The sequence below is a fragment of the Zosterops lateralis genome (assembly GCF_965231275.1).
Source record: "Zosterops lateralis genome assembly, chromosome: 12".
NCBI classification, from domain to species: Eukaryota; Metazoa; Chordata; class Aves; order Passeriformes; family Zosteropidae; genus Zosterops; species Zosterops lateralis.
The window spans coordinates 18,561,054-18,849,411 of NC_139772.1; the positions used below are offsets into that span (position 1 = coordinate 18,561,054).

Here is a 288,358-nt window from a genome sequence, read left to right on the forward strand (position 1 = left end):
CAGAGAGGGGAGGAAAAAAAAAAAAAAAAAAAAAAAAAAAAAAAAAAAAAAAAAAAAAAAAAAAAGCTAGGCGAGGTAGCTGGGACTGCCAGGAGCAATGTGAAATCAGTTTACATTAGAGCAGGTTGCTCTTGATTTCACTACAGCAGTCGTCATACTTGGTAAGAATAACAAGCTATTCACATGGCAGCCATCATTGTGCAGCTCAGCACATGCAGCCCTGTGTAAAAAATCTGAGCAAATGCAGTGGCTAGGATGGGACTTTTTTTTAAAAGCACATAAGATGGCTATGTAAATGAGTTTCCACTTCAGGAATCTGTGACAACAATCGTTTCCCTGTAAGAGGAATTTGTTACTGGAGCACCTGATATTTTACCTGAAATCTGCACTTTGGATTAAAACACGGTCATATACATCCCCCTGCAGCTCCTAGGTCCTTCCCACTATCTGGCCCCTTCAGTCTTCAACCTACTTTAATACTTTTAAGCTCAGAAGATCTAGATTTGCACATTCAGGCATGCCCAGAACTGCCCTAGTCCTGACAAGGCCGAGCAGCTCAGCCCAATTCACACCTATGTCTGATCAGGATCAAGAAACTGGGCGTTGCTTTGCCTAAATCCCCTGAGGGCTCCGATCAGGGATTAAATGTTACTTGGTGACTGTTTCATGTAAAATGCATAAACAGTCCTGGGAGCAGAGTCCAGAATCTCAAACTCCCTTACAAGGGCTGGCAGCAGTAGGTAGGACAGCCATGCTCACCTGAGCCCCTGTGCCATGAGGGGTCTGTGGAGCAGCAGCTCCTCAGCACAGCCCTGGCCCCCAGGGTTCAGCCCCCAGCCTCGGGGCTTTGGTGCTCTGCAAGAGGTGCCAGCTGAGGACGAACAGCCCCTGGAGAACAGTGACCCTGTTTGTCACTTCTGGCTGCTGGGAATCCACATTTCAGATTAGATATTTTTGCTGTGACAGAAGGCTGCTTCCAGAAGTCTGGATCACTGCAGCAGTAGCATTTAAGTCTTAAAATTTCCCTATTAATCTCTCTGGTCACCACCCTGAATGTTTTGACCCTTGTGTGGAAGTGCCAGGCTTGCCTCAGGCGTGCTGCAGAGATTGCTGTCTCTGAAATCAGGAGCTGGGCACTGGAAATAAGAAACACAGAGTTTAATACTGAGACATCAAAGTATAATATAGCTTAAAAAAAATATATATATATATATATATACAATTGCATCTGCAAATGTATATACCACATCCTCAACCTAGGCACTCAGGTCTTGGTGTTTGACATGAATTAACTTGTGCTAAGGGGGAAAGCCATTGGGAAAATCTGTACTGCTGCTGTTGCTACAGGGAAACAAAATCCTCCCCTACCCAAATAGAACATCAGCTTCCTCCCTGATAATGCTCTGTCCCTAACAACTAGTGGTGCATTTGTCTCATTCAGGACCATTTGGGGGGGAGAGCAAACAGCTTCATTTCTTCTAAAATGGGGGGAAATTGCATTTATATCTTTAAATAGCAAAATTATTTCTGTGTCTGCTTGCATTGCTTATAGAAGAATTATTTTACCATAAAAATGCATCAATTATTGCATTTCTCTGAGGAAACATCCAACTGAACATTCTTCCATCTGGACCAAATTCATGACAGGATGCAGCTTGGTCTGGTCTATTTCCATTTTTACTACAAAAATTATATTTGTGATGGTAGAATTTGATTATTCTGCCCTGGACCAAATACATAAAAATGCTTTGGAAAATGCCGTATCTTGCTTATAAATGCAAAGCAGAGGTTGTTTCTAAGTTTCACTTATTCAAGAACACTTCCAAGAGTGAATTTCCCTGTTTGCTGCAGTGGAAACCACTCAGCACACCCAGTACACACACCAAAAATACCAGGAGAGAGCCACAGGCCAAGTTGTTTCTCATAAATGCTCTCAGGCTTCCAGCTAAGATGACACGATAAAGAGCAAAGTTATTCACATTGCTTTCATGCCATGATCTGGAGGCAAAACCTCTTTCTGATACCTCAGAAAAATGAGAAAAGGAAAGAGAAAGCTGGGAATGTGCTTCTGAATGGTGCACTTCAGTCAAAGCAAGCTCCACCATGACTTTATGACTAATGCCATAACTCATCTCTGGACTTCCACTGCCTTTGCCATTACAGGCAATATTAGCAACTCCCCAGCTAAGAGGTGGAGCAGCTACTGACTGAGCTCTACATCACCAGCAGCACTAAGAGCTGCTGCTCTAAGAAATTTGGCTCCTCCAGCACAAGACAGAAGCAGAACACAGTCACTGGTGGGTCCAACCCCAAGACTACCACGAGCTACAGAGGGCTATGGATACTGCAGGGGTAGAAAAGAACTTTCTCTGAGGCTAGTGAGTGCCAGGGTGCATGAAGCTCCAACATAACCACTCAGAAAGGATGTCAATGTGCTGTCCCCAGCAGTGCAGCTCACCTGGTCCAGCACTGGCAGTGCAGGGCTCTGATTCACAGCACTGTTTGCAGGGCCACCGTGTGCAAATCAGTAATGGCTGCAGCGGAAAATTAACAGATGGTCATGGGGAAAATTCCCAGGGTTTCTTCCTCCTCTCCTCTGTGATAATGGGCCACTTATGATTGTCTGAAACCACCTGCATTTTTTCCCAGGCATCCTGGCTACCAGTTAGAACAAAGTGTGTGTCTCTACAGTGGTGCTGACAGCACTGGGCTTGCTTTTTATTAAAAGCCTCACATTTGTGTGCAAGAGACTTTACAGTCCAGAAGGTCACTGCCATTGATGCCCCTGAGGGGGGACATAGTAGTGATGACTAATACTCAGGCTTAGGTTCAGGGAATGCTTCACATTTTCTATTTAATCCCACTGCTTCAGGTAGAACATCCTGGTGCCCCAGTTCTTCCACAGCTGTAAGGGGAAGAATAAAATCATCACCAGGTTTTTAGAGAAAGAGTGCAGTGATTCAGTCTTGTTAAAGACTTCTGCAACTTGCTTAAAGTTCTGACCTTGTTAAAGACAACTGCAACTTAGAAACAACAGATGTTACCCAGAACAAAGCACAACATGAGGAAACAGCACACAGTCCAGGGAAAGAAGCAGAAAACACTACCTCCCTAGCTGTATGCTGCTGCAGCAAATGTGTATCTCATGTGTAAGGTGAATTTCCATGTGCCACCCCAATTCTGCATCTGCCATCTAGTAACACTTACTGCTCTCCCTACCACACCATGAGATGTACAGCATGGCCATATGCCCTCCAGAGCAGCATGGAGGCACAAGACCTGGACTTTTTGTTACCACCCTTCCAGCCTTGCTTAAACTACAAGATATTTGCCAAAATCCCCAGCTCAGCCAGATTTCATAAAAGTGAGCATCAATTTCACTAAACTCCCTGTTTCTGACACCAGGTTTTCTGGGATGAGCACCCTGCACAGAGGATCTGTGAGCTGTACTGCCTGCCAGACACCCACGTGAAACCCACCATGCAGGCACAGACACACAGAGCAGCACTAATGATGCCTGCTTACCCCAGGACACTGTGTGTCCCTCACTCCCCTCCTTCCCATCCTAGTGTCAAGAACACAGAACACAGTAAGGCAAACATGAGGGCTCTGGGGCACCCAAATTATCCCTCTCCTGGCAGCAAGGAGCCAGGGGTGTTGCCTCCTGATATGTGTGAGCACTCAGTTGCATGAATCCTCTTTTCCTCCTGATACAAAGACCCCACAATACATCCCACATATGTTCTTCCTAGTATACTCTACTGTTCCCCCAAATCAGAATCTGCTGCTCAGCCTCACTGTCCTCTGCTTGGTGCAGAGGGGCAGCTTGGTACAAAGCCATTCCTTCCCTCTCCTACTTGTGTGGCCAAGCCTTGGATGGAGGCAGGGCCTGCTCCCTCTGTGTCTACAGAGCTCAAGAAGATTCTGTTAAAGGTCTGGCTCTTGAAAGATGCTCTGACTTCACACGACCTGCTCTGCAGAGACAACCTTTCCTCACCAACCTCTCTCCCTCCCCCAGGGTTAACAGGCAGCTGGGATTGCTGGAGCAGGGCTTGTTGATTTGTTAAAGGATCATTACCTTTCCAAACTGCATTTCAGGAAGCTAGGAATTGTAACCTGCAGTTTGTATGATTTCTGTTTCCAAAGGTGGTCTTGTGTGTGCCTATGTATGTGCCAGGGTCCCTGGGAAATACCCATGCCTGGGGCAGCCCACTCCCAGACCCTCAGGGAGCAGCACTGTGGGGCCACGCTGTGCTGGCTGTGCTTTGGCCATGGCTGCTCCAGTCCTGTGTCCAGCACATTCCCTATTTTGAGGATGAGACATGTGCCTCAGGCCAGGCCAGCTGAAGGACAGGAGCACTAGGCATTACAGATGAGAAGCTGTGGTTAGCTGGCAGGTGTCATGAGTGTTACTTTCATGATCAGTGGCTCTAATGGCAAAACCTTTTCTAGGGAATCCTACCTGCAGCCAGTGGATGAACCACAAAGGCCAGACTCCATCTCTTTTCCAGGATACTGTTTGGTATCTAAAGACAAGTGTTTCTTAGAAAATGACTGTTTGGGGGATTTTTGCAAAAGACAATGACAGAACAATGCATGAAGTGCCCTCATGCTCGGTCACTTGGAAGAAGGATGTGCTGTAGCACCCACGTTTGAATTTTAACTGTTGACTGTGAGCCAGCTACGGAGATGACGTAGGTGTTTTCTTAAATTACATTACTAACTTAGTGGGGTGTCTGTAAGCAGGCCAGCTGCACCACAGCTCTTGACTGGCACAATTCCATAGTGAAGATGCACAGGTCTGAGCGTAAAGGACAATTTCCCAGGAGAGAAATAATTCCCTGTCTGATATTTCAACCTTGATTGCTTACAGTGTCCTGAGATAGACACAAGGAGACATACGGAAAAGATTTCATTGCTGTTATTCTTGCTGTTGTCCCCAGTTAAAAACTCTCTCAATAGATTTGGAGATGTTGAAAATAACCTGTGTGAATGTGGATTATTTTTAACTGGCATTTTAGTCCAGAACTGGAAATAATGGTGATGGAAGAAAAGCTAAGCCAGGCTGATTTGTTACAGTAAAGCTGTGCTGTACTTTAGATTACTTATTAACAAACAGCAAATGGGCCTCTGCCTTGACCTTTTTCATTTGAGCAAATATACTCTTCCTGCCCCTTGTAAACAGAAGTTACTGGTAACTGAGTCACGTACCCCCTCACATCCCTGGAGTTAGTTTTTTTCATCTGTGGCAAGGATTTTAGTCAAATTGAATTTTGCCAGGCTCACCAAGGTTATTAGAAGTATTATTAGTCCTAATAATACAACAGTAATAATACTTCTTGGGATCACCATAAACCTGAAAACATCTAAGTATCTCACAAATATTAATTAAAAAAACTCCACAGGAGGTCTGAAATTGTCAGCTTTGCTTCAGAGCTGAAGAGCTGAAAGCAGCCACAGCGAGCACAAGTGGCAGTTTGCTTGATGAATTTCAATTAATGGCTGTTCCCTTGGTGTCATGAAATGTCAGGTGCACAGTGCCTCTGGCTACACTGCCAGGTTAAAAGCAGCAGCCCACAGCTGAAATCTGGAGCAGGAGAAGTCAATAGTAGGTTTGGGAACTGGAATCAAAAGGGTAGGTTCTTCCACCGAGACCACTGGGTTTTCAATACCTGCTGTGCTGTTAATGGGACTGTTGGACATGCCCCAGGTACCTTGTGCCTTAGGATCCATGGGGAATGGCCTTTGGAATATCCCACTTCTGCAGATCTTCAGTGAAGCTGAGATCAAGAACATTGTTGTCCCATCAAGCTATGGCTATCCACTCTTTTGTCAGCTTTTATGTTAAACCTTTTTGAATGAAGGAGTCAAACTGACAACCACAAGGAACTCCTCTGCAAAGCTGATGACTACTTTTCCTACCTAATTATTTCCCTGACTTGTCTCCACTGGTATGAAACCTCCAATGGTGACCGAAACATGACAATAGCACCAAGGAGTTTGTAGAATTCATCTTGATTTTAAGTTAATTTATCCTGCAGATATCCCCCAAATCCATTTTGCAAAGGAAAACATCAGGTACTTGGTAAACAAGGTGAAAGTTTCATCTAGATTCTTAACCAGTGATGTCTAACAGTTTTGGCAGCATGGGGTAATTACTTGTACTGATTGCAGACTCCTCTAAGGAACATTATGCCACAGCGTTTGGATGATTGGATGTACAATTTGGAGAAGTGACTTTTTTGTTTTGTTGATTTGTTCAAAAAATGAACCATTCGTAGGCATAGAAAGGACACAGACAAAGTCAATCTGGACACAGACAAGGTCAATCTTCACTTGAAGTCAGAAGGACAAAGTCCTAAGAACAACAGGCTCACAAGTGAGAGATCCAACAGGCTCACAAGTGAGAGATCCAGGTGCAGTTTCTCTCTCTGACACAAACTGCTCCTGTGATCTTGAGCATGTCACACAAGCTGTCTGGCCCTACACATAAAATCAGGATAACAGTAGTTCATGTCAAAACGTAAAACCTGTATGAAAACCTAGTGTCTACACCAAGTCTTCATCCATCCATGTCTTCTAAGACAACAAGCACTGTGACCAGACTGATTCAATTTTCTTCTCTGTGATACAATCACTCATCTTAGACAGGTGGGCAATTTCTTACTCTGTGACTGTGCTCACTCCCTGTGCTCCATGCCTTGTGAAGACATGTTCTCACATTGTTCTCACAACCTCTGAGAACCTCTTCTCTTCTCTGGAAAGGTGATGCTCTGACTTCACCATCATATTCATCCAATTACTCCATTTAATTCCCCAAGTTCTTTAGGAAGCTCTCCACCTTTGCAATGCATTTGAAGCATCTCATTTGTTGACAATAAATCCTCATGTTTCACATGTTCCTTTACATCTCCTGTGACACCTACATCAATTGCTCCTTACAAAAAAGACACTGGTCCTCTGGCTGAAATTCTGCGAGGTCTTGCTTTGGCAGGCACGGCAGAGCTCATCTTCCTCCACTTCTCTGTGTCTCAGCTACCCCGTCCCCAGCAATTCCTCTGCACAAACACACTGGTGCCACAGGAGTTTTGCCATGTGATGCCTAGTAACTTTAATGAGAACTCCAGAGCTACCATCCTACACAATGCTTTGAAGATCTGGGCTCTGTGTTTCATCCCAGATACACAGTCTATATTTCAGGCACAGTCTCTGGCTTGGCCAGCTTTCTCCACTAACATGTTATTCTAGAGCAGAAGCAGCTTCTGGGCTTACATTTAGGCAGGAATGGAAGTGATGCTGCATCTCTCTGGGAGCCCTGCTAGCCAGCAGTTCCTAGAATACACAACCCAAGCAAAGGTGGGGGGACTCTGCACACCCTGCTGGTCTTGCGCTCTCCAGGCATAACATTTGGCAAACATCAAAGAAGGGCAGGAAGAATCCCACTCCCCACCCCCTCCCCCCACGCTTGGCAGGAGTTTTGGGAGTTTGTGCAGGGTAAGGCACACTGCCCTTGGCTGCAGTCATTTACAGAACCATGGAATTACACAGAACTTTCTGAAGAGCTTTTGTGACTGTGATAGAAAAAAATAAAATAAGCAAAGGCAGGATGAAGGGAAGGATGCTGGAGTCTGGAGCCAGCCTGAGAGGATGCCTTTGCATGGGAGAATTTCTGGTTCACAGCTTGGGGACAGCTATGTATAACCTCCAATTGCTAAGGGCAGAGGCTCTGGATTTGTGTAGACCACTTTCTCCCAGCTCTGTCTCACCCAGCCGTGGGCTCTGTGCTCTACAGACACAGTGGCCCTATTTCTCTCCCACTGCAGAGAAGAACAACCTTACAAGCAGACAACAGGACCATAGTGTGGGACTACTGCAAGGAAATGGGTTGCTGAGGTCCCAGACTCACAGGCACATGAGTCCAATGCAGGTATCAAAGAGCAGGATCATGTTGCCACAGCTTTCTGCATCATTCTTCCTCATTGCCATGAATCCATCAGCTGCCAAGAGCAGCTGCCTCATGGGGCAGGCCTGCTCCACACCACCCAAATATCCAGGAGCTGTTGTGCACCTGCAGCAGGGCAATGGTGCAACAGATCAAGCCTTTTCTTTTTCCCTTTCCTTTTCCCTTTCCTTTCTCTCTCCTCTCTCCTCATCTCTCTCCTCTCCTCTCCTCTCCTCCTCTTCTCCTCTCTCTTCTCCTCTCTCTTTCCCCAAACCCTGGGTCTGTTGGTAGCTGTCTCCTTCACTGAAGTGCACACCTGGGTGTGATGTCAGTTGAACAGGGTCTCACCATCACCCTGTTCCTTGGCTCTCCCACAACTGCAGCAGAGGGTGTGGGATGACCATCCCTAGGCCTTGCTCCATGGCCAGAACCTTAGCCCTCTCCTTCTCTGTGGAAGTGCCTCTCAGCAGTAAAAAAGAAACAGAAAGGTTCTGGAAAGCTCTGTGACCCAGTGCTGTTTTTGCACCTCTTTACACACATTACACTCTGAATGGGCAGAGATCTGTGGAATTGCTGATTGATTAACATCTCAGCCATCTTGGCTGCTTCAAATGAGAGTTCACTCTGACGTAAGAATGATTTACTTCTCTTGGCTGTTCATCACAAAATGATGAATGTCTCCAGTCTCTCAGACTGTGAGGGATTTGTGTAAAAATAAATTTTATTGAATTTCTCGTGAAGTTGTTACTTTTGAGCAGTGAAACACTCAGATCTCTGACAGAGAAAGGAATGATATCTAGAGTTAGTGTTGGGAGAAGACTACTCACCAATATCATACCCAGCCAACTTTCCCAAACCTACCAGTATCAGCATATTTGCCAAGTCACAGTTTGGGGACCATGGAAAAATGGATGAGAATCTCTGACATTCAAGGGCCCCAAACTGGGTCTGTGCTTGGATTGGAAACAGGTTTCCAAGCTGCCAAATACTGCACCTGTCCATCCCATACAGGCTACAGCCACCTTCTGTCACATCACCAGAAAAGCTTCATTTCCTTCTTTCTCACCTCAGCTGTCATCAGCAGCTGTTTTTGCAGATGATTTCAGCTTTAGTCCTATTGCCTTTGCCTCCTTTCTTTTCTCGTTGTGCTCTAAGAATCTGCTACTGCCAATGTACTTTCCCATGAATAATCACAGCCTCACTAAGCAGGGCAAAGCTGTGGTCAGTAAGATATCCTGCCAGTGCATGTTATATGACACTACTGTGGCCAAGAAACTGCCCCCTTCCTCCCCCCTAGCTACGTCTTCCTACGTATGAAACCATCCCCTCAGAACCAGAAGAACTCACTCCAGGGTAAGATGCCTGAATAGGGCTAGCAGGATTTGGCCCTGAAACTTTGTTATTAGAGCTGACACCAGAATCCAAAGAGGTGCTGCTCAGCTGCACCTCCCGTGAAGATCACCAGCATGGAAGGTGGTTTGCATACCTCGGTGTTAGCCCCAGTGTTATCACAGGACAAATCAAAACCATCATCATAAAATTTTGCAATAACCTCAGTTTAATTAATAGTAAGGAGAAAAAAAGTCTTGCCAGGCCAGATGGCAAACTCTTGGTTTCTCACATGATCACTGTCAAATTAGCATCTCCACAAAAGAATGTCGCAGAATATATTTAATAAACCCTGAAATGTTTATCAAAATGGCAGTAAAGATCCTGACTGATCCACCTGGATCTGTGCACATGAAACAGCCAAATGTACACTAGGTTTAAGGAGCTACCACCAATAAAGGACTCAAGTGCATAAAGCTACACTTTAACAGTACTCTGGCACTGAAGTCCAGAGTCACAGAGGTCCTAGTCTCATGTGCCTGTACTCTGTGGTCTCTCCTTGGCTCACATTCGAGTTTTATGCTTCCGCACCTGGCCAGAACAGCATCTCCAAGGAGATGCACTTTACACTATCCTCCATGGGCACACAGAGATGAGGTGCCTCTTCTCTGATTGCCCTAAGGGATGGGGTCTTGTAAACCAGCTCTGAGAACACCAAACACAGCCTGAGGCTCCTCAAACTCTAATAGAACTCTAATCCCTCCACTCTCAAACAGAAGCTGCCCACCAGCTGTGGGACAGGGAGAGCAACCACCCCATTAGTGGAGGTTTCACTCTGAAGACCTTCACCCAGAATAGCTGATCAGCTGGCAGTTAGACAGGCTTATGGGAAGTGAGAGAAAACACTCTCAGATTGAGGAAGGCATTGAACTCAGGTCTCCCACTTCCTCAGTGAAAAGACAGTGACTTAGACATCAGCCAGAAGGAAGGAACATTACTCACTTATCTCCAAGAGCACTGTCCTTGTGGAGATGCACACCATCAGAGTGTTTACAGGATTCAAGCACATAGTCCTGAGTGAGGTTTCTGTGCTCTGACAAAACGGCAGGGATGGGAGAGTAGAAGATTTCAGAAACACTTGTATTTTCAGTCTGCCCTCAGACACCAAACATGGTCTCTGTTTGGGAGCAAGGTGTCTCAAAGGTGTAGGTTAGTTCTGAAAGTAGCCCTTACTTCAACAGGGACAAGGAGAGGGAGAAAGCACTATGTCATTTTACAGCATTGCTGCTCCATTTCTGGGGAGCATACACTCATCTGGACTATGATCCCCACAGCCCGTCCCAGCAGCCTGGGCCTGCTGTCCCCTCCCTGTCCATGGGCTAGGAAGCCTTGGCACAACAGTGCAGCTGTTGGCACCAGGGTCTGGCTCTTGAGACTAGAGACAGGGGCACCTCCTCTTTGGGCACTGAGCCTTCCACACCCTGACTTGCAGTCAGTCAGCACCACTCCCACAACTCAGGGGACTGGGCTGCCCAGGTGGCACTGCTACCACCAGGGGCTGGTCTTTCATCTGTGTTCTTGGGGTGAAAGGATGTGGCTCACTGAAGCTTTATAGGTTTTTGGCTAGTGAATGGACGTGTTCTATGGGGATTTGTTTTGGTTCTTCTATATTTTTGTCTTTTGGTGGGACAGTGCACTTTGAAAATTTCTTTCCTTCCCCCTTACAGAAAATAGGAGAAAAAATGACTTGACACTTTCATACCGCAGCAGAACAATCTTTACACTGCACTAAGTTCTGCCTCATCTGTGTGAAAGCAGTGTACTTTCATGGCCTTATCTGTTACCTTGCAATAATAATAACAACAATAAGAAAACAAATTTTCCATATAAAACAAAGCAATGAAAACGCATCAGCTGCAAGTGCTGGTTGGTAATCCTAGGAAAAAAGGCAACATGACACAATTTTTGCAAGCTGTTTCTCTTGGCAGATGTTATTTCCATTTCCAGTGTAAGGGCTGAAGTGACTGACACCACTCTTAACTTTAGTTAAACCCTGCTATAACTGCTGAAGCCACTGCAGAGTTCTGCTTTCATGTTGCTGCTAGCACAGGGAGTTTCAGAATAATTTTGGATTGGCTTGGATACAAGTCTAGCAGGGTGCTACAAATAGAAATAGCAGAAGAAGGTAGTAGAGTAAAAATATGCAGTGTTAGATCACGGGTGGAGAAGTAGCACAGAAAGGAAGTCAATGAAAGCAAGAGGCATGCTGCTGCTCTCTGCCACTCACTAGATTTTAAATGCACTCTATTTCCAAATTTCTGAAAAAACTACAACCTGCATTAACCTTGCCTCCTGCCTACATGTCAGCATTGGTAGTCATTCTGGACAAAAGAGCAGCCACGACAGGAAGGGGAACATCTGCTTTAAAAGCTGCCCTTTCAAAGCCACCCTGTGCATTGCATCACAGTTCACACAGTCACCGTGCTTTGAAGTTTCATCTCACAAACAGGTACACTGGGGCACAACCCTGCACTTGAACCTCTCTGACCTCTGGGGATGCCTGTCTGCAGTCTGGGCTCAATCCATTCCTATGATGGTCCACATCTGACAATCTGTGCCTGCAGCCAGACTTGGTGGATGCACCTAATGGCCTGGCTTGTTGTCCAAGACCAAGGCTAATTCCTACTGTCCCATATGGGATTTGTCAGTCACATGAAGGAATCTGAATCTGGATTTAGGAACCTAACTTAGGGCACCTGGAGTGGAAAACTTTAGCCAATAAGACTGCACAATGCTATTACCATGACAGCTCAGGAATGTCAGAACTCAGCAGTCTGCAATAAGGTGCCACTTTAAATGTAGATTAAACTGAAAACAGTCCTTATGGCCTAGAGCACCTAGGACAAGTGTCTGCCAGCTAAAATGCCTTGAAGTAACTATTGCTAGTGAATCAGGTGCTGGCTTAAGGTGCCTACAGTTGCCTCAAGACACAGACAGATTTTTTTTTCCAGAGACACTGGTTTTTTTGGTTTTCCTTAGTACCATATGAAACTTGGCAGCTCCAACTCTATGGAGATCCACGAAAACCTCCTGCAAACCTCCTGCTTGCTTTGGTTCCCATGGCACGTCCACCAAGTTTCACTTTGAATTTCAGCCTCAGAAATCTCCAAACTCAGACTAGAGAGATAAACTATGCTAAGCCCAGGCTCCAGTTCTGGAGCAGGACTGTTCCCCTTTTTCTGAATGCTATTGTATGAAACCAAGTTGCCCTAATGTGACACAGGAAAAATATCATCAGCATCCACTGCAAGGTATTGGGTATTTTCTTGTCTGTTTGCAACCTCAGAGCAAAACAAAGGGTGAGGTTTTTTCCCTGGCTGGTGTCTTCCTGCTAGCCAGGGACAAAGTCACTTGTCCTTTTGGTTCTCTTAGATCAATCCAGCAATGATCTCAGAGATTTGTTGACATGCCAGTGGGCACTTCTGACAGTGGATGGGGTGCCAGTGGTTCTGCGTTTTCTTTTCCGACAACTCCCACAGGACTGTGATGCTTTTATGCTTAATATATGCTGTCATTTTGTATTATAGCTTTTTTTGGAAGTAACTTCATAAAGGACCAAAAGAAAATACAATCCCAAACCCCAAAATCCAAACACCATAGAAAACTGAGGAGTTCTGCAGACATTCACACATGAATTACTGCTCCTTCAACTGACACAGAGCCAAAAGAAGCCATGGCCCTGCCTGCTTTACAACATGATCTGCCACTGACTGGTGGTTACTGGTCACCAGCATGACTTCCCTGGATTTCTGCTCCTTTTCTTCTCCAGTCCCATGATGTGGTCAGACCCTTGATAGAGGCTTTTGCTGCTGTATCAGCATTTCTGGCACACACACACAAAAAAAAAAAGTTACAATAGAGCAAAACTTTGGATTCCACAGCAATGTTGTTTGAAGACCTAAACGACCAAGCACAACCCCAGTGCCTAACTGTCCTCCTCCTCAGTCTGTCCTCCCATGCCTGATTCATGCAGCAGTCACTTAGTGACAACAAGGGTTACAGTCTTGCATAAAGAACTGACAAATGACTTGCTCAAAGCAGACTGGATGGATTTGCATGTAATGGTTCAGTGTGCTGGAATAATATTACAAGCACACTCCATCCAATTTCACCTTCAGCTGAGTACAGTAATTCATTCAATATTGCAATACACTTGACAGATTAAGAAACCTTTTTTTATTTTATTAGGCTTAATTCCCTTTGTATGCCTCTTATTTTCCCTGCAGGACTGTTTGGGAATGCCATACAGTTGCAGGACAAAAAACAGACTAGCATATACCAAGTATGTGAATGACTATGCCCCATGATAAAAAACAATGCCGTAACTTTGGGGTGATTTTTCAGTAATTCTATTTCTGTTGATACAGGTTGTCTGAAATCATAATTGACTAGGTTCTGGTGAATAAATAAAACCAGATAAATGACAGATGGGAATATACCTCCCGCATGTCCTGGGTTTTTCAAAGGCATGCCCACTCCCTACACTCCACATACAATCTATACATTTTAAGATCCAGAAGGCACCTTTTTTTCACACCTGGCTTTATAATTTTACACTAGGCTTCCTAATCCTAAAATACCTCTGTGGCACAAAGCCACATATACAATACGTGGGTGGAAAAGCTGTTAGCATAGTGGGAAAATATTCTGCTGAAACTCAAAACTTTGAAGAAACAGCTGAGTCACTCTCACAGTTAAGGTAGTCTGGCCTGGTTACTGTCTCCTATGCCCCTGATGGCGTCTGGCACACTCTCCCTCTGATACTCCCAGTGACTCCTGTGCACTGCTAAGCAAGAACTGCCTTAGAAATACTGGCCTTTCCTCACACAGGTGAATATTTACACCCAGGCACAAGGACTGAGTGAACACTGATTCTCCTGGGGACTCCTTGGGCACGTGCAGCAATGCAGGTACATCTGCACTGACTGACTCACCGACATCAGCTCTACCTTGCTATGCAAGGTGATATTCAGCAACATCACCAGCTTACAATGTGATCAGTTCTCAAGGCAAACCATGTTTTCCAGGCCTGAGAAAAAAAATCCTTTTTTATTAAAAATCGCGAACATAGGCAAAATTTCAAAACCTAGCTCAAGTGCACTAACCTAAAGGAATGAGATAAAAACTTCGGAAAAATAACAACTCATTTGTCATTCTCTCCTCCCCTCTCCCTCTCCCTCTCCCTCTCCTCTCCTCTCCTCTCCTCTCCTCTTCCCTTCCTGATTCTACAGTCAGCATTATTATTTTGGCAAAGAAGAGGGAGCTGCCTATGAGCCATTTATTACTACATAAAATTACTGAAATTACAAAGGTCTATAAATAATAACTGCCAACAGATTATAGGCTCTACTAATGCAGTCACCCATGAAATATATAAGGCTTATTTTAGACAGAACTCTAGTACAGCCTATACATTTTGATCCCCAGAAAAGAAAACTTGACTTGAAAATATTTTGATCTTTTGACCCGCATTTTAATCATAATATAAGATTTTCCTGAAAACTTGTTTTTGTGTGTACAAATCAGAAAAGCTTACACAGATGTAAACAACAGCCGAACTTGTATGTGTAACAATGTGCCAAGTTTTCAGCCTGTAAGAATAATTTTCATATGAACTGCAACAACAATATATACTAATTAGCTGCACTATAAGCGCACAGCCATGCAAATGTTATCACTGGGCTTCACAGTGGCTTGTGGGACAGGTTTGCCAAAATGGCAATATCACAGCTAACTTTTGCCTTTGAGCCCTGTAACAACAAGCCCACTTTTACTGATAAATCTTCCATAAAAGCCTATTTCCCAGTTTTGAGTTATGTGCTAATGTGATAGCTTCTAGCCAGTCTGATGTGTTTAATACGTGGAGGAAAAAACACCCATGTGTTTCCTCCTCTACCGGGATGATACAATCCATATTTTACATCACGAAACAGTACTCAGGATGTGAAAACACTCCAAACTTGAATTATCTTACCCTGCTCTACCATCATATTGGAATTATGGGTGGGACTCTTGTTGATGAAAGAAATGGAGGGAAGGATTCCCATATGTTTTCAAAAATTTTCTGCAAGTTTTCTTGTTGTTCTCACATTTCATAACACCCAGCAGTCCTCCAGCAAAAGCACTTTGCTTTTCATGGGAAATGACTCTATCTGGGGAAAAATATGCTTTTCTAAATAAACAGATTATGTTATATAGCATGAAAACTTAAAAAATAAAGTAAGCTCAGCACGCCTACATCCTGCCTGCCATCACCAAGCACACAAACATGCCCAGGCTTTGGCTGGGTAACATTTCAAGTGCGAGGCCCTCCAAGAGTAGATGTCAGTTTTCTCTCTCTCAGGCCCTTTTTCTCCTCTTCCTGGATTTTTGTCCTTAAGCATTTGCTCCCAGTCCAGTTAAACTCAATTCTGATTTTGCCACTGGCAGAATTAAACTCTAAACAGCCTCACATCCTAACTGCAGCCTTTTTTCTCCTCTCTTCTCCAACCTTCCCTCAGGATCACATTTTCTTCCACATGCCTCCTTGTCTCCAATGGCATTTCTGCTTCTGCTGGTGGGTGCCCATGACTGGCCTGTAATGACCTGTGCTGCAGCACCACTCTGGTGAAGGGAAACCTCCTCCCTCATTCACATCTGTTTTACATGTACAGCAGCACTGCAGACAGCACTGCCAGACGCATGTGAAGGTCCTTCTGTGCTCATTTGCTCAGCCCTGTTTCCTCAGTCAGTCCCTGCTGCAGTGTGAGCAAGCAGAGGGAAGGAACCAGCAGAGCTTCTATCATTGTCAGCTGCAGCATTTGCAAAGGAACAACAACCACAACAATATATAAATTTTCTCTCAATTAACAGCATACCCCCAAAGAAAAGGCAGACACACTCCATGTGCTTCCAGGAAGCTCCTCCAAGCCAACCAGGAATGCCTGGCAAAATCAAAGACACCTGTATTCCATAATGGGAATATACCTTGTATATAAGCATGTAACCTCTAAAAACCATTGCTCAGTTATGGGAAAAAATACAAATACCAAAATACATACTATCCAGCTGAGCCCCAAAATGTTTTCATTACTTAAAATATTCTATTGGCTACTGAAAGAGGCAAAAGAGCAAACTTCACTCTGCTAAATGAACACATGAAAACTCTCTCAGCTGGCTGCTCATGAGCTCTTGCAGGGATAATTCAGGTCACTGATGTAACCCTGAGGAATACATCACATCAGTCATGTCAAGAAATATCTGCTGCTGTTTAAAATTCTAAGCAAATCATCCACATATAAATTAGCTAATAAAAGTTAGTTATATTATTGATAGCTAAAAAAATCAGATTTCCTAAAGCACTTGATAATCCCATTACATAATATATTACATGAGTTAAAAACATGAATACATTCTTCACATATTATATAATGACCTATATGTTACTATGGGTCTCATGAAATATCCACTTGGAATTTGCCTTAGCAAAGGCCGCCTTTAGACTGTTTTCATCAACTCAGAATTCTTGATGTGATATCTGTAAATGTTATTACTCACAATGCAAACAGAAAGCAGTATACTTAGAGCTTTATTTATTTACATTGCCTACATGTTCTTTCAATCTGAAGCTGATGCTGTCCTGTGGAATCATAGACTGACTTTTTCAAATAAATGTTGCCAATAGAGTTGTAATATACATTCCTCACTTAGCAAACCAAATAGAGAGTGTTTCTCTTAAAACTGCACTCTAGGGAATCAAATCCTAGTTTTATTTCAGTCAACAGGAACGCCTCTCACCTCCAGATACAATTTGAATAAGCCAATTCTGTAACAAATAATAAGATAGGTCAAGAAATTTTTGGTATGAAAACTCTGGCAATCCCGTTCTTTTGGAATTTAACATGAGTTCCAGTAAACACAGGAGGTTTGCTGACTGGAATAAAGCAAACATCAGTGGCACATAGCCTTTCAAATTTTGTATTAGATTATGAGAAGTCAAAATGCTAATTTGCACAATTATGAACCAACAACATTCATTTCAGCCTGACTGTCATCAGCATTTTAACTGAACTGACCTACCAATAAAAATGTGAACATAACTTTTTAAAAGTTAGGGAAGATACATTCCCAGTCCACCAAACTGAACATCATTCCACCACGGCAAATTAAACCCTAATGTATGAACAACAATACAAGAAAGGAAAATTTATATGACAGAAATGATTATAAGCTTTTATATAAGAGCTAGAATATGTGTCACTCAGTGACCACAGCAGATCTGGCATTCAGCCCTGATCTCAAAGTTGCTGGTTTGTGTGCACTTACTGTTATTCACATAGTCTCCCCTCCCTGAGGACTTGAATACAAATCATATGGTGGATCCAATATGTAATAGCAGATCAAGATACATTTGGTTCTTGAGGCAAGTCTATAGCCAGATGCATTAGGGAGCTGCAGAGAAAATACCCAGAGCAAGAAAACCGTGACACAAAATTTCCACAGTATTGAAGAAAGTCTGAAACATTTTGAGGCATCTATTCAGCCAAGATTTTCCCTGACTTCAAAATGATTTTGCCAGAGAAAGTGGTTTGATTGTCTGAAATGGGGTCAACTCCTAAATGTGGTTATTTTAAATGTAAGTAACTAAAAATCACAAAACCCCTCTCAGAGAGGGTTCTGTGCTAATTCCTCTCTACTTGTCAGTGAAGCTGCACTCAGAAAAAAATTCATTGCTGCCTTCTACTGAGCATTCTCACATTTCATAGAAGTCATCAAACTAATAAAGAGTCATGCCTAAAACTAGGGGAGGTCTTGAATCTCTCTGTTGACTAAGAACTGTTGTTAAAATATAAGTTACCCTGCCACACAGAAAATACAGTCAGTGCAGGTAACCAGAGCCAGCTTCCACCACATGGGCCCAATCCTGTTCCCACTGAAGTCAATGGCAGAACTCCAACCTGTCTAATGGGAACGGCAACAAGCTTTCTATCTACTTAATACAAATGAAGATACTCATCTCCTCTTTGACATATTTTGGGCTCAAAGCCATTGGCTGACACTTGTTTGGTTCTCTGCATGTGTGTGACTCATGGGATAATATAATGCCTAACTTCCATTCTGCCAGACCTGTCTTTCTCTGTGGTTGACTATTAATTTCAGAGGCAAGATGCAATACTGCAGTAAAATGGGATGGTGTTAAACTAAGAAAATTGCACTTACTGAGTAAATGAATCAGATTCCCTTTGTGAGGATTCCCTTCCAATTAAAGAGGTATACCCACACAGTCCTGGAGGCATCAGCCCATTCCTCCTGCACAGGGAGGGAGTTTGTGGAAGTCTCTAGCAAAGTACTTGGCAGTAAAGACACTGCCTTTGCCCCACCAGAGGTAACCTGAGGAGAAACCTAATAATGGAATGGACATTAAAAAAATCTGTATTCCAAACAGCTGATTTTTATTTCAGGCTACGTACACAGACTGGGTTAATCTGGATATACAGGTGCTCAATCAGCTCAATCAGCATATGCTGATTTTCTACCAAAGGTGTAAACTCTTTGAGATGTGGGCTGATTTTCTCTCTTTGGATCCATAGACTAAGTCTGATTAGTAGTACCATAAAATAATAAAAATATAATACAACACAGACTGGAAGGAATATCTGAACAGACTTTCTGGTTCTTCTGAAGTTTCTTGTGATATGCTTATTATTACTAAGTCTTGGCTTTAAAATGCAGTATGCATTTTATGTATGATACAGCAAACCACACTGTAACACTGATATTTGTGTGGTGTTTGTATGCAATTTCATGTGTAAAAATATGGATTTCATTACAGGGGAAGAAAGAAACACCCAAAACCAGAGGTGTCAATGTATAAAACATTTTTTTTTAAACTTAATTATACCAAGAGAGGACAGTGGGTCTGTTTCTCCACCCTTTACTCAGACATGTGCCATTCTTTTCACCACTGAATTGGGTCAAAGCCAATTCAATCAATAAATCCAAATCAGCAAGCACAAAACACCTGCTTTCACCTGCCAGCAAAGCATCTCTTACTGCCCCACTTCAGTGTAGAAATTTGTTCCTTTCCTCCACACTCCTGAAGCAGGTAGATGAGGAAAGCTCCTCAGGGGCAATTCTCTTGTCACAGCAATAAAAAATGAAAGACTGAGAAATCATGACATTCCTCCACCACCCCCAACCTGCTGCAGGACTTTGCCATGGTCATGAGCAATCCCTCAACTCTGTACACAGTGCTAGCAGACATCTACTCCCTTCACCCTCAACATGTGATTACTTGCTCAGCCTCTCCGTCAGTGCCCACCCCGCCTCACTCCCTCCGTGTCCCCAGCCCCACGTCTGGGACTGGAGAGGGGCAGGGCAGACAAGGAAGGACTGCACAGCCCCACCAGTGTGGCAAGATGGGCAGAGGCTGGGCAGCACTGCAGCAGGGCTGTGGATAAAAGGAACAAGCTCAATGGGAAAACCAAAAAACCACGCAGCAGTCATGAGGACAAATGAGCACATACACCCACAGCACCCTCCCAGGGCTGGAGCTGATGGAGCCTTTGCCCACGGCAGGGCAATCTCGGTGCAGGGTGTCTGTGTGCAGGGGGATGAGTGGAAGTGCCACATGTGAGAACAGGCCCTGCCCACGGCCATGTCACACTAACCCGTGTGTGCCCAGAGCAGAGCAGTGCAGCTGCTGCCTGCCATCCCCTGCAGCAGCACAGGCTGGCAGCTGTGCTCACGGGAGGGTGCAGCTCCAGACAATCCCCAGAGGTCCCCTCCAGCTTCAACTGTCCTGTGAGATTTGGAGTGGACAATGCATGAAATGCTTTCCACCATCCAGCTTGTGCAGTACACGCCTAAACACCGCTGAAAGAGGCAATGCATGGGCTCACGTGTGAGCCTGAGCCCGGCAGGACTGCAGCTTTGACCCTGCTGCTAAGGCACATGCTCCTGGACATGCTGCTCTCAGAACTTCTTTCATCAGGGCAATAACTTAGGGACTTTTTGAAGGCTCAGCTGTGTGCCAGGGTAAAAGGGTTTGGTTTGAAAGGCAGAGAAAATGCAGCTGGGAAGGGCTGGGCTGGGTTTGCCAAAGCAAAAGGCAGAGAGCACGCAGAGACTGCAGAGAGCTCCGTGCTGGGAGAACTGTTTTGTCTAAGCCATGACTGAGGGCCTTGTCGAGGGCTCAGCCTACAGTTAGGGTTAGGATTAGGGAACGCTGCTCACTTTGGCACTGTGTTTAAGGAAAGTGTCTCTAAACACTTTTCTGCTATCAATAATTTACCCTTCGTACTATTCCAGGGCATTCTGTGTTTATATAACTATTGAAACACCTTTGTGGTAGACAGGTGATCGTACTTTTGAATCACAGAATGGCTGATTCTTCTGCCACTGAAGACTAGTTTAATCTACAGTTAATTTAAATTAATGGAAAAATCTGCTTTGTGAGGCCATAAATGATTTGCTGAAACCACACACACACATGGTGAGTCACAGTTCAGAACATAACTCAAACACCCAGGACTGTATTCCCATGCTCTAACCACTTAGATTACAGTCCCTCCCACATATACCCTGCAATAATCTTTGCTCAAATGATAACAGCATTTCCCCACTTTACACGTTGGACAGCATTACTCAGTAAGGCACATCCTACCTGACGGGTGTATAGCTCTGCAGGCCTGGGGAAGGAAGGAAGCACAAGTAAAAGTCATTATTTTTGCCCAACACCACTAGAACTTAACTCTCTCCTTGGAAAATTACTAGCTCTGGACCCCACAACTTACATTTAACTGAAAAGTGAAATCCTTGATCCCGATTTGAACTCATCTTTCGCTACCCCAAGCAGGGAGCGCTTGCAGTGTCACCATCACAGTGGATTTCGGGAGAGCAGCCTCCCCTTCCCTCCCGCCTGGCCCGGCGTGAGCCCCGCCGGGAGGAGGGAAAGCCCCGCGGGGCTCGGGGGCTGCTGCTGCCCCACCGGCCCGCGGTCACACCGCCGGTCACACCCGTGTGGACCCGGTTCCCTCTCCGGGGTGTTTAATTTCGGCTCTGATGTACCGCGCTGACACACACACCGCGAGGGCAGGGGGCACGCCGCGGAGCATTGGGCGGTGCGGAGCGCGGCTCTCCCGGTGCACCCCCATGACAGGCGGACACGGGCGCTGCCGAAGGGCCTGGGGCACCTTCCCTCACACGCCCGAGGCGCAGCCCCTGCCAAGTCCCCCCAAGCCCCGCCGGAGAGGGGGCCGGGCGGCCCCGAGACCCCGCTGACCCCTCACAGGGGGCTCTGTCCCCTCAGGCCCCCGGTCCGCCGGCACCGAGGGCCTGGGGGCGGTGCCTCTGGCCCGACCCCGCGGGAGCGAAACTCCCCGGGGCAGGGGAGGGGACGGAGGGCCGCGTCCGGCCGGGCAGGGCGGGCAGCGGCGGTGCCGCCGGGCCAGCGGGGCCGGGCCCTGCCCGCCGCCTCTTTGGCCAGGCCCGCCGTGCCCCGGGCTTGCCCCGCGTGTCCCGGGTGGAGCTGCCCGGCCGGCCGGGCCCGGGGAGCGGGCACCCGGCTGCGTGTCCCGGCACCCGGCGTTCCCCCCGGCCCTCCGTCTCCGCAGCCCCGGCCCGGCCGCGGCGGGGTGAAGGGTGAAGCTAGGCGTGACTCACGGGCACACATCTGCCACCGCAAGTGTTTAGGAAATTGCCCTTCTCTTAAAGGCAACCGTGTATTTATTTCTCTGGGGCGAACAGCGGGGAGCTGCACTCCATTAACGTGTTTCAGTCACCAGCCCTGGCAGGGGATGCAGAAGTCGGTGGAGAGCTGGATGCTGCTCTGGAGGAGGAGGAGAGCTTTTGCACTCCTGCAAGGAGAAGAACTGGAAACAAGCAGAGAGGCGGATGGTTATGGTAGAATATATGCTGTTTATTTATGAAGGTAACCAGGACTTCTGACAAATTTTATATGCAATTTCCCCCAAATTAAAAAAAAAAAAAAAAAAACAAAAAAACACCGATGTGTGTGCATATACATACACGTATACATACCATACACACACACTGCACACACACACACACGCTGCCAGCATTGTGCTCCCACTGTCATGCTTTCAAACAGCTCCATCCACCTTGTTCTCCTCTCTCGTCAAGAAGTACTTCAGTTGGACAAATTGTTACGCAGCTACGACACAAGGAAGAAGTGTTCTGCATAGCTACCAGAATGCCCAGGGGGCCTGTTTGTTTGTTTATTTTTCTCTCACTCTGGGAGAAGCTCCAGAGTCCAAAGGTGCAGCAGCACCAGGGACAAGCCTCCTTGCCCCACCACAGACATCCTGCACCCCACAACGCATGTTCCAGGTACTCCTGCCTTGGGGTCGGGAGGCAGCAGCCAGTGCAGGACAGTGAGAAGAAGGCACACACTCATACTCACCCACCCATACAAATAATAAAATAACGTTGCAGCACAAGGGCATAGTCTCTGTCACCAGATGAGAAACTCGTGTGATGGCAAAGATCTAAGTAAGGCAATAAAGTATAGCTAGTGTACACAGAACGGCTTTCACATTACATGAGGCACATTTTGGTCAGACAGAGACTTGGAGAAGAGCTAAATGTCCTGGAATAAAGCAAAATACACTGAAAGTTCATAGTAAATACCCGCATCAATAGGTATTTATTCATTTGTGCTTCGCCACGTCGTGACATACAGTACAAGACACTGCTGCTCTTTCTGTCGATGGAGAGAGCCCACCGTGCTCTTGCAAGCTGCTGCTCCATCAGTCCCAGGCTGTCCATCAGTCCTGCAGAGATTCTGGCCCCTTGCCCCCCTCCCAGCCAAGGCAGGGGGCAGGGCTCGGCGGGGCAGCCCAGCCAGGCTGTGACAGTCCTGGCAGCGGTCTGGTGGCTGCCCCACACCTCAGTGCTACCAGCGTCCAGTGCTCTCAGCCTCAGCCTCAAGTCCTCTTCTCATCGCTGACTTCCCCAAAGCTGCTCCTGCCTGCTGCACTGCAGGCCAGCTGGAAGGGTCCAGCAGGACACCCCAGACACTCCAACCCTCAAGCCTGCACGTCCCTCATTCCTTCTCGCACCCTGCAAGGCTGGAGGGCATAGTGAGCCCCAGAGCTTACAGCCAGCTTTTAAGGCACATCTGGGTTGCTATATGTGCTTTATTACTGTTGTTGTTATTATTATTATTATTACTGTTATTTACCCTGTGTAGACACGTGGTCTTTTAATTCTTTCTTCCCCTTGCCTTTCTCCTTAGAAAACCCACCATGTTTTCAGCTTACTCGTGTGTCATCCCTAAGGCACAAACCTTTTAATACTAGAGCTGCCTGGCTTCTTGTATAGGTCGTGAATTGATAAAAAACATACGAAACAAAACAAAACAAAACCAAAACAACCCCCCACTCCCCTCCCCGCGTCGCCGGCCGTGCCGGTGCATAGAGTATCTGTGCGGGCAGGGCAGCCCGGCCGGCCCCGGCGCGGCGTTAGGCGCAGCTGCCCATGGCCTTCACCAGCGAGCTCTCGGGCAGCTGCCTGAAGATGCCCCGCAGAGTCTCCAGCTCCCGGGTGAGCTGCTCCACCCGCTTGCGCAGCCGCTCGTTGTCGGTGGTGAGCTCCAGCACCTTCTGCTGCGTCTCCACGTTGCGCTGCTTGGCCTTGTCCCGGCTCTTGCGCACCGCGATGTTGTTGCGCTCCCGGCGCACCCGGTACTCGTTGCTGTTCTTGTCCACTGTCTTTTTCGATTTGCTCCGGTGGTCCGAGGGCATCATCTTGAGGGTGCCCGCGGCGGGCAGGCCGCCGGGAGGGTGCGGGTGGTGCGGGTGGTGCGGGCTGGGCACGGGCGTGGGGGGCGGCGTGGGCTGCCCGGGCTGGAGGTGCATGGTGGTCTGGGCGCAGTGGGCGATCTGGTACTGGAGGTGGGACGGGTGCTGCTGCGGGGCGTGATGGGGATAGAGGGCCGACAGGGCCGCCGACTTCACCTCCTCCTCCTCGCGGGGCTCCTGCTTGATCACCAGCGGCCGCAAGCCCGGCGCGGCGATGCGCTCGTAGAGAGGGTCCAGCTTGCCGTCCATGTAGCCGGCCACGCAGCCGAAGAGCGGCTGCTGGTGGTGCTGCGGCTGGTGCCCCGGCGCCGAGGCGGCAGCGCCCGCCCCATGCATCGCGTGGAAGTCGAAATCCCCGGCCAGGATGGCCTTGGCTTTCTCCTGCTGCTTGTTGTGCTGGAAGAGGTCGGCCAGGAACTCGTCGTTGAAGGCGGCGGGGTCGATGTAGGCGCTGATGTCGATGGAGTTCTCGTTCTCGCAGATGTCGCCGAGCTCCGCGCCGCCCGCAGCAGGTGCCGCCGCCGAGGAAGCCTCTCTGTAGCTGTAGGTGCTGCCGGGCAGGGGAGTCTGGAGCTGGTGGTGCTGGCCGCTGCTCATCGGGGGCCGGGAATCGACCTCGTAGAAATTGGCTTGCTCCATGAAGCAACTACAGTCTGCCGGGCATGGTGAAGGGCTCCTGCAATCCAGGTTTCGAACGGGACGGCTGTGGCAGTGTGGCTGCAGCGCCGCACGGCTCGGTGCGCCCGGAGCCCGTTCCCCGGCCCGGCCCCGCTCCGCTCCGCTCGCCGCCTGCCCTGTTGCTAATGGGCTGCCGCGGTCCTGCCTGCCGTATATATACACCGGCAGCGGGGCCGGGGATCGCCCTCTAGTGTCCGGCCTCCCGCTGGGAACCTTTGACCGCCGCGCAGCCGGCTCCCCGCGCCCCGCCGGGCACGGCCGCCCTCCTGCCCGCCCCCGGGAGCCGCCGCGCCGCGGGGAGAGCGCCCCGCGCCGCTCGGGCCCCTTCCCCTCCTCCCGCCGCCGCCCCGGGCTCGGCGGGCGCTCAGCGCGGGGTGATCCCGCCAAGGAGAGTCCGCGCTGGAAAGAGCCCCGGGGGCGCGGGGACTTTGCGCCCGCCCTGCCGGGGCCGCTCGGGGGGGCAGAGCCGCCAAACGCGGCCGGAGCGTTCCCGGCGCCCGCTCTGCGCCGAGAGCTTCGGCACGGCGCTCCCCGGCCGCGCTGCGCAGGCAGTCTCAAAGTTCGCCATCCGCGCGTTCTTGCACGTATTTGCCCAGTCGGGAATATCCGCCCCGTCGGGCTCGGGAGCCAAGGAGCTCCCCCCCGGCGGGGGTTACCTGCCGGCACAGCCCTGCGGCCGGCGGGCTCCCAGCAGCCGCATCGCACCGCGGCCCGGCTGCACCGCGGGACCCGCGGGGCTCGCCCGGTCACCGCCAGAGCCTGTCCGGGATGGCGGACGGGGGCGGGCAGCGGAGGGTGCCCGGTCCCCTGCGATCGGCCGGGCCGCGCTGCCGTGTCCGGCGCTCACCGCGGTGCCGAGCGCGGAGGGGCCGCCCCGCCCGCACCGAACAGCCGGGTCGGTCACCTGCGGGCCGCTTCATTCCCCGCACGAATTCCCCGAGCAGGTAGATTTACTGACGGATTTCCTCAAACGCGCACTAAGCCATCTCGATCGGTGCCGGGCACGGGCCGCCTCCCGGCCTTGACCCGGGATAACGCGGGGCAGCCGGGCCGGACCCTCCAGCGCAGCGCTGCGGTGCCGGGTGTCCATCCCCGTGTCCTGCCCGGCCCCGCCGCACAGCCTGCCCAGCCTCCCTGTCCTTCTGTAAAGGCGATCGATGTTCCGCAGGTGCGGGACTGGAGAGGAGCCTGCGTGTCCCAGGCACCGCTCCCCGTCGCCGGGCTGTGCACCTACCTGTTCCTCCTGTGTAGGGACCACTGCCTCCCCGGAGCCTCGCCTCAGGCTTCAGTTCGGGAGGGGTGAGGATGCACAGAGTTCCATCACCCGCAGTACTCACAACGGACGTGTCTGTCCCTACCTGCACGGTACCAGGTGCAGTCCCACGGCATTTAGCTCTCCTGGTCCCGAAGGTCCCTTTGACAGGACAAGCCAAGCCCACTGGAGTAGGTGCGGGCTTAAAATTGCTACAGAAAGATCTGCAGGGAAAATGAATCAAACGTAGTGATGGCTGGAGGGAAAAAATGCAATTCTTAGTTCTTAGTTCTGAGTGTTTTAGTAAAACAGAAAATTGTGACAGTAAATTCCTCAGAAAGGGTTAGACAGTTCTTGCAATTAAAAATAATTGACAAAGGATTCAACAGGAAACAAAAATGACAATGGACCAAACCCCCATGTTTTTGTTTCACACAATGCAGGTATGAACTTCTGTTTCATGAGCAGATGCAAGGCCATCAGAGCCAGTGTCCTCTCAGGAGAATGAATTCTGTAATTACAGCAGGGAAACATTAATTTACAGATTACAGAGTATACTTTTCACTATCAATTGAAAAGAAATTAATCCTATATTGTTTTTATATGCAGTCAGTATTTTCTAAAATGATACACCTTGGTTTCACTGCAGTAGCAGTGCCCCCCAAGTCTGCTTCCACAGGGAGCTGCAGCACTGTCTGAGCAATGAAAACACTCATAAGAGCTCTGTTCAGAGTCCTGCTACAGAGGAAAAGCCTCAGGTGTGTGACAGGACTCAGTTTTAGGTGTTTCAGAGTGGAGAGTAAAATCTCCCTGACTTCACCCAACTGTCCATATTCAGCTTGTTCTACTCAGGTGAACTAATTTCCAGAAATGGGACAAACACAGACCTGAACTTTTTGCCTGCTGGGAGAAATATCATCTGGAATAAAAGCTGGCAAGGAGTTTATGCTCGGAGTTTTCAAGAGGCCTTGTCTGACTCTGAAGTCAACAGAAACAGGAATAGACCATGAGCATATAAAATAAGAAGTCAGTGCTGCATGAAACAGCAGAAGGATAACTAAGAAAGTGTAAGCAGAAGTGTATCACTAAGTTTGTGATTTAATAATACCTATGCCTCTCTAGTCTTTAAAATGCTCTCGTATTTTATAATCATTCTGAAATTAAGGCATAACTACATATTAAAAAAATAAAGTAAATCAGAACGTTTAGGATCAGATTCCATTCCTAATTACTATAATTAACGAACAAGTCCCCACAATTTAAGGACTGGTTTGCTCAGTTTTGGGTGGTTTTTTTTTTTTTTTTTACATAGACCCCTTTTATCTAAATTAAGGACTTTTAAGTCTTGTATTTTTACACAGAAACCTAAATTCCTGTTAATTTTTTTTTAGTATGGTATAAAATGAAGTTCCCAGCCTTATCAAAAAGACATATCTTTGTCTTTTTATTTTCCCTCCCTGTTTGAGGACAAATAAAATGCTTAGAACCAGATCATCCCTAAACAAGCACAAATGCTTATTTCCACATTCATATCAACAGTGATTGATACCAAATATTTCAAATATTAAAGAGAAAACTTGTTGCTTAAGTTACATGAATGAGGGAGCTGATTTAACTAAGAGAGGAAGGATGTGTGTTGCACTGTGGCTCCCTGAAGCAGCACTGTCAACTCTTGAGGGTGCTGTTCTTCCATCCCAAAGCAGATCTTGCTGTCCAGAAGCTCAGGGAGGGCCAGTAAAGTGCTTCACAATTAAAACAGCAGCAAAGGGTCATCTCTAGTGAGTCAGCTGCACTCCCTTCTGCTTAGGGAAGGAAGCTGAACAGAAAAACATATCTGTGAAGAATGTGACCAAGTGCATTTGTGACTATTAAGAGTTTTTAATTGCACTGGATCACTGAAGTCTCTTCATTTCACCTGAGCTCTGCTCCTGTGTTGTTCTCAGGCTCTGGAATGGGTTCCTGGCTGCAGGATGTAGGCTGGCTCTGCAGGCTGTGGGCAGGATGGTGCTCTGCTTGCTGATCCAACAGCCTGGCAGCTTGTGCACAACACAGCATGTGGTAGCCCTGTTAAGAACCAGAGCACAACTGCACATTTATTTTACTACCTTGTTAAACCAGAATATTTCATTGCTACTGACACAGCTCCAGGCAGGAGTCTGCACGCAAAACTTTTTTGGGTGAGTGGCAGCAGCAGCCCAGCCTCTCCTCTCTCCCACCTGCAGAAGTGGTGAGGGCAAAGAGGACTGGGGTGGGCACTGTGGGACAGCTGCCCTGGGAGCGACAAGAGGATATTTTCCTCAGCTGTGTCCTGAGTACACCTGGGGAGGCAGGGACGGAGCAGCCATGGTTTCCTATGCAAATAAAGAGCTGGCAATCTACCATCTTACTTGTTGTGGTACACTGAAACACAAACTTCTCCCCTCTCCTGTTGTGTTTTCTGCCTCAGGGAGGAGACACATGATGCCACACATAAAAGCTGCCACACATGACAGTTTTCAAAGGAAAAGACTTTATATGCCAAAGCCTTGGAGGCCTGTAGATCAGTATGCAACAGTGTGTGACAGGCCAACCAGAACCTTCCCTTCAGCTGGGAAAGGCAGCTGGGGACTGCTTATCATTTTTTAATGTGCATTTTGGTCCAACAACAGATGATTTAATGACTTATCATTACAGCTTTTCTCCTTTGGAAAAACACAATTCCAAGGTGAACCAACTCAAATCCATGCTGTCTTCCTCTTCCTTTTTTGTACCGTTCACCTTGTTTTCAGGGTGTCTGTGACCATGTCCTCAATTCTTGCTATCCTTGTGCTCTACTGACTTCTCGATCTTCTACTGAGACCTCAGTCCTTTGCAGTTTCCAAGCCAGGTGATCAAGGGCATCTTTTCACTTCCATTTACCTGATAACTGCTCACTTCCTCTCAAATGAACCTCATGGCCCAATCTGTTTCCAGCTTGTCACCTGTAATCTTGCACCAATCCGTCTGTGAGGTTGTTTCTTACCCATTGACAATCTTTGCATGCTTAATGAGCCATTGCATACACAGTTCCTGTCTTATAATTAGGACCATATTTCACTGACCACATCCACGGTGCCCAAAACACAGCAGATGTTTTTCAGATACAGGATTAAGTCCTGTTCCAAAGGACTTAGTTGAACAAAGGACAAAGTTGGACCTAGAACAAAGTTGAAATACCACCAAAAAGACCCCCAAACAAGTGACACTGTTGCTCCTCACCTTTCAGTGTACTGTTTCTTCTGCAGTACTAGGCCATCACCTTTGCTTCAAGTCTTCCACAAATGATGTTATGATGTTTAACAGTAGTTATCCTAATGGTATGCATCAGTTATCCCTTTGTTCAGTATTTGGCCTATCCACAATCACCCATTCTCTCTCTCTTTAATCTTTCACCTCTGATTAAATTATAACCTCCTTTCTTTCACACCTGAATTTCCAATCTTTTGTCTTTACCTTACAAACTTCAATGGTGTGTCTCATCATGAATGGCTCATCATCTTTAATTTGTTCATGCTACATCTCCCTGGATGATGGAGCAGTTTATTATCTCTGTTTCATAGGTAGAGAGCTGTGAGATGGAATTACTTGTCAAGGCCATACTGGAAAAACGTAAAAAAAAGCTCAGCATTTAGTCTCTCCTATGCCCTAATATTAGCCTGCTAATATCACCATCAATGAGCATGCAAAAGTTTGACTACTGCATTCCTACAAAGGAAATCCTCTCACACAGTGCCTTTGTGTTCGTTGTTTTTTTTAAATGGAAATAGTTAGATCAATTTTTATCTGAAATAAATTTATCTCTCAGGTGAACTGCCAAGAAAATGTAATTATTTTTGATTTTTGCCATTGTATGCCTAAAGAATCATATAGAAAATACAGTTTATTTTCTTCTAGACCCTAGCCCTAGTCTGGTGGATTGAAGACTCTCATTGATCTCAGTAGGAACCTGTGCAGACCCTTACCTGGCATACAAATTGTGCAGCAGAACAGCAAAAGGGCATCTTACTCCAAACTCAATTCCCAACTTTGCTTTTAGAGAGGTGTTCTCAAAATATTCTCTGAACATTATGGCTCTCAGACTTTGGCTAGCTACTTTTCATGGCATTATACAAAAGGTAGTCCAAATCCAGATATTTTAAATCCTTGCAAATCCAGAAAAACAATACCTTTTTTTTTCTTTTTTTTTTTTTCTTTTTTTTTCTCACTCATGTGACTCCAACCTCTGGCATTTAATGACGATGCTCTCAAAGTGCCTACACGAGCCGTGCAGAGAACTGAGATTTACAAACCTCACTGTCCTGAACTGCACCTAAAAGTAGATGCTGAAATAAATAGTCTTGTCAGCAGGACTGAATACCTAGGTTAGCATCAGTATTTACCAAAATCCTGCTAGTTAGAGCAGTAGCATCTCCTCACTTGTATGAGTAATTCGCTCTGATACCCAAAGTACATTATGATTATGAGCTTCTCCTTAAAACAGCAATTTGCAATACGACCTAAAGTGGCATCTAAGGCCAAACAGCTGCAGTGGTTTCAAAGCACACCTCTGTGAACACTGGGAGGTAACACTGAATCACAAAGAAGAAAATACCCTTGTTTGTCTCTTATACGTGTGTCTCTTGTATATGACTGTGCATTAATCCTTTGAAAATATTCATGTAGTCATCCTGCAACATTATTCATACCTGTCCTTTTAATGTAAAAGGTCATTTTTAAGCATAACTTTGGCAGTCCATAGTCAATCCAAAATCATCTGGTTTTGAGAAGGTGAGCTAGTACTTGAGAAGACTGCTAAGTAATGAGGAAGCTTGCCACTGACTTAGATGTTACATTTTGCTTTCAAAATGCAACATCTAAGTCATCAAAAGACTTTCAAAAAGAAGATGAGAGCATGTCTCAGTCTTCATCACTCTTTATAAGAGGTTTGAATGTAAATTTTATTTTTTGAGTGGTTTTTTGGGGTTTTTTTAATATGACAAAAATACCAAAAAATGTTCCAGAAGCATTTAGCAAAAAAACCAAAAAAGTATTTTCCAGAAGTATAGGAAGAGATGCTTTGCTACACAAAGAATGTACAATTAGAAGAAGATATGAAATGTGAGAGCAATGGTACTGGAAATGAAGAGAAAGATCAACTTATAAAAATAGTCATGGCATTTTTTAATTATGTATTTTGGTACATGACACGTCCTGTCATACAACTTAGTCCTTGACATGGAGCAAATTCTGTGTTCTCATCCAACTCTTCCTTTAGGAGAGATCGTTACAAGGATCAAGATTAAGCTAAAGCATGAAAATGTGGTAACAGTTTACATTCTTTAGTACAAAATGGATCTGAAAGCCTCATGCTGTTGTTTCACAGATGAAGACATTGCTAAATCCATGTCAGACTTCAGCTCTCAGAGAACTCAAGGATCTAGTGGGCTTTTTTCCACTACTCTTGCAGTGAGGCTGTTGTGTGATTCACTGGTCAGACCCTGGGATAACCCATGACCTCACAGTTTTTGATTGCCAGCCTGCAAGTATTTGATGGTCAAAGTACCTATGGAATTAAGGAGTAAGATTTTAAAATATGAAGATAGTACAGTTTTGGTGCAAAGCTTCTTTTATTAATGTCATACAGCATTCAACTTCAGTGGCAGAAAGTTTCGGGAACACACTCAACTCATATTTTAGAATGTCAGGCTCTGTAAGTATTGATTCTGAACTAAGAGGAAGCAATTTTACTGCTCAGAGCACATGCCATCTTGTATCTTAAAATCTGACTCCCCTATTGAGATAAATTCAGTTTTCTTTAATTAATCACTATTAGCCCAGGGATTACTGGCATGAGTAATCCAAGCAAGAGCTTGCTTACTAAATAAAAAATGTCAATGGTAGCAAGAGGAAAGGGAGCTCAGCAAAGTTCTTAGAGTCACTTGGTGACATCACCAGTGAATCCAAGCTGTGATCAAACCACCAGAATGGGGAAACAACAGGTGCACAGAGGAAGGAAGGAAGTCAGAGGAAATCTTACCTTGAAAAGGATCACAGTTTTGTTATCAGTTTCAAGCTAGTCATAGTGGCACTTCTGGCACCAGAATTTCCTTGACTCTCCTAGGAGTAACCTCTGCACAGAGAGGAGGCCCAGGAGGCAGCTCATCCCTTGGGGCAGGCACAGAACTGAAGTTCCATTTGTGCCACACTGACCCTGCCAGGGTCACTGACCTGCAGCAGGCTCAGGGCAGCACCAGCTCTCCTGTAGCCATGGGCAGGTGGTGGCATGAGATGTGGCCCTTCCTTTCCTGCAGGGATTTCCAAGCTCACTTGAAGACATGCAGAGAAAGAACCTGGCACTCCTGCCTGCTGGGATAACTCCTGTTCTGACTTTTCTGCCTTCACAGGAAGAGAAGCTGCCTACAGTAACATTCAGCACACCAGTCCTGTCAGTAGAAACAAGGAGTCTTTACTCACCACTGCATGAGTTCCTCAAGACCTTCATATTTACATTTTTTTTGTTCAAACTGGAATCTTATGCTTTAGGTAAAACAAGTCTTAAACTTAATTGGAAAAAAAGTTAATCACAAAGCAAATGAGTCTAATGATCAGTAGGGTTTTCCTGAAAGGATCACAGACAGATAAAAATCTAGAATCCAAAGTTTCAAAAGTTTGGAGGAAAACAGGGCTGGCTACTTCAAATGATGATAGAATAAACCATTCCTTCTGCTTAGTGTTTAAAGGCAGCTGACATCTGAGCTACACAATACTTGAAATAAATATTAACAGAATTCATATGAATACAATCAGAAGATTTCTTTTGATGGAAGCCATTATATTTTTTACTAATTTTATGGAATCATAAAAGTATTCAGTTTGCAATAATATTTCAGAAAGTAAAAAGCCAGTGGCAGTGCTAGGTTTTTTGTAAGGTTTGGGTATCTAAATGCTCATAAACAATGCTGAAAAGACACTGCCCTTCAGATAGCAAGGAGCAACAATGTCATGTAACTTACCTGGCCATAGTTAATAGTGGAGCTAAGTATAATCAAGGCTAATCATTCAGCAAGAGCCCAGGGCCGAGAAGTTTCTAATTCCAAACCAAAGGTCCTTGCAAAATACTAGTGTTTCCAAGTAAAAAATGAACAAAGTATGAAATGGGCTCCCATATAGCCAAAATGTCTATTTTTTTCCTTCTGCTGTAATTAAATATAGGAAATGGGAATAAGGTTTTGGACTCTAAATTATTCAGTTTGAATAATTCTTTCAAGCCTAAACAATTATGCTAGATGTTAATTTTAATCAAATTACATGTAATATGTTAATATGAGTATAAATTCTACATTCCTTGACAAACACCAAGATTATATTAATGTTACATAATTATATTAATGGGGAATATGAGCAGTACAAGCTGCTCACATTTATGACATGAATGTGGTAAATATAAAGTGAAATTCAACTTGGCAAAGTAAAATTTAATTTCAGAAAAATAACTCCTGTCCTCTTTAAAGCAGGCAAAATTTCCAGAAATTTAATTACAGGAGTTGCACGATTCTAAAAAGAATTCATGCAACATGTTTTAGTTTGGGGTGCTACTGTTCTTGCTTTTATTTTACTAAAATATATGACTTTAAAAGGAATATGATGATTTAAAGACCTGTGTGGCACAGAAGCCATAGCATGGGAAGGCTGAATCCATGCTGGTGGTCTGCAAAAGACAAGGACAGGGAAGTGTAACTTGGCACAGAACCCTGTTGCTCCCTGTCAGAGAAACAGCTGCTGGCAGTTACCACAGCCAACACAGCTGGCATTTATGTTAGGTGAGACAGTACAGCTGATAGTGGGTCAGGATTTTCCATTTAGAAAAGGGCTATTCCCCACAAGCATGAATGTTCTGGACCTTTAGAAAGGCTGAGTAGCTGGAAGTATTTATGTGACTGAGTCCTAAGCAGGGCTTATGGACCGTTTACATTTAATTAAAGTCATCAAGAGATCATTTGCATCTATGCTAGGGTCTAGACCACATGGGAATCACTTTTCTCCTTTATTAATAAACTGAAATAAACAGCACTTACCCATCTCAGGATGTCACTGATAAAGTCTGAGGCTCCCATTTCCTTCTCTTTTATGGAAGTTGAAGACTGTGGGACTCCTGACTACAGCTGTCCCTTGTACATAGCTGTGCAAATTGAGATGCTGTTTCCACTGGATATGCAAAAAGTGGGCCAGTGTTTAATGGGAGACAATCCGTATAAATGTATGTGTCCCTATTAAGAGAAAATTCTGTATGCTCAAACTGTGAGAAACGCTGCAGGAAGAGCTGAGATCTTGTCATGTATCAACTGCAAACTCAGTCCTAAGGAAGGTGCTTTGCCCCAGTGCCCCTTGCCTGTTTGCTTCAGTGGGCTCAGAGCTATACAGTCAAATCTCCCTTGCAGCACTGAAATGCCTCTGAGTCATTGGATCTACATATTCTGATCATATCCATCTGGTGGGGGAGTATCCAAAGATTTAAGTGGACTGAAAACCTTTCCAGAAATCTCTTAAAAAACGCTCAAAAAGAAAGTAAAAACATGCAGCTCTTCAGTTTCCATAGCTCAGCTACTGGTGCTGCTATAGCATCGGGTGTCTGAGAGCTGACTGTGAACTGGCACAGCCTTCATGTGAGGGGAGCCAAAGATACATGGGCTGCTTCAGACTGCTGCAGTACTTTCTACTGATGCCATACACTGGTGTTGAAAAAATGCCCCTACATTAAATCAGTGTTCACACAAATGAAATATTTTGTTATAATTTTTTTGTGTTTAAGGCATTGGTATTTGTTTTGGAAAACTGAGTTTTTTCAGTTGTCTATGGCACCACTAAAGCACAACATCCCATGTTCTCTTGCTAGCAGTGCAGAAAGTTTTGGGAACACACTCAACTCATATTTAAAGTGTCTCAAAGCTGGAGTTCTCTGGAAGTGGCTGCCTGTGTGCATATTCCTGCTAGGAGTACACATACACCTGTGTGCACCCATCCTGTCTTCATTTTGTTCAGAGGAAGGAAAAAGGCCACCACGTGCATTAGACCCTTTGTCCCACTTGCTGAGCCCCTTAATGTCAAAGGGCTTTACACGAGAAGAAAAAGAGGACATATTATGAAAGCACACATAAACAAACATACCTTGAAGAACCTCTTTTCCTGGTAAGCAAAGACTGCCAAATCGCATTTACAATAGGACTGCAGGTGATTTGAAAGCAGAGCCTGTACTCCCTGGAGGAGGGCCTCAAAAACCTGCACAAATTATTGTGACTTTTAACATATTCATTATGCACTTTCTACAATTCTGTGCACTTTGGTGAAATCCTCTTTAGAATGTGTATGCTCAGCAAATATTGAGTCTGCAGCAAAAGACTTCAGGGACAGCAGTGCTTTTGTAGAGTCTCAGTGTCTGCCAGCTGGCTGCAGGTGGTTGGTTGCCAGTGCACATGCAGCACTGGGAGTCTGAGAGCAGGTTCAATGTTTTGAAGTGTTCTGTGCTGTCATCAACTTTTCCTTTGCATGTTACTCTCTTTTGCCCCTTATTTTTGCAAACAGGTTGTTCCACTATAAGTCAGTGACATCAACTCTGTTGTAATATTGCTGAACCTGATTTCTCTTCTTGGGAAGGATTCCTGGTAACTTCAGTTGGTGTCTTAATTGTGGAAGAACTTCTGATCACATAAATCACGCCTGATGCATGAAACCCCCATGTGATGGCTGAACAACTCCAAATGAGGAGACTCCTCTGTACAGAGATTTGCCAAGTTGAATTTTACAGCCATTGAGGTGCACAAAAACGAATGCAAAGGACACGTAGTGATGGAGGGAGCACAAAGCTTCTCCTATCAGAGGGAAGTCTGACCTAGTTACGGCTGAGAGGAGAGAAAACCAGACATTGTTGTTCCTGGAAAATGCTACAAAGTGTTTTTTTCTACAAATTTGTCTGCAATGTTTATATTCAATAAAAAGCCAGCTCACAATGACAGAGATAATCAGATGTCTGCAAGTGTAAGTGCAATTGCTTTGTTCTCCTGGGAGCCTGTATTACATTTGAAGGTTGGCAGAGCCAAAGCAGAAAGCTGTGCCCCACTGTTACTTTGGAAACTACTTCTGTTTCAGAAGGCAAGAGAACTGATGCCTTGGAGTGGCTACCTAAAACAGAGGCTAGACAAAATTCAGGGGATAAAAGTGGGTATTTATTGAAGGCCTTCAATAGGTGCACCTTGGGCAGTCAAAAGCCCCCAAGAGGAGCTACACCCAAGATGGACAATGGTCACCAGTTTTTCAGACAGTTGTGTTTGGTCCATTTACACATCAGGGGTTAATCCTCCAATTACAGTTTCAGGTAATGAAGTAATTTACTCCAAGTTTGTCCCCCCCAATTCACTGTTGTGTACATCTCTTGGGGCCTAAGACAATAGGGTGTCCTTGAGTTTCAGGCCTAGAGAAGAATTGTTTTGTCTGAATAAAATGAGAGAACAGTAGCTGACAAGCTATGGAATTTTAGAGTTATACACTAAAGCAGTACAGGATCTGAAAAATAGAAAATCTACATCCTAAGGCATGAGAACTAGAAACACAAATATTGGATGTTCTGGAAGGAAGATGGCCCTGCTGAGGTAAGTACTTAACTTCTTTCCTGTTGGGGACAAAAGATAGAGTCTGCTTGCCTGACCAAAGTATCAGTCACTGATTATCTCATCCAAAACTCTCCTCAGTGTTAGCAGCAGGAGGTCAGTGATAGACATGTTGCAATTGCCAATACATTTTCTCAAACTGTCCTCCCACATATTTTGTATAATGATAAATAATTTATTTTCTATTCATGTTCATGAACAGAAGTGAGGTGGAATTAAAAATCAGGCGGACTGTCCTCTGCCAGGTGCCAGACTCTCAGTTTTGTGTTTCTAATGGCCATTCCTTGAGCTTTTCGTGGTATTTCGGAGGTCTTATTGGTTGCAGGGAATAATAAAGCCATTGGTAAGAATGCGGTTTGTGTCCTCATCTTTCCAAAATCATGAGACCATAAACAAAGGTATGCCTCTCCAATTTCATTGCTTTTCTGGAAGGGTATTTATTTTAGGCTTCTGTTCTGAACCATTTTGAAGTCTGGATAAAAATTAATGACTAAAACTCTTCTTGATATCATAGGAGTAAGGTAAAGCTCTTCACTGGAGTATACCCTGTGATAAATAATGCCCTGGTAATTATGGGTGGGGATTTTCACGCGGTGACTGATGATGCCTTGGAAAAGAGCCATGGCACTGTGCATTCACAAGCTAAGCTATCTAAATCCTTGCAGGCCTCATTTATGCTTTTGGGAATATAGGACAGGTGTGGCAATTACTAAACCTGGATACTTGAGAATTCACCTCTTATTCCCAGGTGTGGGCCATTAATTCTCGCTCAGACTTGTTCAGTTCTAACAAGTCTCTTTTGAACCAGATTTTATTTGTGCACATACACTCACACAATAAATAGCATTTTCATTTCAATCCATTTATCTATTTTGTTTTTACTCATCTTTAGTTATGCAGCCCTCATCTTACCTAACATTTTACATTCATGGGGCAGCAAACCCCCAAAACCATCAGTGGAGGTCTACAGATCCCTGTCACGTTCTGTTGATACCAGAAGACTTGCAGTTTGCATTTTTAGTACAATTACTAAAGAAGCTCGGCTAAAACTCAAGCCAAGCCCCAGTGAAATTCACAAAAAGGTTATACTAGTTTTTATTGGAGCACTAAACATCAGAGCAGAGCCAGAGAACGCTCAAACACAAACACATGTTTGTAAAATCCTTTAAAAAAAATAAAAATGTAAAGGAGTATAGTGTTGATTCTTTTTGTTAGATGATCTTCCAGAAATCTGAACACTTTATGTTGACACACCTAGAAGCCTCCTCACAGACCAGGCATTCTTCAGGGACATATTTGATATTTTTCAACTCAAATACTTACAAGAAAGCTTCTAATTCCATATTCTGATACTTCCAAAGAAGGTCACAGTAATCTCAGCAGCTTCATTCACTTCAAAGGGATTTATGGCTTCTGAACACTATTGTACATCTGGTCATCTTTATATACCTAAAATGCGTTGGTCATCTCCTAAGCAGTCCTCTGGAATACAGTGAAGAGATGGGGTGAGATATGCTACATTTTGAAATAGCACACATTTTTGTGACAGTATTTTTATGTGCAAAGGATTGTCACAAAGGTAACAAGATGTCCCTCTACCTTCAGATGCCTCAAGAAGCCATGGCTGCTGTGATGGCACACTTCTCAGGTCAAAGTACCACCTGGTGAAATGGAACATTGGTATTGGAGAACCTGAGCTGGTTTGGATTGAAGAACAAATTCCTGAGAGCAGGGCAGCACAGGCTGAGGAAGGGATCCATTAAAATATAAATTTACAATCAACAGTATTTTGTAGCCATGAAAGAGAAGACTCTGATATGTGGCTGCTGAAGAACCCAACCTGCTAACCAGAATACCACACAAAAAACTGAAACTTGCAAAAATGGGCACCTCTTTATCTGTGCAGTTGGCTGATTCTGAAGGTGCTTGCTAACAGTTTCTGATTTAAAAAATTACCTTCCTGATAACAGCATGAAACAAAACTATGGCAATTGGGAAATCAAATCTCAGGGCACCACAATTGCAGACTCTACCTAAATTAAACCAGTTCATCAAGCTTGAAGCACCAAACCTCTCATTCCCCTCAGAGCTGGAGAGGGAATGTGAACAGCAGTAGCTGGAGAGGCACGGCATAGAACACCTATAGAAGTGACAGCTTGGGTTTGTTGTAAAAGCTTACAAATCATCACTGCATTACTTTTCTACTATATCATGTATACATCTTATTGATCTATTTGTTTTTTCAGACACTGTAAGACTTCTGTGTTAGCCTGATTCTTTTTGCTGTCAGCCACTAGCCTGCTGAAGTTGTGGGGAACAGCTGTCTATTACAGGGGCTTTTTGTCCTCCATTTGAGAACCATTGCATTTAGTTTGCACATGTAACTGAGTTAATTGATTTTCAGAAACCAGCACAAGTAACTCTAGGTAGCTACTAGATAACCTGGATATTTTGATAACTGCAAATGAAGGGGAGTAGTTCTGGAAGATGCAGAACTAGAAATTAGTTACAAGATTTATTAACTGCATAGAGAGAAACAACAAAGGCACTCGATTTTTCCTGCAAATGAACTCCAGGCAATGTGACAATAAAATGGATGTTTGCTATTAGAACAGATTGGTTCCTTTCTTTACTTAGTATTTGCTAGAGCAAAAGCGCTGTTATTTTCCAAGGCTGTAGTGAGTCAGTGCCAGAATTAGCAGGATGATACTGAAATAGCAATTACCACTGCGCAGTTTCCCTCTCCTTTCTCCTCACCTAGTCAAAAAGGCTCCCTCTGACAAATCAGCTATTAACAGATGAGTTTGTGTCATTTAAATTATTAAATCATAGTGAAAAACTGAACTCTGTGCTTAGGAAGTATTAGTTTTTTCAAGCAAATAGGCAGAGCCATTCATATTGCTTTTTCTCTGTGTTTTTTAAATATAGCCAGAGTCCTGAGAAAAGAAACTCAGCGATCCTTCTTCTTTCTGAAGTTGTAATAGCCTCAGCTCTGCAAAATTCAGATTTCTAACAATAGGATTTTGGTCTTGGTGCAGGTCAGTCCTGAACACAAAAAGTAATCATTGTAATAACAAAATGCAAGGTTGTTAAGAGAAGGGAGATTTGCAATAATAAGATTATGGACTCTATTACAGACTTTGTATTTCTGGGATATTTCTGAATGAATGCCATCTGCTTGGTGATCATAATGAATGTAATCATATTGAGAGAATCTTTTCAGTTTTGACTAAATCTAGGTGGAGATTACCAGGAAAAGGTTGTATTTTGGTATAATTCAGTGTATTTGCCCTTAAATACATCTGAGTGTACCTCACAGCCTGGGATTATGTGTTTTTACCTAAGGGGCCTATTTATTTCCACCTGTAAATTACATATACAAATGTATTTATTCTTCTCTCTTCTAAATCACTGGAGAGAAATTAGTGATCTCTTCTCTAGAATTCAAAGGCTTGGCTGTTAAAACAGACTGAAAAAGTACACAGCAGCATCATGTGTGACAAGTAAACTTTTAACTGAAATGTGCAAGTCTGAAGTAAAAAAAAAAAAAATCTAGAGAAGGCTTACCCATGAGGGAAACAGAGGCAAATGCTCATGGAAAGAAGCATTTTTTGAATATGTAGGTCGTAGTCCAGGAGTTTGTAGGGTTTTTACTTTAAGACAAAGAATTAATTGCCCATGAAGACAGAGGAAATGCATGAACAATGGAGTCAGACACAACACAAACTATTCCAAGGGCAACAAAGTAGTTTTTGCTCTAAGTGAAAGGCACCAGGGAACTTCTTAATGTTTTTGTGTTAAGGGAATACACTGCGTGGGCAGCAAACAGGGACATTTGTCCCAACAGGCTCCTCTTCCCTTTATACCTTCTGACTCCAGTTCCCACAGTTTCTGTTTCCTCAATGGCCTTTCTGCCTCTAAATGTGAATTTGCTGTCAATTACTTGAAGACACTGAATGTCACTGTAATTTTTTTGCAGAACTAAAGTTTTCAAACAATCATGAAAGTGGATAATGCATGTGAAAATAAGAGACTGTTACAGCATTACCTGTAGTCCTGTGGGTAACCGGTTGCTACAGAAACACACCCAGAATCAGAGTGAGAAGGGCTCTGTCCCAGCAGGGATCAGCTGCTCGTGACACCCGACTCCAGAGCCACTTGTACACCAGCAGGTAAAATGTGTATTTCAGTACCACATCCCAGTTGTCCATGGATTTCCGTGCTTACTTTGTAGATTGCTTCCATGATATTCTATTTTTATTGTAACATTACAGGGGAAAAAATCCTGCAAAAATTGGAGTGCACTGTGTGATGGTTTCCTTTAAAAGGATGTAATGCTAACCCAGCACTGGAGTGTCTTACAGGCAGGGAATTATGTGTGAGCTTTAGGGTTTAAAATAGTTACACACTGTGAGAATAAGTTTGTCTACATTTTATTTTCTTCAGCTATCTTTGATGAGGATTAATGACTGAATGGCCATAAAGTGCTTTAAAATCCTACAAAAGCATATTAAGAGCACACATTTACTTAGCTATTGTGAGCAAAGGATAATGTTTAAAGCTTACCTGGAATTTCACTTTAGCTATAGATGGATGAGTCATTGTCACAGAAAATGTAACAGTTTTAATTAAGAATCAGAAAAACATTAGAGAAGTTAAAGCAAACACTTGATGACTGACAAGGAAAAGTATCTTTGTGGTAAATGAGCTGAGTAAAACTGTTTGCCCAGACTAACCCTCAGAATTTTTCTGCAAATATGGTTTATTTTCCACAGGGCTTTACAAAAACAAAACCCCTCCACAACATCAGACATCCGTAAAAATGGTAAATATAAATAATTGTATCTAAATTACTGAGCTCTGCAACTGTATTCACAAATCTAATCCTTCCAAGGTCTTTTGCAGACATAAAACATTTTCAAGCAGGCTGATGTGCTAACCAGAATACCATAGATCCTTAACTTTTTTTTCCTCTGCATTAAAAAAAACCCACTTTTCCAACAGAATTGTTTTCACTGCCTGCACACTTGAACTTGTTCCAAACTTGCCTACCTTATAAACAGATGATTTTCAGACGTGCCCACTGCAAACACACACAGCTGTGTATTGAAGTGTACATTTCCCACTCAGGGAGCTGCAAACACACCTTGCTCAGGCACAGCTTGAGACGAGAGCACATGTGTGTGTATACAGTAAGTATATGCTTGTTTGGGCAGAACTAAAGTGATATAAACCAAAGTGTCTGGAAGCTATTAAGGGCAAAAAAGAACTTTTCTCCACAAAAAGTGATGTATTTTATAAGAACAAACATACCAGTGAAATGGTGCATAATCTTCCTGTGACATTTAACTCTATGATGCAGATGTTTCCTAGTCTGCCAGCATTTAAGATTTCTTTTATAATAGTAAGTTAGAAAAATTGACGAGAAATCTATGAAATTTAGAAATTTGCCGTAATTTCTGCTGTCAAGAGAACTGCTGATATTTTTTTGGGAGGGATGTCTTTGGCATTCCTTCCCCTCGATCTCACAACATTCTACGGAGGCAAACCACACGGCAGCGAGGATCGAGATGGGAATACACTGCTAGGTGTTAATTAGCAGCCTGGGAACAATTAGAAGATGCCAATCAGTACACAAACACACCACCATCAGCTCTGATGCCCGTGGGGCACCGGCCAACTTCACCAGGCTCACAGAGCACTCTGAGCTGGAAGAGACCCACAGGGCTCATGGAGTCCAGCCCATGCGAGGCTCGAACCCACCACCTCTGCCAGGTACGCGCAGGGAACGGCCCGGCCCGGCCCGGCCACACCGAACTGCGCCGTCCGTCCCGCCGGGCCCGGAGCGAGCCCCGCGCTCTGCCCGTGCGGGGGACTCCGCCGGGAATGCGGGCTCGGCTTCTCCGCCTCGGGCTGGGCGAGGTGCCGGACCCTCCTGAAGAGCGGTCCGGCTCCCGGTTCTCACCCGCCTCGGTCCCCGCAGCCCCCGGGCCGGGCGGCCTCTCAACCGGGCCCCGTCGGAGAGGGGAAGGCGGCTCCGGGGGCCCGGGCCCGGCCGGCCGGGACACGCGCGGCCGCGGGAGCGATTTCCTTCAGCGCGGGGACACAAGCCCTGCGAGCGGCCGCGACAAGGCCCCGGCCGTGCCCGAGCTCCGGCCCTGACGGGCCCCGGCCGCGGTCACACTCCCGTGACGGCCGTGCCCCGACACTCCGGCCATGTCCCCACACTCCGGCCGTGTCCCCACGCTCCGGCCGTGTCCCCACACTCCGGCCGTGTCCCCACGCTCCGGCCGTGTCCCCACACTCCGGCCGCGCCGGGCTCCGGCGGTGGCGGGGCTGGAGCAAAACCCGCCGGCACGCGCGGCCCCCCCTCACAGCCGCCCCGGGTCTCGGGCCCGCCCCCCGCGGGCGCCGATTGGCCGCGCGCGGTGCCAATCCCGCGGCGGTTGCATCACCCGGGGGCGGGGCGCGCGCGCGGTGTCGCAATCGGCGCCGGCCGCACGCGCACGGTACCGAGCGCGGCCCGCCCGGCCCCTCCCGCCGCTCGCGCCGCTCAGGTAAGCGCGGGGGGCGCGCGCCGGGCCGGGGGGCTGTGTCCGCCCCCGCCCCCGGGCCCCGCACGGCCGTGCCTGATGCAATCGGCGGGCGGCCCCGGCTCCCTCCCCTCCCCTCCCCCGGTGAAGTCACGGCTTGGCAGCGGCCGGGCACCCCGCGCCCCGCTCGGACGGGGGAGGAGCGGCGCGGCCTCGGCGGGCGGGCGGCCCGGGGAGGGCGGCGGCGGCGCCACGGGCCCGTCGGGGAGGGCCGGGCCGGGCCAGTGCCCGCGGTCGGTGCCGGCCCCGGGCGAGGGGAGCGAGGCCGCGCCGGGGCGGCTCCGGGGGCGTTCGTTCGGCGGCGGGGCCGGGCGGGCCCAGGGGCGGCGGGAGCGCGGCCCGGGAGCCCCGGTACCGCCCGGGGCGGGCCCACACACGGTCCGGTCCCGTCCGCTCCCGGCTCCAGCCGCGGGGCTCGGGGCACAGCTCTGGCGGGCAGGAGCCCTGCGATGGCCTTAGGCTGACATCCGGCCGGAAGAGCAGCCGCGGCCCCCCAGCAGCGCCCTGCGAGCGGAAAGTACAGGCGTCTGTAACTGGGAAAAGTTTCCGATTTAAGGAACGGGTTTATCCTTAGAGATCACAGCTGTCCTTTTAATTCGAAAGACAGAGTCTTTAGATTCCTCCTTGTCTCCCAGTGTTTGGGATTCTGTCATGTTAAAATACATGCTCTGTGTGTTCTGATACAGTCTGCTAAGGGTGTCAGAGGGCGTTTTTCTGAAAGATGTGTATTAAAAATGGAGATCCTGAAATAAATGTGTAAAAGTGATGTTGTCAGCTATGGCAAAAAACGATGGTATTGAGGTGCGATGGTATGGAGGTTTTGTTGCCCAGTAGTTGAGGGTTGGCATCAGCTCCTGCAGACCTGTGAGTGGGAACCGTGCAGGGTCCCAGCAAATGTGTGCCTTAGCACAGGGTCATTGCAGTCTGGAATCAGATCCTGCTAGGGTATTCCTAGTGAAGTCTAAGAGAGGCTACCTATTGCTGTTCAGATTAGGACTGAATTTGCATTTGACAAGACAGCTTTGTGAATTTGTACAATAAAGTCATTCTGACTAATGATCACAATCAGCACACTCACATCTCAAGAAAGGAGCAGAGAAGCACTTTGTACTCTTTGCTACCAAGTTAAAAAAATACCGATTTAATTGTCAAAACACTTTTTTTTTTTCTTTTCCAAAGCAAACATTTGGAAGTTTAATGCCTTTATTTTTTTGCATGTGTGAAAGCAAATGAAGGCCTTCATTGCTTCACTGGTCCCTGAGGAGTACTGTGAGACAGTAAGAAACATCTTTCTGCCTGAGAAGACACCTCTTGAGTTACCAGCTGTTATGCTGCAGTGGGTGGCCAGTGGGTTTCCTGGGTGGCCAGCTGGTGGCCCAAGGAGAGAACCAGGCAGTTCTAACTGGCCACTGGAAACAGTACCATGTGTTGGGTGGAACCAGCCTAGGGCTGTTGCTGAGCTGAAGCTCATGAGCAGCTTTATGGGAACAAGATGCTGGGAAGCTGGGCTGGCTCTCTGAGGAGTTGTCTCCTGCTGTGCTGGGGCTCTCACCCACTCACAGGGAAGCAAACTGTGTGTGCAGCAGCTTTGTGCTGCTCTGCTGCTCTGAGGAACCTGAGCCCAACCTGCCTCCCCACCTTCACGGCCTCTCCCAGTTACCATGTCCTTTACCTCACCCTTCTTGAGAGTCCCCCCTGTATTTCTCACAGTGCTGCCCTTAAATGTCCCTGCAGTAACTGCTGAAGGATGTCCCACAGCACCTGTCGCTGTCTGGGAAACCTTTCTGACAACTGGTAACAGGCATCCAGCTCTAATCACCAGGTGGAAAAATGAGTTTCAAGCCTCAGTTGTTGGCACTGGCGGGACTCTGTGATGCAGTACAGTCAGTGCTAGTCAGTGCTACCTGCTCTGCAAATTCTTTGGAGCAGGACAGGAATCCAGGTGTCACCTGTCCCAGTTAAGGGTTCTGATCACCAGGCCAGATAAGAGCACATCTCACTCAAGAAACAGTAATTTAATAAAAAACCAATCAGTTCCAGTGGGAAGGAGCTGAGGGAGGTCTGTTCTAGCAGGCAGGGCTAGAATTCTTGCTTGAGAGGTGTGACATTGGTATCTTCTCTGCTTATATCCATATACTGCCCAGCTAAAATACTCCATTAATATTAGGTTTAATGGAACAAATAAAATTTTTGTTGAATCATGGGGAAATCTGATAGAGATAGGAAAGAAGTGTGAAAGCAGTATTAAATAGTTCTGATAGCATAGAGAGAAGTAGCACATGGAACGTGGTGATGTGAAGAAACTTGTTACATGTGGGGTGGGGTTCCTTTGGGGGCAGGGGCCACCCCTTCCTCTGTAGTAGTCCATGGAGCACAAAAATCAGATGGTGGAAATGGTGTGGGTTACATAACTGGCCTGTCCAGGTGAACTTTGTAAGCACTGAAATGTCTTGAAGCAGAAGGGACAGCAGAGCATTGTCTGATTTGGAAAAGAGGTCAAAAGTCTACTTGTCAGAGACAACGTAAGAAAATTGTATATGCTTTGAGGGCTGCAGAAATCCTGTATTTTAAAATAAAGTGCAGACGAGGCCAGTGAGAGGAGCATACACTTACACCTTGACTAAAAATATCTGTGCAATTACGCCTGCACAGCTACTACAACTGGCCCTGCCAGTCTGGTGTTGGTGCACAGGAACACCTTGTTAGCTGGGTATTCCCAAACTGCTTATTAGATCAGAGTCTGAGACTGAAACGCAGTTTGCAAAAGTTGCTTTAGGAGTTGAAATTGGGAAAATACTAAGACAAAGATGTTAGACACTATGTATCTAGATTCAGCTCCATGGATGTCAAAAAGTGTCATTCTGCCCTGAAATAGGAGTATAAAAAGATTTCTTGGTAGGAAGGGTGTGGCTATACTCATACATCTTCACAAGTGGGAAGACCTCTTGGTGACAGAGAATGTTAATTTTGAGTGACATTCAAGCCAAATTTAGTGGGCTTTTCCATGAATGTTGTTGAACCACACTCTGCAGCTGCATCTCATTCTGGTTCCTTCAGCATGGAAGAAAATATGCAGTGGATCTACACTGTTGAATTTGAACATTTTAATGATAGCCTATCCAAAAGTAAAACAGCAGCTCAGGCTGCTGAGAAAAACAAACAGGAACAGTGCACAGCTGATGAACCTGTGAGTTTAGAACGACCAGTGACACACAGAGCTGGCTTACAAACCTCTCACACATCCCTCTGTTCATCAGTGGAGCCATCCATGTGCTGTGATGTTCCTCGGCTGGACACTGCCCACCCCGGGCCGTGAGCACTGCCCAGTGCTGCTGCAGCTGCTGGGGGGCTTCTCCCAGTCCTGTGCAGAATGGGCAGGGAGGGTGTACCACACTGACCTGTGAAACTGCATGTCTGTGTGTGGCAGGGGCTGCACTGCTGCCACACAGGCTGACCTTGGAGTCGGATTGTTTAGTGCCAGTTAAATGCTTTTCCTCAACATGACGAATCCACACTGATTTGACTGACCACTGAGTATTTCTCATTGGAGCCATAGGTAGGTGTTTCAGGAGCTTAGGACCATCCTGTTGCCCTTCCCCTCTTCTCTCCCAGCCATTTAGGAAGTCATCCTGTGAGATGAGAAGAGAAGGGGACCAGCTGTTAGCCTTGCCAGGGCCATGGCCCTGCAGCTGTGGTGGAATCCTCCTTGTGCCACCAGTAGGGGCAGGAGCAGGCTGACCTCAGCAGCGGGAGGACGTGAGTCAGGTGAGAGGATGTCTTGTCCATCAGGACGGTTTGTCTGCTGGAGAGTGGACAATGACCAGTGCCCCAACTATGGCAGGAACTTTATTTGTCGATGAGTCAGCTGTGGTTGCTGTCTCTGGATGGGTGACAGTCTCTGTGTAGTGATCTGCACTGCCCTCACCCCGTGCTGCTGTCCCACCTGCTCGAGTCATACTGGTACAGGCCCAGCTCGTGCCAGAATGTCACCCAGACACAGCCTTTGCAGTGCTCAACCTTCCTCCATAGATTTATTTCTCACTACTAGTAGACCTTACGACAGCCATCAATTTGAACATCATCTTTAAAACAAGTGCTGTAAGATGGTTGAGAAAAGGTGGACAGGCTGAGCACCCTTGCTCCAGAGAAAAGAGATCAGGGAGGAATTTGTCTGCGGATACACCCAGAGATGTGGTCCGAAGAGGACAAGGATCAAATACCCCTGTTGGTCAAGAGTCAGGCTGTTAATAGGTTTAAGCCACAGAAGGAAAACTCCAGTCTGAAAACTAAGAAAATTGTATAACTGGAGGAAAAGTTAGACAGTGGAACATATTGCCAAGACAGAGGTTGTGAAACTGGAGATATTTGAGGCTAGGCTAGACACCCATCCATCAGGGATGGCTTTGGAATAATTGAGTGAAGCCAGTGAACAATTCAAACAGCTTGACTAGATGACCCAGTAATAGTTCCATCCAATCCAAATATGTTTGAAGCTTCAGAAATGTAGTTGGCAGCTTGTCCACTTCCAGCACAGTTACAATGTGTTATTGCCACATGTGCCATCAGTACTTTATGCTAAAGCCAGTGATGTATAAGATTGTAGCTGAAGCCAGCATCTTTAATAGCTTTTTTTTCCCCTCCTAGGTTCACCTTGCTCTTAATCCATGTGAAGATCTGGTGGAAACACCTTCTAGAAGCCCAAGAGTTTCCAGTCTCCTGATAAGTCCTGTTGTGTCCAAGAACAGCCTGTCCAAATGAGCAAGACATCCCAACAGAACACCACCACAGATGCGAGCGGGGCAAGTGTGATTCACACCCAGGCACACTCCAGTGGTTTGCAGCAGGTTCCCCAGCTGGTGCCCGTCAGTCCTGGTGGTGGAGGCAAAGCTGTGCCTCCGAGCAAACAGGGAAAGAAGAATTCCTTTGTGGATAGAAACAGTGATGAGTATCGTCAGCGCAGAGAGCGGAACAACATGGCAGTGAAGAAGAGCCGGTTAAAAAGCAAGCAGAAAGCACAAGACACACTGCAGAGGGTCAACCAGCTCAAAGAAGAAAATGAACGTTTAGAGGCAAAAATTAAACTCCTGACCAAGGAGCTGAGCGTACTGAAAGACTTGTTCCTTGAGCATGCCCACAATTTTGCAGATAATGTGCAGCCTGTTAGCACTGAGACCACCACAACAAATCCAGAGAACAGTGGACAGTAGACACCTGCAACCTTATGAAACAAACTCTTGAGGTGCAGCCTGTCTGCGGTGCCCCTGCAGTAACCAAGCAAAAACTGTACCTTTAGTCATTGTTTTGTGGAGATTTTCTTCTTTTAGATTTAACACTGAAGATTTGTAACAATTAAACCAGAAACTGCTTAGGGTATTTGTTTTAAATACTTTTCTTGTCAAAGATTTATGCAGATCTGAACTCCTAGCCAATAAGGAATGTAATATTTAGGAGATAACGTTTTCACAGGAACATTCAGTTACTTCAGTTATTTTGGACTTCACATAATGGGAGGAATCCAGCAGAATGGCTCACTAAAGTATCAGAAACTTGTAATTGGATAGGACGTCCTTTAAATACCTGTTAGCGTATTTACCCTTTGTTTTCTCCATTACATATTACAAACTGCAAAGGCTGTGGAGAATTTTTGCTTTTTACTTTAAATCTGTAGAACAAGTCCTATGAAGCACCACGTGCTGTAGTTATTGGGGAGGTTGTAGTAATAGCTGGGATGCTTACCAATGCTCACCAGAAAAATAACAATGTGCTCTGATGATATATACAGGCAGTTGGCCTCCTAAAGGCACACGAAGCTTCATGTGCAAGAGGTAAAGCAGCACACTGACAAAGCCTTTTATTAAAGCTTGCATTCATATTGCTCACATGGTGACTGGGGCCTTATGAGAACAAGAGTTGGTTTTCAGAAAATTTCAAAATGCTACCAAAACCAACTGTGCCCTGCAAAATTGCATTCTTGCTGGGGAGAGCAAGAAGTGCAGCTTGGCTTAGCAGTGAAAGGGGCAGGACAGCAGGTGTTAGCTGGGCTGTATGGATCACTGCTGGCTGACATTAATCTTACAGAATTGACAGTGATTTAAAAAACAAATGGCCCTAGTATGAATAACTGATTTGGTGGAATTTCTACAGCCATCATGCAGCTGTGTGAAGGAGTACCTTTGGTCTTTATTTCCATAGAAGTTTTTCTGTAGCAGCTTTTTTATTGCTACTGCTTGGTCTTTGCCACGATCCATAATGCAGTGCTATGTGCTATACTGAGGATTTAAACAAAGTAAAGCAGAAACTTTGATGTAACTTTAATTTATTTTCATTTTTAAATATTCCATTGATGGTATGGTTATTTTACATTTAACCTGTGTGTCTGTCTTGTAGATTACTACACTGTCTTAATTTCCCTCTTACACTACCTTTGTCCATAGATTATTTTGGAGGATGCTTGTTTGCTTTGTATCTGCACTTAGGAAAAAACTTGGATGTTATCTCTATGAAGATACTGTTAGAGAATGAAACCTTGAGAAGTTCTTTTTTGAATTTAAACTTTTAATACATGTGGAAAACTTTAATGGATTGTTTTGGATTATAGTAGACTTTTTACAGATACGTTTTTTCATTCTAACTGCATCTTAAGTTGGTAGGGTTGAAATACCAGAAGCTAATAAAAATGTTTTGCTTGTAGTGGCCTCGTTTTTCCCATCCCTTTTCTATGTCCCTCAAGTGCAGTTTCCCAAGTCACACAGTTCTCTTGGAGAAATCAGTGCAATAGTCTCTGTTCCCCTCCTTCACTCGGGTTTCTGCTCCATGGAAGCAATCAGAAACTCATTACAGTTTTGTCTCAATGTCTGATTTAACAAAAAAGGGAAAAAAAAAAAAAAAAGACTGAAAATCTACTGCAGTTAGCAGGTAGCAGGGAGGGGAGAGGAACAGAACACCAAGAATGACAAGGAGAAGGATGACCTGAAGGCGTCTCCTTTGTTAACTGCACCTCCTCTGGGGAAGGGCCAGCGCTGATCCTGCCCCGAGTCTGAGCTCTGGGCTCGGGGTGGCCCCGGTGTCCTGAGGTTGGTTTGCCCGGCCCGTTTGCCCGTTGCCCGTTGGTTTGAGGGGCCCAGCCCTCCTCGACCAGTCTGAACACGCTGCAAATCTTGGCTGTTTGTTTGTGATTTGGGTGAAAAATGATGTCTTGGATCTCTTGAGAGTGCGGGTGATCCCCTTCCTGTAGCTCTGAAGGGTGACTTCCACCTGCTGCTCCTGACAGCTCTGATCCCATTTCCTTCATGTTTAAAACCACTGAGTTATGAAAAGTTGTATGGAAAATGAATTTTCTGGTTTATCAGAAACCTCTGCACTGGTTTTCTTTACTGATGTTGTGGTTTAAACCCAACTGGAAAATGAGCCCCACGCAGCCACTCCCATCCCCAACCCCTCAGGTGAGAGAGACAAAATGCAGATTAGGGCTGAGATAACGATTCACTGTTACTGTAACAATTTACAATTTAACAAGGACCAGCTAAGGAAAGGAGCAGTGACACAAGAACACGAATGGCAGCGGCGGGTGACAGAGGGCGATGGAGGCGCCCCGAGCCCGGCACGGCCCCGGGACAGGAGCACAAGGGACACAAAGGGCGGCGCGGCCCCCGCTCCGCACCCCGGGCTTGTCCCGCCGCCGGCAGCACACGGGGAGGGGACAGCTCCGGGCTGGGGACAGCGGGACAGCGGGCCCTGGCCTTGGGGACAGCGAGTCCCAGCCCTGGGGACACCGAGCCTTCCCCTTGGGGACAGCGGGCCCGGCCCTGGGGACAGCAAGCGCTGGCCTTGGCGACACCAGGACAGCGATCCCTGGCCTTGGGGACAGCAGAACAGTGATCCCTGGCCTTGGCTGGCACTGGGACAATGATCCCTGGCCTTGGCTGGCAGCAGGACAAGGCCCGGGAGGAGCAGAGGGCTCTGCAGCTCCTCACTGCCATGGCTGTGACCCATCGATGTTCTAACACACCCCCAGGGCTGGTGGCAGGAAAGGCTCGGCTTGTCCTCAGCCCCCGCGGCCAAAGCAGCTCCCAGGAGCAAAGGCCGTTCCCCCCCAGGTGAGGCAGCCCAGGCTGTGACAGCGGGGCACCTCCACCTCACCCCTATGCTGCAAGGCACAGAACATTTCACTGTAGACCGATAAAAGTTAAGATTTTCCTTTTGACACGTTATTCTTGAACTCCAGTCTGTGACAGAGTGCAGTGCCTGCCAGCACACAAGGAGTCACAGCACCGCACATTCCAGCAGGAAGCTGATTCCCATTTCCTCCCTGCACCAAGGGAAGGGTCTGTCCCACCCCCCGGCACTGGAGGCTGCAGGCCGTGACTGCTGCAGCTGCAGGGAAACGGGCAGGTGAATCCAGAGTGCACCGACCCCGGGGAGCTGAAGCAATTTGCTGCAGCGATTTACATGTATCATTTCAGAAGTGCTCAGACGTTTCTGAAGACACAGTTTTGCTCAGCATAAGACACATTCTGGTACTTTGGTGCCAACTCTATTCAAGTCTGTTTGTGCCAAGGGGAAAAGGCATTTGGGAAAATATGACAGTGAGAGTATAAAATATCTTGATGTAGTAAAAAAGAAAATTTGCCATAACCTGTACTTACCCCATTATTACACTTTAAATCATTAAACATCACTTTTAAAAGTATTAAATATCACTTTGCCTTTTTAAAAAAGGTTTATTCCCCCTCCCCAAGAGAGGAAAAAGGTCTAATTCACTTTTTGCTCAAGTGGATAAAAATGATCATAATTACAGAATAAACTTCTGGAATGAAGGATGAAATTTATATGCACCAAGTTCGTGGGCCTGCTGATGAAGGAAAATGGGAGAGGGTGCCGCATCCCATCCCATCCCATCCCATCCCATCCCATCCCATCCCATCCCCGGGCCGGGCAGGCGCAGCCGGGGCTGAGCTGCGCTCCCGGGCCCGCGGCGGGGCCACACCCGGAGCAGAACCGGTTCTGTCTCTGCACCGCTCGACCGGCTCTGCAGCCCAGCCCGGCTCCTGCCACAGCCATCCCGGTAACTACCGCCTGACGGCTGACTTGAAACAGCTCCAAAGCTCTCCTTTCCAAATCTGTGAAGTGTTACTGTAAAACAGTAACTGCTGCAGAAGCCAAGCAGCAGCAGCAGGTTTCGGAGTGCCCAAAGCACTGAGCCATCCCCTGGGTGTGTTCAGAGCCTGCCACAGGAAAACTCTTGGCTGTGGAGGGAATGGGGCTGAGGCCACCAGCACTGTTCTGCACTGAAAAAACCTGAGGTTTGGGGGCAGATGAGTTCAGAGCAATGCCAGTGTAGTCTCTGTGCTCTCATATCTGCAAGGCTATCAAAGCAAAGCCTGATGTCCTTGGGCAGGTGCTACATTTCAGAGGTGGAAGATTCCAGCCACCACAGCAGGAACTTCAATGCAGCAGCACAAACAAGCTGATCTCACACCTCCCTTCCTGAAAAAAACTGTTTCCCTTCAAAGTCAAGAATTCATGCACTTGCTTCTTACAAACCAATGTCAAGAAACCTCAAAAAAAAAATGTAAATAGACTTATTTATTAATTGAGTGACATTAACGAAGTCCTCTGGATTGTTTCACAATGATTCTTTGGTCTCCCACATGAAGTTTCCTACACAGCAATGGATCACCAAGCTGTTGGAAATAAGGAGCAGGTTCTTGTCACACAGACCAACAGCTCTCCTAGAGCAATGTATCTGATGATTTTAAGGAAATGATTTCAGGCCAGTCCTGGGGGCACAAAGGCAGCAGCAGTGGTTTCTGACACCATCCAAGCCCACGTGGGACAGGGCACTTGCAGGAGCTCACAGCTGATCCCATGTGTCAGTGGCCTGGTGTGAGCAGCAGAACTGAGGTGCTCACACCAAGGGGTGAGATGTCAATTCTCACCGGGCAGGCAGTGAGACCCTGATGCTCTGCTGTGGCTCCAGCTGCCCCCAACACAGCACAGGGATGTTCTGAACTGGCTCTGCAGTCAAACTGCAACAGAATCTGAATACTGAACAGGAGTTTTGATGTGTATGCAGAGTAAGAAAGATTATTTTTATGTAGTTAGGAGCAGCTAGAAGAAATGTATTTATTATCCTGCAAGCTGATGAATACCTACAGTAAAAAAACGCTTTTCTTGGTAATTTAAATCTTGCATAAGTGGAAAGAATGGTCATGTGGTGACCAATATCAATATGTTTGTAAGGCATCCAAATAAAATTTACATTATTCCATTCTGAACTGTCTAACACTGAACAGTTAAAAATAACTCTATCGTGGTGCACAGCACATGCTGCTGAATGACCACGAGCCCTGCAGCAAAGATATTCCCTTCTTTCAACTTTTAAGGATCATGAACACCATAGCAATCTATGTTTTTAAGGAGCAAACAGATGAACAAATCTAATGAGCATGGTGCTGTGCATGTAGGATCCACTATCCAGAGCAGAAAACTCTGGCTAGTGAAGGGTCAACATTTACAGAGCACCTATTGGTAGTAGGGTCAGAAAAAGAAGCAGAAACTGGAGCAGAAAAGCATAATGACCACAAAATTGTGAACACAAATGATGCCAAGGTGAATTTTAATAAAAATTTGATTCTGCATGGATATAGATCCATAAGAAAAAATATGTGTCATTATGTCCACTGAGAACAACTGATTTTTATTTCTGTTTTTCACAGCACTTGTGATGAAGTTTAAAAAAGGACTTAAGAGTGTTACAATTGCTCACAGCTTTCAGACAATCCATTTAGTATTTTAGAGTTAAATCATCAAACTTCAGATTTAATTGCAAGAGGCATCTGAACTGAGCTCTGACAGAAGTCTAAGCCCCACTGATAAGGCTTGGTCACCTAAACTGCTGATTGCAAGCAGCAGTTGAGTTACCTGGGCCTTCTACCTCCATTTTTAACACAGGAATTTTCCCAGCTAATAGCCTGCTTGACTCTCTTGCTATTAGGAATTGGATGTATTTCATCATATATGCCACAGCATTAAATCAGAATGCTGACTGATTAGTTGAGGCCATAGGTATCATCCTGAAGTTCAGTGCTTTTGGCTGGAGAGGCTGTCAAATGACTTGGCACTGCTCTGGCCCTCTGCCATGAAAGCCTCTATTTCTTCCACAGTCCGTGGGACACAGGTGAGCAGCTCCATGCCGGTGGCTGTCACCACGATGTCGTCCTCGATCCGCACCTGCACAGGAACACACGATTACCAGGGCACTCAGCTGGCCATGAGAAGCAGAACTTCCTGAGAAGCACCTCAGGCAGCCACAGCAGCCAGGGCACAAGGTGCTGGTGCAGCCCAGGCAGAGATCACACTGTGGTGTGATGCAGTCAGAACTGCTGTCCACACCTTGGCTCTGTAGGCTCCAGTTCCCCTTGGACCACTGGCCCTCCACCCTCCTGGGATGCCACAAGCTTCGTGGTGACCCCGGTGTGTGGTGGCCCCTCAGGTGCCTCTGCTGCATTGGGTGCATCAAGGACAGTCTGAACAAGGTGCTGCAACAGTGAGGTCATGCTACATCATTCTGTGGGGCCAGTGAATCCCAGGCCCCTGTGTCGCCCTGATTTTTCAACCTTCTGATGTTTTTACATTTCTCTGCTGGAGTTCTCACACTTGTAACATGAACAAACACTGATGTTTCGTAAATATGCATTCCTTTCAGGGGGAGGGACAAATTGATGGACTTTGGAGTTGACCAGTGCAGTCAGAGAGGTGTCAACCTCGTCCCCCAGTTCTTGATCAAATTTCAAAGACTATGTAAGTCAGAATCTCAAAATAAACCTTCTTCTTTTTTGCCCTGACACTGACTCAGTGAGTGTCTTTCTTTTCATGTCTGTCTAGTGACACCCCTGAGAGCAGGAGCAGTAGAAAGAACATTCTTCCCTGGATTTGCCTCCAGCCTTCTCAGCACATGGCTTGCTAGGGACAGTGACTGCTGACCTCACAGTGTCTGCTCTCCAAGCTGTCCTGCTGCTGAGCTGCAACTCAGGTAGCTTCTCTTTGCACCTAAAATTTCTCTCTAAACACAACAACCCTTGTTGTTGTGAACCTTTGAACATGAAATAGCTTGTAGATGATATGTCAAACATTGAATTTTGAGCTGATGAGAAAGTCCTAAGCAGGTCAGACATTTCTTTTAAAATGCAACCACTAAATTTCAAATCACAGAAGGAAAAAGCAGATCCTCTCAGTTTTGCAACTCTTGCTACTAAAATGAAAAGTGTGCTCCATTTCTGTTTGTCTCTAATCTCTTCTTACCAGTTAATGTGCCTACACAGTCATTCCCGTTATCTTATCAGAAAAATGTTGCTAAACTGCTAAGCTGCAATAAAAGCAATTTTAGTAAGGTGCAAATCCAAAAGAACACAAACCCTGGGTACTCCCACCTTACAATTGCTTTAATTGTTTCTGACCTCTTGACATTTTCAACTAAAAATAAAGCTGGTTAACATTTGTACTTCTGATTGCAAAATAATCCATTTGTTCAAACAAAATGAGTCATCCAGTCCTTATTAAACTGTTTAATGATGTCTTTGCCAGATTATTTCTTTTACTTGGTACCAAGTTAAGTGTATTATAAAGCAGAATTAAATAAACAAACTCCATTGAGTTTACACATTTGTTTTGGGCAGCTGTAAATTTGAAAGCTGTGAGGTTCTGTATGCTCAGTGTGCCTGAAAGGCTGGTGCCTTGCTGCACAAGAGATCAGCCACACATGCAATGACTCTGCACCTGAACATATCTTACCAGGATGGGCTTTTTGATTCCCTGCTTCAAATTCGACTGCTGAGCAAAATATAACCCAAGGATTCAGCAGGAGGGTCCCACTGCATCCAAAGGCAAATCCTGCCATGTGCCTGTCCTGCTGGGTCTTGGGCCTGGGCACAGCCTGGACCAGTCCTTGCCAAAACCCTGATGGTAGCAGGCCAACCCTGCAGGAGTGCCAGAACTCAAGGACAGACCTGGTAAGATGGTAAAAGCCAAAGCATCACATTGGCAAGCCCAGCCAGGGTGAATGGAGCTGGACTCAGCCATGATGTGGAAAGTAAAAATGTCACTGCAAAAGTAAGTCTGAGAGCAGAGGGAAGGCCAGCCAAAGCTAGAACTGACTCTGCATACAGACAGAGCCTTTTTCCCAGCACTGCCAGCTTTACAAACCTCCCCTGCTTGAGCTGAAATTCCCCAGCTACAGTGACATATCAACCAAAATTCATCTGCTTAACCAGTAACATTAGCAAAAAAGCAAGAAAAATGGTTTGTGTTTTCTAGTTCAGTGTTTCATACCTTCACCAATACCTCTGCACACAGACTCTGCATACAGACAGAGCCTTTTTCCCAGCACTGCCAGCTTTACAAACCTCCCCTGCTTGAGCTGAAATTCCCCAGCTACAGTGACATATCAACCAAAATTCATCTGCTTAACCAGTAACATTAGCAAAAAAGCAAGAAAAATGGTTTGTGTTTTCTAGTTCAGTGTTTCATACCTTCACCAATACCTCTGCACTCTTTGGGAGGATGGACTGACTTAAAAGCAGAGCAGATGAAAGCTAGACTATAGTGGGGAAGAACAAGTGGGGCAAGGTGTCCATGCTGTCCATGCTGCTCTCTGTCTAGGCCAGAAGAGAAAATCAGGGTGGGGAAGGAGCTGGGAAATAGTTAAGAGTGATGACAGGACCAGGGAAAGAAAGGTGTACTGAGGTGAGACACATAATGGACAAAGAAAGCTGGGACTGGCTAAGGAGTCCAGGTAGGGAGATCCTGGTGGAGATGAGAAGTGAGACATCCTGAATGAAGAGAGCACACAGGGGCTGGAGCTGCCAAAGGCAAGGAACTGAGAGTGACCAAGTGGAGGAGGATGAGTGCCAGGTTCAGAGACTCCTTGTATAGAAGGAGCAGTATTAGGAGACCACACAATCCACCGATAGCTGTGATCTGCTGTGAGAAGTGAGTGATGCTGTCACATCAGCCTGCTCAGCATCAGCACCCCCAAATGGTCTTTGGGATGTGGATGGAGGCACACAGAACCACAGGTGCCCTGACCACCCACCACTCCCTAGGAGCATACCACTTCTTTCCCCAGAACCTGACCCTTTACTGGATGAATCTCACCTGAAATGGATGCTTGCCACAAGAGAGAATTTCCCATTTTCAGTGCATAATTTTTCCTTTGCCTAAAAGTAACATGAGTGCAGAGGAACAGGCTCTCAAAGGGGAAGGAAATGGTTTCATTTGCTCTTTTCCTTCACACTCTCCACGCTTCACCCTGAGTGTAAAGTCAGCAGCAGCAAGAAGCAGCTTCAGAGGACCTGCAAAACTTTCCCCACAGGAGATCCTGTCATTTGGTCTTGTCTTCTGTCCAAATGGACAAAAGATGCTGGATCTCCCTGGCAAGGCTCACTGGCTTGGGATTGCCTTTCCCAGAGGGGGACAGTGGTTATGAAACTTGCTCTCAGAGCTGTCCCTGTTTGCAGGCTCTTTGTTCATTAGTATTGCTTGTTTTAGGGCTACAGAGTGGTTTGGAGTTGAGCACTGAAGTGTGAGGCTCACTGCACCCTCCAGCTTTCAGGGTGCTCTGCAAAAACCTAGAAGAGGCTTTACTTTTGGTGTGAAATGACAGAGTTCAAAAAACAACTGTAAAGATGCAGTGGTCAGGAATGCCAGGACTGCTCCAAAAATGCCTTTTCCTTATCAAGGGTAGTGGCATGATCTGTCCAGATAGACCTGATTGCACAAGTGCCTGACACCAGCACCAGCCCATCATGTGGCTCTACTCAATGGTCTCAACCCTGCCCCAAGCAGGGCTGTGGGGGCACAGCCAAGGGCAGCACAGGAGTTAAACACCAGGGCTGCTGTCAGCTCTGGGCAGCCTCGCACTTTGTCCTCACTGACTAATACAGTCATGCTCCCCAGAGCCTCCTGTGCTACCTTCCAAGGGAAATGGGGCTGAAGAATTTACTAATTTCTTCTGGATGATTATATATATACAAGATTTGACAATCAACAAACTATTCTGGCCAATTAAATAATCCAGTTTTGCATGATGACAGATCCCAGATGTCAAAAAAGGCAACTGGTGAAATGTCCCTTTTTTTTTTAATTTTATTTTTTAAAATCTATTGATCATTTATTTGATTATGGCTGCAGAAAGCAACAACACTATCTCTGCAAGACCTCAGAGTGGGACACTTGCCTGGCAGTGATGACAGGACGTGGCCACACGTGGCACCATCCAAAGCAGAGGAGCACACGTGGGGCTGTGAGGCTGGAGAACTCTGGGTCTGTTCCTGCAGCTGGTGTCCTTCAGAGGCAGTTGTGTGTAGCCAAGGGAACTTAGTTCAACTCAGCCATTGACTTACCAGGAATTTTTAACAGAGCAAACTTATCAGGAGCAGAGTTTGACTTCTGTATCTCAGAGGGACTGGTTAGGAAGCAGAGCTGCTACACCAAACCCAGGGTTTGGGGAAGGCATTTTGCTGTTGTTACACACAGTGGCTGTGCCAAGGTGTTTTCTGCAGAGGCCTGCAGGCTCTGTGCTCACTGAATCTCATCCTGTGCTGTAGCCTTCCTGGCACAAGCAGGTTTCATTCACAACCAAGTCCTCATGTCAAAGAGAACCTTTATTTTAAATGTCCACATTTTTTATAGAAGAGGATCAATATTAGTTGGTGAGGTCATTAGTACTCATTAGTTGGGTGAGTACTTTATTACTTTAACTGATACAGATGGGAAAAAAAGCCTCAGGTGCCCAGTCCCTTCATCCAGGCTCAAAAAGAAGCATTAAACTACAAGCTAAATACAGGTTAGAAACAGCTGGTCTTACTTTAACCTAATTATGTTAATTAGACAAGGGTTAAAGAAGATTTATAAGCAACTAGCAGTAGGTTTTGGGTTGCCTTCACCTATCGCTTCCCTTAGGAGAACTTGTAACGGAACTTAACTATGTACATTGTGACAACTGCTTTCCTATGAAAATGTTTGAAGGAATGCTGTGTAGCACTATTAGTGTGATACAATAACCAATGCTAAAAAGTAGATGAGCATAATGTTTATTGCCTGGTAAACAATTTCATTTCACAATACAAATTCACCATAAACTCAGAAACAAAGCCTAATCTTCTGAAAAATAAACATGAAGACAGAGACAATTATTATGGCTCTCTGAACCAAAGGTAGAAGCAGTTAAATATCTTGCTCTTTATTTGGTTTAGCATTTATTCTGAGTAAGGGAAGTACTATTGTTTTGAAAAATATTGTAATATTAGCAGATCTTCAAGTTCCTGGGCTTTGTAAATCTGTTTAATTTTTAAATGAGAAAAATCTGTAAACAAAAGAAAGTAATGCATCTAACACCCATCTGTCTTTCAGCATTTTCTCTAAGTTGCATAGTTTTCAGATATTAAGTCTAGTGCTAGTTCTACAAATCCTAGGGAAAAATAAAGCCTGAACAGAGACTGAATGTTTAAGGTACAAAAAAAAAAAAAAAAAAAAAAAAACAAACAAAAAAACCAAAAAACAACCCAAACCCTGAATGGCTTTACTGTGTCTTTGAGAAAACATCATATGAACTGCATGAATCAGTAATCAGCTTATGAAGAATGGAAATGTCAAACCCTAAAGGGCAGCATTTGGAGTCAGCATTTCCCCTTCCCTGAGGATTCAGCTGCTTTTCCTGAGCAATACATACAACTGCATGCACATCCCTCTGTTTGCACATCTGTGTTTATTCAGGAGCCTGTGGGGCAGAGTCCAGGCAGAGCAAAGGTGCCCCGGGGCAGGCACGGTGCCAGCGGCAGCCCTTGTCCCACAGGGTTTATGACCTCGGCACACTGGACCTTGGGTTTGCAGATGGAGCACTGCAGTCCATGTGACTGGAACGGCCCAAAACCGGCCTGGGAAGTCTGCGAATGACTGAACTCAACAGCTGACAGGTAAAAAGGGTGTAGGGCTTCAGACAGGGCAACATCCCCTGAGCACTGCTTGTTCCCTCCACAGGGACTGCACTTGACCCAGCAGAGGTAAAAGCCCTGGTGAGGAGGTCCCTGAGCAGCAGTGACAGCCACAAAGGCTGTGCCTGTGCCTGAGGTGTGCAGGGAGCTGGGCTGCCCATGGGGCTGTCCTGGCACTGCAGCCACGGGAACCTGGTGCTGCCTCTTCCTCCCTGCCCCTGCAGCTTCTGCAGCTCCTGCAGCCTCTTCATGGCCACTCCAGGCAGCACAAATTACAATAAACGCCTCAGTCTTGCCCTTTCTGGCACACTACAAGAGCTTTGCTTCTCAATGCAGAGACTTGTCATAGTCACGAAAATTATCCAAAGCCAAAAAGACATGAATTCAAGGTGAATTTATTAAAAACCCACAAATTCCCTGTGTGGACAGGCTCATTTAGAATTACAGTGCTGTTACTTCAGTGAATGTTCATTTTGAAGTGAAGTACACTAAACCAAATTAAGAACATTTTAATTAGTGCTGAGCTCTGCAGAGGGAAATGGAAAACTTATTTCCTTTTGTAGAATGTATTTTACTTTTACTTAAAGGCAGATTGGACTGGCTGTAGTGAACTCTTCAGCTAGAACTGACACCAATACTAGCCCCTGTACTATTAACATTTGTCAGTAAAAACACTGGGCTTTACAAGATCCCATAGAAAGGAAGTTCTCTGGCATGCTTTTGTGAGAAATACTCAGTCACTCTGGATAAACTAGAATGAAACATCTTGTTCATAACTAAGCACTCTACACAGCACAAATTGCATCTTCTATTTATGCAGAATCAAGTCAGAATGGTAAAGATGGAAAAACTTATTTTGATTGCATTATAATTCAGCTTTTGTAAAGAATTCAGAAATATTCGTATGTATTCCAGTCTCAGATTTTATTTTCATTCTTCTCCTGGACAAAATCAAGTGACAACATCTGGCTCAGTGTATGTGTGTATTATTATTTTTTCTCTCTAAGTAAAATGTATTGTTCACAGGGGGATCAGAGATTAGATTTTTGCTCAATCCCTTTTGGGCTGCCCCTTCTTTTAGCAAAGTTTGTTGGCTAGCTCTCCTTACAAGTCATCATTACAGGAAGCTAAGCAAAAATGAGGGAATAGAGTTTGCTTGAAATCTCTGGAACAAAAGTGCCTGATCCAGCAACTTATTACCAAGCTGGAGATGCCATGCTGTCACTCCTGTTCTGTGCACCCACAGGCAGCAGGTGAGCCACAGGCACACCTCAGGCTGCAGAAATGGAGTGGGCATTCACAGCCATTTGAGAAAAATGTGGGCTTTGCTGAGCAAGTTCAGGGAAAGCTCACCAGCGATCAATTCCATTGCTGAAAAACTCCCACAGAGGGTTTACAAGGAAAACAAAGACAGATAAACCTGTTTCCACTGCAGTGTCAAGCTGCACAAGCACAGCACAGTGCTCTTTTAAAATACATTTCAGTGTGTGGTGTCACACAGAATGTGCTCACAGTTAGGAAATGCAGAATTAGCTGCCTTTTGTTCACCAGTACCTCGGTTTGTCTGGCTGGCAAATCTTGATAAGGAAACAACACAGAGACAGATAATGTCCCAGACCTCAGCAGTGAATTAAATACCAGCTAGGGTAAAGTCCTGTGTCTCTTAACAAGGCTGCACCCACATCATGGGTGGCTGCCCTCGAGCCTGCTTGGCTCACATGACTGGGAATAACACACACAACTTTTCTGTCAGGGCTGCTGGTTCTAAGGCAGCTCAGACCAAAGTGCTACAGTAATCACCCTCTCAAGGCTGGGGTACAGTGATAAATCAGTCAATGGCAGCAGCAGACAATTCCTAATGAGTGACTTTTCATACCAGAAACACACAGCCACTGCCAGTCACTGCTGGCTGTACTGAGACCCAGCAGCAGAGCCAGGGGAGGATGGGGCATGGCAGCTGCCTGCTCTATCTCCTCTGTGCAGGAATACTAAAACTTGCAGAACAATGAGGCACCCTTCAAATGTTTGCCCTGCTGGAATAAAAACCCGCTGGAAGCACTGCAATTGCTGAATGCTCTGTGAGGGTGGTGGCTGTGAATGGGAAACGTGCCCTGGACTGTGTGTACAAACAGGGCCCCTCTACTTGCCCAGTGGCTGCTGCATGGCAAAGATTGCCCAGATCACCTCCACCTCCCCTGGCCAATCCTCCTGTGCACACTGCGGCTGCCTGAGCCTGTCACACTGAGCATGGCTGCTCTGGAACCCCATCAGCCATTCTTCTGGTAAACAGGGAAGGCTCCCCCAAGGCACAAATTTCATGCCATTCCATCAATAATCCTGTAAGAGCAAGTATTGCTGTTTTCATCCACTGCCTCCCCAACTTAAACAGCATCAGGCTCTTCTGCCCTGGCAGGAAGCACTGGGCTGTGCTGTTGTCAAGGAAGCCAACTCTGGACTACAGAACTCAAGTCTCATATTTCATAACATACATGTTTCACACATCAGACAGAACACCTACCTGGCAAGCCACTGTATGGTGCTGGCAGAGGATATTTCAGTCAATGGGAAAATACAGGTCTATCATTAATCACTAGTACAAAACCACATTAAAAAAATTAGAATAACCGCCCCCCCCAGTTTGTCTGCAGAGTCAAACAGTCCAAATGACTCAAGGTGCTGCTCCAGGAACAGTGATACATCACGACTGCCAAAAGACTCCCCCTCAGGTAAGGGCAAACACAGAGAAAAACCATCAACAGAAACAGCTCAGAAGGACTCACCCCGCCGAAGCCTCGGAAGCGCTGCAGGACGCTGGTGTTGAAGAAGCAGGCCTGGGCAGGGTCCTGCAGGGCCTGCTGCAGCAGGGGCTCGATGAAGTAGATGCCCGGCTCGACAGTGAGCACCATGCCCGGCTGCAGGCGGCGCGCCGTGCGCAGGCTGCGCAGCCCCGGCTCCTCCGCGCGCTCCACGCCCTGCACGACACACAGACAGCCTGCTCACAGCAGCACCTCACAGCCAGCCCTCCTGTGCTGGCTGCTCCATTAGACACACAAAATATTAAAAATAATCATAAAGGACTGAAACTTAGCTATGCAATCACCTCCCTCCCATCAGTCCTCATTTAGCTTTCACATAAAGTGGTGACCAGTTTTCAACTCAACACCCCAACTTGTTTTTTTGCACCACAGAAATCATGGCTTTGGATATGCTTGGTACTGTTACTCTCTGCCTTGGGAGAAATGCTGCACTACAAGCAAAAATAATTATTTGCACTATTCCTTGCTCTACCCTCCCTTGCAAAGTATGGTATTATAAGTGACATGCAAATCTTGAAATGCCCCTGTCACGTCATGGCTGAAACAGCTCAACTATGCAGCACAGAACAATTTCTCCAAGGATATGCAAATACTTATTCTCACCAAATGTTATTAAAATTACACATTTATGATCTTGATTCAGGAGCAATGAGTCTACACATGACCTCATAAAAGCAGCCCATTTAAACTAAACTTTTGTCAGATTCAGACTCTCAGGCAACATGGTGCTGATGGGTATTATTAAAAGTTAAGTCAAAACAAGTCTGAACTAGCAAAACATTCTCTTCTTCCCAAAAGCTGGTAAAAAAAATGATATATGAGGACGTGCTTAGTCAAGGAAATAGAAACACTGCAAAGACTAGTTCCAAATATTAACTTTCTTCCTCCCCAAATGTGCCAGGTATTGCAATATCAGAACAAATATATCTCAATCCCATTAGCCTTTTGAAAATTCTTTGGAACTGTAGCAAAACTTCCCCAACAAATTATCATAATGACCAGTGAACAGCTCAGAGGTCCACCAGCTTGCAGTCATGCACACATACTCTGCTCATGAAACCTCTTCTGCTTCAGCCAGCGAGTCTGAGGTTAACATGTCTGTGAGACCACGGCTTATTTATCTGATGTCCACTTGGCTTTCCTGAATCTTGCTTCTGGCCAAAGCCATGGTACTTTCTCTCGCCAGCAGAAGGGGAAACGGGTGTCAGCATCACTATCAGCCTGACTGGCACTACAAGGATGGAAGTTCCCCTTTCTCCCAGACAAACCCTGGCCAGCACCACCCTGGGTGCTGGAGCACCACGTCCAGGCACAGCCGACCCCCCGTGTTCTGCCAGGCCAGGGGGATGGAGGGAGGCTGGAGCACTCCCTGCACATTTCCCATGCTTTTATCTTACTGAATCATTCCCTCTTCAGAGTGGACACAGCCCTGCAGTATTGTCTGCTCTTGAGCTCCACTTTCAGTTCAGGGAAAGCCTGTTTTACAGAAATAGTGCTTTGCAGCAGCTCCTCTGCAGTGTTTGCTTTGTTCTCACCTAAGCAATGCTGGGGCTGCTTTTGTTCCCTTTGCAGAGTTTATTCTGTTTCAATGTACAGCATCTTACAGTAGCCAAGATTTCTAGAGCTAAGCAGCCTGAACATTTGGATGCAAGTTTGCCCATTTTGACTGTGTGTTCAATATGTTTTATGTTGTATGTTTGATTTGGAGTTTGCAGAGCACTATATATTACACCAAAATAAGAAAACATGGTTTTGTTTTACTGAGACTAGGAAACAAGAATACTGTGATATTAAGCAAGGCATTTTGAATTTGTATTCTTATCAAAACTCAAAGAAAATCAATATATTTCTAAACTTGAAACAATAACTGCACTGAAATGGAGCCATTTTTTCTCTCATACTGCCCCTTGGGGTTTGGCATCTCACACATTCATTGTAATGTGTAAAGGAAATGAGGGCATCCAATCTTGTGGATTAATCTCTCCATGAGCTGTAAACAATTAGATTAGTGTCTGGACCTTTTGGTGCCTCGCCAAGTATCTATCGGCTACTTCACAACAACCAACCCATATTTGGCTTTTAAGTACACTTCTCAATTCCACTTGTAAATGCCTTTTCCAAGGCAGTCAATCCAAGACAGATGCTAGAAAGACAAATGCAGAGCAAGGAAAACAATCACAAACATCCTCTGAAGGCAGCCCTGGCACAGCATCCATATTTTTTTGCCTTTACTTAAAATAAATGGTGTTTAACATCAGGTGTGACAATAAAGCCTCAGTAGCCCCCTTTATTTAGCTCTGTACAGCTGCTAAAGCAATGGTAGGCATTTTGTCTAGACTGCTTGCAGTCTGATGCTGCTTTTAGTTCTTCCTTCAAGAAGCTAACAGTAACTCAGGAACGAGACCCAAGATACACACTTGGACATGTCTCTCAGCAATGCAGGGAGACTCCCTGAGGCACCTGAATATTGCTGCTCACCCAAAAGTAAAATTTTATCTTCTCTGGAAAGAATTTGCAGTCTTTTTGCTGTTCTCCCCATCCTATCTGTCCTGGGTTGTACTGGCTCTAAGTTTCATCTCCAGGTCTTTGGATTGTGCAGGTACTGATGCAGCTCTATCCCTGCCATGAAAGCATCTCCAGTGGGTTTCAAAGAAAGGGTAACACTGCTCAGCTTTTCACATCTGGACAGCAGTGGGTGGGCTTGTCCCTTTTAACAGACTAGCAGGGTGTTCACCAGGAGATAGATGTGTGAAATGGCTGAAGAGAGACAGGTTCTGGCTATGGCTTGTATGTGGCCACTCACACTCTTAGCAGAGGACAGCCCCAGTCCAATTTGCTGCGAGGCTGAAGGACAAAATGAGCTGGTACAGGAAATCAGCAGAGAGGGGCCAGTGACCAAGCTGGATAGATCACAAAATCCCTTCTTTTGAGAACAGTGCTGGATTAAAACACACATCAGACCACGGCTTCAGCATCCCAAGTGACATCTGACCTCTGGGCACTCATGACCACCTTGGTAGCCACCACACCCATCAGGTCAAGGGGCTGGCAGCTCTCAGTTTGCTGTGGTTGTTTATGAAAAGTAGGACAAACAGGACTTTTTTTAACGACTGAAACACCACAATCCCCAAACAGAAGATGACAGATCTGAAACAAGACTTGCCATTTTTCATCAAGTCAAACTCTCTTGGGAGCAAAGCCCGACAGGGCAGCCTCACACTGTCATCCATCAGTAGGAATCTTCTGCCATTAGTGGATTTCCTTCTTTGTGAGGAGGAACCTTCCCTGCATCTTGCAGCTAAACAACTCAAGCTTTGTTTTCAAGAATGATCATGATGTTGTTTTGCAGTCAGATGAAATGAAGAGTGAAAATGTGAGTGCAGGTACAGCAGCTGTACCTGTGAGTACCTGTTTCTATCACCATTATATCCTAGACCCTTGTCACAGTGCTGCACAAAAGTATAAGCTGATAATTTGCCCCCCAAAAATGTACAGAATAGTCTAGAAAATATGAATGCCTAGGCATCTAGAAAGAGACTTGCAGTTATATTCTGTGAAAACTACATTTTGAATAACTGTTTATTCTCCTGTATATTGCAACAACAGACTATATCTGAAATTGTTTTCTAAGACTGAGTTTATTTGGAGGTTCTGCTCACATTTTAAGATTGAGACACTCCTCCTCCAGTAAGCACAGATGTATGACACTGTCATTTGTGACTGTACTCCTGCCAAGAACATTGGATTCCAATTAACGGTTCATCTAAGGTAACAAAAACCAGCATGGCTAGGCAATAAGGACTGTCAAGGGAACAAGAGAATTATTTTGTAAACTGATTTTATTACTATGTAAGCAAAATAAAAGTTCAAATTAAGTGTACAGTAATACAAAATATTACTATTTTTGGAATAAGCAGGGAATTAGGAAGTATGTGAATCTGCCTATTTCCCAGAAAAGGGATTAGAATTTGCAATATCCCCAGAATATCTCAGTGTAAAGATGAACTACTGCCTGCTCCTAAGCAACTCAGTGGTTAATATGCTGCTTTTTCCAGGGAAGAACTCCATTGTGAATCATGCTGGATCTTGTTCCACAGGCACTGTCTACCAGGCAAAGCCATCAGAAGCAGAGACAGCTCCAGGCACACCCGGCCTGACCCTGGGTTTGTTTTTGGACCAGAACAGAAGAAAACCACAGATGATGTCCCTGTGCTGGCTGGGGCTCACCCACAGGGCCCTGGCAGTAGCTGGAGATGCACAAGTGCAGGGGGAAGCAGGGGCACCCTACCTGCCAAAACCAGGGGCTGCAAGTTGGCATCACCCCAAAGTTTCCTCAAGCCAGCGATGGCAACAAACCCCAGGCAGGGCAGAGAACACCTGAGGTGCCATAACTGCAAACTCTGAACCACAGCAAAAGACTCATTAGGGACATAATACAGCTTCACGTTCTCTTTTCCAGCTAAATCATTACAGAACCTTTTGGAGCCTGCCAGACTGTCCCAGTTGGAACACATCCAGTACAGTGAAGTCCTAACCACTTTACCAAGCTAAGGGCAATCAAGTATTTAAATTAATCAGAATACTAACATTACATTTAGATAATATGAAATGAGCACCAAAGTGAAATCTCAGCTCTTTTACTCTTCCCTAGTCTCCCACTGCATATACCTAACTTCTAATTAGCTCATTTAATATAAAAAGAACAGAGCTCTGTGCAGCTAGGAAAATAAAAGTCTGAAATTCCATTTCACGTGTCTCCTGGTCCCTTCTCTCTAAGCCCTTGTTTCACTTGCTGAGTGTTACTAATGAAGATTAGTTTATTCAATCTATCCTCTGCTTTTCCCCAGCAGCCTAAGCTGCCTATAGTCACCTGCAGGAACTGCTGCCAGTCCTGCCTTTGAAATCAGCAGCAGGTTACAGGAGAACATGCCCCAAGCACCACATATTACTCGTGGCATTTGCAAATCAAAGCTTCCACTTCTGCAGGAGAATCTAATTACTGGCTGGAGCTTTTGGGACACAGCTCAAAGTTAATATTGGGGGAACAGAGGACACATGATGTTTAACTGGCTATTTTACTTGAAGTGTTTTCTTCTTTTTCTAAGTATTAACTGTGGCATCAGGTTTAAGTTACCTAATAACTTTCCTGTTATTGCAGGGAACGAGGAAAAAATCATCTGCCACTTATGTGAGGCACTGCTGGCTCCTGATTCAGCTGGAGCTGAATTCCAATCCATCACTACAGCATGGTTCTGAGCAGAACTCCCCATATAATTTTTGCTTTCTGATCCTCTGATGTTACCAAGCTCCAGTGCTATCATAATGGAAGTAACGAAACATACGCACTGTAATTTTTCTCTTTTCTTAGAACCTAAGTTTGAGAAAGAAAGAGATGGCAAATAGTAAAAATCACCAACTGACAACTACAGCATTAACCTGGAAGATTAGGAGAATATTTAGAAGAAATTTATAAGAATTTTATGAGAAATGAGAGAAAGAATTGTAAAAGCTACTAACAACACTGTTTTAAAATGAAACCAATGACAAGCACCATTTAAAATCTAATGAACAAGTTTCTTGTGACACACAGAAAGTCTTCATTTAAAGTTTTAAATGAAAGGGCTTTTTCTTTTGTGATCTTTAAATACCATTAGTGAAAACTGTATAGCAAAACTCCCAAAGTGTATCAGTGATATCAATTATTTACTTTTTTTCATGCAATTGAAAGCAGAACTCTATGGTTTTATTTTTTTCTCTCCTATTGCACCTAGAATGAATTGTTCAAAAACACACAAGCCCCATTAGTTGCTGCTAAAATTTCAGAAATATTTGGACAACAAATATTCAGATAAAAACTCTCTTAGCACACAAAGTCTTTTGCAACAAACTTCAGTAAGTCAAAGAAACATAAGCATGTATCTCCATAAAAAAAAAAAAATTAAACAGAACTAATGAAATTCAAACCAAGCAACTAAAAGCCTCAAGCCCTTAACAACTTCTTTCTCAGCAGAGGGAAAGTCTGGAGTATGACAGGGCATGTCTGGATCCTGGCAATGCACTGATCCACACCTGAGCCTTCCCTCCTCTTCTACCTCTGCTCAAGTCCTAAACTCCATAAACACCCAGACTCCAGCATCTGTCCTCACAGGGAAAGGGGCTGGGAACTGATCACAACTCTTCTGAACACATGATGACAGCAGGGTGAGATCTATTAGCCTAACTCTGGGAGGGGTTTAAACCTCCAAACTGACTCCGGGAGGGGTTTAAACACCACAGAAGAATCCTAGGCTGCAGGAGACTCTCCTGGTTGGTGTTTGACCCAGCAGGTACAGTAAGCACTGTGGATTTCAGTGCTGCTCTGCATGGAAAGGCAGTTTTCACTCATCTGGTTTTTTTCTGCATGCTGCCAGCTCAGTGGCTGTATGTATGTTTTTCCTATGCAGGAATTAAAGAAATAAACAAACCCCACACAAAAAACCCCAAAAAAACCAAAACCAAAACCAACCAACCAAATAACAAAAAACCCAAAACAAAATTAAAAAAACTCCAAACTTAAGGGGGGTCCTACAAAGCAGAAGCAGCAAGCTTTTTCTCCTAATCTTTTCTCAAGGTGTACAATCACTTGCAAGAACAAAACCAAAAGTTAAAACTAATGAAAAGCCCTTTTAATCTTTGTAAAGTAAAGGCACTCTAAGTGCCTTCCACACAGGTTGTTTCATGTTTGCAGGGCCTGGGTAACCAAAGCTGGAACAAAGCTTCGCAAGGTTATGGCAAGTGAAGCAATTTGCACCACCAGAGCCCTACATAACAGCTTTAGGCTTCTTGGTAAATTCACTTCATCTTCTAATTCTTAAAGGAAAAACCATTAATGCATCATTTGCAATGCTAACCCCAAATAAAATAAAATAAAAATAATTAAAAAAAATCTTCAGCATAAAGCTGGATACATAAGGAAAACAGTTTTCGCCAGAACAAGATTATTCCTGTATTCTCCAGTACATTTGGTGACTTAAATTCCCTGTCAGTTCCCAGTCAGTCATCTGGGATCTGGGAGCAAGCTTTCTGTTAAAGCCAGACACAGCTTGTGCACAGCAGAGATGTTCCCCAAGCGTGCACAGTGATGGAAGGGTCTGGGTAACTCCAAAACAGATCTCCAAACTTCATTTGTGATGCAGAATAGCAACAAAAGGATCAACTTTTCATGAGAATGGAATTAAGAATTTAAACTAAGGTAAATCTTATAATTTTAAAAAACAAAATGAAATTAAACCCTTAATTCATAAGATGCGAAAATCACAGTACTTATTAACCTAACTTAAATTAACTGGCTTATTATTATGGAAAGTCATCAAATGTACTTAGCATTCTTTAGAGCCTTATAGTCAATTAATATACCATGAAATTGAATCAACTCAGGCATCTAGAGACCCAGAACCTAGATTTAAATGAAAACTTCAGCCTCATCTACCTCAGGGTGTGAAAATTTGGGGCCACGTACCACATTTTCTTCACTGCAACAGGCACAAACCCTCATTTATATCCCATATCGAATTTACCCAGAAACAACTGAAGGAATGTGAGAAAATCATCCCCATGATTAAATTTCACAGCAGAAGCTAAGCCCAGTGGGGTTTTCACCCTTTGAAGCGAGCTCTGTGTGACTGAGGGCCAGATTTTCTGAAGTGATTGGTACCACAGGGGCTGAATTTTCAGAAGAGCTCTAGCTGCAGCCAGACCCTCAGAAGAGGCAGGCGGGTTTTCTCTCCCCAGGGAGCTCCTGGCTGCTCAGCACTCCTGGAAACCAGCACCTCTACTTGTGTGCTTCACCGGGAAACTGCTGCTTACACCACTGTCACCATGTTTATCCTGAAATAAGGTTGCCAACGCACATCCGTTACTGGCCAAAAGCAATTATTCTTTATAGCAGCAAAAAATAGGAAGGGAAATGTTATATTTTCTAATATCCTAGCGTGTACTCTGCAGAAAATCTGCAAGCATTTACAGCATTTGTCAAAGAAGAAGAAAGTGCTTGTTCAATGCTGCATGTGAAAGCAGCTTACTGGAAAAGATGAAAACTTATTATTGCCAATTTTGAAAAAAGAAATCTTTGGCTACCAATGAATAACTAATCTAAGCTAACAATGTCTGGAAATAGTTTTTTTGGAACACACAAAACTTTCTGACGGATAAAAATTAGGAAATTAACGTTTATTGTATTATTTCAAATGTAACTGTTTACACTTGAGGAAAATAATGGAATAATATCCACTTGGAAAGTTTTTATTTTTAAAAAATCGTTTGTAATCCTCCCAGAAATTCCCTCGGCCAAAAGCAAAGAAGTTGCTTTTTAACCAGCTAGAAAAAAGAACATGATACTGTGGGCATGGGCTCAGTGTACAATAAACACCAAAATGGCTTTATAAAAATCTTTGTGAAGATCTTGCTAGCTGGTAAACATTTAAAAGGCACCACAAATCACTCCAGAGTGTACTAGATGTCTTCAAAATGTGTTTTTTCATGGAACAATGAGACATGGATAATAAGCCTTCTCCCATTTCATCCAGACATGTCCCACACTTGCAGGAAAGGTGCTCAGTGGCTCGTGTTCAGATTTCCTTGGGCAGCACCACATCCCCTGCATCCTTCCACCCTGCCCTGGGCAGGGGCCAGACCAGGGCTCCCATGAGGGCTCCAGCTCCCTGACAGGCTCCTGCTGTGTCCTTCCTACACCCAGGGACCTCATCTTAGTCAAAGTCTCTGCTCTGCTCAGAGAGAAGGGAAGGGAAGGGTCTACCAGAGGTGAAATTAATGCTGCACAGAGTTTAAAGGGGTTGCTCTTCTGCAGCATCTGGAATTCTTAATTTTTCAAACTAAAGTGATGCCATACACCCATCTATGTGCACTTTTATATGCAAATACAGAACATCAGCTATTTGTTCATGAGTTTTCATACATGCTTCATATTCAAGGAATTTGCTATTGAGGATGAGATTTTGAAAGTAAATTAGCCATGCAAACATTCTTCATGTAAGAATGCAGTTGCATGCCAATACAAATAAATAATTTTAGTATTTGCAGGTATAAAATTCTTTGTAGAGCTCTGGCCTTTTTACACACAGTAAGTACAAAACCGGAGACCCTAACTCATTTGACAGCACAGTCCCTATATCCCTTTTTTTGTTTGTAACAGGCTGTTCTTTCAAAACTGTGGATAGATCAGTTTCCTTTCAAAAAATTACCCTTAAATTACATAATATACCATAAAATAACAATTATAAACTCAGTCATACGAAAACAAAAACTATTGTCAAAAAAATTATTCCAGAGCTTATATGCCACACTACTGGAATCTGAGAGATGGAAGGTGTACATGGTCCATTGCTGCAGACTCACACAAAATCTAGAATTCTCCCCTGACACTAAGGTACTTGCTCTAACCTCAAAGAATACAGTTTTTAGGCAAAACAAAGAAGGGTACTTGGCACTCAGAATTCTTCTCACTTGTTCCTAACGTTTAGTTACCTCTTTACCCTACCAAATCTTGAATACATGCTCCCGTTTTTTAAGTCCACCAAATTCAGAGAGGTTATTCACAAAACAAAGGAAAGGGTCCTTGCAGGGTCCTGGATTTTAAAGTTTATGAACTTTCCAAGTAACCCCAGCCCCTGTGCTTTGCTGAATGTGTCTATTTGTACACAGAGAAAATGCACTTCAGAGGAACAAAGGGACAAGCATCCATCCTTAATGTATCAGCTAGTACAGAAACCTTAAAATCAGAATTGGACTGCTTTTGATTTTTGTTTCATTTCTGTTACATATAAGTTTATTAGCTGATGCTATTACATCATTATCACAATATTGTTTCTCAATTCTAATTATACTGTGAATGTAATAAGTATCCTCAAATAATACACTGTACCATATTATACAAATATTATACTGTAGTATCCTCAAATATTACACTGTAGTATACTGTTCTTCTTTTGCCTGTAAAACTAAACCAGCCATAGCAGCTGTTACCTAGCCTGGTCTCAACAAGAAAAAACACCAAAATATGCTTAAATCTTACCTTATAAAGTTCCTGGTTTCTTTTGCAGATTCTTGCAAAAGAACAGCTTACATATGAGAGAAGACAAATGATCCATTTTCATACTGTATTAGTGAAAATCCTTAAACAGTTAGCCTCAAATAACCACAACCTAACACAAACACAACCCTTCTGAAACCTTTCTGAAGCTGCTGTAATCTTTCTTTATTCAAACCTTAAGTACAACTGGCCATAGAGATTTTATTATTTTAGTTATCATGGCAGATAATGCAATTATTTGGTTAATTAATTGCAGTTAATTGGTTACAGAATTTTACCTATTCTGCTTTCAGATCACAGTCATGAATCACCAAGTTAATTCAAGGAAAAAAAGACAATAATTCTGTTTTCTGCAGAAACTCAGAATACAAGAGGTTATGCTTTCACATTTGCAAAGACTGCAAGACTTGATGGACTTTTTCTCTCTGCTCTCACTCCGGGACAGCACATCTACACTGGTGCCCATGCTGACACTGGATAGCAAAGCTTGAGACAGGGTTCTGAGCCATTGTTTCCACAGGACACAGCCACTGGGATTTACTGCCCAGCTACAGCTGGTACAGCCTCACAGCTGGAATGGAGAAGGGGAATCTTGCCAATACAGGGCTCAGGTAGACTGAGATGTTCTGCCACAGCTCAGGTGTTGGGTGGTACCTCTCAGAGCAGAGACTCACGAAGGAACAACACAGTGTATGTAGAAACTGAACAGATAAGGAATCCCCAAAGAGCACCATCATTTGACTTCTTCCCTTAAACAATTTATGTTTCAAGAACTAATAGATTTCCTTAGAGTAAACTGCATAAGATACCACATCTAAAGAAAAGGAGACACTTAAATGCACATCTGCTCTATACCTCTGAGAGGATGCAATTGGGTAACCACACATAAAGCATGAGCAATGTTGATTGAGCTGAGGGGTTAATCTGCAGGGGAGTTGAGAATGGACAAACACTAACCTCTGGGTAACCTCCAACATCATGTACATCGATTCCAAGTAGATGTCCAAGTCCGTGTGGCATAAATATTGCACCCAGATGAACCTTCACCATGTCATCCACATTGCCTTTCAGGATGCCAATTCTGGTCAGCTCCTCCAGATGGACTCTGTCAGCCAGACGGTGCATATCAGGCCAGGCCACCCCTTGGAGAGCAGGAACAGGCAGCTGAGTTAACTATTGCTACAAGTTTTTAATAACAACTCTCAAAAAACAGACATAACACATGTGCCCTTTGTTTATATAAAAAACAAAGGTGGAAATGGCAAGTAGATTTTCACAAAAACACTTAAAACAAGATGAAACTATTTTAACATGTCTGTGAAGAAAACCACAAACCAGAGAAACAGCAGCACCTTTAATCCAGACTCATAAGAAAAGATGTTAAAACAATGTATCTCAGCATGTCCACACAGATGTGAATGCATAGGTGAGTCTCCCATAAGAATGTCAGCTGTAGGTTGCAGTTATTTAAAATGCAGAGCACAGAACATTGCTATCCCTGTTATTTTCAAGAATGATCATACCCATTCAGAACATCTGACATGGACACTACTTTTCTACGTACATTGAAGATTTAAAGCCTACATCTTTCTGGCAAAGACACTCTCCAGAAATTAATGATTCCCTTGTGTTAATGGGCTGTGTAAAACACAACTCCTCTAATACATGTACTGAAACAGCATTACAAAATACTGTTGTTTGACTAGAGACAGAGTGCCAGGATACATTAGGTTGCTATTATTTTGGTATAGGATACAATTTTGTTTGACAAACTGCTGGGGAGAGGAGGGAGGAAGAAAGCAGCTCTTTTGTTAGTAACAAAGTACTGTCCTAATTAGTTCACCATGGCATTGAGTCATCATCAACAGAGCAGCAGTTGCAGAGTCAAGACAACTAGGGCTAAGGTACAGTTGAAGAATATTTTCCTTGTTCAATTTTGGCATAATTGAACAAATAAGAAATGAGCAATTTTTAAGGCCGAACTCCCACCAAGTTCCATTTGCATTAATCCACTTAAACATGCAGCTCTAGGGTCCTGTGAACATAAATGACATATCCTAATTACATTATCACTTTTTGCTGAAAGTACTGAGGCTTCACAGACCAAAATAAAATCATCCTATGGGAGTGCTTGGGTGAAGCACTCAGCTCTCATGGCTCTGATATAAAGATCAGAATCAAACTGAGCAGCAAGTAGCTGCTCTGGTCTGTGCATCCTCTCACAAAGTGATGCACCCTCACACTGCCATGAGCCCTGGCTGGGAAGGAGCTCAGTGTGTGTTCAGCAGCCCCCTCCCCATCCCATCACTCAGGATCCAGCCTGCAGCTGCTGCACACATCCCTCTGCCTGCCAAGCACGGCCACAAGGCAGAGGATAAACCCTTGGCTGCTGCTTCCTCACAAAAGCCAACAGTGCCCAAGTGAGTGATGTTCACTTACAAAATATGTGCAGTCTTCCTGCTCAAAATGTGCTATTTTTAATAGTTTCTCTACTTTAAAAAGGAATTTCGATTTTTCATTTAATATGAAGCAATACAACTATAACCAGTTGTTCTTTGACAACTGTTCAATATATTCTACAATTATTTATCTTTCGGAATATTGACTGTATTGCAATTTCCACTTGTCTAGATTCACCCGTGTTTCACAGCTCTCTCACATTAGGCTCCACTCTACTGAATGATAAATTGAAATCACTACAATCCATCACATCAATATTACAGATATCACACTAGAAGTCATACTGAACCACAACTGCTTTCCTGTTTATTTTGTAGTTGTGGGAATAAACACAACTGTGGGAGGTTCAGCTTTTGCAGTTTGCAGCTAACTCCAACTGCTCTAAAAGTCCTCTATCTCCTTTCTGAGGACACTAGGTGTTCTTTCAAGATCTCTCCCACGATTTCTTAGCTGAGTATTACTCCACATCACCTGTTTTTATCACCATAACTGTAAAGGCACACGTTACAACGTCTGACCCTGGTGAGCTGTTTGAATCCTCACCCTCTCTTGTTAAAAATGAAGATGAGAACTCCATGGCTGGAAGACAAACCCCAGCCATATCCTGGATGCTCTGCATCAAGCTGAGTTGTCTGAGAGAAGTGGAGCTGAGGTGTCTGTCGTTTGCAGCTCAACCTCCCTCTGCAGCTCTGCTGGTACTGTTGGTCTTAATCCAAACCCACAGACTCCACTTAAAGAGACACAGTCACATTTATCAAACTGAGGAAGAGATACAAAAGGAGATACAAATATCAAACTGATCAGAAATAAAAACACCAAAACCATGGATCCATTTGTCTGCAGAAATTTAACAGAGAAGATTAATGACACTATTGCCCTAATTGCCATGGTTGTAAATCCTGAGTATTTCTAGGCATTGAGCAAATCCATTAGAACTCCTTCTTCTCTCATCCCTACCTTTTCTATTTTCTCTCACTGGGCTAAATTGCAACTACTTCTCCTCTTCTTCTGCCCAGTACTCTTAATTCCCCATCTGTTTTGGTTTTTATTCATCTTATCTGTTTCATTAGAAACTGAGGACAACAAAAAGCTCTAGTGTGAAATAAATAATGAGGCTGGATGGAAAATCTGCAGCTTTGGGCTCTCTCTTGGAGCTAGGGTGGTGCTTCAGACAGAGCCCAGCAAAATGACTCTGGACCACTCCTTTATCATCCAGCCAGTGCCACAAGCTTTGCTAGAGATATGAAATATGTCAGCTTCAGTTCTCTCCCACATGCTGCTAGAGCTGCAGACTGCACTGGGCACAGGGAAATTAAGCTTCTGCTGGAGGCACCCTGCTAAATAAAATGAATCTTGGTTTACAAATAAATAGGTATTCAAATAGTCTTAATTAAAAAGCAAAGAGTTTATAGATAGATTGCACTTTCTATTGTATTGTCTGGCTTCATGCTTTATTCTATTATGACTATGGGGTGGTGGCCACCCCCCTCCAAGACACTTAACCTACAAGCCCTGGATAAAACACTCACATACAGACTACTACTTGAGTGCTAAGACAAAATAGGAAGATACGTTGAGCTGAATTAAGTGGAGTGATTTTTCTGGTCTTCACTTAAAAAATGGTGATATCCTTGTCTTGTTTGATAGGAGAGGATTCCCATCATGCCAGGAAGAAACTTTAATAATAAGGTTCAAACAGATTTCTACCTGTTTCTTAAACAGGTAATTTGACACAGAAAGAGGATCTAAATGCAAATCTTCAAACATTTCCTACTATCCTTATAATATTAAAAACATTAATTTTGTGAACAGAAAAAAACTATTTTACAGTACTAAGGCAGCTACTTAAAAGTACAGAAAAAATTCCACTGAAAGAAGGAACAACCATAATTCAAGGAAGAAGTTTTTGTCTATTTTATACAAAAGTATATTCATAACTTATATACATTTTTTATAGAGTAAACAGAAATATTTGATGCTTTAAAGTTATTTTAAAACTAAAATTGTATTAGTTTTATCTGGCAATTGAAATCTTTATAATACAATGGCCTGTGCAAGCCTAGCTGTCTCTGGGACTGACTGACATGCCTGCACTCAAGTGTCATTTAGATAACTAGTAAGAACACCTAAAGAGTAGAAGTCCTCAAATTCTGCTAATCTCATTTTCCTTTGTAGGTACTGAACTTCCAATAATTGTGAAAAGCAGAGAAAGGAGGAAAAATTAAGTATCAGAGATGATAGCTTCATCAAGCTGACAACTGGAAAAGAAGCCATGGACAGAATTTTTGGTATTCTCACATGATGTCCAACTCAACAATCTGGAAATGTCACAGGTGAGAATATGTGAGTTCCTGTGTTAAAGCCCAGAGGTGTCTGTACTCTGCTCAGATGTCTGTGCACACATCTCTGTGTGGATAGCTGTAGCATGTTAAAGGAAACAATAACAAAGAGTCTGTGGGCAGCCAGGGAACAATCTTCCCAGTTTGCAGACTTGCAGATGTGAAGAAAAAGAACACTGGCTAAACAGCGCTGAATGAACATTTTCTACAAAGAATCCTGAATTCATGGAGGCTCCTTAATGCTCAGGCATCCAGCTTTTGGATTATTGAGGGTCCAGCAGAGACCTCTGTGCCCTGCAAGCTGGCAGGAGAAGTCAAACACCATATTAGCATTCTTGTAGGGAGAAAATGCAGTTAAAAACCCACCAAACCCCACAAGAACAACTTCCACACAAGTGCCTCCCCCATGGGGTGTGTGAGTTACTTCAGTGGGTGCCTGTTCTGCAGCAGGGGCCAGCACTGACCTCCCACTACCAGTCACTCACTGGGATGTTTTACTCATGTATTATTCAGGACTATTATTTTTAAGCTTTAGTGAAGTTTATCATAGTTCCAGACATGCTTTTTGTGTAAGAACTTTTATGATGGTTGCAGACGTGTGCAGAAAGGTTAGTTCTGTTATTATCTTTAAGCCAATTTATAAACCAATTATAGTCCACTGACAGATGAGGTTTAAAAAGTCAGATTGGAGGGTCCTTGGACTTTGGCAGCTTGTACCAAAATGAGTCTGTACTCAGGAAAATCTGCTGATGAGGTGTCTGCTCCCTTCTTAATTCTCTGCCAAATGAGATACTGGATAATACAGGTCACTGAAGCAGTGCCTGGCTCCCCAGGAAAGCTCAGCTCCCAGGGCTCATTAGGCTGGGATTTGTTACCTGCCATGCAGCATGTGCTCAGGTCAGGTCAAACCCACCTCTTACAGCAACCAAAGCATTTGAGATTCCTCAAGATACAGGGTGAACACAGCAGCAAACAGAAACTGCAGATGTCCAATAATGAAATAAAACAAACCATGGATTAATTAAACAATTAAAAACTAGGGAGATTATTAATTTTCAGACACCAAGCAAACAGTACAGTGAGGTTTGTAGATGTGTGAGGTACCACCTATAAATGTCAAATTTAGTGCATTAAGTTTGCTAAAAGGTTTTTTTTTAAAGGTATCCCCATAAAGCTAAACGTTATATGAAACTCTCAGATATTAGTGTGAAAGAAAGGAAAAATATAAAATTAATATTATTTTACTTCCTTGAAAATATTTCCTCTCTGCTGTTTGCCAAACCCCCACAAAATTTCAGATAAAGAGTCTGGAATATCAAATAAGGACCTCTGCAATAATGTGTGACCTGTTTGATCACACCAATGGAGGAGATTTTTGTGCCCTCTTTGCCCCCCCCAGAAAGAAAGAAATGCTTCTAGTGAAACCAGAAATCAAAAGCATTCCTATCTTTTGATGAATATAGCATAAATTTTTAAACAGTAGAATTAAAAAGATGAGTTGCTATAACACATCACACCATAAACAGTTCCTCAGTTGCTGTTAACTCACTGGTATTTTCATCCCAGTGATTATTATCTGAAGTTTTATTAGAAGCCATTTGAGAACATAAAGTAGAAACAGCATACAAAAATAATTTAGAATTGCTGCGTGGTATTTAGCCACTTTGGTCAGAAAGCACTCTGAAAAGGCCTAACAGGATTTTTTTGGCCACTACTTAGGGTACTTTGTGGTTGTAATGCGACAATGATTAAACCACAAATGATTTAACGGGGTTTTTTTTTGTTTTTTTTTTTTTTTTTTTTTTGTTATTGGGTGGGGTTTTTTTTGCCAACACAGATGTCACAATCTTACTAAAAAAAACGAGTATGGCAAGGTTGTAGTAACTTCTCCCCAAATTGTGCTAAGGTTAAGTGACATTTAATTTCCAAGTGTCCACAGACAAGGGCAAAAGGCCCAATGTCCCCTGGCAGTGCCACTGAAATGCAGACAGAACACACAATTCCAGCCCAGCCAGCAACCCATTGGAACAGATTAAAATCTGCCAACTGGCAGAGACCATATCAGACATAAAACAATGGGTCTTTGGAAATTCCAATCAGATGCAGTTTAAAAAACAAACCAAAACATAATTTAAATACTAAAACCAATTATCTTTTCCCTCTTCACTTGGGTGCTAGAGAAACATTGTTTTATTTGTGATTTCCATGCTTTCTTTTTGGCCCACACATGAAATATTCTGTAGCTGCTCAGGTTTTGAACTTGTGTCTTGCAGCAGCAGGTATGGCAACTCTGCCATGGGGCAAACCTCCCAAATGCTGTTCTCTAACACTGCCAATGTTTGGGCAGCAGTGAAGCTGCTCAAAGCCTCACACACTGTGCAGATGACCACATGGCCCCTGGGGTGAGCTTTGATGCCATCATAAAGGTCTAATTCAGGGATGCAACTTTTGACTGCACTTTACAGCTGGGGCATGGCTGCAACTGGCTGCCACATGATGAGAAGAGCCTGTTAACATTCCAAGACAGAATTTGCTGCTGTGTCACATCTGCAAAAACCCACAGTTCTGACTGCAGGGATTACTAGACCTGACCCTGTGCCTGGAGCCCCAGTGCCACAGCTCCAAACCAGGATGGACTCCTTCAACAGTCATCCCTTTATTCCTCAGAAAGATGCACCTCCCTTACTAGGATAGGAGTTACTGGAGAGAGACAGAGATTGATCCTCATCATCTCTGAAATTTGGACTTCTTCAAAAGGCTGAACAGCATTGTGCTATTCAGCTGTGCTGTGACATTCCTTTTGCATCAGCATGATGGAGGCTTTCAGCAGTAAGTCATCCTCCCAGTCATAAACCCTGCAAAGGATGAGCTGTCACTCATCAGAAGCAACATGAGGATAACATTCTGCCATGAAGAAACGTTAAAAAAAGCAATAGATGCAGATGTGGAGCTAGAGGAGAGACTTTTTTCCATGTCTGGATGCAGCACTGGGACTGAGCAGTGCTGGCAGACACTATGGATTTACAGCACGCTCCTTCCCAGACAGGTGTATGTTGAAGAGGAAAAAAGGAAGAAGATTGACAGAATGAAGGAAGTTTTTAGAGGGAATGACTGCAGTGTGGAAACTTATCAATCTTTGAAGCTCAGAAAAGACTCTGTTTAGATAAGACTCAGGGCAAACAGCACAATTTATGTCTAGCAGGTTTGCACTCTGACAGCTACAGCTGATGCAGTGTCAAGATTGTGGAACTTGTGAACTTTGCTCTTCAACTGAAATTACAACATCTAACAAGCACAATTCCTGAACACTGAGCTGCAAGAAAATCAGTGCAGGTACTAAAAATCAGACAAGGTACAGACAGCTTATTCCCCAAAAGTCATTATTAAAACCAGAATTGTACAATGTTACAATATACAGTGTGTTAAAATAAAAAAAAAAAAAAAATAAAAAGCCTTAAACCAAAACCCATTCAGTATAGAAAGGCTAAAAAACCTGCAGTCAATTTAGGCTGAGTCTGTAAAGAGATCTAAATGTATTTGCAAGCCACGCCTTTGAAGAATCCCTCCAAGTGGTGAAAAAATCCAGATGTTAAGCCAAGCTGGAAAGCTGCAGGTTTGCCCCTGAACCATGGCTGCTCCTGCAGATGCTGCTCAGGTATCTTGAGATGAGAGGAACTTCAGGGCAGAAAGTTTATAGTGCCTGTTTTTACACCCTTGGATCTCAGCATTATTTTAGGCCTTGAATGCTGCAGTGGTCAGTCTGTGGGGCAGCTCCTGCCCATCACAGCAGGAAGAGCAGGTTTGCTCGCCCTGCAAATCCCAGGTCTGCAGTCAGAGACCTCTCATTTCAACAGATTGCTGCCTTCACAGAGGCTCTGCAGGATCTACTGGAGCTGGCAGAAGATACTCCCTTTACTCCCTTTTCTTTCACCTCTTGCCATAGGTGGCTGCTGTGCTGAGCAAGGTGAGGTTACATGACCAACAATGAGAGCTCCAGTAATCAATCATACCATTTTTATTTAATATCTTGAAAGAATAAAGAACTTCAATTTGATTGACAGTATTGCCTATGCATCTCTTAGTGCCTTCTGCTTTTATTTCCTAAGCCTTAACCATTTATACTGACAGAATAAATGCACCACAGAAAGCTGTACTGCCTTTGCTGGGTCCATCTCAGAGTCAGAATTCAACTTCTGTTGAATTTTCTGTTTGTTCATTAATTGATGAGCATTAATGCCAACAAAAAAGTACAGCCAAGTCCATTCAATAGAGAGAGAGATTACAAATAGCTTTTAAAAGCATACACTGACAAGATTTACTTTCCGATCTGACTTTCAACACAGTAACACATTCTGAACTGCAAGGAGGGAAAAATAATACTGCAGTGCCATTCAGCAAGATTTGTGAATATCAAATATTGGTTACAACATGTCCTAGAAGTTCTTCAGGGGAACTGGAATAAAATCTTCAACTTCTGTCATTAATATTTTATTCCTGAGAAGAATTGTTTTGCTGCAGATATTACAGCAGATTAATAATGATAAGCAGTACTTTGACTAAAATATGACAACCTGAATGGGAATAATTCATATGGGCACCTTGAAATTATACAAACTGTAAAGCAGATTGTGCTCTCATACCATTCCCTGTTGTGCTATTGTCAAAAATTCCAGTTTACAGTCCAGTTTCTTTTTAAAAATACACCAAAATCAGCTGTTTTTATAGAGCACAACAGAGAAGCACAACCACATGGCGTTCCACTAAGCACAACTCTGGACTACATAAAATAAAACTCAAAATTAATCCCATGCAAAAAACACCAACTGCATGTGAATAAGAACCTTCTACCTGAGAGGATAAATATTAGTAACAATTACAGTTATTTTCTTTAGGTATAATAGATTTCAATCCTAGTTGGATACAGTGACAATTACTCTAAAGCAGTATTAGAAACCAAAAATAAATCTGAATTGTAAAGAAGTTATAGAACTGTTGTGGACAAAAAGAACCAGTAATCTCTGAAGCTGCAAATTTTGAATTTGCATATGTTGCCAAGTACAATGCGGCTCAACTTAATAACAGAAACACCTGCTGGTATAGTATGATCTGCTATGCCAAATATATACCCTAGCTATTAGTTTTTATTAAACTGTTTTTATTATGCAGTTCTTTAATTTAGTTATTTTAATCTTTGGTCTTAGTACTATTCTACCTGAGCTGGATTCTCCACTATTCTTTCTTTGTTAGAGGCATTTTACTAGAAAATAGAACAGGGAATCATACTGCTGCTTTGAATTAAAATCACAGCAGTTTTTGTTGTCTAAATAGGTTATTTGTGAAAATGGTAGTGGTTCACTAAACTTACTTCCTCCTGACAGTCTCACTGAAAGGACTGTGCCTCAGTATTTAGGTACCAAAGGAAGACACACCATCCAAAATCTACATCCTGCTGTACTAAAATACAGATCATTCACCCTGTAAAGTCTCTGGGCTTGCCCCTCTGCCCCCATCAGCTTTTCTACCTCAATCCTTTAGCACCAGGCAAACAGGGAGGAGGCAAAACACTAGAAAATAAAGTGGCTTCCTTGTTTTGTCCTTCTGATTCACAACATTCCTTGGAAGGCTGTACATGGGAAAACTAGCTAACATTACCCCTCCATTGCAAAGCAGTTATGAAGTTACCGCAATCAAGAAAAACTGAAGAAATCAGAAGAAATGACAAAAAGTGGTCAAGAGTTTCATGGGGCAGCTCAACTCTTGTGCAGCCACAGCTGCCCACAGGACAAAGACCACATGGGATTAACTCTGTTCTGCATTCTACACCTACAAATACCCTTGTGGCAGGGGGAAACCAGGATGGGTGACACAAACCCCAGGCAGGAGGCAGCAGTCACCCACGGGAACATACTGGGGCTGCTCTCCAGGCTGCCTGTAGCACGTGGCTCATGGCAGACCTGTGATATTCCATCCTTGAGAGCTCCCAAGGACTGGTTCTCCTGGTCTTCAAAGGAAGTCCTCAGAGTTAGACCTACAGAAGGGTCCCCCTCTGAATCATTCTGTATCTCAAACTGCTCATTTCAAAACTGCCTGAGAATGACAAAGAAATGTCAGAGTGGAAGGGTTGCTCCTAACATTAGAGAAACACCTTCAAACACCTATTCTCAACTGCAGAATGCAAGACTTGACTCTGTGAGGCACCAGGAGCAAAGACAGAGGAGGGACCAGCAGAGAACTACAGAGAACTTTGTGAACTCCAAGCCAGACACTGATGGCCTGTCCTAGCCTGCTCTCCTTGGCCTCTCTATCTCAAAACACCTGAGTCATTTGGGAACTACTTACTGCTTTGCATTTATTTAGCACCTACAGCAAAAGGGTACCCATTTCTTGCAGGCTCTGAGGATCAGCTGGCATCTACATGATTAATAAGAGGATCTTTTATTTGCTTCGCATGTAGGTCTACTTCTTTGCCTGAAATGTTTTTGCCATACTTGAAGTGTACTTGACTGCACTTCTCCGGTCAAACGTTATATGGCAATCCTGACATCAATGAAATCTGCAAAGTCTGATCTTTGATCCTGAAAGACAGGATTTAAGCGCTTTAAAGAACCCATGTCTTTAACTGAAACTGGATTTCTAGGAAAACCATACACAAGGAACCTTCCAGCCCTAACATAGAGAAACCTCCATCTTGTGTTACCAGAGATGCTGGCCCTGGGATGGAGATTTTCTTCAAGACCTTCCTCAAAAGCATTTATTGGAAAAGCAAGGCCTGAAAGGCAGAGACAAGGCAATACTCACTGTCTTGGATAGTAAAATGCAGAACTTGGGGAGATGCATATAAGATGAGCTCCAACTTGAAAAATGCAGAGATACAAATTCTATAGGGAAAGTCTGTGGTAATGTCAGGATACCAAGGAGGAATTCACACTGCACATAAACTGATGTGATGAACAACAACTTCTGTGCATATTTGGAACCAGTTTTTATTTTTCATTTTATTGAAACAAACAAACATCAATCAGCAAATATTCCCAGCTGCATAGCTAATGTCTGAATGCAATTTTGATTCAATGGGGACTCTGTATACACAAGCTTTTCAAATCATAAAAATGTAGAGATAGGGACTTGAGAGGCTGCCAACCTAGCCTTACTCAACTGTTCCTTGGGAGCAGTTTGCTAGACAAGGAGATCTTTTTTGAAACTGGAATTTAAGACAATAAACCTTACAGAGTGAGGTGTTTAAATTCCTTCTTTCTTGCATCCCAAATATTAATGTATGTAACTTAAAAAGACTGGAAAAAAGATTTTTTTAAACATAGATTTTGCAGTAGTCCCAGGCATGCTAAGCACAGCCAGCTCCCTTCCTTCCCTTTCTCCTGTGATTTTCCATTAGTTTGCAGAGAAGAAAGAGAATAGTGCTTGGAGGTCCCAGGATGCAATTGCAAAAGGATTAAGATGGAAAGTATGTGATTGCTCCAATATTTAGCTCATTAATCTTAAAGACTCTGTTTTTGCTCTAGTGCATTAATGCAAAATAGCTCTAATTGCAAAGCTGAGAGATAGGCATACTTCCTTTTTTGTTCTTTCCAAAACAGTAGCAACTTAACATATTTCAGAAACTTCAATGTTTCTATAAACAGAAACTGTACATAGAAATTTTCTATATGCAGCAACCATACAGTCTTCATCAACTAGGAATTAAATTTATAGAACTGAAATTATTAATATTTTCTAAACGCTTAAGATAATAACCCGAACAATAAATAGCAGAAACCACCTGAGGGGCTGGTATAAATTGGTTTAAATACACTTGTATTGTGCCTTTACACAATATATATGTGTGTATATATATGGTATAAATACTCAGTCATTTGCTGAAGAGTAAGAGAAGCCACTCCACAGACACTTCCCCAACACTACTGGACTCATGGGTATCACTGACAGTAACACCTTGGGCAGTGCCCAGGCTGGGCTAAGAGTGATTCACTTCACACAGAGACCCAGCACAGCTCTGGGCTAGCACCACCTGCCCTGCACAGCCACAGCTCAGCACACGGGCACTGACCCTCAGCAGCATCTCCCTGGCCTCCAGCACTTCCATGGCATTTCCATGTGCATGTTCCACAATACAGCATGGAGTGATTCAGGTGAGGAGGGATACCAGGAGGGTACCAAGCCCTGGCTCAGAGTAGGGTTAATTTCTAAGTTAGATCATGTTTCTCCAACAAATTGTTTTCTTGAGGTTTGAGAAGGGGACTTAGGGCAAAACAAATTATTTCACACTTTTTAAAAAAATAGATTGATATTAACTCCAAAGAGCAAACCACAGTGGTCTCCCAGATGTGACAAATGGATAACAAAGTCAACACACTGACATTGGATCTAACTTATGCCAACTAAGATAAAGAGTGGAGTGAGATAGATTTGGGACCCATGCACATTCTAATCCCCCAGATCTCTCCACTATCAACAGACATGCCCAACTTGTTCTCAAAAGGATCTAATCTGCTCCTACAGTTCAGGCTTTCAACTCCTACCACCAGAGGTATCCACTGGAGGTGCTACAGACATCAGAGCAGAGATCTCCACCCTGCCCCTCACCATTGCACTCTGCAGCCGCATGCCTGCTGAGGGTGTGCTACACAATACTTTTTTTCCACCACAGTTTGCTTTTTTAAGCCTGGGCAATTATGGGGGCAGGGGAGAGCTCCACTAAAAGCAGCAATTTTATGGTCAGGGAGTCCAGAGTTGAGCAATATCTACTGACACTGTCTGGGTGAGCTGTGCTTGGACCCTCAGTGCTGACGTGTTACAGTTCAGTCCTTTAGTTTCATGAACATCTACTCCTTTACACAGGATTTCGGTAGTATCTGGCACTTTTTGATGATGCTGCCTATTCCAGTCCTGCAGAAAAACCTCTAAAAATGTAAAAAAAATTCAATTACACTTGCCAGAGGAGCAGACCCAGGGCTTTGTTTTGCAATGTAGGCAGCTGGCTCAAGGACAGAAGACCTCATGCAAGCAAAACTGCAACATCCATTCATGTGTAAGTACAGACATGGAGGAGAGCCTCAGAAGGATCAATGGAAAAGCTTCCACCAGACCAAGCAAAGCTTCCCACCAAGCACAAGATGCAAATCCACAGGAAGCTCCAAGTTCATTTCCTTCTAGGGCTATCCAGTTTCCAGAAGACTCCAACCTCCAAGGCAGGCACAGCTCCTAATAAACCATTGAAGATTTCTGTTCATTATATAACTCCTCTTCCATCTGTTACAAGCAAGAAAAAACCCAAGAGACTTCACAAACAGGCAAGCATGGCAAATGCACCTAAAAGTTGCCTCTGGTAATCAGCAACCTTTCTTGTACCAGACTCAAGTGCCCAGCAGGATGCTAAGCAATTTGCTTCAAACACAGGGGGTTTTTTAAAATTCATTTTACATTTTTTCATTAATCATCTTCTTTCATTTTGCCAGAGTTTGGCTTGACAATCAGGAGTGCAATTTGCAGAAAGGTTGGGCACTCAACAGTTTTAACAGAGGTCAAAACAGCTGGGGTTTGAGCAAGAGCAATGTTCAACTCTCCTAAAAAAGTCTGATGAATTTCTGTCTTGGAATCCCAAATGAGTCAATAGCTTTTACATTAATTTCTCTAGCCTGTTGGCTCCGGCCTGCAGAGGGGGGACTGCTGCACAGTTGCACATCATTAAGATGCAGTGCAAGCAAACCTACCTGCCTGCCCAGCACCTGTGTACTGTTATGATGAGCACTGAGAAAAACTGGTAAGGATGTTGATAATTTGGGATTCAGAGCAGGTTTTGAACATTAGGCAATAAACAGCTCCAGGCCATGAACAGAACAAAAGGTTAAACTAAACTACTGAATGGCTTCTCATTAGCTCAGCTCTTACTGTTATATGCATTGTGTGAAGACAGCAGAGTGAGAAACGATGAATGTATCTACAGGAACACTTAATTCCAAGCATCCTGGGAGGTGAAATCTCTTAGTTGTCCCCACTTCCTGTGTTTTTGTTTGCACAGTGGAATTTTGAAGTGCATGAATTGAATTCATTTCAGATGACAGTAAACTGGGAGATGTGCTCCAGAAGTGCATTTAATGTGCCTCAACCTTTGGCAAATTCAATGAGATTAAAAACAAATGCAGAAGTGAGACAAATTAGGCCACTCACTTCTGGAATATCCTGAGACATGTGGCTCTACAATTTCACTCTTTTTCAACTATTCTTTCTATGTAGCATATCTCTGTAAAGCAAATTGTGTCTCAAATCACTGTTCTGAGAAAGAAACAGAAGATGCCTCAGACACTGAAGGAAATGAAAGTGTCAATATTCTGCACATCTGCCCCTGTATTTCAGTTCTGTGGAAGAGGAAATGTAATGCAGATGGACTTGACACAATTAAGAATATCCCCTAAGTAGAAATGCAACATTCCTCTCTGACATCTTGGATCATAGGCCTGACTTTGTAGAAAAGACAATTAGCCCACTGCCACACAAGTGCACTTTTTTGACTTTCCCTTCAGTGACAAGCATCACTGTCTACATCAGTGCTCCATGTTCAGTGGTTTCAAAACTGCTGCTTATGCAAGACTGAGTAAGTCTTCCTCCCCTTTTATTTTAAACAGATTTTGTTTGTGGCAGAAGTTGTGACAACTGCACTGAACTTGGGCTGTAATTCCACAGAGAGTCTTTCTTAACTTTCAGAATATATTTGCCTTGCAGAAGGAACTCTGTTCTTGGAGTTGTAAGGTAAGGAGACCCATATATATGATTAGAGCTGTTTGCACATTCAGACCATGCACACAGTGTAGTCAGATTAATGCTTTCATTATAGACATAATGAAATACAATGTTTTGGAGTATTTTTAAAATTGTAACAACTGTTTGTATATAGAAATATAAACAAAATGTATTAGGAGGTGTATTATCTCTCAGAAAGTACCTACACTCAAAATTTAATTAGGTTCATATGAGAGCCAAACTGAAAAAAAAGAAATGCAAATCTCTGCATTAAACACACATATACAGAATGTTTAAGGTTGCTAGCAAGCTGTGTCCTTCCACAAACACAGTTATGTAACCCAGTATCTGGTCAGTGGCTCTCTCTGAAGTGCTCACTCCCTACCTGGCAGTCAGAAAGACCCAGGAATCATTAACACCCTGATGTGCCCTGTGACCCTCTGCCACAGGCACAAGGAGGGCCCCAATTGTGCAGCTGCAGACAAATGCAATTTCCCATAGCTGCTGATGGTGCTGTGCCCACACTCCCCCAGCTCCAGGAGTGGCTCCTGCCGTCTGACCAGTCACTTGGCTGCCTTTGAACTTAGGAACTCTGGGAAATGAAGACTAGCAAAAGTAACTGCAAAATTAACATAGGCTCCATAATCCAGAAAATCTCACTCAAACATGATGTCTCTGGATTTTAAATTTAGTGCCATTAATCTGCCAGGTCCTCTGCCTCTTCTTTTGGAGGCCCAAAGTATTCCAGGGAGAAGAGACACTTGTGAATTCACATCACCATTTCCTGCTCCCCTCTGGCTCCCCCAGGAGCAGTTCCCAGTGCTTTAGTCAAGGAGCTCACAAATTAGGTGTGTTTAGGAAGGCTGCAGCCTCTCTCCCTCTGGACAGCAGTGACAAAGCATCAGTTGACATCAGCTCCTTGAGGGGCTCTGGGGTTTTTCAGCAGCCTGACAACGAGGCGACATTAACCATGATAGAAAGGTCAGTGTTTCCATTTCTTCTTATTCAGAATGCTGGTCTTCCAGGAGATCTTAAAAAGGACCTAAAAAGCAGACTTTTCAGATGGGGAAAATTTTTCATGTTACCAGACTCTTAACTGGATCTGTAATTCAAGAGTCCAGGTTGCATTTCATTGCACTCTGAAGTACAAAAGGAATGAAACCAATGAACCACTTTCTGTAGATACAAAATTTATATTTACTAGTCTCATGAAGAGTGTAAATGCATTTGCACCATTCTTCCAAATAGGCAAGACAGCAATAAGAATAGAAAGTTCAGTCCCTTTTTCTGCCAGAGATTAAGAATGATTTGTCTGTCTGTGGATCTCAAGCTCCCAAAGCCAGTAAAAGACCCTTGCAACTACTTCTCAAAAATACTCAACTTAGTATGTCCTTATTTTCTGACACTGTAAATAAAGTGTTCAGCAAACTGAAAAATTCTCTACACCATCCTGAGCACATCATATCAGCTCTCAAATTCTGAAGACAGTCTGCAACTTACTAGCATAAAATACTGCTAAAAATGCTACAGGAAATTAAAGGTGACACTGAAATGCAACACAAACTATGAACAGGAACAGGGATGAGTCTTCAGGGGAGGAACAGCAGATGATGAAGAATGTATACTGTTATTAAAATAGCAAAATATCTAGTCTGATTTTGCAGATAAGTGCCAAGTGTTATTTCTCCTGACGCCTTGAGAGGCTCCCTAGAACAGAGGCTGGAAAGAGTTAAAGGAATAAGGTAGGGATTTATTAAAAGGCCTTCACAGGATGCACCTTGGGCAGTACAAGAGCCTGGCTATGGCTCCACCCAAGATGGATCAGGGGTCACGAGTGTTCACACTTTTATAAGTTTTGGTCCATTTACATGTTTGGGGTTAATTGTCCAATTACAGCTTCATGTTATAAAGTCCCATCCTCCCAGATTGTTCTCCTCAATTCACTGTTTATACCTTTTGGGCCTGAAGCTGCAATGGTGTCCTTGGTTCTGGGGCTGGAAAAGGATTGTTTTATCTGACTGAACTGTGAGGAGAACTTGCTAACGCTTTATATGAAGTTCAGAGTTACGTACCAATGCAGTACAGAATCTGGAAAATATGAAAGCTAAAACTTAAGGCATCACTCCCTTCCAAGCTGCTCAAATAAAGAGTGCTGCTGCCAGCCTGTGTAACAGGAAAATTGCTTCTCTTCTGACTGGCAATCCAGAAAGCAACATACACTCAAGGCCTGATGACTGAAGACTAATATGGCACATTTAAAGGGTAAGTGTGCTTTGTGCATTGAGTAAATTCCTCTCAAAGATGTTCCATTAGTAATACTGAGAAATGCTCAAGTACCTTCACCAGTGACAAAATCACAGCAGCAGCTAGCTCTAAAACATTTATTTGCTGGACTGAAAGCAGGATGGGAGAAAAATAAGGCTTTCTTTAAGCCAGACAGTTGTTTCAAATGAAAATGTGTATTTGTTGAATCAGTTTGCCTGCAATTTAAAGGCACACAGTGAAGTACCAAATAGCCAGTGCTTTTGGAACCTTTTAAAGGCTAATTATCCTTCCCAAAGATGCACACTCCATCCCCTTTTTCAACAGATTACTATTGTGTCTACACACAAAATACAGAAAATGCTTTAAACAAACTGAAGCACAACATGTGTTCCCTTGAACTCTGACTTCAGCACTTGGCATAAGCTTCCTGAAAAGATGGCTGTCTGTGTAAAGACACATCTGAGTAACAACTGTCACTCTCAGGAATTTAAAAAAAAAAAAAAAGGAAAAATTAAAGGGTTTTATTAATTGTGTTAATAATTGTTTCTATGTTATCTCTTTAAAAGTGTATGGCAAATGTTGCGCATCCTACCTCTATATATTAGGAGCTGCTTAACCATGGAAATTAATTTTATCATTTTGTTCCCTTCCAGCACTTCCTAAAATGCAAACATCATTGATTTGGCAGCCTGAATGCTGCTAGCAAAGCCCTCAATTCCTGCTGACAGGCTCTGATCCTTTACCTGGCTTGACTGCCTTCATCACAGCCCGTGACGCCTTCAGCACGGCCTCGTAGACAGCCCTCTGGTCAGCAGTGAACTTGCCATTGGCAGGGAAGGTGCAGGTGATGTCAGAGCCATAGCAGTAATATTCTCCTCCCATATCAAACAGGCTGCAAAGGAAACACAGGGGACAGAAATGGAAATTTAGTTCCAAAGAAGCAGTAGAACACAGTGGATCTTTCTCTTGCTCGGTACTTAAAATCATCTACATTTTGGTAGATGGCCAATGTAATCACCACGTGAAAGTTGTTCTAAGTAAACCAGGATGACAATCCCTTGGAATCTCCTGGTAGAAGGGTATCTGCATTCCATATGGCTTAAATGGACACCCTTATGGGCTGTGCTGGTCCAGGATGGGAATACTCAGAGAGCACAGAAAGGACAAAAAGTACATGAAGAGTCCACTTTAAGCTCTTCAGTTCCAGTTTCTAGGAATTCTACTCAGAAGAAAAAAATGTCCTTTTTTTTGTTTCCTGAAAAATGCCAGCACCACATATAGCACCCAAAACAGAATACCACTGAACAAAGAAATGTTAGTGGAATAAGGATTATGGAAAAATCCAACCATACAGTTGTACACACAGTACAGCTTTCTGCATCAGAGGCAGAAGAAAGAGATTATAAAATGTTTTCTTTTATGAGGACAAAAAAACTGGCTTACCCCTTGAGAAGCATATTTATTCTATACATGAATAAATGACTCACCACTGATTGCTCAGCTGCCAGAAATCAATCTACAGGAATAGCAAGTCGGACTCTACATCCTCATGAGGACCATGTTAAGACATTTGCAGTACTATGCTTCTCAAGCCTGCTTGATAAGGCATTGCATTGCCTTCAGCAGGCTCAGAAATCAGTAAGTAACCAAATAATCATTTGGACCAGACAACACTTGAGTGAATAACCCCCTTGGTTCATCATATATTGATTACAGGAAAGCACATTTTACATACAAGACTTTGATCTTGATACAGTATTTGTGTGACCTCCTGATTTCTATGGTAATGAGTCAAAGTTGAAATCTGTGAATTTAAGTCTTCTTCCAACCACCCCAAACAACTATGAGAGGCTAATCACCATAAGAAATATGCTTTTCCTTCACTGGGTTTAAAAACCTTGGAGTTTTCCTCCCCTGGCTGCTTTTTCACAGCAGGACCAGTCAGGCAGCACAAGCAGAAGACAGGGCACTCCACTGGGGCACCCCTTCTGCCCCTGAGTCCTAATTACAGCAGCAATCAGGAAAACTGCGCACTGTAGCTCTGTCCCCAAGCAGCAAATGTGACCAGGTAATGATAAATATAAGCTACCACAAAAAGTGCTATAGCTGATCATCATTTCCCACACAACTGCTACTGAGAGCAATGGACAGTGAGTAAACAAAGGCAATCATGATAAAACTAAAGAATATTTCAGCAGGGAGAGGACTCTTCCTGCTGCATTGCACACACAGACACACACTGGTGAAGACTTACTCCAAGAACTTTTAAAACCCTAAAAACTCGTGAAGGTTTACTCCAAGAACTTTTAAACTCTACGATTTCCTCAACGAACAAATCTGTGCACGGAGTGAATCTGTGCCCTGCCTGGAGCCTTTGCCAGCCTCCCAGGCTGGGCAAGGTTCAGCTGCAGGGACTTGCAGGACTGGAACATCAGGAGCCGCCCCAGTGGCTGCAGCTGCAGGAGGCTTAAAGGGACAGCAGCAAAAACTCCTTGGGACAGAGCTACAGAGAGAGCTGCAGAGTTCTGTGTGCACAATACAGCCAGTACAAACACCACACTCATTCACTGAATACGGAATACAGAATGTTAATGCAGAAAGCTGCTGGTTGAAAAAAGATACAAAACATCCAGCAAATGTCAGATCCACAGGGTGAAAAAAACATGACTGGACACCAACATAGAAACTGCAAACCAGGCTGGCCAAACCTCAAAATCAGAAACCTCATCCATACTGCCTAAGTTTTGATTTTATGGTTAGATTTGGTCCTAAAAATAACTAAAGATACACATAAAAAAATCTACAGATACAGAAAAGTACTTGCAGCAACTGTGAATGATGGAAGAAGCTGCTAACATGCTGTAATAACAGATCAGTCCTAAATCTTTGAACACATGCCACACTGACCCTTCCAAAGTCACAAATCAAGTTTCAAGATGCTTAGTGGGTTCTGCAGCAGTTCTGTGGCCTAACTCTATTGCATTTACAAGTGTAAATGTCCATTCAGCATGGTGACAGTAAAGCTGTGACTAACAACTTGAGAACTCCCTGTACACGTCTACTGGAAGTTGCTTTGTTTTGTATTTTTTATTGCACATTTTACCTGCAAATTACTTATTCTGAACTTACCAGAGGCAGAATTTTACCTATGTCTTTAACCTTGCAATTAATTTTCATTTTCTCAAACCCATTCATCACTCAGTGGCTGTTAAATAGTTTTTGAATTACTGGAGAACTGAGCAATGGAAAAAACTATCACAAAGCTGATGGTACACCAAAACAAGGCTCACAAGCTAGGAAGCACCATTTGTTCAGGTCTCTTGGCTTCCAGACAAGAGGAGACATGAGGGAAGATGATCTTTCAAATTCCACCACAGATCACAGCACACCATCCAGCCTGTATGCTTCAGTGAGAATGCATCCAAACCAAATGGGACATCTGGGAGATATTTTGGCTTTTATCGGGAATTCTCTTCCATTTAACTTCAGTTGGGAACATATCCATTAGCTAAAATGTTGCCCAAGACATGGAAATAGCCCAAATATTATAGTTATACTGAGAAAATAATGGGAGCCTAAGAAGATCTTGGGGCTTGCCAGGCAAAATAAATGGTGAAGCACATTTTTATCAAATAAAATGTATGACAGCTACTATCTTTTCCTGTTGACTAACCAGAAAAAAAAAAATCCAAAAAGCAGGTTCCTTAGAAAAAACACATTTACTGTACCCTGAAATTAGATAGTAAATTGCTAGTGAAAAAGATACTATTCGTACATTCTAGTTTGTTCTCAACTGCATGTACAAAATTACCTGTCTGAAAGTGGAGTCTTAAAGGGTCACATACAGAAACAATACTTAATGTTATTTGGACTGTTATCAAATGTAGCAGCAACATCAACAAATCAAATGCAGAAATGAAAATAGGCCTTATAGGCATCTTGATCTATAGCTTACCTCTTAAGAACTGTTTAAAACAGATTGACATAGGCAATAATAACATAAACATTCACCAAACCATATCAAATTTCCCTTTTAGATAAATTAAGTGCTACAAATCTAGCAGACTGCGTCTGTCATCATTACATTCTGTATAACAAAACTTAACTGTGAATTCAGTTTTCTGCTGAATGATGAAAAACTTCATTCTAAAAATACCGTTTGACCACTCCTTTTTCAGCAAGAACACAGTTGTGAATTGCTGATTTCAATGAGATGATATGTCTGAGGCTGGCAGGTTTCTGAGGCATTTGAAAGGGATGGTGAATAGAGGAGTGCTGCTGACCAAAGAGAGACATTAGGTTTTATGTCAAACTGTTCATTGATTTAGCTTGAAGCTGAGGAGGTCAGCTCAATTTCTTTCAAAACCCTCTGAGAGAGAAGCTAATCTTGCTTTGCATCATTTTGTTGTGAGCAAAAGCAACAAACACCTCCATTTCAGGGTGAAAAATGCATGATGTAAAAAGTAGATTTAACAGTCAAAAGACCTGAGCACCCCATGAAAATTCCACACTACTGTTTCAATTTATTTTCTAGAATGACTAGGAAGCTATACCATAAGTAAAAGATGCACAGCAAAAATAGTCCAAACTTCTTCGAAGTAGGGCATAGCTCCCCCAATGGAGCCTTCAGTTCTGTGTGTATACATCATCTTTCCTACAAAACACATTACAAAAATACTGTAAACATTACTAACTGAACAATGCAAAGTATAAGAAACACCAGATGATAACTCGCCATTGCTCTACTGACAGAATTCCTTGCTCATGTATCAGTAATCCAACATTAGCCAACAGCGTGGGAATATAAGGTGCCTTCTGCCTGCTTCATAAGTCACCTTCAAAAATAACCAAGAGCATTTCATTCCTTTCACAGGGAAAAATATAAACCCACAAGTTTCAATCATTTTGCACATAAACCAGTATCACAGCCAAAAAGAAGGAGGAACGTGTGTGACATGCCACAGCCTTGCAGAAAGGCTTGGCTGGACATGCCCCTCCTCACAGCAGCTCCTTCCCAGCAAGTCCCTGCAGTGGTTCTTCCACGTGCAACCCAACTGGGGCTCTGCTCCCCCTGCAGGAACCCAGGAGAGAAGTTTGGAGAAAATATTTCAATTCCTGTCAATTTTAAAGTGAATACAGGTTTGTAAGTCAATGCTGGAACTGAAACACAACGTGATGCACAAACCTCCTTTCCCCTCCTGTCCCTCTGAAACAAAACGGATGAGTAAGACATGGCTGTGTTACTTTCACAGAATATTGGCACCACAAAATGCAGATTTATAGTTACATTTTTTGCTTTCAAGCCAAGAAAAATAATATGCATTTTGATATTGATTTTAGCTTTCTTAACCTTTGACTGTGAAACACCATGAAACGCTTTGCGTAACATTTTAAATCTGAACGCTGTGCACTATAAAGAGTCATAGTTCTTCATAAAGTCACTGCATGCCATTTTTTAAAAATAAAGTATCATCTTCCTTTAAGCATGTGTTTTACTTTTATAGGCTTGCTGACACTTTTATTGTCAAATAATTTGAAACTGCCAGGCAATGAAGCAAATTATGGCCAATATCACAATGGGAAGCAATACTTTATTTGGGATATCTGAGCCATGTGTATGAATTGTTATGATCCAACCACCAACCCAACCCAAAGACAAGCTCTCGCAGGCATTTCTTGGGAAGCCCACATCTACTCCCACGAGCTAACACATAAAGCTGTCACCTTCCTGCTCTACAGACCTGCTTGGTCTGTACGCTCAGAACTGCCTCTCCTCACGATAGTTATAAAATAATCACTCTTGTGTAGTTGTTAATGTGTCAGTGATGACTGGGGTGAAATGCAGGTGGATGTCCTTGTGCAACACACCCCGACACGGTGTCACACTGAGCATCACCCACAGCACCCACTCCCCCCCAGAGCCTATTCTCAGGACAACATCTGCCCTTCCCCTGGGTGGGTTTGCCAGACTGGCAATTAGAAAACTGATATTGCCATATCTGACTGTGCACTCCTCACACCTCAGGATAAGCAGGTGTGAATACTGAAGCACTTTACTCAACAACATTTCCTGAGGTTTTAGGGTTTTGAGGCATTATTAACCAACACACATATGAGCAGTCACACAGAGGAACTGGTGCCAGCCAGTCTTAGGACAGCAGGAATGAAGGTACATACAGTCTTGTCCTCCTCTTACTGCCATAAAAGCAAGTTATCCCCAGCTGGAGATTTATGCTATGTGATCTCAGCATACTCTGCTCTGAGTTCAGAGGGTGCACTCTGTGCTTTACACTTCATGCAGCAATTAAACCCTTAAATATTCACACACTAACAAAATCCAACCATTTGTTTGGTTAAACACTTCTAAGGCAATTTCAAGCTTAAGGCAGCTAGGTATCAGCATTTCTATGAGATACGTTTTGGAAACAGGCCAGCTGATTTGGAAATAGGGTGGTTTAATAGGAGACCACAAGAACAGATTATTGTAAATGATATCACAAGGAAGAAAACAGAGAGATAAGTGACAGATACTTTTCATACACTTGCATCTTGACAAGCCAGGAGTTATCAATTAAAAAAAGCAACACTGGGTAAGATAACATCACAGACTCCAAGAAAGAACTGGGACAGTATAGTGTATAGTTCTCAGGAAGAGGTTTTTTAAGAGAAGCCTTGTTGTTACCAGCCTCCATCTGACATGCAGACAAGGAATTTGTACTGGCTCTGTCTTGAAGCCAGGCTTGGCTCACTGGTTTAAAGCCAGTGAAGAATAGTGAAGAAACCAGTCAAGAATAATCTTTAAAAAGTGTTGGAGAATACTTTTTCTGTAGGAAATTTGATTCTGGGTATTGACAAGAAATCAAGTTTCTGTTTCAGCCTCCTGTTGAAAAGAAGAGGCTGTAGCCACACAGGTAAACGCAGTTACAGCTGCATGACTATTCTCCACCCAGCTGCAAGTTAGGTAACCATGTGGTCCCACACCTATTGTGTCTCCTCAGCTGTGTCTTTTCGTCTTGTCTACCTTCTCCACAACTTTTTTATCATGGTTCATCTTGTACCACTGTCTCACTTCTCAGGCTTTCCCAAAATATCTCAAAGATAATGGGAGGCTTGTCTCAAACTTTTCTCACAGAAGATGACAAGATCCGCCCCTAACTAAGCTTTGCAAGAGTGTGATAAAAATAAATATCTCTGTCTACATTGAATTTTGAAGGAGAGAAGATTGCCTGACTGTATCTCTGCAATTCCAACTACAGAGACTTCAGTGGCTGTAGCAAGAATACACAAAAGTTTGAGCTGGCTGGATCAAAACAAAACAAAACAAAACAAACAAACAAAAAAAAGTAACCAAACACAAAAGCTTCAGGAGGTGTTGGTGCCTGTACTGCTCAGGGTTTCCCCTCACTGTCACAGACACAGGACACAGGCTCACAGAATCAGAGCAGCAGTGTGGAGGTGGGTGCTGTGCCCCTGCTCTGCTGCTTCAGCCCTGACGCTGAGAAAAAACCAACAGTGTGTGGGAGTGCCCTCTCTCACAATGATTTGTGCCAGAAGCAGACCTTCAGATCAATTCCTCCCATAGGATATGTAATCTAAATCTCACTGGATCTACCAAATGAGCTGCAATAAGAGCTGGCTCAGTAAACACCCAAGTATACCTGTAAGATTGCTATTTTCATACACAGGCTAAGAAGGAGTCCCTTGCTCACAGCATTTATCTCTTAAAGAAATCTATGACGAGATCCTTAAGCTTCTGTACTAAAACAATCAATTTCCATGATCGAATATAAGACCTCTTCTATCCCCATGCAGTTTGCATTAATGGCTTCTTAAAACTGTTAAGTTTGCCCAGAGCAAAGAGCCAAAAAATCTTCTGATGGGCTTGTTCACTGATAAATTTGCCCCCAGTGCCATTCTCAGTGTTTCAGCTAAAGCAGAGGGATGTTTCTGATACAGAGGTGCTGCACAAAACTAACAAGTACTGGGAACACCATGCCAGTACTGCTGGGCTGGGGGAAGGAGGTGGCAGCCATGAGGGCTCCACAAGATGCAGAAAGCAGCTGAAAACCTGCCAGATCTATGGTGACAGTGTGCCTGAGACCAGGAGCAGGCTCAGGGGAAGTTCTGACCAAAGGGTAACCTATCTGACTTGTCTTTTTGCTGAATGGATGATTTATTTTTTTTCTGTCTTTACTACCCTAATTATTATCCATTTTTAACAGACATATTTAGTAAGTCTCTCAACTTACTCTCCTTAGCAGAGTATTCTCTTTAGCAGAGATACTTTGCTGAAAAGTCAGCAGAGATGGCAGCAAAGCCCAAGTTTTGGCTGGTTTCCATCCACAAGGAGCCTCCCCATTGGAAAGGCAGTATCTGGGGCACTCATGGCTCCAGCTGACTTGCTCAAACAAGGAGCTGCAGGGAAGAGAGGGGTGCACTCAGGGAGAAACCTGTACTGGCAGCTGAGTACTTCCCAATCAACACCACAACAGCAAACCTCACTGGCTCCTCACCAGAATGTGTCTCACCCACACAGGCTAAGAACAATACAGCCACCTTTGCAAGTGACTAAACTTCTGCAGGTGACTAAGCCAGTCCATTTCTAGATGTCTGCTGAGAAGTGGAAGGTACTGAAAGTGAACTGTGAAAGTTTCATACTTCCAATACAGGCCACGATTCTTGGTTGCCTACCTGGCCTTTCAGCAGCTGTTTCTGGACACTCTGACCTGTGTTGCCCGGCCTTGACAAGCAACCACTGGAGATCAACTGAAGAAGGGTCAGACCTTACTTGAGGATTTTACTGTAAATATTGTGATGTTTTCTTACGTGTTATGTGCATGCTCACACAGGTGTCCATGAAAGTAAAAGGCAAACACTCCCAATGTCCTTCCATGATGAAAACTGGGCCAGTGTCCAATGGCATAGGTTCACTTAGGTTTTTTGACAGCCTATGGTTATTTTGTTGATTGTTCAAGCAACTTCCAAATTATCAGTTCTCAAATGGAACACAACAGACAGGAGTTTTAGAATACTCTACAGAAGCTGACAACTGAATGAAAACTCCCTGAGAGGACACTTGTTAGCTTTTCCATTGACATGTCCAAAAGTTCAAGCCAAGTGCACAGTAGTGAAGGTAGCAAGTAGTATTTCCAAAAAGGAGGCTGCCTGTTCCCCATCTGAGCATGTTATTTCACCTGAAAGAACATTTCCTTGCTATTTGAAAGAAACACCCACTCATCATGGCAGCACCTGAAGTGGAAGTAGAGCACTGCATTGTGCAATCAGAAAGACTCCTGCCCTGAACACCTCAGAGGGCTCAGCAGCACCACAGCACCAGGGCTCCTCCTGAGGCTCTGCAGGCTGTGCCTCTGCCAGGGGGGAACAGAGATTCTCTGGACAGACACAAGAGAAGAACCAACACTGACTGAACACAAGGACTGGGAGTTATTTTTGGTTCAGGGGGAACACATGAAGTTGTGTTGGGGATAACTGTACCTTCCCTCTGAGCCATGTAGTGGTTTAAAAGCCAGGCAGACTCCCACTAAAATTGTATTTTGGTCTACCCAATTGAGTTCCCCACACCAATGAGAAAGATTTTGCTACAGAATTCTATCCAACAACATCCATCAAGAGGACTTCTATCACACTCCATGTGTATTTGTGTTAAAGACCACCACAAAAAGCAGATTACAAGTCCAACAGCAGCCAGGTTTTTTCAGACTATGCTGGGAATGCTACACTAAAACTGTGACAGATAAAACTCACAGTTGACAATTAAAAGGACATTTCACATACATTATAGACAGCAAAAATTACAAGGCAGACCATAATACAGCACTTTAAGGAAAGCTAAAATTTGTTACAGCAAACACACTACTAATACTCAGGGCTTTGGTGAAAAGGCTTAAACATTTCTGACAGCAAACAACCTCACAGTCTGAATTAACCAGTACTAACAGAACACATTCAATTACAGCAAAATTGTTGTTAATTCTAGCAAATGCATTTCTCTATTTTTAATCAAATTCAATTTTTCTGAATTAGCATAAAATTAATATAGTCCATAGGTACAACAAAATGAAAAATACCTACACTTGATGAAAACAGTAAATATTAATCCAAGAAGAGGAATCAAGCCAAAGGAATTATTTCAGAAATGGATAGCCAGTTAATTTTGCAATCAACCAGTAAGTAGTAGCAATGTACTTTGTATTATTATTAGAAACAAAACCATTACTACCAACAGGCTGTTTCAAAATTGCAGACTGAAAAGTTAAAGCTAACCATAATTTTTGCATATTATTACAGCACTGAACTTCAAATGCATAAAAGTGCACGAGGCCAAATGAAAATACTAGTCTCACCCACATAAAATAGTTGAGCATTACATCTGACACATTAACATCCTGAGATCTTACAAGCAGTGCTTTCAAGAAGTAATAAATACAATATTTTGTACCGTAGGATAGCTGGTTTTAATAGCAGACACTGAAGGACTTGGGTTGGAAAAGGAAAGACTTCTATTATCTGATGGAAAAAGATGGTCAGTTCCTGCTTTTTAAAGGCAACATTGCCCCCACCTGGACAAATGAGTTTTGGTTCTAGGTTGATACCAGTATTGTAAAACTCGATAAAATACGGAGAATCCCAAAAAACACTTTGGAAAACAGATATAGCAAACTTTGATAATCTTTTCTGGTACACCTTTTTCAAGCTCACCGAAATCTTTTCTTGATTTATTTGAAATGTTTCCAATACTTTCCTGAAATAAATGACAGCCTCTCAGTACTCACAGAGAGTCTTACACTTACTCATTCCTCCAAAGAAGAGAATAGTGCATTTCCTACAAATAAAACTGTATAATATTACAATAAATATGTGGATATCATTTCAATGCAATATGTATGCAGCAGAAGCAGAGTGTCTGCATATATAAAAGATAAATACACATGGATTATACATGAATTGACAAATTTTTGATTATAGAAAACTGTGTATTATGCTTTAAGGTCAAAGAATTAAAATCAGCAAAGTAACTTTTGTTTTAGCTAATAGAAGGCTTAGCCATGAACAACTGAATCTGGCTAGCTCTTGCAAGAAGCATCTTTCTTTTGTGATATTCTGCACAGAATCACAGAATAGGCTGAGTTGGAAGGGACCCAAAAGGATCACCCAGTCCAGCCCCTGGCCCTGACCAGACTCCCCAGCAATCCCTCCTGGGCATCCCTGGAGCAGTATCCAAACACTCCTGGAGCTCTGGCAGCCTCAGGCTGTGCCCATTCCCTGGGGAGCCTGGGCAGTGCCAGCACCCTCTGGGGGAAAACCTTCCCCTGATCTCCAGCCCAAGCCTCCCCTTCACACACTTTGGAGTGACCAGCCACTCCAGGGAGCCTGAAAACTGTTTTTTGTCCCTTTTCAGTCATTAAAAATAAAAACCATCCCTCTGCTTCATCCAGAACAACCTTTTACAACCACCTGTACTTGCAGCCAGGAAAAGCTCCCTGTGATGAACAAAGCTTCTGAAATGACAATAGGAGACGTGCTAGAAGGATCTTTTGAGAGCACCACAGGTAATAATCAAAAGAAAACACCAAAAGCTACATACAAGTGCTGAAGGGAAGGAAGGAAACCCAAGTTTGACAGCTTGAGCAGAGCACATACATGTAAAGCTCCCAGAAGGCTGCTGAGTGTTTGCTCTGGCAAGAACAGTATGTTACCAATATGAAAACATGGGCAAAGCTCACTTCTTTCCACAGCTCTTATTTTAGTGCCCCCTGCTGTCAGTATTATTCTGATGATTTAAATTTGCACTGGGATATTAAGGAAATAAGTAGAAACAAAATTATGCCTCAGTTAAACTATTCAGATAAAGGCCTTTTGCAACACTGGACAGTTTTCCATATCCCCAGCTCTATCATTTGATTCAGCAATAACTGTGCTTGTTGATATAGCCAAAACACATTTAAATAATTTAACATTATGCTAAGATTGTACTTTTACGACAGATACGTTTGGTTTTGTGACACTAACAAGGCTTTCTGGTACCTGAATGCAATAAAACTATTTCCAGGTAAAACTTCTTTTACTGTCATCCACAGCAGTGAGGGCACATCATGGGAACAGCAATGAGACACTTTCTGTTTTACCAAGGATACTGCACTCTGCCCAATGCTGTCATTGAAATCAGTAAGTTATTTCAATGAAATAAGTAATTAATAATCAATTATGTGAGTGTTAAAAGTAACAGCCACATAAAATGAAAGACATCATCCCATTGAATGATCCAACCTGCTTCTATTTAAACTTCTAAAAGCTAGTTTTATTTCATAAATAATAAATAGTCCCACTGCGAATACAAGGTTAATGGATTTTCTCTTAGTTTTGCTGCACTTCCCAAGCAGTTGATGCTGGTTGTGCTTCCCTTATTTATACTTTCACCCAAGCCCTCTTAATAAATTCCACTGTGGCCCTGGCCCCAGGGAGGAGCAGTGTCCCCTCCAGCTGCCAGTGCCCAGGGCAGTGCCTGTGCTCCCTGGGTGTGGAACAGACCCTGTGCAGCCTCAGGCTCAGCTTCATTAACATTGTAACTTAGGAGGATATTTCAAAACGTTAAAAACACTTTCTTTTTGCAGCAGAATAGACAATTATTTTCCTTATTTTGCAAAGCCAAAATGTACCTACCAACCCCCCAAAATGTCATTAAGTGCTTGAAGGTCAGTGAACCTGCCAAGGAGAGTCGTTTACAAAGTGCTGAATTTTCACATTTGTCAGATGCTGTAAAAAACCAAGACCTGCAGCTCATGCCACCTGCAGAAAAGCACCTCGGGTAATGGCTGTATCCATTCCAGTTACATCTGGCTGATTTTCTTGCATTTCTAATATTTAAGTGTAAGCCTCATCATGAAGAATCAACCTTTATTTTAGGATCACAGGAGCATTTTCTATTTACCAAACATTGCAGGAGCCCTGCTGATCAACTGCAACAGAACAATCAACTCCTGCGTTTGGCACGTGGCAACGCCAGGAGCCCACAAAGTCAGGCTGCAGGAGCCACCAGGATGCAAACCAAATGCAATAAACTACAATTGTACTCAAAAACTTCTCAAATCAAAACATAAAATGTACACTTCAGGTTCATATCACTGATGGGTTCTAGAACAAAGCAGCAGCCCACAAAGGTGAGCAGAGACATTTGCCTTGCCCCAGGCTTCCTGTGCTGCACATGGCTTTGGTGTTCAGTGTTCCCTTTCCCTCTCCCCCAGCCATGGTGTGATTCCACACTGCAGCACTGGCAGGGCAAGGGCAGCAGGCAGAAAGGAGGACCCAAGGCAATTTGCCTCCATTATTTTTAAGGAAGCTTTCATTTTCCAGATGGCAGATGCTGATTTGTTGAGACAACACTTTCCACAGAAGCACACTGGCTCTTACTGAATTTGTTTTGGGTGCTGGTTCCCAGGGTCAAGTCATAACTTCCAGCCAAAGTCAGAGATCAGTTCGAGAGAGTTGAAACCAGAGTTTCCACCTCCCATAAGGGCCCTCCAACAGTTGAACCAGTATCTTTCTGCAGTGTGAACAAAAGCCAAACTGCTCATGAGACACCTGCCCAGAAGAATGAACCATGAGGGGGCTGCCATTTGATGGGCGAGAGTTCCAGGTATACATTTGCTCTTGATTTGTGCCTAAAGGACTCAGATCTCTGCCCCTTCAATTTATTTGGGTTATTGTCTTCTTAAGTAGCAGCTTTGAATTTCATTCTACTCCTCACCAATCTTTGAAAGACCTTTGATTTTCCAAATGCTGGAAGCCTCTTGTGTGCAAGACAGGAGATTGCAAACTACAACAAGTACTTTAGCTCATGACTCCACTTTCCCTACTCCCAAATTCAGTTCCAGGCTCAGCACAGAAACAGAAGGTCTTGGCATCCAATTAGTGATGTGATTCCTGGAGAGGATGCAGTGAGTGTCAGCCCAGGGCTCAGCTCCAATCCAAGCTGTCAGAGCTTTAAGATGACAGAATAAAATCAGTATTTGTCAACAGCCTGGCCATACATCATCACTGCAAGCTGTGAAGGGCAACATTCTAAGTAGAAGCTTTGATCCGAAGTTAATAGTGAGTAAAAGGGCCAAGTGCCTACAATGGTGACTCAGCCTTTATCTGGATGACCTTTCTGACCACAAAGACAGCAGACACCTGCTTAGGGAATGTGTTTGGGTTAGAGCAAATTGATAATTTCAATGTCCACCACAGAATGCTATAGTACATGAATCATTTATACAAAAAACTGAATTGCTGCTATTACAATATTTGCTTTTAATATCCACACAAGTTAAATATCTGTATCCTGAACACCTCAACTTCCCTAAAAATACTGATTTCTTTCTCTGTCAATCACAGTGCTTTGTGTTAGATAGCTATTTCAATATTTAACACATTGAAAAGGATAGCTCTGCTTAGCAAGACAGTGTGTATTAACAAGAAGTGTCAGAAATTCCCTTGATAGTCCTTTGTTTTGCACTGGGATCCTTTAGTGCAGAAGCTGTACCTATAAAAAGTGTGGATTATGACGCAGTATCAGAGATGCAATTCCATACCAGTTTCTTACAGAAGCAATAAACTCACTTGATATAGATTAATTTTTAAAAAAAGAACAGCATAAAGCCAGACTTTTCTAAACCTGTCACAGCTTTTGATGAAGTCAGAATAGCAGCCTTAAAAAAGATATAAAAATGAAATAGCACAAATATTTTGGCCTATGATCTTCTTTAGATACAACTAAATCCTTGTTATTAATACTTTTAAAAGTGCAAACAATGCATGCACTCAAGCAATTCACAGAAGCAAAGCCACAGTCGTCCAGATGTATTTTTTCTACTATTCAGGTGCTTAGTTGACTTATTTATGATACTTACTGCACTGCACTGCTTTGTACATAAAAAAACTGGGCAGCACATTTCTGCAAAACCCACGAATGTTATTCATATCCGCTAAGTAATGTTGAGAAAAAGACATGAAGTTCTACTGAAAAATTTATTAAAAATCATACCAAATACCCAATCTTCCAATTCTATTACATACAACTCTATGAATAGTTAAATTAATGCTATGCCAAAATGCTGGCAGAAACAGAAATAACCCTGAAACTACTCTTACCTCTTTTTCACCAAAAATAAAGTCTAATTTTTCCCCATGCTCAGGGCTTCCTAAGACTATCCAACAGAGGGCTCCCCACAGCCATTAAAAAGCTTAATTGAAAGCCAATATACAAATGCTAATATACACAGACAAATCAGCACAGTGTCATTTTAATGCCTCCTCTGTATGCACACACACACCCTTCTACACCCAAATCAGACATTTGTAAAGTCACACAGTGAAATACTCAGGTAGTGCCTTGGCAGAATTTGTATGCTGCTCATGTATGCTACATCTCAAGACTTTTTCTGAAACACTATTTTTAACTGTGGAAAATGAGTGTGCTTTTAAATTGCCTTTACAGAAATTAAATCACTTTTTCTTAATTTTTTTTATTCTCCCTTGAGAATAAAATAAATGCTCAGGAGCCAGTGTGGAGCAGAGTCTGCTCTGTGAGTATCAGGCAGTGGGAAAGGCAGGGCAGTGGCTGGAGCCTGATAGGTGTTTGTGCATCTGGGGCACCCTTTGCTGACACCCCCTGCACCTGAAAACATCTCCTCAGCAGGAGGATAGTGCCACCACACCACTTCTTCAGCAGGTTACTGCAGGCTCTGTTAAACCTTGCTCTCTCTGGTGAGGCAGGGGTGCTGCCCAGCAGTTTAGAAATGCTGAAGTGATTGATGAATTTGGTGGGTTATGGTGTCCTGACACTAAGATACCTGAGGCTGATAAAATCCAAATGTATTTTAAGGACTTCTCCAGCACTGCAGAAAATAAGGGTTTGCAAAGAGTCTTGTATGAGCTCCTGTGGTTTAAGAAGGACTACAGCCATCCACTAAACTGTCCTTGGAGACTGTAAGTGAAAGATTCCTACACATATCCTTCACCCTGAGGTCTCCCTCACCGTTTAAAGACCTTAGTTTTAAATATGGGATATCATCATGCACTGTGGCATATCTTCTCTCAGTAACATGCTGAGATTTCCTGTATGCTACACACCTTCTTTTTTAAATTTAATTGAATGACACAACTGATACACTTTGATGTTGGCATGTCCTTCCTGATCAAAAAATAGCATACCATCTACTCAAACACAACATAATCATAAATTACAACTATTGCCCTGCAATAAATTAACTTTAGTACCTGATGGGCTTAGTAAGCTATTAACCACAGATGAAGATAATATATAAACTATTGTACAAGAAGCTTTTTAAAAAGTTTTTACAGTATTACAAAGAAATTATCTATCTGTAATTCTGTAAGTTCACTGTGCACAGGCACCTGAAGATGTGCCTGAAACTTTAGCCAACAAGGCATATTTTTAAACTTCTGAGGTTCAATTTGTTTTCCATAATAGGTTTTGAGCTTATCAATGATAATACTAATTTGCTTTTCTTCATACATTTACATTCCACTGTGAAAATACACACCTACACTCTTCCTGCATAGGCTACAAAGGTAATCCAATGCAAGTCCTCCACTGAATGTCAGTGATTAACTTCTCCAAAACTAGTTTTGCATTTTTATATACAAAGGCTTTTTGACTCATGAGTTGGGAGGTGAAGTACAAAAGTTATGATCTGATATATTAAACATCAGACAAATAGGTCCGTCTTTCAATTTATGGGAATGTATTTGGTGCTTCTATTCACTCTGCTTTTACCTGCAGTGATACTGCAAAGCATGTGGACACGTAGTACACATAGACAAAACTTTGTGGTATTTGCAGCTGTATTACACATCACTAAACTCTAAGTAAATCTTCATAGGAAGTTTTTGGCCCAGCACAAAACTAGAAATACCCTGACCTGACTTGGATCTCCTCACATATTCTAATCTCTACTTTCTTGTTGGGGTGTCTGTGTGCACATAGGCATTTGGAAGATCTAATCCAATCTGCAATTTCATGCAATTCTCTAAAAGTAGCCAACACTCTCCTGATCCTCCCCCCCACCACCAGAGCTGAGGCTGGATTTGAGGCCAAGAGCAAACTCAACAAATTTTGCAAGTGCCCTTATACTTAGAACACAGCCATTTCTTAAACTAAATTCCAAGTGCCTCTGGTGCAGAAGTGTTTGAAACAGTATCTCTTTCTCCCTTTCAACTGGAGATGCTGGTGTACAGGACCTCTGGAAGAAACCAGAACAATCTGGCATGCAAAGGTACCTTCTATTTTAAAGATTTAGACTTTTTATCAGCATGCAATTATCCTTTTTCTAAGGGTACATACAATATGGAAACAGCAACAGTGAACCAAAAACATCACACAAACTCTAACCCTTTGCTTACCATAAGTCTCCATCTTCAATAGTCCTGTCATTTGGGGCTCCAGCATGGCCATAGTGCAAAACAGAGGAGTTGTCCCCACTGATGGGCAAAAAAGAGAATCAGCACAATTAGTGGAAGAAGAAACATTAAAAGACATTCACACAACAAGAAGGAACACTGTAAGCATCAGTGTTTTCACATAAAAAGCAGCTGTCAATCCCTGCCCTGGTGTGGGCTGCAATAGTCACTCCACCACCTGTGCAGCAGAGATGGGCACAGAATTCCTGTGCCCTGGCTGTAAGACAGGACCTTGCTGAAGGAGGAACATGGTACACCTCATATAAGTATTTCCTGTGTCCATGACAGTGTAAAGGAAAGGATTATGCACAAGTAATTTATAATTTACACCCATTTATTATTTTCTGGTGGGTTTTTTTGTTTGTGTGTTTTTTGTTTATTTTTAATTACTTAGTGCTATTTTTCCCTATTCGAGGTTAAGTAGTCTGAGGCATAAAACAAACTAACTTCCACTGAAGCAAAATGTGGCATTTGAAACACTCTAGGAATCACTGGGGCTGGAGAAACTGAGCTGTCTGAGGGAACAGCTCCAGTTCCCCTCCGGAATGGCTAAGGGTGGTCTCTGCTGGAGGGGATGCACTGCTTGGGGAACACTCACAGCTTGCAATGCCAGCAGCAGGAGAAGGTATGAAAACTGTCACTCTCTTCTTACCTGCTGTTGAAAAATCACATTGCAAAGATAAGATTTTTATTCCTGGAAACCTTTCAGAGTAAACTGCTGATTCACAGGAATAAAACAGTTCCAGAGAAGGATGGGCACTTGTTCTGTGGTTCTAAAGTTCCATGATCCACTAAGTGACCTACATCTGGCCTTGGCATCCTCTCTTGCCTACTGATATTCCTCTGGGTCTATAAAATGTCAGTTAAAAGGCTGATAAAGATCTCAAGCCCTACCTATTTTTCTTTTACTGTTCTCTTCAGCTAGATGCTCTTGCTTTTTTCCTCTTCAAAAAGCTGGAAGAATTAGATCACATCCAAAAATACACATGTTGGGACACGGTTACTGCAGCTTCTCTCCAACCCCTCCAGCTCACTTGCCAGCCTGTATCTCAGCTTTCATCAAAACCTTTCACTGCTCACCCTGCTCAAATTTAGTTCTTTCAAGTTGTGATGCTGGAACAGCTTTGTATCTTGGATGACAGGAATCTGAGGCTCAATTTCAATCAATCTTTTGTTGTATCTGGAGTAAATGTGACATCTGACATACTTCTCATATTAGACTTCTGATGTGTGCAATTATAAAAAGAGTGAGCATGCACTGTATCCAAAAGGAGATTACCTTCAAGACACATGAAGTTGTGATATCAGATATTTAACAGATCATCAGTCATTCAGATAATTTCATAAGCAATGATTATGGAGTAGAAAGTACTAAGTTTCTGCAGGCTTTCAATCTAAATGGCTGGACTGTGTCCCTGGAAGTATTTAAAAATGGAGCTAAAACATGTAGCTGTGGCACTTGGGGACACAGCTGAGCAGTGAACTTGGCAGTGCTGGGTTCATGGATGGACTGGCTGATCGCAGAGGGCTTTTATTCAGGAATAATTCTACACTGATATTTTGAAAACAAAATGTATTTATTGTTAACTATTTTCTAGCATGTAAGAATCACTATGTAATAATACAGTGAAAGGTGATATTTCAGAATCCCCGGGGTGATTTTCTGATACCAGTGTATTTCATAAAATTATACACATTCCAAACAGAAAATTAGTAAAGTTGAAGTTGTTAAATCAAGAGTTAAAAAGCCCCACAGAACTAAGGCTGCAACACATTCATTTTGTGATGCTGGCTTAAGCACAGTTTCACAACTGCCTGGATGATTTTTCCTTGCTGGATGCTGGACTTGAGAACCTCTGCTGCTGTGCAAATAGCTAAAAATGGACCTGTATACAAGATGAAGACAGACATCAGCTTCTTTCTGAGATGTTCTGTCTCCTGGGCACTGTTGCAATATTTTCTACACCAGGAGACTTTCAAAATTAGTTTGCTCTATCTGAAGAAAAAATCTGTAATAGAGCAATGGAGTGCAATCAAAAGCAAAGGTCTTCTGTGGCAGGCACTGTCTAGTGGGAGCTCTCCCACCAGGTGACAGAGGTGCAGACTGCTCCCACCCTGCATTGCAGCATCATTTCCTGCCTCGCAGCATCATTTCCTGCCTCAAGAACTGCTTCCCAGGTGGAGAGCTAAAATTTTGGGAGGATGGCATGTGGAAGCATCTGGAATGACCTTGCATGACATTGTTTGGTGTTTAAGGAAAAACACAAGAAATAATAAAAAACCACCAACAACTGGCGCACACATACACACTCCACAGCAGTTTGTCAGGATTTTACCTGCAGATACTATTCCTTATCTCCCTCCAAAACTGGGGACAAAATAAGAGAAGCAAACAGCACATGCATATATTTATGATCAACTTTTGAAAAATTATCATGAACCTTAAGGGCACGACTCCATGCTTGTGTATTTGCAGACAGCTCGTTTCCTTACCAAGACATGCTGGCACCCTCAGTGACATACCCCACAGCAGTGCAGAAATAAGTCATACACTTCCATTTGACAACAAAACTTTCAACAAAACTCATTGCAAACACAAAGATGAGGGGGTTCTTTTGCACATCTGAATGTAAAGGTTTTAGTTTACAAAACATTTCTGTTAGTCTGAGCAGCAGCTGTGCTGGGAGCTGCAGACGGATCTGTTTCCCAGCCCCGTTGGTGCAGCGTTAAGCAGACACAATCTCTGTTGGCATTGCAGGCTCCTGATCTGTCAGGCACAGCTTGGCTCTGTCACACACAGGATCACAGCACACACAGCACAGGTGGTGCTGAAGACCAGACCTGCACACCATATGTATTTCAGGGCTCTGGCTGCTGGGATTTATTGGCATGAGAGGGTCTGCTCCCCTGGGACCGGCTCTGGGCAGGTACCCTGGGCTCAACAACCATTAGCAATGACCTGCTCCTGAAAGCTCCCCTAGCTGCTTCTCACCCACAACAAATCCAGCATTGTGCACTGCAGGACTGATCCCTGGCTCTGCTCTGAGCAGGCCCTGCCGCTGAGGATGAGTGGGAGAGCTTGACTCAGAAATGCACTACTGACCCAAATCAAGACAGCAGCATGGAAACCTCCAGTGTGTTCCTGCTAAGAGGTGCATGTCCAATCTCCCTTACAGGGTGCATTGTTACCACTGTCCTGAGATGAAGGCAGGAAGATGCTTCTGGAGCAATGATAGAGAAATTATATATTTCTGTATCAAAGTAAATGCTACAGTTATCCAGAAATTGTTCGCATTAATTCAGTAAGCCTTTCAAGGTGGCTTTAAAACAATTTCAACAAAACCCCCAGCCACTGGCAAAGCAAATGAGCCTTCATGTAGAAGCTACTTCTTTCTTTTCCAAGAAGCAGCAGTTGCAACATCTAGCATGAAGGCCCCAAGTTTAAGACAAGTGCTGTGGGGAGGGGAGGATCACTGGCGTCCCTGCTCTTTTCCATCAGCACCTCTGAAAACCACCACCCACAAGGATGCCAACCCTCACCTTCAGGCAGCCAACTTGAAAAACCCTCCAAGAAGTTTCTGCGTATCCATTTCTATTCCTTTAATAACTGGCTTCTAACTGGTGTCAAAGACATGTTTGTTACAGAAAGAATTGCACGAAGCAGCAGAAGAGCTGCAAATTAACACCACTGAGAATGCAAACTGCAGTAAGAGATTCTGATTCGAGCAAAGGAAAACAATCTGCCCAGATGCTTTTTAGATCAGAAAGCACCCTGAAAACAAATTATTAGAAGAAAGAGGAGCAACGTCAGCAATATTTTAAGAATTGGACCATGCTGAGCATCAAGCACTACAAAAAAGTGTAGCTAGTAGCTCTATATTAAGAACATCTAAAGATAAAAAACAAAAGAACATTGACTAAAACTGGAACCTATTTCCATCATGACCTACATGATCATAGAATCAACCCAGAAGAAAGCATTAACCCTTCTCGCCACTTTTTTGCCTAAGGCATGAAATCTTAAAAAGTTGTACTGAAGTGAAAGAAAGAAAAGCAGTTTCAATAAGTGTCCTAATCTGGTCCAAAAAGCTTCACTTATGGCGACCCTCAGAGAGAAGAAGACATTTCACTGCACAGTGTTACTCTAAATGACTGACAGCACCTGATGAGAGCCGTCATCTGCCCAGAGACATCAGTCAGGAAGATCTGAACCTGATTCTAAGACCAGAGAGTAACAAACAGCAGCTGATGGTGGTTTCTGTGGTGTCCAGAGACATCAATGCCTCCACCACCACCACCTATCTCCAGCTGGAACCTCTGCACCTGCTCCCCAGTGGATGCCAGCATCTCACCCCAGCATCACCAGGACACTGGGAATGGATCACCTTTGTTTTCCCATTTCCAAAAATGGTTCCTTGGTACCCTAAGGCACTGCAGAAGGACAGCAATAAATAAATGTACCCATCACACGACAAGCGATTTATTTCTGTCCTGAAATATCATATTGATTATTCCTGATTTCCAGTTTAATCAGCGTATTTTTGAAAAAAATTGAATAACAAACTTGTTTTTCATTTAAAAGGATTATTCTTTTCTATGGAAACTACTATCAGGCCTGTAATCTAAAAAGGAAAGATCCTGTCAAAATATGCCCATTTTAAGTGTTCAGGAAAACACAAAATTCAGCATGAATAAAGTAAAACATTCAAAAATCCTAATTGCAAAAGCTATTTTTAGCTGTAAATGTAGTTAAGTGAAATATTTACAATGCATGACATTTTCACAGTGTTAAAAAAAGTGTATTATTTTTGCCATTATTATGTTAATTGAATTCATTCATTTATTAGGAGCTGGCTTAAAACTGTTAATATTATTCATTCCTAGTTCATCACTCATAGTCAGAACGTAGAATACAAAGACCTTTGTCTGTAAATTGCTATCTCATGTAATTTTTTTTTTCAAATCAAGTTTGTCTGGACTTTTAATTCTAGTGCTAGGATACAATGCCAGCTCCTAAGGACAACAGTGAGTCACAGTGTTGTTTGGACCTTGCATTTTTGGTCCTTGAAGGACAGCCCTTCTCTGTGTTTTAAATCCTCCCATAGTTCAGAGGCAGCTCTAACACCACCCCCATGCCCTGCAGAGCAGGACAGGATGTCCAGAGAGCTCCTGTCAGGACCTAATTCTGAGCTACTGCTGGAGCTTTCCTTCCCCAGGGTTCCCCAAGATTTGCAAAACAGGTCCTGGGCTCTTCAGTCCTGTTCCCACAGGTGACAAGGATCCATGGCACAAACACTGACTGGACATTTCTAGAGGTTTAGCAAAGTGATTTCACCATCAGCACCCAAACCAGATCCTGCAGCACTGGTTCTGATCCACTGTAAGTGAATGTGAAGTCTGTAAGGCTGTGACAAATCACACCATCACTGTCTGTGACAAAAGCTTAGAGATGGAATCTCATTTCACTGGGATGTTAATTCTCAAGTTATACAATGGTACTTAAACCAGGAAACTTTTCAGACAATTCAGGTACACAATTTGCCATAAAACTGCTCATGCTTCTGCTGCAATTTTGCATATAAATTGGAAAATTGTATTTACAAATAAGTAATTGAGTAAAGTGCAGAAAGAAGTGAAGGTGCTAATTGTTCTTATTCCCTTCAAAGCAATATAGCATTATTGTCATTAACATAAAAATCATCTTTTGTGAGTGTATGTGACCTCAGTGTAGAGCAAATGCTTCTAAATAGCAGCAGAACAAGTGGAACATACATACCAACATATATGGCTCATCTAACTGTCACACATCTCTGATTAGATTAATTCCACTAAGTAAGATTAATCTCTGCATGAAGCACACAGCTGTTCTTCAGCATGTATCCCACACTGTTCCCTTGTTCATTTCTACAAGTGCAGGGAGAACTTTTATACTACTTTCCCAAACACAGTGACCTTCAACACTAGCTGTTAGGCAAGAAGCAGAGAGTAAAAAATTCCAAATTCCAATGAGACTAATTTAATTGCATCCTAATATTTGAGACAAAGAATTTTGAGGATGATAAGAAATATTTCAGGTGTATTTCAAAGGAAGTATTTTTGAGCAACAGAGAATAGCTCTAAAGCCCTTCTCCATTATGCTATTTAATTAAAAAAACCAAGTGCAGCACAGGAGTGAGCATAAACACGATCTTGCAGCAGCAGCAGCCATTGGGGAACCTCTGGAGTGCAGCAGAATCTATTTACAAGTTATGTCTTCAGGAGATGGAGGTAGCCACCTACCTGTGTTTGTCTTTCCAGTGAAAACAGGTCAGAACTCACTCTGGTGGCACTTGCAAACACATGACATGCCTAAAAGGATCAATTTTACAAATATCCAGGGGAAACTGATTATAAGGATCACACAGATCAGTGTAAACCACCCTCTTACCTGCCACAGATGCAAGTGTAGGAGGTATGGCGCATCCCACCTCGAGTGTAGCAGTAGTGCTGGAACAGGCTGCAAAGAAACAAAGGGGGAAATTAATTATTTATGCAAAGTCACTCCAAGATAGGGAGAAAAAACAAGTTCTGCTTGAGTACAGCTGTGTTGGTGTAAATCCCCAGCTGCCCAAGAAGGCTCTCTGCCCATTTCTGCTCAGCTGAGCACTCCAATTGCCCCCATGCAGAGCTGAGCAGCCCTGCAGAGCTGCACACCATCTCCACAGAGACATTAAACAACTCTGCAGCAAAGAGGGGCTCGAGGACAGCTCAGTGACCTCAGATGGCAACTGCCTCCCTTACAGCTCAACACCAAGAGAGTTCATCTGACCACAGAACAAACAGGATGGTAACAGTGAAAGTGCTGAAGCTGGTAAAGCTAGCCAAACTCTCCCAAGTGGAACTAAGAAAACCACTGCATTGCTGCATTTCAGATACACAATCTCATCCATGATCCTTCTTTTCAATCCTGCTGCCCTCAATCTATGTAATGTAGATTCAAGAAAAGTGAAGTCCAACCAGCCCTTCACAGAGAAAGGAGTTTGCCAAACTGGCCAAAGCTCTCCAAAATAATTTCAGCAGAAGCCCTCTCATTTTTACCACTTGACAGACACCTTCTGCTTCTGGAAGCTGAACTAAATATCCCCTGATCCTGATTTGCATCTGACTATGCTGTTCATCCTCCTCTCCAGACAAGCCAGCAGAGTTCTCCCTTCACATAAAACCAGGTACTTTCTGCATCACAGTCTAGGCTGGAATGGACAGCCTCAAGTTTTCTTGTCTGTAGCACAACAGACACAGAGAAAATATAAGACTTATTTAATTTCAGACTGTGGTACCTAAATACCTCTATGATCTTTCCCTGTCCAAACATGGGGAAAAAAATTAACCCAAACTCAATCCTAAGAGCAAAAGGATCATGTGATACCACGAGGCCAAGTCTCCTGCAGCCTCTAAAGGACAGTACGACACAGCATTGTTTGCTTTGGTGAGTGCTTGGGACAGGGAAGGGAGAACAGCCTGTGGAACTCCTCTTTCACTGCCTTCCTGCTGGAGGAGCTGTTTGGCCTTGAAAAGCATTACAACACTCTCATCTTCACTGTCAAAGTCCCCTTCACATGAGGGCAGATGTGCCCAAAGCACAATTAATATAGGATTAGGTGCTTTACGAGCTAAGCAGACATCATGGATCCTTTTATTCTTTTTGAAATATGCTCTAGTTACAATCCAATTCCCTGTAATACTGAATGAATTCCAAAACCTCATTTCTTGTAATACTGAAATCATTTCATTAACACAGAGTGATAATGGTGCTACCCAAAGAATAGAGATGTTGTGATTTTGTCCTTCTTCAGCAACAAGCCACAGAACACAATGCAAATTCAAAAGATATTAAAGACATTACATGCTTGTAAATCTAAACTGGATTTTAAAATTACACAAAATGACAGTATTTAAAGAGAAACAAAAGAAAACATACAAATTAATCACATATGAAAAAAGAGAAGCTTCCATTTAGAGACTCAGTAGAGGGACACTCTGCTTACAAGATCTTTTTTCTGTTCAAAATACTGTGGTGTTTTACAAGGCAGAAAACACTAAGTTTGTTTGGGCCTATAAATGAATAATGGTAATGAGTAGGTCAAATGCCAGAGAAGGTAAGGAGAAACTCTGACATGGTGAGAACCCAGCAGAGATATCACTAAATTGAGCTAATAAAATTTATCACCTAAACTGTCATTTTTTCTCACAAAGACATTCTTTCATGGAAATGGACATTTCAAGTGGAAACATTTGCTTGCAGGCAAGGTTTACTCTGTAAGACATGACACTATACACAAACATTTTGTACAATAATTATACTGTTAGATATATATAGTTACATTTTAGGAAGCAACTTTTAGTGTATTTTACAGACCCTTCAGCTTAAATGATTGAATAAGCTACGTCCTCTGGACAGCAACTTCCAGTAATCTTATAAAGAGCTTAAAAATGAAATAATGAAGGCTCTAAACATCTCTCCACCATCAGTGATGCAGGATAGCAATGTTTATTTTTCCACATGTCAACTGAGCACATATTCATAGCTGCAATTAATATGAAACTTTAATCCAGTAGCCAGTAGCAGCCAGTTGCAGCCAGCAATAATAGTCACCTCTTGCAGTACTACCCAATGAGCAGTAAAAATCAATCAGTAAATTAAGGCATGCTTTGTGTAATCCAGCTGTTGCCTGAACTTTATTTCTGTTTTCATCACACATCATGGACTTCCCTTTAAGAGTAAGAAATAAGAGGCTATTCATGTGATTGAGCTGATGATAATACAACTCTGCCAGATGATGAGTTTCCTGCTAGTAAAACTACTCACATCACTTTTTTGAATTCACTTTTTCAGGGTATGACCTCATGCAATTGAAAAAAAATTTCAGAATTTCCATCAGAGACAACCAACATCCTTGTACAATACGTCAGAGATAAATGAAGGACTGGATATCCCTCTGATGACAAAGGCTGGCTTTTCAAAGGTTCAAAGTGTATATGTACAATTAGAGAAGGTGCCAAGACTTTGTAGGTAAAGTCTCAGCTCTACTGAAGTTAATGCAGATTCTGCCAACTAGACTTTACCACTCTAAGATTTCACTGTCTGCACTCTGTAAGAACCTTTAGCCATAAGAGCAACATGAAAGTATAAAGTCTGAAATAGTTGGATGGAATATAATTTAATCTGGAACTCTGTATACATTGCAAATCTTGCATCCTGAACTTCTCCTGGTCTTTTTGATAAGTGTGGAGGGCAAGTGTGTTCAGCCAGTTTGATGTTGGTGCTGGATGCTTTGCCCTGAGCTTCTAATGCAACCAACACAGGTACAGAAATGAAGCAGCTCTTTCTCTTCTCCTTGCAGGGGTTTCAAAGCTTCCTGCCACGTTTTGGGCAGTATTTCTCTGGATGGCAAGTGTATCACCATGCAAGTGTGGCCTCAGAGGTGTACACAAGTCAAGCACTGCTGCACTGGCTTGTCACACGTCACCTGCCAGCTTTGCTAGAGGTAGCAAGGGCTGTGCATTGCTTTGGACACAACTGGTTTGTTGCTGTTGCTATGTAGAGGAACATCCTGGGTTTGGTGCTCTTTTTTCTCCTAAAACCATCACTTCTTTTGACTGCCAGTATGCAGAGAGCTTTTAAAAACTCGCTGTTTTTTCCATCTGGTTAAAAAAAACCCAGGCATTAGTCACCATCAACTTGAGTAAATCTGACATGAGTGCCCTTCCCCCCCTCCTTGCAAATTTTCTGAGGCACAAGATAATGTTAATCCCAGTGCTCTGCTGAGTCTCAACTGCCTCACTGACTGCTTGAGAGAAGAAAACTACCCTTTCAGAAATAATGGGTTATTCATCAGTCAAAATAACAGAACAAGTATTTACTTGCAGTGTTTCAGATCCTATGGAGTACTGCATATATCCAAACAAACCTCCAGAATGCTTAAAGAGCCTCAACTTCAAAACAGCCTAAAAAGCCATTAAAGTAAAATCTTCTACAGTCTTTCTGACAAATTATCAAAATCACTCTGACAATGATGTCTGTGTTTCATGTCCATCTTTGTTCCAGTTTCTACAGTTATCTAATGCACATTGACAATTACAATCATGTGTGTGCTATGAATGAAAAAGCATTAAGTAAGGTCAACAGTTTACCTAATTTAAGTGAATTTACAGAATAAAGACACTTAAAGCAGGAGAAATAGAACTATATGTATTGATTGCTCTCACATTTTGCTTATTTTCAGGTCTTCCTCATCATTAGAATACAATATATGCAAACACACTCAGTACCTTTATTTTTATTTCCCAAAATAAGCACATAAATAATCTCTAATTTTAATTCTTATCATCAGCTCTCCTTGAGTTATCATAAGAAAGCAAAATTTGCATTTCTCAGCTATTCACTCCTGAAGAGTGAACAACAACAAGACACTTCTAGATCAAAAAGGTTCAAATCATAAATAAAAATCAAATTGAGCATTTTGGCCTGTATCCTACAAAACCAGAAAGAAATGCTATTACAGAAAGCATAATAAACATGAAGAAAGATGGAACTAAAATCAGCAAGAATATCTGAGCCATAACTGACAAAAAAAAAAAAAAAAATTAAAACCTGGCCAGGTTTCTATAACACTGCCCAAGTCATTCCTCAGTGACATCTTCGGTGGTCCCACACCCTCAGCAAAGTGCTGCAGAATGAGACATGACATCACCTTAGGTGCAGGAACAATTACTCATCCCAAGGTTTCTGATGAGAGAGAGAGAGAGAGAGAAAACCACTGAACAATCCTGTTCATTGTTCCCAGATACTGCATCTAGAACATCTGTGGGTACTGGTGGCTCAAGAACCTGATTTTTAGGTTGTGTATCAGAGAGCTCTGCTGTCAATTTGCCCTGTGAAGCACAGAAGAGTCAAGGACACTTGTAGGTCAGTGTCTCATGATAGTGGTTATACTGAAAACATGTATTTCAGAAAGTTGCCTCCTAATAAAAAGAAACTTTTGTATACTTCAAAAATAGTACTCTTTGAACATAGCCCCTGAGAGTTGCCTTGAAATGTGAGCAGGTGGGTTTGAACTACAAATTTGAAACCACAGTAACTTAAGAGAGTTCTGGACAGAACTTGGAGGATTTTCTGTAGTTCCTTCTTTTATTTTTATGACTACAATTGGAAGATGTAGGTGAATATCTGTCAGGTATCTGTGCACTGAATTACTTTTGAATTGCAACTAGATTGTGCCCTTATGCTTTTATATGGTGTAAATATGAAGCATAGCCATGACAGAGGCTAAAACCCAAAGCCTTTCTAAGGCATTCACAGAAGGCCAAATATTCCAAAGCTGATTTCTCTAGTAATATCAGGACTGAAAGCCATTATTTTCATCATTTAGACACATAAAAATCTCCACATAAGAAAGCTGTAAAGCCTATACTCTACGAAATTGTTGAGCCACAGTAAATATAATTTGCCCATGATTACTAAAGCATTTATACTTAACATCAAACCAGGCTGAAAGAAACATGCTCAGAGGAAAGAAGACAAGGTATGAGTAACAGCCCATCAGTGAATACAGGAGCAAGGTGAGCAGTGCTTCCTTTAATCCCACTCTAGACATAGTGACGTTCTTAAAAACAGAGCATTTCTCTTTGTTAACCTACTTACTCTGCTAATGTAATTTATTTTCCATGGCCAACTAGATGCTTAAAGGCTTAGCCTATCTAATCCTATTTTCATTTAGTTCACAACAGCACACTGCAGTACTGCAAAACATCTCTGAGGTTGTTTTGTTTTGTTAAACAACAACAACAAAAAAAGTCAGTCCTTCATTGCAAAAGGGTAAACTAGAGTGGAGAAGTGTAGGAGGAATAATCCAACTTACTATTAATGAACAAACACTGGATTACTAGCTTGCAGCCAAACAAGAGAAATAGCACAATGAGCAGATGAGCAAAGTTATTCAACACCTTGGAGACAATACACTTCATGATTTACGTCTGGAAATTGTTTAGAGCAGAACTTGCAGACCCATGAACAACAGGAAACAAAACCCCTTCTGTGCATCGACTTCTTAAACCAACTGGTTACACTACTCCTAATGAAAATTTTAGATTAAATTCCCTGGCTGGATTACTTTGCATGCTCACAGAGGAGAGCTGCTGAAGCTTACTATCAACAAAGGATACTGAAAGGAGCTACACTTTGAAGCATCTCTATTTACAATTGTCCTAATTTGTATCATGCACAAGCAGAAATAATAAGATTTTTTAAAAAATACTGATCCTTCTGAATTCTAACATCTAGATTCTGTTCTCATTTTTGCTGTGTTTTCTCTAAGTAAGTTATTTTTCTTTATGTGCAGCAAATACTACGTAATAATAGAACCTTAAAATGTTATTTGAGTTCAGCAGGGACAGAAGAAGTGTAACTTTGGCAAGCAGGTATGGCACAGGAAACTGGCAGTACATGAATGTAAATACAGTAGAACATTTATGAAGTAAGGAAGAGCTGTGTAGAAGCAGTACAGAAGTAAGCAGGCTCATCTCTGTAATAAATGATTCATATTGGGATTCCTAAGTGAGTTACTTCTCCGTACTGAAATGGATCACAAGCCAGAGCTCAGAGCAGGAACAGAGTAATATTACCCTAAAATGCAGATATATTTTAAGATACAAAACAACACAGATCAGAAAGAATACTATTCCTTCAGGAAGCAAAGCCCATCAAGGTAAAGCCATTAATACTGTCTGGAAACCAGAGACACACAAAACAGGAAGTCCATAAATAATACAAAACTTGGCACTGTCACATATGTCATATATGATTTGCAATGATTGAACGTAATTGATAATATCAGTTCAAGAGCAGAGAGTTTAGGTGAGGGGTAATTAGCATTTTAATTGCATAATTGGGAATTATAAATTACCTGTCTTATGTAAAGAATAACTGAAGAGCTTATATGACACGAGCTGATAATTCATCTTTTTGTCTAAGCTACACAGGTTGGTGAATTTAGAGAATCAGGAATTGCATTTTCCTCACACACAGAGACATTTTATTTTTGTTTTTTAATTTCATAGCTCATGCTTTTATCTATTCCACATGAAGAAAATTTTCCACCATCACTTTGCAAATCTAGAATTTCTGAATGACTTTTGAGTCAGAGAACATGACTCTGATACTGCAGTAGTTTAAGATTTCCTGTGGAATGATCTCTCCTTCTCCCTTCCAGACTGACGTAAGTTTTTTCTAAGAGGACTGTTGGAGTTTAATCCAATTTTTTTCTTTTTCTATGAGGAAAGGGCAAGAGCTTTCAAAGATGTGATATTAAAGAAGTGCATATGGACACTTTCACTTGATTTGTCTTTCATCTGATTCTACACTGGTGCCATACGTCTTTGACTCTGAAAATTCATCAAGCTATGCTTTTTCACAGAAGTTCAGCTAAGCTATTTCATTACCAATGTTCAAATGCAAACAATGATTATGTAAGCCTATAACCTCCTACTCAGCTGCTGCTTTTCCACAAGATTGGCAAGACAACAGAATGGGTACCCTAGAGATAGGACAGTTACCACGAATGCTCTGTAAATACCACTTTTCAATAAGCCAATCTTTAAATTAACACTTAAGAAGCCATTGAAAATGTCTTCAAGTATGGTTGTCAAATTACTATTTTCCTGAAATTCTTTTAACTCTACTCAGAAAATTCACTTATCATTTGTCAGAAGTGTTTGATTCATCTGCATAAAACCCAGCTGATTGTGAATTCAAATATTATGACTATTACACTACTGAAATCTTCAACTATCAATCCTGTTGAAATACAGTTAGTGTCTCATAGTAATTGAGCTGATTAAGATATTCATAATAAAAAGGTTTAATGCCAACACTGACAGACTTGTAAGTCAAGGCCTACCTCACCTTTTAGAGTTTGGTAGGCAGGAAGTGTGTGCAGTGCTGGTACAGGATGCACCTCCTGCAGAGCTGCCAGCTCAGCCCAGGGGCTGTCACAGGAACACAGACCAGGAATACCCACAACACTGCAGCAGGGCTCCAGCCAGGCCAAGGACCCCAGGAACTGATGGACAGACAAAGCTTGCTTGGTACCAGAGATGGCCATGGCTGGAATTCCAGCTGTGATTAGACCAGTGCAGGTAATGAAACTGAGCTGATGGAATGACCATGCTGCTCCTCACAGAGCCACAGCCCCTGTGTGCCACAGCAGGGAAAAGAGGAAAAGCTCCCTGCTCTCCAGCTGGGAGGGTGAGCACTGGCCCCAGGAGCATAGGGTGTGAAGGTGGGAACTTGCCCTGTGCTAAGCCCACATTCCCTGTGCTCCTTCTTGCTCCTGCCTCTGCCAGGCTGCACTAACACACAGGCTCCTCCTGCTCTGCTCCCTACAGTGAGGAGGAGCTATAAAACCTTGAACAGAATTACTTTCCAGAGCAGAAAGATTTTCAAATAGTTTTCAATCTTTACTAAATACATAAATGGGAAATGGATCCCACTGCTGCACTACAACACAATGATCATACAAAAATCTCTGTTTTCATTCTTCACCAATTCCAAAGACCACTTGGAATCACATCCATTACTAGCAAGGCAGAACAAAGTTCTGCAGTGGCCTACATTACATATTTAAATTTAATATTATGGAAAGAGATGGCACAGATTTTTCTGAGACTCATTGCTCCATTTCCAGCTCTAATAATTCTAGATCACAACTGGCATATTTTAAATTAAATTTTTTGTAGTTTAAATCTATTTATCAACAGCTAATTAACGAGGTCTAAATCCTTTGATGACAGAATGATTAAACTGCATTTTAGCTAATCCATCTTTAATTAAAATGCTGCCAGCAAACCATTTCTGGATGTGTAAAAAAAGACACATTTATAGATGCTCACTCTTTAACTATGCATTATGTAAAGCCAATAATTAGAAGAACTCATAATTTCAATTATATTTTAATTACTGTTACATATAAAACATGCTTTAATAGATGTAATGCAATACATTTTCTTTCTTTACAACCCACTAATCATTCCTATTGGGGTGACAACCAAATAAAAGGAAGTTTAATACATGCGATAGTACAGGAATCTTTTTCTAGCTTTGAACCAAATCTCTCTCCATTTCTTCTTTGCAGTAGAAAGGTACTTAATTATCTCCAAATCTAAACCACAAATGAATCCCTATAAATCCCTGCTAAAACTCTAAGAGGAGATTAGCAGTAACTGACCATAATAAAGATAAATGCTTTATCCTTATTATTGCACCAGCATGTTTTCAAGTTTCTTCAACTCAAAGCACAAGGCTACTAAAAGCCTGCTCATTAGGAAAAAACAGGAGGTGACAATTAACCAATTGTCCTATTCAATTCCTTTCTGATTTTAGGAAACAACAAGAGTCAAGAGAAGCTTTAGTTACTGGAGGAGCCATCAATTCTCATTTCTTTAGGGTATCCCCTTGCCTCCATCTGGGAGGGGAGGGTGGTAGGTGAACATAATGTCATGGCTGCAGCCAGGTCCCCATCACCTGCATTAATGGGAGACTGAGACTTAGAAATGTGACAGTGATAAAAATTGAACTGTTCTTTACTATGGCTAAGTCAGTTTTCAGTGCAAATCTCCTTCTAAAACTGGTCAGGAACACTCAATATCCCATAGCAATTCAATCTTTCAAATTTCATGTTATTGCAGTAGATTTTGTTTAGCTAAGATGAACCAAAAAGGGATAAATTACAGGTTTTAAACATGTTTCTAAGCTCTCCATGTTCCAAGTAGTTGTACATCACTGTAAACTGTTTTACAGCTTTCCTGCTTGCAGTGATCTGAATGTGACATGAGGAAAGCAGTAACTGTAGGAGAATCCTGTTTACCCACTATACTGTACTTTACAAATATTGAAAAGGGTATATTATATAATTTCTTCTGACTCAGACATGTTAAAATTGAATTTTCATGTTGATTTCTACTGTTTGGATATGTTAATGAAATTGCTGGTATTTCAGTTTATTTCAAGTTTTCTCTAAAAATATTTAACATTTAAAACACTGTGATAGTTAAGACGTTTTCACCAGTCACCTATCATGAAGTCACTGAACATGCAAGTACTGAAATAACCACAAAACAAGACCTGAGCTACTGCCTAGTTTGATTTATATAAATACTATCCTTTCATTTCCATTTTTAACTATTTCTGTTAATAAGCAATCTCTTGGGGGCAGAGAATATATTTTACTACCTTACAAAGTGCATTGTCCATTTATACTCTGATGAAATAAAGAGAACAACAGCTTATTATGAAGAGGATATGAGCTACATCTCCTTGAAAGAACATGTCTGGAAAGGTCATTTGGAGTATCTAAGCACTTATATCTAACAAGAACAAATGCTGATGTAGCAACAGCTTTATCAAGATTTATCAAGAACACTCATTACTTTTTAAAAGATTGTAGTAAATCCACCTGGAAGAGAAAACACACCTCCAAACTTAGGAATGGTACCTGATTGCTGCTCCCTCAGGAGCCTTGCAGTGCCAACAGAAGTGACAAAAGCAGACAACCAAGACTGCATCACCTCACACCACCTGGTCTCCCAACCACATCACTGGTTTTCCTGTCTCTCATGATGCCTTGGCAGTAAGAGACCAAGGACAAATATGTTTAAGGACTGCACACACAGTAGTATTAAACAAGGTGAAATATTCAAGAAGAAATATTTTAGCTGTTAGAAGCACTGGGGAAGGACAGTAATAAGGCCAATACCAGAAACAGCATTATGATAGAAGCTAATCAGATATATATTGACAGCTTGTCTTGCTTTCAGTTTAATGAACTGCTTCATTCCAATGCTGACTATAGTAACTGCTTTTGTTTGAAGACACTGTCACTTTGGCCAGTAAGTGTTCTGATTTCCTTCTCAGTCTACAGAGACTGCCAGAGCAAGGACACAGCATATAAATGCCAGCTGTCACCTGAGCGGTGACTAACAACTTCTTGGGAAAGGTTTCTTGGAGGAGGCTCATGCCAGACAATTTTACTTGCCAGAATTCAGAGCCCTGCAACCCTGCCCGGATCTCCCACGTACTTTCTGGAGTAACACAGTGCATTGCTGCTTCCCCAGCAGAGAATGTGCAACTAAATACAGAAAAGCTGGTTAAGTACTTCAGAATCTTCTAGCAAACTCCACAACACTATCCAAACTTTTCTTAAAATTGCTTTTACTGTGGTCCCAGAAGCCTTGAGTAAGATGGTGTGTTTGGCTGGGTCTGCTTCCAGATGCTGTATCGTCAAAAAGAAAGCTTTCTTGGCTTGATAAATAACAGATCAGAGATGTCCTTCTCTAATCTTTCTGACCATGTTTCAAGGGTCCCAGTCACATAAAATGAGTGAATGGCTGTCCAGAGGACTACACCATTTACCACAAATTACTTCTTTATGGAAGAATCAATTTTATAGTCTCCTGAATTTCAAACACTTGCCTCTTCAATCCAGTGGAATTACTCTTTTGAGAGCCAAGCCTGAGATAGATGACTCCAAGGATCTACTCTTGGGGCTATGAAATATCTGTTGTAAAAATCTAGAGAGGACTTATAAGTCTTTGCAAAAGACTCAGAGTAAAGAAAACATGTATCAACACTTTAACATTATATGGGGAAAAGTGTCCAGACTAATCTGTTGAGTCTCCAACAATCTTCTGTCCTGACACACCAGGAAGCTAAATTCAAGTCAATCCAATACAACAGAACCAGAAAGTGTTATCAAGAGACACCCCCTCCATGCTGTCCTGGAAACTCCCACGTGCATGGTTTTCTGCTCATGTAGAGAGAGTTTTGCAAAACTGAACTCATGAGAATAAAGCTTTAAAGACACATGAACTGATTTCAATGCCTAAGGAGACAATATACAACTCGGAAAACAAGTACCTCTGCAAGACGTGGGGAACAAAATGAAATGCTTTCAGGAGAGATGATTCCAACAGCCCTTAAGCTCTTGCAGTCTCAAGAAGAAATCCATAATACTGATCGTGATTCCCTTAATCCATGTTGCAGAGTACAAATCATCATCTGGGTGAAAGTGAAGGGAAAGTACACCCTCAACAGAACTTTCAACAATTCAAGCTGTCATGCAAGGCTTGACAAATCCATTTGCCTGCTTTTAAGTGGCACACAGAAAACTGGCAGACTCAGTGTTCATCAGTTTCTGCAGATCTACTGATCTTATTAGAAAGAATTAGAGCTGTAAGTATTGGAAAGATAGTATTATTAACCAACTATAAATAAGTCTAACATTTCACTGCATGCCTAAAATTCTGAGGGTGTTTCACATACTCAATTCATGGCAGAGCCTTCACTAGCAGCAAATAAACCAAGAATTCCAGTCCTTAGCTAACAGCATGTCTAGAACATGTTAAAAGAATTAAAGAACTTTTGTCCTGATGCCTCATGTCTACTTAGAGATTGAAACTGTTTGTGTCAAGATGTGAAACTGCATAGAAGAGCTCTGCCTGTGGGGAGGCACAGTCCACCTCTTGCACCAAAACTACATCATCTGTTCTCTCTCCACAGAAGATCTGTCACCCACCAAGCCCAGTTCCTTCTCCCTACAGGAAGATGAAGGGACACAGGAAAACAGGGCAACATGCAGATGCAGCACTCACAGGATCATATCCACCAGACTTAAGCCCACAAACTCTTCCATGCTTCCTGCCGATGTTGCTGGAGAGGAAATCACATCCTCAAAGGTGGTTGAAAAAGACCTGTATAGTCACATTGCCTTAAAGCATGTCCCAGAGTCTAATGCCACATCCAGGCAGCAGTGGATTGATCTACAGAAATTCTCAACTCTTATTTCTTGTTATGTAACTCTCTGCAACAAGAATGTGAGGGGCTCCAACAGGTCACACAGGATGCCTGCAACCCACTAATTCTGCCAGGGATATAAAGTCTAAAACACCCCTTGATTCAGCTGTCAATTACGTTTTCACTATATGCAGAAGAGGTAAACAGCTTTCACTGTATTCAGTAAACTGAGCAGATATAAACAGAAATATGGGCTTTATTTGCCATTCCTCTCAAAGTGAGAACAGATGAGATCAGTGCTGAAACCTCACTAACAGGCCATGGACACAGTCACTCTTATCAGTGGATTGGACAGGTCTCCACAAATACAAGGCAAAAAGATCTGGCTCATGCCCTGAGCACCAGGCAGAGGACCAGGAGCAGGAAGGATGGCAAAAGACCAGGATTCTGGAAAACCATGGAAGGTCTTCATGGAAGGTCAGGAAGCAGTGAGGGCTGCTGAATTCTCTGAATTCAGGGTGGTCAGGAACTGCCCGTTGGTTTGCTCAGACACGTGCATTTTTACATCTACCTTCTAAGACCTTCCTTAAAAAAGTCTTTGCTAAAACAAGCTGGTTCCCCATTTAAGAAATGTTGATTCTGTAAACAGGCAGAATTCACCATTTCCTTTGTTTATAATTTACATCTTTCCTGTGCCCTTCAGTTTCTATTCAATGTCATCTGGCTTCACCATACAGCTATTAAACATGGGGGGCCTTTTGTCTAAGCACCCAAGTAGCCCCCAACAGAACCTGAATGTTCCTTAAAAAATTGTCTGTATTTACCAAAATGGCTATTCTTGGATAATGCTGTGTGCAGGCCTTCATATTTCTCAAGAAAGAACTGTTCCTTCCTATCACTTTCAAAATGGTGCTGACATTAGAAGACATTAGCTGTGACTTTCCACACAGACATCAGCACAGAAGTAATCCAGTGAGACATCTAAAAAACATTACCTTGGACCAGAGTCATTCCCCCTGAGGTAATTAAGCCTCTGCTCTGATGTATATACAAATATCTCATTAGCTGTTTCTGAGAGCTTACTACACAGAGGACATGTTCAGCTGTTCGCAAACTCTCACAGCTAAATTATTTCCAGATCAGAAGTGCAGTATTCTCTAGCTTTCATCTAAATTTTCTTCTTAAACTTACAACCTTTCTTGTTTAAATTTAAAAAAATGTTATATTGATAAGCTCAAATGATCCAGATCTTACTGCTCAATTCCCATCACTTTGATAATCTACTGACTTTTAAAGGTCTACACCTACATGATTTATTGAGATCTAGAAATTTCTTCTGAGATGTCAATACTGCCAGATTTAGCATCATCTCCTTTGCAACTGCACTTGTGCAAAAAGAACAAGTGTTAGAAGATGACTCACTTCTGACAACCACTTCTGTCAGTTAGCCAGGCTTAAATCCACTGAATGTGTACCTTATTAATATGGTTATACAGCTAATCCTCATGTTGTGTGATAATAAGTCAAATGCACTGCTGAAGGCTAAATATATTAAATATAAGCCATGGAATTAACTTTATCAACCAAATGTAAACTAAATAAAAAATTAAATCCTGGTTTCTTTAATGAGATGTCCTTCATAACACCACATTAATTCAAATTAATTAAATACTTGTTCTCCACCACTGGAACTCCATATCAGCACTGTTGTAGTTGCCAAATAAGCTTTATTCATCATGAATTCAGCCTGATATCAACCATAACCCCAGTCTGCACCTACTGGTTGCTCCCTCTCCTCCTGCCCCCCCTTTAACTCAGAACCAGATGATCTGCTAAAATTTAAACCATGTTTTAGAATTCCTATAGTGAACACACATATGGATAGTAAAATATTTAGGACACAGTAACAGCCAACAATATTCATTCATTTCTTCATGGAACAAATGTGCAGTTTTTCACTTTTAATACTCACTGAAGAGGAAATGGAACTGCTAAAGGAGATCTGTCTGCATCATGGCTTCATTTAATAAAGTTAATAATAAAGTTATGTTTATACATACACACATATAAACACACATGCATATATATATATATGTATGTATGTATGTATGTATAAAATCTGCACTTTTAGAAGGACTACTTATTTAACTATACATGCCAGTTGACTTTTGTAGTTCTACCAAGCAAATTCCTTTTTCACTTCATTTTTGAGTTCGGTTACTTTTATTTGTCCTCAACTATTCAGCAGAAACCAGTAACATCAATAAAAAAGTGTCAATTCTGATCTGCCTCATAAGAAGCAAGAGCTCTAGATGGATTTTCAGTCAGCAGACAGGGTGAGTAGAACAGCTATTATTAACAGCCGTTAGACAGAGTGGCAGCACCAGAAGACAGCTCCCTAGATTTAGGCTGGATTAAGTGGATAGTGTACTCAGACAGACCTTCAAGCACTGTAAATAACTTTAAAACTCTACATTGTGGCTGTACTCGCTCTGCTGTCAGAATTGGTTAGGCCACATCACGAGATGGTTTACAGAAAAGTGACAAGGACTTTGCTGAATTGCAAACTGTATATGGCTTATCATAATAAATTAAAATTACTTAATACAGGTACTGGAGCAAAGGTCCACAAAAACAAGTGAGGCAAAGAAGACTGGCACAAAACTAATCAGAAAATCACTATAGGACAGGAGAAAACACAGCAGCTTTGCTAGAAAGTTCACTAGCTTTTAGACAACATTTTTTGCTTCTCCCCATGCTATCAAATCCTCCTTTGGTGTCTTAGGTTACAGTGTAAGATGTAACCAAAAGTATGTGTTCTATCAGTATCTTCATAAGCTGTTAAAAGCAGGTAGGCCAGTGCTCTTTATCTCCTCCATGACTCATCTCTGATAACTCCAGGGGCTCTCTCTGCTAAAGGGCCATAAAGTCTCACTGCATGAGTCATAAATTCCATCATCCCACTGTGAGATGCTCTGCCCAGGGGAAGGAACCAGGTGTCCCTACCTGGATATAATCTGAAGTTTGGAACCCCACAAGCAGCCTTAAGTGTTGGATTCCCAAAGGACAAGAGCTATGTAACCACCACTGGACCTTCAGAGGAACATCAAACCCTTCTACAGGATCACCACTTCAACAGAACCACACCTATCCCTTCAACAGGACTGCAGCCACCATTTAATAGGACTGCTACCACCACCCTGACCAACAGGGTGTCAGGTTGTGTCCTGACTCTGTCCGTTTAAGCCAGTGTTTCTTGCCTTTATTTTAATTTTCCTATTAAATTGTAGTTCTGACTCAGAATCTCTCACTGGTTTGTTTTCAAACTAGTACTTTTGGCTTTATGCCACCTGTATTTAAAATAGACTAGTCAAACGGAAATAACTTTTAATTGGGCAGATACCCAAGTTCCATGATCACTGGGGATAAATACCCAGTTTTCATGAGTCAAAGACAGGACATCAGTATTATTCATTTTAAGAAAGGAATCAAAGCAATATGTTTTGTAGCAGTTCCGGATCCTGTTCAACAAAAGCACAGAGATCATGCTAGCACTTAACTTTCTATTTCCTTTCATTTCTAATGTGTTTGCCAATATCCATCTCAAAAATTAAACCAAAACCCCATAAAGCATAGAACAGAAAACCACTCCCAACCCAAATAACCCAGACCGGCTACTGGTGAAGAGCTCAAATGATCACAGAAATGTTGTCTTTTCTTCTTTACCAATAATATTTTCAGGTCCCCCTTATTACTCTCTGAAGTTCCAGGTTTGTATTCCGTAGCACTGCAGCTTTGGAATAGAATAAACAATGAAAAAATAACTTTTATTGAAATATTTTGTATTCTTATGCTGATTACCTCCATGAACTTCAAGAAAGATCACTTCATGCAGCACTCTCCTCATCCCACAGCCATGCTCAGGAGCAGAGGCAGCACCAGTCCTTCTGGAGGTTCTTCCTTCCTTTGCCTCTGAGCCACTCACTGCCCCAAACTGGTGCCCTGTGTGCCAAACTAACTGTGCTGCTCACCAGTGTCTTCACCGGTTTCTAGGGAGGAGGATGGCACACAGATTGCACAAACTTCTGCTGCTCCTTTTCATCAGAAGCATCACTTCATGCCCATCTTGCATTATTAATAAGGCTTTTAAATCAAGAATAGCCAAGAAGGTAAGAGGGTCCTTTCAGAAAACACTTAAGAATCTTTGAAATTTAGGCCCATATCCCCAAAATATTATAGACTGGTTCCTACTCTATCCAAAAAGATCCAGTTGGCCTTAAAAATCTAGCTTTTAAAACTTTAAATTCTACTGAATACGTGATATGGAAGAGGAACAAGTGCTCTTTTCAAAATTGAAACCAAAGTCTTTCCTTACATTAACAGCAGCTCCTTTGATAATCTAAACTGAAAGGAATCCAATATATTTTTCGCTCTCCAGTCTTACTTTTAATACCCTGTTAGCTTGGATAACTAAAATGGATGAATCCATTTCCTTGCAGCTCCTTGTGCACCAGGTGAGCTCGGCAGCCCCAGCACAGCACAGCCTGCCTTGGGGAAACACGGCTGCTCCAGGCTTTTCCAGGTCAGTGAATGGAATTACTTCTACTGCTCTTCATTAGGAAAAATGGGAGAGGAATGGCTCAGGGATAACATTTAACAATTTATTAACAATTGTCGTTACTCTCAGGGAAGAATGCAGGTTTTTAATTTCTCTTTTTGAATGTTTAGTAATTGCAAGTGCCAAGGGATGCTATTATTATAATGCACACAATAAGGAAATAAACTGAAGTTCCCCAAACTATTTTGTTTACTTTCCTACCAAAAAATCAATGCAATAAAAGCTCTTCAAACTGCTACAAGTCATCTTTACCAAGTTCAAATAGGCATCTTTTTGATCACAGCTAGCCAAAACAAGACCATGATGTACAAAGCTCACACACAGGAAAAAAAACATTTCTTTGTGCTACTAATTTTATAATACATTTTATCATGTTTCTCTTGAGTGAGTTTTCTACAGAATCTCACCAAACTCATTTACAAATACTCTCAGCTTTTGGGAGACACTAAAAAAGTTTCACTTATTTACTCCAGCTGCTTCCAGTACCTGCAGCAATCACTACCCTGGGGTGAACTGCAGTTTAGAAACTACACGGACTCACGTCCCTATTCCCATCATTTTCCATTTAATTTTGTTCTTCTTATATTCACTAACCTGTGTTGAGAAGCTTTAAAAGCAAGTGTACAGCTCCTCTAATTAGTAATTTCCTGAGTTGTATTCTGCTTTTATTTCACCTCTTAATGACTAACAGTAACTCAACCCCACCTCATAGCAGAAGCAATCTGAATAGCTCAACAGAAAACCAGGATTTGACTCTCATACTCCCAAGGAGCACAGCTGTGGAAGCACCTGGGCAGGAGAGAGGCCTCGGGTGGTTTTGGAGGCACACCTGAATGTTGCACAGAGGAACAGGAGGTCCTGCTGAGGATGGTCAGTTGCTGTTACAGGTACTGTAGGGAGAACTGGAGATTCTCTGTCTCCACAGAGACAAGAAATAATTAAAGGAAAACCATAAGGTGGTCAAACAGGCTGGTTTGGCATCTCCCAGCAGAGCTCAGCATGGAAACACATTTTTAAGTTCTGGTCCAAGCCTTAGCCCCTGGATACACTGATCCTTGTCCCAGCTGGCTGACTTGGCAGTGTCTCAGCTGGCAGCTTTCTTGACTTCAGCTATTAGATGAGCATTTATTATAATTCTAGTTTTCTGTTCTGTTCTCACACGAGAACTTCAGTGCAAGGCAAGTTCATCTAGCCCCATTAATGAATTATGTGTATTAACAGGATTAAAAACCCAAGTATTTTTCATACCTCAGGACATATAGGCAATGATTGGCACACTGGCACTTAGTGATATGTTTTCACAATTCATAGCATCACTAAGGTTGGAAAAGCCCTCCAATACCACCAAGTCAAACTTGTAATTAATCTCCACCCTGTCCCCAGCCCAGAGCACTGAGTGCCACATCCAGGCATTCCTTGTACACCTCCAGGGATGGGAACTCCAAACCTCCCTGGGCAGCCCCTGCCAATGTTTAATCACCCTTTCCAAAAAGAAATTCCTCCTGATGTCCAACCTGTACCTCTCCATGTGCAGCTTAAGGCCATTTCCTCTTGTTCTGTCTACCCTGTGCTTTAATGCCCCCACACCCACACAACAGGATTCTTTAGCCTTGGACAAAATTGTACATTCAGGCCAATTCACAATTAATTTACTAAAGACTCTCATATGCAACAAATGTATTCCTTGAATAGGGAATATCACTGGACTTCACAGAAAATTAATCTGATTCAGTCTCCTAGCTGAAAAAAGATAAAGTATACAATATTCTAAGAACTATCTGTTTTTATTCAGAATATAGATAACTGTATAAACCATTTTACAGCTTCTGAGTTTGCTATCTACAGCTCTCAAGCTACTACCTCACTGTGAATCTTCTTTAAATAAAAAGGAGGAATAAACCAACAAGAAAGACAACAAATAACAAATTACCACTCTGATGAAATCCTAGTGGCTTCGCAAACTCCCATAACTAAAATCCTATACATTTGCTTCCTATTTCCCAAAAACCCTGGTAACTTGAGGAATCTCTTTCAAAACTTTTTGATCTACTCTATGTTGGATTTTTGCAGTAACAGCAAGGTCATGTAAAATATTTTCTAAATTTTTTTGTGGCATAAAGATTGTATCTATATTTACTTCTATTTGCCTTTAAGTTTAGTAGCCTTATAAACATTCATCTTCCCTAATCCCCTACGACTTCTGCACCTTTCAACCAAGTCTCCTCACAGTCCTGCACTCCGAATCAGAGCAGCACTGACTTTCTCTAATCACTCTGAAAATCAAGACCTTTGAATGGGATTATAAATCCTGATTTCGATATTGCCTGGACTCCTGTGACAAGAGATCAGAACTACTCACCAAATACACACTAAATCTTTGTGTGCTGCTGAGGCAAACAAACACCCTGCAATATGCAATGCCCACCTGTATTTACTGACCCTGAGCTCTGGGATGTGCTGCTTGGTGTTTCTCATGTCAGTGGTCCTCAGCACTGTGCTGAGGGCACCACCCAGTGCTCCCAGGCTGTCCATGGCAAGCAGACACCTTCTGCTGTGGACCGTGGGACAACCTTGGGGTGGGAGTGAAGCTCTGAGGAATGGCCACAGCCACGGGTGTTCTCCCCCTCACCTCTGCAGCTACAGATGCTCAGGAGTTTCAGAGTCCGCTGCCAGCCTTGCACGCAGATCAGGGGAGATAAAAGGGGAATAATGGATCTTACCAAGAAAAATTTGGACAAGTTCATGTATCTTCTCTTTCCAAAATTGAGACTGTAGGATGAGGAATGCAAGAACCTTCAGAAGCTGCAAATAACTCCACAGGGCACTGCTACTCGAACAGTCTTTTGAGAGAGATGTGTTTTATAGCTGCAACAATTCCTGAAGCTGCTAAAGCATATAGGATGCTGTGTTTCATCAAGGCTCATTTAAAGCAATTTTAAATATTGTAGGGAGAGATATGCATGTGTGTGTGCACACTTACATCCTCTAAAATCTGAAATACATACAAATAATATTTTAAACATACACAGTATCTAACTAGAGTACTGAGTTTTATTCTTTCACCCATGCAGCTGGTGCCATGATATCACACCTTTCAGACATTCCATAATCTAATAACTTTTCCAACTAAGAAAATGCATTTTGGAGGCTAACTAGTGGTTTTTTAAAAGTAACAGTATTCCTTTTAGTGTCTTTCCACCCAACTGGTATAAATCCTCACTAAGGAAGGCTTTGACAAGATCCTGTATCTGCAGAAAGGCCTCCTGAATCTCTCAGCACATTGCAATATTGAACAGAGCTCCATGCCTAGTACACAGATCTTGAAAACACTTCCGACAACCTCATTTCTTCCAGAATTTAACCATGCAAAACCCACAGGCTTTCAGCTCTTACAAGGCTTTAAGTTCTCCCTGCAATAAGATATTGTCATTCCTTGATCGTTTTAGAAAGATAAAATATGGGAACAAGCAAAAGATCAGGCTGATAACAAGCAAAATTCTGAATTCTGGTAGTTCTAATTTCTACTCCAATCTCAATTTTTTAAGGTTTCTCTACTTCACAAATCATATTTTTAACACACTCCTTTCACCATTATTTTCTGAACTATCCCCTCCCAGGTTCATTACTGCCCGGTGTAATCAGTCCACAACAGTTTTACAAAACATATATCCCATATATCTCAAGTGGTGGGATAGACACTGTAAGACACTTTTCCTTGGTTTATTATACTGAATGTTGCTGGAGAGAGACTGAAAACAATTTAAAAGATACAAGTGAAGAGGGGAGAGGAGGAAGGGGAAGGAAAGGGGAAGGCGAAGGGGAAGATAAGGGAAGGGAAAGCTTGCTGACTTGCTCTCTGGTGTAACTTAAACAGCAAAAATGTCATTTAACAGAACTTCAAATGCGTTTTTAACAGCAAAAATTGCTTTGAGATTTCAAAGCAACAAGATATGAAAACAGATATGCTAAAAATGAAGTTGGAAGTTTAAATTGATGCCTAACCCCCCGTGAAGTCTGTAAAATAGAGAAGCTGTATTTTCAGCCATGATTCTTCAGTGCTACATGTGTATGGGAGCCTCACCAGAGCTTTGCTCTCTGCCTCGCAGTCCCTGTCAGCTGTTGGAAACACAATCACAGCTGGCACAGAATTTCCATGTCACCTTTTCTATACATCCCCTTCAGAAAAAAGCAGCATGCAGCATGCACGTAGAAAAAGTCATACTTTGAATTTTGAGCAATGTACATTCAGTTCAGTGCGCAGTATGATTTCACCGGCATTTATAGATGAATATCTTGCAAGAAAACAGTTCGAAGCATTTGTTCAATGAAATGTCAATCCTGTCAACTGCACCATTCTCCAAACAGCCACATCAGACCATTTTCTCACAGCAAGGGGTAGCATGAAAGTCTCAAGGCCAATGTGATTTTTTGGGTCTTTTGTGTAAGATCAAGCCTGTGTCAGAAAAAAGTAATACAGCTTCCCCGAATTCTTAACAGGTTTCTTCTTTTCTATTATTCCTTAAAGATGTTCCTCAGCACAGACTGAAAGCTTATTCAGTTGTTCACACTCACAGCAGTATTACCACGCAGGGTTTGTAAGTATATCTCAGACATGCACACTTCCAGGGAGTTTAACAGATACTTTGCTTGTACAATACAAATCAGCAAGACTAGTGGCTTTAAAAATGTATTCTTGTTAGCAAAATGCTCTGTGAACATTACTTTTATCAAAACCATGTGCCAACTCACTGCACAAATAAATTGCAACCTCATAAAATTGTCAAAATTGTATCCCTTAGGAGCAACAAAGCACTTTCTGCATTGTAAAGTATTTCATATTTTGTTTCTACTATGTAAAGTGTAATAGGCTACATGATTTGATTTATATTTTAGGGATCCAGTACATCTATTAGCTATGTAAAAGACAGCATACCAAATATTTCACAGTTTATGCTCTGAGTTTCAATTATTCCTGACACTGAAATGATGAACTGGTGCAGGCAAGAAAGTACTGGGGGAGTGGGGAACAAAAACCAAAACCCAACAAACAAACCCAACCAACAACACTACCCAGAGCATGATGGGGCAGTGCCCAGGCTCCCGAGGGCATGGACATGAGGCTGCCAGAGCTCCAGGAGTGTTTGGATACTGCTCCAGGGGTGCCCAGGGAGGGATTCTTGGGGGGTCTGAGCAGGGACAGGGGCTGGACTGGGTGATCCTTTTGGGTCCCTTCCAACTGAGAGTCTTCTGTGAATAAAAAAGAATTCTCTGCTGACTACTGCCAGCCTAAATCATTCCAGAGCAAGGCAGGAGCCAGACTGGGGAAACATGAACAACTAAGAGACCAAGAAAAGATTTAGCTACATAAAAGAAATAGTAGCTTTCTAATACTGGGGTGGAGAAACATTTTAATTCATGCTTATACCATCATTAACACTGAAATTAGTATTCCTCTGTGAACTAAGAAAGACTATTTTATTATGAATAAAATTAATCAAATAATTTAAAATATGAGGAATAAATAAAGCTAGATAGATTGCTGCTATGAATGAAAACCCTACCCCAGTTCACAAGTTACCAGTTTTGGAAATGAAGTGAGTAGCCATTTTTTAAGAAGTCTCACGGGAATCCTTCTTTAAGTCCCTCTAGAAGTCTGTCACATGCATGAAAGCCCTGATAGTGTCTGCATGTCCACAGAGGAACACTGACAGCAATCAGCACACAGCAAGAGTCACACCTGTACATTTGAACAATTCTTTTCATCTTTCAGATGATGAAAACACGACTTTTCTTGTGTTTCTTTTTTAATGCTAGATACATTGTTCTGAGTAGTGGAAACAACTGCTCCATTACACGTATTAAAACTTTAAGATCAGCTTTGTTATATATGTTGAAGTTTTACAACTGTAGCACAAAAACCCTCCTGTGCATGTGAACAGCAAAGCCCCAAGTCCCCAAACAATAGCTCTGCCCCCCACCATTAAAATGACAAACTACATCCCCAGCTGCAGCACACCCAAACTCCCTAACAGATTAGATTTAAAATTGAGCAATGCACCAAGGCAGCTATTAGTCTTTCAACTCAAGTGTCAACTTCAAACAAATTAATGGCTGAGCAATCTCAGCCAAATGGCGTCTTGACAATTACAAACTGCAATTCTAAATCCAAATTCCAGTGCAAGATTACTGAGTAAGTTTTCTGAACTGTAGTAATTTGCTTGAGGAAAAAAAAAATACTGCTGAATGTGGTTCTGCAAGTTATCACATCCACTTCACCATCCAATTCTGTAAAGACAGACATTCTGGAGATGAAAGAAGAAGAGATCAGAGCAGGAATTTGATATACAAGAGCTGGAAGTTACAACACACGTGCAACCCTTGTCAAATTCCTCCAACTACAATCATCTACACATATTCTACAGCGAAGATGAAACTGAATATTCTCCAAGAACCAGCATGATGTGAACTGTATCTCAGCTTGAAACTACAAAGGAATTGGCCAGTAGTTGAGATTTTTGCACACTATCATCCATTTTCAGCATACACTCTTGGAATTAGGGAAGACAAGTAAGCAGACAGTAGCAACTAATTGTATGGCCCTTCCCTTTTCCTTAGAGATTTATTTTTTCTCTTCAAAGCTTTATAGATTGATTGCAAAGATATGCTGTAAATCAAAAGGAAGCCACTACTCATTACCTAGTTAGAATTTTCTGAGCTCTTTACTGTGAAGCCATTTCTCTGCTGTTTGATCCAGAGGCCACTGGCAATGTCTATGAGTGCACTCCCTGCCATGGCAGCTGAGACTTATTTTTTCCCAGATCTATTTTCAACAGCTTGATGAATTTCCACTTGCTTCCAGCTCTAAAGGGAACCAACCAAGGCATATGCTTCATGGATTCAAAATACTTGTTCAGAGTGAACAAAACAAAACAAAACAAAAACAAAAACAAACAAACAAAAAAAAACCCACCAAAAAAAAAAAAAAAAAAAAAAGTAGTCTAAGAGTAAAAGAAAGTGCATGGTCTACCAGTGTAGAGCAACATGCTCAGCTGTGATTACCTACACTCCACCTGAAAAATAAGAGAAGTAATGCTTTCTTCTTCAAGAAAAAGAAATTTAAAAGTACAGTTACCACTGTAAAAGTTATCCCTCAGCAAGAAAAAATACATTGAAAGACACAAGCATCCTGCTCACCTCTATCAGCTTCTAATTTTCTTCCTGATGTATGAAGGAATGCAGGGAAAGCTTTATTTTCTGGGTCTTTTTTTTATCTCTAAAATAGACCAAGTCTCTTCTTTCTACCACTGCTGGAGGACACCACCCAAACAAAGCACTTCCATTTTGCCGTCCTTCAGCATGCAATAGTGCATCCAGTCCTTCACCCATGCTTTTCTAGATAAAAGCAAATACTTTAAGACATGTTTTCATCACTGCCAGCTTTGAGAAGCCCTGTGCCTCTTGTTTTAGTACACTGAACACAGCTCCAAAGGGCAGCTCTCTGGCAACAACCCAGCCTTGACTGCCCAAGCCCTATGGGCCACAGGAGGCACCTGAAGGGATATGGGTGAATCCTGGGATCTGGGGAGCCGTGCTGAGAGTGATGCTGGATGCCAGCAGAGGGCCAGTGAGCTGGGTGGAAGCAGTGCAGGAAGATGAACGGCACCTGGTAATGATCTGGTATTTATCTGGAGTGACAACGGTGACATCTGTGATCTGCCATGATTTGTAGCTGGAAGCCAGGAGCCCTACACCCCATTGAGGTGTTGAGGATTAAGGCAAAGGCACCAGCAGACAAAGATGAAGGTGGTGCAAAGTGCTGGCTGCCAGGGGGAACCCCACACTTGAGCTGGTCCCACTGGCCCCCCACAGTCCCAACTCAGCCCTCTGAGCACAGCCAGGTGACCTGGCCCTGCACAAAGCTGTAAAAGCCTTTGTCTCACACAGCCTCAAGTGAAATCCTTGAGCAGTCTCTTCCTACACAGGCTTGACTTGTCCAAGCTGCCTTCAGAGCATCAAAGCACTGGCAAAGGGCATAACCCTGCCCCTCCTCTGTCACCGAGCAGGAGGGGAAAGTGGGGCAAGGTTAAATGTATAGACTGAACCCTGGAGGAATGAATACACCTGGCAAACAACAAAGCAATTTAGCTAAAAATAACCTACAGGGATCATGCCCACAGGGGCAGGTACAGCCTGCAGAGCAGCAGTACATGCTGTGTACATCAAGTCGGGGAACATGCAGGAGGTCACAGAGCTCCACCTGAGACCTGGCAATGCCACCTGGCCTACAGAATAGGATTCATAAAAGGAGAGCAGAGCATTTCCCCACATTTTGGAAGAAAATTTTCAGTGCTTTTCAAATAATCTGAAATAATATTCCAAACTGCTGAAAGGCCTCAAAGAAACTTTTAAAATTACTTATGCATGCTAAGAAAAACTGAACCAAAACCTAACAAAACTTCTAGGAAAAAAAAAAAACTTGTTAAATTTCACTGGAAGTTCTACATAATAACTAAAAGATATGACTTGTGTCAACCCACACAAATGAGATCTGCAGCATTTAGAAGGCAAAAAACTTTGAATTTTACTTGCAAGGTCCTCTTTTCATGTCTCAAACCCAGAAGTTCTTCACTAAATGTTGCCTATTTTAAGTATCATCAATATTTTATACTTGGAAAAGTACCAACAGTGTGATAAATACAAATCACTAACTGAGAAAAAAAAAGTACAAGTAAAGATGACTCATCCTGTCCCAGGTTGATACATTTTGGGACCCATTTGTCTTCATGTTTCCCTGCAGTATTATAGTGAGTGAATGGTGCCCCTGACTAAAACTTCAGCCACAAGGCTGCACAACACTCCTCTTAGCATCTCACAATTAGCGTTACTTTGCAAAAGTCTTTGAACATATGATGCAAGTTCTATCCACTTAATCAAAGTTTTGTCACAGTTAATGACCAAGTGTATCCAGCACCAAAGAACAGACACGAGAAAACAGGGAAGGGGCAGGAAATCTGCTGGGCTTGGATCTGTGACTTAGGTAATAGAAAATTATTATTCTAATTTCTGCTAGGAACAGAAATGGCCACACTTTGATTTACTAAGTCTTAAACAAACGGTAGAATTAAGGGAGCAGAAATGCACACCCATGCTGCCCCTCCTCCCAAGGATGTGGGTTTCCCGAGGCAGGATCAGGATCAGCCCAGTCCCCAGGGCCCTGCACAGGATGAACACGCTGCTCCTGGGCACCCAAATGTGTCCCTGGGCTGCGGCTCAGAATCACATCCAGCCCTGTTCCTAAGCAACCCCACACTCCTTCCACACTCTCCCCCTGCTGCCACCGCCAGACAAGAGGTTTTAATCATCAATTCACTCTGCATCCAACGTGCATGAGCCCCATGAGGAGAGGCTTGGGCACAGCACTTGCATTAAGCAGCATCAGGCAGCTCCAGCCCCGATTTTGTCTTCACCAAGACATGCAGACTGCAACTTAAAAGACAGCACTTTTACCTTTCAGTTGTTTATAAAAAAAAAGCTTTTAAAAAAAATCCTGGCTCAAACATAAAATAATGCAAATACAAGCTAAAAATTTTTATTCTTGCCAGCAGGAATGGGAACATTCTGTTAGAGGTACTGAGGGTTAAATTTTTTTTTTTTTTTCACATTTATAATATTCAGTCCTAGAAAAAAATCTCAGCAAAGAGTAATTGCTCCCACAGGGACCAATCCATGGGTCACAGTTTTTTGCACTTGATGGCAACAGAGCCTTGACTGAGATTTTCTGTAAGACCCAGATTTAAGCTTGCAGCATAATCACAATGTTTGCCCTAGCTCCAGAAGCTGAGCTAAAGCACCACTTCTACAGTGTAATTATTCTACATATGTTCCAAAAACCCATGGGGAAATTTTATTATTCAGAAGAATAAATAGGGTAAAAATAAATGGTTTTTAATTTTAGCCAATTTTTAAACTCCTTATGAATTTTCATTTTTCTTATGCAAGTTTAAGTCCATGGGAGAAAGGATTTGCCTTGAAGAAATAATTAAACTTTCATCTTCAGTTACGCTTCTTAGCAAATACACAGCCACCCACATAGCACACAACACATAAGTGCTGTTCAGTGACAGAGTGCCAACATAATCACTAATGCCTCATAATCTTCCTTTCACTTTCAAATTGAATGTTTGAAGTTTGAACTTGTGTTCAACAACCCAGAGCAAGCAGAAATGCAGTAAGGGCTTAGGTTAAAAGGGCGTTGGTGTCCCAGCATAGAGCTTAATTTGCCCTCAATAGATTTTTGAATACTTGAACTATTCTGAGAGGAAAAGGCAGTAATTTGTCATTTGGGATAGGCAAACCTACTACCTTAAGGATAATAAAAGATTATAGCACTCAATTTCTGATGACAGTGTCCGGACCAAATTTAATCAGGTGCAGAAGTCAAAATTTTTAAGGGAAGGGAAGCTGAGGAAGCAGGTTCAGGTAGATCCAAGATACACTTTGTAGCTACATCTACCATGACACCTTCTCTAATTCCTGGGAACATTTCAACATTCCTTTCTTTATGCAGAGACCAAACAAATGCCCACACAGGTGCTCTGTAGGCAGGTAAAAAAATCTGCACATCCCCTCACCTTGCTCCCTGTTCACAGGGTCCCCCAGGTCCATTCACTGGCCTCAAGCCACACCTGTCTGGACAAACGCTGCTCCTTTTGCCTGGAGCTCAGGCTGCTTTCCAGCACCTGAGCTGCCTGAAGGATAGGGCAGAAGGACCAATTACCAACAGTGGAAATCAGAGGTTAATGCAGATTGAGGGACTGAAATAGGATTAATTTTCAATTGTTATTCTAAACTGCACAAGGGACCCAAATCAAACTCCAAGGGCCAGTCATAGGTGATAAAATCACATCATCGATCCTAAGTATTAAAGCCAACATGAAAATCAAGCACAAAGTAAAAAAGCAAACTGCCAGAAAGAGATTATATCATCTACCCATGAACTCCCTCAAGTAACAGAGGCCTCCTTGCCCCACCAGCCCCAAATAACCAACAAGTTCACCCGATCCAAACAAATTCTAGACCCCCTCAGAGGTCTTAAGGACACAAGTCCCTGATCTGCAGCAGCAACAGAAACAGCACTGGCCAGGACCTTCCTCAGTTTAATGGGTTCTTCTTGTAGGACACCCACTTCCTTCTCACAAAGACAGAATTACTGTGAGATGATTCCTCCCTCAATATAAACATTTCAGGGATCTCCCCAAATCTTGCAGGATTGGGAAACAAATGCCATTGCAATTTCCAACCCAAACAATGTATTAGTAATAGACATTACTATTCCTTGTTTTCCTCTTCCTTCAAACACACAATAAAGAAAAAAACCCCAAAAACTGGAGAGTTCACGCAATGTAATTGGGTGTTCACCTGCATCAAACCTTCCAGTACAGAGCAAATCTAGAGGTTACACAGGCAAAAGGCTATTAATAAACTTAACATCCTAAACTTCACACAGTCCAAATGCTTAAACTTACACAAGTTTTGCAAATTATTTGCTAAGCAGAGACAGAAGAATGCTTGCCCATCTCTGCCACTCAGTACTGACCAAGAGGACATAGCAGGTTCATTCTGAAGTAAGAAAGAGCAGAGATCCAGTCCAATAGTCCTGAAGGATATGGCACCTTACAAGAGGTTTGTACCAACTGAGAAGTGATAGCAACCGTACCGTACACTAACAGATTAATGTGTGGGCCCTTCACATATCTCATTAGTTCCTTTAAATATACAGGTATCAATAGATTAATTGGGAGACGCAGAGTCAGTTGTCAGCAAAGCTCTTTGTAGCTCTCACTTGCCAAGACTGCCTGAACATTCAATTCAATTTTAGCAGAAGCATCACCTCTGTTGTCTAATGTCATTCAGATTCCTCTCCAGTCCTAGCATTTTCCATCCCTTTTGCCTGCCTACCACAGGAGGTGTCCTGCCAGAGCTGTTTGTGAACAAAGGGTGAGTGGTGGGTGAGTGGTCAGTGACCACCTTGGGCAGAGTGAAATGTTAGCATTTTCTATACTTGGGAAGGACACCAGCAGAATTTCCACCATGGATATACAGCAGGCAGACTGTTTATAACATTGATTGACGGAGTCCCTTGGGAGTCAGTCCTGTAGGACAAAGAAGTCCACAAGACTGGACATGCTTTAAAAAGGACCTGTTAAGTATTCAGGAGCAGGCTGTCTCCATGTGTAGGAACACAAGTTGCTGGGGAGAAAGACCAGCCTCCTAGTTAAATAGAGAACTTAGGCTGGAGATTAGGGAAGAAAAAGAGAATTTATCATCTATGGAAGAGGTGTCAGGTAACTTGGGAGGACCACAAGGATACAAGGTCATGTAGAGGAAGATCAGAGGACTAAAAGCCCAATAGTTGAAGACAACAAAAAAGTTTCTATAAAAACCTTGGGAGCAAAAGGAGAGTCAAGAGTGTCTCCATCATTTCTTGAGTGCAAGAGGGTAGTGCAGAGACAGGGGATGAGGAAACAGCAGAGGTACTTAATGCCTTCTTTGCCCCAGTCTTCAATATCAGGATGAGTTATTGTCAGGATATCCAGCTCCTAAAGCTGGAAGTTGGTAATGGGGAGAAGAATGAAGCCCTCATAACCCAGAAGGAGGTGGTTAGTGACCTGCCCTGCCACTTAGACACTCACAAGTCTGTGGGCCTTGATGGGATCCACCCCAGAGTGGCAAAAGAACTTGCCAAACCACTCGTCATCCTCTACCAGCAGTCTTGGTTAACTGGAGAAGCTCCAGCTGACTAGAAATTAGCAAATGTAACAGCCATGTAGAAGGGTTGGAAGGCTAATGTGGAGAACTCCAGGCCTGCCAGCCTGACCTCAGTTCCGGGCAAAGTCATGGAGAGTATCCTGAGTGCCCTCACATGGCATGCGCAGGACAACCAGGGGATCAAGCCCAGCCAGCATGGATTTATAAATATTTACATTTCACTGTTTGGAAGGTGGAATAGTTTGCCCAGGAAGAAGGTGGAGTCACCACCCCTGGAGGTGATTAAGAAGAATATAGATTTGGCACTGGGAAATGGTTTAGTGGTGTAAAGTTTATGGTGTTGGTGCTGAGTTGATGGCTGGGCTTGATCTTTAAGGCCTTTTCTTCTCCTCTTCTATGATTATATATCATCCTGTAACATCAACCCTGATCTTGCGTTTTTCAATACTGCTGATAATGCACACACTCAAAAAGCTACCACCTGCCAAAATAGTACACAATTCTGCACAGTTCATCCTCTAGACAGATGATGCAACAACAGAAAACCAAACAAAAATCAAACCAACAAAAAGAGCCATCACAACAGACATAAGAAATGCTGCTTAAGCTGAAAGGTGTCACTTGCACACTACGATGAGGATGCTCTAAAAACAAACTTGGAAAAGAATTCATGCAGTGGGCATGCCAGCAGCAAAATTTGCCCTTTTCATGTGTGTTAAATAGGTTTAATTTTCAGGTCAGTGTGTGATATCAGGACATCAATGGACAGTCTTGGTATTCTATCCCTTTACTTCATGTTGAGCTTCTGGCCTCTGATCATGATCAATTCTTTGATGGCCAACAAATACAAAGTTCTCATCTCTCTGCTCCATCAGTAATTAGCAAAAATTATTGAGGCAAAGCTTACAATGCAGATAAAGCATCACATACGGTAGAATCTTTACTTTTGACTTGTCTGAACAAGCATGAACAAAATCCACATCAAATAACAATTTCAGCCTGCTGTCTTTTACAATGAGTTTCATTTCACATATCTCCAATCTTAGCTTGTCATTAGCAATGTTAATTAGTTTACTATCTCAATACCACACTAGATTCAGTAAAAACTGAGATCATTGCTAATTTGAGAAGAAAGCTTGTTCTTCCTTTAATACAGTAATAATCACTGCAGTGACTAATAGCAAGTCACTGCAGAAAACATCCATAGGAATTAATAATGCTTGCAATTTTCAATTGGTTACAAAATTAAAATAAAAATGCCACTACTTTTTAATCTCCAAGAAGATAATCAAAGGATCATTATGAATTATCACACTTACTATATTACTAACCCTGTGAGGACATATAGTGACACAGCATTCAAAGTTGGGTTATCTCTAGTTATGCCACAAGCCAAGTTCTGTATGCACACATGTGGTGTACATCCTGCCACTGCTCTTTCTGAAGGCAACCATTTTCCAATAGGAGCATGGTAATCGTCCTCTCTTATCTCTGTCACGATAGAGGGGCTTACTTTAAATCTCTCACATGGCCCAACTTCACAGATTTTTTTGTGGAAGGTAAAACTCAATTATGTGGAATATCAATCACAAGTCACAAGAGTGATCTGTGCAGGTAAACAGTACTCTTGCACCAGGAGGTGACTGAAAGACAGAACATCTGAGCTTCCCCCAGGCCCTCCTGCAAAGGGAAATGCTGAGAGGTTACTGGGAGTATACTGAAACTGTTCTGCTCCCTCCCAGCAGCTAATGGAGTCCATCACCAACCACCATGAAGCTACTGACCAGCAGTTCAGGTAAAATGGGTCTCTGAGGTTGCAATGCCCCAAAAAGTGTCTGACTCCCACACTTCTCCTTTCAGCTGGGCAACTGGAAGTGGGCATGTTTGCCAGGGCTGGGGCTGCTGGACTTTCTGCAGTGGATTTACATCTCCTAAAGCAGATGAGGTGCTGAGAAAGGAGGTCTCCATGCTCACAGGTAATCCTCTCCCCTATTTCTGCTGAGTCGAGTGTGCACATATTTGCAACTGTGCCTCTGTATGCCACAGAACAGAAACAATGCTCAGGGGTTTTCTAAAGCCATTTTTAAATTTAGATTTATTTAAAGACTATTTACAACCTCAGTTCAGCTGGATTAGGAAATGAGTGGCGACAGTCTAATTTAAAACATCAAAGGACCAGCTGTATGTAGGGAAAGTGGGCAGGAGGGGAAGGCTGCAGGAAGTCTCTCTGAATCCAGCTGCTCTTCCAGGCAAACACATTATATCTGACTTCCCTCTGGGCACTGAACACATGAGATTCAGCAGCTCACTCAAACGAAGCAATTAGCAGGTACCCAGCACTTGCTGTCAGAGCTGTCAGCACTAAGCTGCCTGCCTGGCCCTGGACACCAAAGGTCATTTCATATCACCATTTTTAGGAAGTCCTGGATGACCCCTGCTGCCCCTAACAAGGGCACAGGTACAAAACCATTGGCTCAGTGACTCCTTCCCTGCCAGCCCCACTGCATCCACCCCAGTGCTCCTGGGCTGCTCTGAGTGAGGATTTCTTGCTAAAAACAGACTGTGGCTGATCCACTTCTTCCTTCAACCCTTGTGCTAGAACTAGATACACAAACAAATAAATAATATCAGGTACAGGATCATCTTGCACCAAACCACCATCCAGACAGCAGGCAGACTCCCATCCTACCACACAGGGCTGCAGAAACAAAGGAAAAATTAGTGGATTGCATTGGGCCTTTTAAAATGCAGGAAAAGGTCACTTTCCACCTCTCTCTCCATTTCTCATGTATTTTAGAGTTTTAAAACTAACCTTTTGATAGTAGCACCCTACATTTGAAAGCACATCACCTCTAATTGCAGGGCCGTTTGGGAAATAAGGGAGTCAAGCCATTCCCAGGCTGCACAACACTAACTTAAAAAAAAAAAAAAAAAAAAAAAAAAAAAAAAAAAAAAAAAAAAAAGAGGGGAAAAAAAGACATAAAAGACTTATCAGTAACTGAGCAGACTGACATGCTGCTTGAGACTAACAGAGTGCAGATCTCTTGTTTAATGAAAACACACAAATCCCAGTGAGGGTCATGGCACAATTCAACACCATTTCTACGCCAAAAAGCAACTCTCAAAGATTCACCAGTATATTCTCATCAGCCGCAGTGGTGCATTCTTATTTACTATCTATGCACACTCACATGAATGACTTACAAAGATAATAACTGAGCTGAAATTCTATCCATCCTCATAAAAAAAACCCAAGTATTTTTGAAGATCATTTGCTGCAGAAGTCAGTGACTTTTTCAAAAACATTCAAAGAGCAAAATCACCAGGAAATGGTAAGTGGCCAATACTGATTAGCTAAAATCATCAGCATTTCACTAAAAGGAAATACCCTAAGGAAAACATAACTATTCTGGCTATTTTCTCTTTTTTAGTGAAATAATATGTGTGTTTTATTTTCAGTTTGTTCCACTGGAGCAGAGGAGAGAGAAAAAAATGAAAGATAGGAGCCATAATCTGTGAGAGTGCTCTCAGACTTCCCCAGATAGTGAAATTTAACACTGACAGATACAACAGCAACTCATCTCAGACCCCAAGCTCTGCTCTGGAATCAGGGATAGCACTGAAAAGAAGAGGGATAAAGAACTTCTATCAGCCTCAGCTCGTAAGAGAGGCCAGGTGTAAAAATAGTCTGTCAGCATTGTAAACCAACAAGAAAAAAAACTCTCTAGCCACTTTCTTGCCATTTTATTCTTCAAATTACTGCTGTTACAGCAGAGTGAAGTTTAAGTTTTGCATTAATCTGAATCTCTGGGAACATGGGGTGGGATTTATGGTAATGGCTAAATTTTAATATCCATGTAGCAACTGTATATAAGTAACACTCTTCCAGAACCAGGTGTCCACATTACGTTCGGATCTCCAGCATGAACCTCAGGCCTGAGTAAACAGTGCCCTCTTCAACACAACTTTAGTGCTGGAGATCTTATTCTGATATATTGGACATTTGGTAACAAGAGCACCTTCAGTGCTTTAAGAAGAGGATAAACCCCCCAAAAATGGGCAATGCATACAAACAGCTGTGTGCCCAGAACTCCTGATGCACCAAGTCACTCACCTGTTGCTACAACACACACTTTCACATCATTCCAATCAAACTGACACCCCAATCTTAAAAATGTCCTTTTCAATAAAAAGGGAACACATGAGGAAATGCATAGAAGATTCCACACTTCATCTGGTAAACAGCACACAGATGAAATCTAGAAACTGATAAACACTGATCTAGAGAAGTTCTCTCCAGGCCTTCAGACACTCTGAAACAGGTGACTGTAGGTCCTAATTAGTACTTTCAGCGTGTTTATATATATACACAAAACATCTTTGTCTATATATGCACACTTAAAAAACTTTGCTGAAATCACAGAATTTATTCACACACTTCTCAAGTTGAGGAGATTTACCATTTTGCTGTATTTTAACAATACATTCAGTACAGAGCAGTTTCATAATTAAAAGCCTTTAATTAAAGATTAATTAAACATGAGAAAAGCACAAATACTAAACAAACTGCTTCAGAGAAGACCCAGAATCTGACCTACCAAAATGACTTTATATGCAATTGCACATGCTGTGAATTACTGTTTGCAGATAATTGCCTTGGCTGTCTCCTTAAAGTCAACCAACCACACATTAAAGTTAAATAATATCAAACCAAAAAGAAGTCAGGGCTGATTAGAGTTGCAGTTAAATGCATTTATTTTTTAATATATATCTCAGCATTAACACATTACTGTTCAAAATCTTTTACCAGCCTTTAACCAAATGGACAAAGAAAAGTCAACACTTAGGTCCTACATCCAATAAGAGAAAATTTTAATTGCTTTTGGGATCTCTGCCATTATTCTTCCCAGCAGACAGAAGAATAGCAGAGAGCATTTAAATTTTTAGGGCCCTTTTTCCCTAAAGGAATGGGTGCAGGGATGAATTCCACCAGTAAAAGAAACTGAAATTCTAATTATAGTCTCCAAGGCAGACACAGTAGAGCAGTCTGCCAAGACCTCTTTTATTAGCTAAATAACTTCAAACTCTCTCAAGAAGTGTAATCCATCAAGATGTAAGGAAGAATAGAAAGCAATTTTAAATAGGTGTAGTAGCCATTTAATTAATTTATTTTTTTCAATTGAAAGACACAAATAATCTTTTCAAAAGGTTGATGTGTATGAGAGGAGCTAGCCAGGGAGGAATGAAAGTCCTGGAGAAAAAAGGTAATACACCTTGTAGACTTACAGAAGAGTGTTTATATACATAGTTGTTGTATGATGTTTAAATCAAACTGCCAGGATCATGACATTTAAAAGCACCTGAGAATAAATTCTGCTCTAGGAAAATTTTTGATTGCTAATGACTTCCAGAGCCAAAATTTCACTGTCAGCATGTATGGCATGGCCAGTGAGCAAAATAAACACAAATTTCATTTAAAAAAAGTTAAAGAATGTAAACAATATACTTTTTTTCCTGTTACCTGGTGGTACGTATAAATGCAATTTGAGGCACTGACAAGTTAAGCTGCTTAAATGTAACATTAGTTTCTCCATATTGCATATGTTCTAAGGGCTTTATTTGTCTTATGAGCTACCTTGAAACCCTGATGACAAATATTGTGGTCTCTTTATGTTCCCTTTCCTGGGTACTGCTTCAGCCTGCTTACAAGCCTTTGAAAATTACTACCAAGAACCAACAGTAACTGACATATGACTGCTATTTTCTAGTTCTTCATTATGCAAATACTTTAAAAATTGAAAATACCATGTACAAGCTAAAAATAAATGGACTTGATGATAAAAACCATGCTTTATATGATAGATGCTGATGATCTAATGTAAATATTGATTCAAGAGAGAAGGCAATGTTTTCCTTGGATCCAGACACATCATTAGTGTATCAGTTAGGACCAGCCAAACCCCTCATGGATGCCTGTACAGCACATTCTTTTCAACAGGAAAGATATCTGCTGCTTTCTTATTGATTTCTCCTCTGCAGAGCACTCAGCACATGTGTGAGCTGAGCTCCTTGTGCAGACTAAGGACAGGTACTGCTGCCTTCTAATTGCAGACAAAATGTAATTGAATACAGCCTTTCGTAAGACTCTCAAACACCCACTCATGCTTCTTCCAAGCAAAACCAGACTAAAGGCAATGTTTAACCATAAACACCATTTTATTAGATGGCTTCAAACTACGCAAGCAGCTATTTCATCAAGCTTCTGTACATTACTGTAACTCCAGGAAGAGAGAGATGCTACACTTAACCAAAAAATAATGATCCCTCATCAAATGCATGTTTGAAGCAGATGAAGTACCACCTCCAAATAACAAAATAATGCTTACAATGGCCTTCAAACAGCAGTGAACTCTCAGTCTCAACTGAATCCATGCTACTGCATTGTCTCAGCTATTGTCTTTTCCCCCTAATACAGAGATATTATCTTTTTTATTATAATTAGTGTAAGAACTCTTACCTCTCCAACTCGTATTCTTTCATTCCTACTTTTACGGCCTTCATTACCTGTAAGATACATATTAGCATGGGATCATCACACTGGGAGGGAATCTCACATTTATGAATTTATGACTTATGACTATCTCCAGAGAAACCTCTATTACAAAAAAATCATCTGTACTTCATTTAAATTTACATCAGTAGATGCATTTTAAAACTACACTGGTATCAAACACTTCAATCTTTAGAACGTCTGCAGTCTCCAGTAATAAAGCAAGTTTAACTGCCAAACTACAATATCCTAATGAAGTGCAGCTCATCAAAATATCCATGTTCAAATATCTATCAAAATATCCACATGGCAGCAAGTCCTTTTGTTCTACTTAGGCAAAACTAAGCTATGAACTGGATTATCCTACAATGGGTGAGTCTCTTTTATACTTTGAAATCTGAATCAACAGAAAATTACTAGGTTGCACCTAGTAGTGAAACACTGGTTTACAAGTCATAAATATGATCCTTGTTCTCAGATTTGCTAAGAATTTAGGATTTGTTTCTGTATTGTAGAAGTTCTAGGCCGCTGCTCTACAGAAAAAAATACTCTCAGATGTGATGAGATTATTCAAGGATGATGAAAAACCAAGGAGTATGAATGCAAAATTAACATCTTTTGAGTTTTCAATTTTAAAATATTCATTTAAAAACATTCTTACATTCAAAGTTTGGACATTTGAGGAACAGGAGCCAAGACAACAGCTGAGTCAGTCACCTCATCAGCTACTTTTACCTATGCTGCCTCTGGTCATCACCACTCTCAGAACTCATGGGCAGATCTGCATCACTAAATGGAGCACAGGACTGACACCCAAGTGGATTTGGTCATCACCATTAGGAGAGGAGTGCAGCTCCCCTGCTGTAGTGCCTTGCTGAGAGCCTGCACTTGTCACTGCCACACCGGAATGGCAACAGGACAGCAGGGTTAGCACTGCCCCAGGGACACACCCAGCCCTGAGGAGCACCCTGAGGGATCCTTTCCCTGTCCTACACTGCATGGAGGGACCTCCCCAGCCCATCAGGACCTGGGGACAGTTACCTGCTGGTTAAACTTTTCAGAGCTGCACATGGGCCTGAATAATTTTGATCTTTTCTTTCTCCTTCATTATACAGGTATTTGTGCACACAGAACAGACAGACTGCAAGCAGGTCACCTTCTGCTGAGGTGAGCTCTCAGCCAAGCCCACACTTCATTTCTCACACATCACAAACGCACCAGTGAGTTCAAGGACAATGCAAGGTATATTACTGGGCTGTAATAGGAGGGATATTATCCTCTTATTTCTATCCAGCCTTTCCATTATTTTATTACTAAGCAATTCTGGGTTGCTGGGGACATTTTCTGAGTACCACTGCTACACTAAGAGCAAAAATTATTAACAGTAAAGGATCCATTACCTCTTTATGAGCTTCACTGGAGATTTTATTGGTGTAGCGCAGAACTTCCAACTCCATGTCTGTCTTAATGACACGACTTAAAGAGAAGAAGAACAGATGACATGTTAGACTGCAACTTCACAGCTTAAGAATGGAAAATGAAAAAAACCTGAAAATAATATGCATCACTTATAATAAGATTAGATGAAGTACACCTCAAGAGCAAACAGCTATTATAGTATTCATGACAGCAAAGTATTGTTGGCATTGATTCAGTGTTAGCAGAACAATCTTACAAAGGGAAGTCACAAGAATTTCAAACATCAGCCTGCCCTGTTTAATACTTACAAACAAGTGGTTCGATCAACATCTTTTCAACTCACTCTACAATACATTAGGAACAAAATCAATGCAATTCTGCATTCGTCCTAACTTTAGCACTACTTCAAATGGAACATTTCTACAAGCATGCTTGATTTCCTTTTAAACACAATTTGAAACTATTCACAATTGAAACTATTTTACATACTCAAATTCTCAGAGCTACAGAATTTCTGTTCAGCACAATCCCAACTCCCACTTATTTGCAGTACCTCAAAAGGTGGACAGGGAGTGGTGTGAAAAAATGCTATTTTTGTTTAGTATTAAAAAACTCAACCACGAAATTCAGAAACCACAGCAGCAGTAATTACAGCCACGATGTCCACTCTTTCACATGTCTGAAGGAAGATAAAAACCATAAAACTCCAAACAAACCACTGCCCACAAAACCCCATCCTACTCTTTGTGATACTGAAATGTCTTATGTGTTACTGAATTCATGTATGTTTATAAGCCTTGATACTCTCTCCTGACCTCATGTCAAACATGCACCATTTAACTTTTCTCTACATGTATTTCTATCATGTATTTCAAATAAAAGCAGCTATTGAGTGTGACATGCACAGTAAAGCAGACATAGTTCCATAACCTCTGTTAAACACCACATACTCCTTCCACTATTACACAGACTGAATTCCTGGTATTTTTCATGCCCATCTCAAAGGCAGCTGTGAAGTACACACTTACTGTTTACAAAGTACAGAACTACATCTATTGAATTGCATGAAAGTATTTCAATCATATTTTCAAGCTGCACTCCAGGGTTTGCAGCAGTTACAAAGAACCTTAACTGTTACACTTTGAAACTGCCACCAAGACCCCTCTTTTTATTGTAAAATGCTCCTCCTCACACTACTGTAGAAAACTATTTACTGTATCTCTGCTCTGTAGTTTGTTTTAATGAGTCCAGAAAAAGGTTTCTCAGCCATCAGTGCCTCCGATGTGAGATTACAGCATTTCCCATAGATAGTCCATTACTACAGCCACTCCCCTTCAAATACAACTCCTCTGGCAAGAGTAAAGGTACCTTTGTAAAATCCTGATATTGATCAAAATGCTTTTCAAACTGAAACATTGTGGAGGGGAGTGGATTGACTTTCTTAGTCAAATGGAATTTGACATGAAATAATCACTACGCAATTGAGAATGAGAAGTACAAGGTTTTAAAATGTACACCAAGGTGAAAAAATTACACTGGGATGGTAAAATCTGCTGACCACGAGTGAGGAAACAAACTTTCACCCCTGCCTTTCAGCCAAGACATAAAAAAAAGTGGCTCAAATATATTCCACTTATTATGAGGTAGCAAAGGCTTATAGATTTTTAATTATTTTTTTTTAAATCCAGTGCCTTGGAAGACTGCATGTGCTAGTAGGGTAATTTAACACTTGTTTGATGTGCCTTTATATTACTTTCAGTATACAGTACATATCCATGATCTGCAATTGCCAAAAAAATAGGCTGTTTCATAATTCAGTTGTCTAATCTCTTCGCTGCAATCTGCTGGCAATAAAAGTTACTAACTGCTCCACAGCAAGTGCAAATAGTGTTAGAAACCATTTCCCTTGACTAGGGCATAAGGATCAAGGTATTTGTATTAGATCACAACTTCTCAGCTATCTGAATATAGAAATTCATGCTCAGCCTCCCACTGACTATTTATGCAATGCAACCCCTTCATTTACACAAGGTCAGGCACTGAAATACTTTCCAGAAAATATTGAGTCATTCTGAGACCAACAAAAACCACTATCCAACCACCAGGAGGAAGGAGAGGGAGTGAATGTAGAGTTGTGCAGGGAGCAGGATCAACTTCACCTACACCAGACACTGGGCTCCTGTGTTACAGAGGTACTGCTGATGGAGGTCCCACATCATGCCTGGGAGCAGAAAAGGCTGTATTTCACCACCTTCTCACTGTTTGGATGGTGCAAAAAGCAGCACCCTCCCAAGCCAGGTTTACAGCAGAGGTTGGCACTTCAGGGCAATCTTGCACGTCATGTGTATCAGAGTTCTCAGAGTTTTCTTCCATCTCCAAAATAAAGATAGGAAGAAAATCCCACCTTTTTTCATGAATGTGAACTTCAGCATTTTATTAAAAACAGCTCTTGGACCAGTTACAGCCTCTGCATAAAGGCATTAATATTTTAATGGGAACAAATAATTTCCAGGCTCTGGCTAATGCAATTGCCACAATGTATAAATTCCACATGTAAGGCACTCCTCAGATTAGCAGGGGGGGCACTCAGTGCAATCTAGTTGAAATAGAAGCACAAGACTCTGACTTTTAGGACTGACCTAAAACTTTCACCATTTTTCCCCCTCATTTTACCAGTGTAAAAAAATTTCTTCTTTCTCATTCTCCTTTTACACACATTTTCTGCTTTTATTTCCACTTAGCCAGATGAGCAGCTGGTCTTTCCACACATGTCAGTCATCCAACAGGACAGAGCAACTTTAATATAAATAAGTATCATTTCAATCCTGAAAGTGCATTTGGGCCTTTTAAATGTCTGGATACCAAATTACACGCATGACCTAATCAAGTGGTCAAGAGCACATAGAATTTGAAGCAATTATGAGGATGAAACTCACATAACTCAACTGTATTTTCCTAAACGAGTGCTCTCCTCAAAGATACATAAATTGGTTCTCTGTGTGCATTCTGCAGCTGTGATAATGCTGCCAGAAGTATTTGTTTCCAGTTATCAGATCAGAGTTTTATCAGCTGGCTTGTTTTGCTGCTTTTTAGCACATGTGTGCAACCTGAACATCTCCTCTCTGTGACATACATGGAAAACACCTGGGAATGTCCACTCTTCCTTTGCCTCTGGAAATAGCAGATTTACAGACCACCAATATGTAAGGGTGATGCCCATGTGGGCAGACTTCACAGGCCTGTCTTATTTTTACCCTTTCTCACCTCTGCTGTTACCTTTCCACATTTTATTTATAGAAATTTCTCTACCACTGTTTATACATTTATGCTCTTCTGCAATGCATAAAAAAATGGCTAGCTGAATTAGCATCAAAGCCAGAAAACTCAGCAATGCACAAATGCAAATGAGAGGTATCACAGTACAGTTCTGAAAGACAGGTGCATGAACACCAAAGACAGGAGGTCAAAAAAATGTTAAGAGGTTTACAGCATAAATAGAAAAACCTCTGAAAACACAAAAAGCAAATGCACAGTTTTAAGACATTAATATACAGATCAGTTGTCACAAAAAATTAATTATAGCTTTCTATAAAAATAATGCAAAATACAGAACATATGAAATCTTCCACATAAAACTATTAAACCCCATTTTCACTGAGATTACAGGAAAATACAGAAGATACAGGCACAAAGAAAGCTGCACATTACTAAATGTTTACTTCTAGCAACAACACGATTATGACAGACACTGGCAAATTACAGGAACAAAAGGCCATTTGGCCAAGTGTTGGTGTCAAAAAAACTCCTCCTAATTACGAAGGAGCTAATTTGGACAAGTTTCAATTCTTTCTTCTGTTAGACAACATTTTCTTTCTAAAACACTGGAATCAATATTTAGCATATCCATCCACTATGAAATTTGAAGTGGAAGCCTTTAAATTTAAAATGAAAGTTTTAAAATTTTTTTGGAAATACATTCACACAATAAAATGAAAAGAAAGTTAAAACACCATCTGCAAACTGCTGAAATCCAGTCTAAGGCTGAATTCTTCTGTTTTAAGTTCCATACCAAGTCAGAAAATGATGAGATCTTGCAAAAACAAGCAAGAAAGGCAACAGATCCTTAACCACAAACACTTTGCCTCTTGTCAGTATTGAACCATTTTTTCTGCATTTTATTAGAAGACTGTCTAATACTAGAGCTGCCTTTTGTAGCTCCCAGTTCTCCCTGGCTGGTTCAGAAAGCTCAGCCATTTCATCTCTAGCTGGCAGTTTGACAGCACAGCACAGAGTAAAGTTTTTCTGACAAGTACCATGTAAAACACAGTAGTTCAGATCTTGCCAAATCTGAAATGAAATGCATCCCTGCAAGGTGATGATTCAAAGGATGCAATTTCCTACCCCAGAATATAACCCAAAAGAATTCATCTTCCTAAAAGAAAAATTTTCTTAACTCTAAAAATATTGCTTTCCAAACCAACTTTCTTAGCTGGTAACTTGACATTCCAAGGAGACTTCTACTTTAGTAAGCTTTAATATACATGACCAGTCATTCACGTTAATTTCACCAGATACTTAAATCCCAACAACCATCTTTAACTTACTTCTGACTTAAAATGAAAGCCACCAAACTCAGTAAAACCTTTTAAGACGTTTCTGAATAAAAATCTGAACTTTTTCTTTACTTAGAATTCCCTTTCCTTGAAAGGTAGCTGTGGGGAAGGTGCATACCACCAAGCATCCCTCTTCTGGGAGGCTGCAGAAGAACTAAATCACAATACACTGAAGAGATGATTCTTTCCACCCCAGCTCCAAGTGCTGCCCTTCTACTGCCTCAGTGCCCCACTTCTCTCAGAACAACCTTCAGGACCTTATGTTTGTCCATACCTGAGCTTCCTAAAGAAGGTTTAATTGCCCTTTAATTGCAACCACAGAGGAGAAAAGCTTATGACACCTTGGTAAGGGGGATGGAAACAACCTTGGGAAAAAGCCTGTAGCCCTGGTGCAAAGCTTTCTGCCACTAAAATTGCCATCTCTGTCCCTGTTGTCCTACTGTGTCTTCAGAGCAAAGCTTGGAAGTCAGACAAGGTGCTCTCTAGGTCCTCTTTACTCCCCTTAAATTCAGAAATCAAGCTTATAACATAACGTCTCTGTTTAGGAAAAGGAGCAATACAAATTCTAGAAGGACAGAATAGGCAAGGTATAAAAATAAGTCCCCCTCACACCCATCAGCAGGAGCAAGGAGCCCATTGCCACAGCTCCAGGCCCATCCACAACCCAGGGATGGAACAATCTCTGCACAAAGGCTCCCCACTTCCCTTTTGCAGCTTCATGTCCTGCCAAGCAATGAAAAATATATGCCACAACAGATATGTGACCTTTTAATAATTCTAAATGTTCTGAAATCACTGATGTTCAAAACACATCTCCACAGTTTTCAAACTGGCAATTAGCTGTAGATGGAGACAGCAGAAGATGGTTCTCAGCATATGTGCTGAAAATAAATAGTAAAAAGCATAATATGTAGTAGCATGCAACAGAATACACTTCAACAGTACAAGTCAGAGGGTGCACCTGTGGTTTGTTTTTTCAGCTTATCTGTCTAAACTAAGGATTTGCTTCCTCATTTCTAGATTAATACACAAAAGAAAGCTTAGATAAAAACCTAATTCATTAACAAAAATCCACTTTCTTAAGTAATTTCCTAAATGGAAAACTGGAGAGCATTAGTTGCAGAGCAATCCTGTGGACTAAGTCAGCAATGTTGACCAAAAGAGGAAAACCAGTAAAATGGAGCAGCTTTGCACTCAGTCACACATCTAGTTTGTTTCAGATAGGCTACAGCAGAATTCCCCAAGAATTACAAAGTACAATTATATGAATAATAATTCAACAAAATTAAGGCTGTTAAAATAAATCCTGGAGAAGAAACAATACTTAATTAAATACTACCTGCTTAGACAGAGTTTTGATCTGTGTTTGATTTCTCTTGCTAGAACATAAATTATCCTCAGTTCTTTTCCCACTCATACAAATTCATATTTACACAAATGTGACTTAAACCCTAACACATCCTAGAGAAATGCATATCCAGATACAATGCTTAAGGGATATTACATAAATTCTTTGGTTTTCAGTGCTGTTACCTACCCCTATTACTATGTATGTACATTATTTCCAGTCCATAACATGAAATCAACTTAAAATTAAAACTCCTGTGGTAAAGTAGGAGGCTCCTGCTGAGGGAATCTCTCTGAAGCAATGGAACAGTATAAGCATCTTCAACGCTACTCAAAGAGAAAGATTTTATGTTACTCACCATTCTGCAATTTCAGGATGAAGAATTTTGTTGTTCACATTAAACCTAAAAAAACCCAAAGACACTAGTATTAAAAAGCAGCCAGACACAACAGCAGAGACTTCATACTAGTTGGTTTTTTTTAACCATGCCTTCTCTGAGGAAGCGAAAACACGTATTGTATGGGAATTCAATAAAGAAGCCAGTGAGAATAATGGATTTAATTTTGAAATACATGGGACTAAACCAGATACCTCATTTTAAGGATGTGCAGAAGCCAGGATGTTTGAGACACACGTATCACAATTCTTTTGACAAAGATACAATGTTAGGTTATCAGTTCACTGCTGTGAGTGCTGTGAGTTCACTGCGGACAAGACTGACCTCAAGACATTCCTTCCCAATTATTCTGTGATTTTTACTTTGTTCCTCAAACACTCTTCAATGAAATGAAACCCAGTGAATTGCAGATTTCATCCTTTGTTTCGTGCCTTCCCACCTCTGTGTGCACAGGAGGTGGCTGTGTGATAAACAAGCTTCCTTAGAGGACAGTGAAAAGGAAAATAACCTCTCTGTGTCCTTTTCCAATCCATAGAGGCAAAGCAGCTTCCAACTCGCCTTGGCCTCTGACACTTCACTGTTTTTCTGTTTATTTTCTACATGAGCAGTTCATGTATTCTTGGAATGATTTTGAGGCTCTCTAAACAATAACATTACAGCGGCCAATAGAGTAAGGAGCTGAGTAATTAGGTGTAACACAAATGGATTTTCAAGCATTGTTAAATGGGGTTTTTTTGCTTACAATTTGAATGTCTAAGGAGTGTTCTGCAGCAAAGACATTTTTGTCTGCTCAGGACTGTTTGCTCTCCAGTTAGGGCATTTAGGAGAATTAAAATGCTACAAGCTCCCAACAGTTCTTCAAAAGAACGTTATGAGGCAACAGTTCATTTTCCCATTTTTGAAGGAAAAAATTAAATCTATTCCAGGTTATTAACCATTCTTTATTCCTCAGGGGGGACCAATGAAAGCACAAATCCAATTTTAAAAAAATTACTTAGAAGTCACTTTTAATTGTGTAAGGGTCATCCTGCATCCTGAGAAAGCAGAAAAAAACCCCTCTATGTTTCTATTTTTCAGAAACAGATACTCATAAACTTATAAAACCCTAATAAAGAGAAGGCTAGTAGCTCTGTATTCCCACACCAAGGCACAAACCAAAAACTTATTACAACATTCAACAAGCTGTATGGTATTCAATATTATGGGGATTAATGAGAAATCACTGTAAAAACAACTCAAGACAAAAAGCCACCCACCAGTCACAGACCAATGCACCATTATATAACCAAATTGGTCACTTGGAAACAAGAAAGTATCAAAAGGGCGTATTTTCAATTTAATCATCACCATCTCAAAAATTATCACTTAGGTACACTAATGCTGAAATAATTCTACAATGGAAGAGACAGCAAAATACAGATTTATACAGAAGAAAATATATGAATGACATAGTAAAATCAATTTATGAATATTCTAAGAACCCAAAAGCCTGAGCTCCCCGTGTGGCTGGAGAACACCCCAACTGACACCACCACAGAAAACCAAGACAGAATGATGCTACAGCTGTAACAACCAACTCAAAACCTTTCAATGTCATCAGTATGTCAGATAGAAAACTGATCAATGAAGGGAAATGTAAGGAGACAGTGCAGCACTGGAGTGTCCAACACCAGCTCTATGCAAATAGAACTATGGTTATTGCGAAGTAACAAAAGAAAATAAAGCACAGAGCAGGGCAGCTACAGAAGGCAGCTGACTTTGACTCTGAAAATCCACATCTCAAAAAACTGAATTGATCACTTTCACCACAAGCACAAATGGACGAAATCAAAAGCAAATCAAATGAGTCAAACATGAACCTCATAAAAGAAGACTGTCCCACCCAGGGAAAAACTGTACACTGGTGTAGACTTACAGCAGCTCACTCTTTTGGAAAAGCCATTTAGCTACAGTCCCTGGATTTTATCCTTCCTGGCCATAAAGGCTCTTCTTGAACTGTCTTTGTGCTGTCAGAAATACAACTCTTACTGACAGGGACCATCTACTATGTGGCAGTTCCTTGAAATTCTGATTTGCTGTCAATTGGGGAAGCTCATTAAACACCCAGAAGTGCAGCAGGATTGAACCAGGGCAGTGCTGGGGGTGGAGAAGAGCCACAGAAGTTCTGTTCTGAGAGAACAGTTCTCTCTCTCACCTGAAAGACAAACTTTCTGATGTAATGCCTACTAAAAAACAAGATGTTAGACCTCTGAGACACAGCATCCATCCATGTGTGTGAGAGAATATATTGTAGTTTGCTTTCTCAAGAAGGTCAAAGACTAAGGACAGAAGTGTCTCAGCTCCATTCATCTCATGGAAGCTGTGGGTCCTGTGTGAGCAGCCACAAGGCCACCTGTTTATAACTGTGAGACTTCTGATGACTCAAATTACACTTCACTTTGGTTACTGTTGTGGTTTAGGGACAGCATTCTCCAATTTAGTGCTCTCGCTGAGACCACAGCATCACTGCCACTCACTTGTCTCCTTCCCCTCCAACTGGAAACACAAAATGCAAAGATCATGGGTTGAAGAAAGACAAATTTACTGGAAACAGCAATGAGATAAGAAAAGATAAAGTAACAGCAAGGCTTCCATCTATCAGGGTTACATTATTTTTGTTATGACTAAATTTAACTAACTTTGCAAAAGCCAATGTTACTGGAACTTTAAACTAGTATTTAGGGCTTCTCTTACTAGCTAATACAGGCACTTAAAAACCTCTATTTATTTAAAACTAAACTTGCATTTCTGCCTCATGTCTGTGTGGATTTATGTATTTTAGTTTTTCTGAAGGTTCTAATTCAATATTAATAACTAAAGGTGCAAGACAAAGAAACAACTCACATGGAAAAAAACCCAACAATAAACAAAACACCAGACTGTTCTGCCCAAAATGATTCTCAACAGGAAGAAACACCCTTTTCTTCCAAAGATCCCTTCCTCCTGGCCCCAGCAAGACATTGAAGGGGTATAAACAAAATCTGGCTGTGTGTTCTATCTATCCTAGATGTCACCCAGGTCAGGAGAGCTGGTGTGCTGTCTCCTGCTTGCTGCACCAGGAGCTTACAACTGGTATCTGAGCAATCCGTATTCACTGTCCATGGTAGTAATAGCACACAGTGACAGTGTCATTCAGCAACCAGTATTATACAATTCAACACTACAAACTGCAAACTGTTCTCACCCAAAAAAAAGGGTGAATATCATGTTTCCCCATCCCTCTGCATCATCCACCAAGTGCACCCAGGTCCTTGAGCAAAAGCAAGCCCACACATGGGTTTGCCCTTGCCTGAGGCAGGATGAATCCACACTGCCTTCCCTAAAACATTTCTCATATGCATCACAAGGACTTTATCCCCTGCTATGGTACATGGAGCTTTTGACTGACCAGGGCCAGCTCCACTGGCAGAGCCTCTAGTGAAAACTAACCAGGTGGCCTTTGCTAAATGTAGACCCCAATGTCCAAAGGTCCCACCACCCATGGCTTTCACTGTGGTTTGAGCAGTCCATTGCAGCATTTGACTTTCCCAGAGGCCAGTCTGTCACAGGGAACATGAAACACCCACTCAGTCCTGTGCTCTCTGGCCAAGGTGTCCATGAGTCTATTTCAGAAACAAGTCTTACTGTCTGGCTCAACTCTTTCTGGGATGCCACATCACCACAGGACGTGGCTGTGCCTCGGGCAGTAGTGTGAGGCCAAGGATTAATCTCCAGCCATCCAGTGGTTATTTCCACCACTGTCAGCACACAGTGCTTGCCTTGGCGGGTCTGGCAGGAGCATGATGTCATCCATTTGCCAGGCCTCCCCTCATTTATATTTCCACCACAGTCCCTCACACCACAGAGGCTTTACCCATTTGGCCCTGCTTGAGTGCAGTGCATGTTTCAGTCATGGATAACCTGGGAGATGGTGTCTGTGGTTAAAGCCACCCCTGGATCACAAATCCATCTGCATGTTGCATCTTTTCCCTGATGACCTGAGGTGTCATGGGCTCATCAAGCCAGAAATAACTCAGCTTCGTGTTGCCAGTCCAGACCCACCTGAGACACTTTAATCTGACACCCCAACCCACCTGTCTGTTGTGATGTCCTTCAGCAGCCCTACGTGAAGGACTTGGAGAGCCATGTTCTCTAGCCAGGCAGTGATGTTCTGCCACAGTTCAGCAGCCCTGATGGGTTTCCCCTCTGTGCTGCCAACTGCTCTTTTCCCAGCAGTCCAGCCACCCCCACAGGGCATTTGCCACCATCCAGTCAGTGGGTCAGTGTAGAGGTAGTGTTGGCCATTTGTCTCTTTCAGCCATGTCCAAGGCCATCTGGAGGCTTTCAGCTCTGCAACCTGACTTGATCCACCTTGTCCCTCAAGAGCTTTTGTGACTCATCATGCAGGACTCCATGCAGCAGCTTTCCATTTTCAGTGTCTCTATGATACAGAAGTGAAGAGAGCATTGGTTTTCCTTTTCTGGTAGCTGATTATATGGTGGGGCCTCCTCAGCACATCACCTTCTCCTCCTCTTATGATGGTAATCTGAAATGTTCACCTTCAGGCCAGTTTGTGGTAACTTTCAAGATCCCTGGGCAATTGGGGTTTCCTATTCAAGGCTGCTGTGTGATCAGTGATCCACTTACTCCACATGGCATCAGGGCCAGGATGTGTGGAAGGGACTTCTCCTCTGAACATCAGCCCAGCACTGGCAGTCAGGTGCCAGGAGGAGCTGTGCTTCAGGGCAAATTGATCAAAAGTAATATCGGCCCTTCTGTCTGAGGACTTGCCCACTGGAAACTGGAGCTGCTTTTACCTTCGAAGAATTTCCTGTGGTGGTTGTTTTTCTTCTCAACTCACATTCCTGTGCTCCCAAGGCAGAGGTGGGGTTTCCATCCCACTCCCTCATGTCCTCTCTGTGATCATGCAGGTAAAACCACAGGTTACTTCATGTTGTGCCCCCTCTCTCTCTCCAGCAGGGGAGCACTTGCTCCCAATACCAGGGACTGCTCTGTACTGGCAGGGCATGGGATACTTCTTTAAATTGTTGGTTGTCCTCTTTAAATTATTGGACATCCTTGGACAGTCTTTCCATGGATGTGATGCAGAACTGTGGTAAGAAATGCTTTCTTCATATAGCTTGCATTTGATAACCATATTATCCACTGATTGTTCTTATTTCATGACCTCACTGCCAGTGAGTTGGCACACAGTCATGCCATGCTCCATAGGAATTTCTGCCACATGGTTGTGTACACTGGATGCCATTTGGATTTATAGGGGACTGCTTGTTATTTGAATACTTGTAGAGAGTACCTCCAGCACAGCTAACTCAGGTTCTGGATACCTTGCTTCATGGTGTTCCACTTGTCTCTTTGCACTATTAGACCATCCTTGAGAGAATACCTTTCCCTCATGCTTGACAGGAGTTGACTCCAGAGGTTGAGTCCATTTTCTAATCCCCTGGCCAATTCCACACCCTGGGACAGGGATCCCAGCTGCTTGGCCTGAGTCCTTGATTTCATATCCTGGGCCACAATATTCCAGCCCTGGACCAGCTGGGTCACCAGGGGCTCTCCTCACTGGCAGCTGAAATCTTTTTGCACATCTCCCAGCTCACCTGGGGATAGGGATCAGGTGATTATCTCTGCCTCTTCCTCCTGTTGTGAGGGCCTTGCTTCCTCTTCATCCCTCACTAAGCAAATGGATTGTCTTGGATTTCTATTTCCATACAGGTGCAACTGCTCCTAGCACAGGTTGTTCCTCTGGCTCAGCTGCAGTTGGGAGTGCCCTCAGTGCCTGTTGCTCTGCCTTCCTCCTCCTCCACCTCCTGAGGGTGCTGTCCAGTGATGAGCAGTGTCTGATAAATCGCAGCCAGAGCCCAGCATGTCATATCACTTTGTGCCTCTCTGGAACTGCCACAGCTTTTTTGTTGTTGCATATTTTTGCACTTTAACAGGGTCCTGTAGCTGTTCAGGGGTGAACTTTCAAACCTTTGGAGCAGAATAGTCCTCCAAAAGTCATCTCATTCTCTTTCTTTAGTGCTCCCACTAGAACCACAGTTCCACCTCCCCTCTCCTTCCAAGTGTAAGTACAAAAGGCAAACATCATGGGTTGAGACAAGAATAATTTTCTGGAAACAGCAATGAGGTAAGAAAACGAAGAGTAACAGCAAAAAAATTAAGAACAAAAGGTATAAGTCAAAGAAAAGATTTACATGGAAAAATCCTTGACAAACAAAACACCCAATGGGACCATTCCACTCACCACACTTCAATGCAGGAAGGAACGCCCTTCTTCTCCAAAGCAAAAGAGAGCCCCTTCCCCAGCCCCCTGCCCTGACAGGAGCTGGTACAGAACAACACCTGGGTCCTGGCCATGTCCCCTCCCCAATACTGCAGAGAATTAACCCTGTGCTGGATACAACCAGGACATCTACCACAGCACAGCTAAACAAACCAACCACACCCTCAAAGTTACTGGTTAAACTCAACAGGAAGAGCTTTTCACCACCAACAGTATCAGTATATAAATGGTGTTTAATTTACATAATTAACACAGAAACCCCTACATAAAACCCCCTGACCCTGGCCTCCCAGCAAAGTTTTGATCTCACTCAACAGCAACTTACTCATAACAATACATGTACTACTGTAATGTTAGGAGGATTAGGCAGTGCAATCTAATTCTACATTTTTCTGCAATTTGCAAATTGACAATATTTAGATGATGAGATATGCGGTCTTAAGGAAGAAAACAAATTGGCATTTGCTACAGTTGCAATCTGTAACATATTACTGCTCCCATTTAATCAATGCAGAACTAAGAATGCACTTTAAGGCATGTCCAAATTGATTTCATACTCAGTTGTCCTTTCACACGCAAGACAAATTCATTAGTTAAAATAACTCTAGAAATCTACACCTCCCATATAAAAGCACTGTGTAATGAGACCTCTTTTTGTCAGTTTAATGAATACACTGTGCGTGTCTACAGTGATAAAAATCTAAAACATATTCATACACAACATTAGAATTTTCTCCTCTTCTTATGGAGAGTCTTTGTCCTAATGAACTGATTTGGCTATGCAATATGGAAAAGAGGATTTCACTGCAAAAACTTTAAGCATTAGGTACATTGCTTAAACTGTCCATTTATTTCAAATGATTCTGAGGATTCTGAAAAAAATCCTGCCAACACAGTGAGGAAAGATTTATTCAACAGTGTTTTAAAGTATGTGGCCCATTACTGTTGAACCCTACAGGTTCAAAATCCATGTTTCTGTATGGTGAATCGCATCCTCTCAAAGCATTTTTACAAGGGCTACATAACTGACATGATTAGATTAAAGAAAATCCTGCACATCTTCCAGTCTGAAAAATGGATCCACGAATCAGGAAAAAAAACACAGAACTGCAAACACAGAATGGGCCTCTATTAGCAAATACAAATATGAATTTCTAGAAAAGAAAGCACTAGAACTACTTTAGAAATCTGCCTTCCATGCTTAAGGCTTCAGAGGCAAGTGAGCAATCCACTTCTGCAGGATTCTGAAGAGGTGCAAACAGAGCTGACCTGAGGGGAGTTTCCAGGAGCAACACCAGGAAATGGTCCAGGTCTCCTGCCTTGAGCCCTGTCCCAGCTGGGGACCTCAGTGCCCCTCAGTCCCACCCTCTCCTGAGCAGGAACTTTCCATGCACCACTGGCCTCTGTTCCCACAGCCTGCAGCCACAGAGCAGCTTTTCTGCAGGACAACATGCCTTGCTGTACGAGAGAGCTGTGCATAAACAAATGGAAACCATGAAATAATGCACCACTACAGACTCTATAATCAGGATAGAATCAAGCTTAACTATTGCTAACATGACAAAAGTAACTTCAGGGTGATCTTCAGGGCACAGAAATAACCCACGACTACAGCAGTCATTTTGTCTCAAATTACTACTTATGACAGTAGAAAAAATAACCGAATAGCTTAGGTAATAATGTTCCAGAAGAAGTTCAAAAGGTTCAAAAAGTAAGGCAGGAAGCAACAGCACTAGGGCAAGAAAAAGACAGTTTCTGACTTAAGCAATGAACAGCCTGCAAAGAGAGCAAGATTCACCTTTTTCAGGAAATTAGGCATTATTTTCATCATTATCCATCATTAAACACCCTCCATGCCACCCACCCCCATTGGGCCAGGTCAACCCAGGAGAAAAAAACCATATGGGAGCACGAGAAACATAAAACGGTCCTAGCAGGAAAATAGATCTTGGCCAGGAAGCCAGAAAACAAAACAAACAGGAGATCAGGCATAAAATAGAGCATCATGGCCAGGGCAGAGCCTGGCTGAGCCCAGGACTGAGAGAGCCAGCAAGGCACAGGCAGGAGGGAGCAGAGTTTGAAAGAACATAAGAACACACTGCTGTGGGTGTAATCCTCTTGGGAACAATCAATACATCTGAAATAAATCCTTCTCTAAAGGAAACATTTGCTCCAGGAGCAGTGGAGACACAGGAAAGCAAGAATGTTGAAATTGGTCTGGGTCTTTATTGAAAACAAATATCAAATGGACTGGTTTATATAGCCAGTTGCCAAATTCTGAGGCAAGCAGAGTTTAAAAGGAAGCTCACCCCCTCCTCCAGACCACCAGTTATCCCCTGCACACAGACCAAGCTCACCAGAGCCACCACAGCCCAGGAGAAGACACAAACAGAATCAGGGAGATCAAAGAAAGGCTGGAGTGACAAGTGGTTTGAAGGCATGGTCTCTGTCAGAGGAGCTGATCCAACAACAAAATCAGTGCATGCTCTTCCATACTGTGAGCCTGGGAGGGGAAGGCACCAACCAGACCTGTCCAAGGCAGCAAAATCAATGTCCTGTGCCTTGGGGTGGAGAGGGATGAACATGTGCCAAGTCTCAAATGAGAAATACATGCTAACAGCGGCAAAACCCTGCTAGGAATGGAGAAACACTTCTGGAGCACATGGGCAGCATGTTTAGCACTAACTGAGAAGCCAATGCCTAAATATCATTATGTGCTGTAGGAGATGCTCTATTAAAATACCACATGAAGTGCTAAATGGAGTGGCTTCCTAGCTTGATGTTGACTAGTGAATGGGCTACTAAACTCTTTAAAGAGAGTTCAGTGAAATTCAAGGTAAAAAAGAGGGGTTTGGTAGTTCAGAATCATTCCAATGAAGAAAATGTACATCATTCCAGTAAAGAATTGCCAGTGAAGTTAATAACTGCTTTTATTTCATGTGGAGATGTATCAGATAAAACTGGAGATATTGCTCCAGATTTCGGAGTCCACCTCTATGTGGATAGTGTAAGATGACTATCTACTTGGAAAAGCAACAGAACTCACACTGGTTGTAACAGCAGAAAGGACATCAAACACTCATTGGAAGTGACCTGCATGTATTGTGGAATATCTCATATTTAACTCAGTGGGTAGCAAAAGATGTCTAAGTGCCTGGCACCTTGTTCCCAATATCCCTGACAGAACCATAAATTCCCATTTAGGATCCAGAGGGGAGAACTAAGTAATTATGAAATCAGATTCCAGATTCCTTGACACAAAGACAGGATCCCAGCAGAAAGCATACTCACACCATAAAAATGAGTGCCCAGACTTGCAGCAAATTCTGTGCCTTACCATCTTCACTGTAGAATTAACACACCATTGACAGAGAAGGATAGAAAAATATAGTGTTGTGACTGGGAGTCAACTAGCATAAAAAAAGAGCTCAACATCTCAGCACAACTGTTTATTTTAACAGTCTTTTTACTGAGGGGGGTCTGTTTCTTCTTTGCCATACACTTGAGCTAAAACAAAAAAAAATTATCTCCTTTAAAAGACATTGTAACAGGACAGTTGTATTTCATTAAAAATTGAAGCCATCATCCTCACATCCCAGAGCAAGCTGTGATGTATTTCTATTGCCCTTTCAAAATACTGCATGCAGGAAGACATTTTCACCTCACTAGTAGCCAAACTCCATAAAAAACAGCATTAAGGGACACTAAAAGCTCACATCTAGACAGAGAAATGATTATTCCTTTTTTCTTTTTTTGTGATTTGTGATTTTTACACATGTAATGTAACATTTTTTCACAAGACTATGCATTATCAGAATCCCTAATATCTAGATTAATAATGTACAAGGAACTGAGTAAGAGAAAGAGGCTACTCCTAAAGATTAATTTTTCTTCAATCTGAAAATCAAATATTCCAATTCCAAAAGTGGAAATAGATGTATGAGGATGAGTCTATTTGGTTTTAAATAGCTACAGTATAAACACAGACAGAGAGAAAATTTAGATTAACTTAGATGCAAGAGAGATTAAAAAAAAAAAAAAAAAACAACTGTATTTCAAGTCATTAGAAACATGTATCAAAATTTCTTTGGAAATAAAATGTTTGGCATCTGATCTGCCATTCAACATCCTTTCATCAAGAAAAAACATAATTTAATTTGAAATATAAAATGAATTCAACAACTAATGTACAAAAAAGCTGTGTCACTTACTGGCTGATCCCCTCAAACGAAGCTTCTTTGGAGACATTTCCACTGTCAGTATTGACACCACGCTGGGAGAAAAAGATTAAAAGGACTGTGATTCTGAGCCAAACACATGTATTTAAAATTTAAATCATGGGGAGAACTTGATTGCAATAAGTATTTGGGAAAACTTACACATAAGTTTACCTGAATCACAATAAATAAAAAAACCCAACTGTTTGTTCAAACACAGTCCAATATAAGAAATAATCAGTTCCATAGGAGAGCAGCAGAGAACTCAGGTCAGGATGTCTTAGGAAAAAGACAAGCTTTGATTTCCTATGTCTTGAGAGGGAGGTGTGAGACCTATAATTATACAGGGCAAGAGAATGAAAAATAGGCAAGGTCTCTTCTCAAGTAATTTAGTATTAAAATAAATTCTTATGCCCTACCTTGGCAATGTTACTATTTAAATTTGCTTGCTGCTCCCCTACAGCTTTCCATTCAAGCAAGCAGCATAAGCAGGAGTATTTTGGCTACCACACAGCAGATGAACAATTCTGACATGTGCCCAGGGAACCCTGCAGAGCAGCAGCTCTGGAGCAAGACCACAGGAGGAGAGGACCAGGTTTCCATTCAGCAGCAGACAGAGAAGTGCTCTTCCCTTCTCTGTACACTTCTTCACAGCAGTGGGAGGAATGTGAAGGCACCACAGCACCCTCCTCTCAGCCAAAAATTATGTGAAAATTCCTGATTACAACAGAATGCTCCCAGAGTGATAACTACTCAACAACTCCATGTGAAGAAATGCACAGTAAGAAGCACAAGATAGTCAAATGTTCCATTTCTCTCATTTCTCTTAAAGAACATGAAATTAAGCCATAGCGGCATCTTTTAAGTGTATATGTGTGTATACAAATATAAATGAAAGAAAGACTAAAAACTAGAGCCTCTGTTCTTAATGGATAAAGAATTCAGATCTGAGGCCATGTACCTTCCTAAAGAGGGATTTTTTTTTTGTTAAGATTTCTGCCTGGTCTCTATCATAGAAAACCAAGAAATCCAGGAGCTGCCACTGCATTTGCTGTAAGGGAAAGCTCAGACTCAGCAAACAATTTTTATAAAGATTAGAGACAATAAAACAGATAGTAAGAGTTTACAAAACACCTGTAAAGCAGGGAGCAGCTGGGAGAGAGGAGATGGGGAAAGAGAAACTTGCAGTCTTCACCTCCAGTCATTCATGCTTCTTCCCAAGAAATGAGCAAGCACCATTCAAAATACTAAGCAAGCATCTGATATTGCCTCACTCCTCCCAGAAACTGTTCTTACTAAACCACTCTATGAAGAAACAGTATTTCCTGAATCTCTGTGGGATTTCCTCAGAAAGGCCCAAACATGCTCATGGCATGACCAGAACAGCAGAAAAGGAAAAAGGAGTTTGGAGTCAGTGTAGATAGATTGAGGGCCATCATGTTTGATAGGCTTTCCATGTTTTACCAGAAAAACAATACAGCTTTTGGCTGACAGAATGCACACCAGATGAGGCCAGAGGCTACAAATCTGGAAATCATGGAGGGGCCAGAGGACTAGATTGTTATACAGAAGTGACCTCAAATTTGGTGTAAGATGGGGAGGAAAAAAAGGGAATGACAGTGCAAAGAAATGCTGCATGAACTAGTATCCTTATTGAAGAAATTTAGTACTTCAGAATATGACTTACCAGAGTGAGAAGTACAGCAGGTTTCTTCAAAGCCAATACACTGGATATCTAAAAAGAGGTTTTAGATCACTGTTATTTGCCTTTTTTCTTCCACATAACCACATTGATACCAATTTCATCAATATTCACTATATATAAAGTAAATGAACTGCAAAGACAAAAATGTTCCTCTGATACCTTTCAGATACTGCAGCATTACCTGAGACATGCAACAAGAGACAGTAAAATACAAAATATTGACAGAAAAGCAGTGATCAAGTTCACTGTGTCCTTTAAAGACATAAATACCAATTAAAATGCATGTCTTCTGCCACCATTAGGGAGACACAACATAGGAGCCAAGAAGTTTTAAAGTCACACAGAAATAAAGAACACCAGGGTGCTCTATCCTGCACATATAACATTTGCATTAATATTATTACATTGCAACGTGCTAAATGATTAGCAAAGAATATTTACTGTTATTCTACTGGGTCATTTCTACTGACTGATCCTTTTATAGCTCCTTCAGCCTCCTTCAAACATCCACAAACAGAACAAAATCCCACAGATTTTGCCTACACTGGGCTTGCAGAGTGCTGGGCTTTCAGAGCAGCTGCAGAAGGGTGGGTGCTGAATCACACATATTTTGAGGCAGTGAACACATGACAGCTTCATGGAGAAATATTCTATCCACTTTAAACCACCTTAATGGCACACTACTACTATTAAGAAAAGAAAGTATATAGCAGTGAAGTTCGAAAATATCAATTCCACCTTTTTTGGTTGTTTTGTTTGTTTGTTTGTTTTTGGTTTTCTGTTTCCTTATCTCATGAAATATCAGGATAACACACTTACATACTTTTGGTCATTCATTGGCATAAAGCTATTCTATAAAAAAAAGCCTCTGGTGTCCTGATGGTGGAAAAACAATTCCTTGGCAAACAAGACAAAAGTTATAGAAGGAACTGTTGAGAGCTGAACAGGTATGTTGCAAACTTCCCACTTCAATACATGCAGTTCAGGTCAAAAGCAGCCTTCATTTTTAATTTATTTACAGATCCACACTAAGAGCTCTTTTTCCCATCATTGAAGTTTTTATAGCAGTAAAAAAGCAGTGCATAGAACTGCAGTAAGGACATTTGTTGACAGAAAGTGACCCAAAATAACTAAGGTGAATATGATTTTTAAAAATAAAACATGTATTATTTTCACTTGCAATTTTCACCATCTGACAGATGAGCACTGGAGCAGCTGAACACTACAGGACTCCGACTCACACATGGCAAAAATCAGCCTCTCCACAGCTCTCACCACTCCCAGCTTCTGACATACAGATCTAACTTTACTTTGTTGCTGGACTCATTATGAAAATTAAATGAAACCTCCTCACAGCTGATGAGAGCAAAACTTTAGGTCTAGAGAGCCAGAGTTAGTGTTCCATGGTAACAGAAGAATCAGAGGAGTCTTCTTAAAGCTGCTCTCCATGAAAGTCACACACAGAGCTTGGCAGGAATACTGTCCTCACCTGCTGAGCCTTCCTACCAAAACAATCTCTGGCCAGGTGCACAAGTGTACAAACATCTGCTCAGAAATTAAATCACAAACCTAACTAAGCAAGGCACATTTCTTGCCCTGAGAAATGTGAATATATTTGCCAATTCAAGTAATAGGATGATTCTATAGAAAATAAAGAGTGAGGCAGGCAGCCTTTCCCAACAGCTTTTTGGAGGCATAAAATTAATGTAAGCTCCCAAGTCCAGGCTAGGACAGGCAACCTCCTTGACGGCAATCTCCTCAAATCTCCAAGGCATCCCAAAAATTTTATTTAGTGGCATATTTATCATTTGGAAAAAGCTACACACTGACAGGTCTCATCATGCACAGAACATGCTTATGAGACTGCCTTTGGATTAAGAACTGTGTTCAGATCAAAAGAGCAGCCTTAAAAAAATGTACATATGCTTTGTAAGATAAAAGGATATTTTCCAGTAACAGGGAAGGGAGAGAAGATCCCACCAAGTCAGGAGACATCCAGTAAGAAGGGGACTAAAATTAAGCAAAGTCATTGCCACTCATTGATTTTGTATTCACAGAAAAAAATATTCAGAGACACAGACCACTCACCTCGGTCACATAGTGGGCTTCATCCACAGCATATTTGTTCTTGAAGAATTCAGGGGGATGAATCCTTTGGAAAACAACAAAAAGAAATATTTGGGTTTAGCTTTGCTCTTATGTTTAATAAGGCCAGAGACAAAGGAATAACATTCTCTACTATCACAACAATAGAATCAGATATGAGGAATGTTTTACTAATCTTATCTTTAACTCTATTTCTCAAAACAGGACATTACACAGGAAGTTGCCATGGCTCTAAAAATCAGTGTGCTTTAGTCCACTCCATGTTTAGATAGCACAGTCTCCTCAGAACAAAAGTGGTTTCTTCCCATCCTATGCAAGACAGTTTTGTTAGGGACTTTTGCCATGCCATTTATACACAACTTTCCAACTCACAAAATTTTGGAAGGATGTGGAAATAACAAAAGACCAGGCTGCCCTGTGTTACATTCAAAGAGTGAATAAAACATCCATTTTTTACCCTGGTAATCACCCTAGCAGACTGAGAGCTATTAAGATGTGGGCTCTGCTGCCTCTGTTCCTCAGGACACCAAAGATGCACTCCTCTAACCCAACAGACTGGGCAACTTACAGGTCCATGTCCAAAACCCAACCTCTTCTACTCTTTTCTCTTGATATCCAGCCACAGACATTTTTTTAAAGGCAGGAAGAACATGAAGGATGTGCTTGCAGTCAGTCCCTCCAGGCTCTCCTGCTGTTTCCTGTACCAGTGGCTGTACTGTTGCTCATTCCTTCACTGTATGGCAGATGCCATTCAGGAGACTTCAGTCTCTGATTACAACCTGCATGTCCCCAACACTAAATAAATACAATCTCTGTCATCCTGAAAATGTCATCTCAATATAATAAAATTATATTTAGGGGATATATAATCCCCAGTTTTCATCCTTCCACAAAAAAACTCATTTCTTTACTCCCAGAGTAAAGAAAACAGGAGGAAAATCCCATGACTGGAAGTGCTGGAGTTTGGATCATCCTGTGCATTTTGCTTCCTGAGCAACAGCAGGAGAGCGAGAGGTGCAGGACCAAAGCTTCAGCTCTGTAAACATCACACAACAAGAGCACGAACCCATCTGGGGAAGAATGAAGGAGGCTGGAGGCCAAAGAGCATCTCTAACCCCTGCAGTAAGGACCATCAGAAGTGGTGGGGCAAACAGGTCAGCACCTCAAGGAGCTGCTCCACACCACAGGCCTGTGCCAGAGCTGCTGGCACCACCAGGAGGCTGGAGCACTGCCTTAAGTCCACTTCTTAAATCTTGTGTGCTCCTTTATCATTTACATTTCTTCATGCTCCAAATAGTACTGGGCTGTGACACGAACAACATGAAACCATTTATGGTGTTCTCAAGCAAAAAAATCACAGATTTTTAAAAATTTATTATCTGTGAAAGTACTACTCAAAAGTAAGACAAAACTATCTCATTATATGTTCCCTTCTGCAATACTCCTTGTGTAGACTTTTCCTATCAGTGACAGAGATTTCAAAGCAATTATCATTTATCTTTTCTCCCTGGCTTATTTCACATATAATAAAAGCCCCACTGTATTCTCTTATCTTTACATACCCTCTAGATTATAGTACCCTTACCTCCAACTTTGGCATACTCTATTTCTCCTACAGACATCTCCTTATTCTTCCTTCATTCCTCACACACTGGAAATTTTAATGATCCAGAAACATGACGAACAGATTTAGCACCTTCTGGTTTTGTTCTCTTTTACAGTTTTAACCAATTCATCTGGTATCAGAAGAATCCCAACTGTAAAACCAGCTAATGTGCGGCCAATGGTAATTTATGGTAACGTATGCTCTTTAGAACAATACATCCAAAGCACCTTTTTATAATCAGCTGCATTGTTTAAATCAAAAAACTGTTTCATGTAAAGTAAATATTTCATAAAAGCATACTCACAAGTGTGCTGGATTTTACTGACTTCATTTAATGCAGTTAAAGTAAAAATAAGTCTCATTTTCCATCACTCCAATAAGAAAATTTCTTTTCACAAGCTCTTTCTCAACTTCTTTTTCATTCTTTTTGTTGCTAGTTGCCTCCTATAATTGTGTAGCCTACAGCACACAGCTACTAATTTAATTCTTTGGTTATGGTTAATATTAATCCATTCCAGCTTTAATCCCTCCAACATCCTTTTTATGTACACTATGACTCTTTTGAGGAACAAAAGTGGCTCATCGTTCTTTCAAGGCTGAGGAATTTTTCTCTGCTCTAAGAGAACAGCAGCTTCTCACAATCCTCCATCCTCTCCCTCAGTTGTTAAATGAGGTTATCTTTGAGATCCTTTTGACTTCATCACACCTAATGACAAGCTGCCACGATTCCCAAATGTACCTCCCTGCTCACCTCCTTGCTATCTCACTTAAAAGTCAGCAAGACTTTTAGCACAAAGTTGAGAGCCAGACTTCTCAGCTCCTCTCTGAAGCACTCACAGCTCTGCCTCACTTTTTTTATACAGGCATCTAGCACCTCCAACGAGATGGAAAAATAAATTCATATACACTTCCCACAAACTACCATCCTATGGGATCCATGATGCTCCAGTGATGAAGCTGCCTCTCCCACTATGGGAAGATTTCCAAATCCACCTTTATTGCAGAACTACAGAGGTGCAAGGAAAAAGTGTACATGAAGTCTATATTAGAGCCAAAAAATTCTACACTGTCACACAGAAAAGTCGTATAGAAAGCAACCAAGTGTAAGGGAGAAGAAGAAGCAGGAGAAGAAAAGCAGGCCAAGGGAGGCAATTCTGCCCCTCTGCCCTCAGGTGAGACCCCACCTGCAAAGCTGCCCCAGCCCTGGGCCAGCACAGCCCCAGGAGAGAGAGCTGGAGCTGCTGGAGAGAGCCCAGAGGAGGCTCCAGAGGGATGGAGCAGCTCTGCTGGGAGGAAAGGCTGGCAGAGCTGGGAGTGTTCACCTGGACAGGAGAAACTTCGGGGTGACCTAATTGTGATCTTTCAGTACCTGAGGGAGCTGACAGGAAAGGTGGAAAGACACTATTTACAAGGGCCCAGATTGACAGGACAAGGGGGAATGGCTTCAAACTGACAGAGGCCAAGTTAAAAGGATACTGGAAAGAAATTCCTCCCTGTCAGGGTGGGCAGGCCCTGGCACAGGGTGCCCAGAGAAGCTGTGGCTGCCTCTGGATCCCTGGCTGTGTCCAAGGCCAGGCTGGATGGGGCTCTGAGTAACCTGGGACAGTGGAAGGTGTCCCTGCCCATGGTGGGAGGATGGAATTCAACTGTTTTTAAGGTCCTTTCCAACCCAGGCCATTCTATGATTCTGTGATCCTCAATGGTACCTTTCCATAGTCTCTCTACTCTCTTCCATTTTTTCCCCAGTTTAGTGGGGCTCAATGAAAGATAATTATGCACAACATAGTAGTTACTGTAAAAAGTACCAGTGCAGAGTTCCTGAGCAGACACAGGGCTCAAGACCCATTTTTATCCAATCTGAATGCAAAACAGGCTAAAGCTAGCACTGATCACCATTGTCACAGGGTATCTTCCATCAAATGCTCACTGGCATAATAAAAAACAGAATTTACATTCAGTTATCATAATTCCAAGTACATCTGATACTTCCCAGGGATGAGAAGTACTTCTCTTTACAGATGACTCTAAAGAAGCTAGAGTAAGTTAACTGGTTACAACTTTTAGGTTTGGCTTTGTCATTTGTAACGCTGCTATGGGCTGCCAGTTTTAGAATTCTGATTAATCATTGCAGAGACTATGTGCAAAAAAATCCACACCAAGCCATAAATTAATTAGAAGGATTACCCAAATGGAAGGTATGATCCCTGATATAATTGAATCATGCCTATTTACCTATAAAAATATAAACCCCAACCCTTTTGTAAACAGATGCGAACAGAAGCAATGACCTAATTTTTACAGAGTGTGCAAAATTGTTTAGATTCCCTGACAACACAACTTGACAAAAACCCACAGAGAATAATGCATACCAGCCCTAAAAAGGCTCAATATCCTTTCCCTATAGTTTTATAACTCCAGCCAAGCAAATACCAGTGTTAATTAAAATTGTCAATAGTTAATTTCCAGAATAACAGGAGTCATCATTTTCTCTTACAGTGGAAACAACCAACTCCAAACTCCTGGGACACACCCACGTACACATGGCCAAGCATCCAGGCAAAAATCTGGCATCTCAGAGTTCATGGCCATCGGAAAGAAAATGTAAGAGTCCTGCACTGATATTGATTTACATTAATATGGACCTCATTTTTCTCATTTTCAGTCACGAAGGACACTTTTAACAAAAGACTATCTCTAGTTCATCTCTTACAATCACATACAATTTCTGGGGGCAAAGCTGGAGTTATCTTGAATTAAATATGAAGCTGTTTATTTGCTGCTGATGCTTCCCATGAAACTCCTCTCTCTTCCATGTTTTTCTGCCCCATGTAGATCACCTACTTGGTTCCTTACTCTCAAGATTTTCACAGTGATTGGGAAATGCTGAAGATGGCCTAAAGATGTGAAGCTATAGTTTAAAAAGATTTGTGTTATACATTCACTGCTTTATTTTAACAGCTATGGTTTTATTTAAGTGCCAAATATTGAAGATTCATCCTTCAATGAGAACTTCAGTGACAACTTTATTTTAAACAAAATTCTACTCGGTGGGGGAGTTGCAGCAAAACTTTCACTGTAAAAATACAGTGTGAAACATTAAGTCAGAGAATAAATTAATACCTTACAATAACTGCACTTCACTTCTCTTACACACATTTATCAAACACAAAACCCCCCAGCAAAAGTGTAAGGGAGAATAGCATTAAAAACTAGTAATCACAGATTCCAGTCAGTTACTCATCTAAGTGAAAAAATCCAAGTTTAGAATAAACTTTTCCATTTGGTTTAACTAAATTTACATGGTACATGATGGTATGTTTAAAAACCAATATGCTTCATCAAATCACAACCAAATCACACCAGCTCAGATTTTACCAGACCACATTGTTAGGATAGGCTCCACTTTGATGTGATCTTCAAATTGGAATATAACACTGACTCCTCTGTTTATCCATCAGTAAGATGAACAGTTATTACAGTTCTGTACATCTATAAATACATGAAAAAATTATTTTAAAGCTTTTACATATTTGGACAAAATTCAAATCACAATTTCTTTGCAGCAGTTTATCAACCATGTTGTGTTTCCACTTTAAACCAAATGAAACTTGGTCTCATTGTCTAAAAACATTTTAAACCTGTTGTTCATTACATTGCACAAAAATTCATAACACAAATCTTAAGAGATCTGTACAAATTTGACATCACTGTAAGAATTCCATTAAGCAACATTTCTTTGTATGCTAAAGGACTCTGGAGCAATAGCCTTGTAATACCAACACGATAAAAAGTGTTCTAGTTTTCATAACAGTATTCAGAAGAGAAGTAAAATGAGATGGATCTAAATCACAAATGCCAAAGAAAAACTGCGAACAGAATTTATAATAGCTGATAGCTATTCCTGAAAGAAAAACATCTAAGCCACCTGCTAATATATTTGAAACCTAATTGCTGATATACATTTTTATGTATATGCTTTCATTTGCACCTAAGCATTTGTCCAAACTTCAATATATTTAACACTTATTCCCTTTGTATTTCCATGTTTCAATGCTTTTAGGACACATTTTCAGTTTTTAGTTTTTACAGGGGATCAGCTCTAAAATGAAATTCAGCTTTTCCTGAAGCAGTCTGATTTAGCTTTTCTTTGGCATTTCAGTTGGAGTTCATAGTTCAAGATTATTTATCTAACTGCATAGCCTAGAACGTAGAACATTCATATAGGAAAAAAATATTCCAAATGGTATGTTCACTATGAATATTAAACAAATTATACACTTTTAATGGTAAGATTTGAATGGTTTCAGAGAATGCTTTAAGTCCTCACATCTGGCCTTGCTTGTGTTTTGCAGCTATTCTGGATGAAGGGTGTCTTACTCCACTCTTGCATATAAAAGAAAGCAAAAGGTGTAGCCTACCATAAGCACCAATGTGATGTAACTGCTCTTCTGCAAAATGAAATATTCGTTTACTATCAAATGGCACAGACAACAAAGCAGTATTCTGGATGGCTGACCACACATGCTATCATTGAATTTATATTAGAGCAAATAATGGGAATTACCTATGATTTCTAATCACTATATCTGGCTTTAGCAAGAAAAAACAAAACAAAAACCAAAACCAAACAAAACCCAAAATCAACCAACCAGCAAAACCCAAAAGCACTAATTTAATGTGTTTTTTTAAAAGGAGCTGTAGGAATCTCAAAATAACCAGTCAACAACCATTTTGAGGAACTCCTATTATGTGAGGGAAGAAGACAGCAAGTACTGACAGAAAGCAATATGCCATGCTAAAGACTCTCTCCTACAATTAAAATACAGATCCACAAGTCTTATTGTCTTTAGGATCCAGAGCTTCAGGTAGATCCCATAAAGTGATGTTCTCATTAGCAGTAATTAAAAGTAAGGACTAACATTGTTGGAACAATAGCAGAATAGAGCAGTAACAAAGACTTCTACACAATAATGTTCAGGGTACAGTACTCTCCTAATAGGTTCTACAAGTTTTATTGCCTAAAATACACAAAAAAATTGTCCAAGCTTGTATCACAAAATCAGGAGAGGATGATTCTTGAGGCAGTGAGACAGAAAGGCTAAAACTAGTAAACTTCACACTAAAGCTTTCTGCTTCTTTCATTCAACTCTGACTTTCACATAATAGATATAAAACACCACTTTATGGTAAAATCATTTTGTCCCGAGCCAATTAAATGCCTACACTTTCCTGCAGGTAGCACCTGTACCTGGCACTGCAGCACACACACAGCATGAGTTACATTACATTTTTCCTCACATAAATGAGGGAAAGCACATGCACAAGGAGAAAACTGGACAAGCACAATCTTCAGCACTTAATTTCTACACAGACAACAACTCATTTCTCAGCCCTTGCTAGAATGAGCTTAAAGCAGAGTATAAATTTCAGAGAGACTGCAAACACAGAGTAACAACCTTGGCAAAATTTAAAGCAGAAGAACAGAAATACATTAGCATATGTAGAGCTGAAAGAGGAAAATGGATGCAGAAGTAATGTTTTAATGTTGTCAGAGATTCACCCATAAACTCCTTTCTCATTACAATATCATCAAGTTAACAGATGGTAAAGCATTAACCAAACAAGAGGGTGTCAAGAACTGCTAGGAAGAACCACACAGCACACTTTAAAAGACACTAGCAGATGTTCCTGATTTTGTCCAAAAAAGTGCCATCACCTTTATATTCCAAAAGGAATTTCACTATCTCAAACAAGAAGATTAAAAGAAATCAAGCCAGATTTAAAACAAAACAGAACTAATGGGCTTGCTGGTATCACAGACAGCCTCCAGCAATGTTTTGACTACCTTACTGGTACTCCCTTTCCACATCTCTCTAGATTACTGCTACACTCTATGAAAGACAAAACCACCTGCACACAGGAGACTCCCTGCTCCTTCTGATAGTCTCCAGTAAGATGGATTCCATGAAAATATGGACTTCCAAGATGGATTCTGAGAAAATAATGGACTTTAAAAGGAATCAGGATGAAGATGACAACTCAAGATGATCTGACTGGAAAACAGGACTGTAAGTGAAGCCCCATCAGTGTGAGGGGCAGAACAGCAGAGTCCACAAGCATGAGCTGCACACAAGGTCCTGGGTATGCGATACTGCACTTCCCAGGGCATACAGATCATGCAGAATCAGAAAAACCAGGAGCAGCAATACAGGCCATTGGACTTAGGAAATCAGAAATAAAGTATTGAGGAGAATCTCACAGTAAGTCCTAGTAAAAGCCAAACACTGACCTCCCTATTTCATCTATTTCAAGTGTACAGTCTCACTGCTCTCACTGCTCAGCTATTCCCACCACAGACATTTCCAAAAGATGAACAGTACTTTAGACTTTCTATAAATTCTACCTCCAGCAGCAGTGCCTCAATTAGACATTTAAGAGATACTACCAAGAGCTACCCAACAAAAACACAGAAAACCTGCAATTGGTAACCTTTGCTTTATTCCTCTCTGCAAATAAAATTCTTCCTTGGAGTCAAGGGCTCTATACAGAAAGAACTGTGACTAAAGAAATGTTTACACACTGAAATCCCCTAAAGATTTCTTGTAGCATTAAACTGATAACATATACTCATTAGAAAGCTCTCTTCTTTAAAAAAAAAACATAAGAATTATAGTGGTTAAGGCATGAAGTGTAATTTCTAGGTCAGTATATACAGTAAGTGTTTCACTCAAACACTGGTGTCAATTCATGCTTCTTAACAAAGGAAGTTACACCAAATCTGCCAATAGCCGATGTTCTCCTTTCTGGAAAAACACCACAACTGGGGAAGGTCAGGGTTAGGCCACCTGCTCTGACTCTGCCAGGGCTCCAGCAAGGGGTACACAGCAGTAAAACACAATCTGTCTGATTTACACTCACATTAAACTTTTAAGAGGCATTATTATTAATTATACATTTCCCTAACATATTTTAACAGACCAGTTGGGTTTATTTTTTCTTTTTTTGTTTCTCAACAGAGACCACATTCTTTCAGAGAGTCCTTCTCAGCAGACAGACAGGGCACAAGAAATATAAAAACCTAAGGAAAATAGTTAACATCAAGAGGTAAGAATGTGGAATTTCAGAAGTGCAAGAATAGAAGAACCACTGCAGGTATTTCACTTGAGGTTTTTTCCACTGGAAGCACCTTGGCAACAAGAAGCAGAGCTCTGCCCTCAGGCTGGGCAGTGGCACAGCAGAAGGCAGTGTGGAGGAGCAGAGGTGTTGGGGCACTTCTGGCAAACCTCCATGGACATTTCTTTTGCTGCAGCTCACCTTCCTACCAGCAGCAGTCAAGTCCTTGTAGAAAAAACACATAGCATGCCTGATAAAAAAAACCAGCTTGGATTCTCAGATATTTCAAAATGTTATCAGGAGTTTATATCACTGGACTCAGCACTCCAGGTAGCACATTATATTGAGTATGAAATAAGAAATGCCTGGTGGGGGTTATCAACATGCCCTGCCACACCACCAAAGTGACACATGCTATCTCCATCTGTGGTTTGAAGCCACATCCGGATATTAAAAAACTCTGGTGCAGCATCATCAAACAGATTTCCTTAAGTGCTGGCTCCTTTCTCAATATAACTGAATCAAAAATAGGAGAGGAAAAAGAAGCACTTTAACACTTACAAAACCACCAACTGATGCATTCACTTAAAGGTGTACGCTGGTAGAGATGGCCAGTCAATGGACTGAGACAAATTGCTATTATGGTTTCAAGCCTTCTCAATAAGAAACTTCAGCTGTTTAAGAAAGCCATAAGAAAGCCAACATTTATACAAATACTTATGGAAGTAAAAGTCATGAAAACAATACACATTCATCCCAGACCAAGGCTTGTGGACAATAGGAACACTGGGACAATAACTAAACCGAGAAATCTGAGCATTTGAGCAGTACTTTTAGAGAAAACAATTGTCAGTAATGTGGCAAGACAAATCCAGATATTTATTAGTCTGAAAAAGTAATTTTTATCCACAGAGAAATCAGGCAGGCAGCCCATGGGAATCCCATGAGGTTTAACAAGACCAAATGCTAGAGCTGCATATGTGCTGGGGCAACCCTCAGGATCAATCCAGGGTGGGAATGAACAGGTCAAGAGCAGCCCTGGGAGAAGGACTTGGGGGTGGGTGAGGGCTGGCCCTGCCCTGACTGTGTGTGCTGGGACCCCAAACCTGCTCCGGGCTGAGTCCAGCAGGGGCAGCAGGGGAGGGGATTGTGCCTCTCTGCCTCAGGTGAGACCCACCTGCAGAGCTGCCCCAGCCCTGGGCCAGCACAGTCAGGACCTGGAGCTGCTAGAGAGAGCCCAAAGGAGGCTCCAGGATGAGCAGAGGACTGGGAGAACTGGGATTGTTCAGCCTGGAAAAGAGAAATTTCAGGGTGACCTAACTGCAGCCTTCCAGTTCCTGAAGGAGCCAAAAAGAAAGATGGAGAAAGTCAATTTTCAAGAGCCTGGAGAGACAAGACAAGGAGGAATACCTTCAAACTAAAATAGAGTAGGTTTAGATTATATATTAGAAAGAAATTGTTCCTTGTGAGGGTGCTGAGTTCTTGGCACAGGGTGCCCAGAGAAGCTGTGGCTGCCCCTGGATCCCTGGCAGTGTCCAAGGCCAGGTTGGACACTGGGGCTTGGAGCAGCCTGGGACAGTGGAACTGTCCCTGCCCATGGTGGAAGGCTGGAACTTGATGATCTTTAAAGTCCCTTCCAACCCAGGCCATTCTATGATTCTATGGAATACAATAATAAATGAATGGTGGACAAGAAATGGGAATCACTGGAATCCTGGAAAATAAGCACCCCTGAATAGGTAAGTCTTGTCAATCAAAAGCAACCAGCTTTATTGTGCAGTTTTGAAAGGAAGGGTAAAGCAACAGATGTACTACCTGAATAATAGTAAAATATTTGACAAAAAAATTTCTCTAACTGCTACTCTCCAAAATAACTCAAATTGACTTAGAGGGAAACACTACAATGTAACCTGAAACCAATGACTAGCCATGATACGAAAACAGAAAAGAATAAAGCAGAAAATAAAATAAATAAATAGATAAAATGATGAGCATTCCCTGGGCTGGGAAACCCTCCAACTGCCACCCTGAAAAGTGCTGTGTCAATTTAGACTGATGCTCCCAGAAGTTAAAGCAATAAACAGAAAAGGACTGCAAGTCTTGATTAGTGGGATACTGCAAAGATTGAAATTAGTTCTGACACTACTCAGAAACAGAAGGAGAACTGAGTATGTTTGAGATCCACAGAGAACATTTCCAGGTGGTAACAAACTTTGCAGATAAATTGCAATGCCAATTAGTACAAAACAGTAATAAGATGACCTAAAGTGATTAAAATGTGGGGATTTTTAGACAGCAAAATAAAGATTCAGCAGGTACTGGGAAGTGACCAACTGCAGTAAAAAGTCAAACTGAGAGACACATGAAAAGAAAAGCATATCTCATTTTAGAGAGAAAATTACAATAAAAAGCATCAGGAGATGGCAGATCAATTCTGAAGGTCAAACCAAAAAACATACAGCTCTGGAGCAGGCTATGGAGAAGTATGGAGTTGTATGCTCCCCATTAATAAAACTCCTGTAGATGTCCTTCATTCCTGCAAAATGTACATTAACAAGAGCAATTAAGGTCATCTGGAGTTCGTTCCCTATAACCGCCCCCCCACTCAACTCCCTTTCCAAAGAGCTGTCCCCACTGTCATCTTTCTTTCTACAGACCTTGTCCTCTTGTTGCCAGAACAAGGGTAATTAATGCATCAGTCTCCATCACCATGATACAGTCAGATAAACATATCATGCTGTGCATCATTTAATACTCACAATTATTCAAAATACAAATGCCATAAAATCTCACCAATCTCCATTAAGAAAAAAAGATCAAGAAATTGATTTCTTAGCTTCTAATTTTCATGTTCACAAAAAGTCTATAAGAAAAAAAAGGTAAAAGTCCACACAGACTGGGAGGCTACCTTCTTTTACAAAAGTGTTAAGGGGAAAAAAGCAAACAAACAAAAAACTCCCATATACTTCTGCAGTTTTTTCAAAAGGCAGTAAAACTACCCAGTTTTGCTGATGTCAGTCAAGTGTAATCACCAAAACCAAAGGTTGATTTTGGTTGTAACCTACTTGAAATTTATGACAATGTTTTCAAGAGCTTCCTCATTAGGTCACTGAGAAATAGCTAACATTTGCAAAGCATTCACTGTGCTTTATTACAGCTCCAAGTGCTAATCCAAGGTTCAACTTTGAACACACAGATAGTTTTCAATCAAATTCATGGAAAACATTACTTATAGTGGGTGCAATGTTGGATTAAAGCTGCAATACTTACCAGTCATCCAGCACAGCTTCAGGGAAAACACAGGAAACTGCACCATTAATTGGGCACCACAGCACCAGCACCATTTTATTTTTCTGAACCATTAATACATTTAGTATGTGTTTCTAAAGTTAGAGCATGAAGGGGTTAAATACTTTTTGTCTTCCATTAGAAACACTCTATGTGGCAAGGCCATTAAGTTATTCTGGCATGCTCTCCACATAAAGCAGCTGCTGTACAGTATGTTTGACTTTATAAAATATCTTTAATCAGCACACTGACTAGTTCTGTCATTTATAATTAAGGAGGTAAATGGCAGGTGCAGCATTAATTAGCAAAACTGAAGTCTTTGTGAAGACATGCAGCCATACCAACTCAGTGCTTTCCAGGAACAGAAATGATGGCTAACAGCTTTGTTGCACCACAACTTGACTAGGTAAGACTGTGCCAAGAAAGAGGGACATTTACAAAACATTTACACTTCTGAAGCCTTTACCATCCTATATTACCAGATTCATTTCTTAAACTCTTCCTTCTAAAGTTAAAAACAGAAAAATATTCAGGAGCAGAAAAGCCACCCACTAAGCTCAGAGTCATTCTCAGAGTCTGTGTTTCTGCCTTACAAATGACAGAGGGACAGGGGCAGAGTACAAGACAAGAGACAGGCAAAGTAGTTCTCTTACTTGGAAAGGTTTTTCCAGCCAACAACTAAGAAACTGACGGGCCCAACATCTGGAGAAATGCCCACAGCCATAATTTAAAACCAGAGCAATGCTGCTGCAATCACTCCCATGAACGTAGGACCATCAGTCCTACAATCACCCTCAGAACGATTCTGCAACTGCCACCTTAAGAGGCTTTGGGGTTTTTTGGACAAGGCTGATAGTCTGCCAGTTAAACTAAATCGCTCCTTGCTTTTAAAGCTTCAGAGGTTATTTTGTGCTTGAAGGACTTCTGAAAGGCAGCCTTCCAACTATTTTGACAAATCTTCAGAGCACACACATTCAGCATGAAGTCCTACCAGATCTGTAACACCTCCAAAGTGGCAGCCACCCTCAGAACCAGTACTGCTGAGTGCTGGGCTGTGGGCTGACCCCAGCCCAGAGTGAAGCATTCCCCACCTCTATGGGCACCTGCTCTGCAGAGTCCCCAGGCACCACCCCAGCACACAGCATTACTCACAAAAACAACTGCAGTGGTGAGGCTGGAAAAGATACAGTGCTCATGGTCTCTTTGGTAGACTCATGGTCTGCTGATCTCCAAGCAAGCACCCTCAGACACTGCACTGGCCTTGGCCAAACTAAGACTGCAATTTGAATGGACTCAAGAAGCCCCATTTTTGTATTCAAGGCAAAAAGATCAACCCTTCTGAATGACACATTATCCATACTACGCTTCAAAAGCAACTCAAATATGTGGTCTTCAGAAGTGAAGGCACAACACTACATCAAATGATACATTTAGTAATGCAGCAGTGGTAGAACTGTAGTAAAGAGTCTTTTGCATTAAATTTAAGAGAATCTATGTGTTTCTGCCCAAACTCACAGACTCCCACACGTCTTAAATAGAAAACAGAATAAACACGGGGCAAAGCAACTCCCCCCGTGCTATGAACTAGCAGAGCAGATGCAGACCTCTGTAAGGTATCAACCTCCCAAATACCACACAGAGCATTACAATGATTTGCGCCTCACTGATGTTAAATGACAGTTTCTCCAGTGGGTGGACAGTGCCTTCCACGGGCCCAGAAGGAAGCACTTCCAAGGCAAACTATAGTAATGAACTGCAGAGGATGGAAGGCACACTTACTTGTGGTTTTCTTTCAGGGCTAATTTTGAGATAAAATTGAATCTTCTGGGAAGGAATACAATCCCTAGCTGTGTGCAGTACCCTCTGTCATCCAACTTATGAAGCAGAACTGCTACTGACTCACAAATGAGTTATTCACCCATCCTCCTTCTGACAAGCAGAAAAAGTACATGACCACGGCTGACAGAAGAGAAAACAAGATTCAAACAAAGGGACTCAGGAAGGGTAAGAAGAATTTAGAAAGCAACAAAGATCATTTGTTATACTCTGCAAGAAGACACAATGACAATAAACCACTTCTAACTAGACTTAATTAATTCTGTAAATGGACAGATAACAAGTGCTGCACAAACAAATCAAAAAGGTCACTAGTTATAAGCACCAAAATATTTTGTTTGAGAATGCAAAATGAGATGCTGGAATTTCAATAATATTTTTAAGCTTTTTGAGATTAGGCACAATCAGTGTGGGTATGAAACAGCTGTTTTGAACTAGCAGAAGAGAACTTAAGAATAGGAAAAAAAATGTCTATAAGTGGGAACAAGCACCAAGTGGGAACAGATTTCAGAGAGCACACATGGGAGGCTTACAGAACCTGCCCTCCCAGACAGGTGTGGCTCACAGCTAAAATATTTCAGACTGCACTATGCAGATCTTTATGCCATCACAATTTCAGTCCCCAGACAGGTCTAAGACAGTGAAATTCATATAAACACTATGAGAAGACAGCAGCCATGCCCTGCCATATGGTCTGGCACATTCAGCACCTGGGATCAGTTACAACTGTTTTCCTTTTCCCAAAATTAGCAATAAAGGTGATAGCTTCAATTAGAAGTGAAGCAGCTTGACAAAAGATTAAACTAGAAGCAATGCAGTGTTCTGAGACAATGTCGATGATACAAACATTTACAGTTTGGTAGAGAGTATAAATGAAATTAAGACTGAGAAAATAAATAAATACATAAATAAATCAATTCTTCCACTACTGTGACACTGTGCAGTATTTACTACAAAGGTAGATGGAGAGATGTTTATGGCGTACTCATAGAATAGCATTTAAATCACATTTTCCTGTCTGTGAGCTTATGTTAAAAAAGCCTGTCAGAGGCTAAACTACCTTATGCCATTCAGAAAGCTTCATTAGCTCAGGCTGCTGAAAACTTGCAAAGCAGCTTGAAAAAGCCTACTTTATTACTTACCTTGCTTGGGCTTAATACAAGATACTGATTTTCTTTAGGGTTCACCATCCTCTCAGAGCTACCATGAGATTGGTGGGTTCCAAGGTATTGTGTTCCAAATGATGGTGGATCACTTCATATCACATCATCAATATCAACTGATTGTGTTTTGTATCTTTGTTTGTATATATCCCTCTGTATATACCATTCCCGTGGCATGATTTGGTGGAATCTGATTAAATGACAAAACACTGGAGCTCTACAGGCAGTTATGTTATATAAAGTACTTGGATACACCAGAATGCAGTTAAAAGACAGGTCTTACTTTCCCATCCAAACAGCATAGCTTTCAGGGAGTTGTGGAACAAAAAGCATAGATCTTCCAGTATCAACATCTACTGCTCCAAAGCAGCCTGCTTCAGTTACTCCAAAAGTCCAGTGAAAGTAAGATTCCTAGGTTAAAACAAAATATATTCTTAGACCTCACTTCTACCACCTCTAAAAATACACTACAGTACATGTTAATTCCTATTTCCACATATATGGAAGAGGTCTCTTGCTTTTGGAGGGAGAGGAGTGGTTTAGGTCTAAACCTTTTCACATTGGTTAGTTTTAGGTTAGAATAACACAAATCCTTTTGCTGTCAACTGGAAAGGATCAGAGATTAATAAACTACCATTAAGAGGTTAACTCAGCACAACAAACATACACCAAACATTGAAATACATTCCTCCAATCTAGAATTAGGGAATGCATTATCAGAGAGAAACAACCATGTCACAAGGGACAAGGCAAAAGCAGAGAGCAGCTTCAATGGGTTGTGAAGGCAAGTGCTGAAGTGAAACCCCAACCTTCCCCAGAGAAGAGGAAGCTGCACTAGGAGCAGCCCTTAGCCAAGAGTTATTTGAAGAACAAGCAGCAAACAACAAAACACCCAACAATACAGGATTTAATTTTGGTAAGAACAGACATATTCTCTAGTATCCTGAAAGGTGCATCTCTTCTAAAACTACACTAATGGCTTCATTAAGATATGTGCTAGCTATATTAGAATTTACTGGGTTTGTTTCATCATAACATACAACAGCTCTGTTAAGCTCACAAAACAAAGTACTGCAGAAACCACACAGGGTATGGAATATAGATAATTTAAGTTCTTTTAAACCAACACTTTCAGAATGTTTTAAGTCCTATTTGTGACAGAAGAACACATGGGTATTAAGGAAGAGTCTAATTTACAAAGACACATGTTGTAAATTCCAAGATATAGGCTGCTGTTTTATAAAACCATGAAATATACTTTTCTATTAATTAATTCAGCTTAGGTCCACTGTAACATGTTTTATTACGCAAAGAAGGTTGTTTTTTGGGTCACAGACAAGACTGAAAAAATGAAGAAATATTCCACTGCTGTCTTCAAGATTAGATTCAAACACTGATGAGCAGTAAGGCCTTGAGCAGGTTTAGACCCTTTAAACCAGAAAATGACCCTTCACTAAAGCACTGAAAGTGAGATAATGCAAAGTGAAGAAGCAATGTTATAAAGAAGCCAATTTATTTAAGTGAAGCAAGTGAGAGAGCCAGTTTATTTAAGTGATGTTTTAAGTGAAGCATCTGAAAGATAAAGAGAAAATAAATTAAAATAATTTTTAAATTCATGCAGTCAAAGTTAGTTTCTTAATTTGAAGTTTTGATTCAGCTCTTACCTGACGAAACACAATCCCAGTGTCAGTACAGTATCTCTGGGTTTCTTCTCCACCCTGCAGCAGAACAATTGAATTCTTTTGGACATCCTTATTCTGCCTCAGGCGCTCACACAGTCGTCTTCTGTTCAAGGCAAAGAGTGCTACAGGCACTTTCAAAGTCTCATTCCCCAGCCAAAAAGAGGGTCTAGAAGAGATGTTTTCAATTGATAATTAATGGTAAAGACAGTGGTTAGCACAATTTAGATGCACAGTGTTCGTTAGCTTAGTTAACTCTACTAACAAGAGGCTCATCTCTCATGGGGCAGAGAGGCTGTACACACACCTCCTTCTCAAGCATTGCTCACACAAGTCCCAAAGGAAAAAGGGGGAAACACACAAGGCTGGCTCAGCTACAGCCCACAGCACGCCCCTCATCACACCCCTTTGGGTAACACAAGACAGAGTGACCACAGCCCACGTCAGCTGAGGACAGGCAAAGCAGGAGGGAAGAAATTAGTTCTGAGTTGCTGAAAACAGAAGTAGAAGTTTACATTAAGTCTAGCAAGCTTCAGCAAGTCATTCTGGGAAACAGAGAGAAAAAAATGATGGATAGCAGACACAGGACAACACCATTTCCCATAGACAGGATCTGCAAATCTCTTTTTTATGTATGTATGTATGTATGTTTATTCTGGGATGCACACAAGCAGCTTCAGCCAGTGACTGAACTCAAACACAGAGCATGGACTGGGCACAACTGCTGGTCCCTAGGGCAACACAAATGTGCTGGGACAGCCCAGAAAGATTGTACTCAACACAGCTGCAACTGCAAGAATACAGTTTAAAAGCAGAGATTGCTGTTACTAAGTAATTTTAGATGTTGAATGTGGGAAATGGATTTGTAGAGAACCCTCAAAACCTTTTGAAAATTCAAAATTCAAAAGCCAAATTTAATTCTTCACTTTAAGCCATTTTTTAAGCCATGTTTCATTCCAATTTTGTTAACATCAATATTATGCCACCCCTCACATAAGACTAAAAATAAAACAAAAGATTTAAAACACCTCTCAGGTGCTCCATCTCTGAGTTGAGAAAAGAGTATAATCCCACAGTTGGAAGTACCTCAAGAATATGTGGCTGATTCATTCACATTTGTTTCAGGTCCATAAGTTCAGTTTTTGAAGCTTTACCAGTAGAAGCACTATAGCTTTTCTATGATATGGAGCAGAGGGAGGAGTTTAACCAGATGATATGAGAAGAATCTAAAAGCAGTTTGTTTGAGGGGTGGTTTTTTTATGCTTAATATAGCAAAGCTGTGCTTTGGAGCTTCAGTATTAGAGATGATCAATAAAATTTATCCATAAGAACCTATTATTTAAGTCCAGTTTGTCCCTCCACCTCAGCTTCTCCAAGACTGACTGGATGGTCACTTTCTATCAGCTCTGCTTTACAGGAGATGCCAGAAAGGTGCAGTTAACTTGTTACTATGTTAAGATGGCAAGAAATAAACCAGAGGACCTAACCTTAGAGGAGCAAAGCTCCCCATCTTAATTATTATATAGCTTTCATAGGCAATCTGAAAGGTAACCTTTGATTTATAGCTGCATAACCTTTTAAAGACTTTATCAACCTCAGAAATGTAAACCCTATAATTTCCTACTGCAGCCACAGCATAAAAGAACTAATAAAATACTTTATTTTACTTGCTTATAACCACTTGATGTAACAGCGTAAGTAATTTTAGAAGGCAAAAGATTGCTCTTGCTAATCCAATTTTCAAATTACCTGCTTACAAGTTCAGCTGATGGTGCACAAAACCCAAATGTGTTTATTTTTATTCCTTCCAACACACACCTGACAGCCCAGCACCAAAGCAGGTAATCACAAGGGCTGCAGACTATTGCTGAACATCAGCACAGCCTGGAAGCACAGCATAACCTTTTGTTTTGGGCACCTGTGCCTGTAGGAAAAAGGAAGCAGATTCATACAATCCTAGCAAAAACTAATGGAAGTTTTAAGTCAGATAGTGAACTTAAACTAAAACTAGGCAAAGCTTTCCAGGTGCAAAGCTGTGGCTCACTAATTCAGCAAGGCACAAGAGGCTGAAAATGCTCTTTTCCAACATGATTATCCCTTGAAATAAGTACAACAGCTTGGAAATCATATGTTCACCTTATGGGACATTTAGATAAGGGAGGAAAGAACATCATCAGATACCCTTATATAATACGTTGCTCTCAGATCTTTGTATCTGCTGATAAAAAAACCCAAACTAAACCAACAGGCAGAGGTTGTAGCACAGCCTGTCTCATGTTTTGCTTCAAAGGAAGGAAAAAAGTCACCTTCGCTGCTATTTTACTCACTTCAGAAGTTTGGGAATCTTTTTCTGTGATTTAAAAAAAAAAAAAAAAGGAAAAAAAGAGAACTCTGACCTCTCTCCTCCACGCCTATTCCTACACCCTGGAGTTCATAGAAAGTTGCTACAAAGGCACTTTTTCCTCTCCCTTAAGTCTAATATTAATGCTTTTATTGCATTTAAAACCTTTGACAATCCAAATGAGACTCAAGGAGAAACAATTACAGCAGGCAGCAATTCATACCAGTAGTTTTACTAAGTCACTTAAGTGTGCCTTTTACTGGGATCTTAATGCTAAAGCTAAAATGCATTCTAGTGCAAAATTATTGTTCTTGTGCACATTTTCTCTAAGTGAAAGCGTGTTCTTCCTTGGACATAACAGATCCCACCTTCCCTGTTGGAATATGATGCCACAATATGAATCCACAGCAGAGCAAGGCCTCTGCAATTGTTTTAGAGTGGCACAGTTTCTTCAGGGGCATGGCCTTGGTCTCTGTGCTAAGGCTGCTGTAGAAATCACAGCAGCTGAGCATGCTGGACCCTGCAGCAAGGGCTGAGTGTTGCTGCAAGTCTTGCTCTGTTCTCAGGTTCTCTGCTGAGCACTCATGTCAATTCATACCTCAGACAGAGTCAGCTTGCCAGGAGATACACCTACTTTCACAACTGGAATTCTGCAGAGAAAACCAGCTAGGTTTTAGAGCGAATAATCAACTTAGAGGAGTTTGCTTTTTCCACAGCTCTTGGTCTCTTTTTTCTCCTGCCAGCACCTAGATACCAAACTGACGGCACCCCCATGGATGGACTGACAACACAGCAGAACATCCACAGGGGCTGCTTTGCCTGCAGAGATCTTGGCACACCAGAGCCATGCACGAGCCTTCCACAGCTAACACACTGAGCTCTTTCCAGAGACAACACTGACAGGGGCATTGAAGTCTTAAAAAAAGGTGGATGGATGGCTCTACACCCAGCTTTTCACGGCAAACAAAAATCAGGAAACAGAACTCTCATAGTACTCAAGATCACAAGAAAAAAAATGTCACACATAGGACTGGCTGTTCAATAACTTGTAGTAAATTGAGTGGGTACACATATGTAACTGCTTCACATGTGTATCAACCCTACAAATACACATGTAATTACAGTGTAAGCAGTGTAAAACCATGGTATTTGCCTTGGAAAAAAACTGCCATAAAATTATCTCTAGGGAAGAAACTAGAAGCTTTTCATTTTGGTCCATGATCTCTAATCACTCAGTTACATCCCACAAGACACACAAATCACAGAGTCATAGAACGGGTTGGATTGGAACAGACCTTGAAGATCATCTTGTCCCACGTCCCTGTCAAGGGCAAGGACACCTCCCACCAGAGCAGGCTGCTCAAGGCTTTGCACAGCCTGCCTTTGAACACTGCCAGTGCTGGAGTGTCCACAACCTCCCTGGGCAACCTGTTCCAGCAGCTTACCACTCTTACAATTAAGAATTTCTTTAGCCAGCCTGAATTTCCACTCTTCCGGTTTCTACCCATTACTCCTTGCCCTATCCCTACAGGTCCTGATGAACAGTCCCTCTCCAGTTCCCCTGTAGCCCCTCCAGACACTGGAAGTTGCTGTGAGTCTCCACACACCCTTCTCCTTTCCAGGCTGAACAGCCCCAATTTTCTCAGCTTGTCTTCTTACAAGAGGCACTTCAGTCCTCTGATCAACTTCGTGGCCTCCTCTGGACTCACTTCAGCAGAGGTATCAGAACTGAATTAATACAACCCAATGGATGGTCCTTCAGGGTTGGTTTCTTCTGTCAGCACAAGGATTCCGGCATCTCCAGCCACAAATACAACCCAAAACTCTGATGTGAAGTTACACATTTGATAAAGAAGTGTATTTGACACAAGCACTGCTTTGTGGTCCCTCTTTGAAGCTGCGCAAGCTTCTGCAAATAAACCTTAGCCAGTGTCAAAAGTAGATACTTGCAAGAACAAAACAGGACAAAAGAAGATCAGCTCCCTTGTTTTCTCCAGTCTGGTACCAGCACTCAACCACTGCTCGGTCTGGTAAAGGCCTCCCACAGTAGCTGACAGTTTCCTGCTGGCTGTCACATACAATTTTTATGATCACTTAGGCCCAAGCTCACAGACGAGCTTTTATTTTATTGTACTGCAAGTGAAATATAGCTAGGAACATTAAACTACATCTGTTTCTTTAAAGGATGTTTTTCTTTTGCCTGGAGCTCCTGATTTTCAATGTTTATTTCAGGAGTTTTATATTTTAGAGAGCGTGCATTCTGGCACTGTATGATTCATCTAATGTTTTGGATTTGTTCTAAAGCAACCACCAGGACACACTAGTAACCAAAATTCCTATTTTATTTCTGGTTTTCCTACCATTTTTCAGTTAGCCTTTTGTACTTATGGTTTTTTTTGAGCAGAAGATTCATGGACTGCCATTTCTGTTCTACTGAGATCCCACAGAGAGGATCCAGATCTCAAGGAAGATGAGAAACCACTGAAACTACTTTTCAGTAAATTGCCATTTGTTTGTTGACTGGGCCTTATTTATTTGTTTGTTTTGAGCAACAGATGCATCAACATGAGCCTGAAGCCCAAACAATTTTCAGTGCTGTTTCCCCATCCCATGTGTGAAGCGCAAGAGGCCCACACTGACAGCAGCACGAGGGAACAAGCGATAGAACCAAACAGGGAAAGCAACTACGGCTGTTCAAGGTATAAAATGGGTATTTTCTTCACGGCCAACTCGGTGCTGCTTGTAAAGTTGACAGCTGGAATCCCGGCGCCGCTCCCTGTCCTTGTTCCCAGCCCAGCCCAGCCCAGGGCGCCGGGCAGGAGCTCCCGGGACACCAGGACCTGCCTTGGGGACACTGGAGCCGGCGGGGCCCACGGGGCAGGGACATCCCCTGGGGACACCGGAGCCCGAGGGGACCCACGGGGCAGGGACATCCCTCGGGGACACCGGAGCCCGAGGGGACCCACGGGGCAGGGACATCCCTTGGGGACAATCAGAGCCCGAGGGGACCCACGGGGCAGGGACATCCCCAAAGGGGCACAGCCAAGCCCCAGCCTGACGCGCGTTCGGCAACTTAGGAAACTTCCCCCTTCGTTTAGATACAGTCATAATGGTACCTTCCTACAGCACGGGAAGAAATGGCTGAATTTTGCTATAAAATGTGCGAAAATCCCTGTGCTATGTAATCCAAGCCGCCTTAAAGCATCACTCCCAAACCTGAGACAACTTAAAGGATAACACAGGCTGGGGACGAGGCAGTGCGAGCCAACCCGCCCATGGAACCCTTCACAGCTCTCGCCGCCCCGCGCAGAGCCCGAAACGCTCCGGGGAGCCGCGGGTGCAGCGCACGCAGCCCAGCCCCATCCTATGCCCTGCCTGCCCGGCCCCCGCCGCCGGCCCGGGACGCCGCCGGCCCGCCGGGACCCTCGAGCCCCCACCGGCCGCGCCGTGCCCCTAGCAGGGTGCGGGGTGCTGGCGGTCCGGGGGTCCCGGTGCCGGCAGGTCCCGGTGCCGGTCCGGGGAGCACTCACCCCTCCGCCGCAGCCATGTTCGCTCCCCGGCCCCGCGCGATCACGTGGCGGCGGCGCCTCAGGACGGGGCGGGCGGAGCGGCCCCGCCCCCTCCCCATGACCCCGCCCCCTCCCCTCACAGCTCCAACTGCACTCCCCTCACGGCCCCGCCCCCTCCCCTCACAGCCCCGCCCCTCCCCTCTCGGTCCCGCTCCCCTCAGGCCGGGCTGGCCGCGCACCGGGACGCCGCATCGGGACCCCCCGAGCCCGGGGCTGTCATGCTGAGGGACCGTGCGCGGCCGTTCCGGCCCTCTCCCGCGCGTGCTGCCTTCTAAGGAACAATTCCAGGCCTCAAAGCCAATATAACATAACGTAAATACAACCTTTTACAGGGATTGCTGCTCTACAGCTGACCGCTCCTCAGTTAATGGTTGCTGAAAAATCCACTTCATGTGCAGTTCTTTTGTAATCCCTGGGAGAGATGTTTTCCACCTGCATTTTGAAGTGGTGAGGGTGTTTAACACCCTCCTTGGGGCACGGTGTGCTGGAGCCATCGCCAGCCCTTGGGCTCACCCCACTCTGCTGGGTTTGTTCGAGTCACGCAGATTTCGCCAGAACCCGAAATTACTCCTTCTTGCCTCAAAATTACTTGTTCGTGCTTCAAGATTACAGGATACCTGAAGAAACTATCATAGCCCAGGGTTCACATGTCAAGTAACTCAATGCAGTTGCAAAAGCAAATACCGGGGGGCACAAAACACCGGGTAAGGATGAGAGGTTGGAGCTCTGCTGTGGGCAGCAATAAAACAGTGATAAACACAACTCTGGGTGGGCAGTAACCCTCCATCCCTGGAAAACAAGTGTGGGTCCTTGCTCTAGGGCTGCTCAGGAATGCCACTGCTCTGTTGGTCTGGCACTGATCTCAAAAGAAAGTCCTGTGATACCTGAAATATTTGGCTGCTGCACATGAAGGGTCTGCTTCCATTACAAATGCTCAGGAAAGAGAGGAATGAAGGGCGGTGCAAAGGCAGGGTATGATCATGAAATACATGGAGCTTAAAGTTTGTGTGTGTTATGAAAAATCAGTGCACTGTTACCAAGACACATGCACAATTAGGCCTCTTTTTTCTCTTTTGGTCCTCTAGACGTTGTGAGAAAACTGCAGCTACTCATGCACCACTGGCTCTGGAGTGATGTGTGGGAGCTGCGGGGCAGTCACAGGCAAAGATTGGTTTCAGGAAGTCTGGATAGGCACATGTAAAGTGATAAAACTAGAAAAGTCAAGCAGTCATTCTCTAGCTCTTTATGTTTTTACATCCAAGAATCAGAGACCTTGAAAAGTTTCTTTCATGAATTGCACATTTGACAAGTAACAATACTTATTTTGGGGTCCAGATTAATGTTTAAAGCCTCATTTTAGAAATAATTGAGAAGCTGTTGAATTTCAAGAAACTTCTCTCAGTTTTTTCAGACTAAAAAAAAAAAAAAAAAGAAAGTGAGCTGTAGTGAAATATTTTATTGCTTTCAGTCTCCCAGAGCGGCTTCCTTCTGCGTAGGTTCCAGCAGACCCACTGAGAGGAGGCTGGGAAGCTCACTTCCCTTTTCCTTCTCCTATCAGGCTTAAAGAGAAAAGACTAAAGCCTTCAAGGTACTCCTCCAAATACTGCCATTAGTGGCTTTGGGCATTCATCCTTCCCTGCTCCCTTTTGCGTACCCCTACACTTGCCCTAAAAGGTCTCCTGCATTGTCATATCTGCTCTCTAAAATGGGTTTTCTGGGTCTCTGTCCTGTTAATTTTAATTTCCTTCTTGGTCATTTTTCCTGCCTTCCAAAAACACTCACCACATTTAAAAGTTACCTGCATTGTATTAAATCTCAGCAGGAAATAAGACTACATTCATTAGAGGGAAAAAGAAATTTCCTGTTCTTCTGTCTCAAGATTTGAAAGAATGAAACTCCTACATTGTGCATAACCAGAACTCATTTGCAAGGTGGTTATACTTGAAATGGCAGCCACAGGAATGACACTGGCTGCCAGCCTGGGAGCAAGCCCAGCTTTATTGCACACACAGTTCTGATTCTCTCCATGCTGCAACTGACTCTGCAACTGAGAGGAGTAAACCTTAATATCTGAGAGTTTAGAACACTTCCCTCTCCACCAAAGTCTGACTGACCATTACTGTCACTGATCTCCCAGCAGGACTCTCTCCTCTCATGAGCAGGAACATCCTCTCTCATGTTGAAGGCCTGGCAAATTCAGGCAGCTTCAGAATTCCCACTGTAACAGTTTGGCTGTACAAGAGATGCCAGACTGCAACATGTGATGGGACTCTGCACTAGCCCTCTGTATTTCAGCTGGTCATACTGCTGTCCTGGCAGGATCTGAGAGCTCAGCACCATCAATGCTGATTGCTTCTATTATCTCAGCTGAAAAGAAATAATGTTAGGTTAATAAACTTCTTTTTATTACATGAAAATTACACAACTGTTGTGAATTACAGGGCAAGGCATTTGTTCCTGGTTTTAGAGCACAACAGATGAAAATCCAAAGTTAACAAGGGCAGATACAGTCCAAATATGAGGCAGTGGGAAAGGCAGGATGCTGCAGCTGCAGTCACAGCATGTGCTTGGGGAGCGTCACCTCTCCTGCCCTCCAGCCTAGAGTGGTGTCAAATACAGGAGCTAAATACTGACTGCTGCAGTGCCTGAATCCTCTCCTGCTGTGGGAAAATGCAGTTCTGAGAGACCAAATCACCTGGGGCTGCCATGAGGGATCACAGAGCCACCCTGAGAACAGGGCACCACAGTGAGGAGCCTCCATCTGCCAATTCCATGACATGAGGTGGGGAACAGGGTCTAATGCTCAGTGACTAAGGGCACCCTCCCTAGTAAATCCTTACTTGATAGAGGGTTTCAACACAAGTCTCAACTCATTTTCTAAATATCCAGAAAGCTTCCATATCATACATGCCACCACAAAAACAGAAATAATGGGAAATGCTGTTTTATCAGCACAGAAATTGTTCTAAATTCAGCTTGATCTGGTTTTCTGCTGATTATTCCTCCAAATTTTGGAAGGTAGAACATTGCTGCTGAAATACTCTGTGACCCTCTTCACTTGGATGGGGGAGCACTGGCTAGGCAAAGAACAACAGATAGGTTTTGTACATATTTGAGTCAAAGTCTTTCATACGTTGTAGGATCAGCTGTCAGTCCAAAGGAATTATACAGAGTGCTACGTTAAAATGTGTTAATACTGTGGGTTTTTTAATAGAATCATTCTACAGGGACCCCTACTGCCTTTGTTTGATATAATGGCCATAAGTCTTTCATGTGGAATTAGCATTACAAGGTCCTTCAAAGCAACACATTGAACAAAAGCATCTGCCTTTGGCATTTTCATCATGAAACGATTTTTAGTAAATTTTCCCTCAAGCACTAAATGTATACTGCTGTATTGATCTCTTGGATCTTGAAATAAAAGTGTGATTTTACCAAAGCTTGCTTGAACTAAATTATTATAAAAGGCAAGAAAGGTAAAGCATTACATTACCTCATTACTCTCACCACTGACTTTCAGTTAAGAGTAAGAAAATCTAGTATTCAAATTGTGCCCATCAAGGATCACACAGTCTAGCTTCTCCAGCTATTGTTTGATCTTCACAAAAATGTTGGGTTTTTTTTTTTTTTTGGGGGGGGGGGTCATTAGTATATAGACTGTAATTGTCTCATTTAAATCAATCTGCCCACCAGTATTTATAAGTTGCTGCCACAGAAACTCCTATCTCATCATGCTGTATTAAAACAGCACTATCAAACTACTTCAAAGGCTTCCTTTTTTAGAGGTTTGGGTTGTCAGGTTTTTTTAAGAATTAGTGGCCAATGTGATGTTCTCTGTGGTGCTTCTCTAATATCTCTGGCAGCTTGAAAGAATCAATTTTTGTATATTGCAACATATTGTTTTGCTTCAATAAAAGGAGACTTCTCAATGATTTTTCAGTCTGTTTGCTCATCTGTTACGTTTTTTGCTAACCCACAGGCCAGGAAGGCACAGTTTATGTCTGTGTGTGTGTCCTTTGCCCAGCACCACGGCTCCTTTCTGGCTTTCTAAGAGTTGGGTGTACTTGTACTGCATTAAAATGTGCCATGAGGGCAGTTCAGCCATGGCTAATTGCCAGGTGTACGAGAGAAGCCACTATCCTGTATCTCCTTTTTTTTTATATAACTGATACTAGTTAGCATGATAGAACAACATTTTTGTTTATTCTAAGTAAGATTTAATGAACATACTGTAGTGGAATTATGCAGCAGTGGGTTTGGGACATGACTGTAGTCAGGTTCACTGAAGCCGTCACCCCAACAGCATCACCAAAGTTACAGCAGACATCACATCTGAGAACAATATTCCTTCACATTACTCATGATCTCTTTCTTCAGCCTTTCTCACTTTCAGAAGTGCAGCTTCTTTCTACACTGAGGAGTGGCTCTGTGGCTGTATTTTGAAAGGCACAACAAAGGATCTTTGCACCACCTTCTACAGCAGAAGCATGGGGAGAGGCTGATGAAGATTCTGTACTGTGTTCCAGAGGATTTGTCTCACCTGCACATATGAACATGTACCATTTGTATGATGGGAAAGCACCACTTCTCTTGCAAGTTCCCTGTGGTACCTTGAACTTACCTGAACCCTTGCAATATATTGTACAGTTTTAATACAGAACATGTTTACAAAGCTTATTTTTTCTTTCATTAATGTCTGCACAATATACTCTCCACCTAAATGTAGAGAGTGTGTAATAAATCCCCAAACAAGATTATAATATGCATATGTAAATATTTTCTCCAAAGATTAATGCCTTCAGGCTTTTGCAGCTTAAGATCCGTATCTTCACACCAATTTAAAGTCAGATTCCTCACATTTTTGGTAGGAAAATCCTCTTTAATTATCATTTATCTGGAATGTATTTTCTGCTCTGAAATCTTGCAATAAAATTTTAAGCCACTGGTTTATCGAGATCTGTATTTTGTTGATGATGAAGAAAATGCTCTCTCTTAGACATATTAGAGTTGTCTGAAATGAGTTCTTTCAGGCTTTGCATGGGCAGCATTTCTTTTTCTGCTTGGAACAGTCCTATCCTCTTCGCTAGGAAAGAAAGGCATGTTTGTGATGCTGCCCTCTAATGCCAGGCACCGCTGCTTCTGTAGCTTTTCCTTTCTGGTGCTGCTCTGCGGAGTGGCAAGAGCCAGTCTAGGAATGACAGCGAGGTTGCCATGGAGCCAAGTCTGCCGCCGCATGAACTCAGCCCTTCCCGGCCAAAAGTCATCAGCGCTGCTGCCCCAAAGCGCCTCCCAGCGCTGGCCCTCAGTGCCAACTGCAGATGATGAGATAAATTACTCCCTTTTCCTGCAAACCACTCAGCTAATCTCCTCTGCATCTCACTGGAAATTTAACCCAGCTGGCCTCTGCCTCCAATTTAAACCTAAAAAAACCCAAGTGATAAGAAACTGGCCATCAGATAGTCTCATCACAGTCTGTATCCTGGGACTTCAGCGCTTTTCCAGTTTGGTCAGACCACTTAGACTACCCAGTGTCCACAGCCCCCTCTCATGAGCCAGCTTTAGCCTGAGAGCTCAGGAAGGACCAGGGGGACTGTGCAATAACATACTAGAGGACAGAGAGGATAAAAAACTAGAGCTTGTAAATCAGAGAATTCAATTATCTTTTGAACTGTAAAAAATGGCTATTTTACACAACCACTGTCTCCCCTGAAGACATTACACAGCCTCTCTCCAGGCAGTGGAAACTGTGCCAAAAGCACAAAGTTCACTAAGGATGTTATCCGCCTCTTTGCCTTTTAATGAATCCACTGACTAACATTTAGTTTTAAAACGGGTCATATTTCCAGGCATTTTTCAAAGACTACCAGCTTGATGAGAGTGTGACTCAGTTTATTGCAGAGACAGCCCTTATTGCAGAGTGTTTCTCTGGGGGTACAAGCAGGGGTACACCTCCCTGCACGAGTCACACTGGGCACAGGCATCTACAAGGTGACCTGCATGAAAATAAGGCTCAGTGAGAGTCAACTTGGGCAACAAAAATTATATCTACAGTCACCATCTTCTGCTGCCTAGCTTCTAAATTCAAATCTCATTGTCTCTTTTGAATTTTGCAGTCATGAATAGAGAGGTGATTTCTATGAAATTATTATTTGCCATCTCAAAAAACCTTTTTTGCTAAGCTACCCTTTGGTTCTGTACAAGTTTAAGCTTTTGTGAGGACAGCTTCTCTTGGTTCCCATCAGCACTAGCAGTGTTAATGCCATTTGTGCAAAGGAGATTCAGAAGGGAAGCTCAAAGAACGTGTGTGGTTTAACTGTGTGTGTGTGTGTGGTATTTCCAAGCATCCTGTGTTTCAGGTGGCATCTGTCTGCATCCTTGAGAATAAAAAGGCTCAGACAATTTCATTGATGTGGTGGTACAGCTGTGCCATTTTTTCTGTCTCAAGCCCTGACAGCCATCTTTGTTTGTATGCAAGAGCCCTGTTTGAACTGTTGCCTGGTGTCCTTGCTTTGTAGGCTGACAGGAGAGGTGCTGGGGTTTGCTGGTTTTGTTTTGTTTTCATTTTCAGAAAAAGTGGTGACTTTTTTGCATCTGTTACCGTTGACAGCAATAACTTCTCTAGTCCAGGCTGATGTTATATGATGGCCAGAGACAAAGGATTCAGCTTCAGAAAATTGTGTGGGTTCTCACTGAGTCCCAGAACTGAGGAGATGCCAAGCAGCAATAAAGTGCAGGTTTCACCCTGGGATGTTGTTGTGGCAGGCAGCCTGCTCCCCTGCAGCCCCAGCTTCTTCTCAGGAAGAGCTGTTAGGGGTTTATGCTGAGTATCAGGAGGTCTAAAGCAGGTATAAACCAGAACAGTTCCAATATTAAACATGACCTGGTGCTCATTTAGGACATGGCTTTGTGCATTTGCTTCCTGCTGATTGCGCGTTTAGCTGTGCAGCACCCCTCTGGTGATACCACCCTTATTCTTGTATGAGTAAGGGCAGAAAACAAATAACATTGCTTCCTCAAGACTGTAAAGAGCTAACTTTCACTTGTTTCCAAAGATATAAAAACAGAAGGAAAAACCTCTTCAGGCTCAGGCTTCTTTCTGAAATCACACCTTGGGGCATTGGGTACCACCCACCAGCTCATCAGCTGCTGCAGGCTGTGCCCATCTCTCTGGCTGTGTAAATTCTTCCCAGTTTCACCTTTCTGCAGTAAGAATGGGGACACAAATCACTGAGCCACACTGAGCAAAATAGGCCCAATGACATGCTGACTAATGGTGCTTTGACATCATTCAATAGATTTTATAGAGATTAAGGTCCCATCAGAAATTTGTCAGCAGTAGTTTAGGAAATACTTACTGAAGATTTGCAGAGTTAACAGCTTTGTGGGTGTTTGCTGTTTGGCTGTCTACCTAAACAAACAGCTGGTGCAGCTGGAATCAAGTCAGGAAAGTTGTTACTAATTTAGATTCTTCAGGCATGTCTCTGCTCCAGGCACAAAAATGACTGTGCTGGAGCATATTGGCGCCCCAGCTATTTTTAAAGCACCTAGCTTGGTACTAGAGGAAATCAGTTACAGTAGCACAGAGCTCATCATAGATTCATTTACCCCAGCTTTTTGGCTCAAATATTAGTGCCAGCAGGATTAACTAAACCCTTTTAAAATGAGAAAAAGGAGATAAAAGGACTTGATTCAGCAACAGTCTGATTCAAAGAGAAAACTCACAGCTGCTCACACTAGGAGATATGACAGGCTACATTGATGAAGACAAGAAGACTAAAAGCTTGAATTTGCTGTAGTGGACAACAAGGTGGGGCTGAGGGGGCAGGGAGCAGTAAATACTGTGCCTGCTGTGGAGATTCACTGTGAATCCTCTGTGTCACTGCAAACGGAAAATGCACCTGGAAATGAAGGACACTCCTGTTAATGAAGAGTCATTGGTGTAATGTGCACTAGAAGAGGAGGAGGGATTGTGTCTAGACTTATCTGCAAGGAGCTTTATGTGCTGCAACAGCTCTTACTGCTTCTGGAAGACTTTTCTAACTCCAGTGTCAAAGTTCAGGGCCCTGTCCCACATTCCCAGTGCTAGCTGGCAGAACCACCCCTTTGTAATGATTTCTTTTTAACAGTGACTTGTTTTATGCATGTGACTCTTGCCTTAGGAGCTGGTCAGACAGGCAGGAAATAGCCCAGGGCAGTCAAATGCTCGTGGTGTGGTAACTTCTGGCCAAGAGGAAGGACTTAGCTCCAGTCACCCCATAACCTATCGACCTACCCCTAATCTGAGATTTATGCCTCTTGCTAGCTTGAGCAACAGTGAGAATAAAAAGTGCAAGAAACTAAAATCTTAAATATAAAATGGAAATATCCAGTAAACTTCAGACCTCCAGCAGGAGCTATTTGCTCGGATTGCAGTCAGAACAGCACTTGCTGGAAAAATGGTTTCTTGTAAAAAACTGCATTTTTGTTCAGAGCATTAAGGCTGAGGCACAGACTGGGGCTAGGTCCTCACAAAACTAAAAGTGAAGACTAAGGAGCTGTACATTGAGAAGCCTCCTAAAGCTATGCCAGCCAAGTCCAAAGGGGATGACAGCAGAAAATGTACCCAACTATTAAATGGAGAGAAGTACAGCCCCTACAGTGCACCAAAGCAAGAGAGAGCAATGTCACTGCTGCAGCACAGCACAAGCCTTGCAGACTCTAATGAGACAGGCTGACTAACAGGGAAGGGATATGGGAGACGTTCAGCAGGAGCAGGCCTCAACCTTGGAACTGAGCCCAAACTCTGTAGCAGAGAGTAATAATGAGAAAGGCAAGATCAAAGGAGACAGCTCTAACAAAGAGGAGAAAGAGATGGGTAAAGACACACGAGCACTTACCAAGCACTTGGCTCCTCAGTCCTTTGCTTCCCGCCTGACCTCGTGTTCTGCCATCATCCCTGTGCACCTGAGCCTGGTGAGGAGGGACAGCAGTGCCTGAGCTGCTGTGGCTATGTACAGCACGCCTGCTTGAGACAGCCACAGCCATTGTGCATGGGTAATTTTTATTACCCAGGGGCATTTCTCTTTTACATATCCCTAGCTCAAATTTTACTGAAATCATTTTCTTTTTTATTGGCCTCTTACATTGTTAGAGTGCCCATGATTTCCCCAAGGTTAGATGATGAATGACAACACATCATACAAAGACAAAACACAGGCATTTGCCAACTATAAAAAGGATTTCTTTTTGTTTGATATGTTTCCTTTTCTCGTGCAACAATGATAAGCAACCTTGATGGGATGAACAGTACAAATAGAAGTTTAACAAGCTCTCTTCTGAATCCAGGATCACACAAAATATAGATTCAGTAAAAATACTAGATTTCTACTAACATGATGGAGCTTCAGAAAAAGGAGTAACCATCATAAAGACAAATTCAAATATAATCAGCTGGGTTCAATCCTGCAATTAGTTGTGCCTGGGCAAGCAGCTGAGTCCCTGAGAGGTTCCAGTGACCTCAGTAAAATCCATGGGAATGTAGAGACATAACCTTTAATCTCTACACTATCAAACACAGACTCGACTCCTCATCAGTTTAAAGATCTCCTTTTCCCCCTTCCTTTTCCCCAGGCCTCTCCCTCAGAGCATCAGCACGGACACCAAACAGGCAGCAGTGCCCCTTTCCCTCCCACTCCCATCTCCTTGTGAGCATTTGATAGCAGCAATAGCTCCCAGCCAGCCCTGTGCTGGAGGCAGCTTTTGTACAGACAGTATTTTCTGTTCAAACAGGCATTTCCAGCTGCTCCTGGGGAACAGAACATGAATATCATTGCTTTTCTGGCTGAAGCTGTGTGATATCAGCCAAACCAATCTGACCAATAGGTCTTTCCTTAAAAAGCCAGGCAAGAAGTAGCAGGGAATGTGTGGGTGCCCACAGGCAGGGACCTGGGGTGACAGTGCTGCCTCACCTGCAGGTGGAAGAGGTTCAGGGACATCATTAATCCAAACATAAGAACAGATGTTTCCTCTCAAACATATGCAGATTACATGGGCAGAAGCAATTTGACCTTAAAAAAAACCAAAACACACATACAAAAAAGAGAAACTTAAATTCAGATAAGAAACACAAAGTAAAAAAGAGATTATTTGAACTATTTTTTTATGGCAAATAATTCCAGAAAATCCAATTACCAAAATCTTGAAGTGAACACTGTTATACCTACTGTTCTGAAGGTGAATATACTGGTGGTAGAATGGTAGGATATGCAAATATCAAGTGCCCCAAACACTCCAGAAGTACTTCTAATCAAACACTATTCACCCACTAATCCATACCTATCCACACCACACTGAGGGGAGAGCAGGTGGCCAATTTTTTTCAGCCTCCTTCAGTCCTGGCTGCTGAGGGTAATGAGCTGCCACCTCAATTTTATCCCCCTTTTTGAAAGAACAGATCTCAAACTTAGTGAAGTTCACTGAAAGACTTCAGCCGATCCAGGGCTTCGGTTCACCCTTCTACCCTAATTTCTTCTATTACTAGGATGGAAAAAAAGGATTTTCTTTTGTTAAAAAAATACCAGAAGAGCTAAAATTCCAGCAGAACAGGGTTTCCAGGTATCAAACATAACAAATGGGGCTCTAAGGAGAAGAACTAAGCTGAAAGCATAAATAACATGTAACCCAAAAAGGCCTCAGAAACAAGTTACACACCTGAACTTTTGAACTCAATCTTCCCACTGTACTATCATGTATAAAAGTGGTATGATTGATGGGCTTGAAATTCACATTTCAAATTTTGCAGATGAGATTAAATTAGAGAAAACATCCAAACCATTTCTAATACCATGGAGGCGTTAGATTGATTATACTCTTGGATTAATAGATGGTAATTGTAGATACACAGACTTTTAAGTCTTCAAGCAAAGGACTTCAGAAGAAATAACTATTATTTGGAAAGTCACTGGAGCAATCTACCTCATAAAACAGATAAAACTTACAGTTTTATCAGCAGTATTGTTAAGGTTTTCAGCCAATGTACATATGAAATGAAAAAATAGAGAATCAGATTGCTAAAAGAATAATGGGGAGATAAAAGGAGTGACAGTTTTATTTTGTGAGGCACTGGTTAGATGTCACAGAGACTTCAATCACTGAAATGAAAATATATTTTCACTATACCAGTAGCAGGCAGAGAAAGAGTAATATAATTAAGGGTGTGCTCAGACACACAGTGTAAAACCTCAGCTATCACCTGGAAGAGTGAACAGTAGAAAAGGCTGTTCCACTCAGGGGGTCAGGGCTGAGCTACACAACACCCCAGGTACTGCCAGTTCAACACAACCAGGCCAGCACAACCCACCAGCTGAGGAGGGTAACTCAGGGTTTGCCCTGCCTTGAAAATATTCATGGACTCATTCATTCAAGGATTCATGTAGGTCTCAAGCTCCTTATGGTGACTGTGTGTACCAAGTCATCACAAAATGTACAGCAGGTGATACAAATCTGGGTAAATCTTCTGCTACGTTTTTTAGACAAGCTGAAAATGGGAATCCCCAGTGTTTCAGCATTAAATGTCAAGTGAAAAGGATACAAATGCAATAGCTATAAAACCTCATGATTGATCTAATGTTTCTGTGCCTAAAGTAGGCTTTTATATCCAAAGTTCTGCCAATCATATAGAAATTGCTGACAAAACAATGAAAATCAAAACTAAGGGTTTAGAAATGCAGTTTTTCTTAAGTGATCATAATATTGATAAACAGGCAGGCTAAGTGCTATGAATGCACAAGCCTGCCCACACCAGGTGCAACATTTCTGCTCTTGCCTACACATACAGAGCCATGGCTGACTCTCACCTGTGTTCCTTTGATTAGAACTATTTATTTGGGATTTTTTTAAGTCTGCATGAACGTAGCATATATTCGATGGAGAAGTGAAATTATCAAAGTATTTGCAACAGCTACTACCTTTTGTAGTCCTGGAACAATCAATATTGGTGGTATTATGCAGCATTACTGTGACAGAGCTGTGCTGCAAAAGCTTAAGGAAAAGCAGTGTTGGATCAGCCCTGACAGCCAGTGAGAAACAGATGCCACTCACCAGAATTTGTTTGATCTACAAAATAAAGTCCTTTTGTTCACATGCAGCAATGGTTAAGAAGTATTAAATCTTGGTCTATTCGTCACAAAAATGATGTGTGATTTCCAAACCTCCCCCTACCCTTGGCATTTGCAAAAAGGAAAGTTTCCTGCTATTCATAAAATATATACAATCATATATCCTGACAAACTGGTGGCACAGCAGTGCAGTAGACAAGGGCCTGTGTAGCAGCAAGAGCAGCTTCTTTCACACACACAAGCTTTGGGGGTTTGGATTGAAGCACAACATTTCTTTGTTCACTTGTGGACAAACATGGAGCCTACTGAGAGAAAGCTAACTGGAGAATAGCAGCTTAAACTCTGATCCTAATCTTACAGGCCTCAGCTGAACCTCTTGAATGTGAATTCAAATCCTTTTCTGGGTGAAGAAGTCCCTTGCCTTCTAACCATCACCAGTTCATAAAAAGGAAATTTGAATGGATCTATTGTGGGACAACTCATGGAAACAGGGGAGACCTGTGCAAACCTGGCCTCCTGCTCTCTGCCTTCCCTGTCTCTGTAGTAAGAAAGCAGAGCCCATGTTGAGACAACCTGCCTTAAAATCCTGCCTGAATGCCTATCTGTCCTGAAATCAGTCCATTCTGCTAAAAATATTTTAGCAGCATCTCAGCTGGAGGTGAATTCTTGTGTAGTTCTCTAAGCATTGAGACACACCTGTGGAAGGGCTCCAGCCACAGAGGCTCTTGAGGAAAACCTCTGCAGTGTCAGTGTGTTGAGGCTGTCAGATCACACCCCAGCACCACGGAGCTCTGCCCCAGCCCAAGGGCAGTGGCACAAATGTGTGCACAGCACTGCTCTGTCTGTTCCCAGTGGCCGAGGCTCTGTGGGGCCCTGTGCTGGTTTTGTATTAATGGACTTGTGGTGAAGAGGGGAAAGAAATCCCTACAGGCCCTCACCAGAGGGGTTCCAGATCATCCCTGGGAGGGGCAGGGAGTTGTCAGCCAGACGTGGCCAGGACGGCAGCAGACTCCTGGGAGACTCCCGATTGCCCAGTGCCAAACACACTGTGGTGATCCCCATGACAGACTGCTTAGAACTGTGCAAAGAGCAATCAGAAGACCTCCTACTTCAAATGAGCCACCTTAATTCACTTCAGGACCTGAAAATACTTTTGAAACAGAGTTCAAAGAAATAGAGCTTGTTTCTACAAAACCTGTAAATTTTTAGTCCTAGCAGATTTGCCACCAAGTCTCATAATAAAACAAACCCCCAAAAACCCCCAAGCAAACGAAAATCTTAGATGATGGAAACTGATGCTTGTTTTCCTGCTGAGTTTCTGTTTAAATTCAGACTTAATAGAATTTAATCCCATAAAACAAACTCAATCTGGAAAACAGGGAGCCTCCTCATCCTGCTTTATAGTTTTTACTAGACCTTCTGGAGACAGTTCTTCCTTTGCAAGAAAAACCTTGTTAAAGGTGACAAATAAGACTGAGATCAATGTTTTATTAAGGACAGACACTTGCTACAACATACACAGATTACTTTAAACCATGTCATTGTGTCTAAATTACAATTTTCATTTGAATAGGATTTTTGAATAGAGAAAGGATTTATTCTCAAAGTCTGGAATTCCTATCGGAGCACCAAAAATACCAGAAAAGTATGAATTCTTACATTAAAGCTGTTATCCTGACCAGAGCTCACGTGCACAGCACAGTACATAAAGCTGTAGCTATCTTTATTTCCATTTAGATACGTTCCCTAGCAAAAGCAGATTTGTGATTCCAGCCATTGCAGTAGCATTGAAGAACTTTTAAAACAGGAGCAGACAGAAAGGATTTAATTAATCTTATCTCGGCACATTCGCACATTTGCCTCTTGAGAAAACCTAACTTGCACCTACAGTTGTTTGCAAGCTAATGCTTTAGATACATTTCTGAGTAGAAGTCAAATTGCTGGCACATTTACAGTAAATTGATAGCTAAAGCCAAGCTGGGCTGTCCCTGAACAAAGCAGCTTCTTTGAGAAATGGTATCAGGTATTCAGTTCTGTGCACCTAATGCCCTAGGAGAGGGCACGTGGCTAAAGGTGTCTGCTCTGTAAGGAAGCCACTTCAGGTAACATTGTACTGAAAAGGTGCAGAGATTTCAGAGTGCAAACCCAGATATTTACACTTTTACTTAATTATAAAATGCATCTAGACCACATGGAAAGTACTAAGTGTAGCTCACTGCTGGAACTATTGCCAGTATCCAGCCTCTGGTCTGACCTGCCTGTCTGGGACAGCTGAAGGAGATGTGCACACAGAGCGGCTCACCTGTGAGTTTGGGAGATGGATACAGAACTGGGCTCTGCAGAAAGCTCATCCTCCCTGGGGACAGAACACTTCAGGCTGTGCTGTGCTGCTGCATAGGCACCAAAACAATGGGAAAGGCACAGACAGGAGAGACACAAGGACATGTAGGATTTGGAGGTGGCTGCTTTGAAGTGAAACAGGGGTGGTTGCATGGGGGTATGTAGGGTCATGAATCCTTCCTCAGCTGCAGCAGGACAGTGATGGAGCTGTGACCAACATGGAGCATCTCCTGGGCTGAACTCCTCCTTCCCCCAGTTACACAAGAAGATTTCTGTTGGCAACAGACACAAAATGGAGGGGGCCAAGCTGTGGGAAGCTCTTCATTCTGTGTGGGGATGACAGAGCCACACTATCCTGCCAAACAGCCCAGTGCATACACATGGCTTGATTTGAACCTGGAAGAGACTAAACATTACTGCAAGTTTTAGGACTATAATTTTAAAAGCCTGGGTGAGAAGTCAATCAGAATATGGAAATTACATGCATAAACTTAGTTTCTCTGCAAATGTTGACGCATGCTCCAAACCCCTCCTATTGACAAGTTTTCTGTACTGAATTCTCTCTTGAACTTAAAAAAATCAGCTCCCAACTGCAAATTTCTGCCCTATGTGCTATATTTGTTAAAATTATCATAAAAGAAAATTGACATTTTCATAAACTAGAAGGATTGTATTAAGGTCATGCAATGGGTATTTATAGTCTTGTTACTCTTTAGTCCCTGGTAGCAACTACCAAAAATAATCATGTAATGTGACATTATCACACTCCTACTAGTTACAGTGTGAAATTGAATTAAAACATGGATAAAATTTTCTCCATAGAAGCTCCAAAGACAGGCCAAAAGGACAAAGGAGGACACCGAAACACAGATCTGAAAGCACAGCACATCCTGCTGTCGCTCAGTGTGAAGATTAGTGGCCCACCATGCCCCAGTGGAATTGCTTCACCATTTTCTGCTGCACCAGCAGGAAGAGAGCATAGAAAATTAGCAAAGAAAGTGTCATCTGGACTTGTACAGTAACAAGTAACATACATCCAAAAGTTCATCAATTCAGGCTATAATTCCAACTTAGATTATGATCACCTCAGTGAACAGTTCCTTCTGGTCTCATGGATCTAAGACACCTCCAGGCAGACTCTCAGAGGAATGAGATGTGTGGCACTCCCTGTGGGCAATAAGGGGGTGTTTCCAGCTCTGCTAGTGATATTCTTCATGAGCTGCTTCTCCTTCTTTCCATCGCACACCCCCCATTTATTCCCTTTGCACATACAAGGGCAGAGATTCTTCCTCCTCCCTCCACCAAACTGCATCATTTTGGTCTGATGTGGAAAGATGGAGCTGAGAGGCCAAAAGTTTAGCTTCATTCCACAGCAGAGAAGAAAATGATAAATTTATGGCAAATCACAAAGTGTTATCCTGCAAACTGAAGAAGGTGCAAAGCAGAGCCATCTGGCAGTCTCTCCTCCCTCTCTCTGAATCGCTGTCATATTTCAGAATCAGCCTGTGTTTTCCATCAAAATCGGGAACCCATGGGCCACAGGCTGGGAAATATCTCTAGAGTAGGTGGAACAGGGAGCAGAAAGCTTGAATCCTTACTTGATACTGCATTTTGTGGTGATTTACTTCCAATCTGCAGCTTCCCCTGCTCCTAGGAGAGGGAGAGGAGATGGCAGCTGTGGTAAGTGCTCACTCAGTCCCTTGGCTACAACCATAAATGCTGGAGTAGTCAACAGGCAGGACGAACCCCAAAATTTTCTGAGGGTCTTTCATTTCTCCAAGATCATGAGACCAAAACAGTCATTGTACCCCTCCTCAGGGAAAAAAACCCATCCTTTCCCCCAGCCCCACTCCAAAGCTGCAGCTATGCTGACATTTTTGTAAATGTTTTATATTTTGCTGGTTTTGAGTAAACAAGCTTCTGTGGAGAGACAGAGAAGTGTGAGCCCAAATGCAGCTCTTTTGATGAAAAGAGAATTTTTCTCTGTGTAGGTATGTGATTGTTTAGGTTCCATCTGAGCAGAGTTCATGGATACGCAAGGTACCCATGACAACCCAGCACACAGAGGCCTGGATATTCTGCATGGGATGGATGGGTTAGAACATCCACAATGATGAGGATCTTCCAAATGAGGGATGACAGCAAATCACTTCCATCTGTGATGTAAAAGAAAACCTTGGCATTTCATTCTACATACTTGATCTTCTCTAAGTACCTTCCCATTTGTTCTATAAATAAATAATAGTTTTACTTTGAGTGTGCTGTTCTCCCAGGTAAGTGGAATAAACTTGTTCCCTTATCAAGCACAGAAAATATGCTATTGGCTATAGGAGTGTCAACAAGGCATCATTTGTACTGCCCAGCAAACCCCAGGAAAGAAAATAAAACAGAAAAATTGAGTGGCTCCAAGTTTAATTTGTTTGCTGTTCTGATTCTGTCTGCTCATTTCTGTTACCAATTCAAAATTCTTAAATCTTTTGGGTAAAATTCTAGCTTAAGTAGCAAAACAGAACTACACTGTAATCACAGTTCTGACCCAATTATTTCATTCCCTTCTATGGCTGAAAAATGCAATGTAGAGCCATAGTCTGGAGTGAAAAAACTGCCCAAGAGCAGGATTATGCCACTTTTTTATCCCCTCTACCATTGTGAGGCATCCTTTGAACAGTTCCTTGTGAGGATACAGTACACCACAGCATGTACTTCCATGCATTTGCCTATGAGTCATGGAGAGCTCCATGTACATCTCAGTTCCGTAGCTCTTCCACAGAAGGACAACTCCTTAAAATGTTTTTGAACACAAGCCATGAATTCTTGATCCAAGTACTCAGTTTAATCAGGACTTGCTCTCATGTCAGCCTGCATCCCTGCACAAAAAGACAGAACGTGTCCTTTAAATACTACGGAAATATTACCTCTGACAAAGATGCACAAAATGCCACAGGATGCAGAGTGCACTTACATCTCTTTCACTTATGTTGAGATGTTTGAATAGTTCTACTATTACCATTTATTTGATTGGGCAAGTTTTTATATATTCATGCTAATTCTCAAGCGAGTGCCTCAGTCCGATTTATGATGTAAGTTCTTTTCATTTTTTAAGCTATTCATGCAGGCTTTTCATTAAAGTAGAAGAGAATCTATAATGGATTCAATATGTAATGCAAAGATCAGCTTTGAAAATAGACCTATTTCTGCCTAAGTCATCAAATATTACATGTACATGAGTCTAAGTTCTGAGAAAGCCAGCTGAAATGAGAAGCTGCCTCTGAAGATGATACTGTGGGTGCTGGGAATTAAAGAGTTTTTCCATTTGTTCAAAGTCTCCTTTCCACTTCTGTACTCAGATCTTCCTTCCCAAGTCTGTATATCCTCCCTTCCCATATCCTGCAGCCCCTTTGCCACCTCTGCTCATGAAACTCCCTGGTATCTTGTCCTTTTGGCAGTTTTTGTCCCCCATCATGCCTGTCTAAGGCATGAGACACACAGTCTGAAGCCTCCCAGTATTTCTGTAGCACTGAAACTGGTGACTGGCCAAACCTTTCATCTTCTTTTGGCAAAGCTTCTGCTGAAGTCATTGGTTAAACAGTCAATGAGTGATTTTTCCTGATTTGCCCTTAAATGCTGTGTGTATTAAAATGGGAAGAAAAGCAAAGTGACACTGTCAGTTAGCATCCCAGTATTGAGTACAAAATTAGGAATCAAAGTCTTTTCTCAAATTAGAGCAGACATGAACTCTTAACAATGGAGGAGAACCTACCAGCAAAATATACAAATGAGTTCTTAAGAAGTATTTCTGTTAAAAATGAGTCAACCATCCATCTAGGCAAGATTTCTAAATTCCCAGGGACATTTACAGGCTAATAAGTGAATCAAATAGGGTAAGGAGGAGACAATGGAAGAGAAATCTTCAAGGCATCAGCTGCAGTAAATGGCAGCAAATGAGAAGATAGTCACAGCAGTTTGCTGTGAAAGATCTGCCAAGGGCAGAAGGTAAAATGGAACTCTTCAGGAGCAAACCCAGCAGTGGCATACATCTGTTTGGACATCTGGCAATGCACAGCCAAACCCAACAAACAAATTCAAGAAGAATCTGAGCAGCTTAATAACATGGCCTACAGAACTTCAAGGCCAAGTGCACATCACTGGAGAGCCAAACTAATGCTAATTATGCAGTTCTTTGACATACCACTAGAGAAGACCAACAATTGTTTGGTTCATATTTGACAAATAATTGATCTGACAACTTATTTGATTTATTTGGAACAAGGATTGGAACAAATGATTGTCCTTCCTCTTTCCCGTATTTATTTGCAGCTCACAGAGCTACATAGATTACTTGTGAATATAGTCATTGAACATTTTATTGGATCGATTTTTCAAAATACTTATAGACAACCAATGTTTTTTCCCTTTCATTTTCTTGCTCATGTCATGCCACTACACTGAGAGTTATGGATGGCCAGGAGCACAAGAATCAGAGCCTCAGGGAGCCCTCATCCTTCTTGGTTACAAACAACAGCAGCAAGCACCTCTTCATTAGCAGCTACAAGAGGACTTACAACACACCAGTGGCAACCCTGCCTCCATCCATCAGGACCATTCCCCTTTTACCCCAGGAATACCCAAACCACTGCAACAGCCTTGCAAACAAGAGGAAGTGTGTGTTCTTGCCTATTGCCTGAGCCTGAAATAGTCCAGTAACAGAGATTTTACAATGCCTACAATTTTGCATTTATTTTTAATGTCACTCTATGTAAAATCATAACCATTCAAATTCTTTCTGTAAAGATATTTCAGTAAAAGCTTTGCTGGTAAAATGAGAAGATGTCTGTTGTTTAATCCCCCACATCTCTGCTGTATTTCTCCTGCTGTTCTTGTTGTGCTTAGTTCCTTTGCTCCTGGCTCAGTAAAAAAGCAGAGCATAGTGCTACTACTTGTTTAAATACATTTTTTGGGGGAAAAGGCAAGCCCTGTACAAAACCCTAACTAACAAGATTGCTGTAAGCCCTGAGGAGCTGCAGCATTGCCTCTGTGTGTAGGTGGCCTGAGCAAATGGCAGACACAGCAAAGCACCAGGAATCTAAATACTACTGCAGAGTTGGAGATGGAGCTCAGTTCAAGTGTAAACAAGTGTAACTCCATCCAAATCAGTGGCTGTGCCTGCTTTTCCCAGAAGGGTTTTCTGCCAAGTGTGCATTCCAGCAGCACATCCCTGCAGCCAAGGCTGGCCAACCTTCCAGAAGGAGCTGCTGCCAGCAAGGAGGGACAGCACTGGGGAGCCTGGTTAGCCAAAACCTGCCATTTTACAAACATTATTGTTTAGCACTGCTATTATTGTTTCTCCTCATTGTAGGCTAGGAAGTCTGTACTGCTTGGGAAAGGCTGAAAATTATGAATTCCTGTGCAAGTGACATGTTTACGTGGCATGCTTGCACATCACCTTTGTTTTGCTGGCAGCAAGGCGAGGACCAGATCAGAAGCTGGAGTTTCAGAAGTGAGCAGGGTCCCCTGAGACTCCCCTCTGGAGCCCTAACACAGGAGGTGCTGGGTACAGGTCATGTGGGAACTTGCAGAATGTGGAAAATCAAAGAGCATTACAAACCCAGCTCCAAATTGGTGAAGATTGTGCCATGCTCTGTGCTAAAGCATTCTGTTCTGTGTGTAGAGATTACAGTGACATTAGGGCAAAGCCTGAAGCAGATCAAAGCTCAGAGGGACTGTTCTCACACACAGACCCTGCTTCAAATAGAGAAATCAGAGAAGGGGAACAGGTGATAAAACATACTCCAAATGCCAAAATTCATCCCCCAGCTCCTGCTGAACCAGATTAACTTGCCATGGCACGCAGGGAGCAGCAGCATCGCCAGAACAAGCAATCCAACTTCAGTGTCTGATACCACTTTATCATAGTGAAAGATGTTTGGCCTGTCTACCATGTGTACCCCAATCAGAGATTCCTCACGCTTTTACAGCAAGCCTACTCATCTTTCTTCCTAAAACAAATAATCTCTCAGGCTCATTGCAAACCACCAGTGACACTTAGTATTCCGATCACTCCACGAGAGTCCACCTGGTATATTGTGTTTTAAATCCAAGCACTGTTATGGCTATGCATTTTCACTAGCTCCATGGTAGAACACAATAGCTCTGTTCTGTAAGAAGTAAATCTAAATTTCAATCCTTGACTGATGAGGGTTATATAACAGTGGTTTTTTTACACTTTTATGCATCTTGAAACCAAATCTGTCAAAACATGTTAACTAAACAATAGGATACTTAAACACTCACTGCAATATCAAGAAGCTTTTTCTTCCTCCCATTTCACTGGTTACAAACCTTTTTGATCTTAAACGGTGACAAAGGATCGTTGAAAAATTCCCCACTGTCTAGTAATGTCTGGAAAACACTATTTATCCTAGACAGTTTATCAATGTGTCATTTAGCTCAAGGAGATTATAAAAAGGGATGAAGCACATCAGCTCCAGAGGGACTTTGAGAAATCTGACAACATCCCCCCTTGGCTCATGGCTCACCTGCCCCCACATCCCTGCAACAAAGGACCCCACTGAGATTCCTACTCTGCTGCCATATGGATGGAGCTGTGCAGTACATCCTTTGGCTTGGCACTGGATGAAATCCCTGACCCTGCTTCCTGGTGCTGTGAGGTGTGATCCCAGACCGAGACGGAGCAAGAAACCCATGGAGCTTCAACAGCAAAGGGAAGCAGAATACTGGATCTGCTCCCAGGACTACTGACATCACTTGCAGTTTCTGCAGAGACCTCAAGGCCTTTGCGAACATTTTGGCTATTCTTTTAGCTAAAGTCATTGATAAAAGCAGGACAGATGTGAGTTCACATCTACCTAAGCTGCCAGATCTAAATAGTGTAATGATAGAAGGATAATGATTTCCTGTAATCCTGTAAACGTCTCTCATTTAGCAGTGTCCAACTCTTCTGTCTGTAGACACTGCTCACACTTCCCCATTAGCCTCTCTAGCAAGGATCAAACTTGTATGTCTCATAACTCCTTGATGTGATTTATAAAGCTATCTAACTTGTTTTCTTCCTAGCTTATCTCATGTAACCTATTTGTCTTTTTATTACAGCATCTTATCTGCCCCTTATTTGCTGTAGCTATTTATCAAAGGCTTACAGTAATACCTATTCCTCCAACATTATTGATGTGGATCCTGCCCAGCTGACCCCCAGGCTGGCTGTACTGCTGCAGGGGTGATGAGGCTCAGGCCATGGAGCAGCAGCAGCACTGACCAGCCCTGCAGAGTGATTCACAGCCCTCCAGCTCAGCTGTGCTCGTGGGTACCTCCCTGGCCTCGGGTGGGATGTCCCTGCCTGTCCCGGGGTGGCCCCCAGAGATTGGCCAGGCCACGACTGACACCCACCAGCAGCTGTTTGCTGCAGCTCAGGAGTGATTCCAACTTTTGGGGACTGACTCACATTCCCTACCCTGGCTTGGCTATGGTGAGTGAGTTATACTGGGATTTTGCTGCACGACAAAAGATATACAAGGCTCAGATCACTCAGTACACAGAGCCCTCTGGGGATGTGCTTGGGTTTATAACTCTATTGCCAGTACCAGTACTACTGCTGCCATATGTGGTTATCTTCAATCAAATACCTCAGCCAGTGACAGCTCTTTGAGGTTGGTTTTGAGTCTAATTTGTCACTTAACATCAGCTTTAAAGATGTTATGAAAAGCAAAATTATGACAAAAATATTGATCTTTAATATTCAAAAAAGGCAATAGGAAAAATGCTTGTTAGGGTGCATGTATATTCATATACATGTGCATATATCTCAGGGAGAGAGATGTTTTAAGGTGTGTGGTCAGTAAAGATCAGCCAGGTATGATCTCTCCCATGCAGAAGGGCTCTCTGCTGTGCCCTGGGAATGCAAAGAGCACAGACTCCTTCAGAGCCATATTCTGTGTATTTATAGGTGTATTTGAAAATTGTAGAAAACTAAGGCCCATCTAACTGTGTGTTCTCATGAAGAGATCTCATCAAACTTTTGTGAAACAGAAATGCCACTTTACCCATCCTGTAAAGAACAATGTGCAAGCAGACTGTCTGTAATACCCTGTGCTTTCCTGAGCCAGGAAACTGGGCTGGGAGCCTGGGGAGCTGCTGTGGGCAGGGCAGGGACCCCAGGGCAGGACAGTGACCCCAGAGCAGGGCACTGATCTCAGGGCAGGACCTGATACAGCACTGCCTGTGGTGGGTTTGTAACAAAACTCTCTCTGATCAGTGGCTTCATTGTGCTCTGAGGCCAGGGGAGTTATTTCAATGGACACACACACCTCTAAGTGTACTTTAAGGATACATCTTACAAATTTCTTCTCTTAATTAAACCTTCTCCAATTGTATGAATTCTTGTTAGCCACATAAATCAATTTCCTTTCCCATCAACATTACTATATGTTGATAGACAAAATGTAGCAAGTTCCAGGCACTCATGACATATGTTTTAAAATGTACTAGTTTTTGAATTGTTGTCTTTCTCTTGTCAATTTAATATTTCAATGTCCTTTTATTTTTTAAAGCAGCAAATAGGAAGAAATTTGACTTGAAGTTCTGATTTATACATCAACTCCAACTAGTTTTTTTCAGAAGTAGCTAATCTTGGCCTTCTAACCCTGTCTTCACACAGAAATTTATCAAATCATTAATGATCCAGTTCTCATTTACCAGATCTACCAGGTGCAGAAAAAGCTTAAAATGGCAAGTGACACGTGTGAGAAGAATGATGAGAAAGAAAATGAGGTGTCAGGTTTATAAGTAAGGGAAGATACAAAAGAGGCACGGGGAGAAAAGCAGGTGAAGTAGCAGTGCTTTATTAGCTGTAAAAGTTTTATTCAGTTTTTCCAGCTCAGGCACTGAGTAGCAGACAGGAGAATTGCAGCTGGCCAGGCATTAGTCCTGTGCCCTCTGGGAAATACAAGTTCCCCAACCAGAGGATTAGGAGCCATGGCAAATTTGCTGGAAGGAAGATGAGTCAGACTGAACTGGGACACTGGAGGAAGGATCCTGCTGGAGCTGGGAGAGGCCAGGGGCTGGAACTAGAAGGGGGAATGTGAGGACCTACAAGATGGTCTCCTTTAAATCCTCCACAGAGGTTTCCTCATGGACCCGTTAAGCCCACAAAAATTGAGACATCAGAGAAATGTGGATTAGAAGGTAAAAGGAGAGGTCAAGCCTGAGCAAGGGGAAACAAAAGGCACCATTTTATCTGCAGGAGAAAAGCAGTGGGATGCTTCAGGTACCGAGTGACCTGAACAAGGAATACAATAAGCATTACAAAGTCTGCATTATGGAGGGAGAATAATTTCTTCTTTTCAAAATCAAATTCCAGTAGAAGCCTTAGCAAAAGCCACTTTATATAAATTAACACAATTATTTCATATATCACAATGACTGGCTGGGCCAGAGGACTTTCATTGTCTGCAGTTCCCTCCCAGCTGTGGTGCTCTGGCTGTGGCACACAGGGCTGTGTGTGGCAGAACTGCAGCAGAGCAGCTCAGCACACAGACAGGGCTGGCTGGGAGAGTCACCAGCTGCCTCCTAAAGGGAAACAAGGCCAGGTCAGCTGAGATTGGCTCATTTGGTCAGAACATGGAGCTAATAGCACCAAAGTTGTGGGTTTGAGTCTCACATGGGCCATTCAGAGCTGGGCTCCATCATCCCTGTGGGTCTATTCTGGCTCAGAACACTCTGTGACTCTGTGATGGAATTAGCTTGCACTACCTCAGTATGGATTGAGAACAAGGGATGGAGGTGACTTAGGACATGATTATTTCTGTGTGATCACTGAGCAGCCCTGGGTGAGCAGGAGGGCAGCCAAGCTCTGCCTTTTGCAGCAGCCAAGCCCTGCTGTGCCCACCCCAGGGTGCCCTGCTGTGCTCCCAGCTGGGCTGTGTCACCTGTGCCCAGCCCTGCCAGGACAGGCATTGTCACACTGCCATGTGGGCTGGGAGGCCACTGAAATTACAGAATATGCTACAGCTAAGAAACTCCCTAAGAACTCCAATAACTGAGGAAACTGGAGGAAAAACAGGAGTGCTATATATCTGTATAGCACAGGTGAATGCTGATGTTTTTGAGGCTTTCTTGTGAGACATAATCTCCATCAACAGGTCCATCCACAGTAGGTGGACAACAATCAAGACCTAGGATGAAAGTAACTATCACCATCTGCATAAAGGGAAGGAAAACACACAGCAACTGTGTTTCAAGGGTACTTGAGTAAGTCTGGTCCTCTGTGATTGCACCAGCCAATTAGTTCCTGAGGAAAACAGCCCATAGGTCATTACACAGAACTAGTCAGGGGCAAGGAATTCACCTTGGAGAAGTCATGGAGAGGCACAAAACAACTGGAAAGTGACAGTGCCCATGCAGAGCACCGGGTAGGATGGCAGTGAAGAATGAAAGGGCAGTTGAGGATGCTGAAACAAATAAACAAGTGATTTGTAAGGCCAGGGAGGACGTGAAGGAGATGAACAGCCCTGCGCATGAATCTGTCATGTAAAAATAATGTCAAAACAATATCATTGCATTTTGCAACAAGGTAGCAGACCTTGTGGTGAAGGGAGAAGGGCGAACATCATACTTAACTTACTAAGCCTCTGACACTGTTTCTCATATTTTTATAGAAGCTCTGGATATACAATGTAGATTAAACTCCTGTAGGAGGATGCAAGAAAGACAGGGTGACTTAAGCCAGGGAGGAGTTATTGATTGTTTACTGCTCAAAATGGAAGGATGCACGAAACAAAGGTATTGCCTAGGGATTTGTCCTGAGCCAGCTCTGTTCAATGCCACAGGGCTGTGACCTGGCAGGTAGATATAGAGTATTGTCAGTACATTTGCAAATGACCCCCAGCCAGAAGGGACTGCCAATGTGTGGGAGGATGGCATCAGAATTGCAAATGGTCTCACCAAGCTGGGGAACTAGCACAAACAAGAGGGTGCATTTCAATAAGAGCCTGCAAAAATACTCCACTGCAGAAATAAAAGGTGGAGGAAAATTAGTTAGTTGGAAGCTCTTTAGGAAAGGATCTAAGAATTATAGTAAATTATACTGAGTGGTAGTCAAGAGTGCCACAATTTTGAAAGAGACAGGCATGCATAAATAAATGGATAGTCTGCAAGTGGTGCAGTTTGTTGGGGAAGCTTAGCAGTGTGGGGCACTGTCCTCAGGAGGGACCTGGACCACTTGGCAAGGCTCTGAAGGAGAGCAGTAGAAAGGTCAAAGCCTAGAAAATGGGCCTACATGGAGCAGTGAATGAGTATTTTGATTTAGCCTAATGCTAAATAAAAGCTGGCTAGCTAGCTCTGGTGAAAAGACACAAGGAATCAAATGCTTTCTTTGTCCACAGCTGATGGAATAGGAAGCAGAGTGGAACCCAGCATCCCCAGCCCCGCACAAAAAGAGGCATCAGAGCCTATTTGTACTGCAGGTGAGGGGTTTTATTAGAGAAAAAACCTCCAAAGCCACTGGAATAATCTGAAACCAGGTTAGCATGGGCTCACACAACTACTTCAATAATCAATCCTGTGATGAGAAAGGCATAGTCAAGATCAACATACAATAATCAAGGAGTGTTAACCACTGAATACTTGAGTTCAAGGTGTGCCAGTCAATCAAGGTGAAAAAAAAAAATAAGGTCACACAAATCCTACTTCAAGGATAAAAAACCTCCAGGATTTGTGTTCTCAGGTGATTGTAATATTATAAGAGAGGTCATCACATTGAATATTCATAGATTGCCTTAGGCAATGCCTTAAAGTGATCAGAGAAATCTCTGACTGCCCAGCAGTACCATTTTATTTGTTCTTAACTGAAATTTAGGATCAAACAAGCTTGTGTAATTGTCCTTAAAATGCTCCCTTCCTGGACATTTATTCTGTCCAACCTCACCCCTGACTGTCTAGCTGTGTTTCTTGGGCACTGCTTTTGTGTTAGCTGCACAGAGACTACTCCAAAACCTCCAGAAGGAAGCTCCTTAAAGCACAGGCAGTGGCAAGGAACCTTTCACTGCCATCCTAAACCCTCCAACTCCTTTGAGAGTCATGACTCAAACACAGCAGCACAGCAGTGCAGCCACCAGGATCCTGTGGAGCCAGCAGAGTGCCCATGGCACAGCAGCCTGCTGGGCTCCAGCACAGTGGGGAGAGGGACACAGGACACAACCTGACACAACTCACTGCCAGCACCCACCCCCTGCCTGCTTCACGGGCACCCTGCTCTCCATGGCCTGCAGCCATGATGACAATATCCATCCTAACTCCCACATCCCATCCTGACAGTAGGCACAGCGCTGTAAAATTAATGAATTAGCAGGAGGAGAAAACTACTCATTTGGAAGAAGACTTCTGGAGCAATATAAAGCTGCAGGAAACCTGCTTGATTTGTCTTTTGGCAAGTTCTGCTACTAGATTTAAATTAACACTGCGAGTGTTCTCAACTGATTCTCTACAGGAACTAGTCAAGTGAACCTGAGCACACCTGTAATTGCACATTGAAGTTACTCAGACCTCAGTTTTCTGTCTTGGAACAAATTAGGTTTATTTTTAGCTTTTTGTCTTCACCTGAATCCAAAGCTACAGCTACAGCTACAGCTTTGTAATGTTAAATTCACAAAGGTCAAAAATCAGAAGAAAATCATTGCAGCAGCTGTTTTGAAGTGAAACATGCATTTTACAGAGATCTGCTGGCAATGTTTTGTTCTGCTTCTCTGTTCTTGCACATTTTTCTGTGCAAAGAGATTCTTTTGACATTGGCATTGTATTCTGCACATATTGGCTAGGAACAACTTCTCCAGCTCACACAAGGTTTTTAAAACTAACTTTTTTTTAGCATTATCTTCATCTCACCCATGTCAACTTAGCAGTGATTGAGAAAGGCTAATTGGGGTTTTGGGGTTTACTTTACATCTTGATTGTAATAATGTGGATCTATTTGTTTTGTCAGATTAGGGTGGTGTAAGAGCTAAGGAAATTTTTATGTTATTACAGCTTCTGTATTCAAGTTAAGATATGATAAAGAGGAGGAAATTTAAAAATACAGAAAAAATTTGTGAAAATCTGAGAACTTTCAAAACTATATATAAACTATGTAAACTTTTAGAGTTATATAAGGCATCCCACATGCTTGCTCCTGCTGAGCAATCTGGAAGTCAAAGTCAACAAACGCTCTCACCCCAAATTATCCATGTCTCAGTCACTATTAAAACATCTAAAATATGTCAGATCTTACAGTCAACTCTAATTAAGAGTATTTTGGTGACAGGATTTAACTCCTCCCAATCCTGAGAGCATAGTATCTACATTTTCTCTCAATTTTCTTTATGTGCCAAACTTTGCAGTTTCCTCTGCCAGGCCCATGGTCCCTATTCCTGGTCCCTGCTGCCCTTTGTGGTGCCCTTCTGGAGGCTGGCATTCACCACAGACACTCAGAGCAGCCTTCAGAGGCTTTTACTGCCCCTGAAACACCCACCCAGTGATAGAGCAGCACCAAGTGGAGCAGTCCTGCAGGTGCTTCCAGCAGTGTCTCCATGAGCAGCTCAGCTGGAGTGGGATCAGGAGACCAAAGCAGCAGGTGCCAAGACCCTTCACAGCTCCAGCACGTGGGGATCATGGGCTTAATTTGGATTAGATTGTTCTTGATCCCCCCTCAGGGAATCAACAATTTCTGAGGAGAATAAGCATTAGGTGCCCTCTAAAATAATCTTCTGGGACACAGTGAAGTTCAGAGCTCAGTGTCCTGTTAAGCACTAGGCACCATCAGATGGCCAACATCAAATCAGGGCACTGCCCTAAACCCTGTGTCAAAGGCCTGCCCTCCTCACTCCTCTGTCCCAAATGGCTGGGAAGTTTCTTAAGGTAACTGGGGAGGAATGTTGCAGACGCACTAAAAGTCAGGGTATCGTCCAAATCTATCAACCTCTGTTATGAGGTGCCTTAATTATGCCCCACTCTCCTCATTCCATAGGTGTAATTCCCATCTGAAATGCATTCAGCTACCAGCACAACCATTATGTTTGATTACCAGAGGATTTTTAGGAAAGGGTAGCATTGCTGGCTCACAGAAATCTTCCTGAGCTATTTCAGCCCTGCTTGATTTGAGGAACAGTACAAATTTCCCTTCTCTGTGCATTACAAACTTCATCTGCTCCCACTTAGTTGCAAAGTTGAGATCTAAAAAAGGCAAAATCTCCAAGGCTGACACAAAGAAACACCCTGACTTATAATCTCGAGGTATAAAGAAGTAAATTTCCAGCATAGTGAGCTACCCACTTAGCTGCAGTTATTATGTGTTAAAATTCCCTGTACACCATGCAGAAAATTTGCCCCTAAGCATTTTGAATTTTTTTCCCCATCTCACAAACTGCCAGAATCCAAAAGTGATTTTTAGGAAATTGCTCTCACTGGTAAAAATTCACTATCTGATATCCAAACATAAGTCTGAAACACAGAGAGCAGCCCTCTAATTTGGAGTAGGCCAGGATTTTCTGACAGAACATGTTCTGTCAGAAAATGCCACTTAATTAACCTTCCCCCAAAAAGGAGACTTTATCTATTTTATTAAAATGTTCCCTGAAAAGTGTCTGGCTGCCAGCATGGGCAAAGCAGGCTCCTTTCCTGCCTAACTCTCAGGAGAAATCAGACCAGAAGATGAGGAGGACCTGGCTGGGACTCTTCTTTCCAGGAACTCTCCCAGCCTCCCATTTTCCCATGTGTGCTGTTTATGGAATAATTCACCATTTAGTGGCCCCAAGAGCCCATGGCGTCAGCCCTGTGGTTCTGCCACCCTTGGAAGAGCAGCAGATTAGGGGGATGTCTCCTCTCCAGCCCTGTTACAAACCACCAGGACTGGATGTTTAATGCTGCTGTCCTGGCACAAGGCTCAGTCCCAACATTCCCAGTTAACCACTGGAATTTCTGTAACTCACTGTGAGCTCTGGCTAAGTACACAGGGGAGCTTTGGACTGTGGCAAGTTATTTAAGGATGGTAAATAATAGGGATTTGTAATTTCCTCTGCAGGACATGAGAAGGGCTATCTGCCAATCTGCCCCCCTGGCAGCACTATCAGCATCCCACTCCCTTCACAGGCTTTGGCCAATACATCACACACTGATGCTCGTGGCTGAAATCCATTACAAGAGATATGTCTGGGTTACTGCTTCTGCAGGAATGAGATTTTCTTCTGGAAACTGTGAGCTGATAAAAATTCCCTTTGTAAATATCAAGGTTGCTTGAAATTTTTCCTTCTCATTTTCTTTTATGGATGTGTTGGGGGATTTTTGTGGAGGATGTTCAAAGAACAGACCACAGACCAGGGAATGGCAGAATGTGGGGGGTTTCCTCCTGAAGCAGTCAGCTTTTTATGGAAATGCTGAAAACATTTGAATTTTCTCCAGTTCTGAACTAAAAATATTTATTTTTTTGCATCTTCTAAGGCTTCTACAAGAAATCAAAAATTTTCTTCCAAAAAATAATCATTTTACCAAAGCAGGCCAGTGTTTCCCAAAGGAATGAATAGCAGCTGCTTTCAGCCCTGCTCAACATATTCTGCACATCAAAAAGAGAGAAAGATGTGTAAAAGTATTGATCATTTCTGTTTGAATGCACAGAAATTCTGAATTTAACAAAAGCATAGGCCCAACACTGGAATTTCAGTATGTTCCCAAGACAAGCACATTACGAGATGGACAGTAGGGAACTGCTCACAGTGCCCCAAGTTTAGTTATTTCCCCCAGAAACAAAACCTGCCTTGGTCCTGTTGCAGGTTACAATCAGGGCATCCAAACAGGCTGTCAGTTAATGTACAGCTTGGGAGATTTTTATGATGTCCATAAAGAATGACACCGTGGCCATTGCGCTCACACACTGAATCAAACAGGAGTGATGTACAGTCAGAGCAAGCCTGAAATAATGCCTTGCTAGTAATCTAGCCACATTATTTTAATTCTCTAATTCTCTGTGCTTGTGGAAATCCCACAAGAGGAAATCTAAATAAATGAATCCTAATTATAAATGTTGTTTATGTAATTGGCAAATGGTGCAGAGATAAGTGAGCACTGCTTATTCCTACGCAAATACAAATTAAATCTGGACACTGCACCAAAGACGTGCCCTATAGTACTCCAGATTTAACAAGACTCAAAGATAAAAAGCTCAGCCTATTACTGTGATTTGTCTCTCTGTCTTACCACACCTTCATATCTCAGCACACCCATACACCGTGGTTCCCAAACTGGAATGATGGATCAGATATTTTTGAGAAAACATAAGCACATTTTCCATATCCCAAGTGCAAAAGGAAAGGGCAAGATAATCCGTCAGCAAACTAACCCCTTATCAGGATCATAAGCAGTCCCATTACTGCTGTGACAGCTAGCTCAGCTGTGAGCCAAATGCCTGGAAAAGGCCAGCCAGAAATCCATCAGGAAAAGCTCATTTTTCACTGCTAAAGGAAAACCAGCACTGCCATGCGAGGCTGGCACTGAGGCCCCTCTGTGCCCGGGGCCAGGGCTGAGGGCTCAGCAGGGAGCTGGAAACAGCCACAGCCCATTCTAAACAGAACCTATTAAAGCAGAAATAACAGCGCAGGGCACGGGGATTGGCAAAGCTCAGAGGTGAGTGTGTGTCCTGAGTCACTTGGAGCCTCCTCCAGCCAGGACCCACAACACATTCATTTCAGTGTTTTACCAAATGAACTTTGCAAGTTCAGAAGATGGATTTTTTAGGTGGAGAAAAGAAGACTGTACAGTCAGGCTTTTAAGCATAGCCTGGTTGTGTTTTTGGTGGTTTTTTTTTTGTTTGTTTGTTTGTTTGTTTTTTTTTTTGGGTTTTTTGTTTGGTTTTTTTTTGTTGTTGTTTGTTTTTTTTTTTTTTTTTTTTTTTTTTTTTTTTTTTTTTTTTTTTTTTTTTTTTTTTAACTGTGTATTCCAAGGAAGCACAGTGCATCTGTACCTTTCTCTAAAAACATCTCTTTTAGGCACTCCGGTGCCAGTGGAGGCGCGGGATTGACAGCTCCGGAGATTGATTCTGCTGTTTACCCACTGAACAGGCACAACGAGGCAGCACAAACTTTGCTGAGCCGAGCCTGCCCGACCGATGTGCCTTTGGCTCCTGTTTAAAAATGTAACACCCTCTGAGAGACGGTGTGCACTGCCGGGGGAGCCGGGGGGAGCTCGGCCGGCACCGCCCCTCATCCCCCGGCCCGGGCACTGCCTCCCCAGTGCCCTGCCCGGCTGTGCCCAGGGCTGAGCACATCCACACCCGGCACTGCCTCCCCAGTGCCCTGCCCGGCTGTGCCCAGGGCTGAGCACATCCACACCCGGCACTGCCTCCCCAGTGCCCTGCCCGGCTGTGCCCAGGGCTGAGCACATCCACACCCGGCACTGCCTCCCCAGTGCCCTGCCCGGCTGTGCCCAGGGCTGAGCACATCCACACCCGGCACTGCCTCCCCAGTGCCCTGTCCGGCTGTGCCCAGGGCTGAGCACATCCACACCCGGCACTGCCTCCCCAGTGCCCTGCCCGGCTGTGCCCAGGGCTGAGCACATCCACACCCGGCACTGCCTCCCCAGTGCCCTGCCCGGCTGTGCCCAGGGCTGAGCACATCCACACCCGGCACTGCCTCCCCAGTGCCCTGCCCGGCTGTGCCCAGGGCTGAGCACATCCACACCCGGCACTGCCTCCCCAGTGCCCTGCCCGGCTGTGCCCAGGGCTGAGCACATCCACACCCGGCACTGCCTCCCCAGTGCCCTGCCCGGCTGTGCCCAGGGCTGAGCACATCCACACCTGGCACTGCCTCCCCCAGAACCCACACCGAGCCTCTTCACACCGGTGCCTGACGATTCGCCCGAGGGGTCTCAGACACGGCAGACCCTCGGAGGGGCAGCTCCTAATTCCAGCAGCAGCCTAGGGACAGAGCAGGGCCGTGCTGCAGGAGCTGCAGAGCAGGAGATGCAAGTCGGCTGCTTAAATCCCTTCTGTACACTGTGTGAGCAGATCCAAGCTCATCCTCCTCAAATTGCTTTACTAACCACATTAACCTCTGGGACTCCCCTTTGTTTCCTGGGGTGGATGAGCAATAACTCAGGGATACAGCAGTAATGGCTGAGCTCACTTTCCAGTGAGTTCTGTACCAGACGACATGGGAAGCTGTGCTTTCCAGAAATGATATATTATTAGTGCTGCATCTGAAATAACCCAGTAATTGCTTAATGCTTTATATTTACATAGGCTGTACATTATGTTTGCTCTGAGAGAGGGAAGGAAAACTAAGCAGGAAAGGAATTTGCAATAAACCTCCAGTAAGCAATAAAGAGCTATAAATGGTAATCTGTCAATAGCACAGCTTCATGAAGGGCTTGGTTTAGGAAAAGAGGAGCATCCTTAGCTCCCAACAGATCTAAAGCAGCCCAAATGGATGTAGTACCAAGCAGGATTGAGTCCCTCCTGAAGGACGAGCAATTAAATGTAAATATACATAAAATTTTATTTGAAAGATCATATTTACTGTTAACAAGGAGAAAGATTATCTTTCACACCAGATAAGGCACTGGTGTGCTGGGACTCTGCTGAGAGCTCCAGCTCTGCCACAGATTCCTTTCTTCATCCTGACTTCCTCAATGTCCCTGTTCCTCTCATCTCTGCCCTCGCAAAGGGGATCATTCCTCTCCTTCCCTCCCTGTACTGGGCTGTGCCATTTTTCTGTGAGCATGTACAGTTCCCATGTGAAAGGAGATGCCCTAGGCCAGCTGTAAAATAAACAATGATTTGTAATATTAATTTTTGAGCTTTTCTTTCTTTCTTTCTTTCTTTCTTTCTTTCTTTCTTTCTTTCTTTCTTTCTTTCTTTCTTTCTTTCTTTCTTTCTTTCTTTCTTTCTTTCTTTCTTTCTTTCTTTCTTTCTTTCTTTCTTTCTTTCTTTCTTTCTTTCTTTCTTTCTTTCTTTTCTTGTAGCAAATGTTTAACTCTACAGAGTTTACCCTATTCACTAAGAAACTGATGCTAAGGAGATTTGGCCTCTTCCAAATTTGCTGTCTGCATTTAGACTTCCATCTCCGGAAAATCGAGAATAGTCATGCACACCAACTTGTGGGTGCCTCATCTGTTTTCAAAAACAAAAACTTCTGCATATTTTAATTGCAAAATTGCCTGGTCTGAGAAATAAACAACCAAGCCCTTGTAAGTAAGTAAGAATGTGCATGTGTGTGCAGCATGATGTGAATACAAACCCAAAGGGGCAGTGGGTAACCAAAGTTTGCAATCTACTGGTTTTCCAGGTCTTCGATATTCAATTTATGTTACATTGAATGCAAAATGAAACAAACAGCTCTTACATGTATAGGCCAAAGAACCCCTCTGAAATCAGCTGGAATGGCTAAAAAACATTAGGCTGGGAATTTTAAAAGCATGTGCAATGTGGGGAAAACCTAGTGAGGGGAGACTCTGCCTGCACAAGCAGCTGTGGTGGAGTGTGGGGATGGAGGTGAGACCAGGAGCACTGCCCAGCCTCCCAGCAGCTGCACACTGCTCCATGGTGTATGGCACTGCACTGAGAAACTGGCAGCTATGAGGGCATAGGAGAACTGGGAGCTATAAAAACTGAGCATATTATACAAGGATTACCGTGGTATACATATTGCAGTCTACTGTGGGCAAAAAGGAAGAAAAATAAGAAAGAAAGGAAAAGAAAGAAAGAACCCAACCAAAGCTAATTCACTGAATTTACATACAGTTGTGTCTTGCAAGTAAAATACAAGATTCAGCTATTCCCAGGTTCTTCCTATACCAGGGGGATTGATTGGCACAGGGGTGAGCAGCAGCCAGAGCACAAGGAGAAGCTGTGATAAACAGTCAGGGCTCGGAGGGAGTGAAGAGCATGGACCCAAGGTTATAAACCCCAGGCCTGTCTCCCATTAACATGACAATTGCCTCTCAAGGGTTTGCTGCCTGCACAAACTGCACAGGCCAGTGTGGCAACATCCACAATCCATGAGCAGGGCACAGCCAAGCAGTGCCTCACCTGCTCAGGGATTATCTCAAGGTACAAACGTCTTTGCAAAAAGTTACAAAATAAAATAATTTCATTCCCAGTCTTTGCAGGAAATCTCTCACAGACATTCCCTCCCTGCCCCTCTGCACCCCTCATCCAGGGGAGTGGGCTGGTGGGACTGGGGGTAGCAATCTCACACTGCCCCACTACTGCCCGAGCTTCCCATGGGGACAACACCAATGTCACCCTCCTGCCAGGCCACTGCCGGCCCAGCCTTGTGCTCTGACAGTGTCTGAGCTGCAATCCAGCACAAGGCACTCAGGGTTTGGTAGGATGGCACAGGAGCCCTGACACCCTGGTGTCACACACTGGGGCAGGGTCATGGCCTGGCTGTGGAGGAGAACATTCCCTTCCCAGGGCAATTCCTTCTTTACACCTTTTGGATGATTCACACATATGATGATGTCTACAAAACAGCCAGGGGAGGTGACAGGACCCCCTTCCATGTGAGCATGTGAAGGATTTACACAGTGACAAAAGGGAAGGCACCTGTAGGATGTGCCACCATACCTGGCTACTGAGAGAGCTTTATGAAAGTTGTGAGAAGAAAGAACTTATTAGCAGTGAAGGGCAGGAGCAGATGAACTTTTTAAAAAGGAAGATGTCCATTTTGTGCCCATGGCACCTCAGCAACAAGCAGAAGGAAGATGAAATATAGAAAGTATGTGAGACTGATGAAGAATTATTTGAAAATTCATAGAGCAGGACTGGACACTTAGTTACAATGGCTGAACAAGAAATGTGTTACTGCTCCCTCTGAGGAGTTACTGCACAGAGAGAAGTCTCTTCAGCTCCTGTGTGCCTTTGCTGGGGCAGGGGGTTCTGCAAGTCTGCAGACAGGAGAAGGAACATTTGAAGGTGTAGCAGCCCCTCAGAGAAGGGCCTGCATCTCTGTGCTGTGAATGCCAACCAGAGTTCAGGGAATGATAGAGAGATCACACTCACCTGAATAATTAACCAAAATCAGGGGCCTAATAAAATATATCCTGTTATGGACTAACCCAACCCACAGAGCAAAGACCTCACTGACATCAGGGGGAAACAGCAGAGTCCCAGGTGACACTTGCCAGAGACAAATGAAGGAATGTTTGCACAAAACACCCTTTAGAGAGACAGTCAGCAGCAGTCCCAGGTGAGACAGAAATGGAAATACTGAAAAGCTGCCTTCCCATTGCCTTCGGAGCCTGTCACAAGATTCCTGGCAGCAGTCTGGCCATGGACAGCACTGCAAAAGCTGAAGAATCTGGCCAGCAATTTTTATTTTTCTGACAAAGACCTCAAGCCCACCTCACACATGAAAGCTGTGCAACAGGATACTGTTACAATAGCTTGCAGGGAAAAATCTTCCAGTTGGTCAGTCCAGCCATGGAGCTGAGTAGCTTGAGAAGTCTGAATACATTTAACTTACTATTTTCACCATGGAAATGCTCAACAAAACTGACCTTTTCAATTTCAATAAAACTGGATTTTCCCGTAGGTCCCCTGCCAGCCACTGCAATAAGTGGGAGTGCTAAAGCCCAGAATTATTAAGAACTGAAAAATAATAAATTGGTGTCCCAGCCCCACTGCTGCTGAGCTGGATCTGACTGCATTCACTCTGCTGGCAGAGCTGTACTGCCCTTCAAAAAATTCAGAAAATACAATTCCATCTGGGATTTTGCTGATGCCAATCTGGAGGATCTGCTGCCTTGTCTCTAGATCCCACTCAGAGCAGGATATGGGCATTGCATCTCTGCTGACACACTGCAGCTCCTTTCACCCGGGGCAGGCCATTCCTGGGGATTCCTGGTTACTGCTGTCCTGGTGTGTTTATCCTTCCTCATCAAGCTCTTCACTCTGCTCATAGGCAGAGCACTGAGGCTCAGTCTTCCAGCACCAAGGAAGGTGCTTCTCTCTTTGCCACCCAAGATGCTGCTTCCCTCTGTCCAGGCCAGGGATGGACAAAGGGTACAGGTGGGGAAATGGAGCAGGACGGGGGAAATGGACTGGGGAATGGGCAGACACTCACAGAATTACTTCAAACTCTGAAGCTTCTTATGTTTTTTACCAAGGAGTTTTGGCATACCTGTCTTTCAGACTGTGATCAGTCTCAAGAATAATAGCTATAAAACATAAAGCATTGTTAAGTATCCATCATTTAACAGCAGTTGAAGTAAGAAATTATTTCTTCTTTGTGTTTAACTTTCTCCAGTGTCTGTGTTCAGGAAGGTATCCTCAAGAATAATGAAATTCAGGCATTCACATCTCAGCCAATGCTTTTGGGACTAGGTAGTTTTGAAGTATCCAAATATACATTTCACATGTCACTTTTTTAGCAAAATATAGATATGGGCAGACAAAATGTGAAACAGAGCAGCTTTTAATAAACCCCTCAGGTTGCAGCAGACCACATTGTTAACAACAGCTCCAACCACGTTCAGCGTGTCCCTGTCCTCCTGCCACAGGCTGTATTAGCTCCAGAGGCTGTGTTTTCCCTTGAGATTCAAAATGGGCTGCTAACCTGCCAGTCGTTAACACTGTACTCGGTTCAGACATTTCACACGTCATACAGACAACAACATCCGACTGAAGGCAGGTCTGTGCTTGGGGTGCAGCTGCCGAGTGGGGCAGGAGGCACAGGGAGCCCGGGACACAGCCCTGCCCCTGCCCAGGACACTCTGTTCCTGCCCAGGACACTCTGTTCCTGCCCAGAGCACTCTGCCCCTGCCCAGGACACTCTGTTCCTGCCCAGGGCACTCTGTCCCTGCTCAGGACACTCTGCCCCTGCCCAGGACACTCTGTCCCTGCTTAGAGCACTCTGTCCCTGCTCAGGACACTCTGCCCCTGCCCAGGACACTCTGTCCCTGCTTAGAGCACTCTGTCCCTGCTCAGGACACTCTGTCCCTGCTCAGAGCACTCTGCCCCTGCCCAGGACACTCTGTCCCTGCCCAGGACACTCTGCCCCTGCCCAGGACACTCTGCCCCTGCTCAGAGCACTCTGTCCCTGCTCAGAGCACTCTGCCCCTGCTCAGGACACTCTGTCCCTGCTCAGAGCACTCTGTCCCTGCCCAGGACACTCTGCCCCTGCCCAGGACACTCTGTCCCTGCTCAGAGCACTCTGCCCCTGCCCAGAGCACTCTGCCCCTGCTCAGGACACTCTGCCCCTGCCCAGGACACTCTGTCCCTGCCCAGGACACTCTGCCCCTGCTCAGGACACTCTGCCCCTGCTCTCCCCACCCTCACACTCACGGGGCTGCACTAAATCAGGGGTGTGTTTGCCATCCTTTTAGGAAGCACTGCTGGCTATGACTGCAGTATGTTACATGTTGGATTATCCCCTTTCTGACTCAGAGATGGGGCAACTGAGAGGCGTTTTTTTAAAACTTTTTTTTCATTTTCAGTCTCATGTGAATGATGAGATGGTACAGGTGTTACAATTCATGCCATCACAATCAGAAGCAAAACTATTTCCTAATTACAATCCATTATAAGCATTTCTTGTCCTGACAGCTTTTGCCACACAATGCTGTAAATGCCTTAAATTCAATCATCTAAAATAATCCCTCATGGGTCCTAATACAGTCATCTTTCATAGTTCTATTTCTCCAAAGTATCCAGTGTTGTTTGCAAGGCCATCCTTTGAAACTTGTTTCTAGTTCCATTTCTCTCTCAACAATGTCCATCCTATTCAATGGCATTTCTAAGTCAGCATTTCTTATCTCAAGGTTTGCATACAGATATACATTATGTGAGCCTTCTGTCAGGCTTTGAGAATTCTCTACAAATCCATTTCCCACATTTCCCCCTCTCTCTTGAATGGAAAAGACTTTTTTGATGGCCTTGTTTGTCATTTGCTGTTCACAGTGAAGTACACAAGGCACAATCACTAATATTATTACTATAACAATTAACGTATATATAATTATTTTGTAAAGACTGTGAGACTGGCCACTGTCAAATAATAGTGATATTTGACACAAATAGTGATACTGTTTCCTGAAGTGTGCTGTCATGCACGCTGCCTGCTTGCCTAAAAGAAAGATGCAAACCCAAGCTTAACCCTTTTCCTTGGCAGGTTTACAGATCCTTTGCACTTTCCAAAATACAAGAATCATGCAAGGTATCTGTGCTCACATCACTTTCTTTCCTTTTGCTATAATGACAGAAGTTTTGGGTCTCTCTGTTTCCCACAGTGGAATTAAGGAGGCCCAACCTCAGCTGCACTTTATTCAGTACTAGTTGGCTGCTGCACAAGTGCAGAACATGCTGCTCAGCAGTAAGTTCACAGCTTTTGGTGCCTCCCTGCTGATCCCTGAACTGAGGTGTGAAAGGAGAAATACTCACGTTCTGCTCCCAGGTACCATGGACTACCTGGTGATGGAGCAGTGCTTTGTCCAGATTCCTCATCTCTTCCCAACAGCTCCTGATGTTCAGGTGTCCCAGCCTTCTGCTGGCTGGGCACACAAAGCTCCTGGACAAAACCTGGCTGCAACAGGGGGCAGCCAGAGAGAGCCAAGAGTCCCAGTAGGTGCTTGTACATGGGGAACTGCTGAAAGCTCCTGCTCCACCCGAGTTGCCTTAAGCTCAGTCTCTGCTTCAACACATTTTTTCCTTGACAGCTTGAGAAAAATAACTTCTGTTACTCTGAAGGCTAGAGAAAGTAAAAGCCAAGAAAAATAAAATCTCTCTTCCTATTTCCTACTTCCATGTAACTTATTGCAGTCACACAAAGCATGTGCTGCTCGAGCTGCCTGAGTGTGGGGTCAGAGCCTTTGGGGAAGACACACACAAATCTGTGGGGTGAAATGATCCATACCCTGGAGAACTTACAGCCCCACACAGTAATGGCACTCTTGGAGGTACTGGGACACCCTCAGGGAGGTCCTGAAGAGAAAATGCAACTTTCAAAAGAGTTAAATCAAAGTTTTAAGTTCACCAGCATTAGTAGCTTTATGTCCCCCACCCAAGAGCTCTGTCTCTGCCAGCTGAATATGCACTAGAGAGCCATCAATGCCTTCAGTGGGGAGGCTGTCAGGCTTTCCAGTACAAGGCAAATTACAGAACTAAAGATTTTAATTACTTCTTTCATACCTCCTAAACAGAAATAATGTTCCTGAAAACCCATGGCAAAGCCAGCTGAAAAACAAAGGAATAAATGGAGCAAGAGAAAACCTAACACTGAAGTAAGGATGAGGATGAGCCCATCCACAACCTCTGAATTAGAGCATTCTATTTAAGATTGTTTATCTTTGCTATGTCCTGTTCCCCAGAGCTTTAGACCTTTGATCCTACCACTGCATTTGCCAAAGGCTGTACAGACCATTGCACCTGACACCTCTCCCAGTGGCATTCAGATGCCTTTCAGCAGTATGACCAACACAGCTGCAGAGCAGGATGCTGATGGAAAGTGGATTAGAAGATTGCTCATCCTCTCAGAATGTCACCTGGGACAGCTGTGTGTTGCTAAGCCCTGCATCAGATGGAGAGAAAAAGGTATTTTGCACAAATCAGGAATTGGGTTTAATTATCACAGTTCACAGCTTCAGCAGGAACCCAAGGCATGAGGCTGGTGGTTCACACTCCAGAAAGAAACATACAAAAACAACCAAGAGGTTTGCAAAATAGGCAGGCACACCAGGCAAAGTCTGTGGCAGAGAGAGGGAAGATCCCAGAGCATCAACATCCCAGCCCTGCAGCAGGCTCTGTGCACTCACAGAAAGGGCTTTGAGCAGTGCTGGCCTCTCTCCCTGGCAGGGACATGAGCTCTATACTTCCTACCAGCCACCTGGCTAGTGAGTCACAGAACATTTTAAGCCAAATGCTCGGGAGATGGGGGTGGGGGGTGACGAGAAACTTCTTTATTCTGCAAAAATTACAGGACTGACATGGTTCTTCATTTTATCCCTGCCCAGTACACACAGCATCTTCAGAAATGTTCCTTCTCAAACAGGGCCAAAGGCAGTGCTGGTGCCACCCCCTGCCCCAGGGGTTCATAGAAGGGGACTTGCCCCGTCCTCCTAGGAACTGTAATTCCTTTACCTTCCCAATAAAATCTCATATGAAAGTGGACTCAAAGGAACCATGCAAAATCTAAGACTACCTGAAGGAAATTGAGCAAGCCCCTTTCTGCATGCCATTTAAGCCCAAATTCTAAGGAAATAACCTTGTGTGCTTCAGACAGTTTGTTTCACTCTGCTAGTTTTTCAAATGATTTTAAATTACACATGCTCAAATGGAAAAGGATGGCAGTAAATAGGAAGCTGTAACTAAATATTGCTCCTTAATAGGTAGCAGATGAGATGCCAGCCATACCACACAATGGCATCAAATATATACAGATTTTCCTAATATTTCTCCATTACTTTGATTTAAGAAAAGGATGGCTCCTATTTGCAGCCTGTCATGGAGTGCTCTGAACACTGCTGTGGTCTTCCTTTGGGTTCCCTATAGTTTATCTGATTTCCTAAGCACATTTCTTGAGAATCATTCAGGGATATTGCCAAGTTTTTATATTTTTACTGAGTTTTTCTCAATCCAGGTATCCCCACAGGAATTCAAGCACCTGAACACAAAATCCCAGCCTTTGCTAATCTGTCTTGTTTTCAAGAGCTGCAGCTCTTCGTGTGGTCAAAAAAGACAACCCTGGGCATTTGCCCTACACCACCACCCATCCTTCCCACTCCTCTGTGCAGCCATCAGCTCTGCTCCCTGCAGGGCACAGTGGATGCCAGGACACAAGGGAGGTTTATGTGCCCACACAGGGTGAGCACAGACTGGGCACTGCTTCCCTGGGCCCACAGGAGCCCTGGGCAGGGGAATCCCAGGCCGAGATAAATCCAATTACAGCCACTTTGTCTTAGGTTGCAATATATAACCAATAGCATGTATTCTACTCCCCTGTTGAAACCAGTTGAAAAGGTTTCCTCTTTTAACTCCAGGGAGAGGGGGCAGCTGCCTTCTGTTAATGGGCAGCTGTTAAACCAGCTGGGGCAGAGTTCTTTATCCCTTCCAGGCCCCATCCTCCCTCCAGGGGATCTCTGCTGTCCATGGGCCATCCAGGCTCACTGCAGGGCTGATACAATTCCATCAGCCCATGGGGAGATGCTCCACCCAGGAGAAGGAGCCCAGCATTCCCACCTGGATCAAACCTGGCATTCAGAACAGCAGCACAGCCTGTTTGCACTGGATTCCCAGAGGGAGACCAGACCCAGCTCAGCACCACTGGACCCTTCTACAGGATCATCTCTGCTCCAACAGAACCACATCTGGCACTCCAGGAGGATTTAATTGGACTGCTGCCAACACCCTGACCAACAGAGTATCAGGTCATATTCTGACTCTGCCAGTGTTTCTAAGATTTTTTTTATTGATTGTTTGCTTTATTACATTTGTATTTTTTAATATTCCTAGTAAAGAACTGTTATTCCTATTCCCAATCTTTGCCTGAAGGCCCTTAATTGCAAAATTACAATAATTTGGAGGGAGGGGGTTTACATTCTCCATTCCAAGGGAAGCTCCAGCTTTCCCTGGCAGCCACCTACCAGGACACACTCCCAACACCTGCTGGTGCAAAGGGCCCCAGCCTGTCACTAGCACTGCACCATGGGGTGTCACACCCTGGCAGGTGTCAGGGTGGCACTGCCTGTGCAGGGACAGTGGGGACATTCTTCCCATGATCTGACCCTGCTGGGACAGCTCCAGCAGTGACTCAGTGTCTCAGTGCCAGCCCCCGCCTCTTCAGGCTTGTGCCTTGAAACAGACATTTCAAAAGTGCCCCAAAATAAACACTAATAGCTGCTGGGTCAAACTGTTTGCTGGCTCAGTGGGCACATGGGGCTTCCTCCTGCAACCTTCTCTGCTTCCCTTTGACTCATTTGTTAAAAATGCTGAGGAGAAGATACTTTATTTTATAAATTAGACTATTATCTCAGATTCATCTTTTCCCTTAATGAAAAGCAAGTTTCTACAGCATGTCAAATAAATAGCCCTTAAGTACAGTACAGTCAAGTTCTTCTAACGTGTGTCTTGGAAAACAGGGAGTTCTCATGGTAGGTCCAGCTGTGTATTTGTATCCCTCACAACCCCCAGCAGGACCAACTGCATCTCTGCACCCCGGGAGAAAGCAGCACCACCTCCCTTCTTGTTACCAACAGCATCCATTTTCAAAAGCACTCTGTCTTTCTTCTCCTCAGCTTCCTTTTAGGCTTTTCTTCTCACTCCTGCCGTTGCTCAGCCTGTGAGGGAATGCTCTAACATCAAGCCTTACTCTGGTTCCCAGAGTCTCATTTTTTGAAAGGATGAGGTTTCCCAACATCCTCAAGCTACTTCACATTTTCCTTTTTCTAACATATGCCCTATCCCTTCATTTTTGTTTACCACTCTTATCCCCTTTACTATTTTTTCCCCATTTTTTTACTGATCCATTTTTCTTTTTACCCTCTTCCCTTCAACTCTTTGCTTCTCTTTTTTCTCCCTGCTCCATCCTAGTGACACTTTCTGGCTAGATGTATTACCCACTGTGCTGAGGGGAAGCAGTGCTCTGAATTCAAGTTGCACTGTACAACAAGAGCAATACTAAATATACTCACAGAAACAGCAAATCAAACTCAGAGTGTTCTCATCTCCCCGTGCTAAATTCCCAGAGCCAAATGCCTCCCATTACCAAAACAATGTTAAATAAAGCTGAAGGGAGAATTAAATGAGAAATAAATTGGGCATTTAAAGGCTGGGTTGCAGCACTCAACAGCTCTCACTTCAACAGTTGCACTGCACACCTTCCATCGGGCCCCACTCTGCAGAGCAGCCTCTGCTTGTTGGTGTGTTCCCCACTCTGCCAGAGATGATACAGGCACCCTGCATTGCCAGATAAGCAATATATGTCACTCTCCCTTGCCTAACATTTAAATAAGTCCATTAATTTATCTTCTATTACAGGCTACAGCACAAATCGGAGAGGCAGAGGGAGCACGTTCTGGGCTTGGCTCTGTGCCCTGAACTGTGCCTCACCCCACTGGCTTGGGGCCTCTGCACACACCTGGCCAACAGTTTGGTGGTAAACCCTCAGATACTTCTGCATAAAATGTGTGTCAGGAAATAACTACTGCTCTGGGATGACATGATTTTTGTACTTTTTACACTTAGAGCAGGTGAATCCCAACCTTTCTTCTAACCACATCCTTTTTGGACAGGCCCTCCCAGCTGGATGGGGGCAGAGCACATCTGGGTGACATGTTCCCTTCATGGCAAATGGAATGTCCTCTGAGAAATAAAAGTGCTTTAATTGCAAGCAATCAAAATCAGAGTAATGCCAAGAAATCCTTTTTTTCAGCCCTAAACAAAATGAAAATCAAAACTGAGAAATTAGTTGTTTAGAGGTCAGAAGAGAACTAGCTAAAAGGAGTTAATGCTACATGTTTATACATTCTATGTATTTTCATTCCATTTTAAAGAGAATAATTTCTATACTGGCTGACACTCGTGTGAATTATGACATCTGGCTCTAGAGATAGATACAGGCAGAGACCAAACACACATACACTGCACCTGTCCTGCTGACACAGGGCTCTTTCTCACACTGCTAAAGGGATGAAGAGGGAGTAAAAAAGAAATGCTCATGTTTAAATTAAGATTCAAAAAAGGTAAGTCTTCCTGTCAATGAAAAACAGCAATATTTTTACACAGATGCCCATGGGTACCTGTCTATGCACTGTGGGGGGGAAGGAGGGACAAGGAGACATGGGAAAACCAGAAAGATCTTGCTGTTCTCACCAAAACACACCAGTCCTGTTAACAGGAAAAGATCCAGCCCTTTTTACAAGCAAATTTCCCAGGTTGTGGTCTAATATGTATCTTTTGCTTTTTATTTAGCTATGCTCTTGGACTACTGAGTTACAGATTTAAAATACACAGAATCAGTGTAGGGAAAAGCAGAAATAGGTTCCTCTTGAAGACTCAATTGAATTACTCAGAAAAGATTAATTAAAATTGAATTCTCTTTTGACACAATATCTCCTGTTTGCTAGTTCTTGGTATGTCTATTACCTAGTTTCCATTAGGAGATATTATACTCTGTAATGAAATAAATTTCAAGGACCCTGTGGGATTAAACGAAAAGTTTACTGTATTCTGAGAGCTGCAGGAGCAGCAAGGTTCCAGTGCAAACTGGCTTGCTTAATGAGAAAAGGTTCACATGTCATCACTGAATTCACATCAGGAATCTTTTTAAGGTACAGAAGGGCAAATAACTGAGTGTAGATTGGAAAACAGCTTGATTGGCAAAGTGACAGCCAAAAGTCAGGTCCTTATCTGATCTCTCCAAAAACCAAGGGAGAGGGGAGAGGAAGGAGGGTATTTCCTTCAACCCTGAGAACAGCTTTGTGACTAAAATAAGAATTATTAAAAAGGAAAGGCCATTGGCACCTCCAGCATATGGCTGTGGTTTTGCTGTCAGTATTTGGGGAAGCCATCCAGGGAAGCACCAACATTAGGGATCAGTGTGAGTGAATTAGATATATGAGTGAGAGTATTTACCTTGCAACTGGTGCTGCAGGTCTGACACTCTATAAAATATTGCTTTGTTTTTTACCATATCACACCTGGAGCCTAATGAGACACTTGACATGCAAAGAAACCCCTCAAAATGGACCTGGGGCAGAGCCTGGCCCCAGGAGACATAAGGGAGAATTTCACTGTAGTGTTGAATTAACAGTAGCACAAGGAGTCACTGACCACTTTACTGGACAAGGGAAATCAGTTTGAGAGAGATGGAGCAAGCATTATTTGTGTCCTTTTTTCTCTGCATATTCTCATTTTATGCCACTTGCAAGGACACTATGAAATCCCCAGTGTCATAAGTCTTGGCCTCAGAAGCTGGCACTGATATCAAAAGGATAATATTTGTGTTTTGGCTATTTGGGACACTGTAACAGAGCCCACTGAACAGGTACTCACCACATCCCAAATCTGTGCTTCCAGCTACAACAGCCAGCAGCCTTGTAATAGAGAGTTAAAATGTAAATACAAGCTGCTATTTTAGTGCCATCACACAAATGTAGCAGCTTATGTTCTCTTTTCCTTTATTTCCAGAATGGACAGGGTACCTGAATCAAGCTACAGCTAATCCTTTTTCTTTTTGCTCCTTTTTTCTTCTCCCCAAGTGCCCAGTCAATTAAATCTTGCTTACATAGGGAATTCTTACTTGCCTTATTCCTACAATGACAGTTGACAATGTTCAGACTAAAGGATGCCAAAATCTGGTTTTCCCTAGATAGTAAAAATACAAACAGAAATCAAACCCAAGCAGACTAATAAAGGATTACAAGATCTGACAGTGCTTTGTAAATTTGAAAGGTTGCATGGCTTGGTTCAAAATAAACCTGAAATCCTGAGTCTGCCCTGACATTTCTGCCTCCCCTGTATACAACATTCTTCTCTTTGTCATACAGACAGTTGCTCACAAAGGAGTTCACTGACATCACCTTGCTCATCTAGTCCAGATGGCCCAAAGTGATGAAAATCCAAAGGTATTCCAGGAAGTGACCTTGGAGATGCTTTAGTGATTCAAAATTCAGGGAAAACTGAAAGGCTGACACTGGAAGCATCACAGCTCTAGCTCTAAGGAAAACCAGTTCACCCAGGCAGCAGCTGCCTTTTAAAGGACAACAGCAGATTCCCCAGTTGACAAGACATCTGCTACAGTTTCCCACAATTCCTGATTTACAAAAGAAATAAGAGCTGGTTTGCATCACATATGTCAATAGCTGGGATTTTTCCCTTCTTACCCTTCAGCTTGTGTTACCTCTAATGAGACAAGATGACAATGCCTGTTCAGAAATGAAAACAAGAGGGGGAAATTTACAGGACAAAGATAATTTACTTTTTTTTCCTCTGAACTGATCTGTTAGCTTTCCTCTGAGAAGCTGGCCAAACTGAAAATTGTGGGTCTTGCTGCTCTCACCCTCTGGGAGATAGATAGATAGATAGATAGATAGATAGATAGATAGATAGATAGATAGACAGACATAAGATATAAAGTACCTCTTCCCAAACCACACCCAGCCTGGCAAAATAAAAATTAAATCAACATGGTTTTGCAACACAAAGCCACCCTCTCACTTTTGCAGAGGACTATTTGAAATAAAGATGGATCATAGTGTGAGTCATTTATCTCTCCTCTCTGATGCATTCACACACGCCTACCACTGCAGGGGGATTCAGAGGAATGACCTGAATCTCAAGAACCCATGGGTTTGCAAACAAAACCCAGCTGATGAGGTCATGCAAAGCCAGGCCTAAATCTATGGCTTCCCCTTTGCCCCTGGTTTGCTCCTCTCAGTATTTCACACAGTGAAAGTGCAGGAGAAGCAAGGAGTGGTACCATGTAATGAAACCATGGATCACAGAGCAGCTCCAGAGTACGGCATTCCCATTTCACAGGGGGGGGATTCAGGCAAGCAGACTAGGTGAAATCCCAATTGACCACAACACTTGTACTTATTTTAATTGTTTATTGAAAACAGCATGACAGATGCAAAACTAAGGGAGAATGAAGAAAAAGAAACATCGGCTTCGTTCACAGGATCAGCTCCCTCTGCATGAACCACACACAAAATCAATTCTTCACATCATATGTTTAAAGAAAAAAGGTTGAACTGTTGATAGTAACACGAGAGGGAAAAGACAGAGGGAGCAAAGAAAACAGGAGGTGGCAGGAAGGTCTGGTCAAAGAGGTTTGTTTTAGCAGCAGGTGGGTGTGACAGATGATGCAGAGGGATAAAGAAGCAGAAAGAAAGAGATGCTGAGGAGAGGGAAGGTCCATGATAAGAGATCAGGAGCCAGGCCTAACACAAGGCTGGGAAGAGCCTCACTTTGTAGTTATTTTGCTTTGGTTGGTCCTCAGAGCAGTGGTTCAGGAGCAGGCTTACATCTTACATGCCCGCACAGCTCTCCCTCTCTGCTGACTCATACCACCAACTTACAAAACATATAAAATTGAGAAGAATGAATGCAAGTGTCAGGAGATCTGCCCCTGTTCCCAGCAGCCTAAAAAGGAACTTGTTTATGACACCTATGATCGAGCTGTGACACATTCCTTCAGTGATGGAATGATCCCACTAGGATCACTTTTGCTGGCCAACATTGAGCATATTTTTCTCCAATTCATCTTTCCAGTGTGATTTATTCCACACATCCACTTGGAAAAACATGCTCAGCACCATCACAACATCTGCACAGCAAAGTCCATCACTATACTGATAGATCATGGTTTTGTTTCTTGCTCAAACACAGACAACAAGGAGCTGCACACAAATTCTGTCCCTGAGCTTTACTGTCTCAGGAAATGACAAAGCAAATCCATCCAGGACAATGAAACCAATCCAAAAGAGAGCCCCCAGCCCCAAATGCCAGCATGGATAAGATTTGAATACACCCCCTAAAGATCCAAACTTGGAACAGCACATTGTATCACCTGCAACAAGTTAGTCCTTAGAGAAGGACATTACCTTCAGGTTTGGCTTGGAACAGCCATCAGCGATGGCTCCATCTTAACCACCATTTTCCCAGGATGGACAAAAAACAGGAGCAGTAAAATACTCCAAACCCCTGTACCCTTATAGGTTGTTCTGGGGTGTATTTTAACACACAGCTTTGGATGTCCTGCAGAAAGAATCCCTTCCTGCACCTACCCAGTGTAAGGAGCACAACAGCTCCAGCTCCCAGTTACTCTAAGTTGTTGATGGAGTTTCCAAAGAGTAGTTTTGAGTGTCATTTTTGGATTCTGAGTCTGGCAGGTCTGGCTGTTCTCACTTAAGACTATATCAAATGCTTCTCAGGCTTTCCTCTCTAAACCATATTGTTCCTTCTGGGCCCTTTGGCTATATTTTATGAAATAACTGATGTTCTCTATCTCCAGGGGGCAATTTATTATTGCTTCTACCAACAAGGAACCATATGATCTAATACATCTCTTCCTGTTCTGTCTTTTGAGGTTTCTATAATTTTTCCAGAGGTTTTTATTTTGTTCCCAAAGAATGGTTTCTGTACCTTACAATTTGTCCTGTGGATGTTTCTTGGTCTGAAAAAGACACTGCTTCTCCATAGAAACCTTGCCAGACACTCCCTATGCAGAAGCATTACTCCAGGGGCAGAGTGCATGGAATTATTTAATATTTTCCTAATTTTGTTAAACTCCCAGAAAATTATTCCCCTTTCTTCTATCCCTAGCATTACTCTGTGCCTTCCCCTCTTCCTTGACCCTCACTGGCACTGTCCCTACCCCAGTTCACCTGACTGGCTCATTGTGTGTAAGCAATTTTATGAAAATGGTCTTCAGATAAAAGCTCTGTTGCCCCAGTCAGGCCTGGGGTAACATAACCAGATCCTGGAAATGGCCATAGAAGAAACTTAACTCTAGCCCAGGAGCCTTCATGGGCAGATGTTTGAACCAGGGTTTTACCAAGCACCTTGTACACACTTATTTCAGCTGGGTGCCACACTGAGTGGAGCTTGCAAATGAGCTTGCTTCCCATGTAGTTTATATGGGGTCCAATTCCAGGTGCATTACCATCCTGTTAGAAGCTTCTTTTTGAGGGAAGGATCCAAAGGGAATGAAAGATTAGAGATCTGGGAGACAACATGGCCTAGATCTGCTTTAGACATTCCAATGAGGCTCCTAATTTGCTGCTTTGTTGCACTGCACACACACACACACACACACACACACACACACACACACACACACATCTATATATACTTTTTCCCCCATAAACCCCAACTGCTTTGTCTGCTTCTTGAGAAGGGTGGTTTTGAAATATCCCTTCCAAAGTTGAGACAACTGTTTCCAGTGGTGGGGTTTATTAAATTCCTGTGGCAGCTATTTCCAAGGCTGCTTTGTCATACATTTCTCTGCAAGAGACCAAGAATGGCAGAGGGGTTGCATTTCAATTGCAACCTTTATACTAAAGTGTAACACGAACATCGGGGAATTAAATAAAATTATATTATTCCTAGATGTCTGCTTAAAAAGGAAATTCAAGATTTTATGGATGCCCCAGAGACAAACTATTACATTACATTCCTCGCTGTTCTTATTTGAGTTCTGTCTGTTTGAGCACCTCAAATAGCACAGAATCATTCATAAAGAATGGGCAAGAGAGACTGTGTCCCATCAATATTTCAAGCTTGGTTATCAAATCAAGAGAAATTCATGAGTTCTGCTCCAGCTCAACATTTTCAGGTTTGATACTATTGTTTGACAGTTTAGAGGGTTTTCCCTCTGCATTCTCATTGTCATTAATATTTTATATAATGTTCCAGTTGATGCTATTGTAATATTTATTATTTTTTTTAACTTGGCTGTACTAACCATTTTTTTCTTTTTTCAGCAGGGAGAAACTCACACTCATTTGCTATTTGTGGGGTGATGACATAGTGTGAAGAAGCAGTAATGATGACTGACTGATAGAAGACACCATATGTTCTCTTCATTTTTCTCTGTGCTATTTTCCGAGAGATGAATAAAGACTCAGTATAAGATAAGCTTGCCTATATATAGTATTAAAAAAAAATTGACCTTTTTTTTCCCCCAAATAATTGGCAGGATGGAAGAAATGATCTTTTTTCCTAAAGCATTCAAATAGTATTGCTATAAATATCAGGCTCCAAATCACCAAGATAAATATTTTCCAGTCTTTTCCACCAGAAACATTTTACATGTATCCAGGCACCAGAAACAATTTTACAATTAATTCCACTCACCCCCAAACGTTCTCCATTTTCCATAGAAAACATTTTGAAAATATCAGTTGCATTTGCTGATGACTAAGCAAAGGTAAACAATTCCTTCCAGTCTTAAAAGAAACTAGATTCTATATGGGACTCTAAGTGACTGTGTGCAGTGCATGATAATCAGAAATCCTGATTAGAAGCACAGTACCAGCATCACTGGATCACGATACTAGATTATATGCTTAGGTGTTTCTTTGCACCCTGAGTGTCTAAATCCATGCAACTAATAAAACAGAAGATTCCCTTCAATAAATATTGCCTTTGCTTTAACATGGTTTAATATCAAAATAATTGGAAATCTCATTTCCTAGAAATAACAGAATAAATATCTTTTATTGTTCTAGCATATGCATTTACCAGGTATATTCTTTTCCTAAATAAAAATTTTCTCTTTTTTTCTCTGTCATTTTTGTTCATTCTACCCTCTCAAAACCAAGGCTCTGTGATTGTCACTCTTCCTCCTAACTTTGTAATAGCCACTAACCAGCTCCAGACTACAGCAGAGCCACACACACATATCTGCTAATAAGCAGTCAGGAGCAGAAACAAAGAAGTAAACAAAAGGGATTCACATTGCCTTCTGTTCCACTGGAGACAGAGAGGCAAAGAAAAAAAAAATAAAAATCAATCCTCCAAACACAAAAATAACCCCCAGAAATCGTTGGTTTAAGATACCTTATTTTTCAAATTCACCGGTATTTTTTGTAAGCAATGGAGCCAAAATGGGAGAAAAACATAATTGTGAGTCCTGCAGGCAGCAGGGCAGAGGACTCGCTGTCAATGGACCTAGTGCCAGGACTCTTGTTTGGGCTTTGTTTTCAAGGACATCCATTTAAAGCATTTTCCATAACACAACTGAATAAAGAACACGGAGCCACATTCTGCTCACAAAGACTCCCACCACAGCTGTGGCAGGAAAGGTTCCTTATGCCAGAGATGGCCCTTGGAGGACGTTTCCTCCCCGGTCACCTGCCATAGCAACAGACACCGAGCAATGTTTTACATTTATAGTATGCAACTCACTTTACCCACTTACAGACTTATTGTTTTGCTGTGACAGCTTATGCACCCTGCACCACAGAGAGCAGGACAAAAGGTGCTCAGGTAAAGCAATTACTGCAGTTTTCACATGTTATTCTTCCTTTGAACTCCAAGTGGCACGAATGCATCTTCCCCTGGAAAGCTGTCACAGACACCTTCTTTTCCTATGACAATGGAATTACATAAAGTCTGATCTCAAAACTCTCATTTAAATATTCCATCCTATCAGCAATGAGCTGGCTTACTTAAGAATTACAGACTTGGGTCCCTAATCAATATTTTAATAAATAACACCTACTTAGAACAATTGATTGCTAGGGAGCAGACTACATATAATGTATTTCTGCTAATCTAGTCACAGGATAAATGTCATAGTTTATTTATAAGACACACCTGAAATGATTCTGAGGGCTGTAGATAGGATCCATGTTGACACATTTCACACTGCACAGACACAGTGTCAGGTTGAGGTGGGTGGTGGCACTCGAGGCAGCACGTCTGGCATTGCCTGTTGGGAAGTTCCCATTGCCCCTGGGCTGCCAAAGCTCAGCCCTGTGGCTCCCTGGCAGCAAGGGCAGCTCCTGGGACCCACACTCCGAACTGAGGCATCCCTTGATGCCAGGCCCTGGGGGCACCATTCAATCGAATTAAACACCCACTTCATTACACTGGCAATAGCCAGGCATGTCACCGAGGCCATTCTTGGGGATTACAGCCACACCCTGGGTTTGCTCCCATGAGACTCTTTATTCTACTGCACGGTTATGTGGGGAAAGCCTCTCCTGTATTTTAGGGTGGGAAATAGCCAGCAGAGAGTGCAAGAGGCCCCTTCTGTGCTGTTACTCCACAGTCCATATCCAGGCTCAAGACAAGGAACCTCGGTGCCCACCGTACCCTGGCTACAGCGTGTCTGCTGCAGTTTGTTGTTCGAGGACACCATCATTTCAATTCTCTTCCAATTACTTCTGTGTCTGCCCTTGAGGTGCGCTCCTTCTTTTGGGAGCAAGTATGAGCCACCGATCTTCCCAACCAATCTCAGAACACATACATATTCCACAAACCGCAGGCCGGAGGAGACGCCCGGCAGGATGCTCGTATCCACACGGAGGATGTGGGGGAGCCTCCCTTCTCCGTTCCTCCGGGCCGACCCCCGGCAGCCGAGGCGCAGAGGCTTCCCCCGCACCGTGCCCGGGACCTTTCCTCCCTGCCCGCGACCTGCCCCTCGGGGGTGCAACATTCCGCCCGGAGCGGCGCGGGCCGAGGCTCGGGATGCGGAGCGGGAGCGCGCAGGGCGGCCCCGGGCTGGGCCCGCAGCGCCCGCTCCGCGCCGAACTGCCCTACAGACAATGCACGATCCCGCGGCCGCGGCGGAGAGCGGCGGCAGCCGCCGGAACGTGTCAAACTTGAGGCGAGAGCACCCCTGGAAAGGCGGCGGCCCCGGCCGGCCCCGCCCGCGCCGCAGCGAGCGAAGATGCGCCGGGGGCGCGGCAGGGCCGGGAGCGCTCCCCGCCGGAGGCCGCCGCACCTGCTCCCGGAGGTGCGCGCTGGGCGCGGGGCGGCGGCGGGGCCGGGGCCGGCGGGGCGGGGGGCGGGAGGCGGGGAGGGGGGCGGCGGCCTCCCGTCTCCGGGCGGGCCGTCCCGCTTTACTCTCTCCTCCCCGCCGAGCATCGCGGGCGCGGAGCCGCGGCTGCGGCGCGCAGGGCGGCGGCGGGAGCGGCGCGGAGGATGCGCTGAGCGAGCGCGGGAGGCGGCGCGGCCGCGGCGCAGGTCAGTGGCGAGACACCCCCCGTCCCCGTCCCCGGGACGCGCTTCGCCGCCCGGATCCCCGCACGCCCCGGCCGCTCCCCAACTTTTCCCCGCGCCACTTCGAGAAAGTGACCAAACTTGCGGCGGGGCCGCGCTGGGGCCCCTCGTCCCGTGTCCCCTCCTCGTCCCCGCCGGCGCGACCCCCTGAGCTCAGGGCTGCTCTCCCGGCTCGCGGCGCCGTCATTGGCAGCGGCGGTAATTGGGGCGGAGGGGCAGCGGCCGCGCTCGGGGAGCGGGTGCGGGTCCCCCCGGGGCTGCGGCGCGTCCCCTCGTCCCCAGCCCGCTCCCCTCGTCCCCAGCCCGCTCCCCTCGTCCCCAGCCCGCTCCGCTCCCTTCGCGCCGGGCGGGGCCGCTCGGACACCGGCACCGGGACCCACCTCCGGGGGAGGATGGACCCGGCGGCTTCGACGGGCTGAACGCTCGTGGGTACGGCTCCGGCGTGGGTTTCTGTAAAGAAAACAACGGGATCCGAAGCAAAGTAGTTGATAAATGCGGGCATCTCCCTAGGCTGGAAACCCAGTTCACCCGGAGTTCAGTCTGTGCGAACAGGAGCCGTATGAGGGGACACGGAGGCACTTTTTAATTTCTGGAGTTCTCTTTAGAGAGCAGGGGGTTTCTCTGGGCGCTGCTCTCCCGCAGCAGTGCTTTTCAGCACGTCCCGATTCCCCTGCCCCTGCTCGGGCACACTTGGCAGCTCGGACCTTGCAATGCCCCTTTACACCTCAGCCAACCCTCCAGGAACGGGCATGTCCAAACCACGGCAAACACACAGCAAAGAATGATTTGTACGTGCCAGTCCCAGTGTGCCAGTGATGGGCAATGGGACAGCGCCCTGCTGACGGCTGGGATTCCCGGGGGCTGGCTGTAGAAGTAGCAGGAATGATGTGATACCCGGTCGTAGCTGTGTCATTAGTTTTTAAAGATTTTTCAGGGGTTAGGAAAACCCGTTATTGTAATTGTGTTATAATATTGCTTTCTGTCTGTAGCTGATTTATGTGGCACGTAGATTAACATGTTTTAAAAAACACAAAGATGCTCTTTCTTAATGTTAGACAGCTACCCTGAAATTCGTGTATTTTATTGCCAGATTTAAAAGTTGCAGCTATTAAGAGAATAGGCTGTATCTACAGTACCAGGGAGAGAGGGAATAGTAAACCTGAACAATCTCAGAAATGAAAACTGGAAATGCTGCCACTAAATCTGTTTTGTTTATTAATGATGCTCACCATTTGACAAGAAAGCTATCCTCAGTTTATCCCAGGAAGATTTCATTTTGTCAGATGCCTGGTGTCTCATCAATTCCTTTCATGTCCCTGGGATTTTCTCTTTTCCAGGCTCAGGCCACAGCAGCTCTCTGTGTTGGGGATAACTGTTAAGCTCTTTTTTTGAATTCATGAGCTTCCAAATTAAACTTTTGCTGACACCTGCTACCTAGCCTGGTTGTGCATAATGACAGTGTCACCCAGGCTACTGGATGTCTGTCACCAAACAAAGTAAATTGCAAACAAAAATAATTGTAAGGTGCCTGGAGTGGATAACACAATGATTTGGGGGGCATCTGGGAAACTCTGGCTACTGGAAATCCAATCAAAGTCTGCTCCTAATGGAGCAAACTTTCCAACAGCAATCACAGGCAGGAATTAAATCCATAGAGTAGATGGCAACAGAGATTAATAATCATCATCAATTAGCTGATGGAATCAAACAGAACAAAATGAGGGTAAACAAAAACCTGTCTCCCCCTCCCCCTTGAATCCGGTCCCACCTTCATTTATCCAGAGTCAAGGATCTCTCCTGAGCACTGGTTTCAAGTGCCAAAAAATTTAGCAGGTGTCATAACATAAGGTCAAGACTTAATTATTTATATGGAGACATCAATCATCCTGTGGGGATGATTTATTTATAAATCACCAGAGCTGTAACACAAGACAGTGAATTCTGATTTCCTCCTGCTCCTTCCTGAAGGGACCAGGAGGGTCCACACTGTGGCTGAATGGCCCCAGGAGCCTGTGGAAGTTTTTGCCCAGCCCCACATGGAGGAGGCTTTTCTACACCTTTTAGATCCTGCAACCAAAATACCACCAGGGAAATCTCATGCATATTTGCTACATCTCAGTAATGAACATTTACTGATTATGGATTATCTGGAGAATTTAGCTTTTTAAACATTATTCAAATTTTTATGTTTATGTAAGCTAATAAGACTGAGGAGATTCAGTAACTACTCTTTGCCTTATGGTATTTGAAAAGAGTGTCCATGGGGCTTAGCTCAGCATCTTCCACAGTCACTTTTAAAAGACTAAAATAGAATTTTTCCGCCTGAAAAAACCACCCTGCCTCTACTCAGTATAATGTTCTTTGCTCACAATTAATGCCCAAAATCAATTTTCTAATATGCTTTTTATTTTTCTGCTGAGCACAAACAGGATGGCACAGTAAAAGCTTTTATTGCCATCTGATTAGGCTGCAGTGGGGGTAAGTGGCTTGGGCCAGCAGGGCTGCAGGATTGCTGTGCTGGATGCAGCAAGCACAGAGGAGGGCATGGGATGCTGAGCACCAGCCACAGTCCTGCTCTCAGGGTCATTCAGAGAAATGTTATCACCTCTATGGGCAGAAGCAGGATCAGGCCCATTAGGTTTTCTGATCCAAAGTCATGAACATGCGCTTGGACTGTTCCTTAACCACCTCTTCTGGGATTTTGATAAGGGTTAATTACAGCCAGGGATTCTCAGAGATTTGTCCATTTATTTATCTGTTAAGAGGAAGGATGCTATTGATCTTATTCACATGACTGTTTTTCAGGCAGGGAGGTGATTAACTTTGAGTGAAACTGGTAAAAAAAGGATATAGGAAGAGAGATGGAAAAGAAAGTTGTGGTAAAAAATAAGAGCTAGGACAGAAGGTTTCCTTTGCTTTTCTATCAGGATCTTGTGAAACTGTGTAGCCCAAACCCATCAGCTTTACCATCAAGAAAAGAGGAGCATGAGGAGTATCTAGGGCATCTTCTGATCCTTCTGAACTTCATGGCAGGACTCCCTTTTGGCAAGAGCAAGTCAATAAGCTCTCCTGCACATCCATTATTCTGTTCCCACTGATTTTAAAAGAAGAGCATTTATCACTGTATTTCAGCTACAGAAATACTAAAATAACGTTTCACTGGGTTTATCAGAGGGTGTGAAAAAGGATTGATGAGCTGGCAATGTCTTCAAGGAACAATTAAGATGTTAAGAGTGCGGGGAAATATTTTTAGGAAATAACTAATTAATGAGAAAATAGGAATTTAAGACCTGGTTCAGTTATGAAATGTTCCTCAAGCATCCTCTGGATTTTGTTCAGAGCATGTGAAAAAGAATGAAAAATTCATAGTATTTCTTATAGGCAAGACCAGTCATCTGCTTGTCTGTTTTTATGGTATACTGGGTATATTTATAGCATTTAGTAATGCCAGCAACATTCAATGTAAAGAGTAACAGATGAATGTATAGTGAAACAAGGCACTGGCAAGGCAGGTGGGAAATGATTTCCAAAATATTGCAGCAACCGGGCTGCGAGAAATCTAGGACGATGGTAAACATAACAGACCTAGGTAGCTTCAAGCAAAGCTGGGTTAAAGGCCCAGGCTCAGCCCTAGGTGCTGTCCTAACTCCTAGAGGAGGAGAGCCAGGACTCCTGTGTGTGAGCCCCAGCAGAGGTGGCCTCCACACCACCCCAGCCTCGATGCATCCAAGGGCATGGGCAACAGTAAAATTGAAATTGAGTGCAGAGAGGAGAAAAGAGGGGGGTGAAATTGTATTGGCTCAACTGCAAGAAACGAATCACAGGCTTCCCTAATCAGACGGATGATGCCTAACTAGGGCACAACATGAACCACAAAGAAAGGTGGCAGATTTCACAAATTAGTCATGGCAAAAATGCTGAATTTCACAGCTTGAAGTGAATTCATGTTATAGGATGAAACAGCACAAAGTGATTAAGAGTTCTAACTGATAGGAGCAATAAGCATGTGAGACTTAGTCATCACACAGCAGCCGACATTTGTCTCTGGCTTCAGCTGAGCCACAGGAGCAGCCCTTCATCCTCTAGTTTTTGATGATGAGTGGAAGCTGGTGAGGACAATCAGATCCTACAGATGTTTCCTGGAGTTTTCTGTTTCTGTGAGGTACAACCATGGCAGTCCAATAGAGCTGGAGCAGCCACTCTGGAGGGAGATGTTCTGCAGGCACAGGCTCTGCTCCCGGTGCCACCACTGAAACCTTGGAGCTGTGCCAGCAGGAGCAGCAGGACCTCATCTTCACAGCATGACCCACTGGGGAACAGCAGAGCGGGAAGACAGCTGAGAAAGGCTAGAACAAAGGGGGACACTGTTGCAGCACACTCCCTGCCATGCTGGGCATGACCTTCCAGGTCTGGCAGTGCCATTTTTAGAGCCACTCAGTGCTGCCACCTCATAGTGGCCACACCACAGCACACATCCCTAATAGAAAACAACCATTAAACTGTCTATTCCCATTTTCTGTTCTTCTTTCAGGGGATCAAAACCACTGTCACAAGCCTCTGTCACAGGTGGTGTTGCATGACTTTTGCTGGTAAAACACTTTAATAGCTGTGACAGCACACTTTCAAGGAAATGTCTGTTAACAGGTACTGGAACATTACCCTACCACTTGTATCCCTGCTTCGATGAAGTAAAAAATTCTGAAGAAAAATGTCACCGTTATATCTCAATATTTTTGTTTCAATGTACACACTTCTATCATAGCTATTGAAAATCCGTAGAGCAAAATGGAAGGAAAGTGAGTTAATACCGACCAGGACCAGGCCACCCTGGAGAGTTCCTGCTCTGCCAGGCTGTGGCCAGGCTTGGGCAGCCCCAGCAGGGTTAACACACCCCGAGCTGACAGGCAGAGCCACAGAGCTTCAAACCTTCAGAGAGCAGAGCCTGGCAGCTTTCCTCTGTTTATTGCGGGTGTTCCAGCACTGTCGGGTCCACTGAGCACAGCTGTGTTAATATCGTGCAGGGAGAAGGGGAAGCTGGTGAAGTTGCAAGGACTGAAGCCATAGAGGAACTTAATGGGGCAGTGCCAGTTTCTTTAAATCCCACCTGGAACTTATTAGCCATCCACGGGGTGGGGGGGTAGCAGAGCACCTGCATCCCGAATTATCAAACACTCACCTTCTGTGCAGAGTCCAGCTGCACCTCGACTGGGCACTGCACGGCCACAGCTCCACTCCTGACCCAGCACAAGAGGATTTTCTGTTGTACTATGAAGAAAGACCCCAAGAGGAATTGATTGCTCTTGAACAAGGATGCAAACACAAAGTTTGAAAAGAATTATCATTTCTAAAACATTTTGAAAGGAATGCCCTTGGAGTCCTTGTAAGGAACTAGAGAGGACTTTTAAGGAGGCAGTCGGGGTGAGAGACCCTCTTCTCCTACACTGATTTTGGAACCTGGCAAGCTTTAAGAGATCTTTCAGTAACATTTTGCAAATCAATGCTAATTTGGTGCATCGGAGCTCAGCACTGTGCCAATTCACTATCAAACCAGTATTAACTAGGCATTTTTGGGGAATGTTTATAGCTCAAGGTCCATTAAATATGCAAGCCTGGCAGTTATTTCACCACTCTTAAAATCTGTAATTCGAAATGTGCATCAGAGCACCCATAAATGGTCTTTCAGTTTTCATCAGAATGAAGCCTCCCTCTCTTGAAAGTGCAAGTCAGTGTCCTGGGAGAGGGGGCTGGTGCTTGGGATGAAGACAGGAGGCAGGAAGGGACTGATGCTGCCTGCAGTGCTGCCATGGAGAAGCACAGCCATGTTTGTATCTGCTGGGGGCTGATCTGCCATTCAGAAACCACCCTGGAGAAAGTCAGGAAATGTAAAGTAAATGGCAGTCCTCGAGAGAGCACTAATTACTCACCTTGGGAAAGGAGGCCTGATCAGTTGCATAAACTTTCTGAGTGTTTTTTGAACCTGAGTGCTTGTGATCTGACATCCACTTAAAGCTAGGAGCTAAATAAAAGTTGCTTTATTCTTTAACAGTTGCTAATTTAGCCAAAACTGCAAGAGATCCTAGTCTTTAAATCTGGGTTCCTTTAATGCCTTCACAAAAACAGTTTGAGAGAGGTTAGTTTCTCCTTCTGTTCAATGTGGTCCTCAAATACAGATCCCCTTCAGAGTTGGGAGAACGACAGCAGTAGTTAGCTGGTGACATGTATCAACTTCAGGCACCTACGTTTGAATATGTGATTTAATATGCCTTCATTTTTATGTCCTGAAATGGGGATCCTACTTAGCTCAAAGAAGATCAATTAATTTTTGTGTTGCTTTTAAGTTCTCTAAGGGAAGATGTCACATAAATAATTATTTAATATACTTTAACAGGTTTTTTTTTTGCATGAGCTGCTTGATCTGCTTAAAGCATACAAATCAGTATGAGCTGAATTAGTAAAATAAGTTCAGAAATCTAAAGAGTGCATCAGAAGTTAGACTAGTGCATAAAAAGGGGTAAAAGCTAAGTTTGCTCTTTCATTGGCAAAAAGCAGACAGATTGTTTTTTGTGAACCCTTAGACTTCTCATGTCTCAGGAATCACAAAATCCATTTGTGAAAAGATCTAGGAAATAAAGAAAGAAATTGTACAAGTGGCATCCTGGTCAGCAAAGCATGTGAGTCTGCAGGCACACAGACAGGATGATGCCATGAATCTCCCCTTTGTGTTGCAGTTCAGAAGAGGAGTTATTTTCTTCATCTGAGCAGATGCCAAAGGCTCAGAGAAGGGCGAGCGGACAGAACGCAGCCCCTTCCCTCTGTCAGAAATGTATTTGCCTGGTTTCGCAAGTAACAGAAGAGAGAATCCCATCCTAATCTGCAGTGATGAAACCTCTTCGTTATCACAGCACTGGGTGTAACTGTTATTTCCTCCTTCCATCCCCCACTCCAGAACTTATTCCATCCAACACAGACTTTCACATCCACCAGTTCTAGGGAAAGTTCCTTCCCTGCCATCTCTAGGATATTTTACAAATACTTACATGCTTTTTTCCATCTTTCCCCAAAAGCAGACTTTATCACACTCACATACAAAAACCTCCCTCTACAACTACAGAAGCTAATTTATTACTTTCCTGGCTTTTCTTCTCAACCATTATTCAGATCCTATTGTTAGTGTTTCTTCCAATAATACCAAAGCCCTGTGACAATGTTTTAACGAGTCACTTATAACTTACTACCAAAATAATTCACATCTGCCTGTTAGTTATGGCTATATGATCCACCCAAGGAAGCTGCTGGCCAGTAAATTACTGAGCTGTCTGCCTTCACACAGTGCTCCCCAAACTGTCCAGCATCTCTTCTCTGCTTTCTATCACCTAACTTAGTGCCAAGACGAAGGATGGCAGCTGTTTCACCACTTAATGCCACTATTGCTTTGCAGACTAGGGGGAGGGGATTTCCTTTCAAGATGCCACTCTTACCACTGAGACTGGCAGTAGTATTATCTCACATCTTTAAATACCAGTCTTGGAGTTATTGGTGTGACAGCGAGATTTTATGATATAGAAAATTTATATGGACAATTTCTTTACTTTTTTCAACATTTAAAATCTAAAGTTGCTTTTGAACGCTTGAATTAATTAATTAATCCTTTTCTCATAAACACTGTAATTGTTTAATGCTTTGGGACAGCGCTGCTCATATTGTATTGTGTATGCTGGCACTCCTGCAGGTCTCAGTGTGTCCCCATAGCAATGATGTTGTATATGCACCTAAAACTGTGAGTCTGTAGCTCACATAAAGCTCTTCCATTCTGTTCCTTACACAGGAGGGCTACAGCACTGAGGGAAGCCAGTGCATAATATCTATAAAGAACAAATCATCACACTTACCTGCACTGTGTTCTTCTGATATATTATTATTATTATTAACCTCAGTTGCAGCACTTTTACTTCGAAATGCTAGAATCAACTTGTTATTCTACCTTTAGTTTGCACTGGGAGAAACTCAGCTCAGGGTAATGTCAGGAGATTAACCGAGGTCTCTGTTATAGTAGCAGCATGTGTTGCTACCACAGAAATTCATCTGGTTTTCATAAATATTTGATAGGGCTCTATCATCCTCATCATCATTTTGGGCTGGTTGGAAGAGGAACCCTCTGCGAATGCAACCCATTTCCAAGTTGTCATGGAAAGTCACGGTGATATTTCAATCAGAGTGTTCTTATAACAAATTCCATTCAAATTCTGTCTGAAAGGGAGTTAAGGTTTCATCCTGCTGCTTAGAGAATGATATGCTAAATGCAGCTTCCCATGGGCTTGGCTGCAGTCCAGCACTTTGTAATTTATAGTTCTCCTTCCGAGTTGTGCTGTGACCTTGGGACTACACGGTGAAGTTCTCCCAGCCCCGGCACTTTTTGCTAAAGCACCATCCCAGAGTCCTCACCCCTTCCCAGGCTGCACAGAGCAGCTCCTGGAGAGCCAGGGCAGGGCTCTGGCACACAGGCAGGTGGGAGCAGCAGCACAGGGGAGTGCTCATTTCCTCTCTTTTACTATTAGGAGCAAATCATGGAAGGTTGTTCTTAAATGACAGAAATTATTAGCTAGCTGCAAAGCATGAAATTCATTCACAGAAGAGGTTTAAATTCTATTAGCCAAAGGCGTTTGCTGCAGAGACAGTCACAAAACAGCCCTAATTTGAGATCTCCAAACAGCTGTTGTGCCCTATGTATTTATATTGAAAAAATAACTTGGAAGATTATGTTATCATGCAATTAAATTTTAAAAAAAGTTTTAACATTAATACTGATCTTATTGATAGCACACAGGGGGTGCCTAAGATGCTTTACTGAGAAATGTGTGTGTCCATGGCCAGAGGAACTGACAACCCATATTGTAACACGTGCCACTTTTAACAGAAAAATTGTGTAATTGAGAGAAATTATTGCCCCTTGAAGATTACATTCATTATAGATTGTAACAGAGATATGTCTTCAGAATGACTGCAGTTCCCTTCAGTTAAAGAGCTATTCAGAAATACCAGTGTTTGAGCTCATGGACATAGCTGCAATTGTTTTAACAGAGTTAGTGAGGAAAAGCAATTTAGAGGAAGGTACAGCAGACCCATGCAGCTCTTTTGTTTCTTTATTCTTTCCAGATTTTTCAAGGACATATCTTCTAAAAGTACTTGTTTGTACTTAGCTATTTGGATTCCTTAGGATGGGGAATAATTTTAAAATAAAAAAGAATGACTTTTAAAATAATGATTTTTAAAATTATTTTTTAAAAACTTAAAATTATGATTTTAGAAGTCTCTTAGACTTCTTATTTCACCAGTAATTTTCTGCAAAACAAGGGTTATGGATTTAGCTTTGAAATGAAGGAAAAACAACTCTTCATTTTTTCATTTGGTTTTCAAAGTATTGCATCTGACGTTTTTAGTGATTGGCATTTACCATAAATGAACCTTCTCTGTAACCCAGTTGTATCCCAGTTGTATCTCTTTTGAAGTGCTTCTTCTATTACCTGTTGTGAAGACATCAGAGAATCATTATGTTAAGTAGTTCTTTGTAAACAATAAACCAGCAAACCCAAGAAACTCCCTCTACTAGGTGTTCACCACCAAGATAGCACTGGCAAAACATACATCAGCCCACTGACCAATCTAAAATTGCTGCCCCTCCACTGGAGAACTTCAGCAGAAATATGTTCTTTCTTTTTTGCTTCACTTGTGACACAAGTGCAGTGAAATGATCACAGCTGTGGGCAGTGCCCAGAGGTGAGGTGTGTGGTGCTGTGTGTGCAGAGACTTTTGTGGCAGTGCCCCGATGGGAAAGGACAGCTGGCAGTATTTATGGCAGGCTTCTGTGCAAGAGCTTTCTGTGCTCTTCACTGAGTATTAATTCTGGCAGTAGCTCTAATTGTGCTGTAAACCACCCTGGGTGCTGGTTGCTGTGTGCCCAGGAGTTTGACTAGAAGCCAGCCAACAGTGAGCTCTGTGATAATGGTGCATCATTTCGCCGCAGGGGCCTCATGCCCGTGGGTAGCAACAGCCTTCCTGCTTCCTCCCACGCTCCTCTGAGCAACCCAATCCCATCTCCAGGGTGTCTCCTGGACTATAAACTTGCTGTTGTTTATTATTAGCACACCTTATGAAGTGTGAGGTGTATATTAGAGATACCTTTCTCTCACATGTTAGAGAATTAATATCAGCCTGTCTCCAACCCAGCTGACCCCATTCCCATGCATTTCTAGGGCAAAGAAGTCGTGGGGAGAACTTGTGCAGAGGGGACGCACCAGCAGAGCTCATAATTTCCTCCAGGAAATGTCTTCCCTTTGCAAAGTCATGCTCAGCCCTGGGAATCTCCTCAGTCTTTCAGTGCAGACCAGTCAGTATTGGCTTTTGCAGTGCTCTGAGCAGAGGCAGTGGTTTCTTCCATCTTTTCAGTGTTGCAGAGGTTTTTGTGTGATCATTGACATTATTCATGCACACCTCCAGTTCCTCATCCTTAAGTGACTTTGAGACTTCCTTCTATAATCCATCATATCAGCAGCCCTTGGCTGGCCTTGCCTTAGTAACAACTGCTTCTTCTTCTAGCAGTTCTCCTGGCACCTCTTGTCAGCAGGACAGAAAGCTGAGCTCAGTAAGAGGGGACTATGTGGGATTCATCCACATTTGGATGGGAAGGGAAGGAGTGTGATGGATAAAGGATATATGTAAGAGAGCATCAGAGGAAGCAGCTGGGCTAATTCAAAGAAGCAGCTCTGCTTTGTGATTCCATGTATCACTGTGTGCCATTACCTGGAGCAGAGCCTGTGAGACCAAGGAGTACTTGTTCCATCTGAGCTGGCTCTTGTGTGTCTGATTAAAGCCTCCCTGCTTTTCCCAGCCATACCCATCAGTGGCTGCACAAGCCTGGCAGTTATGCCATGCTGGGCACTTTCCCTGTTTGGATGTTCAGCTGCTGCTACTTCTTTTTCTCAGGGCTTCTTTTCTCCCTCTAATATCTCACCTAAACTTTTTCTTTCTTAGCTTCAGGCCATTGCTCCCTGGCCTACAATTTTCTGAGACTGTGAATAACTTCCTTCATTTCTGTTGTTCCTTTGATATTAGACAGTGGTCATGCTCACCCTAAGCCATCTCTTTCATTGGACTCTATGAATTTGGCATTCTCAGCCACGTATTATGTTCTCTAATCCATATGTCGTTGTCCTCCTTTGTTTTCATCTTCTTTTGAAGTTTGGTTGCAAGAAATACAGAGCATCATGGTTTTAGATGGCTGTTGTTTGTATTGACTTACATGCACTTCCCACAGTTAGCTGTATTTTCTTACCCAGAAGGGCTATTTTTGTTTATATTGGTTTACTTTATGAAATTATCTCTCTCCTCTCCAAATTTAATTTTGCAAATGAAAATATATGAAAAAACCTCTCCATTTTGCTGCCAAGGTATCAACAGAAAGCGTAAGACTAAAGAAGGCAACTAGTTATAGAGGTTCCTAAGTTCAATTTTTGTTTGCTGCAAAAGCTTTGTATGAGTTTGGTGCAGCTTCTGCACAGGTAATGGAGGCAGGACCGTCCTCAGGATTATCCCTGTGCCATGTGTAAGGATCTCTGCCATTTTGGAAAGCCCCATCAGCTACCTGTCCCCAGACCTTCAGTTTCTCCAGTAACATAGTTTCCTCTGATTTAGCACCAAAATATGAATTTCTGGCCTATGGGAAGTTCTAAGTTTGGGGGATTTTAATATTTTAAAAAACAGTAGTTTAAAACCTTGTCATGAAATAAAAAAATCTTGGGAAGGAAGTTCAATTTAGTGAAAGCAGGAATGCTCCATCTAGATGATTTTGAGCCAGCCTGGGTACTGTGATTTGGCTGTACTGGTGAATCTCCCCTTGTCTCAGCTCAGCATCCTACAGGAGCTGCCAGTCCCAGCCCTCCCTGCCCTGAACTCTCCCTGGCAGAGCCCAGGGCTCAGCCAACACCAGCCTCCACCATACGGCACTGCCTCTCTTACCTTGATGCTTTCCCTAGATAGCAAATCTACACCTGAGAAATGTAAAATGCCTCAGGAAAAGGTGGTGTCCCATCATGGAAAAGGAGATCATGCCCAGGAGTGAAATCTTTGGTGAAAGAACTGCAGCTCCCCAGAGCAACAGGGAGGTTGAGAAGGGAGAAATTTGAACCTAATTTTGTAGAATGAGGCCATATTAAGATTTCTAACAATGTCCAAGATCTGAATGATGGAAATACCTCCTGCACTGTGGCATGTTGGGCTCTGTGGACGTGCTCAGGACTGGATTTGTGCATATGTGCCACTCCTGTGTACAGCCTGGCACTAATGGTGTCCCTCCTAAAACACAAGAATCCATCAAGTGAGCACTGCTTTTCCAGCTTCTTCCTTGTGCACCCCAGCACTCAGTACCAGTCCCTTGCTTTACTTACTCCTTTAGTCTGTGGCACTTCTTGTCCTGGGCTTGTAATGGGTTTGCAATTAGGGTCTCAGTTCTGAAAAATCATGAGAGAAAGAAGACCTGTAATAATACTGTTTTAAAATAACTAATTCTCAGCACTACATTCACTTACTGAAAAAAAACCCCTCCAATAACTATTAATAGCAATGCACATGAGGACTGCTGACGTAAAGGACAGGACAAACTTTCTAAAATATCTCCTATCTTTGTACTCTATAAATATTTATTTGTAGCAATACTGCCGATTTCAGTGGCACTTCACCTCACTCTGTGTCAGCACAGCCATGATAGGACAACACCAAGTGAAAAAGTAACATCTGCAGAGCCCCTTCCTGCCAGAAGAATTGGCCTCTGAATAATTTTTTCTTTTCAGTGGTTGAACCAGAATCAGTAGGGGGAAGAATTGCTTCAGTTGTCCAAAAGACAACTCAAGTGTTTCGTTTTTATCACTGAAACAGAAATCTTCAAAATTAAATCTAATTTCCAATACAAGAATTACTTTTTTTTTATGCAAGTGTCAAAACAAAACATTCCGATTTTTTTTAAATTCAGAATAATGTCACATTTAATTAGTTGCTACCCTCATTTAAAAAAAAATCAAGAAACAGCAAATAGTTCATAAAACACTTAATAAATGAAAGATCTCAGCAAGAATTACAGTGAAGCAATTGCCTTTTAGACAATCAGTGTTTTTCATGTACACTGAAATGCACATTAGAAATGGGCTGTTGCATCTGTCTTTTAGTTAATTATTAAATTCAAAATGTTTGAAATATGTGTTGTAAGATGACTTTATTTTAATTTTCCCAGCAGAGACATTGACAGCTCCTGGATGATACTGCACCTAACTGTCCTCTTTAATGACATTTTCTTTTTAATAATCATTGATCCACGTGAAATTGTCAGCTCCTAAATAGCAGCTCATCACTCACATTGCTTGTGAGAGCTCTGTCAGGGGCTGAGCATGGCACAGAGGATCTCCTGGTATACAAGTTCACCATAGAATCACATGGTAGTTAGATTTGATTTGGATTCTAATATTTTGTGGCTGCTCTAAATACCACAGTATATCAAAATACTGTTTCTTTTGTTCATGTATGCTGACAATATTCTGAAAGGTCAGGTAAAATCCTGTGGTGAATCATAAGCAAAATAAACTGGTTTGGAAAGCTGTATCTCCTGTCTGTCCCCAAAAACAAGAGCCTCTCATCTCCACCTCCACCCTGTTTGGGCCAAAATATCACCTTTTTCTTAGCTGATTGTTTAAAAGATTGACCATCCCGACCCAGTTGTTCATGCAATAAGAACATAAAGGTTTTTGCCATCCTTCAGCAGGTGACAGGGATGGCTTGGCCTGTCTGGGCTCAGCACGAGCCCTGCTCCAAAACCTGGCTGTGCCCTTTGCTGAAGGAGCAGGAGGGCAAAGCAGGGTGAAGGAGGGCAGGGAGAGGCCAAGGAGCACATAGCCCATGGTGAGACACCAATCCATTAACTAATTTTGCCCCTCCTGCCCTCCTGTCTCTGACATTGCTCCCAGCATATCCTTCCCCAGCCCCCACACTGACTTCCAAATACACTGAATAAAATCAGGCAAAGACAGCAGCCCAGGCACCTGCTTAAGGCAAGAAAAGAGGGATCTGGGCTGTCCAGGGGCCCTGGTGAGGCAACAGACTTGAGGCAAAGGGGTAAAAGGGTGCCAAGAGGAAGGTGTAAATTCAAACCTAGAGCTGAGACTCGTATATAAGAGTGAGAAGCCAGACCAGCTGAAAGGGAAGCTGCATCCATGCCCCAAGGGATTCATGGAGAACAGAAGGCTGCCTGGCTGTTTAAGTGACCTTTCAAGGACACCAAGGAGGATGGGAACAGTTTACAGCAGTTCCTGGTGGCAGAGACAGGATGAGTCTCCCACAGGCTGGACCTTGAATCAGTCAAAGCCTTGCTTTTCCCTCTCACTGCTCCTAGAGTCACCTTGAATGTTATGAAAGCAAACACCTTCTGGAAATGAAATTGTAACTTGTGGTATAACAGCACATGTGAAGCCCTAAAAAACCACAGACCTTTCAAAATCATGTTTTAGTGGGTCTGGTCCTAAGGAGCAACCATGGCTTCCAGCTGCTGTACAGAGCCTTGAGAGGCATCATCCTCTTTATAATTTTAAAAAGAAAAGACATCAACACTTTTGTGACTTCTTCCCTTTATAGGGAGTGCTGTGGGGGAAGAGATGGGGAAGGCCTCCCTGTTCTTTCTCAGAGAATTGCCTGGATTAAGGAAAGGGGAGTCCTTTAGGACCCTCCTAGATAGCACTACACTTATTCTTTTTTAGTGATTTCCAGCAATTCTCACAGATTAGTACCCCCTCAGGACAGTTCTGCTCACAGACATATAATGCTCTGTTTTCTCCTTCCTCAGCAGCTCCCCTGAACTGGTATCCTTGGGAAGGAGAAAGGTTTACAGTTCTTTGCCCTTTTTTGTCTCGTAAGCTGTACTCATTCTCTGCTGCTACACAAACAATAAACCAGGCACCCAAGCAGGGAGTGTCAGTAATATTCCATTTCTCTGTCAGACTTTAGGTCAGGTGATATAATTTTGGGTGAGGTATTGTCTGCAAAGACAATGAATGCAAGAAACCATCTTTATCCCAGCAAGGGATAAACTGGATGATCCAAGTGATTTTCTCTGTCACTGTCTATGTTTCTACTACGGAATAAACTGCTGGGCAAGGAGAAGGATTTATTGCTTGGATTGTAGTGGTGGATATTTCCAAAAAAGCTCAACTCAGGTTATCTCCTCACTGCCTCATAAGGGCAGCATGTGTCCAGCAAAAAAAGGATATTTCCCTGCTGTGCAGAGACAACCTGGAGAGGACAGCATATTCCCTCTGAAGGGTGTCACAGATGGCAAGGATTCTTGGTGTGGATGGCTCAGGTCTTGAATAACAGCAGGAACTAGAGGCAAATTTTGGCTTTCTTTGTTTCCAGGCTTTCTGAGATGTATTTAATCCCAGAATAAATTCTTAGGACTTGTGTTCTAAGGAAGCTCTAGGAATACTGAAGTGGAGAGGAGAGTTCTGGGGAAATTCATGGATTACAGCTTTTCCCTTCCCTGGAAGCCTGAACCACATTCACAGTATTACCAACCTCAGAGCAGGAAGAAATCTGCAGTCCTAATGCCAGCACAAAACTCCTCCATGAAGCAGTCTTCTTTTAAGATCCTATTCATTATACCATAAAGGTGTCACAGGTCAGTCTGTTGTTTTACTTTTTAAATGAGAATGCCATAGTCCAGCTCATAACTACAGCAAGGTACCAGCCCTCAGCCTTGTACATTTGTTTTTCCAGGCAACTGAAGAAAAAACCCTTTAGTGGGTTCAACAAAGGGAACCAAAGATAATTGTTTATAGTAGATAGACATGAAGGTGACTCGTGGATGTTTATACCTCCCAGACTGAGAAATGTTATCCAAGGGAACAGGATGTTTTGAGCCTACAGCATCCTAATGTTTTCTGTGAAATAAAACTCCATAGTGTCACAGGGTCAATAGTTTTCTTCTGCTGTTAGCCCCTCAGTTCTATTAAGAAATTCTTGAATATTCTTTCCTTGTCTCTTTTCTCTTTTTCATTTTGTTTGTTTGTTGTTTGTTTGTTTTGCTTACCAGATGTAGAAATGCTTCTCTTAAAACACTGTAGCCAGTGAGTGTCTGTAGCTGACACTGGATAAAGTTGTCATTATGATTTAGGATTTCACTGATTGTACTTTATTATTTTTATATTTTGCAAGAGGTTTTTAATTTTAATTTTGTGTTTTCATGGAATTGTTTAAAGTGAAGGGGCTTTGCCATACTGAAAGGATATTGAGGAGAGCCTGTTGTTATTACCATGCAAGCCAGACAGTCTGAACAGTCTTTCAGCCAGATGTAAATCCACAATTATAAATCACCACGTGAAGGGGAATAGCAATCACTGCATTTTGATCTGTCACCACAATACTTTTCATATAAATATACTGACCAGAATAGGAAATTTAGGTGCATTTTTGTCTTCATGCAGTAAACATCTCTTCGAAGCACCATTTGTGCTAGACATCAAGAGTATCTCTGAATAAGAACTGCTCACAAAGAAGAGATGGTGCCAGCCTTATGCACAGCAGAGGGATTAAAAAACCCACAAAAACCCTGCTGGGGGCAGAACTGCCTAGGCCTATAAAATTTTTACAAACTGGGGTGTGCAGCATTGTAGTTGTGTACACGTAATGCTGAAACAGTTCCCTCTCCTTCAAAGAGAGAGGCTGCCCTGGGAGCGTTGGGGCAATCAGAGTTTAGTTCTGATTTTGCCATGGACTTCTGTGGTATTTTCTGCAAGTCATTTAATTTCATTGTGCCTAAGTTTCTTCATCTGTAAAATAAATCCTTCAAATACAATTGGATCAGCTTCATACAGCAAATTACATCTGATGCTGAATCATGTCTTTTATCTCTCTATCTGCCTGCTTATTTTTATTGTGAGCTCCTCAGGGCAAAGATTATCACTTGAAGTCTCATATAATAGAAGTATCTTTAGCGCCACAGATCCCATTCCCGGGGACTGGAAGCTTAGTGTAATAAAAATAAACAAATGTGATCAGCCACGGGAATTAAAATAAAGCATCCAAACCAAAGAAAATCTATACTTATGACCTTCTCTCATGAATATACTAGCCCCCAGAACAGACAGACTGCTTAGATGCATCCCTGGGCAGATGTAAAACACTTTGTTGTTTGGCCAATTGGATGTGTAAAGAAAAGCTTTCCTGCCACAGCAGAGCCACGTAAGAATGAAATAAAGACCGTAGTCTAGGAAATGGGGTAGTCAATGTTTCAATGACCTTAACAAGGCTTTGGAAAGGAACATTAATATTCCTGAACCTCTGTTTCCATTTGCAGGAGCAGGTTGGCTAGTCTAAACATAGCTGAGCTGGAGAAGAATTGGGGAAAAAACAATTTTTTCTGGTGACAGAGACACATGGGGGTGGGGTACCTGGAAAAGAGAGCTGAGAACACAAACAGGTCTGTCTGTTTCCAGAGCCAGGGCTACCAGCCAGGTGTTGTGACATACTCGCATAGCACAGAAAGACTTATTTTAAAAGTTCTTTCTTAGAAGGCAGAAGCTAAAATTTTGTTCTTACTGAAAATGTCATTTCCTGATAAAGAATAAAGATACAACCTGAATAGAAACATGACAGGGATTTGGTCTGCTGAGCAGTTTCAGAGCATGTTTACCATACTTCATCTGGGCAAAAAACTGAAGAATGGCAAAGATGGAAATATTTTCTTTTTTTAATGCCTAGACTTGCTAGATTTGAACATTATTTGCAAATAAATACAGAGGAGATAATAGGCTTATTGGGCTTTAGAAATACACTTGAAAACTGTGGGAGGAGGTGAGGGGTCATTGATGTCAGTCCTTTCAGGTTAAGCAGGAGCTCTTTGCTCACACAAAGCTCAGTGTCTCCCATTCAAGTTGGTTGCAAGTGCAGAGTCCAAGTTTGTGTCCTAATGATAAGCTCGTGATACATTGCTCATTATTTTTCATCCATATTAAACTGATTTTGTTCCCAGAAGAGGTCTCTGGGGTCAGCAGACACCCCTGATTCCCTTCAATGGCATTAACACCTCTGTTGGCAGCGTCTCAGCAATTCTGCTTCCTGGTCCCACATTTTAAATAATATTATTTTCTTCCAGAAAAACATTTCAGTTCTTGCAATCAGTGCTTGTTTCTGTAAATTAAGGAATGAATTGTGCCAAATTGTTCTCCTCTTCTTCTCTCTTCTAGGGCTATTTGCAATGTAGCTTATGCTACTGTCAGTACATCCACTGCATGCTTTACAGGAAAATGAAATCATTACACACAACACAAATTGCTAGACCTCTTTCATAATCACACACTCTTAATTGGCATGTAAGCACCAAGATCCCTGTAATACATGCAGTAAAATGTCTCTGACTCATTTTTTTCTCCCAGGTTGAAAGGTCAATGAGAATATTTTTCTTTAATTTGACAGGCACACAAGAAATAATGCAAGACTCATTTATGGTCAGGTAATGCACAAAGAAATCTATAAATCAAGCTAAGGGGAATATTAGATCATGCTCATATCTGAACCCATCTGGCTTAGTTCACGAAAGAATCAATATGAGGCAGAGAGCTCAGTATTACTTGTGATTTATGCTCTTGCATCTAAGGGGAGAAACATTTGCAATTTTTAAGTCTCTTCATCTGAAACAAAAGGTGAAAAAGAAACTAGGGTTGGCTATTACAACACATGCAATAGGTAAGTGATCCGGTGACAGATTACAGCTGCAGGGGGAAGGGATGCTTCATTCTACTTAATGACTCAGCACATTGTTTTAGTATTGTCATCTTCACATCCCTCCCCCCAAAATGTATCAGTAGAGAGCTATTAAGAAATAAAATTGGCTAGATTTCCACAAGTTTGGTATTTGTAAATGAATTGCAATTGATAGTTCACGGGCACAGTACTGTTAGAAAATACAGCATATTGTAACATACAGTTTTCTTCACTGTCTTCTTTCAAATATTACTTCCACTGATAAACCCCACACCTAAAAACCTGGCAAGGCTCAGTATTAATCCTGCCCCATACACCATCGAATACACATAAGCTTTTGATCCTTTTGTGAACACCCAGGATTTACATGAAAGATTTCTACTTCTACAGTACATCTCTCAACTAAATAAAATCTCCAGTTGGCCTCGAGTTGAGCCTCCCCAAGAGGCAGGAGGAGGAGTGTCAGACGGCACTGCTGAGCGCTGCGCCAGTGCACGGGGTGGGAGGCAGAGATCTCACAAAGCAATTAGGGTATGAAAAACATTCTGCAGTGATGGGTGCCATAAAAGTGTCAGGGGAACTGGGGCAAGTAAAACATCCATTTCAGCTCCAGTGATTTGTTTTACATACAGCGCTAATATCCTTCATACAAATACCAAATGCAGTTTAATTTAAATCTCTGAAGCCATTTAGGCTAAAGTGAGAGCCTGACGTATTTTTCTCCCGCCTAATGTGTACAAGAAGAATCAATAATTTTCCCAGTATCATTTGATAAATTATTACATCAGACATTATTGATCCAGTCAAAGAAGAAAGAGGTCAAAATAATGGAAATCAGTTGGTTGTGATTAGAAATGCTTGGGATATTCATTTGGAAAAGGTTGATAACTAAAATGGTCTATGGGCTTTACACTTACTGATTTAATAAATAGAATAAGCCTTGCTGATCCAAAGCAAGGTTACTTGTATAGGTGTTTCAGGGGGTTGTGTTGCTGAAAGCCAGTCTATACGTCTTCTGTATGTGTTTAAATTATATTTTAGTTCAGCACACTGAAAGCATTAATTTTAAACATCTGTTCCTTTCAGCCACAATTTTCCACTGCACTTTGCTGCTGAGAATCCTTAGACTTCATTCTGGCAGCAGGCTTAGTACTCTTTCAGGTGTTTATTTGAAAGTTTTTCATATGTTTGTGTCATTATTAGTAATGAATGAATTCATTATTTTACACACACTTTATAAACACTGGGAAGGACCCAAGAGCCTCCCACGCAAGAGGCAATTGTGTTGGGGCTGTTATTGACTCCTGCTTGGGTATGTCCTTCCAGCAGAGAATTATACAGTGTTGCACATTTCAGTCCAAAAGACTCCAAAATGTTTTCAGAACTATAACTGGCAATTAGCAGAGATCATCCTCCAGGCCTGGGGCATTGTCTGGCAATGGCCTGGCGGTGCAGAGCCCTCAGCCCTGCAGGAGCTCAGGCCGCTGTGTCACTCCCTACACACAAGAGAGAGAAAAAGGAGATTCAGTGGGATTTATCTGGGCGGGACACAGTCAGGATACAATATCCACAGCTTTCTCTCCCCTTGTCGTCATAACACTGCAGTCTCTTTTACATCGGGCGTCCCACATGTCTTTCTTTGTTCTCTCTCCAGCTTTACTATCTGGGCACTATTCCCCTACCTAGGGCTCAGTTTCCTTTTGTGCAATCTCAGCCTTCCACTTCCGTGCTTTTGCTGTTATCGTGGTCTGCAGCTGCCTGTTCTCCATAACACTCCTGCAGCAAACACCCTGAGCCGCAGCCCTGTCTGTCTGCCCAGGGCCCCGGGCTCCCGCAGTGCTCTCAGGGGCCCCGGCAGCGCCCTGCCCGGCCCGTGCCTGCCATTCCCGCCCGGCTCCTACCGCCCTGCCCGGCCCGTGCCTGCCATTCCTGCCCGGCTTTTACCGCCCTGCCCGGCCCGTGCCTGCCATCCCTGCCCGGCCTGTCCGTCCCTGTCCCTGCCCGGCTTTTACCGCCCTGCCCGGCCCGTCCCTCCCTCCCTGCCCGGCCCGTGCTTCCCTCCCTGCTCGGCGTGTTCCTCCCTGCCCGGCCCGTGCCTCTCTCCCTTGCCCGGCCTGTGCCTCCCATTCCGGCCCGGCGTGTCCGCCCTGTCCGGCCCCGTACTGCCCTGCCCGGCTTGCGCCTTCTCTCCCAGCCCGTGCCTCCCTGCCCAGCCCCTGCCGCTGCCCCCGCCTGAGGCTTCGGCCGCGGGCTGAGGGCGGCCGGGAAGGGGCTGCAGCAAAGACAAGGGCTCAGTTCACCCCTCACCCCTCGCAAGGACTTAGGATGCTCTCGGTAAAAGCAATACCTGCCAGCCGCTTGTAAGGAAGCGGCGGAGCTGAATGTGTTTCCCCTGCTCTCTCACAGGTGGCATTTTGCTGGTGCCCATCGGAGCAGGCCAGAGCACTGCCTCTGGGAAGGGCAGTTTAACTGAGCAGACAATATAAGTGTTATTACCACAGCCCTGAATTGCAGAAGAGAGTCAGAGCTCTGCTCCGTCTCTGGGAATGTGGGGGTTGGTCGCATCCCATCCGCTTCAAATGTCCTTCTAGCACAGGAAATGTGTGTGTGCAGATAGGGCTCGTTGAAAGTTAAAATGTTTTATCCTATCTTCTTTCCTCACTTGGAATTATTCCAGAATCTCTCTTGAGCATGAGAAACTAAATATGCTTTCCTTAAGGTCTTTAGAAATTCCTTGCTGTGGTTGTGGTGTAATAAATACCAACTGACATTTGAGTTGACAGTAGTTACAAAGCCTGGGCCACACAGGACTGCAGTATAGTGTGAAAAATTAAAACATCTGTAGGTACTGCTTATTTGCTGCAATAGAAGGAGATCCTGAAAAAGAATTCTGTATTTCATCCCAATCATCCTTCAGCATGGCCAGTGCCTAAAGATATGTGTGTTTTCCCTCACCAGCAGCACATCTAGCAGGCACAGCAGCTGCGTAGGAGTTTTATAACCAGGGTGACAAAAGTCATCTCCCAGACAGGTAGAAGATGATACAAGCTCTTTGGCACATGACTGGATTGATCATACCTGCTCTGCACCTATTTGAAGGTACAATAGCAGAGCAAAGCAAGTTATACTGGCTAATTCAATGTGGCAGCATCACAGTCTCTCTACTGAATCATACTTATGAATCTCCTTTAGACAGTACAATGCAACTTTTCCTTCTGAATAAGATCTATTATTTTTGTCACCTGCTCTATAATAAGACACCTGGACCATCATTATCCCAGACCAACTTTATAGGATCTTTTGCCTGCCCAAGTTGTTTCATCCTAGACCTCACCAGAATGAGCAGAGTTAGAATGAGAAGAGCTGGCTGGGGTGAAATGGAAGAGAAACAGTAATTCTCAGTTCCTCCACATGCTGCAAAATGAAGCAGAGTCTTCTGAATTATAGCAATGGGACGTGGCAAAGCTTTCTGGTCCTTTATAAACAGCCCAGATTTCACTGAGCTGGGGCCAGGCTGTAACGTGTAAGACAGAGAGTGCTTAAAGGGCCATTGGTAAACATTTGCTTTGCTTCCCAGGACTGAGTTCAGCTCTGGACATTTACTTTCAGTAGTAGTTTAGGATTAGATTAAGAAGTACCTCATGCCTGGGATTACACCCAAGTTCAGGGGAGTAATTTCAGATCCCTGAGGAGCAGTCAGCCTAAAGCAGAAAGGCAGCTGTCCTGTGCATGGTGAGGTGCCGAGCACTGAGCTCTTAAAAAGGCACCAGGGAGTCATTTGGTGTCCCTCACCTGAAAAGAGAGATGGTTTCCCCAGCAGAGAGCGTGGTATTTGTACTAGTCAGGTCACAATGTTTGTATCTCTGTTAAAATGGCACATTACTCCCAACACTGGTATCTTTCTGGCCACAGAGGTTAAAATAGTATTTCTTGTTCATACTTTAGGCATTTTTTTTCCTGCAAAGCTTCACTTCTTTATTGTTTCTTTTTTAAAAACTCTGAGTTATGTAAATAAAATGTGTGACTTTTGTCTTTCCAGGGGCTGCAGCTAAGTTAATGTAGAGCAATGCCAAGGAGCAAACAGGGTTAGAGCATTTTAAATTGCCATTCTCTTGCTTGTAATTTATTCTTCCTATCTCTAGCATTCCTCTGCAGAGATATTTATAAAAAATAGGTGTTCCATGCACTGTATATCACAGGTTTATTTAGGATTGTTGTTGAAGATTTACACTGCTCAAAAGAGCAGTCATAGTAGATAATTCCATTTGCAAGCTTCAACAAAGTGTTCTGGGGAAAGTGCTGTTATCACCGTGAAGAATTTTAATGATGGCAGGGTTTACAGACGACTTCTTTGGCAAACAAGGCTGCAGCAAGATAACTCAGCAAGTTCCTTTGCCAGTGGTGTTTTTGTATTTTAGCTGCTGCCTGTTAAACACACCTTACATCCACCTCCCAACCCTCGTCAGAAGTTTCAGCACCATGTCTACCCTGCAGTGCTAACCTTCCTAAACATAAAACACCTCTCAGGATCTCACCTAAAAGGGTTGCTGGGCAGACTGGCACTGCTTCTTCTGTTATAAAAATTCTTGTTAAATAAATGTGTTTTGGCTTTGCCACTGCAATAAAGACAATAATAATTCTGCTATGAATAATTTTACATATGATTCAATGTGATCATGGGAGAAGCTAGGTTAACTTTCTGGGAGGTTCTTCATTAATTCACATCTTGCTGACCACAAGTTTCACTATTGCAATAAATTAATACTGTGTTTTAGTAATCCATTACCAGCTATTGGAGGGAGTGAGGAAGAGAGGAGTTTGCAAGTTGATAACACCCTTCACCTCATAGTCCTCACTGACCAGAGCACCTCCCTACTCATTTCTACCTGCAGGGACATTCCAGAGGGATGCTAGTGATATTCTTGCTATATATTTCATGTCATGTATTGCACATAATATGTAATGATAATAGAGTGCTATATATTGCAATTATCCAGCTTAGATTCCCTTCCCTACAGACAAGCTGCTTTCCTGTGTCACAGCCTTGGAAAGCCCTGCCTTGGCCACCTCAGGTCCCAGTGCTGCAGGCACTGCTGGAAGGGGAAGAGGGACATTCAGTGTCTGTGGCCTTCCCTTCACAACCATTCACTGGATTCGGAAAAAGGGAAATTATGCTGCTTTTTCTCATACTGTTACTTTTCAGCAAAACCATCAGATTTTGGTGTTGTCAGTCTGGCATTCCCTCATTAGCACTAGAAAAGCTCATCAGTGTAATTCTGTGTATATTGCACTGGAAACCTTGCAAGATGCAGCAGAACTCCCCTGTGATTTTTTTTCCTTTCTCTCACTGCTTTTATGTTGTCAGCTAGAACAAAAGAAGTTTCAGTTAATTATCTGTGTATTTGCTGAAACCACTAACCTACATCCCAGCTAGCACAAAACAGTTGCTTGACTGAAGTTCTTGGCAGATTTAAACACCTTCTGGTCGTAAGTTTAAAAACATCTATTCCTGTTTTCCAATTTCCATATTCAATTTTTTCTTTTACAAAAATAAACATTCTACTTTTTTCACTATTCTTCAGTACCTAAGGAAAAGGAGGATGATTCAGTAGCTGGAAGACTATCCTGAACTATGGAAGGTCCAAACTTGTCCTCTTTTTGTCTACAAATTACTACTTCTGTAGGCAAGTTCTTCAGTTTGCTCTGCCACAGCTTTACCTTTGTAAAAGGCAAGCAACAGTATTGTTTTCACAACTACAGATTGTGAAAATCTCAGTTATTACAGTGACAGGAACGGTGCAGGTGATTAAATAGATAAACTGTACTCTAAGAACAGAACATGGAGGCATTTAATCTGGTTTAATACTTTGAAAATATATTTGTCTCCATGAATATGGCTTTCTTTCAGTGCCATTCTGTTTTGAGGCACTGTTCCTTAGCTGAATCCATTTCCTCAGCTCACTTCATTACTCAAAGAATAGTGAGAAGACAGCTCAAAGACACTATGCCAGTGTAACGCAGCATGCAGGGTGAGATGGCTCCAAGTATTAACTTCTTGGGTTGAACCATCACCAAACAGCAAGTCATAGCCCTAGAGTTTCAGGAATCATTTCTTTTGCACAGTAGCACATGACATAGCTGGAACTCAATTGATGTTTCCACCGATTTTTCATGGATCTTTGCCTTGCATGGAATATCCAGGCAGATGACGTGCAGAGTCACAGCCACCTCACTGACAGATACAACCCGAATGTCCCCAGCTATGCACCCACCATTTGTCCTCACCCTTGATGGCAATTAAAAGTGATTTTTTTTTCTCCTCATGGGGAAAAATTAAACAGCTGCAAGATGTGGAGATTTTATCATGTGTGTGAGCGAGAGGGTTAAGATGTCTCTCTTCTGGCAGATAATTGCTTAGCTTAATGAGGAAGTTTTGGAGTATTTTTAACCATTGCTTCTGAGCCTTGTTTAATTATTTGCATATGGCATCATCAAGTTAAAAAGAGTGTCCACATTCAGCACTTCTTCTCATTCTTGTATTAGACATTAATGAAAGAAGCTGAGGATAGGTTTCTTGCTAATGATGATGGAAAATTAGTTTCAAAATCCCAGAGGTGTCTTGCCAAGATACACCAATGATAAATACAGGTCCAAGGAGAGAAATTCAGCACAAAATATTGCCTAGGCTCTTCTGGACTGTTTCTCCAAGAGATCCTTTTCCCATTTAATTTTGTAGTTATGAGGGAGGATGGCAAAGAGCAAACACAGAAGGTTCTCAGAGATTGCAAGGCTGCAGTACTCTCAGCAAGGCAGCGAGGCTGGTAAACACACAGGCGAGACAGCGAATGCCAGCGTGGCATATACAGTAAAGGTTACACGCCTGGAGACCTGCAGCAAAAGACAGATTCATGACTTTTTTTTAAGTCTTGAGCTAGCGAAAAGTTGAGTGTCTGGAGAGGACAAGCACTTTATGCATTAGTCATAACATTTTGAAGGGCAGCAAATCCACAGGCAGGAGCACGAAAGAAAAAAGTTGCTGGTCCTTTTCCTCTCATTCTGCAAGGTGCAGCCTCCAGTTATCCCCAGGCACCTCAGCCAAACAACAAGGACCCAATTCAGAGAGGACCATTCTGCAGCTGCACTCTGTGCTGCCCTATGCTTCAGCATCTCATCTGCAATCTTGTGTATTCCCTGGTAAGGCTGTTTGAGTTCTCCAGTTGTTTTAAGTGTGAGGGGAAGAGACAGTGTTGATCATTAGGAGTGACTGGTTCAGTCAGTGGTGAGCAGTCATGCGAGGGTGTAATACAAACCACATTTAGCAGTAAGGGATCTGTTTGCCCAGCTTCATATTTTCCTGCAGCTAAATTGGGAAGAGCTTCAGGAGGGAGGGTCAGGTGGTGCTGCTAACATGGCTCAACCATTCCAACACATCAGATAGGTCTTCAGTCTGGGGAGTTGTTTATCTTCCTGAATAATAGACTCCTATTTTTTTTGTTTGAGGGCCTACATAGCTCTACAGATAAATAAGTTTATGGTAATAAGGCTGCTTTTTTTAGATAATTTTCAGAACAGTTCAGATATAGCCCATATACACACTCAGCTTGAGAATTCCTCCACCACACAGCTGCTGCTCACTGCCTACATTTGCTGTTTGCATCGTCTCCTATGTCCCCTGGGTTATCCCTTTGATGGCTTTGACATTAAACACCTGAACAGTTGCTCAATATACAGAATAGGAAAAAAAGGATGAGGCAAGATGGCTAAAAGATAAAAGGAGGTGACAAAGAAAGTAGCATTAATGGTTCAAACCAAAATAGCTCTTTTTATGTTTGAGCAGGTCCTTGAAACACAAATGCATCACAACCAATAGTATAAGATGCATAGTTTGTTATGTTAGTCTAAGTGCTCTCAATTCACTTTGTTTTACTCATGTCCAGTATTTTACACACAATTATTTTGTAGTTACAGTTTAGTTATGTGAGAAAGAGGTTCTAAAATGTTCTTGTCAGAGAGTGTGTACTAGAAGTGTGTTTAAACCAGAACTAAGAGTTTGAAGAGGTCTCAGGTCCTCCTTGTTTTGCAGTCAGCATTTAGCAAGAATACAGTCATGATGCTACTTGAAAAGGGTGCAAAATTCACCTGTAGGAACAATCAATAAAATATATTAAGGATTTGGAAGAAGAAGTAATGGACTGGAAGCTTGAAAAAGCCAGAATAAAATCTAAATTAGTGCACTTAACATCCGTGTCACACTTGAGTGTTTTGGGGATCTGACACTGACACCAGCCACTCTGAGGCACACACAGCAAGACAGTATTTGGGCAAACCTGTCATTTTCCCTGTGGTGCATGTACATAAACTAGTCACTGTTAGCCCTGAAGAGGGCTGCAGAGCTGCAACATTGCTATCTGGAACCACAGGAGTTCCTCTGCTGGCTTCTGCAGTTTGTTAAATTGAACTTTTATAGTAAGATGTGACATCCAGAGCAGCACAATGAAGTTTTCATTCTAACCACAGATTAGTGCTAGTGATCAGCCCACACACTGCTAATTGCAAGTGGAGTAGAAATAATGTGCAGCCTGACTTGACTTGTAAAAAGTGTATTTTCCTCAAATCTTACACTGTTTTTCCTCTCTCAGAGTCACACAACCATGAAGTGTCATCTGATGAGGCAGCAGAACATAAAAAGTATATATTTGAGGCTCAGGATGAGTAGAGGCATCAATCTGAAAAGAAAGTTTCTAAGGAGACAGAAGTTGCTTTCAGCGAACTTGAACAAAACCAGTCCAGTGCCATGATTTCCATGAGAAATCCACCCCAGCAAAGCCCAGCTGTGCTGTTCTCAGCAGACCATCCCTCTGGAGTGAGCAGAGCCCACACCCAGGCACAGACACGCTCACTCCTCTTTCAACCAAACCATGTTGTCAGGCAGTGCAGAATTGGCTCTGCCAGCCACTCTTGCTGAGATTAGAGGACACAAAATCTGGTGTGTATCTTAACTTAGCCTAGCTAAAAGATCTGGAGTGACTGGGCAGCATCTGGATCAAACTAAGGGAAATTTAAGGAAGGATACTCTTCTTTCTTAAAAACCAGACTTCTCTCTGCTGAGAGGTTTTATGGCGCACAGTTAGTGTGACAAAGTGGTACAGCTCCAACTTTTTTCCTGGAGACTGGAGCCCTCAAGAGTGTCTTGCATCAATACATTTTGGTGTCCTTAAGAGTGTCATGTATCAATGTATTTACCATGCAGCATGTGTGTATAATGAAATTATAGTAATATTCACGATATTAGTTTTGGCAATATAAGACACAGAATTTATCTTTGTCAAGGAAAGCATCCCTTACATCACAAAATTATGACCAAACAATACATTTTCATAAAGGTATTATTTTGTTAAAAATCCGTTTTGGTCAAGAAAATTGACTTGCTCTGATCAAAACCACAGCACTATATAAAACGCAATATAAATAACAGAGAGATGACTACACTTTTGTGGGCATCTGAGCATAAAATGGTGAAACAAGATTTCCTGTCAAATGAAGGAACTCAAGGGCACTTTTTGTCCCCTACCTACTGGTCTACCCATAGAAGGGAGAAATCACACTAGAGAGCACCTAAATCAGGTAAAGAAAAATCAGTGGCATTTCATTTTTCTGTTTTACTGATTTCAAGTGTTCAAAATTCTTTAATGACACTCTCCAAAATAATGAGGTTTAAAAATAGTAAAATGTCATAAATGATTTCTGGTTTTTATTCCATAATCAAAGTAATTACAACACTATTTAAGGTTAAGTGCCTTATTATTAATCTTTCATTACCTCTGATTGAATTAAGGGCCAGCAGCATTCAAACCTAGGCACTTGCTAGCTGGCTACTACCTCTTCCTTAATACAAGTAGCACAACTCTGTCGTCTCCAGGGACTCTAGCAAAACATTGGCTTTTGTAACATGACTGGAAAGGTACCAAGTTTGGGTTATTTTCAGTCTGTGGGAGTAAGTTCCAGAAAAAGAGCTGGTTGGGGAATTCTCCAGCAGAAGGTTTTTCAGCAAGAAAATGCCCTTTTCGCACAACCAATATTTTCTATGTGGAAAAAGAAAATTTTTAAAAATACATTTTTCCCTGGGAGAATCAAAACAAAAGCTGGCCCAGCTGCTGCCTGCTACACACTCCCCAGTTCCACTTTGAGCAAAAAGTGAGTTTAACAGCTGCTTCCCAGGCAGGCTACTGGAGGTGAACAGTCCCCAGTCTCTGTCCTTCTGGCATGTGCCAGCTGCAAAGGGAGAGGAGCAGGACCAGGTGGGGAGGATTCGAGCTCTCCACATTCCTGGTGAACCTTTGCCAGTTCCCAGGCTTGCTGCACAGCTCTCCAACACAATGAAAACACTACTTCAGGGCCCAAGAAATTAAATTTTTCTGAAAATCCATTTCTACAAAAATGTCACTTTGACATTTTGTCCTGGTTCAATATACCTGTTTTCCCTGAGAACAGAGTTTCTGTTTTCGAGATGATTCTGCCCACGCATTGCAGGCTCTCGGGAGGGGCCCCTGCCACACTCCTGTGGGTGTAAGGAGGACACAGTGGCTGAGTGACCCTGCTGGCCACAGCCATGGCCACGGGGAAGGGCTGTCCCAGAGGTGAGGCCTCTGCAGAGCTGCTGGGGTACCTGAGTAAGCAATTAACAAACCAGCTTTGAAATTCAAGCTGAGATCAGAAGAAAAGCTCAAATTCCTCTATCACCGGAGCTGTGAAATGTTTATTCCAACCACAGCATAGAAACATGGGTTTAATGGCACTTAAATATATTGGTGTCTTACAGCATCCTAGGACATGAATATATTCATCTCTTTGCTTAGTCGCAGGAAATTGCAGTGATGGATTGACATCATTTTGTAATTGCAGGCGATGCACAACCAAAAGAGGGCTCAGGCAGTGAGCTGCATTCTAACTAAACACTCAGTGTTTGTTAATAATGAAAGTTCAGCAAGCTTGATATAAGAACTGCATACGTTGGATCAAATATTAATTTATTATGCTTCAGTTGAGATTTTTAAGGTAGTCTGATTTTCCTTGAATGCATGTGTTTATCATTATCAGGCTGAACACAACTAGCACTCTTCAAGATTTCTCGATGAAAAGAAATTGAGCGTGCAAATACTCTTTCATCATAATCACGCTGGCTGTGCAGGGTAATTCATAAAACAGCCAAAAATATATTGAAATTCAATATTATTTTGGTCCAAATCAATATTAATAATTGTTTGTATTTTAAAGTGAAATTTACAGTTGAAAAATGTACAGAGATCAGCCCATAGTTGCTAACACATCAAATTTTCCTATTAAACTTAAAGGCACAGTAATTTTACTTCAAAATGTTTCTTATAAAGCAAAAGAAGGCATTGATCTGTGAAAACAGCTATCTATTATTTATATGAACAACATTAGAACAGAATTTAATTATAAATGAGCTGAAAGGTCAGTAACTATTTTATTTTTAAGGTCTTGATTTTAAATTTGGATAGCTTAATAAAAATATCTATGTGGGACGGCTCCCAGTGGACAGTGCACAAAAGGATTAGGCACAAAACAATCTACAGTCAAACCCCAAGACTATTGATACCTTTTACACAACCATTAAACGTGAGTGATTACAGTAAACTAATTATAATTTCTTTGATCTTCAGTCATAGAATCAGAACATTTTTGAAGGGACATTAAAGATCATCTAGTTCCAAGCAGATTTCAGTCTAGTTCCTTCCAGGTTCTGTTGAAGGCGAATGCCTCGATTTCAGTACCAAATGCAGATAATTTGAGTTTGCAGTGATGTTGTCTGAGACCTCGGCCAGAATTTGATCAGTGTCAGCCCACAGGAGTGAGGGCACAGGGACAGGGTGAATAACCCTGTGTGGCACAGGGCTGCCCACACCAAACTGGAAAAGATCCCCGGTTTGTATTAGATTTAGTGCTTCAGTGTCTGAGCCCAGCTGACCAACATGCTGGTGTCTCAGCAGTACAGCCAGAGCAGTGGTGCTGGGGAGAGGAATGCCAGAATGCCTTTTTCCCTCCCCAGGAGGAGTCCTCTGTGTCACAAATACTTTGACAGTTGTTCTGTTTCCTGGAGTAGGCACCATTCTGCCTGTCTACATTACAGCAAATAGAGGGATGAAAGGACTGAAGTTTTTAGACTGTGTGTACAATCTCCTCACTGAATGCAGAAGCTGAGAAGGGATGGAGTTATACACCAAGGCTGATGTCAAGTGCATGGAGTCAATAGATTATGTTCATTCCTCCAGAGCCTCAGTGGAACAACAGGAAGTTTGCTGGTGACATTTAGTGATCTCCAATATTTGCAGCACACAGGAATGCCCAGCAGCTACTTGCCTTATCTATTCTTATTGCAAATCACACAAAACATGCTTAAAAATAACTGAATAAGAGCAAATCCAATAGTAATGGTCTCCCACTGTACCAGCACTACAGAAGTGATTTTAAAGAGATTTTATGCCTATTCAGGGTTGTCATTACAGCTCAATATCACAAATTGCATTCTGTTTAAAAGGCTGAGTAGTTGCCCTGATACCCGTGTGTTTCCTCTGGCTGCTCTAGGTGTGGAGGGTCTGAAATTCTGGTGCAGAGTAGCTTGCAGACAAGATAGAACTAAAAGTGTGTCACATGCAGGAGTTCTAGTTCCTTGTACAGTGACCATCATACTGGTATCTGCTCTCCTTCATAAAGGGCACCTACAGACAACCTTGCAGCTCCTTTCTCACCCAGCCAGGCTTACACTGGGTGCAGGCTCTCCTCAGGAGGCAGCCCCGTTTCTGAGCACAGCCTGGGGCCCTCTGCTCCCTGGCTCTGTTGGCAGCTGAGCCCTCCTGCTGTTCAAAGCACAGCACTGAAGTTGCAGGTGGGATTCCCACTTGCCCCAAAGCTGACTTTGGCAAAAGGCAAAACTTTTGGAAACAAAGAGGTGTAAGGGTAGAGCAAATGTTCATTGCCCTGTCTTAGCAGTGCTCCAGTGTGACACCAGTAAACATTCCCTCACAGTGCCTTGCAGCCACCCCAAATGTTACAGCTCTGCCTCTCTGCAGCCCTGCCAGCTTCCACATGCACCTGCCCTCACTCACCATCATGTTCACAACACTAAAAAACAACACTCACGCCAGATTGAAGTGAGGAGTGAAAGAGAGAGTTTATTATGATTTGGGGTTTAAATAGGATTTGGAATGTGATCAAGGATTGGGAGATGAGAGGAACACCCCTCTGACCCCAGTGGTCAAACCAGCAGTCCATCACAGAGAGGAATGAAAACAATCTACTTTTGTTTATGTCACATGTGTGAGAAACTCCAGTAGAAAATGTAAACAATGATCAGAAGGCTGAAAATCAGGGCGACACCATCACACAGAACCATTTCACTCCTTACAGTGATGGAAGAGATTCCAGGTCCTTCTCTTCCCTCATACACACCTGAGAGATCTCTCAGTTTGCAGGTGTCCCCCTGGTCCCACAAGGCATGTGAGCAGGAGGAGCTCAGTGTGGGCCAGCCCAGGTGGATGGTGGCCTCTGCACACCCAGCCAGCTCCCCCTTCAGCACTCGGTGCAGCTTCCCTTTATATGCTGCAGTAACACAATGACTGAATAAAAATAAAAATTCTATTTTCTGTTGTTTAGAAATTGTACTTCAAAATAAAATGCAAATATTTGTTTCAGTTTGCTTTATTCTAGGGTAAGAGTTTCATTTGAAATCAAAATATAGAAGGCATTTTAAAGACAAAAGTAGATCTAGTTGTAGAATATGTCTTCTCAACTGACGGCTTTGTTTTAATTGCCCAAATCAAGAACAAGAGAAAATATCTCAGCTCTGACATACAGGCATAGTCTATGTGAAAAAGCGACTTGACTAAACAGATCTTTGATTAGGGAGAAAGAAAATTTCAATAATGAACTAATTACTCATCATAGCTAGAAGGATTAAGAGGCAGTATTAGCTGAGAACAGTCATATGTACACCATTACAGAAGGTGCCAGAGTCCATAAAGGAACCTTCTCCACAGCCACAGCAAAATGTGCCATTCCAAGGTTAGGAGGCCTATTTTGTTCTTCCTGTAGGAGAACATCACTATGAGCTTACACAGTGTGAGTCAAGAGCTTTGCTTTGCTTCTGCTTTTGCAGAAACTTTGGTGTGTTTTGTTTCCTCAAGCACACAATTAAAGCCACCCTCACTGGTGACAAAGGTTTTTAATTTCTAGGTTACAGTTTCACAGTTTTCCTTTTTTTTTTTTTTTTTTTTTTTTTGCTTGCTTGCTTGCTTGCTTATGACTCCCAGACACAGATTCTCTGCTTCAGATACTTTTGTCCTTTAGAACAAGGAAATGCCATTGAGGAATCACAAAGCTCTACACTGTATTACATGAGTTGCATTACATATGGCACAGGTAAGCCATAATGTTGAGGAAGAGGGCCCCAGACATATGTATACATAAAGCCATTCAAAATTATTGTTATAAAAACTATTTAAAATCTCATGATATCAAGAGGTGTGGCATGGGAATAAAACTTTTACCCAATGGATAGGAATGGATAGGAACATATTAACTTTTTATACACATATACACATATATACATATATATATTTATATATCAACTGCTCATAAAATATTTAAGTTTTGTCATCTTTTCCTCCTTATCATAACACACCTAAAACTACAAAGAAAAATTAATTTATAAATGAAAAATTCAAATTTACATTTGCTTCATGTTGACATAGAGGAGCAAGGATGTCTGGGGTAATCACTTGTTTGGTGCCCCTGGAAATCCAGTTTATTCCAGGTGCATTGTAACTTCTGAAAGAAGACATTTTCATTTGCAATACCCAGGAAACCTAGGGAATAGACAAATGAAGCAAGACAACTGAAGAAGAATATTATATCATATAGCTGTCATATGACAGTGCAATAATCTAAAAAACCCTTTGGAAATGTGAGAGTTACTTTAAATAGAAGGAAGATTGAGGCAAGTGAAGGGAAGGGAAGCAATTCAAACTGGGCTGTAACAAGAACCAAGTGGGCAGCTGAATAACCAGAACTTTTCTGCTGTATTTTACAAGAATTCAGTGGTCTCCACACAGCATATTTCTGTGTGTAATATTGGATGTGGATAACATGCCCATAAATCCTGCTGCCAGGCAGTGCTGGAAAGGTTGGGCTGCCGTGCAAATTGTGTGCCTTCCCCTCCAGTGTGGAAAAAAGCTGGACAAGTTCATTATTGACTCTTTACACTGTCACTGTGCAGTTCCTGTGAGATGCTAATTTGTAACACAGTAAAAAAAAAAAAAAAAAATTTCATTTCAAAGGCAAACTGCTTTTGAGATCATGTTTTAGTTTAGGAATAGAATTATAACCCCTCAAGGATCTTGGAGAGGTGTGTGTTGACTTGCTAGGGCCCTGCTGCAGGACTGTGGAGATTAGTGACACATGAAGCCTGCTACAATTTGCACCCAGAAAGATAGGAAAGAAATCTTCTTGACTTTGAAAAGATTATTTTGGTTGTTTACTCAGTACTGTCCCTTTTGGTCTTAAATTGTAGATGAAAGTGGAAACCAGAAGTGCCCACTTCCTATTGCAACACGTGGTGGAAGTGAGAGGAGCAGCTTTAGCAGATTAACCAGGGTTTTGGGATAGGAAAAAGGGGTCATACATTAGCACTGTTGACTTCAGCCACGTAAAATAACACAGCTTTCTGCAATTATGCTGAAATTCAGGCTTTGACACATTATGTGGCTTTAATATTCCTTCTAGCACTGTGTGGGTCCAAAGGACAGCACTTGTGTATGTGGGAGAGTAGAACTGGACCCACTAATACCTGACAAAACAAGTTTCCACCACAGTAAGAGAAAGGCTCTTACCCCCCTTTTTGGACTTTTGGGCAAATGGATTGATGTATAGGTTAGCAAAAGAGGCTCCGGTAATTTTCAGGAATCTCTTCCTGTCAAGAGTTCCCCATTTTGCATAACTGGAAGAGATGCTGAAAGCCAAGACATGTAATGACACAGTGACTGGAGAATAGAGCTGTTAATTGGCAATAAGTTCTGCCTAATTTGCTGCCCCACTGCTAGTGGGCACTGGTGGCAGGTAGCAGAGGTGCTCAGCTCAGCATGAGCATTTAGGAGCACTGGGAGGCTGCAGAGAGGCTGTTGAGGCAGCAGGGGGAGAGATGTCAGCTCCTTGAGCTGGTCCCGAGCTCAGTAGGTCCAATTCACCCAGTTCCTGCCTCTGCAAGTGGTTCCTGGGGAAATGGAGAGTGTAAAGTAGAGCACCAAGTCACACAAGGCAGTGTGCATTCCCTTCCTGAATTCCAGCTGCTGAACTGGTCTGTGCACCTGGCAGGGCTCAGGAGATATACCCCCTGGAGCCACCTGGGTGAGGGTTCATCATGGTCCTGAGGACACCAGGCTGAGCCACCCCTCTCCACTCAAGTGTTTCGCTTCTGATTTAAAAGGATTTCAGAGCTGGAGAAACTCTTAAACTCTCTGTTGATGTCATTGAAGTAGGTTTCATTCCTTTCCTCATAGGAAGGGTAAATATGAATCCAGATCTTTTCAGAAGAGAGTTTTGGGGATTTTTCAGGAGCAGGATATTTTGAACAGTTTCCACTTTAAAGTTAGTATTTCACCTTAGTCCAAAATGCTTCTTTTCTATTATTACACAAAGAAGAACATGATTATATATAAAGTTGATATAAGGCAGACAACATGTTTTGATTTGAAATATCATCTAGCAACAAATTTGTCCTTCCCAAATCTCGGGGAAAAATAAAAGTTTTTGTTCTATTGATACATGAGCCTGAACATAGTGACAAGAAAACACAACACCCAAAGATGAACATTTGATGAATGGAAGCAGCCACAGGATTAATAGTTTCCTACTTCTTTCTGTGTTAAAGAAGCAAGAGGATTTGGGGCATAATGCTTAGGATTCATTTGCATTTCCTATTTCCAAGAAGTGCTGACAGATACAGAATAATATGACTTTTAGTATCTCCACCTCTGCTTTTGTAAAACTCCTATAAAAGTTAATTTTGCTGGTGAATATGAATGATGTTTATAAATCCAATCTTTGATTCTATAAATGTTACGACAAACGAGATCTAGAGGTCAGAGGTACAACAGACTGGACATTTGAGTGATAAAAAAACTCAGTGAGTGCCCTGTCTCTGAAGACCTTTTGTCTCTTTAAGTGCTTTGAAGCAAGGAAACACATGCTTGGCTCGGCTGCAGAGTGAGAAGTAGCTGTTGTTCACACACCTCCTAGAAACAGCTAATGGGTCTGGAAGAGACCACTTCAGTAATAACAGTAATTTTTTTCCTCTATTCTTATAGTAATAATATTCTCTTTTTCCTAATTCAGCTATTTGTCCAGTATCACTATCCCAGTCTCTAACCATATTATTATAGTTAATTATCTTAATAATGCAGAAAGTAAGTGCTTCATTATGATGCTTTTTCAGGATCCCCAAAACAAAACCCAATAGAAGAAAAAAAAACCCTCACATCTTGCAGCTGCCAACAGCTCCCTGGTAAATTTCCCCAGATCGACTACAGGAGTCCTGAAATTTAACATGTAGTTTTTATTGCTGTCAGGCAAGTCTTGACTTAGAAAAACATTTCTGCATTAAAAAATATCTCTCTCTGAACTGGCAATCCTTCCAGTGTGTGCTTTAGCTGGAGACAGGCCATCAGGGGTAAGACACCTCTGAGGCTGTGCCTGTGCTCTGCCACATTTCTCTGTACACAGACCCCGGACAGTGAAACCTCTCCAGAGTCCATGACACCAGAGGGATGTCCCAGTTTGCCTCCCAGGAATGGCACAAGCAGAGCTGCAGGAGTGCCCAAGCTGATCCCTGCTGCTCAGCACCTGGTGGTCCAGCAGCACATGGGCTGCTGATTCCTGAATCCCTGATTCCAAAAGACACCTACCTGCATCCCTCTGCTCCTTTCAATAAACAGTGGGCCCTTGCTCTGCTCTGAGGCACCAGCCTGCTCTCTGCTGTAGGAAGAGCAGCTAAACCTCACACAGCATGAGAAATGATGTTTACCATTCATACGTGAACCAGGCATTTACAGTCGTTCACAGGTGATTTGTAATTGTCCAATTTAGCCATAAGTAGTTTAGCAATTTGCAAAGAGTTTTGGTGTTTTGTTGACTTGCTGATGTATATGACAACAATATCTAATAAATATATAATAAATAGATAATAAATATTGTATATGTAATATATATAATATATGCTATAGAATATAGAATATATACTATAGAATATAGAATATTATAATACATATAATGATGCTGCCATTAGTCTGTGTTCCCTTGATTCACTGGCAGCTGCCTTGGCACCTTGCAGTGAAGCCTCAGGAGAGTATAAAGGTGCCCTGCACCTTTACAGTCTCTGGCACACCTTGATTCTTCCCTTCCCCTGGTTCCACAGAGGAAAAACCCTCTTTTGCTCTCATCTTGGCACAGTGCCTTTCATCTTCAGGCTGATTTAGCTGGGCTGGTCACCAGCTCTGGAGTACAACACACCAGCACCAATTACAAGGAGGGCCAGGCAGTTTGGGTTCTGCAGGGAGAGAAGTGAGGAGCTGTAGCAGCCTTGGACCCTCTGTCCCTCCTGCTCTCTGCACGGGGCCAAGCTCTTGGTAAGCAATTGTTGGCAGTGGTGTGAGGCTGCATGCCCTGATATCATGTTTTTCTAAGTCTTAGATGTGCTGTACTCATACTGACCTCAGCTGAAGATAACTAGCCTTTTCCTGGGGAAAAGGGACAGTTTATCCTGCCACTTTGCTCTGCAAGGTTTCATTTTACTTTCCTGTGCTGCTTCAAGGTGATTAGGGAAAGATCCAGTTCTGGATGGCCAAAGGCTGGCTCCTGAGTTTCTGCCTAAGGATTACACCATGCCCTTAGATTGGATCTCATCAATTTCTTCACACTGGCTTGGTAGCAGCAGACAAGGGAGAGAATATAATGTCTGCAACACTCACGGATGAACAAATAGCCATGAGCTGTCAGACACCACCCTGAGTGCAGCCTGGCTGACCCACCTCAGACTAGGCATCAAACAACAGAGGTGGTGTCTTGGAGGGATCCAGTATTATAATACCAAACCGCTCACAGTGAAAGTGTTTGGTCTTTATGGCTCCAGGCAGAGATTGGCAAAAGCAGACCTACATAGCACTACTTTCAGAGCCACTTTTGTCAGAAGATTTAAGTAAATCTCTGCAGGGTCTTTCCATACTGCTTGGGAGCAGGGAGAAATTAGTTCTGCTTCTGTGTTTGTAAGGATTTGCTGCCAGGAAATTTTGCTATAATATTCAAGTTCTTTCCACAAATATATTTAGATTTTTTTTTAACCTAAAACTGAACATCTTTTTCCTTAAGAGTGTTGCATTAATGATCCAACACCCATTCTCCTACCTGATGCTAATACTTCCTCGGCTCACAATTCACAGGAGTGCTGTGGTGATTGATAAATGTCTTTGAACTGGAAAATGCTGATTGCTAATTGCTCTCCCTGCACACTCACACTTGTGCTGCTTTCAAGTGCAGGGCAGTCACATAGCAGGGTAATGGGAAAGCTTAGGAAAACAGATACTGATACCTAGGAGTTTCATCCACCATAGGAATGTAATATGGAAGAATAAATTAAAAGTGAGATGTTTCAATTCATTATTGCACATTCTAATGAACCCCTTTCCATCTGTTTAATAGGTTCAGGGCAGCTCAGAATGGAGTTCAGATTGGAAGCTGCTTGCAACCTTATCTGCTTGCACTCTGGGTAATGCTGAGAATTATAAAAACATGTTACTGACCGTTGTGAGGAGCACAGTTAAAGTATGTGACCGCCAAGGGGAAGTTGAAGGGTGTGGATTCATCCAAATTCTGCCCCCCAGATACTGGGACACTGGATGGGTCAATCCAGAGCTCCCACATAAAGCATGCACCACAAGCCTGAGGAAGAACTGCCTGATGGAGCTGTTAGGTCAAGCTGCACTTAGGTTTTTTGTAGGTTTTTTCCCTCATCCATCTTTAAAATTATGTGATTGCAGTGTAAAGGGTATTTTCAAATGTTTCCTTAATGAGGATAGTTTGTTCCCATTTATCAGTCAGTGCTCACTGCTTTCAGAGTTCCTCTGCTCGGGTAACTCAAGGAGCAGCCTGGGAGGGCTTGGGAAGCACATGCTCAGCATCTATAAACCAGCCGCTGCCACTCACCAGCTTTGCTCACAAAGGACATGTTAATTAAAGTCAACTGATTGGAAAAATAATTACAGGAGAATAGGGAGGGGAAAAGCTTAGACCCGTAATTTAAAGATCTCTGATGTTTGTGTGGTGTTGAGAGGTAGTAATTTCGTTGAGAGGAAAGAGGATCTCTTTCTTTATCCC

At 42.8% G+C, this 288,358-nt stretch overlaps 4 protein-coding genes and 1 long non-coding RNA gene across 7 annotated transcripts in view; 2 read left to right on the forward strand and 3 right to left on the reverse strand.

Annotated features, from left to right (window-relative positions):
• Positions 1–15,340: 15,340 nt before the first annotated feature.
• Positions 15,341–21,212, reverse strand: LOC310914331. Of its 2 annotated transcripts, XR_014591003.1 has the most exons (4): positions 21,106–21,212; positions 20,976–21,000; positions 17,636–17,761; positions 15,341–15,483 (listed from the first exon to the last, which is right to left on the reverse strand). It is a non-coding gene; the product is annotated as an uncharacterized lncRNA (long non-coding RNA). The 2 variants fall into 2 exon arrangements; XR_014591004.1 differs by lacking the exon at positions 20,976–21,000 and having other exon boundaries at positions 21,106–21,203.
• A 996-nt stretch (positions 21,213–22,208) lies between these two features.
• Positions 22,209–24,961, reverse strand: CEBPA (CCAAT enhancer binding protein alpha). Its single transcript, XM_083870008.1, has one exon. The coding sequence runs from the start codon at positions 24,769–24,771 to the stop codon at positions 23,794–23,796; it is 978 nt and encodes a 325-aa protein (XP_083726134.1). The 5' UTR covers positions 24,772–24,961; the 3' UTR covers positions 22,209–23,793.
• Positions 24,962–43,211: 18,250 nt separating this feature from the next.
• On the forward strand, positions 43,212–50,008 carry CEBPG (CCAAT enhancer binding protein gamma). Of its 2 annotated transcripts, XM_083869897.1 has the most exons (3): positions 43,220–43,277; positions 46,926–47,078; positions 47,958–50,008. In XM_083869897.1, the coding sequence occupies exon 3, from the start codon at positions 48,068–48,070 to the stop codon at positions 48,518–48,520; it is 453 nt and encodes a 150-aa protein (XP_083726023.1). In that variant the 5' UTR covers positions 43,220–43,277; positions 46,926–47,078; positions 47,958–48,067; the 3' UTR covers positions 48,521–50,008. The 2 variants fall into 2 exon arrangements, with proteins under 2 accessions (XP_083726022.1, XP_083726023.1); XM_083869896.1 differs by lacking the exon at positions 46,926–47,078 and having other exon boundaries at positions 43,212–43,277.
• A 3,906-nt stretch (positions 50,009–53,914) lies between these two features.
• Positions 53,915–196,013, reverse strand: PEPD (peptidase D). The gene is made up of 15 exons (XM_083870097.1): positions 195,953–196,013; positions 190,067–190,250; positions 188,686–188,813; positions 173,379–173,442; positions 171,273–171,320; positions 169,580–169,641; positions 159,005–159,049; positions 152,667–152,742; positions 151,234–151,280; positions 114,935–115,003; positions 108,451–108,528; positions 91,770–91,918; positions 74,165–74,349; positions 63,085–63,276; positions 53,915–54,545 (listed from the first exon to the last, which is right to left on the reverse strand). Exons 1-15 carry the CDS (start codon positions 195,967–195,969, stop codon positions 54,396–54,398), a joined length of 1,494 nt encoding a protein of 497 aa, XP_083726223.1. The 5' UTR covers positions 195,970–196,013; the 3' UTR covers positions 53,915–54,395.
• A 53,036-nt stretch (positions 196,014–249,049) lies between these two features.
• Positions 249,050–288,358, forward strand: part of CHST8 (carbohydrate sulfotransferase 8) — a 181,864-nt gene continuing 142,555 nt past the window's right edge. Inside the window, exon 1 of the mRNA XM_083870075.1 lies at positions 249,050–249,088. The gene's annotated coding sequence lies outside the window, so the exon portion shown is untranslated. The remainder of the gene's footprint in view (positions 249,089–288,358) is intronic.

Bases quoted from the DNA above. Each gene is read 5' to 3' on its own strand.
- CEBPA (XM_083870008.1), bottom strand. From the start codon at position 24,771: ATGGAGCAAGCCAATTTCTACGAGGTCGATTCCCGGCCCCCGATGAGC.
- CEBPG (XM_083869896.1), top strand. From the start codon at position 48,068: ATGAGCAAGACATCCCAACAGAACACCACCACAGATGCGAGCGGGGCA.
- PEPD (XM_083870097.1), bottom strand. The intron at 173,443-188,685 runs GTAAGACCTGTC...TGTTTTCCAAAG, and splicing joins TATGCTGTTTGGATGGGAAA to GATTCATCCCCCTGAATTCT. The intron at 108,529-114,934 runs GTAAGAGGGTGG...TTTGCCCATCAG, and splicing joins TACACTTGCATCTGTGGCAG to TGGGGACAACTCCTCTGTTT.